The 288,358-nt window shown below is 33.8% G+C and overlaps 1 protein-coding gene and 1 long non-coding RNA gene across 3 annotated transcripts; one reads left to right on the forward strand and one right to left on the reverse strand.

Moving 5' to 3' along the window:
• The first annotated feature begins 10,759 nt into the window (after positions 1–10,759).
• Positions 10,760–205,072, forward strand: MID1 (midline 1). 2 transcript variants are annotated; one of them, XM_051984539.1, is made up of 10 exons: positions 10,760–11,647; positions 65,138–65,853; positions 119,148–119,243; positions 154,229–154,336; positions 158,634–158,782; positions 167,131–167,258; positions 174,131–174,274; positions 190,609–190,770; positions 195,081–195,288; positions 201,488–205,072. In XM_051984539.1, exons 2-10 carry the CDS (start codon positions 65,194–65,196, stop codon positions 201,834–201,836), a joined length of 2,004 nt encoding a protein of 667 aa, XP_051840499.1. In that variant the 5' UTR covers positions 10,760–11,647; positions 65,138–65,193; the 3' UTR covers positions 201,837–205,072. The 2 variants fall into 2 exon arrangements, with proteins under 2 accessions (XP_051840499.1, XP_051840500.1); XM_051984540.1 differs by lacking the exon at positions 10,760–11,647 and adding an exon at positions 51,500–51,607.
• Positions 158,800–190,601, reverse strand: LOC127553649 (uncharacterized). The gene is made up of 3 exons (XR_007951791.1): positions 190,480–190,601; positions 159,998–160,125; positions 158,800–158,910 (listed from the first exon to the last, which is right to left on the reverse strand). It is a non-coding gene; the product is annotated as an uncharacterized LOC127553649 (long non-coding RNA).
• Positions 205,073–288,358: the final 83,286 nt, after the last annotated feature.

Below are 288,358 nucleotides of genomic sequence, written 5' to 3' on the forward strand. Positions count from 1 at the left end.
AACCAGCTGCCCCTTAAATCTTTCACCTTTCCTCTAATGTCAAGTATTATTGAATTAAATAGGCAATTAAAAAACAACAATATCAAATCAAACATCATGCTGATAGTAATGTATTATGGAGACAAAGACGAAATAAGATGAAATAAAATATTATTCATAACCTCAACTAACTTACAACCTAGTGTGAAAAGTTACTGTTTAACACAATGAAAAATGTAGGAAATGCAAAATATGGGCTCAAATAGTATTCTTTAAGGAATCTGAGGAAGAAGACATTACTTTCAGCTAGACTGAGAAGAAGATTAAATAGTAATTTCATATGGAAATATTCGATCCTAAGTAGGTCATGTTTTGGGTTTTTTTTTAATTTTTGGTGATCATCAAAGATACCATTTTATCTTGAATAGAAAACTTAGTGACAAGAAAGTATAGTAATGGGGAAGCTCTAGAGAGAATTGTTACTAGCTCAGCACAGACCAGTCCTATAGTTAGAAGAACTAAATGTGAAAAAAATATAAATATCTATTATATCATAGGCACTATGCCAAGGGGGATATAAAGACCAAAAAATTTATTAGCGACCACAAGAAGTATATACATTCTTCTGCACAAATAAAGATATCTTCATTCTTGAAGCATAGCACATTACAAATCATATGTAAATAGCTGGCCATTTGCAATTTTCTGCTAATTAATGACTTACTCAAATGAAGCCCAAATTTGGAGAAACATTTAGTACCATGTAAAACCAATTGAGGCTGTTGAAAAGGACTTTAAAGGTCAACTATCATTCTACATGAGAAAATTACTAAGATACATAGAGATAACTTATCTAGGTTACAGAACTAATCAGGAATAGGATAAGAGTCAACACTTTGGGTTCATTGTTGGATAGATTTGATAATTTAATTAAGATAGTTGTAGGAACTGATCTGTGGTTTCAGTGATACTGGAAACTCAAAGATAAAGAACCTCCAACTGTTAATGAAGGATGGCACCTTCTAGAAAAATACCAAAGTTTAAGTGGCTTGCCCATGGTATTATGACTTGATTATGCCTTATGTATAAAAGGTAAAGTTTAGAAGTAGGTATTCTCAGTTCTGAGCTCTCTATCACATCTCTAATAACCTTAAACTAAACATATGAAAGTCATTGAAATAGTACTATTTGTCAATAAATATAGTCAAACTGATAAAATCCCTTTTTCAAATTAAGGAGTCAAAACAAGAATTGAATATAATCACATTTGTATGGACCTTCTCAGATATTTAGACACATATCTAGAAATTATGATGAAGAACTCTTAATGTACTGACTCTAAATTTTGTGATTTTTTTTTCCTTATAATATTTGATATATTTTATTTCACTAAGGAAATTTTGTTGGAAAGCCCACTTGCAGCTAACTCAATATATGTACATTTCCATAAATTTTTGGTCAAATTATATAGCTTAGAACAGGAAAGACTCACAACTACTTATTAACTAGTTAGCAGGAATGAAGACAGACTCTTTCCCCAGATAAGTAGGAAAAGAAGTTATCCTGATCCATAATATTTCTGCTACTTTGAAGGAAGGAATTGTATTAATGTTTTAAGATACTTTTAATTATTATTCCCATCTTAAATCTGAGTGTCAAAAAGAAATCATTTTTTTCAAGTCTTTTATATGAATATTTCTTACATGCCAATCTGAAGGTTAAATCATTTACTATTTTGCACTGAAAACACTTAGTTCATATCCTGTTCAAAGCATTTTTTATTAAAATTTCTATTCACTTCATTTCATCTATGAATGTAATCACACTTATCACTACAACCTCCCCCCCTTTCCCCTTAAGATATAAAAACAGAACCCAATTCAAAGCATTTCATGTATGGGGCATTTGTGTTTGCATGAGAGTATGTGTATGTTTGTGTATGTATGTGTGTGTGTATATTTTCTTCCAAGATCAATTTAAAGATCTAGTATGTGCATTTAAAAACAGATGTTAAAAGATATTAAGTGGCCAGTTTCTTATGCACAAGAATCCAGAAAAGAAAATCTAGAGGATAACAATGAAAGCTAGTAAACAATAATTTGGAAAAGTAGGATTTTTGAAGAAAGACAAAAGACACTTTTACTGAGATGAGAAGATAAGGGATATTGACAACAGAAGTTGATTGCTAAAAGAAGAGTAGTGTGTAGTCATTTTCTAATCATGCTTAATGAGTTGTTATTAGACCAATATTTACTTTTCCCTCCCCCAAACATGAGTTAGGCTAGATTTTCCCTAAAAGGAAAGAAAATCATGATCTCGCTATGGCAAGACCCAAGCTGTACCTCCTTTGATACAACTTCCTGGAAGTCTTTGGCTATTTTGGTGTGGCTTTCTGTCACTTAGGGGCATAAAAGTTTGCACCTATAAGGATTGGGTATCCTTCAAAATTGCTGATTGCCAGAAGACCCAACAAGTCCCCACATTCTGCCTAGCTGAACAGATGTGCTTACATATCAAAAGAGAAAATAGAGCTATATCAATAGAAACTAAGTGCTTCTCAACAAGTATCCTTATTACATATCTTTGCTATGTCAGGACTAAGTTAACTGTTAACTATTTTCTATGAAGTCCTCCTTACATTCCAATATTGAGCCTGAGCTGAAAAGATGCTTTTGTCAAGTCCATTCTATACTGAAGCTAGTGGAGAATTGGAAGAACTTTATGATTAATGAAGGTTATTGGTTAAATGCTATAAATCACCATGAAGATTCTACAGAACATTATATCAAGAATAGTATAGGTTAGGGTTATCTTTTATATTGGTCACAAACCTCCTCTTCTTGTGTATTATTAGTTATGTATAGGAAGAGTGATGATTTGGGTGAGTTTGTTTTGACAGTTTTGTGAAGTAATTTATTGATTCAGTTAATTGTCAGGTGACTCTCTAAGGTCTTCTATGTATCATCTGCAAAAAGAAGATTTTGTATTCTCTTTGCTTATGCTTATTCTATTTCTTTTTTTTCAGCATTTTTAGCACTGTTATGCTGTGTTAATAACTATAATAGTTATGTTATTAAACATTCTTGCTTTATCCTGATCATACTGGAAAGGCTTCTAATTTATTGCCATGTCTTATAATGCTGGTTCTTGTTTTTTTGTAATTATTCACTAAATTAAGAATAGATCCCTCTATTTCTAATAGTATTTTTATCAAATGCATATTGTGTTTTTCAAAAGCTTTTTCTGAATCCTTTGATATAGTTACGTGATTTTACTTCTTTTAATTGTAACTATGGTCCATCCATCATGATTATAGCTTTCCAGATATTGAATCAACATTCATTGTAAATACATGGTGATTATATATAGCTTCTTTGATATTTTTCAACAGTATTTTATTTTTCCAAATATATGTAAAGATAGTTTTCAACATTTATGTCTGTAAGATTTTATATCCCAATTTTTTCTCCCTCCCTTCTCCATAATCCTCTCTCCCCAAGATAGCAAGCAATAATATATAGGTTAAATATGGATAATCTTTCTAAACGTATTTCCTTATTTGTCATTTTGTGCAAGAAAAAATCAGACCAAAAGGGAAATAAAGAATAAACAAATGGAAAAAAATATGAAAATCCACATTTAGTCTCCATAGTTCTCTCAATGCAGATGGCATTTTCCACCTTAGATCTATTGGAATTGTTCTGGATCACCTTATTGCTGAGAAGAGTTAAGTCTATCATAGTTAATCATTACATAATCTTGCTGTTACTGTATACAATGTTCTCCTGGTTCTTCTCATTTCATGAGTTCATGAAGTTCTTTCCAGGCTACCTGGTACTTTGACACATTGCTATATTCTTTAAATATATTACAGTTTCTATTTCTATTGATTTAGAAGTGATTTTTTTCTAAATTACTTCTCTCAGTTTTAGATTTCAAGAAAACATTTTGGTAGCAGAAAGAATTTGGTAGCATCATTCTTGTCTACAGTTTAATTTTTCACATTCTTCTATCATTTTGAGTATTGAAATTTTTCTATCCAGTATGTTATCATGAGTGACAGCCTAAAGGGATGTATAGTATTATTTGAGATTGAGACCATGAATTGATCATGTGCTTAGCACATGCATCACAGATTTGCAACTTCCTGAGTAGGGGAATTACCTTTACCAGTGCACATAGCACCATGGCTATAAATTAGGAAATAATCTTTGAAATTTACATGAGGTTTATTAATTTGCCTATAGATACACAGGAGATAAATTTCAGGAGCAGTATTTAAAGTTAGTTTTTCTTCTCTTACTCTTAGTGACTCTTTTCACCATACTGCACTATTTTGTACAGAGTTAGCTAATAAATCAGCATTTCATTCATGAAAAAATGAAATAAGACATAGTTTGAGATGACAACTGGAGACAATTGCTGGCAAAGGACCAGGCAGTTGGGTGATCATTCATCTTTTTTTTTTTTAGTTCTTAAAAAGAATGTTCCTAAAGTCTTAATGCAGTTTTATAGCTTAAAACTGCATCCAGACTTTTGGGTCACCCTGTGTTATCTAAAAAAGAATATGGCTACTAGAAACAATTAGTTATTAAAGGAATAAAGAGGGAGTATAGATAGTTATTTTAGGAAAAAGTTTAAAGTTCACCTTCTGGTTGGCTTACTTTACAGAAGAAACAAAGACTCAAAGATAAAATGATTTGTCTAAGAAATTAGTGGAAGAAGTGGAACAAGAATGTAAATCTCCTGATTCCTATTTAAGTACTAGTTCTATTTATTAATCAATCAATCAACAAACATTTAGTAAATGTCTATAATGTGCTAGAAATTATATTAATCATTAGCAAAACAAATGCAGAGATGAAATGATTCTTACTTTCAAGAAGATGACATGGTAATAGGAAAGACAAAGATAGATAGATAATATAAATAAATACAAAGTTGTTAAGTATAGTTAGGAAAATAGATGAGTATGACTGATCATCATTAAATTGGTCATTGAAAAGACCTAGAGACCATTAAAAAATTTTATCTGTAACAATACATTATGTTATTATCAGTAATCTATGGTGAAATAATTTATAGTAATCTATAGTAAAAATAATTTATAGTAAAGAATCTATAGTAATACATAGTAAAAAGAAATTCATTCTAAATGACAAGCATGAAGTTCCAAATAACATGAGAAAAATGGAAATTCTTTCTTCCAAATATAGTTTGTTATAGTAATTAATAGAAGCCTTTTTGTTTAATTTTTTTCCTTAAATGAGAGTTGTAGATAGGGAATTTTGATATAATGTTATTTTATTTTTCCTAGGCAGAAAAACCATCATTTCTTAATTGTCTTGGTACAATTTTAAAAAAAAAGTATTGGACTTTTAGTTAAAATTCAGCACTTAATTCTAACTCCAAAGGTTAGTATCTGTGTCATCTTGGGCAAATAATTTCACTTCGATCAACTTTACTTTCTTCATCTGTAAAACAGAAATAATATGATTTGTCTTTTCTCTATTCTGAGCTTCATGGTGAAAATGTTTTGTAAACTGTAAATTATCACAGTAAATTTGAGATCCTATTGTGGGGATTAAAATTATCCCATCTGCATTTTAAAAAGCTGATGCAGAGCTTGGAGCCAATGACCCTTTGTTAAAGGCCCATGGTCCCCTCTAACAAAATGGACATGATCTGAGATGCGTTCTTCTTCTAGGACTTTATTTTTATAGGGCTAGATATGTCTAGTCAATACAGAACAATTCCATTGAATAAGCAAATTAATGTCAGCAGAGTCACAAGTTGGGTAAAGTAAGGAACATTTCCACACAAGATGGGCAGGTTTCCCCTTATTTGAACAGGAAGAAATGGTCCAAGACATCACAGTCAGTGACCTAAATGGTTATAAGATGATCATCTGCTTCTTTTGGACAATTGATTAATCCCAGAGGTACAAAAGTATTCTGAGGTACTTTCCATGGAATTATGATCTTTGCCAAACTGGGGTTGTTTAGTGTCACAAGGCAAAACAAGAGTGGAGAGCCTTCAATTAACTTCCTCAAATTAAGCAAGTAAACTTTCTGCATTCACAGTTCTGGAGCCTTGTATACAAAATTTTGATATAATGCTATCACATTGATTAATACTAATGGAAATAGAATAGGAATCCAAATGTATGTCTATTTATCTTTATTATCATTGTTTTTATTATTCATTACTTCCACTAAAATCCTACTGTGATGCCTAATTAGGACATAGAGGTGACATCAGGTTCTTGTATTTTTTTTTTCAGTGTAACACAGGCTCCAGAGGGTCTTATCAAGATGGGAAAGTTTAGAGTATAGGCCTATGTATCAGCTTATGATCAAGCAAGTTAGGTATGAAGAAGCATATTGCCATAAATTAGCCATCTGATGATGATTTTCTTTTTTTTTTTAATTTGTTTTGATCACAAAAACTTATGGACATCACAAATTATGATTAGAAAACTTATGACCTTAATCAATGGAATTAGTATTCACTAATGTGAACTTCACATTAGTGAAGTTTTTTATCTTTTGAAATACTGATAATTTATAATATTTTGCCCAGTTCTTTCCTCTGCCTTAGATAGTAGAAAAATATGTCTATTACAGAATCTCAGAGTTTAAAGAGATCTCTGGTCCAATCTGTATTGGAACAAAAATCCTTTTTATAATATCAAGTTATCATTGCTTAAAGACTTTTAATGAAGAAGAATTCACTATTCCCTAAAGACATCCCATACCTTTTGTGGACAGCTATAATTATTAAGAATTTTTTCTTCCTTTACCTCAAGCCTAAATTTATGTCTCTCTAACTTCTATTATTCCTACTTCTGCCTTATAGGGCAGGGGACGAGAACCTTTTTTTTTTTTCTGCCATGGGCCATTTGGATATTTATAATATAATTCTTATAGGCCAACAAAATTATCAATTTTTAGAATTCAAGTGTGGAGATTGTTGTATTTAGTTTTCAGTTCATCACTGCTTGCAACTGCCTTAGCAAATGATTTTGTGAGCCTTTTATGGTCTACAGGCCCAGAGATTCCCCACTCCCTTCTCCAAGGCCAAGAAAAGCAAATCTCTTCTGTATGTCAGTAATTTTTGAAAGATTATGTAAGTAGAACATGTATTTCAGGGCCAGCTAGAGAAAAAAAATCACATTTCTTTTAAGACAAGAAAATATAGTCTGCAAACTCTAGGCCAGTGAATTTGACTCAATTCCTCTTAAAACTAGATGGTTAATCTACTATTACAAAGGGGGAACACTTCTACTTAATATGACCCACCATTGATTATCCACTTGATGCTTAATCTGAATCTTAATGAAAGCAAGTTCAGTATCTTAACAAAAGCTGGAGATTCTAAGAGTATAAGATTAGGAGGCAAACATTCTAGGTATGGTGAAACATTCCATTGTAATGGGACTGAGAAAAGCCAGTAGTGGATTTAGAAGGGAATGATATATTAAAAGATTAGAAAGGTAGGAAGATTCCAGATTGTAAAAAACTTTAAATGCCAGAAGGGGTGTTTATATTTGATCCTAAAGATAATAAAAATTCGTACTCTACTGAGTAGGAGGGTGACATGATCATATCACTGCTTTAGGAAAATCACTTTGACAGCTGTGTGAAGGATAGATTTGAAAAGGGAGACACTTGAAACAAATAGTTCAGTTAAAAGATTGTTGTAATAGACCATATGAGAGGGTAATGAGAACATGATCTAGGATGATGGCTGTGTAAGTTGAAAAAAGAAAATGTATGCAAGAAGTAACCTAAACCATTAGGGTCAGATTCAAATAGAAATAGGGATCACCAAATCATATGTAAGAATCCCCATAGAAACAAATTGATCTAGAAAACCACATGTTCACAACATACTGTTTAAGTAGTGGTGTGGAGTCCACTGGCCACAGGCCATAATATCCTAATGGTGTGTTTGTACTTCTGTGCTAGAATACTGGTCCTCCAAGTATGGTTTGGGGCCTCCTGAGGTTTCCCAAGTCCCTCTCAGGGTGTCTTCAAAATAAAAATGATTTTCATATTACTACTAAGACATTTTCATTTCTAATGTGGTTAATATCAGTAAATATAACTCATATAAACATAAATTCTTTGGTTATCTTCCATAATTTTTAAGAGTATAAAGGAATCCTGAAATCAAAAACTCTGAGAATCACTGTCTTAGAGAAAGAAATTAGAATATATGGCCATTGATGGGATATGTATGATGAAAAAGAGAGGAGTCAAGTGTGACAACAGTTTTGAGTTAATTAAATTGAAACTAGTGAGATAATTCATAAAAACTCTATGCATTATAATGTCTAAAAAAGCACTTTTCTTATGATATCACTATGAGTAAGCCAGTGCCAATATTATGATCTTCATTTTACAAATAGACACTACGGATCAGAGATGTGAGATAACCAAATGAAGTATTACAGATACAAAAGTACGAGAAATAATATCGAACCATCACAAAGCAAGATGTTTTAATTTAATATATTCATGTCCCTGATAAATATGAGCTACATGTGATCCAGATGGGTTGGTAATGCAAGATGTTGGAATTTAAAATGAATATCTAAGCTAATGGGTTTTAGAGAGGAGAACAAACCCAGGATGGATTGTTTGAAGGACTGACATATTCAACTTGTTTAATAAAACAAAAACAAACATTAAAAGCAAGGACAGTACAGAGGAACCTAAATTGATCAAACTGAAACCTTAGCCCCAGATAATCAAGTAATTTTCTGAGAAAAGACTAATGAAGGAATTTCCACCCGGAATTTCTATCCTCTTCCAGGCAAGTTACCAGTTGGGTTAAGGATTCCTTGATTGTTGCCAATTAAGCAATTTTAACTAGAAACTAAAGAAATGGAACTCTCTATTAGGCATTTTGTATATTTGTTTTTGTTTCTAAATGCAGTTTTTATGCTTTGATTTTTTTTTTCTTTTGTTTCCTTACTTGATTCCCTGGGGCTAAGCTTGCAGTTTGATCAGTTTAGGTTGTCTATACCAAAGCTTCTTAAACTGCGGGTTGTGACCCCATATGGTGACATGAAACTAAATGTGGAGGCTCATGAAAGATTTGACAAGAGTAAAAGGTTTCTGAATGCAATGATCAAAAATTTATTCAACATCTAAATGAATTCGAGATGTTTCTGGCAGTGCTTGCCTGTGTTGCATAGTATCACTTCACTTCAGCCTTGGTAACGAACACAAAATATACACAATTTGCACTATACATGCAAGAATATCCCTTGGGTCAGGGATATTCTCAGATGAAATGGGCTTGAGAATAGGAAAAGTTTAAAAAGCCCTCATCTATAGTGTCCCTATGGCAAGCTTAAGTGGGCACGGTAAATAGAATGCTAAGTCTTAGAGTCAGGAAGACCCGAGTTCAAATTCAGCCTCAGACACTAGCTGTCAAATTCTGAGTAAGTCACTTAACCCTTTTTACCTCAGTTTCCTCATTTGTCAAATGAGCTACAGAAGGAAATGGTAAACCACTCCAGTGTCTTTGCCAAGAAAATGACACAACACTGCCCTCACCTTTAATATTTATTTTTCTTCTATTAAACAAGTTAATTATGTCACTCTTCATAATGCTCATTATTACCACCATATTATCTGATCAAATGAAGAGTGATTCTAACACAGGTGGGAGGAAGGGTACTAATCAAGAAGGAAGTTAGGGAAGGCTGAGGATTCCTGTGTTTTGGGAGAGCAGTAAATAGTTGTGGAAGGAGATTACATCAAAGAAATGAAAATCCAATAAAGAGAGCTCTGTGCTTAGGAGCTATCTTAGGGGACAGCCTCTTTCATCAGTTACATTCATCCACATACTCAGGAACATTCAGGGATAACAGTCATCTTTAGAATAGGTCCCTTTGCCCAGTAGATCAAGTCCTGCCTGAAGTTGCTGAGCTTCAGAGCCAGGGTTAGGAGATACAGTTTGGGATGTACTAAAGTTAATTGGTGTTCTTTGCTTTAAAAAAAAAAAAAAAAAAAAAAAAAGCTTATATTACAGTATGTCAAATTACTAAATTTTCAATGTGCTGGGAAGGCATAACTTATGCAATGAAACATACTTATCAAGGATGGTGTATGAAATGCTGATTTTTCTTGAGTGAATGATGTCAGCAGCAATTTAAAAATTTATATTTTTAAAATTATTCTTTTGAACAGAGATTATTTTACTATTAGTTGCTACTGCTGCTGTTGTTACAGAAACCAATACAAATTGTGGGCTCTTTAAAAGAATTCTGCCTTCATCATATCCAGGTTTTTTATTTTCTGAAATCGAAAGATCAGTTTCACTTAGTTTGGTATTGACTACAGGGGTGTGGGGGGAAGCAAAAACTCTAAAGTAATGGTTGAATAATATGTAGTTGGGAAATATCTCTTCCTTACTCTAGGACTGGGAGTTCTTAACTCTGGGGTTCTAGGAACTTGATAAAATATTTTGACAATAGTACTTCAATATATTTGTTTCTCTTTGCAATCCCATGTATTTTACCTTATGTATTTAAAAAATATTGTCCTGAAAAATGATCCAAGACAAAAAGGTGTTTTCCTTACTAGAAGCTCAAGTTTAGAACAAGCTCAAAGACTCGTAGGTGTATTATAACTGAAGATCACAACATATGTCTATGGGGCAGATGTAGCAAAGGCAAAAGTATTTTTCTTTATTTTTTGCATGAAATATATATGTATATATGTATACATATGTGTGTCTTAAAAGGTCAAATATATATAGATGTGATACCTAGATTAAGTAGATATATTCTTCTGCAGAAAAACATTTCTTAATCCTAGTTTTGCTGCATTTCAATAGATTTGTTTGCATTTTCCTTTGGATTTCATTCAGGTAGATTTACAGTTAACCTATATGGAAATGAAGTAGATTATTTTCTATCCTTTTCTATGTCTTGTTTTGTTCAAAGTTCCATGGTAACAATCTGATTTCCTCCCTAGAGAAGTTAGTTCAAAATAAGATCTACTATTTAAAAATAATGTCCTGAGTAATGAAATCTTTCTCTTATAAATAATTTCACACCTTCCAATATACTTGATTTTTTTTAGTCACTAAGATTCAAGATTTCACCCTCTGCATCCAGTTTAACTGAGCAGATCCTGAGCATTTAGATAAGAGTGGAAATCATCTCTTATACCACAAATTGACTTCCCTCTTTGTAGCCTTAGACACAGTTTCCAGCTGCTTTCAGTCTTTTAAATCCTTGAAAGCTTTCCTAATCCTCATGTAGGCAGCCTTTATGTGTTATACTTCCCTCCCCTTCCTTCTGATTGGTGAAGCTATTTCATGGCCTAATTCAGCCAACTACTACATATCCGAGCCATGATTTGAAATAAGAGCCAGGCGGTCGGTTGCCTCCCTATGCCTGACTTTTAATAGGCTAGGAGAAAAGGGTTGAGAAACTTGACATTGTCTTACAGAGAGTTCCGGTGGCAAAAAAAAAAAAAAAAAAGGAGAGAGAGAGAAGGAGAGGGAGGGAGAAAACTTGCTTGTTGTTCACCTCAGAAACCTTTCATGGATTTTGCTGCTTTTTTACGACTCTGAGCTTTCCCTGTGAGTTTAAATGCTGACTGTTCCGTGCTGGATGGATGATGGGATTCTAAACATGAGGCAGGTAAGGTACATGTTGGGGAATGAATGCTCAGGACACAGAAAGGGGGAAAGAGCTCCTGTGGAGCACCAGGGCAGTTTGCTTTGGGAAGCTGAGTAGAACTGTCACTTTTATTTCTGATATATTTCTCCCGAGAAAAGGGAATTGACTTTTTTTTTTTAAATGTAGAATGAGGAGTTGAGAAGATTTTTCCAATGTCCCTTTTCCCAGGCTGCGGTTTTTTCCTTGATGTTGGGTGGCTTACTAGATTGTAAGGACGTAGAATCTAGCTGTATAACATGTAAATCAATTCCAATTTGCTGCAATTGTGTATTGTATGGAAGGTGTCTCGAGTTTCCTGACCGCATCTGATGTTTCAGGTTTAAAATAAAGAAAATTGAAAATGGGGAAAAAAATAATTGCATGAAATAGTTTGGAGCACTTTAAAATTTAAAAGGTGAATACACAATATCAAACTGGTTTGTGGAAAATATAAGTGAATGTCTAATGTTAAAAAAAAAAAAACTTGTCTTTTAATGCAGTTTATAAATTATTTTTTAGCTTCCTGACTTTTGAAAGCATTACTAAAAAATAAACAAATGGAGATCATTTTAAGGATAATTTTTAAAAAAGACTTTGAATTCTATCTTCCTGAAGGACCAGCTTCTTCCCATAGCTGTGGGGCATTCACAAAATACTTTTATCAGCTCAGTAGTTTACAATTTTGCTGTTTAAAAGCAGGCTGTGCAGTAAAATGCCCCCAGGGCTTATAATTTAAAATTTCAGTCAAAGTTGTGAAAAAGTTTTGAAAATCATTGTTGAGATCTTGAGATAAATACTTTAAGGAAGAGCAAAATAGTGGTACCTCTTTTGCATTAGACATAGTTTTGAAAATAGCATTTTGGCAATTCAAAATAAAGAATAAAGTGGGAAAAGTTTGCACCTGCAGTGAAACCATAAGAATTTATCACTTTTTCTTTTATTCTCATTAAAAAAAAATGTTTTGTTCTACTGAAACAATTCGCATTAAGTTCATAGCTTTTTTTGTTGTTGTTTGATTTTTGGTTTGTTTGTTTGGTTTTTGACTGGATGATAGATGCTTAAACTTATTTCATTTTTCAAAAACCATAAGGAAATAAATCAAGAAAGGCAGGTCTTGGTTGATTGATAGTATTAGTACTTATTGTTTGTCCTTTTGCTTGTTTCACTTCAAAAAGTGGATTGTAGAAGAAATGAATTCTTGACAAGTTTGGGTTGAGTGAAGGGAAATACATGTGAGTCTAAAAAGTGGCATGTGTTCTCAGTTAGTAGTATTTCTCAGTTGGTGATATCTCAGTTGAGATATTTCTGAGTGGAGATTCATTCTCTTGAAATTAGAACTTTGTTTTTATGTAGGAGAGTCAGAAGATAATAGGGAAAGAAAGTTCAATGTAATAAGATATTGGGGGAAATTTTTAAGTTCTTAGCAAGAAACAAAAAGTTATTTGACGCTGTCTGACAGCCACCTGTCCCTCTCTTATATGATCTTATCAGTTTTCACAATACTATCTCCATTCTAATTCTCCTGGGTAGCTGGTGACTTCTGTGTTTGCATCCAAAAACCAATCCATCCATCCAAAAGTTGGGCAGTTTTCTGAGTAGGGTATGCTCAGGAGACCTTTTTATTCTCCCTGGCTACCCAGCTGAAAGAGCCTATGAAATCAGACCTTCTGACTTCTCAGAGTTATGCCATAAGGTTGATAGTTACATTTTGTAACCACTGAGTTTTGGTAGGTGGGAAAAAAGGAATGAAATGGACAGGGTGGGGATGAGAATTGGCAAACACTATGACTTCTGAGCTTTGGAAATTTCCTGTACGTAATGTTCAGGAGACAGGCTGGAGCAGAATCTAAATGCTTGGAAACCTGAGATGATGCAGAATTGTTGGCATGGTTCAATTTTAACTTTTTTTTTTAATTTCTCTAAAGGAAAATGATCATGAAGAGCAGACACGTCCTACTGGGTCCACCAGTCAATTTGTCATCAGTACTAGCAGGATTTGCGGGGCTAACTATCAAACAGGCCCGTGTGTCATCAACTTAGCAATGAAATTCAATATCATGCCGATGAATGATCTGTCCCAGAGACAGCTGAACAATAGTGTGTGGGCTTAGAATAGACTCCTGCAATAGACTCTCCTCAATAGCAGACAAGAAATTGCCAGCAGAAATAGAAAGCTGCTTGTCAAAATGATAAGATTCAAATGGTGTTGCGCTCTCTCTCTGTCAGTACAGCAGACATGGAATGGGTAGGAAGTACCATTAAAGTTAGATCAAAAGTTAGATCAACCCAAAGAAAAGTGTTAAACCTGATGCTTCTTTATCAAGAGGTAATTTCCAACTATGAGCAGGCTTATTTCTATTCTGATTAGAAATAGAAAACCTGATTGAAACTTCGTGAGAATAAAATGCTCAGTTCCCAGGCAAATGCTTTAGCTACAACCACCTGTTCAGAAACCTTGGCCAAAAACAACAGGCTTGGCATTTGGCAGTCTTGTAACTACAGGGATGTTCCCCAAACAGTGAAATATCCTTGTCCCCTAAAAAGGGAACAGTTGTGTCCTCAAGCTAAAAATATTTTCAGACAGAACTGGTCAGAATTGATGGACCTAAGTTTCGAGGAAAATTCTGTTTTTAAGATGAGACTTCAAACTTTGTCTCAGCAAATAGGCTCTATTAAGTTTCCTTCAAAAATCTCAAGAGACAAAAAGGAACTGATTCAAAATTTAAGCACCTCCTAAATTCTCTCAGGGAAGGCGATCCTACCATTATTAAGGAAGCTGTGGCTCCGTGTGATTAGTCTGTTTTGCATTCTTTGGGTTGGTATTAACATGCCCAAGGGCATCTGGTTTAATAATGAAAGTCTTTGTATTAATCTTTCCTCTGAGGATTAGAAAGTGCTTTACAAACATGATCTATTTATTCACTAGCACATCCCAAAGAGAAGTAGGTGGCAAATATGATCCTATAGGACAAATGGTGAGACAGGAACAGTGAGGTTAAGTACAAAGATATACAGGGAGTTAGTGGAAAGATCAGGAATGTCCAGGGTAGCTGTAGTCATCAGAGCTAAACTATCTTCCTAGATTTAGGCTCCCAAAGGCTGTTCTAGGGATTAAAGCAGATCCAGTCTTATCTGAATTAAGTGCCTATAAGCAAATCTCATGGTTTAAAGAGGGGCAGTTGGAAATGGAATTATTTGATAGGACTTGAGTTGAAGGTAAAGCCTTAGAACTCAAAAGGCTTTTTCTGTGCTCATTTGTTAGAGATACAAGATCATACAACTTTTATGCCATTTTATACAAAGAAAACTAAGTAACTGGAATTTTAGATATGCATTTGAAAAACAGACAGATGCAGATGTTAAAGTTTCTGCACATGGTTTATATATTCCAACTTCTTTAGCATACTTTTAACTTCTTAATTTCTTCCTTGCCTTCACTGTTTCTGGATACATTACAGCCACAAGCCTCCCTTCCCCCCATAAGCTTAGAGATCCTTATTTGTCATATTTTTCTTCTTTAAAATATTTTTGAGAAGGCCTTTTGGGGCATATCTTTCTGTGATTATTGTTATTATTTAGTGTATGGAAACCATAAACTGAAAAATAAAGTTAATTAGTAGCTGGATATTTGTAGTAAACAGCCTGACAAGTTTGGAGAATATGTGTATATGTTTGGAGAATATATTGTCTGCTTGCTTTGATCACTTGTGTGGTAAATAGACATGCAGGGTAACTATGGCAACTTGTGCTGTAGGTTTGTGAGAACAGAGCAGACTTAGTTAATGGACAAAGGATAGTTTGTTAGAATAGTTGGTTATGATTAGATAAAGGTGGCACCAATCGGGACACTTTAGATGCATGTGTTTTAAAGAACACAATTAATCCAAATAATTTTACATTGTCTATAGCTATAAAAGAACAGGTAACTTCAATTTTATTTTATTTTTAAAACTCAAAGGTTTTTTAATGTATTGAAAAATTTGAAATTCAGAAAACACTTGAGTGACTTTTTTTTTTTTTAGAAAAGTAAATAGGAATATTTTATTTCTTTGGTGTTTCTTTTTATCATAATTTTTTTCTTTCTGCAATTTTAAAAAGCTAAAAAATAAACCCAAGACTTTCATTGGCATACATGTATTTCATTTACTTACCTATAGAGGTCAGGCTTGAAGTTTGGATGATGAAATGCCAAGCATTGGATTACACTTGAATATTAAGAAGATAGACTTAAGTTGGTTTGCTTTCTGGTTAGACAATTAATTATCACATCTTTAACCTTGAAGTAAAGTCATTATCAGATGTAGTTGATTCTGGAAATGTGATATTGAGTTTGATCTAAATTAGGAAGGGGAAGGTGAAACAGAATCAACTAAAATTCTAATCTATGACTTGGGAAGCTTATTCCTTCTTGTGATTAAAGGGTTTTCTTGCCAAGAGTCATTATTTTACGTAGAGCTTTTCTCAGGGGATTAGGTCTAAAACTCTTTTTCTTAGCATTTATTTTATGAACTGGTCAATTCTAAGATCTCTTAGAAGTCAAGAGAGCAGTACAGTGTTGGAAGCACATTCAAACCAGTAAATCCTCTTGCCTTCCCTTCTGACTAACCATCTTCCTCCAAAGAAACTATGTATAGCTCCAATACAATTTCATGAATGGTAATGGCCTGATGATGAGCATCAAGGGTTAAGAGACCTACCACACATTGAGGTTAGGATTAGGATGAAGTCAAGGGGACTTTGGAATGTCAAGAATATTAAATTGTAGGGATAGCTTAGAAGATTCTGTTCTGATTTAATCTAGTTAAGAAAAGGATAAGAAGAATAAAAATAGAGGAAAGGTAATATGTAAGCCTTCTCAGTAAAAAAAAAAAAAAAATAAGCTTCATGATGACAGGCATTATTATATCATTTTTGTCTTTCTAACCCTGGTCTTGTACAGCACCCATTAGAGAGAAGAACTTTAATATGTGCTTGTTGATTGGAATTGAATTGATAGTTATATAAGGAAATGAACTTTTGGAAGTTAATTGGACTTCAACTTTTAAAAGTTCATTAATCATACAAATTATGGAGCAATATTTTAAATTTGGTCAAAAGTTGAGTTTGTTGGACTTCAAAACTTTTATATAGTCATTTTCATCAAAGATAAAACTACATAATTATATTTTTGAGAGTTTTGCTTTTGCCAAACTCAAAATAAACTTGAGATGCTCTTGTAAACTATAGATTTTTTCCCCTTTTACGACAATCCATTTATTGAAAAGTGTTGTCTCAAAATTTAAAGTCTTGTCATCATTATTAAATAATTAAATTCCCAAATGTGGGTGACTGTTCAATCTGAAGGATACATAGTTTGTGTCTTTAGTGCTCTTAAATCTGGATAATTATCCAGATGCTATTGGTGTCATCGTATAGCCTTAGCTTGATAAGACCTCACCAGCCATCTAGTCTCATCTACAATTGAAAAATATTTCCCTTCTTAATATGACCAATGAGTAGTTACCTTGATTTACTGAAAAATCATCAGAGAAAAACTACTTTTCATGGCAATTCATTCCCCCATTTTTAGAGGAATGCTCTCTTGACATCAAACTTAATTTTTACCCTTAGCAGCCTTCATCTACTGTTCCTAGTTGCTGCCATTGTGGATCAAGTAGGACAAGTCTTTTCTCTTTCATGTGACAACCCTTCAGATCCTTAATGACAGCCTTCATCTCACTCTCATTCTTCTTTTCCCCAGGCTAAACATAGTAAATTCCTCATATGGCACGATCCCAAACCCTTCACCATCCTCGTTACTCTTCTCTGAGAGCTCTCAGTTTACATGTCTTTCCTAACATCTGGTGGCTAGAACTGAATATAGAACTACTGATGAGTTCTGAACTAAGTAGAATGCAATTATCTGATCACTTCCCTAGTTCTGGGTCCTCTACTTTTTTTTATTGCAGTCTAAGTGGAATAATTTAGATTTCTTGACTGCTATTCTTGACTACTTTCTGAGTTTGTAGTCTACTGAAACCTTAAGATCCTTTTTTTAAAATTAAATGAACTTCATAAATATTAACATTAAAATAAAGCAGCTTTATATCATTCCTTAAGATTTGCAAAGTGCTATACATATGTAATATGTTATCTCATTTGATGACAAATATAAACAAAGACAAAGAAGACCTTAGAATGAGGATTGTATATCTACAGTTATGTTTTAGATATATATTAAATTTAACATGGCATTCCAAAAGTCCTGCTTGTTTCAGTCTCCTCAATTTCCTCCTTCTCACTTCTTTGGGTCTTTAAAAAAAAAAAAAGCTTCATTAAAACTCTATTTTGCTACTTTCTTGGCATTATTATCATTCTTCTTCCTCTCCAATACCAATGAAGTAAAATAAAGTTCTAAGCAAACAACAAATGCATACATTGGCTGCATCTTACTCTGTCTTATTCTGTCAATTCAGTCAAAAGTAGAGGAATAATAATTCATCATCAGTCTTCTGGAATGATGACATTGATCAGAATTCTTAAGTTGTTAAAAGTCATTTTCCTTGTGATCTTATTGTGCTCCCTTTTTTTTCCTCATTTCACTTTATATATCAATTTATAGTCTTCTGTATTTATGCCTTTCATTATGGCGTATGACATAATGATATTCTCTTACCTTCATATACCATAATTTTTTCTTTCACTATCTAATTTATGGGTACTCACCTGATTACCAGTTTTTTTTTTTTAATATAAATGCTGCTATAAGTATTTTTTGTAGATTTCTTCTGGGTCAATAGGTACTCAGAATTTACCAAACTTTTAGTTACAAATCAGTTTCCAAAAGGTTAGACCAATTCACAGTAATATGATGATGATAGTAGTGATGGTGATGCAAATAATAAATTTCATTTATAGAGCACATTAAAATTATTTCACAGCAGTCTTGGGAAGTAGATGCTATTATTATCTCTATTTTACAGATGAAAAAAATGAGGCAGATAGAAGTAAACTGAAGTAACACCAAGCAAAGATCTTGTCCTGCTTTTGAAATCTTTCCTATTTTTTTAAGCCATCTCTTTTTGTTATTTTTAGCTTGTTCTTCAAGTTCCAAGTTATTCTGAACTTTAGATACTATGGAGAATAAATACAATGAAGGGAAAAGAATGCTTTATAGCCATTAATTGATAGAACACCAAAAAATCAAGAAAAAAATCATTAAAATAGGTTCATGTTTCTTTAAATAATTGTACAAAATATAGAGTAATAAATAAGAGATCCTAAGGCAAGGAGATGAATTTTGCTTCATGGTTATTATTGTGTCTTGGGAATGAGATCCTAGGGGACAGCCAATAAATCTGAAGTTGAATGAAAATTCAAGTTTTCCAGATTCCAAATCTTTATCCACTAAATGCCATCACTCTTGCCCACAATATATTATCACCTTTCTACTTTTCAGAATCTGTTATCTTTCTTCAAAATTCCTGAGACTTGATGAAGTTTTGGGATGGGAATGAAACTTATAAGTAGACCTTATCAGAATAAGGATGGGCATACTTATTCATAGCTCCACCATCCTTCCTTGATTCCTCCAATAATTGTCCTTTTCTTTTTCTTTTTCTTTTTTTTTACTATTGTCATTTTTGCCAATCTGATTGGTGTGAAATAGAACCTTAAAGTTGTGTTAACTTGGATTTATCTTATTATTAGTGATTTGAAGTAGTTTTTAATATGGTCTTTAATAGCTTGCACTTTTTTCTGAGAAGTTGCTTTTGCATTTTCTTTGATTAGATACGTATTGGAGAATGACTCATTAAAATAATGATCGATTTTAGGATCGATAAAAATAAAATTATTAAAATAATGGATCGCATTCCACCAACCACAATAACAATCATGAGGCAAAATTTGGCTTCTTCCCTTAGGATTTCTTACTTGTTTCTCAATATTTTGTACAGTTGTTAAAAGAAATATGAACCTATTTTTAACATTTTTTACTTGATTTTTGTGTCCTATTAATTTTTGACTGTAAGCCCTCTTCTCCCTTCATTGCTCTTACTCTCCAGGGTATCTAAAGTTCACAATAACTTGAGACTTGATGAGGAAGCAAAGAATAATAAAAAAGATGGTTTAAAAAAATGAGGAAAAATTTCAAAAGCAGGCTTGGTGTTGCTTAGATGATTTATATTATCAGCAGAGAGAATTAATTTCTTTTCATTTTTTCTATAAAACAACACATCTTTTATATAGAAAATAACAGAACAAAAATAAATAACATGAAGTTGATTTTCAAGGTAAGTAAAGAGGTAGTAAGAGGCTATCTTGATGAATTCAAGACGCCTAACTGTTCACTACTGATATGAAAAGAGTTGGCAGATGTGATTGTTAAGAAATTGCTAGGGATAGTCAAAAGATCATGAAAAATGGAAGACACATGATAGTATTGTAGTAAGGCAAATGTTTTGCCAATTTTCAAAAAGTGGGGTGGGGATGGGAAAGAACAAAGTCCTTAAACTATAGGCTAGTGAGCTTATCTTTGATTTCCAGGAAAATTCTAAAATGGATCATGAAAGCAATGAATCCGTGATTACAAAGAACCAGCATGACTTCATCAAGAATAGGTCAGACCAGGCTGACCTCATTTCCTTCTTTGACAGAATGACTAAATTAGTAAATGAGAGGAATGTTGTGGCAATAGTTTATATAGATCTTAGCAAAGCTTTTGATAAAGTGTTTCTTATTATTCTAATAGAGAAGATGGAGAAAGATAGATTAGGTGATAAGACAAACATTTACAATTGATTGTATCCTAAACTCTAAAAGCAGTTGTATCTAATGGATACTTCAGGGATATGTATTTAGACCTATGCTATTTAACATGTATATCATCGACTTGGATATAAGTGAATAGAAAGTTCATCGAATTTGCAGCTGACACCAAGCTAGGAAGGATAGCTAACACACGGAAGGGGTCCTCAAACTACGGCCCACAGGCCAGATGTGGCAGCTGAGGATGTTTGTCCCCCTCACCCAGGGCTATGAATTTTCTTTATTTAAAGGCCCACAAAACAAAGTTTTTGTTTTTACTATAGTCCGGCCCTCCAACAGTCTGAGGGACAGTGAACTGGCCCTCTGTTTAAAAAGTTTGAGGACCCCTGTGAGGCTGATTAGGATCCCAAGAGGTCTTGATAAGCTAAGATAGTAGAGTAAATGTAATAAGATGGAATTCAATAGGAATAAATGTAAAGTCTTCAACTTCTCAAATTAAGAGGGAGGAGACATAAAATATTCTAAAAAAAATTATGGAATTTTTTCAAGTTCAGTGTGTACCAGCAATGAGAAAAAACACTTTAAAAAGGTCATGTGATCTTGAATTGCATTAAAAGGGAGGGGAGCATAGCTTGCAATGTTAGGCTGATGATAGAACCACTATCATTTGCCCACATTAGATTTTATCTGGCAATGTCTGTTCAGTTCTAGACAATACAGGGACAATTAGGTGGTGCAGTGCATAGAGCGCTGAGCCTGGAGTCAAGAAGATTCATCTTCTGGAATTGAAATCGAGCCTCAGACACTTACTAACTGTGGGACTGTGGGCAAGTAACTTAACCCTGTTTGCCTCAGTTTCCTCATCTGTAAAAGGAACTAGAGAAGGAAATGGTAAACCACTCCAGTATCTTTGCCAAGACAACCCCAGATGGGGTCAGAAAATCAAACAGAACTGGAAAATGAGTGAACTGGGCAACATAGTTTAAGAACATTTCTATTCCTAGGTATTTTCTAAAGGATTGCCTTTCTCCACTTTTCCTCCTCAATCTCCTTGCACCTCCAAAAGGAAAGTAAAAGAGAGTGAAGAAAGATTCTGTTAGTAATTCTCATTTGGCACAGTGCCTGATCCTCAGGAGACCTACCAAATTCTTCCGAGTTCTTGACATGTAGGCTAATGGCTTATTTTAACCTATTAGTTGATTAAATTGATTCATTGTAGCAGCCTATTAGGAGTAGTGTAAGATAGAGATACAGAGTATAAATACTTTGCCTAAAGCCACTTAGAAAGTTATAGGTTGTTATGGAAATAGAACTGACATTTAAAATTAAAAACTGACATTAAATTTTAAAAAACCCCAACAACTTTTCTTTTTTAAAAATGTTAATAGCTTTTTATTTACAAGTTATATGTATGGGTAATTTTACATCATTGACAATTGCCAAACCTTTTGTTCCAATTTTTCCCCTCCTTCCCCCCACTCCCTCCCCTAGATGGCAAGATGACTAGTAGATCCAACAACTTTTCAACCTAATAATATATGAGTTTGATAGTGTTTAGATAATGCATCAAGATTTTGTGGCAACAACATTCCATTTTATGCATTTCAAAATGAATTGCATGATAGAACTCCATTAGTTTGGGGGGTCATTGGATTTACTAACTGGATCCTGGTGGCACAGATGGAGCAACAGAGAAATGACAGCTGTCACCAGATTCTGCCTTTCTGGATCTTCCAAGAAATCATAAAAGTTCAGTAAGGGAAAAACTGAAAAAAAAATTTTGAAACCATGAATTTTTATTGCTCCATTCTATTCACCCCCAAAGAAGTGCCCATTCTATCCTCTTTTCCATTCCAACAATTCAACTGGCGGGACTGAACAGGTTAAGTATAAACAATATTGTCGTGGTGCAATTAATACAAGACAATAAGATACCAGTGTCATATGACAGTACTCTTTGTGCACAACAGAATATTAACACATATTATAAAAATTGTTTTTAAAATTTAGGGACTGTAAAAATTGAGATTGAAATTTGATCAGCAAAAAGTATAGTTTTGTGATATAACTGGATGGATGTGTGGTCTTGAACTTACAGTCATACCTACGTTTTCGGCCCAAATTGTGTGACTCTGGGTAAGTTATCCCTCCCTATAGCTTCAGCTTTTTTTATATAAAAGAGGGTTATGCTAAGTAATTGCTAAAATACTATGACTAATGTCCAAATATGTAATTGGACAAAACACTGTATCCAGGAACAGATAATATATGAAAATGCTTTATAAACTTTAAAATGGGCAACTAGGTTGTATCCTTGATAAAGCACTAAGCTTGGAGTCAGGAATACCTGAATCCAAATCAGGTCTGAAACACTTATTATCTATGTGATCCTGGTAGCCAAGTCTCTTAACCTTGTTTACCTCAGTTTTCTCATCTGTCAAATGAGCTGGAGAAGGAAATGGTAAGACACTCTAACATCTTTGCCAAGAAAACCCAAAAATGGGGTAAGAAAGTTGGACATGACTGAAATACTGAATAATAGTAATAAATGACAAACTTTAAAATATCATTCAAATAAAGAGTTCACTTGTTTTATACTATAATTGAGCATAGTGAAATATTCCAGACAGCAGTTTATGCCAATTAGCATTTATTAAACAGCTGTCATGTTCTTGGTATACTTAGTAGCATGAGGTCTTCAAGATGACTAGTAACTCTGGTGTGAGGGCTTGCTGAAGTCCTTTTTAGGCCACTCATCCATCTTTGGTGTTTGCTTGATTTGCCCAACTTTCACTTGTGTTTCCAAAAACCTGTAGCATGCTCAGTAGACATATCCTGGAAGAAAATCTTGGCAGTTAGGTTAAAATGGTTTGAGAGAGACCTGTTGGTGAGTTGGGGAGATATCTACCCCAAGCATGTAAAGACTTTCCTAAATGGAATGGGTAGATGAAAACAATATTCTTTCAAAGACTAAGAAAGTGGCTAAAGTAGATGCTATGGAGTAGTATTTAGAGCTTAGAAAGACATTAAAGATGCTGAGCTCGTTTACTTCAATCTGGGTCATCTGTAGTTGTCTTGCTTTTTGTCTTATCACTAGACCTCCATGACTCAGGAAGACAGAATGAGACTAACAGCTTTAAATCCAATTCTATCAGGAGAAACAACATATATAAATACATAAAAGTAAATATAAACTTATGCAAAGTAGATATATACTAAAACACTCAGAACTGAGATCAAAATAAAACTAACACGGATCAGTCAATATACCCACAATTTATTAATAAGCTTCCAAACTTGGACTTCTTTTTTTTAACCATTATTTCAGTGATTCAGTTCATATTCCATTATTTAACTTGAATGAGAGTTGACCTCTAGAACATGAGGTTCCAGAAAATGAGAGATGACCTAATTATTCCAATAATCAATGAAATAAAGTCTTTAAAACCAGACAATGAAGTAGAATGAGCTGAGGAGTGATATATTTGCATTCCCGATTTATCACAGTGCTTGGTACCTCATAAGTGTTTAGGTATAGTGAATGTACAAAATTCTAAGAAGAATGTTTTCATTCAGTCATTTAATATGCCCAATTAACAGTGATCAGTACAAACTTCTTAGAACTGTACTAAGTCAGAATGAGAAAGACCCTAAGGTGCCATTTAGTTCATATTTTTCCTTTTTACTGATGAGGAAACTGAGGCCCAATGAATGTAAATAATTAAGGTAAGGTACAAGTTGTTAGATTAAGCAGTTGGTCTAGATCTCTTGTCTAGAACTTTAAGTGTCCCACATAAAGTGGAATAACTGTCACAATAATTGAGACAATATGACCTTTCAAGTAGGTAAAAATTGAACAGAGACCCTTTAAAATAAGTTATAAATATGATTTGTTTAATCCTCTCAGTTTCACTATGAAAACCCTCTCTTTTTCCTTCCTGCTTTCCTGCACTCCCCAATTCAGATATCAGAGCTAAACAATTCAAATATAAGCTATGTTTTGTTGGTTGAATTAATACAAAATGATGACACCAAAGCTATATGACAGCAGTGTACATGGATAACAGGACATTAATGCCTTCAGATGAAGTTTACATTGTAAAACTGGGTGGGGGAGGGTAAGAATTCTCATTCTGTTGGGTCATTGTGATTTGACCTACTTTTGTTTTTCTGCTTGGAAATGGTGTCATTGTTAGTTATATCATCTTAGAGATTGAACTACTTAGCATCCTTTTTCCTTTCAGTGTCTTCTTAAAAGTTTTGTAAATTTATTTTTGACCTTCAAGAAGCTAGATTAATCCCATTGACCTAATTTTCTCTATGGAAGAAGGGGCCCTATTTACTAACAAAATAATCTAAAATATACTTTTCAAAGACAGCTGGCTATCTTTGACTTGATCAAGGGCCATTGCTGTCATTGAAACTGGCCATTCCCGGTTCTATTTATCAAGTTTTCCTTTCTTTCCATTAGAGGGTTTTTAAGTTACATGCTATAGTTGAATCATCCAAAAAGAAATCTGAAGTAATATTTTAAAAATTGTTTAATTCCAACCATAGACTGGAGGTTTTTCTAAATGTGGTCATTTATATTGCTCCTTCCTTGCCTTACTAAATTAAGGCAAAAAGTGGTATGAAAGAGTGATGATTTTAGGTAATCAGAATATCTGGATTCACATTTATTATTCCTTTATTATTTACATATATTTTTGTACAGATGTTTTTATAGGATCATGTATTTAGACCAGAAAAGGCTCTCTGAAGTCATCTAGTTCAACCTCTTCATTTTACTGATGAGAAAACCAAGATCCAATGGAATGTAATGAAAAGGTTGTACTATATTATTCACAGAGTATTCTCCCTTTTCAAGCTTACTTGACTCCCTGTAACTTTTTCTTTATTTTCTCTTTCTCTTTCTCTCTTTTTTTAAAACCAATTTTGGAAGCAGTGTGGTATAATGAATAATAAAGCAGAGTGCAAGAATTGGAATCAGGTCTGAATTTAAATCCTATCTTTAGGATTAGGATAACTGTGTGACGTAGACCAGTTTCTTACCCTTTCTGAATATCACTTTTCCCTTTCCATAAAATTGAGATAATGAAATCTGTGGCATCTATTTCATAAACTTGAAATGAGAAAATATATTACTATGAAGTACTTTTTAAACTGTAAAGCTCTGAATGAATAATAGTTATTATTAATATTATTATTTGTTCTGATTTTGCCCTCTTGGGCAAAACTGAACATAGCAGCTATTTCCAATTCCATTTGACAACTTTTAAGTATCATGCTTTCCCAAGTCTTTTCCAAGCTCAATTTACTTAACTCTCATATGGCATGAAATTAAGCCCAGTACTATCCTGGCTTTTGGATATATTAATGTCACTCAAAAAACATAGGCTAAACTGGACATGTCATTCTAGATGTAATCTGAACAGAGAAAAATTGTGGTTTTGAATAGCATACTTCAGTTAATGCACTCTGTTTATACTAGCTTTTTCAGTGGGCACCCAAAAAATCTTAGTTAAGTTTTAAGCAAAGATTTTTTTTGAGGGGGACTCTATTTCTATGATGAACTGTTCTCTAGATGAATTATTGTCTAACTACATATTTCACTTTCTTAGATTTGGACTGTATCGTTTCAGGAAATTTGTTAAGGATCTTATTTGTCTTCATCTGAATATTGATAAGGACAGAACCCTAAAGCATTCCATGGAGACCTATATCCAGATTGTTAGAATGACCTTTAAAAAAAAGATACACCCTTTAAGAAAGAGGAAATAGTTCAGAAAGGACTGTGAGGATATTACTTCCCTTGATGCTAAGTCAGTATAATCACAGCTAAATTCTTTTTGTGCTTAAGGTCTCTCTGACAAAAATATCAGACAGCATGGGAACATGTCTTGGCATGTGAATCCCTCAGGGGAACACTTGTACCAAAAGAAAGACATCCACAAACACAAGTGGAAAAACAGCCTAGAGCATCAGTGCCCCTCTCACTTCCCTCCCAGGTGTTCTCTATTGCTGACACAAAGTTTTACCTGTTTCCTTTCTTTCTCTCTTTATCTTCAAGTGCACTATGATGAAGACTGGTTTCCAGATATCAAAAATGTGAATTTGAATTTTTTTTCCCCTTTGAAATACCTGTGGTGGCTACCAGTAACCACAACATGGAAGAGAGATTGGCACAGCCTTTGGGATTGTTGACTGTAGCTTCTCCCTTCCCACACCCTCCATTGTGCTATCCTACCTTCCTTTCTGTGCTAACAAATAACTGACTGAGTACAGTCATTCAGACAGTTCAAATTCACCTAACCATGTCACCATTCCAGTCCACAAAGATATCACAAAGCAGTCAAATGCCTTGCTGAAATTCATTCATACTATGGCCATTGTCCTTCCCCACTTAAGTAACCCTGCCAACAAGGAAATGAGATTGCTTTGCATGAGTTACCTTAGGTCTGCTGAGAAAAATTCATGAAGCCAAGTGTTTACAGACTGTTTAATAATTTGTTCTCACGTTGTTCCAAGAATTTCTATCAAGCTCAATAATCTATAATTGGCAGAATTCTCCTTTTTCTTCCAGGATAAGAATAATGTCTCCTTCCTGTAGTGTCTTAACATAATGCTTCACACTACTCAATTCATATCTCGAAGAATGAAAAAAAATAAAAGAAATTTATGTTTTAATTTGGAATATAATCATATCTTCTTTGATTATCTCTAATTTTTACAGAGAGATTAGTGATTTATTTGGGTCCCATAAAATTAATAATCTGCAACAATTACATGACTCAAATTACACTTGTAATTACTTTTCTTAATATTCACTTTTTTGTGTTATTTTCATCCTCTCATACATTTTAGAAATGAAATCTAAGTTGGCAAAGTGTGCCTAAGTCTTTGATGGAATTTGTCATAAATTCAATATCATTCGTGTTCTGTTGCTGCCTGTAAACTGTATCATAAAGTTGTATTGCTAAACTCTAGGGAATGTTAAGCCAACCAAACAAGAGAACATTCCTTACTTTGCAATATAGATTTACAAGATGCCCTGGGGGTAGTGCTATTTCTAATAAAAGGTATGTCATGAAGAATTCTAGTTTTGTTCTGTACCCTAAGGGTATTATAGACCTGGTATTGAGAGCTTCTTCATATGATTTGCCAAAATACTCATACAACTAAATTACAAACATTACAGTCATTGTGGGCCAGAGAAAAACCACAATGTATATAGCAAGCAATAAGAAGTATTATTATTATTTTTAAAGAATGTATAAAGTGAACACAAATACTCTACTTGGACTGTGTTACCTAATTGCTAGGTGGTATAGTGGATTGAGTGCTAGAGTTAGAAAGATCTTAATTTAGATTTCTTAAGGACCTTACCTTAAAACCAAATCACTCTGGTTCTCAAATAGGTCCCTAGGCAAGCCCCAACTGGTCATTGTTTGGAGATTGATTGACACAGAGTGAAGGTAAATAGCAATTGTTTCTGTTTTGGCCAGAAACCCTGAGGATCTTCTCCCAGATAGATTTTTTTTTTTTAAACTAGGCCTTTGCCTCAATTCTTGCCTAGCCTTCATCACTGATTGGGCATTGCCTCAGTCAAATGGTAAATTGTTAAAAATCTTAGTTTAAAAAGCCACTGCTTCAACTGGGCTATCTCCAGTCATCCTGATCTTTATTTGGTATCAAAGATAGCTCTGGTAGAGAAAGTGAGGCGGGTGACATTATACAGTCCTCACTTAAATCCAATTTACTTGAGTATCAAGACATCACCTCTCTGTAGGACAAGCAACAACAATTATCTTAGGCAAACTTCACTTTAATTCTGTTTTGTTTTCTATAAAATTGGGGTAATAATAACAGCTACTTCATAGGATAGTGAAGATCAAATGAGATAAAGTGTGTGTAAAGCATTTTTGCCAATTCTAAAACATTTGGAGAGGAACAAGCCTCCAATTTCATTAGTCCTGGGACCCCCCAAGATAAAGGAAACTCCCATCTACCAATACAAGTCACTTTCTCTGCAATTTATATCTTTGTTATTAGAAAACTGAGATATTAAGTAATTTTCCCCAGGGTCATACAACTATTATACTTCAGAAGTAAGGCTTAAATCCAGGTCTGGCTGGTTTCAAGGGCTACTCTCCATCTGCTGCCTGTATTATATGACCAATAGCTACTCTTACCAATCTAGCTACTATTGCTGTTATTATTCTTGCTGTTGATAATAATTATTCATCTCTTCTTTTAGGAATCAATATGAGTTAATAGTTATATGAATTATCACATGCTATTGTTTCATACATACTCCCATTTCTAACAGTCTTGTGAACATTTGGTGGCATTATTACCCATCTTTTTCAGATGGAGTGTATCTGAGGGAAAAGATGCTAATTATTTGCTGGAGTCACATAACAACTTACTGCAGAAGCCAACCTTAAAACACAGCTCTTCTGATTTTTAATATTGCCCGATAAAATATTTGACATTGGATTGAATAATTAGAAAATTGTGGAAAAAGAGTAATGATCATGGCAATGACCTAGAAAGTTCTTTATTATTTGTATGAGGGATATGAAAGGTACTTGAAATGATGGCAAACAAATCAACTTTTTTATTGTAATAAGTTTGTTTATTTTTAATACACATTGCTTTATGAATCATGTTGGGAAAGAAAAATCATAGCAAAAGGGAAAAACCATGGGAGAGGAAAAAAAACAACAAAAAAGTGAAGATAGCATGCATTGATTTACATTCAGTCTCCTTGAATCTTTTTCTGGATGCAGATTGCATTTTCTGTCCAAATCACTGAACTGTTGAGAAAGAACCAAGCCTTTCATAGTTGATCATCGCATATTCTTGCTGTTATTATGTATGATATTTTCCTAATTCTGCTTGGTTTGCTCAGCATCAGTTCGTGTAAATTTTCCCAGGCCTTTCTACAATCAGCTTGGTCGTCATTTTTTAATAGAATAGTAATATTCCATTACCTTCATGTATCACAGCTTGTTCAGCCATTCCCCAATTGATGGGCATCCACTCCTTTTCCAATTCTTTGCTACCACAAAAAGAATTGCTACAAACATTTTTGCACATGTGGGTCCTTTTCCCTTCTTTATGATTTCTTTGGGATCCAGACCCAGTAATGGCTTTGGGGCATAGTTCCAAATTGCTCTCCAGAATGGTTGGATCTTTTGCCAACTCCACCAACAATCCATTAGTGTACCAGTTTTCCTACATCTCCACTCCTAAGGTTCTTGTTTTTCTGGAGATCTTGGGGCAGCCTTCATTTCAGTAGAGTAATCACCACTAGAGTAGCCAGGGGTTAAAGTCCAAAGTCCAAATTTTTCTTTGTCTCCTTCACCTGGTGCTCAGTTAGCTTTCTCCTGGCCTTCAGAGGGGACTTGGTTTCAGTGGAGAAAATGCAGGAGGATAGGCCACCATGGTGGTGTGAGATGAAGTGAGTCTGAGTCCAAGGGCTTGTGCTTCAGCCTCCAGCTATTACAAAGATGGACAATGGAATGAAAATGTCTCTGTCTCCCTTGGCTGAGTTTGTCTCAGCTTATATGCTCTACACTGAGTAAAACCAATCATTATCACTAGGAAACCATTATTTATTGTAAGATTAAATCAATCATACTGAATTTAGAGAACTATTAATCACCATGCTAAACTAGATAACCATTATCACAACAATTCCATGGAATTAGCACCTTGTAAGAATCTTTATTTCAAGTTCAGAGAAGTGTGAGGTTGTACTTCAGAGTTGTTTTTGCATTTTCTCTCATCAATAGTGATTTAGAGCATTTTTTCATATAACTATAAATGGCTTTAATTTCATCATCTAAAAATTATCTGTTCATATCCTTTGACCATTTATCAATTCTTATAAATTTGACACATTTCTTTATATATTTTAGAAATGAGACCTTTATCAGAAATACTGGCTGTCAAGATTTTTCCCCAGATTTGTACTTTCTTTTTAATCTTTTTGTTTTGTTTTGTTTTGTTTGTGCAAAAACTTTTTAAGGTAATCAATTGTCCATTTTGCCTTTCATAATGTTCTCTAATTCTTCTTTAATCATAAATTCATCCCTTCTCCAAAGATCTGATAGGTTTATTATCCTTTGTTTTCCTAATTTGTTTATGGTATCCTTCATTATACTCATATCATAAGTCCATTTTGACCTTATTTTAGTATGGGAAGTGAGGTGTAAGCCTATGCTGATTTTTCTGACATTATTTTCCAGTTTTCTCAGCAACTTTTGTCAAATAGTGAATTCTTATTCCAGAAGCTGGAGTTTGGGGATTTATCAAATACTAGATTGCTATCAGCCTTGATTATTGTGTCATGTGTATCTAATCTATTCCACTCTATTTCTTAGCTAGTACCAAATGGTTTTGATCACTGCCATTTTATAATATACTTTTAGGTTTGGTACTGGTAAGCCACCATCCTTTGTATTTTTTTTTCATTAATTTCCTTAATATTCTTGACATTTTATTTTTCCAGATGCATTTTATTATTATTTTTTCTAGTCCTGTAAATTAATGTTTTGTGTTTGATTGGAATGGCACTAAACAAGTACATCAATTTAGGCAGAATTGTCATTTTTATTATATTAGCTCAACATAGCCCCAAACAATTGATATTTTCCCAATTGTTTAGATCTGATTTTATTTGTGTGAGAATTGTTTTGTAATAGTGTTCATATAGTTCTTGGATTTGTCTTGGCAGGTAGACCCAAAATATTTTATTTTGTCTACAGTAATTTTAAATGGAATTTCTCTTTCTATTTCTTCCTGATGGACTTTGTCAGCACTATGTAGAAATGCTAGTGATTTATATGGGTTTATTTTATATCCAGCAACTTTCCTAAAGTTGTAAATTGTTTCCAATAGATTTCTGGACAAATCTATTTTTTGTTGTATGTATGTATGCATGCCTTTATGTCTATTCTCAGTCAACAGGTTATTGAGCATTTACTTTGTACCAGTTAAAGTCTTAGATACTGAAAATATAGACAATAATTTGTGACTAATGCCTTCCTACTCTCTTCCCCCAAAGATGAGCTGTTTTATAATGATAATTGAAAGAAGACTTATTACATGTATTATTTAATCTGTTACAATATTTTTGAGACTTTTAACTAAAGAAGAAAATTTAATTTCAAGAAAAAAATTCAAGAAATTTCAAGAACAGATTTTTTTTTACATTTAAATTAGTTACAGTTTGAGATAATGTATTACTGCAATTAAAATACTTAGATTTTATAAATCAACTTATAGGTCAAAATGTATTCTGTCTTAAAATTTGAAAAACAGACTTTCTCATAAAGCATAACTCTAATGACAAAATTAATTTATGTAATTAATGGTAAGGATTCAGATAAAACAATAACCATTTCTCACTATGATCTTATTTTTCTTCTAAAAATCCTAATAACTAAAAATGTTATCTTTGATCCAAATATAATTAAGAATAAAGATAATAAAGTAATAAAAATAAAAACATTTGACTGCTAAAATGGCAAATATCAGTTTCCATGTTAATCATTGAATTCAAGAAAGGAATATACATATATATACATATATATAATTATAAACTATATGTTCAGTTTGTTTAGTCATTAAGACATGCCTGACTCTTCATGACACCATATGTGGTTTTCTTGGCAAAGACACTAGAGTGGTTTGCCATTTTCTTCTGCAGCTCATTTGACATATGAGGAAACTGAGGCAAACAGGATCACAGTATCGCACAATTCAGTGTCTGAGACTATATTTGAACTTAAGAAAATGTGTCTTCCTGACTCTATGCATTATGCTCAATCCACTCACCAAGCTGTGAAGTCATAGTAGGGAAGCATCTGAACCTCAGCCACAGTAGGGACAAATTTATCCATGAGATAGAAAGCTGGTCTTGTGGATTTGGTTTTGTTATTGTTGTTTGCTTTGTATTTTTAATGGAGCTGATGAATAGCAACTGTACTTTTCTTTAGTCTTTAAAATCAATTCAGTTCTAACAGTTTAGTTACTGGAGATGCTCATAATTGATATATACTCAAACATAGATGTGTTTATATACCTATTGTCTTCAGTCATGAAAATGTTCTACTTAGATACTTATATTGATTTCTTCACTTATAGTCAATATAGAAACCTCTTCACTGTTGCTTCTTCCTAGTAAACATTTACTAGCATGGGACTTTTAGGTCCCATGAGGTAGGAGACTACAAAGACAATAATATACATACACATGACATGAATACACACAAATTTATGCATACAATATACAACGAACCAACCACAAAATTCCTCTCTTCAAGGAATTTGGTGAAGCCATAGAATAACTGCTAATATTTATGTATTGCTCTAAGATTTACAAAGTGCTTTTCTTGCAGTAAACTTACAAGATAAGTGATGGTTATATTTTCCCCGTTTAAAGATGAAGACACTGAAATTCAAAGTGGACAATTGATTTGCCCAGAATCACATAACCAGTAAACATTAGAGTCAAAATTTAAACCTGATCAAATAAGGTTATTTACAGTGCTTTGTAACTAAGACAATATTGTTGTAATCTTCTTGGAGAGAGAAAACACATACAGCCATCAATTGAACATAAAGTGCTAAGTTATAGAATGAATATGGGGTTTGATCTAAATGACTTCTAAGTTCTCTTATAACTCTAAACCTCTGATCAACAACTACATATTAATGTAGTCCAAAGTGAATAACAACAAGACAAAAAAGTACCAAGTGGAGAATCATTCAAAGAGAAAGCAGATGGGTTCAATCACAAAAAGCTTCCTACAGGATATGCAGGTCACACTGTGAAGTCAAAGAGGAATTTGAAGTTAATCTTGGTTTAAGCCCTGGCTGCCCAATAATAATACCACTTTACAGAATGAGGTCTTCACTGGGCTAATGGGTAAATTCTTGCAAGAGTTTGCAGACATGTCTTTCCACCACTCTTTTATTGTGTTTCTGTTGTCTTAAATCGCTAACATGAAGATTCTCAACCCCATCATCACATAGGATGTTGTAAAGATAGCCAGTGAAGTAAATTCTATTCCTAAGACAAACACAGCATTGTAGACAGAGTGGAAATTTTTTTTCATGGATATTTATGGATTATCTTGTCTGAAATTCAACTTTACAGTCAATTACATAAACTGAGTATCCTTTATGAAAAGTATTTAGAGCACAAGAATTCTACTTTGTTTTGGAAGTTTGGTGGTTTTTTTCATCTAGATTTAGAGACACTATTGGAATTCCTGAACTTTGTCCTTCAAAAGACTCCTAAGTCTATGAATTTTAAAGTCATGGGAATTCTGATTTGCCCTCATCTATTGAAATTTAATAATTAAATGCTTCATTAAGGCAAATAGATGTAATGTGTGTATATGCAAATATGTGTGTTCTATAATATTTGTACATTTTTTACATATATATTCATAAACATTTTATGTGATTTCAGAAAGATGATATTTAATTTGACTATAAAGCGGCCACAGGGGTATTTATTTTAATGGAAAATGTCTTGAAATAGAAAATCTCTTCAGCAATTTGAATTTTTAAATTTGTAAGTCAAAGAAATTGATGTTATGATCCATAAAAGAATAATTTTCATGAGCAGAATGACTTGTACATGTTCAGCCACAAGAAAAGTGGAAATGTTTCTTGTTTAATGAACAATGAGGGAGGGGAAGAAAAATCTCTGAAATAATTTAGCATTTAACATTGTTAAATTTTTTGCTTTATTTTTAAGTGAACAAAATGTCAATGTGAGAAAATAAAAGTCAGATAGCCCTCTTTGCCCCTGCTCTGCTGTGGAATCATTTGTAATGTATACTTTTCCTCAGCAATTTTAAAGTCTGTACATCAGGTTAACCTGGGATGACAGATTAAGATGAACTGTGGTAAATAATATATTGAGATGAGTAAATTTTCATTTAAAAATTAGAACCCATAACAAGACAAATGACCTCAGCCAAGATGCTTAAAATCTTTAGATGCCAATTCCCTCCTTTATGTGATATGGACTTGAATTAGATAACATAGTTCCTTTCAATTCTAACATTCATTCAATAAGTATTTAAGTGCTTACTATATGCCAGGACTCATTTTGTATAGTGTCATATTTTACTGTTTCATTTTTTTTAGTTCTGTTCATCTCTTTATGACCCTTTTTGAGGTTTTCTTGGCAAAGATATTGGAGTAGTGTGCCATTTCCTTCTACAGTTCATTTGACAGATAAGGAAATTGAGGCAAACAGCATTAAGTGATTTGCCCAGGATCACACAGCTAGTAAGAATCTAAGGTGGAATTTGACCTCAAGAAAAAGACCCTGGTACTTTTTTCACTATTCCACCTAGTTGTCCATAGAGTGTCATTCCATCCTATAAACAAAGGGGTTAGACTAGATAGATAATCTCTAAACTATGATCTTATGGTCAATATGTGCAAAAAAAAAATACAGTACAAACTGAGTAACATCAAGCTTTGCTGTGTGAAGAATCACCCAAAGAAAAATAGATGGGATAAAAATGCTAGGCACTTTGGATTCAAAGACAAAGTACCTTCTGTTCTACTGTATTTTTGTATGATTTTATGTCTGCTTTATAAATCTATATCCACAAATATGTTATATTTAAGCTACTTTAGACATATTATATAACTATTGATATTCCTCCTAGATTCTAAAAGTGACATTATTATTATTATTATTCATAAAGTAAATTCTACAACATTATCTTGCCCACTGTCAGCTCAGTTTTGTCATTAATAGTTTTCAGTAAAGATCCAGACTTATTGATATTGTATGGTTTGTGTATATGGTTTGTGTAAGTAATCGGCAGTCAATAAAAAAGCATTAAGTGCTTACTGTATATCAAACATGTCCCAGGGATATAACAATAAAAGTGGAAATAATTCCTGCCTCAAAGTATTTATGTTCTAATGGCGGAGATAACACATACTGGATAATGAATAGTGGCCTGAAAAGAGTTCTCAGTCTGAAAATCAGAGGAATGATGGATGGAACAATAAACAGTCCATTGATTGACTTTTTTCAGGCTGATTAAAATGCTCTGAGCAAGAAACAGAAAGAGGGAGATGTTACATTTTCACTCTGGGCAAAGACCAGGATAAAGAGGTACTGGAATATAAATACACACACACATACTCACTCTCTCTCATATTTTCTCTCTCTCTCTTCTCTTCTCTCTTCTCTCTCTCTCTCTTCTTTCTTCTCTCTTCTCTCTCTTCTCTCTTCTCTCTCTCTCTCTCTTCTCTCTCTCTCTCTCTCTCTCTCTCTCTCTCTCTCTCTCTCTCTCTCTCTCACACTCTCATATTCTCATTCTCTCTCTCTCTCTCTTCTCTCTCTTATGTATTCTCATTCTCTCTCTCTCTCTTCTCTCTCCATACACACACACATATATAGATGATCTTTCTTAGCCAAGAGACTTAGTTCCTCTGGTCTTGGAAATTCCAATTGGGTAAGTAAAATAACAATGGCAGTAGTAGCAAAGTGGGAAAAGGCCAAATGAAGATAAGGAAGTTTAAAACTTAATAGCCTAGTTCTTCTCATCAATAGTCCCAGAGGTCAAACATTTATTAAAAACTTACAGTACAGGAAGAGCTTATGCAGTAACAGCAATATTGTTTTAAGTTTGAGTCACTACGTCTAAATGACAGTGACTTAGACTAGGTCTTGAGTGACTGTTTTAAATATACAAATTAAAAATATATATACCCATTTGTGTCTAATGTAGCCATCTCTAGGGTGAGGAAGGAAGAAAAGAAAAAGAAAATTTTTTATTCTATATTTAACTTTATTATATATTTAAAAGGAATAGCAAGTTGTAAGTAATAGATTTGCAGTTTCATGTACAATCATCTTTTTTAAATTATACAATGTTATGGAAATGTTTGGTTTATTCCATAAATTAAAAAAAATATATATTACTTAAAAAAAAAAAAGACTATGTAACAAGACATGGAAAGACTGTTAGATCCACAGTCAGATTTGGATTTGAATCTTATCCCTATCTCTTCTTAACTATGTGATTATGAGCAAGTCTCTTTACTTCAATTCCTCATTTGTAAAATGGAGATAATATTTCTATGCTTTGTTGTTACAGAGCTGTTGTGCGTAAATGGTTTTGTAAACCTTAAAGAGTTATATAAATGTAAGAGGGTCTGGTTTGAAATTTGACCTGTGATTTTACTACTATATGAAACTTCAAGATGAGGGAACTTTCTATCAAAGAAGCCTGTTACCTTCTATATAATTTATATGCTTGTTGTGAGCCATCATTATATAATCTATTTTAAGCAACTTCTTTGACATTTAGTTATTACTTACATTCTCATAAATCTTTTAGTATTCTTATGTTACCTTTGGTGAATCTAAAGTATTGAGGAAAGAAAAAAGGTTCTACAAGTTAAAGTCTTATTCATAATAGTAAAGCATTTAAAAAATTTTTAAAGCATTTATTTAAAGCCTTATTTAAGAAGTATTTTTCTTTTAATTACCTTGAGAAGTATCTAGTCCAAGTATTGTTATCATTTCAATTGTACAAATGAGGCTGCCAAGACGGAGAGATTAAATGAGTTGACTAAATGTTGGAATAGAGATTTGAACACAAGTCTTTCATGACACCAATTCCAATATTTTTTCCATTATAACACAATATTTAACTAACATTGAGAAAAAAAAATTAGCCAAGGAATACATGATAAGCTTTGAAAAGCAAAGATATAAGAAAAACATTGTCTGGATAGGGACATTTCACCCTAGTTAAAAGGAAGATGTAGGTGAATATTTATAAAGATTTAAGGATGGAGTCTATTTAGATAGAGATGGTAATCTCTATGGAAAGGAAAGTTGTCAAAGCCATGATCAAGGAAGATAAACATGATCAAGTCTAGTGAAGAGTTTAAGGCGGTCTCTCAGATTAGAGAGGAGCAAAGGCTAGAATGTCAGATTATCTAGTACAGACAAGTCAAAATTTTGTCAACCTTAGGCTGATGGAAACCACAAATTTTATTTTAGGAAGTTACCTACAGCGGTTTCCCACTCCACCAGAGGGCAGCAGGGTGCAGGAACTGGAGTTCAAGGAATAAACCTACCTCTATAGGAACTTTTTAAAATCTGCTTTAGTCTCTTCTGAGTTGACTTTGAGAGTCCTCCCTGTACCCCTGTCCCCAATAATGCCAAAAATCATGGCATTTATCTCTAGAGACTAGGGCAAATAAAAACAATGATAGAAAGATATTATTTAAAAGTTTAGCAAAAAGATAAAGACAAAAGATTAATCCATTTTCTGTTCTCCTTGAACTCTGCTAGTTGGTTTTTTTTTTTTTTTTTAGTTTAGTTTGGGGTTTTTTGTTGTTGTTTGTTTGTTTGCTTGTTTGTTTACTTATTTTGAATAATATTTATATAGAACAAAGCACTATACATATTCATTTGATCACAGTTTCTTTGGTTGTGAAATAGAAAAGATTTTCTCAATAGCAATTAACGCTTAAATATCTTTGTAGATCCATGATTGTAAAGATCTCTATTACAAAGTACAGTGCTTCTACAGTTAAAAACAAGGGAAATTGTATATATATATACAAGTCAAAGAAAGGCTTCTAAGAAACATTCAGAGCTTTCCCTTCAATCCCTAGTGGTCCTCCAGTTAATAGTCTTCAGTACAATGTTTGATACCTAATAACTACCCAAAAAATGAAATTTACTATCTTCCAAAAAAGGGTGGGGTGTTATAATAAATGGCTTCCCTTTTCTTTTGTAACAAATTCTTTATTCTTAGGCATATTTAATCCTGGTTTGTTTTTTCCTTCAGTTCAGTAATTCTCATCCTTCAGAAAGAAATATCAAATGGATCAATCACAATTGGAATCTTACCTGTTCACATTATTTCATTTTTTCTCCATCTCCCATGTCTTTTTCCTTATACAAGTTATTGCCTGAGCCTGGAATTCCCCCCATCCATAGCTTCACCCCTTGACATCTCTATCTCCTTTTAAAACTCAGCTCATATTCTGCTATCTTTTCCTCCTAACTCCTAATTTTATATTTACTTACTCTTTATATATTGTCTCACCTAAGTATAATGTAGGTTTCTTGACAATAGGTACAGGTTTTTGTTGATTAGAAAAGGGATGGGGAGAGGTTTTCTATCCTTCCATACATCACGATGGGTTCTTTTAGATTCCTTTCTGATGAAGTATATACAAAGCTAAATTATCAATATATGCCTTCTATTTGTCATTCTGTGTCTCAACTATTGAATCATTAGCTATCTTAAGTACTTTTTATAAAGTCTCAGAGATTTCCAATACTATTAACTTGTGGTTATTTTTTCAAGGTATGGAAAGTCATCTCTTCAAATTATACAGTTTAATATTTCTTCAATGTATGCCATCTAAAGATATAACAATAACTCCTAACTAATAAATGAATTAATGACCAAATTAATGAATCAGTGTTCCTTTTATACTTATATCATTGTTTTACCTAATTATAAGTACATGAAAGTGTTAATTGACTGGTTAAATGATTTAAAAAGTCAAGTATTGCTGTGAAAAATTTGTGTGTTTTTTTTTAACTTACTACTAGCCACTAGTAGTCTTAATTAATGCATAACATACTACTTAAGATGATGAAGCATTTTACTTTGGCAATAAAAATATTAAAAGGGCACAAGATTCTAATTTTCTAATTAGTCTTCCCTAGGTTCTCCCTACCTTCTACCCTACATTCTAGTCTATCCTCCAACTCAGTTGTCAAAATGATCTCCTTAAATTGAAGGTACTAAAGTGCAAATCTAATTAGCTTTACTCATTAAACTCTAGTAACTCTCTATTATGTCTGGTATCAAATATAAAAACATCTGTTGAAAATTTAAAACCTTTTTCAATCTGGCTTCTCCTACCTTTCCAGTCTTATTGCACTTTCCTCCTTCGCCACACTCTGTTTCAGTGACAGCAGTCTTCTTACTGTTTTTCACACAAGGTAATTCCAATGAAATGCCCTCTTTACCGGGTTTCTCCCATTCCTATAATACTCTCCATTCTCACCTCTACCTTTGCCTTAAATCTTCTGCAGTCCTTTCCCAGTGTGTCCCTCTTCCCACCATCCCAACTGCTAGTACTTTCCCTCTGACTTTTCATTCTCACTATATATGCACATATTATTTGCATTATATGTGCACAATTATTTGAATATTATTTTTCCCCTCAGAATGTTAGCTGCCTGAGTGCAAAGGATGTATTTTTTTAATCTTCTATCTTCAATATTGGTACATTTTTCAATATACATAGACAATCAATGACAATACCAAAGTTGGCATCTTCAATTCTGTTATCAAGAGCTCTCTATAGAATATATACATATATATTCTATATATTGTATTGGATCTGCACTGAAAGTTAAAAGAGTTGGTTCTACCATTGACTCACTCTATGACTTACCCTCATTTTTCTTATCTTTAAAACAAACAGTTTATATACCCATTCCATGATCTATGGTCAAAACAAAGTTTATCCATTTTGTTCCATAGAACCTTGGTGTTGTAAATGATTTGTATAGGGGATTCTCTAAGTAAATCTTTCTGCTTCAGATTTTTTTTCAATAAAATATTAACTCTGAACTTCTATTTCAAAATATTTATTACATGTGGCATTTTTTCAATATGAAAAGACTTAATTTTGTCCTCCAACTCTCAGAATATCTTCCTTTTTTTTCCCCATAACAACATATATAGGTTATGTCAGTATATTTCAAGGTCAGAATTGTTTTATGGACAGATTAATTTGAGAAATGCTAAACTTCAAATAATTTCAGCTTCATTCTACTGAATTCAGCAAGTATTTAATCAGGCTTAATATATGGCCAGCACTGTTAGATATTATAAAGAATTCAGAAAGAATATGCAATAGATCTCTAGTCTTCAAATCAGGGAAGTTCTGGGAGAGACTCTTGCATTCGGGAAGAAGAGACTACTAATGCATCAAATTTTCCTTCTTATTCTATGACTCTAATTAAACTATAATATAGTTTGGAAGACACTATTTTCATATATGAAACAGGTCTGTATAAGAATATAGTGTGTGGTGGTACAGATAATACAGTAATGCTCTTAGAAATTAAGGAGATATCAACAAGGGCAAAAGTTGTCACAAAAAAAAAGCATCATGGAAAAGATGAGACTGCAGTTTCTTGTTAAATTTTCTGTATCCTTCACAAAGCCAAATAATAATGTGACAACTTTCTAGGTGATATTTCCATGTTTTGAATTCATTTTATTATGATTTATTGATACAATATCAAAATATTTTGAGAAATAGAACAGATTTTACCAATGGTAAATAAGCTAGACTCATAGTGAATGGGGAAAAAAATGAAAAGTCTAGACTGCCTTTGTGAAATCATATTCTGCTTTTAATGGTCACAGGTTTCTCCAAAAACAAAACAAAATAAAAACAAAAGACTGTTTTTACACCTACATCCTTCTGTTGATATTTTTTAGTTATGAATCATGGAATGCTACAATCTTCAAAGGACTGAAGTTGAAAATCATTCAAAGGGAAATGGAAAAACCTGTGGTAAACTGAACAGGTTCTAGTAGAGTATAAATATGGAACCGTTTAAGAGAAATAGTGTAAATGATGTCACCAAAAATGCATCATGGTGGGAAAGGGGTGGACAAGAGCAAAGGATGATTAACTAGATGCCCGATTACTCCATGCAATGTCAGAAGACTGTAGGAAGACACTTAATATCTTGGATGACAGTTCTAATATTGAATTTATAGGAACATATGAACAAGCATCACAGAGGAGGGAAAGGCAGAAATTGTATGATGTATGTATGTATACACTATGATAAAAAATGTATGATGTACATTGTTGGAAACAATACCTACACTGATGAGATCATCATTCCAATGTAGTATTAAACTGTTTTTAAACTAAAATTTGAATTTGGAATCTCTTTAAATTATTAGATATTACCATAGATAAAGTAATTAAGATAATCTTAGAATCTTTTTTGTCTTCTATTAAGACCCTCAATCAGAAATTTGCATACTCTATTTTTGTAACTTATTAAAAATATTTTAAGATCTTTTATGGAGAGTAGCATACTTATCCCCAAAAGCAAAAGAAATGTTTAAAATAACTCTGAGAAACTACACGTTTCTGAACTCTTACATTATGGATAGTATCTATTACTTAACGCAAGAAAGTGAACTTGGACATTTTGGAGATTGTGTTAACAAAGGGTAACTCACAAAGGATGTCTTGGAATGCTCCATTAACCAGAAAATTAAATTAACCAACACTCCTTATTCTCTGGGCATTCTAGTTTGTTAAAGCTCTACTATTTTTTACACCCTGATTGGTTAAAATAGAAATGAATTTCAATATCGACTTTATCTCCTAGATAATATATATATTTTTAGATTCTATACTATCAGCCTATTACAGCAATACTACAAAACTAAATAAAGTGTTTTTAATCACAATAGAGAGAAAATGCATTGGCAGAGATGTATAAAGAAGCCCAGTTGTCCCGTTTACTCTAAGCTTAATTCTGTCCAATGCCATCAGTCCCTTTCAACAAAACCAAGAGACACTTAGTATTACACAGGGGAGTAAAACATATGTTAAATGTTTTGGCTTTCCATGATGTTTAAAAGAAAGGTAGGAATGGTGTTTTCCTCGTTAAACATTGAACAAAGCTTTCTACATGGTTTGTCAGAGAATCACAGAGAAGGAAATAAGCAGTGTGATAAAAATAATTTGCTAGTGAAATTATAGTGTTTTTACTCAAGATATCAGCAAAGCAAGAAAATCCCAAAGCAGCAGAATGGGGCCAGATGGCATATTATATTTATGCAATCCCTAGGCAGGAAATTGTGCTTGATTAAGAAGATGCTGCCCTTGATTTCCATTCAGCAGTTTTGAAGTGAGTTACAGAAAACTCATTTTGTTTTCATTCAGCCAAATTATCACTCATGCCATTGCCAAGCTCATAGGATGAGAATGTGAAGCTTTCATGATAGGGAAATCTCAAATACGAGAGAAAAAAAGCTTGGAGCCTGACCATTTGTCTGAATGCTGTCTGAAATGCATTGCAATACTTAATTCCATTGTTGTAGAGGTTGGGGTTTTAGGATCTTTTTTTTTTTTCTTCTGGCAACCAAGCATGGAAGAAAAGCCCTGTACCACAGTGACTAGCTAGGGCTTTGCAAGATATGGGCTAGAACTAGTGAAAGAAAGAGGTTTTAGAGTTCAGCACCCCAGGGGGCTAATGTGTATAAAGCTACTGCTCAAAAGGACCATAGTTTAATCCTTGGGGCTGCCAGTCAGGATAATGATTAAAAATCACCCATCCAGAGAATTACTTCTGGATGTTGATATGCCAGGGTGGGGGACAGAGAAAAAGGGAAGGTTTGTATTTGGATGGGTAATGTTTTAGCACTTGATTTTCAAAGAGGGAGGGGGGACTTTGGCTGACTATGTCAAAGAACAAAGCCTCTTTCTGTAAATGCCCCCACTATTCCAGCACTAATTCAACACCCATCTCCTCATTCCTCAGGAGTGTGCTGTACCACCATCCATATTCTAAGGAAAGACTAAGTTTGTGAAACTAAATATTAGGACTAGTTCATGGGAGGTTTTTTTTGTTGTTGTTTTAAGAAGGAATATTTTCAAAGAATTTTTTTAAAATTGGAATGAAAATTTTAAACAGGCATTCCATGAAATATGATTTGAACCTTTAAAAATTATTATTATCCATCACCCTGTGTATCCAAAATCTAAAATATTATCAACTTATTCTAAATCAGTTTGTGTTGATAAAACCATTTTTGATAGGATACCAGTGATCTAGACAAACTAAAAAGCAAAAAATAATAACAAAAACTATTGGTTAGTTTAGGTGTAGATTGTATGTCTCTCACAGTTTGTTTGCTTTCATATTTCTTTTAGAGTCTTAATTATTCATTAGAAAAGTAAATTTAACCCCATTTTAAGTAATCTTTGATAAAGGATGTACTCACTGCCTCTAGCATTAAACCACTTATAGTATTAAACATTTTAAGTATTAGAAGTAAATATACTCTATTTCTCTCCCTCCCTCATAACTTTCAGTTATCAAATCTACTTTTTCTGGAACACTTCATACAGATATTTTATCTTTTTGTTATTGTGATAACTAGGATTTTAATTACTGAAAAGCATCCATCTCTAAAACTATCAACATCAACAACCAGATACTGTAAATCTGCTTCTCTGAATTCTCTGGAAGAGAGAGCCTTGTAAACCTAGAATATTTTGACCTTGGAGAGGAAGCAGACTGCATGATACTGGAGATGTGATATGCTGGGTCCAAACATACACATGTACACAATTCTTTGAATCAAAGTTGTATGTTTACCAACTACAAAAGAATAAGATTTTGTACTTGCTTTACTTTGGTGAAATTTTGGCTCATAAATAAATATGACAATTGGCAAGAAACTTTATCTTTGATGTAGAAATTCTAACAAATATCCATTTACATATATGAATATTCATTAGACTCATGTATGCATACACATATTATATACTCCAAATTCAGTGATCTTCTTATTATACTTGACTCCAACCAGTTATATTTAATATTTTATGTTTTCATTCTTTTGCAAATAAAAAGGTTTCAAGATACCAAAGGCAAGATCTGTAAGGCATTGGAAACTTCCATTTTTTAATAGATCTTCTCTCTCTCCCACAAAATGAGAAGTAGATTAACGTTATTGTAACTTGAACCTCAGCCTTCCTCTCCCCAAATCTTCTCTGTACTCTGTACCTCCACTTCCTCCAATTTCCTTCCTTAGATTTCTACTTCCAGTGAAGGTTAGAGCCAGGTGGATGGAAGCCAGGTGGGTCTGATTTTCTAAACTAGATATGTGACTGTTCTAATGTCTATATTCATTTCCTTCATGCTTCTCCCTTTAATGCTAACATGTAAAAGTGATTATTTTAAATTCTTGGTTAACATCTTAGCATCAAATAGTAAGTCAGGAAACTTTAAGTACACTATCTGTCCCTCCCTCCCTTCTTTCTCCCTGACTCTGTTTCTTTTTCTGATTCTCTCTTACTCATTCTCTTTTGCTCTCGGTTTTAATCTTTCTCCCTTTCTTTTCTTCCTCCTTTTCTCTCTCTTTCTCTCTCTAGGTGTGTTTATTGTACCTTTCTTTCAAGTTTCATTGCTAAAATAATTCAAATCTTAAGTAAACTGTGCTCTATTCTCCAATAAGCCACCATTTTTTTTCTTGACAGTGGAAGAAATATGAGTGGTATCTTAATGTCATTTTAAAAAACTTTACATTTATCTTTATTTATTTTTTATTTATTACATTTTTTGGTGAGGCAGTTGCAGTATAACTCTGGGCAAGTCACTTAACCCTGTCTGAGGCCACATTTGAACTTAGGTCCTCCTGATTCCAGGGGCTGTGCTCTATTTAGCTGCTTTCTTACTGTTATTTAAAATGAAATCTCACCACAATGAGATTTTATGGAAGGTACTTTCTTTGTTTAAGCATTAAATTTGAAACAAAGTTTTAAGTTGAATTTTAAAAGTGCTTTCTAAGCTTCTACTTGTTTAAAAGTGAAGCCAACAAGGAAGAGGGCTTTCAGTTTCATCAAGTTCAATTCCAAGAAAATCATTGTAGAATAAAACATTTCATTAAGAAAAGAATGGCAATATGTAGAGAATTTCCAAAAGAAGTTAGTCCTTAAGACTAATAAATGGTAAAACCAATAAATGGTAAGACTCAATTGAATCTATATTCCATATTTAGGCTAAATGTGGTATACTTAAGTGACTGACACCAGTTCCAAAATACTGTTTATATGATTGACTTTAGCAAAGGGCATTCTGTTGTTCTTTGATTATTCCGACCTCTTAGCTAATGGGAAAAATTTTGTCATTACTGTTTTATGGACTCCAACCTGGCTACCTCCAACCTAGTCAATAAGGATTATGCATCTACCATGTACCAGGCATTGTGCTAAGTGCTAAGGATACCAAAAAAAAAATCCTTGCTCCCAAGGATCTTACAGTCTGATGAAGGAGACAACATGTAAACAACTAATGTCTTAACAAGCTATACACAGTATAAATTGGAGATTATCTGTAGCAGGAAGGCACCAGACTCAATTCCTTGTGTGGGAAAACCTTTCTTTCTATAGAGGGAGCAACTTTAGTAGAACTTGAAGGAAACTTCAAAGACTCAAGTGGTTATTCTCTAACATTTGATAAATTTTGTGTCTGTGATAATGAAGGAAATAAGTGGCAGTAATACATTTTGTGACCTCTATTGGAAAAGCAACTAGCAAAAATCTTTTTTATACAGGCAGTAGTGATCCCAGAATTCTGTAGAATAAGAGTAGAAATGTAGAAAAGAATAGAAATAAGTAGAAGAAATAGAAAATGATAGATGGGGAGATGGAAGGAATGTTAAATTAACAGGGGCCTTCTGAAGAGAGCTGAACAATAAAAATAACAATGGTAAATTGAGAAAAAAGGAAGCAGAAAATCTGTATTTCCCGAGGTTGTGATTGCCTCCATGTGGGGAAAGGAAGGATTTTTTAAAAATGCTAATGTGCCAGGAATTGTGCACTTTATAAATATCTCAGTTCATTTCCACAACAGTCTTAGGAAGTAGATGTTATTATTATTCCTATTTTACAGTGGAGGAAACTGAGGCAAGTGGGGAGTGACTTGAGGCTAGATTTATACTGAAGTCTTCCTGACTCCAGGTACAATTCTTTATCTGCTGTACCACTCAGCTTCTTGTAAAGCAGGTAATGACCTTTCTACACCTCAACAGAGAGTTTATTATTTACTGGGAATAAAAACAATTCAACACCTCATAGGAAACCTTCCTGTTATAAGCTTTTCCAACTTTAAATAGACCAGTCCTCCAAAAACAGGTATAGAATACATTGTTGGGAGCATACTCACACTCACAGCCTTTCCAGTTTGGTAGGACCTGACCTATTGGAAATTGTTCTTGGTTGGAATATATTTTGAGAGTTCAGGGTTACTTCTCCCATGATGAAGCACTGGAAAAATATGGAAATCTAGTCTCAATAGAAAACTGAAATTGATATGACAGATTATCAAAGGAAAGGAGAGATGAAGTGTGGCTAGGAAACGATGTGGCAAAAATATGAGGAGGTATTTGAATGAATAATTTAAGATGAAAGAAAAAATGTTATAAGAAGAGAACTCAGAATTTCAATTTTCACCTTTAATAAATGTTATATTTCCTATAAGCAAAATAAAACATCTCAAATAATGTCTTATAAAACACAATGTTGTACTAATTGCATATGTATTAGCATATCCATAAATATACATATGTACATAAATAATTACACATATACTATGTAAGTGTGTATATATGTGTATGTGTGCTTAAATATGAATAAATATATACATGTATATATATATATATATATGTTTACACATACACAGTGTACTAATAACTGTCTAGAATTTGACAAAACCTGTCTCAGTATAGTTAGGTCCCCATTGACTGTATAAATTAGATTATAAAAGGATCACATATTGCAACAGTTCTTGAGGCAGTTCTCATTAAAAACAAACAAAAACCTCTAAGAATTAAATTGTTTTAGGTTTGCTAAGTGCTTAATAAAAAAAAATCCTCTCACTTTCTCTAGTAATGAAAACAAAGAAGGTAAGGTAGTTTCCTAAACAGTATCTCAGATTGAAATTAGAGTAATTTAGTATGATTTTAGTTTAATTTGTATAATTATTTTGTTACACAATTGCTTTTTTTTCCAATGAACATAATGTAATAATACTATCCCAAGTGAAAGATTGTTTACTGGCAAGAAAACTGTGAGACATATATTAAGGCTATCATGATTTAGATTCAAATACTTCTTCCTGAATGCCTCCAGAGAAGCATCATGCCCTCTTTTCTGTACAGATGCACATTACCATGCAAGTCTCCATATCCTGTTTTCCTATATAAATGCTGGCATCCTTTCTGCTGCCAATGTTCCCATCATTCTTTTCTTTCATGTTGCCAAACTAGAATTTGATGCTTTACAATAACAATTTAGAACAAAAGAATGACTTTTCTTTCTGAGGCCTTAAAAGGGGTGGGGGGACTTCAGTCATTGAGTGCACAGCTCCAATGATCACAGAAGAATTTTAAAAGCATGTCCTTTATAATAGTTAACGAAGAGTTGGGGCAGGGGTTAGTTTTTCCATTTTTTCATGATCAGAAATAGTCTGAGTGTGTTGTAAGCTAGGGGAGTTGGTGTTTGACTTTGAAGTCAAGAATGAAACTGTTTTCCTTTGAGAAGAAGAAATATAATATTGGATGGTGTGTTTCACAATCTATTTGTGCTACGGAATCATGCACCATGCAGTGTAATTGTTACTGTGGTGAGTCAAAAGAATCCTATGCATTTTGGTGCTGAGTTGAGTCTTGTTAGTCTCCAGAGAACATCAGCAAAATATATCCTTCTTACCATCAATAGCTTTTATTGAGATAAGGTCTCCCAGTATGCAAGGAAGGTAGAGGAAAAGAAAAAAAGTCCATCAGTTTTGAAAGCCATGTACCTTTATTTCATCTCTGGAGTATTATTTAGTAAACTAGGCAAGAAAGAAATTCTAGGTAGACCAAATCTACTTCTGGAATGTTGTGATTCTAGCTCATCAAACACATAACTATACATTTTTAGTTCAGTGAATGTGAATTGCTTATCACAGTTAATTTTCAGATAAAATTTATCAAGTATTTAAAGGATGCTTGCTACCTTCAAAAACACTCTTTATATTTATGATCTTACAAAGGAAGAGAAATTAGAAGAATTTTTGTATTGTCTGAGCAGTAATGCAAGATGAGAATGAATAGCATCACATAACATCAGGATGTATAGATATTGGTAAAGAAAAACTGTGTTTTAATCCTGTGGTTCTGTCACCTAGTAGAAAACATATTCAATAATGTAAATTAGATATGAAGCTCAGAGGTGCTAACACCTTCAAGCCCACAAATGATTTAACAGAAATCTATATAGGATCATAGATGTAGAGCTGGAACAGAACATTTAATATAGTCTCCCCAACCCCATTTTAGTTCTCTTGTCAGCCACATCTGGTGTGATTGTCATTGACTACTAATGTTTTCAAGTCAGGCAATGCAGGAAGGAAAGGGAAGAAATGGGAATAAACATTTATTAAGCACCAACTAACCAGCAACTATCCTAAGTGCTTTACAAATATTATTGTATTCTATCTTCACAATTCTATGAAATATATGTTATATTATTATCCTCACTTGAACAAACCAAGGGACCCAGAGGTTAAGAGGGAATGCTGCCTAAATCTCAACTACTTTACCTTCAATAAGTGGCAATATTTTTTTTTTTATATAATAAATTTTATTTTATTTAATAATAACTTTGCATTGACAGAATCCATGCCAGGATAATTTCTACACGACATTATCCCTTGCAATCACTTATGTTTCGTTTTTTCCCCTCCCTCCTTCCTCCCCCCCCCCCAGGATGGCAAGCAGTCCTATATATGCTAAACATGTTGCAGTATATCCTAGATACAATACATATTTGCAGAACCAAACAGTTCTCTTGTTGCACAGGGAGAATTGGATTCAGAAGGTAAAAATAACTCGGGAAGAAAATCAAAAATGCAAATAGTTCACATTCATTTCCCAGTATTCCTTCTTTGGGTGTAGCTGTTTCTGTCCATCATTTCTCCAATGAAACTCAGTTAAGTCTCTTTGTCAGAGAAATCCACTTCCATCAGAATACATCCTCATACAATATCGTTGTCGAAGTGTATAATGATCTCCTGGTTCTGCTCATCTCACTTAGCATCAGTCCATGTAGGTCTCTCCAAGCCTCTCTGTATTCATCCTGCTGGTCATTCCTTACAGAGCAATAATATTCCATAACATTAATATACCACAATTTACCCAGCCATTCTCCAATTGATGGGCATCCATTCATTTTCCAGTTTCTAAGGTGGCAATATTTTCAACAGAAAATCTATTTCTATCTATATCATTGGAGTCTACATTAATACTTGACTGAAATTTTATTCCTCAAATAAGTTATACAATTTTGAGTGAAACATATTTGTGGGGATTATTTAGTATATATGAACTACCAGATTATGATAGCCAGAAATAAATTTGATAAAATATCAATACCATCATATGGACTGTTAAGATAGAGTATTGGACCTGGAGTCAGGAAGACTTATCTTGCTAAGTTCAAATCCAATCTCAGATACTTACTGTGTGACCTTGGGCAAGTAATTTAATTGTTTGCCTCAGTTTATTTATCTACAAAATGAATTAGACAAGGAAATGGCAAATCACTCTGATATCTTTGCCAAGAAAACCCTAAATGGGATCACAAAGACTCAGAAGTTTCTGAAACAGAAGCAACAACAACAATTCTATACTCATAAATTGAGAATAATGTTTTTATTTTATGGTGGTTTGTTTCTAGTCTCATTTTTCTGTTGCATTGTCAAAATGTATGTCCACTTAGTCTGGAATGCCCAGTAGACATATTGGCAATTTAAAAGGCTCATAACAAAAGTAATGTTTTGAGATCCCTTGATAAAAGATACTTCATAATTACTACATGTTGATGTATACTTCTTTTGAGTCCCACTTTTTTTTTTTTCAGGGAAGTTTTACATATGAGAAATTAATCACTCCATTTGTTTGTTGCTAAAAAAAAAATGAGATGCAAGCTTACTTGTAGGCTAAGGAAATATATGTTTTCATCTTGATGTCCAAACATCTGAAATGTGTTTCACTGGGCAGTGTTGCAATGGCATAAAAGAAGGCATTGCAACATGAAATCCAGAGAACACAAGGAGGCAATTCTTTCCTGCTGTTTCCACTTTAACAAGAATTTTTTTTTTAACACCTTTGTTGGAGTCCAAATGTCTGGTGCTTACATTGAATCACTTAGGTTTATGTGAAGCTTTCTTTTAAAACACTTTCTTGGTGATTAGATTGGTTGCAATTTCTTGTCTTATTTGCAGTTTGTACCAGTTGTGCTTCAACATCGTTCCCTCTTAAAAACAAACAAATTTTTTCCTTAAGTTTACTTATTTTCTCTTTTTCTTCTCTCAGACACTCTAAAGTCTCATCTTTGGAGTTTCTATTACTTTTTTCCCTATTTGATGTTTGGTATTGATGAATTTTAAAAATATGATCCAGGAATATGATTCAGAACTTGATTTTTAATTTTTGAAAAAAGAGCAGCAGATCAATTCATTTAGTTTTATTGTCATTATTAGGTAGCCAATTCTTTCCTGTAAAGTTGAGTGTCAGTACAATTCTTGAGACTTTTAAGGGACTCTATAACAGGATTTTATTCAGAGGTGAACAGAGAGCTAGACAGAGAGACAGACACAGACAGACCGAATGAGGAAAAAATGAAAGCCTAAAGCAGCAACCAAAGCATTTCTAAGGTAGTATTCATTTTCATTTGCCCTGAATGACCCCTAATCAGCAAGCAGGGAAAGTGTTCTTCTGTTCACCTTAGAGAGCAGCTTTTGTCAGCTCAGGTTGCTTTCCTGTTACAGGCTTAGGGACACTCTTGTTCATTACTCAGCTCCAGCTTAATTACATAGCAAACTGAGCTCCTGTTCTGTCAAGCGCCCGTTAGCAGAGTTCAAAGTCCCTCTCACCAGTCATCATTGCCGGATAAGTCATAGAGATACTCTGCCAAAGTTCCTGACCCATGTCTCTCTTCCCCCCTCCCCACTCAGTTTTGGTTGAAGGTTGAGAGAGAAAAGAGATAATCCACAGCAGGGGTCAGTGGAAAAGGCAATGGGAATGCTGAGGGATTTTTAATTCTTAAACTGGCGGAGGTGATTAGGTGGAGCTGGCTTTCCTGGAATTGTAGGGCAGATTTTCCTGTTGTGTTTCAGTGTTGACTGTCTCACAGTTACAGACACAGGGCTGCCCCAGGATTACTGGGATCACAGGCGCTACTACCATCTGGTGCCTTTGGCCTGGCAGTATCTTTTGAGTGGGTCTCCGTGGTCTCTCTACAGCAATGTTTCACCAAAAAGAACCAGGTCGAAATCCATCGGTGCGTATTTGAGTTGGTATTTCTGTAAGTCTTTACATGTTGAAAGTAAAATACCTAAAGAAGACAGCATTTAAAAATGTTCTGTGTTGTTTTGCTCAATCTTGTAATGGAACAGACTGTCTTTCTAGGGGCTATTATAACAAGTTTCCTTCGCTATTTGGCAGTACAATGGAATTGTTTCTCAAGGAAATGATATTGCATTTTTTTTTTTATATTTCCAGATGTATAATTATTGTTTGTCCTAAAAGAACATAAAATGAACTCAAAAGGGTTAGAGTCAGGAGGCATTTCATCTTTTTAGACCCTTAAGCTTCAGTGAAAGGGGAAAAAACCCTACAATATATGACCTTATTTATATTTTTTCCTAACTGATAAAATTATATTTGTGCCCAACAAATGCATCACCTTTACTTTCCAAAACTGTTTAATATTAAATCTTCATTCATTAGTAATCTGAATTACGTTAGCAGATATTTGATGCTTTTGAATGACATGATAGAATCATTAATAAAAAGAAAATATTTTATTCACAGTATGTTTGAGGTGGTAGAAAAAGAGCTTTACAATCTGTTAACTTTTAATTTGTACAAGCTCATCAAATGTGTATTTTATGAAGTTAGATGTCTGAATATCTTTAAATTGATTAAATTGATACATTTTTGAATTGTATAGTCTAAAATTTCAACCTTAGCAGCCCTTAGCCTGCAAATAAAGTGACAGATCATAGGATATAATTATTATCTAATTGTTTTATGTACATCCCTGGACTATGATTTTATTAGTGTAGGAAAAGCTTGTTGAGGAAGTTCTTATCTACTACTCATTCTGGTTCCACCTTCTCTTAATGTTACCTTACAGCCTTACATTACTTATTGCCTGGAGTATTAAAAGATTCATTGAGTTGGCTGGAGTCACACAGTCATTATGTGTTAAATTGGGGCTTGAATTAATGTAATTCTGACTCCAGGTCTGGCTCTCTACCCCTATCACCACCCTCAGTGCTTCTCTAATACATTCTTTAAATCTTGGAGCATTAGGACTATTTAGCTACTCATGATTTTATTTGTTTTTCAGTTACCAACAATGAAAATGAATGCTTAAATTTTAGGTACATTGTCTGAAAAACAGTTTTTTCAACTTTCTGCTGAAACTTAAACTATGAAAATATTATCTGCTTATGTTATTTTATAATGATTTGTTAAGGGTTGAAGTTAGATAGAATGGCATAGATGGCTCATGGTTTTTTCCTCCTTTGTTTAATTTCTATAGAGTAAATAATTTCTCCTACTTTTTAAATAATAAACTTTATTTACTTGCTTTTTTGACTATTGTCTAATTTGAGTTAATAAGTAAACTTGGCTGTGGCATCAGTCACTACCTAAATTAGTGTCATTAAACTCAAACAAATCCTCCTTTCCACATTTCTGTTCAACATTTACAGGCTTTTCTGTCCCCCTATTAAGCAGGAGTAATACTCTTTTAAGTGATATTTTAGGTACTGTTCATTCCATGGTTTAACCCAAGGCTAAACATTGTACCACAGTAGAGTGCAGATTCTCAATGTTTTTGTTATGGCTTATGTTTTCAAAAAAACAAATCTGTAGAAAATTTATAATAGATGCAATTTCAAGTGTGTGTGTGTGTGTGTGTGTGTGTGTGTGTGTGTGTGTGTGTGTGTGTGTTTGTGTGCGTAATGAGATTTCTGATATACCTCCTCTCCCATATTGGATACAAGGAGAAGCACAGATGCCTTTTTCAAGGTAAGGAAGTGAGTAGATGCCATCTCACATCTTAGACCTTGTTGGTAAATAGATAGCCCAGGAAAGCTAAGAGAAGGGAAGATAAGTCCCTTCCCTGCCAACTATATCCCTATTGAGAGAAAGAAGGACCAGAGCTTTCCCCAATCTCTGAGAGATGAGTTTGTATTAAATTAGGATGGAAGGTGGATTCCCAAGACCATAAGCTGGGGGTGGCAGGGAAGAGGGTAGAGAATGTGCCAATCACAATTTCTCTAATGTTCATAGTCACACCACAGGAAATTGAAACAGAAATACTTATTTTATTAGTAAATTAGCTTTGAGTTTTATAACAAAGAATAACATAGAATGAGTATTACAAAGCTAATCTAGTGAATCTAATTGTACAACATTTAAATTAGTTTTAAAATTTATCATTCTCATGTTAGCAAATATGTTCCCTTCTATTAAGACACTTTTGATGCTAAATAGTTGCTCATCTGCAATGGTTGAAGTATAGGAGTTACCACAACAATAATACTTCTGATAAAATTTACAAAAGTTTTTAAAGCATTTTCCTTTAAAGAAAAAAAGTTAATCTTTGGCTTGATAATCTAGCAATTTTTGCTGTCTTGAGTTATTTTGATGAAGCTAACTAATACTCAATTTCCACCAGTAACATCACCCCACCTTTTTTTTTTTTTTTGAAGCATATAGTAGCTAAAAAGTAGAAGTGATCAGCTTAACAGTAAGTGGACGAGTTGAGGAAGTCTTTCCAGGATTAGCTATAGATAATTTTAGTTCAGCAGATAATTTTAGTTCAGCTGATAATTATCCTTATTAATTACTATCAGTTATATTTACTCAGAGCTTTGGCCCTGACAAGTCCATGATTTGTTCAGGTTTTCTGTCTCAAAATCCAATTTCTTTTGTACAATACCTGCTATATTGATCGTTTTCTTTATGATATATAAAGTATGGGCAATATAACTAATGGTAAGTTAGTTGAGAGGAAACTAAAGTTAGATCAAATTGATAGTTCTGGTTTTAACATGGCTTGTATATAGACTTTCTCTGACTTTCTCCAATTCTAAATTAATTCTTGCACTATCTATTTTTCATGATTGTTGTGAAGAAAACATTGTAAAATGTCAGTATGCTATTATTATTAGTAGTAGTAGCCATTAAGAAAATTAAAAGTGTGGATGGATAGAAATGACTGAACATATAATTGGGGGCTTAGGGAGCTAGAGTTCTGTTACTTGAAAGATAATTGTATTGATAGGTTACATTTGAACCCAAGAAGTCAAGGGTCATTGATTATTTCATGTATTAACTGAAGTGGTAAGATGTTTCATGTCCTTGAGCTCTTAACCAAGACAACTTCCTGTGAACTTGGCCCAATGAATTATTGGGATAAATTCTTCTAATCATGGCTTTTTAGGGTAAGACCATCTGGTTCAGCCTACTCATTTTACAAGAAAGGAAACTGACTTAAGTGAAACAACTTGAACTAAGTACATAATTCAATAAATATTTAAATGTTAGGTTTGTGTTTGGTACTAAGCACAGCTACTTTGTGGCTAAAACTAGAATTGCTTTCAAGTTCACTATGAAAGACTCTTAATTAGTTCCTTTAGCTTATATCTCATTCCAGGGCTATAAAGTTTTAGACGTGTACTAGCAAAAATATGAAGTGAAGCAATTGCAAAAATTTTAGAATGAACTGTTGAAGCACACTGTGGAATTTCCTTCTGAGGAGATCACAGACTACTTAATATTAATCTGAAAGATAACAAGTATAGGGATTCTTTAATTTTTTTCTACTCACGACCCCTTTTTGTGAGAGAAATTTTTACATTACCCCAGGTATGCAATATGTAAAAGAGGTATACAAATCAAACATTAACAAATCACATTTAGTTACAAGACCCCATATGAAGTCATGATGTAGAGTTTATGAAGGTTTGATCTAGAACAATCCTCTGGATTTCCATTTGAGAAAACAGAAGCCCACATAAATAGAATGGCTTTCCTGAAATTGTACATTGAACTGAGAACAGAGCCCACCCAGATTTGTTGAGGCTCTGACTTTGAAGGTTGCCAGTTTGGCTGTCTTAAATGAACTGAGTAGTCAAAGCAAACTGTCTTCCTAAATTCTTTTTGTTACTGAAATATTAGAATTGTAGCTTGTATTGTCATCAAAGTGAAAGGAATCACTGGAAAGTGGCTAAAGAGTCAGATCTGGAATCAGGATGTCTTTGATTGAAGTCTCAACACATTAACACATTCTATTTGTGGGAGTCTGGACAAGTTTCAAATGCTCAGTAATCTAAGCATCTCTCTTAATCTCTGAATTGCATAGAAGGTGCTGACCTGGTTTGATTAAGGGAGTTTCCTCACCTGAGCTTTCCCTCTCCTAATGGAAACCACTGGCCAAGCCCCTAACCCTACGGTGTTCTGGTAGACTTTTACTATGAATAAGATAGATACCATTTATCTGGAACAGTTTAGGCACACTTCTCCCTGGAGACAAACAAGTGGATTAAATAGTACTTGGGGGTGGGAGCAAAGATTCTTTGAATGCTATTGTTCTACTAAAAAAAAAAAAAATCCAATATTAAGCCAAACATTACCTCATGTTGGATCCTAGTTGACAGTACCAATTACAAATAATCTTACAGCATACTCCTTTTCATCTTCATGTCTCTTTAACACTTTTTACTCCCTTATGAATAGAACTATCTTGGGATAAAAGTTAGATGTATTATAGAAGAGTTGTGTCTTAGTTTGTCAGAGTTTCAAGTCATTTTTCAAATGCTCTGTCAGGAGGATTTCTTTCTTAATGCATCATACTTTATATGTCAAAGGTTGGCTAGGTTCAGTTTCCAAGCAATTTAACTTAAGTGAGTAGTTCAATATATAGTGCTTTGTACCAAGCAGACCCTCAGTATATAGTATCTGAAGTCCCTTCATATCCATTTTTTTCTTAGAAATGAATAGTTTGTTTTGCCAATTGACAAAACAATCAGATGATTGTTTTGAGCATAGTGGAAAGAATTCTGATTCTGAAGTCAGGGAACTTAGGATCTCATCCTATCCAGAAGAGGGCTTCTTAAACATTTTATATCCCTTCTTTCACAATCCCTTTTTGCTGGAGAAATTTTTGCATGACCCCAGGTATATATAGGTATGTGATTTGTTGATAATAAGTCACATTCAGTAGCATTGCACTAGAGTTGCACTTGGAGTTGCAAGGCACAACTTAAGAAGCTTTGATCTAGTTAACTGTCACCTATTTGATGCTGGACATTTCATTAAAACTCTGTGGGCCTCAATATCCTTATTTGTTCAATGGGATTATTAGATTAGATGGACTCTGCTCCTATTCCAGTATTCAAACCACCACAGTCCCAGTTTGCCAAGATCTCATATCAGCAGCATCACTTCTAAGTATTTTTTGCTGATTTATTTTGATAAAATTTATCAGTAAAACAGGAATCATTCTGCCTTATTAGGATGTTAAGTGAGAGTGTGGAAAAATGGGATGGAAAGTCTGAAAAGGCATAGAAACCTCAACTAAGTTTGTGTTACCATTTTAATTCTTTGAGAAAATGGCCTTAAAATGACTTTGTGGCCTTTGTGTCTCTGCTCTGTGTAAGTCAACAGCAACAAAACAAAAGCAAAACAAGCAAAAAGAAAAAACCCTCTTCTTAAAGCAGGGGTTCTTAACCTTTTTGATGTCAAGGACCCCCTTTGGCAGTATAGGGAAGCCTCAAAAATGATATTTTTTCCTTTTCTTTTTTCTTAGTAGAATTTTATTTTTCCAAATACATGTAAAGATAGTTTTCCGGTTTGGATATGTATACTTATTTTGTATTTAATCTATACTTTAACATATTTAATATGTATTGGTCATCCTGCCATCTAGGGGAGGAGGTGGAGGGAAGGAGGGGGAAAATTGCAACAAAAGATTTGGCAATTGTCAATGCTGTAAAATTACCTATGCATATAACTTGTAAATAAAAAGCTATTAAGAAAAAAAGATAGTTTTCAACATTCATTTTTGTAAGATTTTGTATTCCAAATTTTTCCACCTTCCCTCCTCCTTCCCTAAGACAGCAAGCAATCTGATAGGATGTATAAATATGTGCAATTCTTTTAAATGCATTTCCATTTTTTGTTATGTTGTGCAAAAAAAACAGATCAAAAGGGTAAAACCACAAGAAAGAAAAAACAAACCAACAAAAAAGGTGACAATACTATACTTTGATCCTCATTCAGTCTCCATAGTTCTCTCTCTGGATGCAGATTGCATTTTCCATCCCAAGTCTATTGGAATTATCTTGAATCAGTATTGAGAAGAACCCAGTCCATCACAGTTGATCATCAAATAATCTTGCTGTTCCTGTGTGTACTCTTCTCCTGGTCCTGCTCACAAGAATTATTTTTTAAATTAATAAAGTAAATAACAGAAGGATTACAAAGGAAACAAAATTTTATAGAAGATAAAACTGACTTTTTTTTTCATCCAAATTCATAGATCCCTAGAAGTATGTCCATGGACCCTTTGGGGGGGATCTGTGGTCCCTAGATTAAGAATTAATATATCTTAAAGTATAACAAAACATAGTACAGTGTAGAGTACAGTAAAGCTAGAGTATATCTTAAGCAGTCTCATTAAAACTATTGTGCTATAATAAATGATAAATGGGATGCTTTCAGGAAAATCTAGTAAGTATATGAACTGGGACAGCTAGGTGGCACAGTGTTTTAGAGCATCAGACCTGAGTTCAAATCTCAGACTTTTAACACTTCCTAGTTCTGTGACCCTGGGTAAGTCACTTAACCCCAATTGCCTCAGCCAAAAAGGAAAAAAGAAAAAAAAGAAAGTATATGAACTGGTGCAAAGTGAAATGATTAGAAGTAGAAGTACATTGTACACAGCAACAATGATATTATATGATGATCAACTGCAAATGACTTAGATATTCCCAGCAATGCAAAGATCCAAGACAATTCTGAAAGACTTATCATGAAAAATGCTATCTACCTCCAGAGAAAGAACTGGTGGAATCTGAATGTAGATCAACTCATATTATTTTTTAAAACTTTTTTTGGTTATTTTTTGGTCTGTTTTCTTTTACAACATGATTAATGTGGATCTGTGTTTTACATATCAAATTGATTGTTATTTCAGAGTGGGTGGAATGGAAATGAAAAAAAATGATGGAAGAAAATGATTCAGAATTTAAAATTAAAAACATAATAAATTTTAAAAATTATTTTTACATGAAAAGAAGACTCATTAAAATGAAGTTAATGAAATTTGCATAACCTGTGAGATTATTGAATATAATAAAATTGGAAAGAACCATTAATATTTAACTAATTTCCTCTTATCAAAACTCAAACTCCATATATTTGCTAGATGAGAGCATTAAGTCCTATTACTCTAATTACTCATGTAATTATATTAACACATAAAACTGTTTCTATGGAAAGTGAATTACTTTCATTACCTGACTGAGCTAGCTAGACAATAGGTGTCTAAAGGAATATGAAATGATAGTGGAAGTAAACTGACCTATCAATGTCAGAATAATCTTTCTAAAACATGGCTTCATCGTGTCACTCTGCACAAGAACCTACAGTGACCTCTCTTTCTTAATTACCACAATTCCAAACTCCTCAAATTGGACTTTAAAATCTTTCACCAGCATATCTGTAAGTTTTTTTCTTTTACCATTGCCAGGCTTAAGTTTTCCAATGTGATTGGAACAATCTCTTGACCATTCTTCACATATGGCAGCTCATATGGTCTCTTAATGCATGTTATCTTCTTTTCTCTTAATCTGGATCCTATACTTCATTTAATGCCCAACAAATAATTCATTTGTTCTCTGAAGTTTTCCTTAAAAACCTTATTCAAAAATCAAACAAAAGTCATGTTCTACACATACTGTCATAGCCATTAGAGCTAAGAGAAATATTAAAGATGATTTTTTGTCTAAATCCTTCATTTTATAAATGAGAAAATTCAGTTCTAAAGAACTGAAATAATTTGTTTAGCTATTACACAGGTATTAAAGTAGCCAAAGAAAAATGCAAACCCTGATCTTCTGACTTAAAATCTTGTGTACATTCAGACAGAAATGTCCTTTATCAAACCAAATGAATTAGATTTATTGAGTATATGATATATTTAAGACATTATGCTAGGTACCTAAATATGGTCTTTCTCAATGATGTTTATTTTTTCTTTTCAGTCTGTAAATTACTATACATTACATTTGTCTATATGTTACCTTATCATTCTCAAATTATTTCATGTAATTATGTATATCATGTTGTAATTACTATTTTCCTGATCAGATACTATTCTCTACTTGCTTTATATTCCCTGCTAATATCAAGTGGCATATTCCTATCTTTACGTTTTTTAGTAAATTCATGAATGAACTTTATACTTGATGCAAGAGGAAATCCTGAACTAATATTATTCTCTTAGTTTAAGCCCATGGAAGCATTTCTTTTTACATAATCATAGAATGTTACTGCTGCTGATAGCTTTAGTGAACACTTTGTTTACTTCCATACACCTTTTATTTTATGGATGAAGGAAATGAATCCTGACAATCACTTGCCCAGAGCCACAAGGCAAAAGTGTATGGGTGAATGAATTAGTAAGCAAAAAAGCATATCTTAAGCATTTGGTATGTACCTAAAATTGTGCTAAGTGCTGGGATAGAAAAAATTAAGGCAGAATTCTTCAGACTTCCCAGAACTTCATTCCAACTAGACATCCCTGTGTATATTACAACTGTACCAGAACATGATTAAGTGTGCTAAAGCAGCAAACTCTGTGAGTTCTTCCATGTTACAATTTCATAGATAGTATTAAGATTTCTTGAATCCTCTTTAAAAATGAAAAACAGGGCACATAAATTAACCTTAAGATCATGGTGTCCATTCATAAAAATTTGAAGTGGAAAACTTCCTGACAATGACATGCAGGTGTAATTTCCTCCCATTGTGGTAAGGACTGAGAATCTTATTTTCCTCTTGGAAGCATAGAAAATAACTTCCCAGAGTTTAAAATAAAGAGGGGGGAAAACCCTTTTACATGTGTTTTGTTTCTCAAGGGAAAACATTTTTATGTGGGAAAATTTTAGGAACTGGTGCCTTAAAATTTTGCTGCCTAACAGTTGTATGGACAGAGAAAATGGTAAAATTGCGTTTTATAGAGCCCTAAGTTTTAAAATTATTTTAAAATTAACAACCAGAAAATTAAAATACCTTAAGGATATTGAGTACAAATAGTGAAAATTTTTAATATTTTCTGTGCTTCCATGTAGGACAGTTTGGGTTGTATTAATGAGTAATGAGCATAATTGTTACTGAAACTAGGATTCAAGGAGAAAATGTAGATAATAGGTTAAAAAATCAACCAACATTAGTTCCAGATATTTGAGTTTGGCAATGTGCAAATTTTTTAAAAATTCAACCAAGACCTACTATGTGCAAAGTACAATTGAAAAATGTGGGTAATTGAATTTTTTTTCACTTTTCATTCAGAAGATTTGACATTCCAAAGAGATATTCCTAACTCAATCTTTTTTGAATTAGCTGGCAATGAAAATATGTCCACTATCTATTCCTTTCTGATTAGAAATTCTATCTAATCTTAGACATTAGTATTTTAAATTTTTATTTGATTCCTTGAAAACAGGTGCTTTCTACTTGTTTCAACTCAAAATATAGGGAGGAATAAGCATTGTAATTTAGGGGGATAAAAGCACTGGCTTCAAAATCAGATCCATTCCCAGTTTATTCTGACATTTATTAGAATGATCATGGAAGGAAAATAAATTAGTCTCTTTCAGTCTCAATTTTTTCACCTATAAAAGGGGAAAATAATCACCCTGTCTACTTATTCTTAGCATAATGGCTTGAAAATCTATAGCTCTACACAAATGTGAGTTATTGTTTATGAGTGTACAAATACCTCCAGTAATTTTCTGGTCATATCTAAATCTTCATGATACCATTTGAGTTTGTTTTCTTGGCAGAGATACTGTAATGGTTTGTCATTTCTTCTCCAGCTCATTTTATTGATGAGGAAACTGAGGCAAACCAGGGTTAAGTGACTTGCTCAGGGAGATACAGTTATTAAGTATCTGAAGCCAGAAGAAAAGTCTTCCTGATTCCGGGCCTGGAATTCTGTCCCCATCATTTAGCTGCCCCACAAATATCTCTAAAATAGAATAATTTACAAAATTCTATGTAAAGATATATCCATTCTTTCTATGCACAGCGAAATGATAATCTTGTATTCTGCTCTGATAAGATCATATTTGCAGAATTGTATTCAGTTTTTGATGCTACATTTCAGAAGCAACATCAATAAACTGGAGTATATCCACATCAGGGTATTTTTTTGCATGTTAGTCCTTTGTTCAAAAAGGATCATGGTCATCAGGAGGAGGATGTCTTGACTTGCAGATAAATTGGATTTAAGTGAGACAGAGATGAGCAAAGTCCTCAGCCTCACTGTTTCATCCAGAAACATCAGAGTGCAAACGGCAACACATAGGTCAGGACCACTGGAGATGATCTCAAGTGCAGTGGGAGACCATGGCTTTTTTTTTTAGCTAAAATCTTTCCAGGTCTCAGTTTGTCTGAGACACCCATTGAAGAAATTCCACACAGAGTAACTTGTATATTGAAACATTGAGATCACTCCATGTGTAGGTACGTTGAAGGAACTATGAATGTTTAGGTTAGAGGAGAAAAAACTTTGGGGAATATGAAAGCCATCTTCAAGTATTAAAGTCCTGTCCTGTGGAAGAAGGATTAAACTTAATCTATTTTGCCTCCAAGAACTGAGAGTAATGGGTAGAAATTGCAGAGAAATAGATTTTAGCTGGAAGGGTTCTTAACCTGAAGCCCATGAACTTTTAAAATTTCTTTTTTCAATACAATTGCTTTTCTTTGTAATCTTATATATTTCATTTCATATATTTTTAAATATTGCTAAGAAGAAGTCCATAGGCTTTATCAATATATGCCAAAGAGATCTCTCTGCTCTCTCTGTCTTTCTCTGTGTATCTCCCTATTTCTCTATGTGTATCTCTGTATCTGTCTTTCTCTGTTTCTATCTCTCTCTGATTCTCCTTATCTCTGTCCGTCTCTGTTTCTAACTCCCTCTCTCATTGTTTCTAACTCCCTCTCTCATTGTTTCTCTATACCTTTCTTCCTGCCTCTTTCTATCTCTCTATGGGTCTGTCTCTCTCTTTCTCTCCTCTCTCTTTCCTCACCCTCTCTGTCTCTGTCTCTCTCTCTGTCTCTGTCTCTTGTCTCTCTCTGTGTGTCTGTCTCTGTCTCTGTCTCTGTCTCTCTCTCACACACACACACACACACACACACACACACACACACACACCAAAGAACCCCTGATTAAAACTTCTTAATCATGAAACCTTTCCAAAATTGAATTGTTTTTCAGCAGGTCTTCAAGCAAAGGCTGAATAACAACTTCTCAGAAATGTCTACAAAACTCTCTTCAGAAAGCATGAGAAAAGATGCCCACTGTGGTCTTGTGACCTGTTTCCAAACTTAATTTACAGCTTCATTCTCCTTCCCTGTTTTAAAGTCTTTATTTCATATCATTAGCAGTGGGAAGGTTATGTTTAGTTTCTAGCAACAAATTTGACTGAAAAAATATTTTCCAATAGAACAGAGTGAAAAGGAAACATTGGGAGGAAAGCATTCTCTATACTTTTTACTTCTCGGCAGTTCTGCTCTTTTTAAAAAACTGTATTATTATATCAGATATAAAATAAAAGACTGGGTTTATGTCCCACCAATTTGTTTTAATTTTTGACAGTCATAACACATAGTTGATATATTTGATGACCAGTTATAGTTTAGTTTGGTCCATGGCAGGATGAGCCCTAATTTTTTTAAACAAGAGCACCATATGGTTAATTCCAAGTGTTGCTATTTGAGAATGGGTCACTGCCTTAGAGAAATTGCTAATTTTTCAAATAAATGGAAGGGTGAATACAAAGAGGCATATTGTCTGAATTGCTAAACATAGCTTTGGATCAGAAGTTTTGCTGGCCTTCCCACAAAGCCAGCTTGAATTAACCATAGCGGGTGATTTGAACCTGGTGTCCATTTGGTGAACTGTACTATTCTCTTACAGACTGCTTTGGGCTGTACATAACATTCCTGTCACTGTTACCGCAGCCCCCGTTAATTGTAGTGCAACAGAGAGGGTTTAAAGAGATCTGGTTCCCAAGCTTGCTAATGAGCATAAGGCTCTCTTCACCCTTAATGAACCAAGATTGGTGTGTGGATTTTCCCTGTCTTTTTTTTACACAAGGGTGAGTGGTGGGGAAAAGGAGGGAGGGTGGCAAGGGTTCACACAACCAAACAACGACTTTACAGTGAATGGATTGTGCAGCTGTGCCATTTGAAGCTGTCCAGAGTTGGAGATGATTGTACTGGGGAAGAAGTACAGCCCTGTGAGTGTGGGGCGAGTCCTTTGCTTCTGCTCCACTGGCCTGTCGGCTCATGACAATGACGGGGTCTTGATGAGAGAGCTTTAGGAAGGGAAAACTTTAGGCAGGGCTTCTTGCCTTCAGCAATCACTTCTTGTAATTCGCACAGACAGGAAAGAATCAAGTGTCATTTTGGTTATGGGGGATGGTGGGTTCTTTCACATAAGCACAACGAAATGCTTCCTATCTTAAAATCACACATCCTTTGAATGCCAAGTTTCCTGGCCAGCTAAGGCCAATTTAATTTAAAAAAAAAAAAAAAAGAGGTTTTGACTGATGAACCTTTCAACTTCTACCTATGAGAGTTGGGAGAATAAACTGGAAAGCTGTTTCTGTTTTCCTAGTGATCATTGTGAAACATGATGTAGTTTATTCAGATCAAGTATTTCAAAAGCTGGCATTATCAGTTTTTAATTTCAATCAATTACACTATATGTATGTGTGTGTTACTTTTTATGGCTATGTACATTAATAGAAATATCTGCTACTCCATTTAATTCAGCTACCTGTGCTGCACTGTTGAATAAAATATCACTAAAACATATATGTGCTAACATGAATGCTTAGGGGTTATAAACTATTAACAATAAAGGGTTCTGAAATTATCCATAATCGTTTGACTCATTTTTCCACTTCTTCTGAATTTGAGCCAAAGTATTAAAGCTGTTAAAGTATCTGCTATTTGGGTCAGGGTTCTTAACCTAGTTTGTGTCATGGATAGATCTTTTTGGTAACGTGGTGAAGTGGTGAAAACTATGAACCCCTTCTTCAGGGAAATGTTTTAAAATGCATAAAATAATATATGTAGAATTGTGAAGGAAAACACTTACATTGAATTATAGTTAACAATGTATTTTTCTAGAAAAATTTATGGACCCCAGGTTAAGAAACACTTTTTAAAGAAATCCTTTTATAAGCTTTAATTATTCACCTCTTTGGCTTTGCCATTTGAATATTCAAGAAAATCAAGAAATCAATTCAAGAAAAATTAAGAAATCACTGTTTTCTGGAAAGAAGAAGTATCTTAGAGAGATACCATTATTATTAGTTTCACCAAATAGGAATAGAAGTAAAATCTGATAGATATATCTCTGCTAAATCAAAACTTCATGTAGATTCTATAACAGGGTTATGTAAAAGGCAGCAAAAGTTGACAACCCCCAAGCCTTGTGACTAACCCCTCGTGTTTTCTCTTGCCTAATCGAATTTTACTTTGTATTTTCCAGATAGCTGATCAGCTTCCCTGGATTTCGCTGACGACACAGGAAAGCTTTGCTTGAAGATGGAAACATTGGAGTCGGAACTGACCTGCCCTATCTGTCTGGAGCTATTTGAAGACCCATTACTGCTGCCCTGTGCCCATAGCCTCTGTTTCAACTGTGCACATCGAATCCTAGTCTCCCACTGCGCCACCAACGAATCTGTGGAATCCATCACTGCCTTCCAGTGCCCTACTTGCCGTTATGTCATCACCCTCAGTCAGAGAGGTCTAGAGGGACTCAAGCGTAACGTCACCCTGCAAAACATTATCGACAGGTTTCAGAAGGCTTCTGTGAGTGGGCCAAATTCTCCCAGTGAGACCCGCCGAGAGCGGGCCTTCGATAGCAACACCATGACCTCCAGCGAGAAAGTTCTCTGTCAGTTCTGTGACCAGGACCCTGCCCAGGATGCTGTGAAAACCTGTGTCACTTGTGAAGTGTCCTACTGTGAGGAGTGCCTGAAAGCAACTCACCCGAATAAGAAGCCCTTCACAGGCCACCGTCTCATTGAACCGATACCAGATTCCCACATCAGAGGGCTGATGTGTCTGGAGCATGAGGATGAGAAGGTGAATATGTACTGTGTGACAGATGACCAACTAATCTGTGCCTTATGTAAACTGGTTGGGCGACACCGAGATCATCAAGTGGCGGCTTTGAGTGAGCGCTATGACAAGTTAAAGGTTAGTGACATGCATTTTGAGCCAGAAAATGTCATGGGAACAAAACCCTTTACTCCTTATTTCATTGGCAAGCAGGTGAAGACTTTTTCCTTGCCTGTGTTATCTGATGGGGATTAGCATGTTTTTGGCACTTGGTAAATGTTACACAAGAATGGATCTTGTAGGAAGTAGACTATTGCTTGTTATTTCCATGTTTGTGAACACGTAGGTGATTGCTAGAATTTTGGATGTGTCAACCTTTTTTTTTGTTTGTTTTGTTTTCAACGTAAGAGCATGGTAGATTATAGATAAAGAGATAAAAATCTAGCTATGGGACATTTATTTTGCTTAGGGAAAATTCTTTGTATCTTTATCATATACCAAGGAATAAAATCTTATGTCATTTTAGAAGAAAAAATAGAGGATTATAAGGATTATGGAACTCCTTATTCTATGTTTAAATGATATTTGGCTATATTCCTTAAAAGTAGATTTTGTGAGTTTCATTGCCCAAGTATCTTGAGGTTTGATCTTAATTTAATAATTAACAAGTCAGAAAATATTTGAGCTCTAGGTTCAACATAAATTTAATTTACCCCAAACTCCAACTCCATACCTAGATTCTAAGAACTCAAATTGGAGTAGATTACTTTTGAGTAGAAATAACAAGCAAGGCCTAACCCTTGAGGTCTATTCATCTTCCAAAGGAAATAGGTATAATTACTTAAAAGTACTATTACAACTGAGATATTGAGAGTATGAAGATTAAAATAAAAAAAATCCAATACTTTATCTTCACTGGCTAATTTTAGATGGGAAGGCATCAATTAAAAGGAAAAGAACCACACATTAAAAGCTTTAAGTAAACATATATTGAAACTCTTCCTCTCAGGAAAAACACATATTGTGATGTTGATCAAACATGATAAATCATCTGATTGTGTTATATATTAAATCTGAAAAGAAACTTTCCTTCTAACTAGGTTGCTACAAATCTCTTCTTGAGCAGCAAAAGATAGCTATATTTACAGGTTCTAGGTACTTTATTTCTTGATAATAGAATTAAATTAAACACATCTATTGTTTAATCTCTTTAATTCTTGATTTACTAAAGGGAATTTTATGTATAATGAAATCAATCCCTTCATCCAAGATCAAGAGTTTCACCTGTGTAACCTGTTCTACCTGAATAATCCAAAGAGAGAAAGTCATCAGTGTCTTTTCAGATTGCTTAGCAGAAAATAAATATCAAGAACTTTACTAATAGGTATAAGGAAATAAATAGATACTGTTATTTAGAGTAGTGAATGAAGGAACCAAGGAGATATGTTGACCTTAATAACAGGTAATACAACTATAAATCCTGTAGAATTCTTTTAATTAACATTGTTTTATTAAAAATAACTTTAAAAAACTGATACTATCGAGGGGCAGGGGGGTTGTTTAATTTTCCTAACAAACTCTCTTGAAATTCCCCCTAGAGTGGTAGTATGCAGGGTTAGAATTAGGAATGTTCCAAAGTATAAATGTGTTCAGTCATGATAGATAATAAACTGTATCTTCATGGTTTCAAAAAAGATCTACTAATTAAATGATGCAACATTGTCTTTTAATGATCTTAAATTTTAAAATTGTGAAATACTTTTGTTTGGCCACCTTTGTACTTGATATTTAGCCCTTGTTGTTATTTAGCCTGGTTGTTACTCTTGCTAACTATATAAATCTTATCTCTTCTTTAGTAGCCACAAGATAGAAGTTTCCATTATGATTTACTTCTTTAAGTGATAGAAATGAAACTATTCCGATGAAAAATTCTGGTACACTGGTTTTATCAAGACAATTAATTTAGCAGTAGCTATAGTCATGAAACTTGAAACATGAAATTAACAATAGAGATCAATTTTTTCAACCATAATTTTGTTTCAGTAATGTAAGAGTATACTTTAAAAACCATGTGAAATACTATCCCTGTCTGAAACATAAAGAAATGCCAATCCTTTCAAAGCTATAATGTGAGAATGTTTGTAATCAAATAAATAATATTCCAGTAAAATTTACATTTGTCCTAATATATCAGGTTTTTATTTAAGATTTGTTAAATATATGCCAAAGGATAGTTAATAAATGTCACATTTTATAAACATAAATAAAATATCTATAGAAGGTCAGGAGTCAGAAAGCAATATGAATGTCAATATTTCCTTTTGGTTTATCAAAATACCTTTAACATAAATAATATACGAAAAATTTCTACAAAACACAACAATTACTACATAGATGCAGTCATATAATATGTAAAAGGAAGATGTTATGTGCTTTGGAAGGACTGAACCATATAGGTAAAAAAAAATTTTGGAGGATTCTTACTTTGATTCAATAAAATAAGAAAGTGTCACACATCTGGCTTTCATGCTTTAGCACCTAGCAATACATAGACAATTTTGGAGAGTGAAGATGGGCACAGTGGTAGGGCAGGAAGAAAGATGATAGCATTTGTAAAAATAAGAAGAGGAATGTCTTTTTAATTCACTTTGATCTTTGGGGATGTACACAATTTCTTTGGGTATTTGTTCCTTCCTCTGGTATTAATAACAGTTATGCAACTATGCAGAGAAAAAGGAACATCAGTAAAATTTTGTTATGTTAGGAGGAAATTGTTCTTTTTTCTTCTTGTTTTTGAGAAAGCAAGAGGTATATTTTTCTGGACATTAGTATGCCATCAGAACAAAAACAAACATGATTTTTACATTGTTAAAATTTATCTATATATCAAAGAGAAATCATACACACATACACTCAAATCAGTCATGTACAATCTATACAACGAAAACCTCTTTTCATTCTGCTTGACAAAAATTTACTTCAACAAATATAATGTTTTCAGAGAAAGTCCTTTTGCTAAATACTATGTTGACTAAATAGATTATATTCATAGATGTGCATTTCCTCTTTCCATTCATTTGGAGGTTAAAAAAACTTTCTATGTTCTATACTAGGAGGAAAAGTACAGTGTGTGCTCAATAATTTGTGTCCCAGATAACTTGGGAAATTTCAATATTGTGAATTCCAGCGTGAGATATTTCTCTAACCTTCAACAACAAACTAGACTTTGCTGCATATAATTATTTGGTTACCCTGGTTAAGAACATTGATTATAAGGAATTCATGTGCCTGTAGCATACTTCAATGACATTGTAATTATCAGTGGTTCAATATAATTTCTAAAACATAGTTTCCATTTGATATCCTGTATCTTACCTGCTTAGGAGAATTACTCAAGTATGAAATCACTTGTTCTAATGCTTTCGTAATACTAAGTCTTGTACACATAGGTTTGAGTAATAACTGCTAAGCTGTAAGGTTTATAGTTTTAAAAGAGGAAAAAATTGTTTCTCTAAAGATAATTATGCCGTTAAAAAATGGAGAAGGTTTAGACAGGATAGCATTCACTGTCTCATTTAGTAAAGAGACATCCAGAGAGTATACTGCAACATATCTAACATATATAGGACTGCTTGCCATCTTGGGGAGGAGGTAAAGGGAGGGAGGGGAAAAATCGAAACATAAGCGAGTACAAGGGATAATGTTGTAAAAAAATTACTCTGGCATGGATTCTGTCAATATAAAGTTATTATTAAATAAAATAAAATTTAAATTAAAAAAAGAGACATCCAGAGAGAGAAAATACATATTTTCATTTAATTTAACAGATATTTATTTAGAGCCTACTGTATATAAGGCATTGTATTGTATCCATGGGGATTCAATAAGGGAAAAACTAAAGAGCCTTTGCTCCTAAAGAGCTTGCCATCTGATGGGGATGAATAGTAAGAAGTTGTATAATCAAATAGCAATCACAAATTAAAAATATTAATGCATTTTAGAATGTTGGATTTTAGCATAGACAGCATAGACATAAATGACAAAATGATCAAGGTTTCTGTGTTTCAGGTGACAGATTCTTTGAAAGAATAGGATTTCAAAAAGCTTACATTCTATTGATTCATTCATTGGAATAGTTACTTCCTCTATTGGTGCTGATTACAATCTGTCCATCCTATACCATCTTGTATAAAAATGTAAGTTCATAATTTGGATGGAGAAGATGAACTAGTAGCTTCCTCTCAACCTTTTTTCTATTATAATATATTCTAGTGAGAAATGATACTTATGAGTGAATATTAGTGAGGCAAATGTAGAGATCAAAATTAATTTAATGTAGAGATCAAATTTAAATTGACATTATTGAATATTATTGAAAACTGAAAAAGATGTTAAGATGAAAAGAAATTAAACTAGGCAAAAAATTTGTTATCTATAAGGATTTCACATATCTGTTGATAGTAAAGAAACATATCTAAGATGCCAAGAGGCAAAAAGGTATTCAGCTCCTGTTACTCTATCTGCAGCTGAAAGCTGGTTGTCTATCTTGTTCAGCCTACATGGATAAAAGAAGCATGGAGATTATAGAACAGCTTATTTCAGCCTGTTCATTTTATTGATCTAGTAAATAAGGCCCAGAAAGGGTTAAGTGATTTGACAATGATCAGGCAGCTAGGCCTAACATCCAGGTCCCCTAACTCCCAATCCAATCTGATTTCCATGATATTCTTTGATAACTGGAAGAAATTTCCAGAGAGTATATGGCAAATGGGTTCCTTAAAGTCCTGTTTACTAATGTGCCTAGAACCACAATCTGAATTTCATGATCATTCAATTGCTGTTGAAGTTCTTATTCAATCTACTTTTGCTCTGCTCTCCACTTTTAAAGGAAATTTAAAATTCTGTCCTATGTGAGGTTTCCAGAATTCCTCTATAGAGTTTCTCTTAATGGAATTTATTGTTCACATTAACATCTTTCCCTAACTAGTAAGGATTTCAAAAGCCATTTAGTGTAATCCTTGTATTAAAAGGACCTTATCTCCAAAAATGTGTAGTCATTCCAAATAAGTATCTGCTAACTTCTTTATAGTGTCCATGACTGTTGGAAATGTGGTAGTATTACATCAAGAGCAAATAACTGGTCTTTCAAAAATTTTCTCAGATTTTAGAGTATATCTAGGGAAGATCAACCAGAATAGCAAGAAGACTTGAAAAGATGTCACTTGAGACCCAGGTCCAATGGAATAGATATGTTTAATTTAAGGAAAAGCGGGCTTAACAAGTAAGAGTGTGTATGTGTGTGTGTGTGTGACAGAGACAGAGACAAGGAGACACAGAGACAGAGAGACCCAGATAGACAAAGAGACACAGAGACAGAGACAGAAAGACACAGAGACAGAGACACAGAGACACACAGAGACACAGAGACAGAGAGACGCACAGAGACAGAGAGACACAGAGACAGAGACAGACAGAGAGAGAGAGAGAGAAAGAGAGAAAGAGAGAGAGAGAGAAATAACTCTTCTATTATTTAAAGGTTTGTCATGTAAAAATAGAGTTGGGCTTATTGTGTGTGCACCATAGAGCAGACATAAAATATGTAGCTGGAAATTCTGGGAAGGAGGATTTCAGTGTAGTGTAAAGAAGAACTTTGTAACCATTAGATATATTCAAAAATGGATTAAACTCCCTCACATGACTATTTGTCAAAGGTCTTATTTTAAAGGTATTTTTTAGAAGGGGGATGGAGTAATACACATTGGGGGAAAAGTAAGAGTTGGCTTGAACTGGAAGTCCTTTTTTTAACTCTTAAGAACAGCTTGAAACTAAGCAATATTTGCTACATGACCTCTGTGCTGAGGGAGAAATAATATTAAATCCATTGTAGCATATTAAGTAAAAGATATTATAATAAATTTATTATGAAAGAATTATAAAATATATTCATAAATATATAATTATTATAAGAGATTAAAAATATAAGAAAAATAAAATTTAGACTAAAGAAATGCAATAAAAATTAAAACATATCAACTAATTTTTGTCAGGATAACTTTTCCTAAAATGGCCTAAATGATGATCTAACTATTTCTATTTAAGTAACTATTCAAAATAAGTAAATTCCAAAGGAATGCCTCATTCTCTTCATTTGAGTGATATTTTGGTACTGTAGATAATGCCAAGAAAATAAATTCATTGTCTATCCACAAAATGACACTGTTAAAAACTCACTAGAATTGGATTAGCAAATTATATTCTTAGTTTTTAGTGTGTGCAGTGGAAAAAATTGAATTTGGAGTCAAAAAACCTTCTATTCACTAGCTAACTGATCTTGACAAACCACTGAACCTTTCTGGATTTCAATTTCTTCCTCAAAAAAAAGTAGAAATGATAAAACTTACACTGCCTACCTCAAGAGTTGTTGATTAAAATGCTTTGTAAATACCAACCAATGGCAACTTAATCATTATTAAGAGCCTGAACTCTTCATTCCAATATCAGAAATTTATTAAACATCTACTGTGAGCTAGACACTGAACAAAATTATAGGAATAGAAAAACAGATTTAAATTGTCCCTTTCTTCTAGCTTAAGTTCTCTTGAGGAGAAATCCATATACCAGTAAAGTACAAAATACAGACAAAGAACATATAAAATAATTTCAAATGGGAGAGAGCACTTTTAGTTTGGGGTAAGGAAGAAATGTCTTTTTTTTTTTTTTTTTTTTTACTTTTTTACCCACAGCATCTTGCAACAGATAACAGATCACGATTCTCCTAAAGATATGTTATAAAAGAATTAATGTGGTTAAGCAATCAACTTATTTCTGAGTGATATAACTCTTATTTGCAAGTGACATCTTCTTAAAGTTGCTCTATTTTATTAAAAAGCATCTTGTTTACTTTATGATAACATTTTGCAGCCATGATTATGATACTATGAATTGATTTACGAAACATTGCATATGGTCACATGTTATAATGGAATGGTTAGTGCTTAGTTCAGATTTTTGTAAAGTTGTCCAAATGTCCAAAATGACTTGGAGGTTGAACAGTATTCTTAATCTGGGGTCTGTGAGTGTTTTAAAATTTAAATAACAATTTCCACAAAATTGGTTTTCTTTGTAATTTTTGTATTTTATTTGTGGATTTAAAAACTTTTTTTCCTGAAGAGTTCTTAAACTTCCCCAGAATGTAGAAGGTGTCTATGACCAAAAATGGTTAATAATCCTTTTCTTGGTTTTCAGTGATGTGAATGTTCTTACTTTGGTTGGGTATTTTCTTCCATTCTTTCTGACTCAGGGTGGGGTAAAGAGGATGACTCAAGAAAAAAATTAATGAGAGTTGCAGGAAGATAATGAAGATAATCAGTAAAGCTCCAATCTCAATGTCAGTATGAGGGCTTTTTAGAGGAAAATTCTAAAAGAAACATGCTCTGAGATTGTGTAATAAGAGCAACACAGGCTTTATTAAAGTCCCACTGTGCTCAGGGAAGAATCCTTGTGATTGAAGTTGACATTTTACTTATAAAATAGATTTCTCCATTCAGATGAATCTAGATAGAAAAGATAAATGTAGGTGAACAAATGATAGGGGATATACACCATTTATGCATTTGCAGTTTAGGATTTATTCCTATGAATCTTACCTTTATTACTAAGCCAAAATGCCTGGAGTAGGAAATTTTAAAAATTACTATGGTGGTACAGTAGTGCACTAAACTTGGAATCAGGAATATTTTTCTTTGAGTTCAAATCCAACCTTAGAAATTTACTAGCTGTGTAAACTTCCATAGGCAAATAGCGTACTTAATCTTGTTTGCCTTTGGTTCTTCATCCGTCAAATGAGCTGAAGAAGAAAATGGCAAATAATTCTACTATCTTTGTCAAGAAAACCCCAAAGGGGGTTATAAAGAATCAGAAGTGACTTAACTAGAATAACAGAGTGATTCTTTTGGAAGGCAGGTTAGGTTATCTTTTCTCTTCGTTTTTATGTAGCCTTTAATTACTGAATGAGTGTTGCTTCAGACAAACTGAGACCGGGGAAAGACCTTAGTTTAGGTATTCTCATTGCATTGAGGACCAGTACTCCTTGTCCTAATCTTTGTTTTGTCACTGGATTTCCATGAAGTTGAACAATAGAGTGAGGCTGATTACTTTGCTCATCGCTGCTTCACTCAAATCCAATATCATCCAATAAATCCAATATCCAATAAAGCAAGACATCACCCTCCTAATGTCCTCTTCTAAAATGAAGGATCAAAACAATTTCATTGATGTGGAGAAAACTAAAGCAGTTTAAGTGACCTGCCTAGGGTCGCATAAATCAGCTCTCTTTATACTTAATTTTGGTAGTCCTTTATAATAGTTGAGTTTTGTTGGTTTGTTTGCTTGACTCTAATACAAGTCATATTCAATCTTAGTGAAAAAAATCCACAACTAAAGAATCAGTGATTATTTTTAGTTTGATTAGTCAGAACTTATTATATAGATATGTGTGTGTGTATTTTTTTTAAATAAATGAATTAATACTATGGAATTTCTTACATTTAAACTGAAAACAAACCAAAATGCTCCTCTTAGAAAGGAAAAACAGTAGGCTTACTTTGCATTCCTTTAGGGTTATCTCATGAAAAGACTACCGTTCACATACTAGGCTATTAATCTGTTGTCATGTGTTTTCCTTAGAGGAATCCATTTCCTTCCTGAGGAGGTCCAGGAGGTCAGGTAAATATCCAAGCTCGGAAATAGCCTATATCATACCCACTCTGCCAAACTACTAATCTCTATATAAAGAGATTGTTAGATGTACACTTTAGGAAAATCCTATTGTGTCGTAAGACCATTCACTAAAGTCTTATAGTTAAGAGGCTGTAGTCATTGTAAATCGTGATTAATGTCTGATGTAGTGTTTTGAATCTCATAAGCAGTTTGTGACTGTTAAATGAGTTAAAAGTCATTTGAAATACTTGACCATGCCACTTATTTATGTGAGTGTGATTCTTCTACATTTTTCAGATCATGGAAACTTAACTACATTGTGTCATGGTGGTATCAATATAAAAATCAAAACATCACAGTACCTGATTCCACTTTAAGTAAACAAGTCAATATTAAGTATATGATTCCAAGTTAATTTCCTTCAAAATAGGAAAATACAAAACACCAAATTGTTTCAGTATCAATCTTGATCCTGATTTTGCTGTTTCTCAAAGTAAATCGGCTGTCAAACTCACAGAAAGAAAATAATATACATAAAGTTCACAATAATGTGAATGAAAAGTACAAAAAAATTAGAAATAGTGCTATATCATTAAAATAACCAAGAATCTTGACTCAGGACAACAATTTAAATTTTTTTTTCTTTTCTCTTCTCTGTAGAAATAGGAAAGTTTTGATATAAAATATTGCATATCTCATTAGTTATGATGTGTTAGTTGGTTCTGTTGGATAGCTTTTTTTTCTTTTTTAAGAATTTGTATTGATAACTTTTGTTTCATATCAGATTCACTTAAAAGTATTATTGTTTGCTTTTCAGCCTCATCCCATTAGCAGTAATGGTAACACCGATAATATTAGTAGTAATAGTAGCACTTTTAAGTTTACAAAATTCTTAGGGATTATCATCTCATTTGAAAATTTGTCATCAGGATTAATGTACATTTTGACAAAAGGAAAAATAAAATGGAGATTTACTTGCAAATTATACACATTTCAATCCAATATGGATATTATTATAAACTATTAAAAATACAAACAAAACAACACATCTATAGAGTTGTAATGAAGAAATAATCCAAACTCTGGAAGATACTTTTGCTCTCTCACCCACTAAGATAATATAATCTTCTTTCATTGTGAAGCCCACTAAAAACAAAGAAGAGGAAGGAAATCAAATGAGAAGAAATAATTCAGTAAGGAAAGAAAGATAACCAGGAACTGCTGTTTGGCTTTTCAGATTTGTGAGAGCAAAGATAATTTGAGACAGAATCAAGAGAAATTTATTTTTAAAATAAATTGACCAAAATAAAAAGATTTTTTAAAGGATCTGGTTGATTGAATATATTACAAAATGTTGGTGTTTTTTAACACTATAACTATGTGATTAAAATTTTCACTTTCAATGATACAATTATGAAGTTCTTTATAACTGGAGGTCTTAAAGGGATTTTTTGGTTGTTGATGAATCAAGTCTTACTCTTCATGACTTCATTTGGGATTTCTTGGCAAGATTACTGGAATAATATGCCATTTCTTTCTCCAACTCATTTTTACAGATGAGGAAACCAAGGAAAATAAGGTTAAGTACGTGATTTACCTATGACCACACAGCTAGCTTCTGAGGCCAAATTTGAGTTCAGGAAGTCTTTGTAATTGTAAGCCTCATGCTTTGTTTGCTATAACACCTATTATTTGCTAAGGATGCTATAAGGTTTTCTCCTCAGATATTGTTTGAAGCAGATGAATTTTGAGATTCCTTTCCATTCTAAAATTTTGTGATTCTGTGATTCTATGATTTAAATTCAGAGCCTAAATATTAGCAAACATGTGAAATATAATACTAAGCTATCTCACAATTTAACAACACATTTCTTGCCATCTTGAAGCAGTTCCAGTCTTTTATTCTTTCTGATGTTGCCCACTGTGCCATACTAACAAATTAGCCTAACTTTTTTTTTTTTTCAGGAAAAAGGAGAAACTGTTTCTTCCTATCTGCTACATATGTAGATATATGCATATAGGTAGATAAGTGCTTATTAAACATTCATAATGAATAAGGATTTAAAGCAAACAATGGTTAACATTTTACCTTTAATAACAATTTGGGTGTAAAAAGAACTCTGACTAAAAAATATAGCTTAAAATACTACTACTTTGTTTCTCAGTAGAAGAAGGCCCCAGGCCAAACAAAATGATTTCTAGTGAAAATTGTGGCTTGATTTAAGGTTATCTACTTCCCAGCCTCTCCCATCGAAATATAGCCAAAGAGTAAATTTAAAGTCAAGTATGGTTTGCTTCAACAAAATCCCCATTTATGTCAAGGCAATATCAGATCATTTGATGGTTGCCTAAATTGCTTTCTGGTGTGAGGTTTGGATTCATCATTGTTAATATCCTTTTCCATTTCAGCATCTTAAGTCATCATTTTCTTTAGTTAAAATAATATTTGAGATTTTTGGAACTGACCTCTAGAAGTTTTAAATTTCGCATCTGTTAGATTCCTAACAAATGATTTATTCTTTCTTGTTCCCTATTTTAAAAATATCTTACTAGCTATGCCACCACAAAAATTTGCCCTGGGTAAGGGCATGGATGTGACCCTGGATTCTCTCAGGCTAAAGGAAAACTCTGCCACGTCTTAGCAAATTGAAAAGACCCAGTACATTTCAGATTCCAAGCTATGTCTTAAGGTCTAAGATTCAGTCTAGGGACATGTGGATTAATCCTTTGGCCATGGCTCCTTAATGAAAAAATGAAAAATAAAAGATGACTCTCAATCCATATTGTCTACAATAGTAGCAGCAGCAAAGTCAGGGGAGGATACTATGACTTATAAAGTTGTTAGACCACATATAAATGCCAGTTTAGTTTTTAGATAAACAAAATATGGAAGTGTAGCAAAGTAGAAAGAGTATATGGATTTGGATGACTTGTGTTGAAATATATTTCTCATTCTCTTTTCTCTAAGTAAATAGTCAAATGGAGAGAGACAAAGACTTTGATTCTGGTTATCAATATTTCCCATAGAAGTTTAATCAATGTAAAGCTCTCTATCTATTAAATAGGCCAGAAGACCCTAGAAGTTATCTTAGTCAGTAAACTCTTTATCTCTTTGGGAAATGGAGAGAAAGTACAGATAAATGTAATATTCACTTCAAATATAAAGTAATTTTACTTTACTACAAAGGATGATGGTAGAAGACCATGAAGCATTTTGCCTAAGTAAAAAGGAATTAGGTCGCAAAGTCTAATGAATACTGTGAAAAGAAAATATGCTTGATAATGAATGGATAAAAAAATATTAAGTACTTATTATGTGCCAAGCACTGAAATATGTGCTACAGAAACAAATACAAAAAAAAAAGAGCGTTTCTGTCCCTTAAGAACTTATATTCTAATAGCAGAAGTGGGATGATGGCCAAGGAGGAGTACTATGGTCTAGAAAAGTTACCAGATAGATGGTGGCTTGGGGAAGAGGAAACATTAATTAAGCTCCTACTATGTGCCAGGCATGTATTGAGTTTAGGCGATTCAAATAGAGGCCAAAAAGTTGAGGAACCCTCAAAGAGTTCATAGTCAAACAGAGGGGACAACAAGCTATATAGTGGATAAATAGGAAATAAGTAAGAGAGGGAAAAGCACTATAGAATTAAGAGAGTAAGAAAAGGTTTCTTATAGAAAGTGGTATTTTGATTGGGACTTGAAGCCAGCAGGCTTTTCTGGCATTCTAGACATGGGGTACAGCTAAGGTTAAGAGATAATGTGTCTTATTCATGGGACATCCAGGAGGTCAGTGTCACGTGGAGTATATAATAGGGAGTAAGGTATAAGGCTGGAAAGATAGAGGGACTTTAAATGGGAAATAGAGAATTTTGGATTTGCTCCTGGGGGATGAGGGAATCAATGGGAGATTTGGTGGGAAGTGGAGGGTGAGTTTGTGTGGGACGTTGTTGGTTCTGTGCTTTAGGAAAATCACTTTGATGGCTAAATGGAGGACAGGTTTGAGTAGGGAGAAATTTGAGACAGGTAACCCCAACAGCCATTTATTGCAGTAATACAGGTGTGAGGTGATGAGAGACTAAACCAGAATGGTTTAACATTTCCATAAATAAGAGAAAGTATCTTATTTGAAAGACCTTTACAATAGTAAAGGTGAAATTGCCAGGCATTAGCAACAGATTGCATGGGGACAAGATATGAGAGATAGTGAGGAATTGAGAATGACATCTATATTGTGAGGTGAAGGGATGGGAAGAAATGGTGTTGTCCTCTAAAGTAATGAGGCAAGTAAGAAAGAGAGAGTTTAGGGGAAAAGATGAGTTCAAATATGTTTAAGATGTCTTTTAGATATACAGTTCAAGATATCTGAAAGGTAATTGGAGATTGGTCAGGACAAGTACATTTGCGAATTGTCATAATAGAGTAATTAAATCAATGGAATCACCAAGTGATGTAAAATAGAGATGAAAAGAGGGTCCAGAACAGAATCCTGTTGGATACCGATAGTTAGAAGCTATGGTTATCTGGAAGATATCTAGGAAAGGAGACTGAGAAGGAGCAGTCAAAGAGATATAAGAAAAACAGAAGAGGATGAGGTCCTGAAAATCTAAAAGGTGATCAGCCATCATCTTGAGACTAATTATGGAGTTGATTTGATCATGGGTCATGGTTGTAGAATTTGGTGAAGAGAGGAAATAGAAAGATTACACAAGAAGAAGAATAGGAATTGATGAAGCAATGACTGGAGAAAAGAGAGTATATAAAACTCAATGACTTGATAATTTCTGATTCTCTTAGTAGCATTTATATGTGAAAGAGAAATGACAACAAACAGATGTTCCTGGGGTGTTATATGGGGAAGCAGAATAAGCACTTAAGAAGTTAAATATGGGAAGGACTGTGAAACTATGAAATAGATGCTAAAAGTGACACAATTTTGACATCCTTAAAGGATGAATTTTCAAGACATCTAAAAGATGGAAAAATAGCTAGTGAACAGGTTAAAAATATCAGATCTATGTATATAAAATAACTCATCAAATAAGGGATAGAGAGAATGACAGAAAACAAAATGAATAATTTTTATTACATAAAACTTTTTTTGCATGTGAAAACACTCAGTAAAGCTTAAGATTAAAAAAGGAACAGTTAACAGGGGTGGGGAGTTGAATCTGCAACAAATTTCTCTAATAAAGATCTCATTTCCAAAGTATATGAAGACCAAATTTATAAGAATAAGACTCAGTACTTAGTTGATAAATGGTTTAAAGATATAAACGGCATTTCTCAAGAGAAAAAAAAAAAACTAGGCTATCTCTAGCTATATGAAAAAATGCATTTGATTCCTTAGAAAAATACAGTCTTTAAGATTTATCCCCAGTAAAGTATCACCCATCTCTATTCCATAATTATACAAACTTATTTGATAGAAGCTATTGCAGAAATGATTATGCTAGTGATCTACTTATTAATAGCCAGTGATAAATAAAACAGAGAAATGTAGTGTCACCAAGAGTATTAGCTATTGTTATAGACAAGGTACTGAGTCAAGTCCAAATGGAAGAGAGATTTCCTAATGAAGGTGAAATACTTCCATTTTGTGGGTGACATTGTGCTAACTGATCTGACCTCAATCACTTCAAAAGAGGACCAATCTAAAAATCCACATGGGGAAAATTGAATAGATAAATAATGCAAATTGTGCAGCTGTTTGGGTAGCCCAGTTTTTTTGGTCAATCAGTATGCATATCTTGGTCAGATGACATGATTAGACAATGAGATGGAGTCTAAATTGACATAAGGATGAAAACAGATTAGTTGCATTAGTTGCATTAAGCATAGCCTTAAACAATTCAATAACTACTCCCTGACACAAAATCCCATCTTTCCCTCACCCTGAGGCAATTGGGGTTAAGTGACTTGTCCAGGGTCACACAGCTAGGAAATATTAAGTGTCTGAGGACAGTGTTAAGTGTCTGAAGCCAGCTATCTTTTTTAATTATAGTACTTTCCTAATGATGCCATATAAATTCCTGTAATGGTCTTATCTCTAAAATATGATGTTCTCTGGGAACAGGTTTCTTGGGGAACTTCTGGAAGCCACCTTTGTTTCAATTCCGAGTAATAATCACCTCAACTGCATGCAGCCAGCTGTTAAAGTCTAGTCCTTTATTGTCTCTTCCAAAATAGCCCCGTTAGCTTTCTTAGAGGCCTATCTCTCTCCCTGATTCCAAGAGCTCCTATTGCTAGTCCTTTGCCTCTTCCAGCTTCAGCCTCTCTTCTTCCAAATGTCTCCAGCCAGCAGAAAGGTGGAATATGGAATGAATTGACTCTGCCTCCCAGAGAGTGGGCTTATGGGTTTCTGACTTGTGAATCTCTCAAAAGTCTCTAGTGGGCTTGTGGGAAGTCCTTCTTATATATCCTCTCTTAAAGGTGTGAACTCTAATGTGTGAACTCTCCCGAAGGTGTGAACTCCAAAGGTGTGAACCAAGTCCATAAGCATTGTCTCTATCATTTCCAGTGACTTAGTACCTTGTAAGAATCCTAACAAATTCCAATTATGGAATTCCACAATCTTAAAAAAATCTAAAATGTGGATCTTCAAAAGAGCAATGGAACTATTCACATTGGATATAAATTAATAAAATTACTAGAGGTGACTTGTTTTTAATAAGGGAAATAAAAGGCATTCAAGGAAAGAATGTATTAAAATTGGGGTGGGTTTCGCCTTGTGCAAGGGCAAGCAATAAATAATAGATGGGTGGCCAAAGGACTATACTGGTATCTAGAGAATGTTTTTACAGTTTTTGCCTCATCTCCCCTGCCCAATTCCAGTCTTTCATTGACATAGCTGCTAAATAATTTTCCTAAAGTGCAGGTCTGACATTGCCATTCTGCTACTCAATAAATTTTAGTGACATTCTTGATTCAATATTATATCTTCTTTTAAAAACACTTTATTTTATTTTTAATTTGTGAAATACAAGAAGAATTTCCATAACAGATTTTTTTAAAAAAAATTATACATAAAACTGCAAATCTATTATGTAAAATTTTCTATTCCTTTTAAATATATAATGAAGTTGTCATGTAACTTGCTTTTTTTTTTCTTCCACCCTCCTTTCCCTGACACTGGAAATTGCTGTCATTAGACACAAATAATTTACCATTCTATACATACTCCTATTTTTTAGTTCTTTCTCTGGATGAGATAACACTTTCCTTTATAGGTCCTTTATAGATAATCTGGTATTTATAATAGTCAAAATGACTTATTTGCTCAGTTGTTTTTAAAACAATATGTTCTCCTATTTCTGCTCATTTTAATCTTTATTATTTCATGCAAGTTTATCTATGTTTTTCTAAGATCATTCAACTCATAATATCTTATTATGTGGTATTTCATCACAATCATATACCACAACTTGATCAGTCATTCCCTAATTGGCAGACATCGCCATAATTTCTAGTTCTTTGCCACCACAAAGAGAATTACTTGTAGATATTTTAGAAAATAAGTTCTTTTCACTTTTCCTTGATCATCTTTGGAAGCAGAACTTGTAGTAGTATTGCTATGTCAAAGGGCAGAGCCATTTTAATAACTCTTTGGGAATAATTCCAGATTACTTTCCAAAATAATTGGTTCAGTTCTCAGTTCTACCAACAGTTAATTAATGAACTGATGACATAATAGTATATCATCTTTATCTCCTTCATTTTTACTTTTTTTGTGTTTTATAAATTATATTTATGAATTATGAGTACATATACATAACTTATGAAAAAGTAAATATGTGCATGTTGTAAGTTCATGACCAATTTTAATATACAGTACAGTTAAAAAAAAAAAATTGAGAACCACTAATCCGTGATTATAGATTTATAAGATTAGAGTCAGAAGACATTTTATAAATTCCTTAGTCTTTTACAGAGGGAAAAAGGGAAACTGAGATGTAGAAAAGGAAAGTGACTTTTCTGATTTCACACATACAGGAAGTCTCAGAGCTATTTGAATTCAGGTTCTCTGATTACTAGTGTGATACTTTCCTTATCACATCACATTGTTGAAATTCAAATTCAAATGGTCTTCCTAATAGCATTTTCCCAAGAGATGCATTGCCTAATTATCTGATAGTTTTCCTCAGTAATATATAAAAAACTTTAAATAAAAGTGACGATAAACATTCAGTTATTTGATAAGGAATTTGCCTCCAAAATAGTCATTTTATTTATATTTTGCTAGTTATTGCTTACTTGAATCCCACTTTGAGTTAAGATTGCAATAAACCTTGTTGAACTTATGATAGACTTTCCAGTCAGCCAACAGCCAAGCTAATTTGACCTAAAAGTGTTTTTGCTAAAAGTAAAGTACAGAGAGAAATGAGGATTTCTTTTTATAGGTCAGTTATTGATTATATGTCACTTTTTTTGTGTAGTTTTCCAAACAAATCTGTTCTGAAATTTGCAAAGCTAAGGGATTTTTTTTGTTGAATTGTTTTTGCCTGCTTTTTTTAATTATTATTTTAAACTGAGCAGTACCCTGCTAGCAGTCCTGGAAATAATCCAGAAGTTTCCAAAACCCCACATTATATCTATGTAAAATCACTTCCCATCATTCAAAGTGGTGGCATAGGTCTACACACGAAGAACTTTTGGCTGCTTCAGCAATATTTCTGTCTCTAAAAGTTCATTTAACATTCTTAAATTCAAACATTCTCAAATTCAAAATATTATTTAGGTGTACTGAGTAGTACTTGTTATCCCACAGTTTTCTTGGTGTGTTTAAGATCAGTTTCAGTACTACATACCAGGTGTTCTATCCTATTTCACAAAATGAGAAGCCCAGGCTTTTTTCTCTAAATAGGGATTTGTAAAAAATCATAGAACTATAAAATGTTAGCTCGGAAAGAGACCTTAGGGATCAATCATCTTCTAGTTTAATCCTCTAATTTTATAGAAAAAGAAATTGAGGACCAAAGTGCAGAAATGTTTTGCTTAAGATCAAATGGCTAGTAACATTTGAGCTGTAACTAAAATCCAAACCTAATATTTCTACTATGAAATAAAATAAAATAAAATAAAAGCAAAGAAAGCATTAATTAAGCCCTTACTATGTGCTAAGTTCTGGGAATACAAACATAAAAGCAAAATAATTCTTATTCTTAGAGAATAATGTTTTTGAATTCATATAATAAAATTCATACAATCACCAAAAACAATTATATTTAAATACAGTTATAAAAATTTTTAAAAAATCATGAACAGCATATAAAGGAAGTTTTAGCTATAAGTCAAATTGAAAAGACCCATGAGTTTTAGGGTAAATTAGATGATAATTTTATTATACTATGTAGTGTATATATGTATATATAGATACATATCTACATACAGATAGATGTTGTTGGTCTTATTTTAGTCATGTCTAAGTCATGATCCTATTTTGAGTGGTTTGCTATTTCTTTCTCCAGCTCATTTTACAGATGAGGAAATTGAGACAAACAGAATTAAGTGATTTACTCAGGATCACATAGTTAGTGTGATGTGTCTGAGGACAGATTCAAAATCAGAAAGATAAGTCTTTCTGATTCCAGGCTCAGCATTCTATCCCACTGTGTCATCTAGCAACATGTTCACATACAGCACATATACATATATATACTATTTCTCCCTCTCTTTCCCCCAACCTCCTCTCTCTGTCTCTCTTTCTCTCTCTCTTTATCTCTGTGTGTCTCTCTCTGTGTTTCTCTATTTGTGTCTCTCTGTCTCTGTCTCTGTCTCTTTCTCTGTCTCTGTTTCTCTCTCTTTCACTTCTCTCTTTCACACAAACAGTATTACATAATGTATTATTATGATATACCATATTATATTATACAACCCAGTTCTTTAATGTTCAATAAATTGCAAGCCTTCATAGTTTTAAACAATAAGAATTATATCCTCTATTCCAATTAATAGAAATCACTATCCTAATACAGTATTTTGCAGGGATTTATCTACTAAAAAAGTGACAGAAATAGGAATTAAATTTGAAAACTCTGTTTAATTCATCTCACTGAAAGTAGACCTTTTTGTTTAAAAGGAAGTAGAGACTTCAGTGTTCACCCCAGGAAGATATAAATCATGAATCTCAAATGATATAGTTTGTTCCTTTTGGTTCACATTATATATATAGTAACTTTAAAAAGAAAATTCCCAGAGGCAGCTAGGTGGTACAGTGGATAGAGCATCAGCCCTGAAGTCAAGAGGACCTGAGTTCAAATCAGGCCTCAGACTAACTGTTTGACCCTGGGCAAGTCACTTAACTCCAATTGTTTCAGGAAAAAAAGAGAGAAAGAAAATTCCCAATAGTTGCAAGATTTCAGAAAGGTCTAATCAATATTAATAAAATGTGATGTTTTGTTTTGTTTTTTTTTTGGACAGTTTAGCATTGATTTTAAAGTGTTTGGACTCTTTTTTTCTTTTTTTAAACTCATTTTTATTCATTTTGTAAATCATCCATGACATATTGAGTCTTAATATCCTTATCTACAAAATGGGAATAAAACTAATATCAATAGTTCCTACCCTACAACAACCTACAAGGTTGTTGTGAGGATCAAATTAGATATGTGTGAAGCCATTTGTAGATCAAAGATGTCAAATACAACCTTCAGTCGCTGTGGATGACTTCCAAGGGCAGCCTGAATCAAATTAAAAGTAATTGAGAAAATGCAATTGGGAATTATAGGTCTTCCATGACATCTGAGGCCAGCTCCAGTCATCCTGATCTTACCACTGGAGCCTGGTGGCTCAGGAGGAGAGAGTGCTTTCTTCCTTCTTCTCCTCCCTTCCCTCCCCCTTTCCCTCTGTTCACATGGGGAACCATACTTTTACCTGAAGGTACTCTGACCAAAAGAATATAAATTTTTTATCAAATATATGTGATCAAAGAAAATAATTTTAAAGGGTTTAGCACAGTGCCTGTCATGCATTTGATACTTTATAACTGCTTATCTCCCCCACCAAAAAACCAAAACAAAACAAAACAAAGCAAAACAAAACAAAACAACTCTTCAGGTTCTCCAGGACACCATTCAAAAAAGAATTTTTATTGTTACTATGTCAGAGAGAAAAGATGGGGAGAGGAGGAGAAAGAAGTGGGGGAAAAGGAGGAGAGGAGGCAAAAAGAGTGGGAAGGGGGGAGGGAGAGAGGGAGAAGGAGAAAGCTTAAAGCAGCCAGAAAGACAAAGCTAAATTCCATGGTATAAAATGTCCCCAAACAAGTCACAGATGAAATCTGAATAATTTATGTGCTAACAGTAGTTTTCTGATATTTCCTCTGATTCAGGAATCTGGCAGCAAAGACAAGAAGGAAGTGCTTCAATCCAATATATGGAGATGGGAAGATAATATGTGAAAAGAATACATACAATTCCATTAATTTTAGTTATAAAGTTACACAATGAAAGAAAATTTAATATTAACATTATTCTATTAACATTACTAGAATGAGAACTTTTAATGTTGCCTGACTTACCATATTCTTATATTCACAGACTCCCAGTTTATACCTCACAGTCTAGATCAATTTGATTTTATCATCTTGGTTGTACTTAGGTCATTGTAGAAATAGAAGCTGATATGTGGGCTGTTTGACATATGGCTAAAATGCTGTTAAAAAAAAAAAAAAGCATTAGGTGAGTAATTTCTTTTCTCCAAAATTTAATATCCTCATCTGTAAAATGAAAAATACTTTCCTTGCCTAGTTTACCAGATTGTTGCATGGCAAATGCTTTGCATTTTTGTGTGGCAATGTTTCACCCTGAGGGCCAAGTTCTGCCAGCCCAGCATTCTCAAATGAAAAGTGAATGGGGGCAGCCCCTTCACAAGGGGAAAGAACCAGGGACAAGAGAAGGAAGTAGCAAAGATGCAAATTTAGGTATAATAAAAGAAGAACCTTTGTAACAATTTCACCTATCCAAATTGGAATAAACTGCCTCCAAAAGTGATGGGATCATCCTACTGGGAAGTCTTTAAGCAGAAGTTGGACAGTTGCTTGTCTCAAAAATTCTAATGCAGACTTCTTTATGTGGAGATTATACTATATGCCCTCAGAGATTCCTTCCTATCTCGGATTCTGTGAGAGCTTACAATCAGTACAGAATACAAAAAAAAAAATTTATCTTGAAAAAAATTCATGAAGAAACTACTCATTTTAAATATCATCACCCTACAATTGTGCTCTCGCTATGCTGGTATAGAAGGCCATCTTGATTTTGTTCTATTTGACTTGTATAAGGAAGGAGAGACCCCCCTTTTTTCCCTGAATTTGCTTTTGAACATGCTTTGCATCTTCAAGAACTGAACTGAGCAAGAGGATTCTAAAGAGTTGGGGAGGAGGGGAATAAAGGCATTCCAAAAGGCATAGAAAAGCAGGTAGAGAGTAGAATTCAGAAATGACTAGCTTTATAAAGAAAAAATTGCTAATTTCTTTTATCCCTGCCTCTTAAAAGTACCCTGTGCCATTCATGATCTTATTTTTTTTCTTGTTTCTACTGCCTACTGCCCTCAATAAGGCCAAAACTTAAAAATAAATTAGAAAATAGAAGAGGTTATTGGGATGTGTGTTTCAGGACTATGAATTCTCTAGTCTTAAATTCCAAATATCGAAGCCTGCCTCACATGTTATTTGGTGCTTCACTCTAACAACAATAAAAATATACGGAAAACCCAGTCCTCTGTAGGTATTTGTCATTTTTATTCATTTTTTTGATTTATCCCAACCCTGCAATGGATACTCATCAGGTCTGTTTTCTATACTCACTTTCCATGCCCACACAGTGTGGTGATAACACTGGCTAAATGACAAGTCATTCAAAATAGCATGATCTTGATTTCTACTGTTTGGAGCCATTTGGTATCCATGGAGACTTTACTCAGTAGGGATTAGTAAACAAGTAGATATCCCATGCAAGGACCTTTTTTAGTGGGAGGGCATAGAATAGGAGGAAGTGTGAGGAATGAGAAGGAAATACAGGCATGAGGGAAGTGGGCTACTGTTAGTGAACAAAAGTCCCAAACTTCTGTATTTTTTTAAATGAATGTATACATGCACATGCTCATTCATAATAATAGAACTATATATGGTATTAGAAAGTTCTCCAATAAAAATAAAACCTCTTCAAATGACTTTTTTAAATGATCTACTGTCAGTTATAACAAATTCTATGTAACTTGTATGTTTTTGATTTGGTAAACTATGTTGTTGCTTTCACACACAAATACATACATATATATATACACATATATATGTGTGTGTATATATATACACACACATATATATAATATATATAAAATTCAGTTCAACCTAAAGAATTTTACTAAATTAGAACTGTCTAAAATGAAATAATTATGGAACAATGAGTTTTCTCCTTCATTGGAAATGTAGCAGTGACTACATGATCTCCTATTGGAATTCATCCTATTGGAATTGGAATTCCTATTGGAAATTAAACAGGAGGTTCATTAGATGAATTCTTAAGTCTATTCCAAATATAAGACTGGAAGATCATAGCGATTATATATATCATAATTATTCTAGTTTGTTGTTTTAATTGTACCAAGATACATTTATATACTCTAGAGTCTTCTCTTACTTATGGAGAAGTAATGTAGCTACAGGACTAAGCTTGAATCAAGAAGATGTAACTTCCAATCCTGGCTCTGATATTTATCTGTGTGACTATAATTCAGTCACTTACTTTCTTTGAACCTCCATTTTCTCCATCAAAAATAAATAATTCCTTTAGTATCTGCCTCACAGAATTGTTTGGAGATCAAGTGAGGTAAGATATGCTTTGCAGACTTTGCAAAATGCTTTGCGAACTTTAGTGTTCAAAACAAATATTAGCGGGCTGATGATGATCTAGCTTGATTATCAGTTCAAATCTAATAAAAAATAGAATAAGCACTTTTTTGCACCAACTATTTTACTGCCTAAGAGTAAACTCTGTTTCCAAAATACCCCCATTCTAGCATAATCTAGTCTGGCCCCTTAATTTATCATCAGACTGAGTAATGTTGAAAGCTGTGGATGATATGACACAAGTATTATGGAAGTATACCCTCCAACTATGTAGCTATGGCAGGTATCCCAATGGTTACACCCTTGTCTTTGACTTAGTTAAACCCTATAGTTGCTTTGCATTAATCTCTGATAGCCTTGTTTTAGGGGATAATCAATTCTTTCCTGAACTGATGAAAGTTATACAGCCTTGAGCATTTCATGAAATGACTTCCAAGATATATACTTGAGGATGAATGTTATATTGAAATCAAGTTGAGTTAACACTAGGATTCCAACAACCAGGCATCTCTTTTGAGGAAGAGGAGATAGAAAGATAAGCAACTGAAGATTTAGCTGATAATTATCTAGATTGTTAAGACTAGTAACTGAAAAAACCTAGTGAGGCAACTTTATGCTTTTGCAATAAAGAATATATGTATTGGGAATACTCTAGAGAAAATAGTGGCATTTCCCCATTTTTCTTGTAATCCTTCTCTAAGCAGAAAGAGCTTAAAAGAAAGTAGTTTTGATAATGGCATTTAAAAAAAATTGGGATGAAGGCTGCTGTTTCATTTCTTTTTTAATGAACCACAGACATAAAAAATGGAGAACATCATTTTTCAATTTTAAAAGACAATCACCCTCTGTTTTATTGTTTCTGAGACTTTACTTTGGCATACAAATAGCAGAGGCTGCTTGCCTTAAAATACCTCAAAAGGTTTTCCAAGAACTTCTGCTATGTATAAAAGCCTGAGCCTTCTGTCTCCTGATGTCTTAAGCATGAGTAAGAAGGAGTTCATTTTAGAAAATATTTCTTTTATTACCAAGTGCATATCATTCCCATTTATTGCATAGATTTCCGACTGAATACAAATATTGCCAATTTTTGAATAGATGCAGACAGTTGAAAGATCATGAATTATCCAAAGGATTGTATAAGATACCTAATCTAGGAACAAAACCCTTATATATTACTATGTATAGAATGTTAGTGTCATAGTACAATTGTACCATTATACCCAATTTAGAAAAAAAAATTAGAAAATCAGATAGAGAATAAGTACTATTGTAAACAAAAATATACTTATAAACACTAAACCTTGTCACTAGTGCAAGGTCATGTCACCTTATAGAACAGCATTTTCTTAAGTGTTGCTTTCCTCCCCACCCACCCCCATCATTCATCCTGAGAGTGATCATACCACCCTGAGGCAAATATCCCATTTTGAACAAAGTTTCCATTAGTCTTTTTCCTCCCTTTTAACTGTGTGACTTGAAAACTGTTGCAATCTTCTTGTTTGACAGAGAGGAATGTCTGGAGATTTGGCAAAGGATGAAGAATAGGAGTTTGTCTCTTGTTTTCAAGTATGCAGCTGATACAAAAGGAGCTATTTTCATAGAAGTGAAGTGAAGCCATAGAAGTGGCTTCATCATTGAACATTGGGATCATGGATTAGCTTGCTATCTTTAGGAAGCTCTCTGAATCAGACTAAGTTCATTTACTGAAAAACAAGGGAAATGCCCCACCCACCAAAAAGAAAAAAAAACCTTTTTTCTTCTTCTTTTTTAGTCATCACAGGAAAATTTAGATTTTTTTATTTTCATTTTTTTTCTCACTAAAGTCTTCATAGGTATAATTTTAAATGATCTAAAACCAGTACGCATACATATAACCAAACACACAAATATATATACATGCATATATAAATATATACATAAACACATGGGTACAGTCAATGACATAGTAACCAAATCAAAGCTACAGATAATATAGAATTGGCTATAATTGGCAGTAGATCATTGTTAAAGTCATTTAAAGAGGTTTTCTTTTTATTGGAGAGTAGGAACATTCATCATCTCATCTCATTTATCTGTCCCCCTTTCCCTCAGAAAGTCCATACTTCAAAGATTTGTCAGTATAGTTAGAACATAAAAGTAAAGACTTCTTCCAACTAAACTGACCTGAAAGTATAAAATAAAAATCAGTAATAATATTTAGCTGGTAGGACCATCACCTACTCACACATACCACACCATGATATTGATAGAACTTGGTAAAGTTGATTTTCTTTTATGTTCCAATATAAAAATCGATCCCAATTTTTATACTGGGCTATAGGTAGAAACATGCTATCTATGATGAAATGCATAAATGGCCTGCTCATCAAATCTGTAGAAGACACAGTACTAGAGTAGATAGCACACAAGCTGATAGAACCCGAAGAAGATCTTGATAGGCTAACTTAAATTAAATGAAGTAAATATCTTCACTAGTGATATATTTACCCTTTTCATTTTTAATACTAATGATTTGGTTTTCTTTTTAAAAAAATAAAATTAACTAAGTTATTTTATTTATTTTCTACAAAACCAACTCCCTGTTTTGTTTAATTTAATTTTTTTAATTCTCAATTTTGTTAATCTCACCTTTAATTTTTAAGATTTCCAATTTAGTTTTTAATTGGAGATTTTTAATTTGTTCTTTTTCTAGTTTTTTAAACTGCATACCTAATTCATCTGCTTTCTCTCTTTTATTAATGTAAGCATTATGTCTGATGGTAGTCATCTCTATGGTGAGGAAGGAAGAGGGAAAAAAATAGGAAAAAAGAAATTCACATGATAATTTTTTATATATGTTTGAAAGGAATAGCAAGTTGTACATAGTAGATTTGCAGTTTCATGAAAAAATCTTTTTTTGGTATTGTGTTATGGAAATTCTTATTTAATTTCATAAATTAAAAATAAAAAAATATCAAAATAAGAAATGAGATATATATTTAAAGTATTTTACACTTAGTTATAAAAATTCAACTTTACGAGTACAAGATCGTAAGGACATGGTTAGCAGTTCTGGAAAAAAAAAACTTGGGAGGTTTTAAGAAAATAAAAGTTCAGTATAATATAATGGTCAAAAGCTAATTCAGTATTTGGCAATATAAAGTATAGCTTTCAGAAAAATAGGGAAGTTGTGGTTCATCTATATCCTAACCTTTATCGCACTTCTTCTGAAGCATTTTTTTCAGATATTGCTATCTAGGCATGATAGTTTAAGGAGAACATTAACAAACTGGAGAGCGTTCTGAGGAGGTCAAACCAGTGTGGTAAAGATCTTAAAAGAACAGTATGTTTATACTGGAAGAAAGAAGACTGAGGGTAGAGCAGAGGCAAGGGAGAAGTGGAGGTCTTGAAAAAAGAGATAACCATCTTCAAATATTTGAAGGTCTGTCATGTGGCAGAGGGTATTAAATTTATTGTATTTAGATTCAGATAGAATCAGGAAAAATGGGGAATCTTCAAAGAAGTAGAGTGCTGGCCCTCTAGTTCAAATCTAGTCTCTGACACTAGTTGTGTGACTCTGGGCAAGTCCCTTAACCCTATTTACCTCAGTTTCTTCGTCTGTAAAATGAGTTGGAAAAGGAAATGGCAAACCATTAAAGTGTCTCTCCCAAGAAAACCTCAAATTGGCTAATGAAGAGCCAGACGTAATTGAAACAACCCGATATTAACGATGTATATCAGGCACTATTTTAAGGACTAAGGATATAAAGAAAGGCAAAATAAGGGGGGGGGGGGAGAGAAGGGAAAGGGAGGGAGCCTGCTTTCAAGGAGCTCACAGTCTAATGGTAGATAACATGTAAATAACTATGTGCAAATAGGAGAGGTATGGGACTTGAGCTGGAACTTGAAGGAAATCAAAGAATTTAGCTAGTAGATACAGAGTAGACAGCATTCCAGGCATGGGGAACAAATCAAGGGATTTCCTCAAAGATGGGATATGGGTGTCACTGGCTTGCAAAGTATATTTATGGAGTGGTAGGTGGTATAAGTCCCATCTTCTTAAACTTGGGTTTGCAACTCCATATGAAGTCTAGTAACTGAATGTGTGGGGGGGTCACGATATTATGATTTTTTTTTATCAATAAATGATTTGTATGTCTAATTTGTACACCTCTGTACTTGAGATTGCATAAAAATTTCTCATGTGAAAAGGGGTTGCATGTGGGTAAAGTTTAAGAAGCTCTAATGTAAGTTATAATTAAGATTGAAAGTACAGGAAGAGGCCAGGTTCTGAAGAGCATGAAAAATTAAACAGAAGATTTTATATTTGATCCTGGCAATAATAAGGGACCACTGGAGTTGGTCAAATAGTAGCCTCATAAAATCAGTTCTGCTCTTTAAGAAGGTCAATTTGACATCTGAATGGAATATGGACTTCATTACTCGAGGAAAGGAGACCAACCAAACAGAATTACTGCAGTAATTTAGATATGAGATGATAAGCTTCTATATTAGGATTTTGCCAATGTCAGAAGAAAGAAAAGAGAACATATGAAGTGCCATGAAAGAACCAAACTTGGCAATTAATTGCATACGGGGCACTAGAGATAAAGACAAAAAGATGGAGAGTAAGGAATCAAAGTCTCAAGCCTGAGTAACAAAGAGGATGATAGTAACCTTGACAATAACAGAGAAATTAGGCAGAGGGTAGGGTTTGGGGAAAAGATGATGAGTTCACTTTTGGAAAGACGGAGTTTGAGTTAAGCTAAGCAGTTGGAGATGCAAGACTAGATGTCAGTGGATGATTTAGTACAAATAAATCGGAGAATCATGTGTAGAGATTATAGTTGAATCTTTGGGAGTTGATAAGATGATCCAGTGAAACAGTATAGTGTCTCAGAATAGAACCCTGGGGTATAACAGTGGTTACAAGGTTTGATCTGGCCAAAGGAGACTGAGAAGAAATGGTCAAAGAGGTAGGTGGAGAACCAGGAGAGTGCACTGTCACAAAGCTTCGAGAGAGAGGCAGCTAAATGGCACAGTGGATAGAGCACTGGCTCTGGAGTTAGGAAAACCTAAGTTCAAATTCAGCCTATGACACTTAACACTTAATAGCTATGTGACTCTGGATAAGTCACTTAACCCCAATTGCTTCACCAAAACAAGAGAGAAGGGGGGAGAGGGAGGAGGAGGGGGAAGGAGAGAGAGGAAGAGGGGGCGGGGAGGGGAGGAAAGGAAGAGGGAGAGGGAGGGAGAGAGGAAAGGAGAGGGAAAGGAAGAGGGAGAGGGAGAACCCAGTGAGGGAGAGTGATGTGAAACAGGTCTGGAAAGTTAAGCTATATTAAGGGGCCAAGGGAAAAGAATATATTCTATATTGAAGAGAATGTAATAGATGCAGTACCGCAATACAAACAGTTGGTAGTGCAGTGAATAGAGAACTGGATCGAGAGTTCAAAAACTAACTTCAAAAACTCACTTGCTTTGTGACTGTTTACCTCAGTTTTGTTTTGTTTTCAGCTATAAAATGGGCATGATAATAGCACCTAGCTTTCAAGGTTGTGAGGATCAAGCACTTAATTAGTGCAATTCTTTGCACCTAGAAAGCACTCTCTAAATGCATATTCCCTTTTCTTTCCTCTTTCACTGAAGTTTCATGAGTAGAGGAACAGCATGGCCAGATCTCCATTTTAGAAAAATTATTTTGACAATGATGTATGAGATATAGTTGGATCAGGCAAGAAGTGAGAAGGACTGCAATAAGAGAAAACAGTGAGAGAGGGACAGATGGAAAATATTGTGGGGGGCTACAATTAACAATATTTGGCAACTGATTGGATATAGGGATGGGGAGGGGGGAGGGAGAGAGAAGATTTGGGTGAGTGGAATTAGTTGTGTCTACAATAGAAAGATGTTTGAGTTGTCGGGGGAGCATGTGTGTTGTGTTAAGGGGAGAAAAGATGGTTAAGTTATATTTTGAACATGATAACTTTGAGCTTCCATTCTAATAGAAGAATATATTGCAAAAAGGGGAGCTACTCAGTGAAGAAGAGAAGTATGCCCACTGTTGCATCATGTGGAAATGACCGTAAAGTAGTATAGATGAGAAGAGATGAAATCTCAACTATTAGAACTAAGAGATCCAAGGAAGGTTATCTTATAAAGAGTACTTAAGGACAAACAAAAAAAAAAAAAATCTTCCCATCTTTTCCTTTTTGCCCTGATCACCTTGGGAAACAGACTTAATAGTGGTATTGCTGGGACAAAGAGTATGCACAGTTCTATATAACTCTCTCTCTCTCTCTCTCTCTCTCTCTCTCTCTCTCTCTCTCTCTCTCTCTCTCTCTCTCTCCTTTTTTTTTTTTTTTTTTGGTTGAGGAAATCAGGATTAAATGATTTGCCCAGGGTCACACAGCTAAGAAGTGTTAAGTGTCTGAAGTCAGGTTTGAACTCAGGTTGTCTTGACTTCAGGGCTGGTGCTCTATCCACTGTGCCACCTAGCTGCCCCTTCTATATAACTCTTTAGGCATAATTCCAGATTGCATTTCAAAATGGTCAAATAAGTTCACAATTCTACCAACAGTGTATTAGTATCCAATTTTTCCACATCCCTCCAGAATTTATCATTTAAAATTCTATCAGCTTCTTCCTTCATAGGTCCTTCATAGTTGATTTAAATGATCATATTACTCAGAACAGTTTAATTGGTTCTTCTTTGAACAATATTGGCTTCTGCCCAGTTCACTGTGCATTACCTCATGTAAGTCTTTCCATATATTTTCTAAAATCAAGCTTCTTTTCATTTTTATAGCACAATAGTTGTTAATCACAATCATACAATAGAATTTATTTAACCATTCCCCAATTGATGGGCATCCCCTCAATTTTCAGTCATTTGTTGACACAAGGAGAGCTGCTGTAAATATTTTAGAATATTATAGACTCTTCCTTTTTTCCTGATCACCTTGGGAAACAGACTTTATAGTGGTATTGCTGGGTCCAAGGGTATTTAACTTTTTTTTTTTTTTTTTTTTGGCTGAGGGAGTTGAAGTTAAGTGACTTGCCCAAGGTCACACAGCTAATAAGTGTCAAGTGTCTGAGACCAGATTTGAATTCAGGTCCTCCTAACTTCAGGGCTGGTAATCTATCCACTGTACCACCTAGCTGCCCGAGGTATTTGACACTTTAGGCATAATTCCAGATTGCTCTTCAAAATGATTGAATAAGCTCACAATTCCACTAATGATATATTAGTGTCCAATTTCTCCATATCTTCTCCAGAAAATTTATCATTTAACATTCTATCAGTTTAAACAATCTGATTGGTGGGAGATATTACCTCAGAGTTGTTTTAATTTGCATTTCTCTAATCAATGATGATTTGGAGCTTTTTTTCATCTATGTGTAATTTTGATTTCTTCTTCCAAAAACTACTGGTTCATATCCTTTGACCAGTTTTCAATTTGGGAATAACTCATTCTTATCAATTAGAATCTTTTCTACATATTTAAGGTATGAGACCTTTATCCAAGAAAATGGCAATAAAAATTTTCCCCAATTTCTTCTTTCCTTCTAATCTTGGCTACATTTGTTTTATTCATGCAAAAACTTTTTAATTAACTAAAAGTACCCAATTTTTATTCACAATATTCTATGTCTTATTTATTCATAAATTCTTCTCTTATTCACAAATCTGATAGGTACACATTCCTTGTTCTTCCATTTTACTTATGGTATCAGTTATATAATCTGTTTGATTTTGTCTTGGTAAATATTGTAAGAAATTGGCCTAAACCTAGTTTCTGTCAGATTGTTTTCTAGTTTTTCCAGCTTTTTTTAATCAAATAGTCAATTCAAATGCCAAAAGTTTAGATATTTGTATTTCTCAAATACAAGGTTACTATAGTCATTTACTACTTTATTTTGTATACCATCTCTATTCCATTAATTCACCATTCTTTTTCTTAGCCAGTACCAGATAATCTTAATTATTATCTCTTTATAGTGTAGTCTAATGTCTGGTAGTGCTAGACCTCCTTCCTTTAAATTTTTTCATTAATTCTTTGATTTTTTTTATTCTTCTTTCAAATTAATTTTATTATGTTTTCTAGCTCAATAAAATAATTTTTGGTAGATTAAGATGACACTATGTCTCCAGTTATTTAAATCTGATTTTATTTTTGTATAAAATATGTTTCATAAGTTTGTCTTGGCAGGTTTAGTCCCAGTAATAGTTATTATGAATGAAATATGTCTTACTATCTCTTCTTGTAGGGAATTTTGTAGTCTTTCCAAAAAGAATGATCATGTGTTTGCAAGTTTGTCGTTTTTATATTTTCCCAGTTATTGTTTGGAGTTATATGGTCACTTGGTGTAGAAGAGAGGGTTTTTTTGTTGTTGTTATTGGATTTTTTGTTTTGTTTTGCTTTTAGAAAATAGTTTTGGATTCAATAGTCCTCGAGTTCTACCATATTACATAATTTGGTGATTTGGGTGGATTGACCCTCCACAATTCTTTAAACACTTGGAGACCAGAAGGATCTTCTCATTAGATATCTGATTGCTTCTTTAGCTTGATAGCTTAATTACACCTTCATCTCTAACTCTCAAAAGGAGACGTAAAAAACAGATTTCAAAGCTAAATATTCCATGTTGTATTTTGGATTATCTAACAATAAATTTTTGGGGGTTATTCATAAGGTTATGTCTTTGTCTATGATTTTGATTTTGTCTTGGTAAATATTGTAAGAAATTGGCCTAAACCTAGTTTCTGTCAGATTGTTTTCTAGTTTTTCAGCATTTTTTAAATCAAATAGTCAATTCAAATGCCAAAAGTTTAGATATTTGTATTTCTCAAATACAAAGTTACTATAGTCATTTACTACTTTATTTTGTATACCATCTCTATTCCATTAATTCACCATTCTTTTTCTTAGCCAGTACCAGATAATCTTAATTATTAGATCCTGAATCATTTCTGCTACAGTTGAAGCCTAAAATGGTACAACTTAAGCATTTGTATTATCTATTTTTCTGCACAACTTTCTTCAGTCTGTGGGGAAATAACTTCATAGTGATTTGCTCAGGGTACAGAGCAACAGTTAGGGCTTCCCATCCTAAGCTTCTGGTTCTTCCCTCTCATTATTCTTATTGTCATATGAATTTTGCAGTGTTGCATTGTTCCATAATTTAATTTCTTCCAAAACCATATCTACTCACAGATGGTGGCTGATCATTAACTACAAAAAGCTCTTAAAATCCCAGATAGTTATTTGAACAGAGTGCCTGTAGGACCTTAGTATATTAGAATCTATTTCTTATCTTTTTATGAACATGCAAGAAAATTATCAGCTTGCCAAAGATGGTATATATGTGCTTGGTGTGGAATTATCATTGTATTTAGAAAAATCATGAAGCTTCTTCATCATTGTGCTGTACATACCTTAGGCTATTTTTTAGACACTCTACAGCTGTTCATGGTGTTTTATTTAGATAAAAAAAAATTCTCTGAAGAACTTAATTGATGTGATCCAGAAGTTTGGCCATTCTAACTGCCTGACCTCTGCTTTTGCCAAATTCCATTCTATTCCCCCCCTGTACTGCGCCTCCCCCAAAAGAAGTATGACTGCATCAGATTCCACTGACAGGGATAAAATGCTGCTGAAGATTTGACCTTTTTGTATTCTGAAATGGTTGCATGAAAATGGACACAGAGTCCTATGGATTCTGATTAGGCCCAGAAATTCCACTGCAAGTACCTAGCAACAGATTGTCTCCAAACCCTTTGGAATAGAGCACTTTTTCCCAAAGGCCCCCTGGGTGCTCTGCTGTCCCCTTCTTTATAGATTATAAATGTTAAATTACAAAAGCAAATGCTTAGCATTTTGGTAAGTTGAAGATTCAATTTGCATTTGCAATTTTCCTATCACTTTGTTAGAGAATGGCTTGAAATGGCCAGGCTTTAAACTACAGCTTCATATTTATGAATTTAGGTGATTATACTGAGCAGATACTCTGCTAAAATAGGACATTGGTTCCTCTAAGGATAAGTTCAGGAGACTCTTGATTCCAGACTGCTAAAACTTTTTACTTTTTTACACCATGTTTTCTTGAAGTTTTGTGAGAGTTAAATATCAGTGAGTTTTCTAACAAATGTGACATCTATTATGGTAGCAAATATACAAAAGTGTGCTGATAAATGTTAATCAACCAATTTTCTGGAAAACAAACATGTACACCTAGTGTACTTTTAAATTTAATCTGCTTTGTTAACATTTTCTTAAGTCTTAGACAATTGACAAAACAATAAATTATATCCTGATTTGTGGCATTTTCTGATTTCTGAGGGATAAATACTCACACTAAAAATTTAACAATTGAGTCTTTTTTTTTCTAATATAAATTTTTTTTTTGTGATCTTTTTTTTTTTAAATAATTTTTTATTGATAGAACGCATGCCAGGGTAATTTTTTACAGCATTATCCCTTGCATTCATTTCTGTTCCAATTTTTCCTCTCCCTCCCTCCACCCCTTCCCCCAAATGGCAAGAGTCCTTTACATGTTGAATGGGTTGCAGTATATCCTAGATACAATATATGTGTGCAGAACCAAACAGTTTTCTTGTTGCACAGGGAGAATTGGATTCAGAAGGTATAAATAACCCGGGAGGAAAAACATAAATGCAAGCAGTTTATATTCATTTCCAGTGTTCTTTCTCTGGGTGTAGCTGCTTCTGTCCATCTTTGATCAATTAAGGCTCTCTTTATCGAAGAGATCCACTTCCATCAGAATACATCCTCAAACAGTATCATTGTTGAGGTATATAATGATCTCCTGGTTCTGCTCATTTCACTCAGCATCAGTTCATGTAAGTCTCGCCAGTCCTCTCTGTATTCATCCTGCTGGTCGTTCCTTACAGAACAATAATATTCCATAATGTTCATATACCACAATTTACTCAACCATTCTCCAGTTGATGGACATCCTTTCATTTTCCAGCTTCTAGCCACTACAAACAGGGCTGCCACAAACATTTTGGCACATACAGGTCCCTTTCCCTTCTTTAGTATCTCTTTGGGGTATAAGCCCAGTAGAAACACTGCTGGATCAAAGGGTATGCACAGCTTGATAACTTTTTGAGCATAGTTCCAAATTGCTCTCCAGAATGGCTGGATGTGTTCACAATTCCACCAACAATGTATCAGTGTCCCTGTTTTCCCACATCCCCTCCAACATTCCCCATTATCTTTCCCTGTCATTCTAGCCAATCTGACAGGTGTGTAGTGGTATCTCAGAGTTGTCTTAATTTGCATTTCAACAATTGAGAATAAAATATGTATGTCATCAGTGGAAAATGAAATTATATATATACATATATATATACACACACACACAGTAGTTTCTAAGCATGACATCTTATAACAAATTAACCATTTCTACATTAACTTACAGAATGAATAATCATGGTGTCCAAAATAAGTTATTAGTGGGGTTTTTGGTGTATACTTCTGTATGGTCTTGGTTTTTCAGGAACATTGGATTTAAAGGTGAATATAGAGAAGAAGTAGAAGTTATATACATTAAGTCAACTCTTTCTCATGTACATGTAGGATAGAAACTTGATAGGAAAAGATTTGTACAGATCTATCAACTTTTGGTTGGATGTGAAGATATCTTGGCCAGCAGGGTAATTGTTATATACTCTGCAGTAGGGGAGAGGAGAAAGAGAGAATCCTCTGAGAACAAGACTTGATCCTTAGGAGTTCCTGAAAGATTACTAGACCCCTTGTATCCCAAAGAAATCATAAAAGAGAGGGAAAGACTCACATGTGCAAAAATGTTTGTAGCAGCTCTTTTTGTGGTGACAAAAAATTAGAAAATGAGTGGATACTTATCAATTGGGAAGTGGCTGAATAAAATGCTTTGTTTAATCAGAAAATATGTTCCTCTTAAGGAAGAACTAATCCTTGAGATTCTCAGGACAGGATGACTGACAAGTTAGCTTCTGATCACTACTTATACTCTGTCAATCTGTCCAGGAAGTCTTCCAAACCAAGACTTTCCAGGGTCCCTGCAAGCAAATCAGGATTCCCAGAGAAGCCAGAAATTCACATACCCACTGCTCTCAAATATGATTGGGGCCACAAGTGGCCTAGGCTTGAATCTTATTGTTACTTCCTGTTAATTCTCCAAATCAGAGTGAATTTCCCAGGATACTATCATTCCACATCCAAATACCCTCCGTGCAGAGGCAAGCCTCTGGAACTATAACTATCAAGAATAGATTTATTAAAATACTCAAAAAAATGCCATTCCATTTTTTGAAGAAAAAACTACTTTTTAAAGCATACCATGGGGACTCAAAATTGTCATTTGTGAGTCAAGCATCACTCAGGTGCCTCATTCAATCACAGCACAATTTGTTTCTTTATAGAAGGCTTTTATCCTCAATCAGATTACTCTGTGTGAAAGCAATTCAGAATTTCTCTTTAGAACTATAGCCTATTACAACCAAAAAGGGACTTGGGAAGTTATTTATAAAGTCTTTCTTGTTACAGATGAGGAAACTAAGTCCCAAAAAGATTGAATAACTTCTTAACAGTTAGACACTATGGAGGTGAGATTGGAATTCAGATTTTAAAATTCAGGGCCTTTGTATCCTAGATTTTAAAGAAGCTTCTTTTTTCCATAATAAAATCAGTAGAGTCATTTTTGAGCACAGTTTTGTCTTTAATATTTTGGCCTTTGTTTGCTTAAAAATTGGAAGAGTAAACAAAGCAGCAGATATTATCGTTGATAGTGAATTAAAGTATGGACTGCAAAATGCCTTTTCACAATATATTCCACTGGATCTTTGAAACAAAGATGATTACCATGTGGCTCTGATCTCCTTTGGTTATTATTAAATATAAATATAGGCACATAACCCATTTAGTAATGGACTGTCTCCCTATCCCCACCTGAAACCAGATAAAATTGTAAAACCACAGAGTCAGGACATAATTGAAGCAATTTTAGAAGTCACAGTTGGAATAAATTCTCTAATACTCAAAGGCTAAGGCAAGTGTTTTACAAAAAGTCGATCATTTAACCATTTGTCTGATATAGGGCCAGGAGCCCCTGATGACCTAATGATTTCATTCCTGTGTTATTTTTAATATGCAGAATGAAAGCTGTATTCAAAATGCTTACTATTATTTTAATAGCTCAGCTCTTTAATAAATTGCTTTTGTTAAAGTAGAATAATATGTTCTAAAATTCAATAAATCATCTTCTTTCTGTCAACACCTGCAGTCTAAGATTTATTGCTTAGACCATTCTGTAGTAGATGTCTGGGCAGATGGCCACTTCTAAAACTATAATTTAATCAAGTCATTTTTGTAATGTAATAAACCATGATTTTGTAGCTCAAATACTTTTCCACCTCTTTAGAAATTCATGCATCACTTAATACCTAGCTATCAAATAGAACCAACTTTCTATTTAGTGTATTACTATATCTATCTATCTATTTATATTCATACACATATACATATGTGTGTATAGATACATATGTATGTGTGTTTTATATATACACATATGTATATGTAAGACTCTTGTTTTAGTACAGTTTAAGTCTTAAAAGCTTAAAATGAAACTAAAGCTTTTGGGACATGTTATGTTATCTGTCTGTTCTTTCATTCTACATATGCAGGGAGTACAGAGAAATGCTAGTTGCAGGATAAAAAACAAAGAAGGGTAATTCCTATAGGAATTTGTGCTACAATTGGTTTGGGTTTGGGAGGATAAAACCAGTCCAAAGTAAACTTTGTAGTCATGAACTATGCTTTTTTTTTCCCTTTTGTGGTACAATCCCCTTAGTAAAATGTCTTTTGCACATAGTAGGCATTTAATAACTGTTTCTTGGATTGGACCTGACCAGTCATAGAATTTTAAAGTTGGAAGCAATTGAGAAACAATGCATAGCCTAAAGGAAGTTCAAAGTTAAATGAATAGAATGGATAATAAGTACCTAGATAAGGAACTGAATATAGAGATCTGATTAATGTTATGGAAGACACTGGTGTTCAATTGAGTGATGAACCAAGGATTTTAATTAGGACTTGGACAAAAATATAGATGGCAGGGACTAAGGAAGAGGAGAAGAAAAGTGTGGAAGTTGAAATGGACAGACATGAGATAACTCAGATCAGATCATTTAATGTAAAGCATCCTTTAATAGCTGGCCAGCCAGGACTGACCTCCACTAGACAGGCTAGATGAGATCAGCCCTGAACCTTTAGCGAGGTACACTTTTAAGCACATTTGCCATATCCTGGTACAGCCATGCAGTTACAGATTTCGGAAAGCACTGACATAGTTTCTCATTTACAATGGTCATATGTCTGGATGGGAGTGAGCACACAACGGAACCTGTCTACAGGTTTTACAATGTTGTCTAGGGTCTCATGAACCGGGGGATGGGGCCCAGTCTGAACATAACACTTCCCTTAATTTAGTTTGAGCAATATCTGCCTATAAGCCTGAGGCCCCTTGACCCAGGGATGAGGGCGCCAGTCTTTTGTCCATTTCAGAAGTTAGAAGGAAAACAATCTCTGGAAAATAGTAAAAGAGAATAGATGAGTTAAACTGGGGTTTACTTTAGGGAGATAAGAAGTAATCATAGGACCAAATTGTGGAGGACTTTGAATTTTACCCCAAAATTCTGGACTTTATGCTGCAGATATGGGGTGTAATTGGAGATTTGTTGTTGTTTAGCCAACCCCCTCCTCGCCCCCCCCAAAAAAAACAAACAGAAAATCACCATCTTAGATTATTCTAGTAACTACGCATAGAGTGAATTCAAACGGGAAAATTACTTAAGGTCCTTTGTAGTGAGCTTGGGACTGGGGTATAGTGTAATAGGAGATGGATGCTGAAGATGTTTCATAGGTAGAATTAATAAGATTTGCTGATTAGATATAAGAAATGGACACAGAATAATTCGAGATGGCTCTGAGTTTTTGAGCCCAGCTGACAGAAATTGATTGGTGTCGTTGACAGAGATAGAAAAGTTTTGAGCAGTTCAGAGGAAGATGTTAGAATCCACAATGGCCTTTCAGCCAGAGAGGTCAGAGAACAGCAGCTGCCTCTCAGTCTCCTTGTATCATCCTCTCACAAGAGGAAATCCATTTTGAGTTGGATCTCCAGTAGCCACTGTCAGGTGGCTCCCATGTATTCCAACTGGAAGAAGATAGAGTTTGTGACATAATAGCATTTGAGATAGGAGATATTCAAGGGGAAAGCTCCTGTAGAATAGTGGAGATACAAGCCTGTGTGAGAGTTCTAGATGGAAAATGTAGCTTTGAGTCATAAGTTTAGAAGTAATAGTTAAAATACTAATTTTTAAATGCTGCTTCTGTGATAGTGATGATGAGTGAATGAATGAGCTCCTTTCTGCTTAGAGACACAGGTTCAGAAGCAAAAGAATTTGCTAACCCCAAAGTCTGTGGCAAAAAGAGGAAGTTTTATTTTTCACTAAGAGGTTTTCCCTTAGTGGACATATTTTCTTAATGAAGAAAATTTTTGCCAAGAAGGAATGGCAAAAACCCACTTTATGAGCATATTTGGGGGGTGGAGGGTTTGAACTGATAATCAGACCAGGATTTCTCAATTGAATGAAAATTAGAATTTCCTGAATGAGGATGTGTTGATTTTGCCCTTGAATAATGCTGCCTATGACTCCTTAGAGCCTAGGAGACCCTGACCTCTCTTCTTTTGCAGATCAAAAGGGACATGGTTTCAGTGATTATTTTACATAACTTTTACAGAGTTCACTCGCATCAGTAGGAAGAGTATATAAAGAAGAGATGTTGGGCTTCATACGTGGAAACTAATGACTTATATGTACCAGAAAATTCACTTTGATTGTAACAAACTAAGGCTCATCAGTAGACACTCTGTTAATAATTCCATGTAAAAAGAAAGTTTAGTATAGCTAAATTGTTCAGAGGATAGAGCATGAGGAAGACATTGTCTTCCTGAGTTAAAATCTTGTCTCATATGCTCACTAGCTATGTGAACCTGGACATGGAGAAGGAAATGATGGCCAAGCTCTACAATGTCTTTGCCAAGAAAACCCAAAATCAAGTCACAGAGAACTGGATACAGCTGAATAAAAAAGAGAAAATTTGATGCAGAAGCCATTTATTTATGAATATTTGTGAAAAATCTGTTCTTGGTGGTATTGGCTGAAAAGTTTTTTCTAAAGGGAGTTATAAGGAAATTTGTAACAAAATTATTTTTCTTTTTTTCCATGTTTGATCAACTTTCTCTTTGACATTTAGAATGGACTTCTCATAGATAATTATCAGTCACTGCTATTTTTTTTAATTGTAGTTGCAGTTTCTTAAAATTGAAGAAAAATATCCTTTTGGCTTAAAAAGAAAAACCAAACTTGCAAACAGTTATTCAATGCAAAAAAATCTGCCTTTAATTATAATACAAAGCATACAACTGCACAATTATTCACCAACTCTATTATGTGACAGAGTTTATTTAAAGAAAAGTAACATATATAAGAAAGTCAAAGGTTAGCAGAAGGCAAATACTCTCTGTGTTTGTTTTGTCATCTCCAATTAATTATTGAGGTATTTTTCTGATGTCATAATATAACCACTGAGTCCCAGCAGCTTATGACTAAGTTTTCTGACCCATCAAAGAAATAGAGAGCTACAATGCCTTTTCATCTTACCAAATAGCATAAATGGTGATGATAACAATGATTATGTTGATGATAAAACACCTAGAGCAAAATTTAATTTGTTTCCCTATGCCTTTACATATTTTTTTGTCAAGAGGCATTTAAAAGTAGTACAGTCACTTTAACCAGTGGGAAAGAATGCTTTCATACTTGCTCATCATAAACACATGAGTCTTTGTGGTTTTCTGGCTAACTGCCCTCCCTTTCTTTCAACACCATTTTTAAAAATTGGAAATAATATTTATGGGAGAATTGGAATACACTGAGGTAATTTCACCAAGGTTAAACTCCCTTTCCTCTGGTGCAATCTAAACATTTGAGTTTCTTTGAATTTTTTTTTTAAATCAACTCTTAATTAGCCAAGGTATCTATCTATGTCTAATGAAGATCCATACTTCAGCCTCATTTTCTCAAATTGTTAAAAAAGATGAAAAAAAAAACTTACAGAGTAAGTTGCAGAGAAAGTAAAGGAAGTTCCTCACCAAAAATCCTCATATGGGTGAAACTGCAAGTCTATTTATATGTGTATTTGTATGGGCATACATATGTAGCAACAAACTTTATTTCTAAAGGGTGAGATGATTTTGTTTTAATAATTGTATCCAGTGCCTAGCATGTACCTAGTAGATATTGAATAAATTCTTTTTGAATTCAATCATCGAGGGGAAAAAAGGAGAAAGAAATTTGTAGTAGAAGTAACTATCTCCCTCTTTTAATTTTTTCCTGTACTTCTCAACAACTGTTTTGTTACATTAAAATTAATTTTGTAACACTTGTATTTGTCAGAAATTTGACAGCTAGGTGGTACTATAGAGAGATCCCTATTCCTGGAGTCAATAAGACCTCAATTTAAATAGGGTGTCTCTGGACAAATCACTTAATCCTGTTGGCCTCAGTTTCTCATGTGTAAAGTGGAAAAGGAAATGGCAAATAAATCACTTTGTCAAGAAAACCCCCAAATAGAATCACAAAGAGTCAGAAATAACTGAAAAGCTCAGCAACAAGAAATAGAATTATTATCATTTTTACAATTATCCATCAGATTCCAATGTTACTCCTTATATTATTGTCCCTCAAAGAAATGATTAAATAATGGCTTCTGTAACTATCTATTAGTAAAAGCCTAGATTTGTCCCCTTATATTAAACAATTTTTAACTACTGAGTTGGGAGTGATCCACTCAAATATTAGAGGCAAGAGTATTCTTTCATTCATTAGCAAAACATGTTACTGGTATAATAAATTACATGAAAGTGTTCATTCATTTCCAGAATACATTTACCTTTTAAATAGACCATACCATGTTCACTTAAGTGTATGTAAACAAATTATAGGCAATTTTATTGTGACAGTGGATTAGGAAGTAATAATGAAGTACTGAAAACTAAATCACCCTTAAGAATTCCTTGTTATTCATAGGCAAGAGGCCAACAAATCCAAGAAAATGAGAACTACAAAATAAATACTGAACAAGGACAGAAGGAATTTCATCTTAGCATACTAACTTCCCACTTAAAAAAATATCGGGGGTTTGTATTTAGGTTACCCCAATTTTTTGACAAGTGAAAAATGTTTAATAATGAGATTTAATGAAAATGTTGATTAGACAATGAAACCTTTTTAAAAAAACTCCACTATGGAATTATTTTCTGAAGTTTTGATTAGGCATTTTAAAAAATTATCTGCCCTGAGAAAATAATGTATTTGTGTCAGTGAATTGAAAATCTTTATTTGCATAAAATTCCTTTAAATTCTTTGTGAGAATACAATTTTTATTGCAAAATTACAAATTGAAGTACCTTGAATTTCAAGAAAATGCCTTGGAAAGAGTTTATCTTTTAACAAGATATCTGTCCTAAATATGAATTTGAAAAGCCCCTCTAAATCTCTTAATCAACTATCAATATTTTCCTACAGAAATATTGTTTTTGTAAGATTACTGGATTTCCTATGACAAATTCACTTGAATTGATACTTAAGCATAATTTCAGATTTAATTCTGGATTTGGAACATAATATAGTTCTATTACAAGAAAAAGTATCATTCTTGTAAATGAGGTTAAAAAAAATCCTAAAATCTAAAAATGAAAAACATCAGGAAAAGAAGTAAATTAGATGTTTCCATATTATATGTAACAGTTGGTAGCCAGACATGAAAACAGGTTTAACTAGTTAAAAGAATTCCTCTAATGTAACTGTTCTGTATCACTGTGCATACTCAAATATATTCCTTTTGGGGAAGCAATTCCAAGTTACGAAAAAGGCTAAAATGATTGCCAAAACTTTAATTTAACACAGAATATGAGATTCAGCCTAATGAATCAAAAAATACAAAGAAGATTTTCATCTTATAATAATAACAAAGCATAGCTTTCACTGTAGGCATTTGTCATTCCACCATTAGTGAAAAGTGGCCACATTCTTCTGTTGATTCCTTGTAAACTATCTGGATGTCCCAAATGTAGGATCTCTTTACATAGCATTGCTTTTGCACATTCTTAAAATATTTAGGATGCCTTCTCTTTTTTTTTTTTTTTACTCCTTTCTTTTCTTTTTTCTTTCTCACTCTTCCTTATATTCTTACTTTTCTCCTTTCTTTTTTCTTCATTTTCCTTCTTTTCTCCTTTGTTTGTCCTTCTTTCTGTCCAAGGATCCAATTTTATTTCCTTCTCAAGTGGTTCATGATTTTTTTTCAACATACCCTTTATTTTCCATTATTGTAAACTTGACCAACATCACCAATTCTTTATACAAAGAATACAAAGGCACTTATAGATTACATAAAATTGGTTTTTAAATATTTATTAAATTCAGCATAGTAGTTCTACTTGTGTTTGTATCTTTTGGATTTCTTTTTTGTTCTGTTCTTTGATTTTTTTTTTCCTTTTACCATCAAATTTTTCTTTATTTAAACATTTTTTTCAAGTGAAAACACTTTCTTTCCTTTCCTCTCTCCTTGCTCCATTGCAAAAGCAAGAAAAACAAATGCCCTCTTATAAAAATATATAGTCAAGCAAAATAAACTTCCGCATTGGCTGTGTCATATGTGTATAGATGTATGTGTCAATCTGTACTATGAGTCCATCATTTCTCTATTATAAGGTGCCTCCTTATTGACCCATCTGGAATTGTGATTAGTCATTATATTGATCAGGGTTTGTAAACTGCTCAAAGTTGTTCATTTTTCCAGTATTATATAAATTGTTCTGGTTCTACTTGTTTCACTCTGCATCATGAGACTTCCTAGATTTTTCTGAAATTGTTTTTTTCATTATTTCTTACAGCACAATAATATTGCATCACAGTCATGCTCCATAAATTGTTTGGCCATTCTTCAGTTAATGAGCACCTCCTCAATTTCCAATTTTTGCCATTATGAAAAGAGCTAATATAAATTTTTTATACATATGAGTCCTTTTCCTTTTCTTTGATTTCTTTGGGATTTAACTATGTCTAAGGGGATGCACTAGTTTAACAATTTATGGGGGATAATTCCCAATTACTTTCCAGAACATCCAGAACTGGTATAGTATTTCCAAGCCTATTTTTTTTACCAAAATGGTTCAATTTTTCATAGCTGTAAAATTCCATGTGCACTTTTTATATATAGTGATGTACATTTTCAGAAAGGTGGGGAAAGGCTGATTGTAAGAATTGTAAGAAAAAATAATATTTATTTTCAGCAAATTCAGAAATTTTTTTTCCCTAAAATTCAGCTGCTTTTGAGGGTTTGATGAGAAACACATAATTCTTATAGGAAAGATAAAGAACCAAGTGCTTTACAAATATTATTTATATTGGATCCTCAAAACAACCCAGGTTGTTTACAAATAGTGAAAGTGAAGTAGACAGATATTAAGTGATATATCACATAATTCATAAGTATCTGAGATAGAATTTGAACTTGGGTCTTCATGATTCAAGATAAGAATCCATTGTCTAAGCCTTCATGACCCTCTATCCATTGTCCTACCCAGCTATCTGTGAAAGATATTTCATTTGATTTAGAAAAGCACATTTATGTAAATGTAAGATAATAAAAGCAGATCAAAGTTATATAGAAGGTTAGAGTGTTGGAAAAGAAAACTGAAAATATTGAAATGAATTAACAAAAGACACATAATCAGTGGATATATTGAGATTAAAACATTTCAAGGCTTCAGGTCCCAGGCTTATATCCATCCTTTACTTCATTCTGACTCTTCATGCTACATTTTAATTTATATCATCTAGAAGTAAAATATAGCTACTTAATTAAATATCCATTTAAATCCAAAGTGCATCTGTTAAAGCAAAATCATTTCTCCATGTTCATGGATAAAATTTAATATAAAAAATAATCTGATATTCATCATGGAACCCTATGCAAGGGTATATGTAAACAAATATGTGCAGTCTTAATTACTTGTACTTTAATAAGCCCACCATTGTGAATTATTATCTGCTAAGGAACCAGAAAGGAGTAAAGTAAGAATGATTCAATTTGTGACTTGTGGAAGTAGTCTATATGTGCAATGTTTATGACAGACATAAAGCTCACAGGACTTTATTGGTATTAATTATTTGCTAATTTAAACACTTTTCATGTTTGTTTTAGAATTAAAGACAATTAGACCCAGGGAATAAGATTCCTTGCTAGTGACATTCAGGAAATGCCAAAAGCAATGTGAGTGCAGGAAGGATATAATAGTGAATAGTTGCTAATTTCTGAATGTATTTAGACCCCTGGGCCATACTTGTTTAGTGACATGGAAAATTGAATAATTTGGGACATATGCACTTGGCTAAATTTTTACTCAGTTTATTATCAAGAATCATGGTTGATCTAGTGAAGAGACCTATTTTGTCTTCTATATATGCATATAGAAGATAATATATTCTAGCTAATCTATATAATTAAATATAGATAAATTATTATACATAATATCTAAGCCTTTCTTAAGCCTGAAAGACTTGACCCAAGTTCTTTTTCTCAGCAAGCCATTTAAATACTCAATACTTTCTGCAAATCTCTAAGATGGTAATTTGCCTAAGAAAGCACTGACCTGCACTAGTAGGAGTCTTCTAATATGGCAGTTCCCCATAAAATGGCTTTCTTGCTGCAAGCATGATACTTTATTTGATGTCTTTTTTAAACAAAAATATCCAATTTTTTTACCTTTTAATTTAGTAATAGTCTTAATGTTACTGTTGTTTATCATAAATATAAAAATTATTTTCCAGAAAGGAGATTACTTGATGCACATAGACCAAAAAAAAATGGTTGGATAAATTAACTTATTGATGATATTTACAAATCCACAAAATGAGTTAACCTTTTCTTATCCTGTTTTTATCATGCTGTAATGTACACTAAGAAATTACAATTAAGAGAAGTCATTTTACCAATTAAGGAGTGTCAAATGATAGGGGATACAAGGCTATTTTAGTGGTACAGGAAATTTCCAGAAAGTAGAAACACTCCTTCTGCTAAGGCTGATTAGCACTTCTACTGTAACTTCCTCTAGAAGGTTGTCTTGAATTTCAATCCTAAATATGTCAATAATGTCAGAAGGGCTTGAACCCAAGTTTTTCCAACTCTGAGGTTGGCTCTCTAAGTACTATTCTAACCTGCCTCTCAAGTGTGTATTAAAAAAAAAACTTCAAATATCATAATTTTTTAATTAGTAGAAAAGAAGTAACATCCCCAATGTCAAGAAGGAATGCCTTTTAAAATTATCTATAACTCAATCTCAAATATATAGTAATAATTGTTAGTGGAACTTTATAAACTATAATTCCTTGACTATGGATTCCAAAAACACAAGTTGCAATCTATTTGTTCAAAATGTATCTCCAATAAGTAATTTTCAAGCTAGGTTCTAAAATCCTCATTATCATCATCAAAGCAAAGTAGAAAGAGCTCCAGGTTATGAGTCAGAGCATGTGGATTCAAATCTCTCCTCTCAAACATTTACTTGGGTAAACTTGAACAAGTCACTCTTCCTAAACTTGAGTTGTCTCACCTGTATAATGAGTAAGAAAAATGTCATCAGAGCTACCATCCATGTCTTGATCTATATGGTTCTATAATCATAATAGTCATTAATTTTTTAGCATTTTAAAGATGTAGCGATAAAAAAGTGACCATTGGTCACATTGGTCCACCCTCCCCCCTTTTTTTAATCTTTAAAAATGAGGAAATTGAAACTCAATGTAAAAGCAGTTTACCTAATATTACCTTATAGCTAATAAATTGAAGATGTGAGATTTAAATTCAGTTATTCCAGTTAAAATTATCACATTCTTTTCTTTGTGAGATGTTCAAAGGTCTCTAGTGAGCCAGACACTTCTCATTGAATATTGACATGATACATTTTTAGAATGAAATAGTTTTATGTATGTGTGTGTGTGTATATATATATATATATATATATACACATATATACATATATATAAAATATATAATACATACCATATTGTATATATAGAACATACATATATATTAATAAAAATATAGGTACTGTCCATAATATGAATATCAGATTCTGCATTAATTAATTATAGCTATAACAGAGTAAAAATCTACTTATTTTTAGAAAGTATTAAGCATGATTATTAAATACTAAAATAGAATACTTCTATATATTATTTATTTTAAAATGAAATTCTGAGCCTCAGTTGATGATGGGATTTATAAATAAGAAAGGCAGATTCTGTAATGTTAACAGAATGTCAAATAAAATTTGACAAAGTAAATATAGTATCATATCTCAGACTTTCATAAATTGTATTTCCTGGAACACTAGACATAAATTTATATGCAGATTGTATTTTTATTGGGGGGAGTGTGTGTGTGTGTGTGTGTGTGTGTGTGTGTGTGTGTGTGTGTGTAATTCCCTCAAAGGTATGTCATAATGTCACATTTGGATATAGTAACTATCATAAGCAATGAAAGAGACATTAAGAAAAATAAGACTGATCTAAATCATACATCATTGTGGTCTATTGCGAGTTGAAACTGAAGGTAGCCTCGTACATCACAACATAATTTAAAAATCTGAAGAGTTTAGTTACATATAAAGAATTTCACCTTTTATGCAGGTGGTATGTGTTAATAAGGGTCTGTTTTCTTATTAAGAAGGGTGATTAAATTTTCTCAGAAGAAAATATATGAGTCGTAGCATTAAATGTGTTCATATCCTGGTCTCACTTTAGCACTGTGGTGTTGGGTGTCGGGAGTATGAACGCAGTTCCTGAATGTCTCCCTGAATATTAGAGAATGAAACAAACCAGATCTGTGTTTAGTTTGAATGGCATCCAGACCCTAATGTTCTACATTAAAGACACTCTAGCTCAGACTTAGGAATAAGAGCAAACATTCTTTAAGGACCTGGGCAAGTCCAAAAGGAATTACTGAAATCTCCTGTTTCAGGCATACATTTTAATAGTAGTGCTCAGTGACAAGTCATTAATTCCCTGCAACCTGATTCTAGGGCACAAGTCTCAGAAAGCTAAAATTAGGAGCATTTGTCTGCTTAAACTTACTATTTGATCGTGTATCAGCGTGATAGAGAAACACAACACACATCTGTTAGATTGGATTTACCTTCCTCAGATGATGCTCATAGTATGCTGCAGAGAATGCACAGCCATGCATTGACAATGAAGTCATTCAGAGACATTTCTATAATCATCAGCTTAATTCATTCTCCCATAAAGTGACTTAAGATGATGAACAATGAAATTGGCTCCATGTGGACTAGTGGCGAAACATAAAAGGAAGCAGTGTGGTTCACTGGAAAGAGACTTGATTTAGAGTTGAGAACCAGTCCCAGTCCTTCCCCTTGCCACCTGGGAGAACTTGAGTAAGTTACTCTCTGGGACTCAGTTTCTTAATCTATAAAATGACACATTTTAGGTTAGATGACCTCTAAGTTATCTTCTAAAGCTAAAGTTTTATTTAGCTAAAGCCAAAAATTAGAGGAAAAAACAAATCATAAAGCATTAACATGTGAAACATGGAAAGATAATACTTGCATTTTTACCTTTTGTTGAATATTCAAATATTAAATGTTTTTGGTTGTATTTTTGCTGTCTACAAGTATTAAATGGCACAGTAGATGGAGTGTCAAGCCTGGAGTCAGGAAGATTTATCTTCCTGAATTCAAATCTGGCTTCATACACTGACTAATAGCTGTGTGATCCTTGATTCAATCCCAATGAGAGACAACCCCCCCCTTCACTCCGTAATGTTTGATATATGTTCTCCTAGTATACCTTCTGTGATTTCCATTTTGTTATAATTTGGAAAAATGGGTATTCACTTTGTGTGTTCATTTGTGGAAATGGTATTTAGTGTTTCCACCAAGATGTCAAGTCTTGGATATAGAACTTGGGGTTTCCCTTCTAATAATAACAAAGCTATAAGAAGTTAGCTCAAAATCAATCATATCTCTTAGGAACAATATTTAAGGGAGCAAATAGATAATCTTCGAACCTGAATAGAGCAGAATAGCATCCAACTTTCTGTCTGTCCTGGAATTAGTTAAAACTTCCCTGGGAGAAGGGTGTGAAGAGAAATGGTTAAAAAAGTCTATTCTACCTCCCTTCAAGCTATATAACAATGGGATTCACTTCCATTACCCTACATAAAATCTTCTGTTGGAAGGATTCAAATCCTTTTATAACCTTGCTCCCCACTCCTCCTTTCAATCTTATACCAAACAACCTCCCACGTACTCTATGATCTAGTAATTTTATTTACTTCTTGCCATTATCCAAACAAGAAATTTCTCCTCTTGACTTCAGGCCCTTTTTCTTTCTTTCTGACTATCCTCCATGCCTGGAATGCTTTCTTTTCTCATCTCTGACTTCCAACCTTCCTGGCTTCTTTCATGTCTCATGAAAGCTTAGCTTTTAGAGGAAGTCTTTCCCAATTTCTCTTAATCCTGGTTACTTCCTTCTAATGATTATTTCCTATTTATTCTGTGTAAAGCTGTTTGTCCATAGTTATTTGCACATTATCTCCACCATTACATTGTGAGCTACTTGGGAACAGAAAGTTTTTTTGGCCAACTTTGTCACCAAATGCCATTTTTGTCATGTAGATGACGCCTTTGGCACCTATGTCACCAAGATGCCACTTTGGTCATTCATGTCATTTAATTCTTAGCACTTCACACAATGTAGAACTTAGAACATAGTAAGAGCTCCTTCTATTTGATTTAATAAACATTTTTTTGAGCTTAATAAATGTTTATTCAAGACTTGAGATAGAAAATGCTATCTGCCTCCAGAAAGAGAACTATGGAGACTAAAGCATAATATTTTCTCCTTTTTTGGTTTGTTTCCTTTTTTTTCTCTTGGTTTTTTTTTCCTTTTGTTTTGATTTCTTTTGTATAAAATGACAAATATGGAAATATACTTAAAAGGATTGTACATATTTAACCCATATCAGATTGCTTGCTGTCTTGGACGGAGGTAAGGAAGGAATGGAGAAAAATTTCTAACACAAAATCTTACAAAAATGAATTTGGAAAAATAAAATAATATTAAGGAAAAACAACAAAAATGAGTAAATAAAAAGGGAAGGATAAACAGGTGTTTATTGGCTGACTGACTAGAACAGTGCCTGAAATATAAAAAAAAAAGTGATAAATGTTTGTTGATCAATTGTTGTCCAGTGAGAATAACTTACACATTTATTATTGAAATATTGACCTATAGAATTGATGGGGCAGAATACAGCAGTCAGAGGGAATGAAAGGAACTAAGCAAAAGTTTTGGAAAATGAAATAATTAGCTATTGGGGAGCATGAGTTTTCACCAGCAAGTGAAGAAATTGGTGACAAAATTAGCTTTTCAAAAATGTTGGATGTCCTAATCTTAACAAAAAAGATTTATGAGATTTTAAATGCAAAATATGGATACATATCTGAATCTGATGCCTGACCATGTAGCTCAAATTGAACCTTGAGTAATGTATCTTGGAGCAATGAAAATAAGTTCTTACAAAGGCAAATTGAGTAATTCTGTGAGTCATATACTCCATTAGGTTAAGTTGTAGATGGATATGAAACCAGTATAGTTTTGTCCTACAGATTCAAATGTTCTAGGTTGGCCAAGTTTTTGAGCCGAATGAAAAAAAGGTTAAAACATGAGCAGTCTAGGCATTCTGGATATAATTTGAGGTTTGCTGTTCTGTTGCTGCTTCCAGGAAAGACGAACAGCCCATGTGGCCTCTCTTTTATGGAATGCAACTCAAGCATGCTGTGTTGGTCTGCTGAAAGGTTTTAGAACTGTCTGTGACTAATCATGGACAGGTAGCAACAGAACACTGTTTTTATACATCATTTTCAACATGGGCTTCCCATAGGTTAAAGCTCCTGGAAGTGTTCTAGAAGCTTACTATTCCACCAAATAATAAAGAGATTAAACCTTTTGGTTTATTTTTATTTTTCCCCAAGTAATTTTTTTAATGGCAAACTATTTTATTGATACTTAATTTTTTAAATTAAGGATTTATTTTAAAAACAAGAAGAATAAATTCGGAAGTCAATGAAAACAATTTGTGGATTCGGTTGGTTTTTTCTTCTGATAATGATTGATTATGGCAGTATAAGAATATTAAAGTTTCTGACTTGGGAACAGGAAACTCAGTAATTATTCTTTCCACTGTATAGAAGTTTTTGGATCACCAGAGCCAAGTAGAAATATATATATTCTTGTGACTCTCTGGTGAGGCCAAAAAAATTGTTCTTCCTTCTGACTTTTTAGTCAAAGCATCTGAGAAACAAAAATTATATGAGCTGTTGAATGCTTTGTGGCACCACTACAGCCAAAAAAGCTACCACAAATTTACAAATAACCAAAGTTCATTAATGTATAGTCTAAAACTAAAGAACTAGGATCTCTCTTACACTATCCCAGTCCTGGGATATTCTATTCATGCATTGTCATCCTCTTTGGTATTACTTGGACTTGAGTCTCTCTGCCAGCCTTATTTCCCTTTATTGTACCTTAAAACCACTCTGACTTTCTCTTCCAACTTGGATAACATATGTACCATTTGACTTTATGTAACCCCAAAGGATCAAGATAGGTTTGTGTTTTTTAACCACAGGCTTTAGTTATATGTATTAGTTGATTGAAAGCAGATTTTTCTCATAATGTGTATTTGAAAAGGGGGAAAAAAAAAGAAAAAAAGAAACCAACAGATGTTTGTAAAGCCATAGTGTTAGATAATGTTTAGTGAGGCATCTTTTGCCTACTAGTTTTAGATAATGCACATTTTAGATAAGACACTGACTGTCCCAAAGTTTAGGTAGCTCAGTAAACATCTCAATTTTGTCCAATGTTTTCTAGAAAAGTCAGTTTCCAATATTTCCTGCTTATAGAGAGTTAGTTGTTGAACTATGCTCCAGGAAATGACTTAAAGATGCACTAATAATAATGTGAGAAAGTTAATGGAGAAGCAAAACGTTTTGATTCTCTTTAAAAGTTTCATATCTGAAATAAGGAATGACTAAAATAACAAATAAGCTTCTTTAGATTGAGGTTTTTTTCTCTTCACATACACATACATACACACACACATATATAAGTATGCATATACGTGTGTATATACACATATATATGTATATATGCATATTTCATTAAATATTTATCAATTACATATAAAAATAATTTTAACATTCTTTTTTTAAATTTTTGAGTTTCAAATTCTTTCTTTCCCCTTCCTGCCTGTCCCTCACCCCTTAAGAAGATAGGTTATGCGATGTGCATTAAATATGTGAGGTCATGTAAAACATTTCTATATTAGCCATCTTGCCAAAAAAACACAAAAATAAAAAAAAATAAAGAAAGTGAAAAAAGTACGCTTCAGTCTGTATTCAGAATTCATTAGTTTACTCTCTGGAGTTTGATTGCATATATATTTTAACACATATTTGTTGCCATTTTAAAAACTGACATTCTGCAGTCATTTTAATGGGAATTGTAGGTAAATATGGGCTAACTAAGAGTAAATACAACACAATTAAAAAATGTCATGACATCTAAGGTCATTGTTTGAGGGAGATTTTTTCTTTCTATAAGTAAACTATAAATTGCTTTTTTCTTCTTTCTATATTTAAATAAACTGTACAATTTCTTTAAAAAAAGTGTCTTAGTAAAAGTTTTGATTGTGTGTATATGTTTTGTGTAACTGACCTGTGAATTTTTTGATTGTGTGTACATGTTTTGTGGAACTGACCTGTGATTTTGTAGAATTGTACCTTTAGAATTGGAAGGAGCCTTGGAGATCATGAGGTTCAGCCCACTCTTTTTATAGATGAGGAAACTTAAACTCAGAAAAATTAAGACTTTTCCACAATGTCCACAAAAATTAAGACTTGCAGGAGAACCTGAGTTCAAATATGGTCTCAGATACTTAACACTTCCTAGCTGTGTGACCCTGGGCAAGTTATTTAACCCCAATTGCCTCAGAAGAAAGAAGGAAAGGGAAGGAAAGGGAAGGGAAGGGAAGGAAAGGAAAGGAAAGGAAAGGAAAGGAAAGGAAAGGAAAGGAAAGGAAAGGAAAGGAAAGGAAAGGAAAGGAAAGGAAAGGGAAAGGAAAGAAAGGAAAGGAAAGGAAAGGAGAAGAGAAAGGAGAAAGGAAAGGAAAGGAAAAAGGAGAAAGGAAAGGAAAAAGGAGAAAGGAAAGGAAAATTAAGACACTAGAATGGATGAATATTGGGATAGGAAGCTATGAGAGAAGGCTTTCAATGTTGATTGGCAGCCAATTTCCAAATTAGAGTTTTTGTATCCTCTGAGTATAAGTTGAGTGTAAATATACTAATTAATGACTGAGTACTCTCCTCTCTATCTCCTTTAAATCAAGAAAAAAAAAAAAACTCTAGTGTAAAACATATTTAAACAAAGGACAAGTGTTAGTGTTCTTGATTTTTTTCCCCTTAGAACTCATTTGAATTCAAGGCTAGAAGCTTACCTAAGTTTCAGAGACTGAAGCTTCTAGTTTTATAGTTTAGCATAACAAATATTTAAAATAATTTTGTACCTTCTTTAATGGCTTTTTATGAATTACATGATAGCAATGTATTTGATTTATAGGAATCTTTAAGTATTTACTGAACATCAACTTTGTGTTCAGCAAAGCAATAGGGACATTGCAGATTTAAGAAAAGTAGCATTAAGAAGAGAATATATACTTTGTTGCTTCATATGAGGAAAAATAAATGAGAAGCGATGAACAAAGAATTCTGTTAAGAACATATCAAAAGGGATTAAAGAATTAAACATATTATACACAGGGAACTCAGCAAGAAAAGGTATAAAATTTTGTGGGTAGACAAGGCTAAAATATACTTTTAACTGGGGGAATCAGAAAATAGTTCACAGATAAAGGGATATTTGAATTGGGCTTTACCAGATTGGTAGGATTTTAATAGGCAAAGCATATGGGACCCAAGTGCAGGCAGAGTTTGATGCTATATAAGCAAAAAGAGCCATTGTGGCTTATTAAGCAAGGCACCGACATGATAAAAGCTGTGTTGAGGGAAAATTAATCTGGCAGCAGTATAAAAAAAAAAGTAGAAACTTCATTAGCATATTCAATTAGACATGTCATGACTCCAAGTAAAGAATGTCCAATGGGGAAATTTCTAAGCCTTGTAATTTTGGGAAGATTCAACCTTAACTGCTTTTAGCTAACCTCAGCAGATATACCAAAATCCCCAAATCAATAGTTGTATGTAGTATGCTATTTGGATATTTTATTAACAATTTCAGTTTAAGAGAGGTTAAATATAAATCAGCTAACCTTCTTTCTTTCTAGTTCGTGACCTAGAAAGTAACTTTTAAATAGATGCTAAATTATAGCTTCCTCAGAGAGTAAAACAATCAAAGATAAAAAAGGAAAAATCTAAGTATCACATTCTTTCATTTCCAAAAAAATTCATTAAAATACAATCTTCAGAAAGCATTCAAGCATGTGCAATATGACCTTTTTAACACTGTGCCACTGGAATTGCATATATTTCATGCTGATTTTTTAAGAAGAAAATTCAGATACCAATTTACTGTATGGCATTTGCTGTGTTAATGAAGCTATTATGATACAGACCAGTAACAATTTCTTTTTTTCTTCCCTTTCCCTGTTTTGTTTTGTAACAGCAAAACTTAGAAAGTAACCTCACCAACCTTATTAAGAGGAATACTGAACTCGAAACACTTTTGGCAAAACTCATTCAAACTTGTCAGCATGTTGAGGTAAGTACATTTGCCCCCCCCAAAAAATTATTTTTTTTCCTAATTTAATCAGAGAGGGTCTATATTGAATATACAAAGACCTAGGTTTTAAAGTTCATATTTAAGAAAAAAAACCTAAGCAGTTTTCAAAACATTTATGTTCTATGGCTTTCAGAGACCCTCAGAGACCCTCCAAAGATTTCCATAAAAGCAGTTTGTAAATTAAGAAGACTTCAAAAACTCAACCAAACTAATAAATGTTTGAAAAGCTAGCTGCTCTAAGTATGCATCTTAAATAAAAATGAACTAGGATCACACTTTGACATTTGGAGAGAACCTTATAAGAAAACTTAGTGTAACTCCCTTGTTATGAAAAAAGAGCTAAGTGAGGTCCAAAAAGGTTAACCATCTGGTCTGGGTCACATAAGGAATAAAATGGAAGAAGCAAGATTGGTACCTAGGTTTTCTACCTCCTAATTCAAGACTCTTTCCATTACACCATGCTAGTAAGAATGTTGTAAAAAAAAAAAAAAAAAAAAAAAAAAGTCCTTGAATGTCTGTCATTCCCCCAGTGACAGCCAGAATTCCCCTAAGCCATTTTAATCAGCCACAGAATCACAGAATTTTACAGTTAAAATGATTTTTTCTGTCCTTTATAGTTTGAACTATTAACCCCAGAGTAGAAGGGGGGCTTACAAACAAGTGTCAGATACAGTCCACAAGTACAGCTAAAACCAGATCAAAACATGATGGGGAAATATTTTTTAAAATAAATAAATATAAAATAAAAACATAGATGGGGCTGCTAGAGGGCATGATAAAATGCCGAGGTCTGAATCTCCCTAATGAATATTGATGCTAAAATCTTAAATAAGATATTAGCAAAAAGACTACAGAAAATCATGCCCAGGATAATACACCATGATCAAGTAGGATTTATACCAGGAATGCAGGGCTGGTTCAATATTAGGAAAACTGTCAGTATAATTGGCCATATTAATAATCAAATTAACAAAAACCATATGATCATCTCAATAGATGCAGAAAAAGCATTTGATAAAATCCAACATCCATTCCTATTAAAAACTCTTGAGAGTATAGGAATAAATGGACTTTTTCTTAAAATAATCAGTAGCATCTATTTAAAACCAGCAGTAAACATCATATGTAACAGGGACAAACTGCAACCATTCCCGATAAGATCAGGAGTGAAACAAGGTTGCCCACTATCACCGTTACTATTTAATATTGTATTAGAAATGCTACCTTTGGCAATAAGAGTTGAGAAAGAGATTAAAGGAATAAGAATAGGCAATGAGGAAACCAAATTATCACTCTTTGCTGATGATATGATGATATACTTAGAGAACTCCAGAGACTCTACTAAAAGGTTATTAGAAACAATCCACATCTTTAGTAAAGTTGCAGGATACAAAATAAACCCACATAAGTCATCAACATTCTTATATATCACTAATAAAACCCAACAGTTAGAGTTACAAAGAGAAATTCCATTTAAAGTAACTACTGATTGTATAAAATATTTAGGAATCTATCTGCCAAGGGAAAATCAGGAACTTTATGAGCAAAACTACAAAATACTTTCCACACAAATTAAGTCTGATCTAACCAATTGGAAAAATATTAAATGCTCTTGGATTGGGAGAGCAAATATAATAAAGATGACAATACTACCTAAACTAATCTATTTATTTAGTGCTATACCAATCAGACTCCCAAAAAACTATTTTGATCACCTAGAAAAAATAACAACAAAGTTCATATGGAAAAACTAAAGGTCAAGAATTTCAAGGGAATTAATGAAAAAAAAAATCAAATGAAGGTGGCCTAGCTGTACCAGATCTAAAATTATATTATAAAGCAGCAGTTACTAAAACCATCTGGTATTGGCTAAGAAATAGGCTAATTGATCAATGGAATAGGTTAGGTTCAAAGGATAAAACAGTCAATAACTTTAATAATCTAGTGCTTGACAAACCCAAAGACCCCAGTTTTTGGGATAAGAACGTATTAACTGACAAAAATTGCTGGGAAAATTGGAAATTAGTATAGCAGAAACTAGGCATTGACCCACACTTAACACTGTACACCAAGATAAGGTCAAAATGGGTTCATGACCTAGGCATAAAGAATGAGATTATAAATAAATTGGAAGAGCATAGGATAGTTTACCTCTCAGACCTGTGGAAGAGGGAGGAATTTATGACCAAAGAAGAACTAGAGATCACTATTTGACCACAAAATAGAAAATTTTGATTATATCAAATTGAAAGGTTTTTGTACAAACAAAACAAATGCAGACAAGGTTAGAAGGGAAACAATAAACTGGGAAAACATTTTTACAGTCAAAGGTTCTGATAAAGGCCTCATTTCCAAAATATATAGGGAATTGACTCTAATTTATAAGAAATCAAGCCATTCTCCAATTGACAAATGGTCAAAGAATATGAACAGACAATTTTTAGATGAAGAAATTAAAACTATTTATAGCCATATGAAAATATGCTCCAAATCATTATTAATCAGAGAAATGCACATTAAGACAACTCTGAGATTGACTAGAATGAAAGGGAAAGATAATGCGGAATGTTGGAGAGGATGTGGGAAAACAGGGACACTGTACATTGTTGGTGGAATTGTGAACACATCCAGTCATTCTGGAGAGCAATTTGGAACTATGCTCAAAAAATTATCAAACTGTGCATACTCTTTGATCCAGCAATGTTTCTACTGGGCTTATACCCCAAAGAGATACTAAAGAAGGGCAAGGGACCTGTATGTGCCAAAATGTTTGTGGCAGCCCTGTTTGTAGTGGCTAGAAGATGGAAAATGAATGGATGCCTATCAATTGGAGAATAGTTGAGTAAATTGTGGTATATGAATGTTATGGAATATTATTGTTCTGAAGAAATGACCAGCAGGATGAATACAGAAAGGATTGGAGAGACTTACATGAACTGATGCTTAGTGAAATGAGCAGAACCAGGAGATCATTATATACCTCAACAAAGATACCATTTGAGGATGTATTCTGATGGAAGTGGATCTCTTTGATAAAGAGAGCTAATTCAGTTTCAATTGATCAAGGATGAACAGAAGCAGCTACACCCAAAGAAAGAACACTGGGAAATGAATGTAAACTATTTGCATTTTTGTTTTTCTTCCCGGGTTATTTATACCTTCTGAATCCAATTCTCCCTGTGCAACAAGAGAACTGTTTGGTTCTGCACACATATATTGTATCTAGGATATACTATAACCTATTTAACATGTAAAGGACTGCTTGCCATCTGGGGGAAGGGGTGGAGGGAGGGAGGAGAAAAATCGGAACAGAAGTGAGTGCAAGGGATAATGCTGTAAAAAATTACCCTGGCATGGTTTCTGTCAATAAAAAGTTATTTAAAAAAATAAATAAATAAAATAAATAAACTTTCTCACATATCAAAAATTAAAAAAAATAATAAAATAAAATTTGCTTTAAAAAAAAATGCCAGGTCTGGAGTCAGGAAGATTCACTCATCTCCTTAAGTTAAAAGCTAACCTTTATGATTTATTAACTAAACGACCCTAAGCAAGTCACTTAACCCTGTTAGTCTCAGTTTCCTCATCTGTCAAGTGAGCCAGAGAAGGAAATGGCAAACCACTCTTTGCTAACCAAATAGAATCATGAAGACTTAGCCATGGCTAAAATAATTCAGCAACAACAAAAACATAGTGTTACTATGTGGCGACACAGGGCATTGGATACACTTAGTGCAATGGACTCTCTGAGTCTAGAGTTAGAATGACCTGACCTCAACCCTCAGCTACTTGCTAGCTGTGTGAACCTGCCTCAGTTTTCTCAACTGTAAAATGGGAATAATAATCACATCTAACCTCTATAGGGTTGTGAGGATCAGATATGAAATAATATTTGTAAAATAATTGACACAGAGCCTGAAACATTTTTGTTATTATTCAGTTATGTCCAATAGGCACTATATAAATGTTAGCTTTATTATTATAATTATTATACTACATGCTCACAGGGACTCTCCTATTGGTTTAGTAGCCCTAAATTTTATTTTAATTTAACACCACTGCTTTACAACATACTTGAACGAGATTCTTAAACTGTGAAATGTTGTAGAGGATCACAGTAATATCTGTGAGGGGACATTAGTTCCCTCTACCTTCCTATATTAGAGGGTGATTGGTGGTGGGGAATAGAGAAACTTCTTCTATGGATTCAAATAAGTACATTTTCTTCAACTTTTAGAGTTGGCTAAGTCACTGAGGAATAAAGAGATTTGTCTATGAGCATGTCCCCATTATGTGAAAAGATTCCATTTAAGACTTTCTTGACTCTTACAGATATTCATCTATAGATGATTTAATTGTTAATTTTGCCATTTATATATCATAAGAGATAGCATATTGTGATCTGGAATCTGTTGTAGGGGTCTTCATAGAAGATACAGAGATTGTGCCTCATCTGATGATTTTTAAGGACTCTGCTTTCCATATTGATCTGAGGACAAAATGTTAGTTTTGTCTGTGACTTTCCCTATGCTACCAAATGCTGCATCTTGAATTTGCCAAAGAGCTCCTATAAAAAGGTCCTTAAAGGCAGTTAAGTAGTGTAGTAGAAATAGAACTGATTCTAGAATCAGGAAAATCTGAATTCAAATCTAGTCTCAGATACTTAGTAGCTAGGTAAATTATTTAATCTGTTTCCCTTAGTTTTCTCATCTGTAAAGGGAGAATATAATTCTTACTTGCCAGGGTTATTGTGAAGATAAATGAGGTAATATTTGAAAAATTTTGCAAATCTTTAAGGGCCAAATGAAAAGTAACTATCATCATTATCATTATTATAATAATTATTAGACCTACTGGAGTTAAAATCAATAATGATATTTTAACGGCCTTTTCAAAAGAAAAATATATTCAGTTTACCTCCCAGTTAACATGACTAGCTAATATCAATATAGCTCTTTAAAGCTTACAGATAATTTTATTTATGTTGTCTCATTTGCCCTCCCTAGTTATCCTATGAAAAAGGTGCTATTATTATTAATAGTAGTAATAACAATAAAAATATTTCCAAGGCAGCTGGATAGCTCAGTGAATAGAGAACTGGCCCTGAAGTCAGGAGGACCTGAGTTCAAATACAGCCTCAGACACTTAGTAGTTACTAGCTGTGTGACCCTAGGCAAGTCACTTAATCCCAATTACCTCAGCAAAAAAAAAAAAAAAAAAAAAAAAAACCTTATTCCTTTTAAGATGAGTAGTAATAATAGCTAACAATTACATAGTGCTTGCTTTGTGCCAACCACTATTCTATATGTCTTACAATGAATATCACATTTGATTCTCACAACAACCTTAGGAGGTATGAGCTATTATTATCCTCATTTGACAAGTGAGGAAACTAAGGCTGAGAGACATGAGTTATACAACTAGTGTTTGACACAGGATTCAAACTTAAATGTCCCTACCACTAAATAGTGTGCTATATACTAGCTGCCTTTTTTTTTTTTAGTTTCCAATTTTTTTTCCAATTCTTTACTGTTTCCAATTCTTTAATGGTCATTTTCCATTTAGAGTTCATTAAGCAATGTACTTACTTTATGTACCTTGCTAAGTGCCAGGAATGCAAAGGCAAAAGTGAGATAGAAATTGCCTTCAAGGAACTTATGTTATTTTTTTTAAAGCTTTTTTTATTTTCAAAACATATGTATGGATAATTTTTCAACATTAACCTTGCAAAATCTTGCATTCCAATTTTCCCCTTTCCCCTCTACTCTCTTCCCAGGTGGCAAATAATCCAATATTTGTTAAATATGGTAAAATATATGTTAAATTCAATATATGCATACATATCTATACAATTATCCTGCTGCACAAGAAAAATTAAATTAAAAAGGAAAAAATGAGAAAGAAAATACAATTCAATCAAACAACAACAAAAAGAGTAAAAATGCTATGTTGTGATTCACACTCAGTTCCCACACTCCTCTCTCTGGGTGTAGATGGCTCTCTTTATTACCAGACCATTGGAACTGGCCTGTATCATTTCATTGTTGAAAAGTGCCATGTCCATCAGAATTGATCGTTGTATAATCTTGCTGTTGCCACGTATAATGATCTCCTGGTTCTGCTTATTTCACTTAGCATCAGTTCATATAAGTCTTTCCAAGCTTCTCTGAAATCATCCTGCTGAGCATTTCTTATAGAACATATCATTCCATAATATCATATACCATAACTTATTTAGCCATTCCCTAACTGATGGACATTTATTCAGTTTCCAGTTTCTTGCCACTACAAAAAGGGCTGTCACAAACATTTTTACATATGTGGGTCTCTTTTGCTCCTTTAAGATCTCTCTGGGATATAAGCCCAGTAGAAACACTGCTGGATCAAAGGATATGTAAAGAACTTATATTCTAATGGAGGGTTCTAATATTGTGTGTGTGTATACATATATACCACATATATATGTATGTATATATAACATCTTATATAAAATTAATATATTATTCATAGAATTAATTATGTGTACATACATGCATGTATATGTGTTCTTATGTGTATATATTTCAAAGTAGTTTGAGGAGAGTGAAATAGCAATTTTTTGAGGAGCATTCCCACTAAAATTCTATTCTGGTACTTCTTCATAATGTAGAAATGATCCAGAGCTTTTAAAGTCCTTACTAGTAAAAAGTCATCTCCAGCATATCAAAGTTAAAATGATTCTAGAATGGATCTAAAAATAAATAGTATGGTTCTTATCTGTGAACCAAACTAGTTAAATTTCAAGAGGCTCTTTACCAGAATGTTGCCAAGCATGCAATAGATTCTTTTGTACCAAATTTATCCTTCTGAATTGATGGAAAGCATATCCATATGGTGAAATCTCAATTCTAAAAATAGTCAAAGTAAAGAGAAAAAAACCAGATTTGAAGTCAAAGGATATGTTTTCAAATTCTAGCTTTGCCACTGTGTAACTTTTAACAAGTCACTTAACTATTCTGGGTCCCTATAAAATGAAGGAATTGTCCTGAATGATCTCTGAGGTCCTTTCCAGCTTCAGATCTGTCTAACTGACTAAACCACATGAAAAACTGAGAGTAAAATGCTTCTCATGAAATCTCATTTATTGCTCTTCCTGTTTTTATATCTTGGATGTGTAGTGGAAAGTAAAAGAATCTGAAAGTTTCCTCCCACCCACTTGACTCATATTCTTCTTCTCATTTATTAACTGGGCCTTTTGGAAGCAGAGAACACAGCAAAAATGTAGAGAATACAAAAAAAGAAGGATAAAGAGGGAAAGAAAAGGGGATTTAAAAAAAGGAGAGGAAAGAAGTAGGTGCAAAGATTTGAAAGATGAGCCAAAGAACCAATCCAGTTGCTTCCCCTACTCCAAGTATTGCCTAAATAGTCAAATGGAAACCAATTCTTTGACTGTGCAAAGAAGGAACCAAATTATAGCTGAAGCTAGAGCAATAACAGATTGTGATCACATTTTTCCTCAATCCAACTTTCTATAGCAGAGTTTGCCAATTGCAATAGTCTGAAGAAAAGGTTGAGTACTGCTGATTAGGCTGCAATGTAAATAATAGTGAAACTATCCATAATGTTTTCATTTATGTTGAAAAGGGTGAATGTGTCTTAAAGGAATGAAAGAATGGGGGAAATTGAATGATACAACTGTCCTATATTTCTGTTTTTATGATGTGATGGCATTTTATATTTGAGACAATAACAAAGAGTTATGTCTCCTCAGTTAAAATTACCTGAGTTATATTGAGGAGTCTTATAAATGTTTTATGGCTTTTTGTGCTTTTTTACATTCAAGTAAAGCCAGCCTAGTTACTAAAGCATCAACCTCTGGTTTTCATTAACATTTTCAGTGATTTCAGATCAACTGACTTGCTGTTGATTTGTTATTAGTACTGTCTGAATTTACATAGTGCCAATCCTCTTAATGTTGATATAAAATTGCATTCCTATTAAGATGAGTAGTTTCCAACTATAGATGAAGGTTTCATTCAGGAAATTCACAAGGGGCTTTCATTCAAGAGATTACATTTTACTTTGCTTTAAGTATTTGTAGCTTTGTAAATGAAGCTGTTATTGGATAGATTAGGGCATCCTCACAAATAAACTATCATGAAGCATGATCAACAATTTGTGCCAGACAAGTCATAAAGAATATTCTCATTTTTACCGTGTTTTTTTTTTTTTTTATTGCTATCTCCACATATCCCTTGGGAAGGAGGGTGTTCATATGGATACTTGTGAGTGAATATATTTTGAAATTACTTAGGATACTTCATGGAGCTGGATAGTATAGTGGATAGGATGTTGGATTTGCAATCAGTAATACCCAATTTCAAAATGCTACCTCTAATATTTTTAGCTGTAAGATTTAACTTCTCTTAGACGCAGTTTCCTCCTCCATAAAATGGGGATAAAGTATATACTTCACAGAATTGTTGTGAAGCTCAAATGAGATAAAATACATAAAATACTTTGTAAAACTTAAATTCTACATATTTATATTTAAATGATAATGATTTGCCCTTAATAGCACATATTTATAAACATTGAGAATGTAGACAATACTGAGAAGAACATTAGTACTATCTTTCTTTTATTTTGTTACTTGTGGAACTTCATTAAAAGGCAGTGCTGTGATGGGCTCTGAAACAAGAATTGAATGGTTCAAATCCCAAACCTGACACTAATTAGCTGTGTTACTCTGGGCAAGTCATTTAACTTCTCTCTTTCTTGGGCTATTTCTCCTAAGCTAGAATTCAGAATTCTTTGGCAGACACAGTTCTCATAGGATTCGTATTTAGAATGGATTTCAGAGGCCACCTAATCCAACTTCTTCATTTTTCTCATGAAAAAATTGGAAAAAATCAGAAAAGTTCATTGATTTGCCCAGGTTCACACAAATAATAAGCAGAAAAGTCTGGATTTGAATCCAGATTCTTATTCCAAATCCAGTTCTCTTCCTACTGTCCCACCATTGCCTTATTACTGATGATATATATCTTAGGATTTGACTTAGTTATATATCTTTATTACTCTAAAGAATCCTCTTTTTTTTCTGGACAAAGTACATTTGAAAGTAATAGTTACTCAATAGATGTTGTTGAATTGCTATGAATGTTTCTCGATAAATGTGGCTCCAACCTAATTTTATAAAATTATTTCACTTAATTTCCACTCATGCACTCTATATTTCACTGTATTACTGTACTACTAAGCATTGTCCAGTCTAATTTATTTTTCATAGGCACTAGGAAGATCTAGTTCTGCCCTCTTCTGCCTTTATAAATTAAACTTATCATTCCCCATACCTGGACATACTTGACCACACTTGATCCACATTGCTACTTATTAAAGACTGTTCTTTTAAGATCCATGTCAAATGTCACTTTTTCCATGTCATTTCTTTAATTCTACTAGCTAAAAATAACCTTTCTTTCCTTGTTTTGTATATTCTACACATGTTGTATATTTATTTGAATAAATATTTTATTTTCCCTATTAAATTGTATATGCTTTTAAGGGAAGAGATTGTTTTTCATCTTTTCTATTTGTTGTTTTTCATTTTTTTTTTAATCTGAACTTGTAATTTCATTAGTGTTGGAAATCTTTAGTGTAGAAACTCCCTGTATTGATGCACATTAGGGACTTGTCTGAAATTCACGATCAGAGAAAGCTGCTTGGGGAGCCCTTACAGATGAAATCACCTGCCATAATGACCCAGATCTATGTTTCAGAAACAAACTATGAACCCATGTCCTTATGATTTTGAATTCATGCCTTTATTGATTTCAGGAAAAGTTCTTAACTTAGAGACTGTGAATTAGATAGATAGATAAATAGATAGATACATGCATGCATACATACATACATATATGCATACATACATAGCTGGGTAGAGGTAGATAAAGATAGATGGATAGATATAGATAATAGATAGAACCATTTCAATTTGTTTGGTTCCTTTGTAATTTGATGTATTTTATTATATTTATTTAAAAGCATCATTCTGAGAAAGGATCTATAGGTTTCACCAGACTGTCCCAGGGGGTCATAATGCAGAAAAAGTCAAGAACCCCTACACTACATCATTCTTTTCTTAGTATAGCTTTTTATTTTTCCAAATACATACAAATACAATTTTCAACATTCACCTTTGCAAAACCTTGTGTTGCAAATTTTTCTCCCTCCCCTAGATAGCAAGCAATCTGATATAGGTTAAACATGTGATTCTTCCAACCATCTTTCCATATTTGTCATGTTGCACAAGAAAAATCAGATCAGAAGATGGGGAATGAGAGTGGAAATAAAACAAGCATACAAAAACCACCACCACCAAAAATAAGTGAAAATACAGTTTTGATCCACATTCAGTCTCCATAGTTCTCTCTCTGGATGTGGATGTCTCTTTCCACCACTAATCTATTAGAATTGCTTTGAATCATTTCACTATTGAAAAGAGCCAAGTCCATTACATACACTACATTATTCTGTTTCTTATATAGATCATACTCATACATGTGTAGATGCTTAATTTTTCTGAAATTTAATTGAATTAAGATTGAGAATAGGCATCTTAGTTAATTAAAGAATGATACTGAGGGCTAAATTTTTATATTATTTAAATTCATTCTATATCATTATCATTAGATGCAACCTATCTGCTTCATAGTTTTGCTCTTAAGAAGAATAAATAATCAGTAAACATTTATTAAGTACCTACTCTGTAGTGGGCATTGTGTTAAGTGAATCTTTATAGAACTTAATGTACAAGGAAGAGCATTAATTCAGTGAAGAAACCATAACTAATTTTAGACAACTAAGCCAAGTCAAATGTTCCACTGATGGAGGGTCAGCATCATTATCTCTGGGTGTTAAGAAGTATTTATTCCATTGCATGGAGCATTTGTTTTCTAAGGTTTACACAAATTACTCACAGTGCTAAGATACCAGAATGAGCTTGGACTTCTCCCTTTCTTCTTCATAATTAGCCTTTTGGTAGATATTGCCAGTCTTCAGGAAAATAAAACCTGTGCCAGCTGGAACATGGAAAGAGTGGGGAAAACTCCTAATGACAATAAATCAAATCACTGAAAACAAATCCTTCAATATGAGGAAATGTTACTTCCTTCCAATATCCATACCCCTGCCATACACATTTCTAAGGTTTTATTTATAATGCAAGTTGCTTTGTACTTTTCTTTCTTCCCTCCTTCCTTCCTCCTTCCCTTCCCTCCCTCCCTTTTTCTCTTCCTCCTCTCCCTTCCTCCCCTCCTTTCTTCCTCTCTATCCCTCCTTCCCTCCTTCTATCCCTCTCTTCCTCCCTTCCTCTTTCCATTCCTCCCTTCCTTTCTTGCTTCCTCCCTTCCTTTCTGCTTTCCTGCCTCCTTGCCTCCCTTCCTTCCTTCCTTCTTTCCTTCCTCCTTCCCTACCTTCCTCTCTGCCTTCCTCCCTTCTTTATGTTTTTTATCTTGCTTGTTTTTTTTATCTTCCTTCGTACCTTTTTTTTTTTTTAATGAACAAATAAAAAACCCAACACTCCTGATTTTGAATGATTAATTTTGGAAAGGATAAAAATGAAATGACTTTTTAACCATAAAATCTAAATCTCCTTGGAGACTAACAGAGATTCACTTTGAGAACAGGGAACCATATAGTTTTACAGGGAAAGGGTAGAAATTATTTGAGAGGATTCACAATGAATTGGTAGTGAAGTTTGGTAAATAGGTTTCTAAAATCTAATAAATGTTATATGCTCTCATAGGATTTTCTTCAATAAAAAAAAAGATTTACAATAGAAATCTCTCATTTTAAAAAAATGAGGATTGAATGAATTATGTTAGGAATTGAGGAAAATTTTGAGAAGTGAGCAAAATGTGGAACAGGATTTAATTTTATTCATTCAGTCCAAATAAACAACATAGGATCTCTTTAAAATGTTTCCTAATAATTATAGACAGCATGGTATTTTTCTCCTAGAATTAACAGCTCGGCAAATATTTAGTCTCACAGCTAAAAGTGGAATTTATTGATTTTGGAAAGTCTCTTTCTGAGAGTCTGAAAATCAAGTCTTTACATATAAGACCCCTACATGGCATTGTACATTCACATCTGTACCACTGATTGGAAATGTCTTAATTAACATTTATTGTGGGATGTTGAGGAACAGAGAAAGTATAGCTGTTTCCCATACTAATTTCAAATAAAGGCCAAAACAGCTCTACTGTCCTTGTCTAGTTTCATTTTCACATGACAATCTCTACTTTGGACATTTTTTTCCAAGCTTCTTCAAGAAAATATACCTGACAAAGACTTCGTTGACTAAACTCCTTTGAGATCACAATTTATTTTCTTTGCAAATAAATTATTGTTCTTTACTGATTTTTTTTCTCTTGTGTTTTAATAGAACATTTGCTTTCTTGCTGTGTTTCTCTGAATTTTTCAGCACTAGCTGGTACATAGTCTGAAAAGCCTCTTGTGACTGAATTAAGTGGCATTTAATGAGATCTGTGCTTAGACTAATGTGTCATATGATGGGCTCTGTAAATGTAGACAGATAAATCGGGTGTTACAGTAGTTTGTTAAGAACTTAAGTAAACCATCTTGGCAGCAATGAAGACCTATAAAAATTTTTTAAAGTAATTCAGCAAGTTCTTGAAGCACTCAGCTGTAAATTTTAAAATAAGAAAAAATAATTAGGTTAGAAGAAAGCAGCATTTTCTTTTCATTTTTTCCCTGCATTTTTCATAACACCAGAGAGTTATGTCTAATGGAGCCTCTGGCAATAAGACTATTCTTGCTAAAGGACCAATACACAAAGTTCTCTATCCATGTCTGGAGAACAGGTGTCTGATTTTAAATTTACTCTACCACACTGGGGGGCAGACATCAATGTCAACAGTCATAATCTGTTGGCACTTGCATCTAAGCATCTGATTCTCAACCAATTTGACTCCATGGGAGAATGCTCTCAAGATATAATTAGAATCAGATCCTGCTCTCATTAAACAAGGCCGGCAATCTAAAACCACGCGGACCACTCACTGCACTTCTAGTACAAGATTTTAGTTGAGGGTATGATGGGGAAGGAGCAGAGGGAATAATGTAAGCACATAAAGCTGTGTTCAAGGGCCAGCTCATGAGCCCATTCTAGTCATATAAAAGCTATATTCATGAAAAAATTAGCAGTGAATGAATTGAATTATACTCTATTTCTTATGTCTAAGGAAAACTACCTGCAATCAGTTTCAGTTTCTAGATTTTTTTTTTCAAAATCTAATCCATATTATCTCAGGGTATATCCATCTTTTATATCTTTGCACTGATTGTCCCTCTTATCTGGAATGCTTCTTATCTCTTATTCTTTTTATGAGGTCCCAAGCTCTTTTTATGATTGAAATTAAGTCATCTTTTTGGAAGGGCTTTTCCTTAACTCTCTCAATTATTAGGATTCATGCATAACCCATCCCCATGCTTTCAATGACTGATTTTTTAAAATATTCAGTCTGTATTTTTGGTTTCTGAATATGAATCCTCCCTTGGTATAATGTTAGCTTCTAGAGTGTAGGTAATATTAATTATAATATCTGGCATGCAGTGCTTAACTAGTGCTTACTGATTTATTTTTTTAAGGAAGGAAAGAAGCATTTATTTAATGTACTTGGTGTCAGGGACTATGTCAAATACTTTGATCTTCATAACAACTTTGTGAGATGAGTGTTATACTTATTCCCATTTTTGTATCTGGAGAAACTGTAGCAAAAACAGAGGTTGGGATTTGCCCAGGCTGACAATAGCTAATGAGTTTCTGAGAAAAGATTTCAACTCAGACCTGTCTGACTTCAGACCTACTGAGTCACCTAGCTTCCTCTATCTAGCTTCTGATTGACTTTCTAGCTCATTAAATTTTGTAATAATAATTATCCCAAAAATAATTTCATCTATTTATGCAGGATTTTTGTGATGCATTCTCCACTGTAATCCATGAAATTTTTTGCCCTTTTCTAAAGAAAATTTTAAAAACTAAAGAGACTCTGGTAATTCTTTAGCAAGATTATCTTCACAAAAGTATGAGGAATAAGGAAGTACACGTAAGCAAAGTATAATTAACTGACATTGCATCAGCCCAAGTTTCAAAAAGTTTCCAGCTTCCAAGCTGCCATTTAGCTTGATCCAAATCCTTCATCGTTTACTTATCTTTCTAGTTTAGGTGATATGAATGATTAAGTACAAGGTTGTATTAGGAATCACGATGCCCTACAGCTTAGATTAGAACATGATTGTCTCAGAGGTAGTTCCTCAGGCATGTCATGGCTCACACTTCATTTTAATCTGGTTAATGAAAAATTCCAAAGTTAATAGTCAAACATGGTGAAATGGGAAACTTGAACCAAGACATGGGTTAAAAAGAAATGAGAGAAATTATGGCATGTAAATGAAATAGAAAATAATTCTTTGTAAGAAAATGTGAAAGGGATGAATTCAAAGAAACTTGAGAAGACTTAAATGAACAGAAGCAGAGATAAATAAGCAAAACCAAGAAAGTAATGTATACAAGAATAGTAAAAGGAAAAAAGCCAGTTTTTGTGTTCTTTCTGTCATACTTGCATTCTAAAAAAAAAAAAGGAAGATTCTTTTTCACTTCAGTCAATACTGTTTAGGTAGAAATTTTTCTCTTTTTTTGGAGGCAATAGGGATTGTGTAACTTGCCCAGGGTCGCAAAGCTAATTTGTCAGACAATTGTCTGAGGCTGAATTTGAACTCTAAGCCATTCTTCTATCCACTGCCCTACTCAGTTGCTCTTTAGGCAGAGAGTAAAAGCCCAAGTCTTTTGAGCCAACTATGTCATAGCTGAACTTCCTGTCTGTGTTCATTTTCCCTTTCATGAAGGGTGTACTTGGAAAAAAATACCTCTCACTAGTCAACTAACACCCAATTCAAGGACTCTAGCCTTCTCAATTCACCAGGTTAACTACTGAGGTTGGAAGCATCAATTTCTTAAGGTTGTTTGTTTGGTGACTTCTGAGAAAGAAACATAACACATAAGAGGCAGTCAGGGACTTAGGGTAACTTTCTTGTATATATTGCCTCCAAAGCTGCTGATGGGAAAAAAGAAAAGAAAGGGAAATCTCTTTCCTTCCTCAAAGGAGTCCAGGGGAAGATGGAGTTGTTTGTGGCTGTTTTAATAAACATCAAGCACTATTTCTCCTTACTCAGAGTGGGTGACTTTTCCTGGCTCAATTAACAATCTCTTTCAACAAATTCTTCTCACTTTCTACCATCACAGGGATGGAAGGGCAGGGAACTAGTAGCTGCTCATCATGCATGTCTTTTAGTAAAGATTCGGGATATATGTGAGCCTTTCACCTTCCCCAGACATCCTCCCTTACTAAGATAGCCCTTAGTAAATTTATAATTCTTTTGATGAGTATTAATGAAATAATTGTCTTCTTTAAAAACTGAAGTTAACATTGTTTCTATATCTCTGTAATTTGAAATATGGAAAATGGGAACTGAACTCTAGTATTAAAGTTTATTTGGTTGAGTTCAAATTTTTAAGAGTTAAATAACTGAAGAAATTCATAGCTTTTGTTAACAATCTTGGTCTTCTCTATCAGAATAATTATGTCATACACATGTAATTTTTCTTAACAATAGCTCAATTGTAGTAACAGTTATTTGTTTATAACAGAAAAGTGAAGTTTTAAATTCCTCTATTAAAAAAAAAGCCTGAGGCTACATTTGAATGTTAAAAGTTCTCACAGAGATGCAATGTATTTACAAATTTTTTACTGCCCAGCTTTGTAATTTTCTGGACTGAAAATTTATGATAAGCCTTTATTAGTCTATTAAAAGTATTTTCATTATGTTATAACTGAAGTACATCTATAAAAAGATATGACTTAAAGGGCAGGCTTGGGTTGCCATAAACTCATGGAGGAAAGTCTTCCTTCACTTTACATGAGTTATTTGCCTATCCAAGGTCACATAAGCATAAGCAGACCCTAGAGAGAAAACCAGGTCTTCTAACTACTTAATTCAGTCTTCATTCTACTCTAATATACTTCTTTAAATATTGCTACTTGGACATCCTCAGCACAAAGCTTAAATAGAAGCAAAATTATAGGGATTGATGGAATCAATAATTTGTCTTTTATGTGGGCAGCTTGTTGCTGAGCTAATTCTGCTCAGAGTTCTAAGAGTAATAGTTCCTGAAGTAATTACTCTGATTCAGAGTCCTAAGATAAGTTGTTCATTTTTGAATGTGTCAAGCTGAATTGTGCTGGTGACATGTGGATATCAGAACTGCTTTAAAATTAAGAGATGAATGTAATTTACCTTAATATAAACAGAAGATAAGAATCTAGTGTTTGAACCCCAAAACATTATATAAGTATACAAAAGATTTTTAATAAGTATTTTGGCATTATGAAGGATGTCAGTAAACAAGCATTTATTAGGCACTTACTATGTGCCAGACATTGTGCTAAGCACTAGGGATCTGGAGGGAAAGAAAAATAATCCTTTATCTTCTAAGAACTCACTTTATGGGGGATAGAGAGAAAAGGGTTGGACTAGTGCCAAGGGTGTGGGGGAGGGAGGAAAGAAACAATATGAAAATAATTATGTACATAAATGATATAGTGTAAATGGAAAGTAATCTCAGATGTAATCTCAATCATTATTTGGAAGGGAAAAGGAAACTAAAAGAGGTCTTTTATAGAAAGAAAAGATGAAAGACAATTTCAGGCACAGGAGAGAGTAAATGAAAAGTAATGGAGTTGGGAGATGGTGTGGTATTCCAGAATAGAAGGAAGCAAGTGGAAGGCAGTGAAGTATAAAAAGACTGGAAAAGTAGAAAGAGGACAGCTAATGAAGGATTTTAAAAGCCAAGCAGAAAAATTTATATTTGATCCTGAGGTAGTAAGAGAGACCCTGATAATTCTTTTTTTTTTTTTTAATTCACAAAACATATTCATGGGTAGTTTTTCAACAATGACCCTTGCAAAACCTTTTGTTCCAACTTTTCCCTTCCTTTCCCCCACCCCTTCCCTAGATGGTAGGTAGTCCCATACATGTTAAATATGTTAAAGCATATGTTAAATACAGTATTAAATACAAATAAATACAAATACAAGTTATCTTGCTGCTCAAGAAAGATCGGATCTAGGAAAAAGGTAAAAAAAAACCTGAGAAGGAAAACAAAAATGCAAGCAAACAATAATAGAAAGAATGGAAATTCTATGTTGTGGTCTACACTCATTTCCCATAGTTCTCTCTCTGGGTGTAGCAGATTCTCTTCATTATTGAACAATTGGAACTGTTTTGGATCGTCTCATTGTTGAAGAGAGCCACTTCCATCAGAATATATCCTCATATAGTATTGTTGTTGAAGTATATAATGATCTCCTGGTTCTGCTCATTTTACTTAACATCAGTTTATGTAAGTCTCTCCAAGCCTCTTCTGTATTCATCCAGCTGGTCATTTCTTACAGAACAATAATAGTCCATAACATTCATATACCACAATTTATTTAGCCATTCTCCAATTGATAGGTATCCTTTCAATTTCCAGTTTCTAGACACTACAAAAAGGGCTACCACAAACATTTTTGCACATATGGGTTCCTTTCCCTTCTTTAAGATCTCTCTGGGATATAAGCCCAGTAGTAACATTGCCAGATCAAAGGGTATGCACAGTTTGATAACTTTTTGAGCATGGTTCCAAATTGCTTTCCAGAATGGTTGTATCCATTCACAATTCCACCAACAAGGTATCAGTGTCCCAGTTTTTCACATCCCCTCCAATATTCATCATTATCTTTTCCTGTCATTTTAGCCAATCTGAGAGGTGTGTAGTGGTATCTCAGAGTTGTCTTAATTTGCTTTTTTCTGATCAATAATGATTTGGAGTATCTTGTCATATGACTAAAATAGTTTCAATTTCTTCATCCAAAAATTGTCTATTCATAGTCTTTGACCATTTATCAGTTACAGAATGGCTTGATTTCTTATAAATTTGACTCAATTCTCTATATATTTGGGAAATGAAGCCTTTATCAGAACCTTTTACTGTAAAAATGTTTTCCCAGTTTATTGCTTCCCTTCTAATCTTGTCTGCATTAGTTTTATTTGTACAAAAACTTTTTAATTTAATATAATCAAAATTTTCTATTTTGTGATCAATAATGATCTCTAGTTCTTTGATTAAAATTCCTTCCTCTTCCACAGGTCTGAGAGGTAAACTATCTTATGTTGTTCTAATTTATTTATAATCTCATTCTTCATACTTCGATCATGAAACCATTTTGACCTTATCTTGGTGTATGGTGTTAAGTATAGATCATTGCCTTGTTTCTACCACACTAGTTTCCAATTTTCCCAGCAGTTTTTGTCAAATAGTGAATTCTTACCCCAAAAGCTGGGGTCTTTGAATCTGTCAAACACTAGATTGCTAGTTATTGACTATTTTGTCCTGTGAACCTAACCTATTCCACTGATCAACTGCTCTCTTAGACAGTACCCACTGGTTTTGGTGACTGCTGTTTTATTATATAGTTTTAGACCTGGTACAGCTGACAATGACAATTCTTGAGTAAGGAGTTGACATGGTTAGAATGTATTTGAATGGGAGGGAAGGGAGAGCAAGAGAAAGGAAGATCGGATAGGGCTGATAATGAAGGTCTTTATTTGAGTGATGGTGATTATGATACAAAGCAAGGGGATAGTTCTAAGATATAGCTAGGTTGGAGATGACAGCATCTAGTGACTGACTGAGAATGAATAGTCAAAAGTCAGTAGCAATCAAAGTTAGCCTATAAGAACTTGAACATGGGAGGAAAGAAAAAAATGACAGGAGAAACAGGTTTCTATGAGAAAATATTCTCCATATTAGAAATGATTATGTAAAGATGTCTTATAGGTTCTTGAAATAGTGGATTGCTACTGCATAAAAAGGGTCAATTTATGGATTAAATAAGATTGCTAAGGAAGAGAAAGTAGAGAGAAAAGACAAGCGGATGGAGAACAGATTCTTGAGGAATAAATTATGGAAAATATGATATGATATGACATTATATTATTGAATATAATATTATTGAATGTAATACAATATTATTGCACTGTAAGAAATGACAGAAAAGGTAACTACTAAGAAACTTAGAAGGACTTATAAAATCAAAACACAATGAAATGAGGAAAAACAGAAGAGCAATTTATATACTAACATATTAAGGGAATCAAGGAGAATATGACAAACTATGACTAGAAACAGGGAAATAAGTAATAAGAAGAGAACCAGGAGAATGTGGGATTATCCCTAAGTTAAGAGAAAAGAATTTCCAATAGGTGGGAATGGTCAAAAACTGAAGTATCAAAAACTGAAAAGAAGTCAAGAAAAATGAATTCTTAAAAAAAATAGACCATTATATTTTTCAAGAAGAATGATCTTTTAATTTCAGTGGAGGGGTTCAGGTGAAAGCCATATGACAAAGAATTAAGCAAAAAGTGGATTGAGAAAATGGAATCATTGTTTATGGATAACTTCTTAAACAAGTCTGAAAATGAAGGAGCTGGAATCAAACAGAGAAGGATGGGACAATAGATAAACAGGCTAGAGTTAAGACTTTTGTTGTGTTTTTAGAATTGGAAAGACCTAAAAATATTTTTATGTACGTAGGGAAGCGTCAGCAGAGAAGATAGAACTGAAGATTTGGAGAGACAGCATGACATGGCATAAAATACACTGGATTTGGAGTAAAAAAAAAAATCTGAGTTCAAATCTTGATTTCAATGTTCAATGGCTTGCAGCCCTAGATAAGCCCTTAACCTTTGTGCCTCCATTTCTTTGACTATAAAAATCAATAGAAAAATTTGTCAATTCCAGCTCTAAATCTGTCTTCTGTGATCCAGTGTATAAGAGCAAAGGAAATGGACTCCTTTAATCCTGTGAACGGTATTAATGGTTTAAGTAGGCACTAATAAGATGAAGTCACTTCTGACCAAAGTAAAAGAATTGTAATGTGGAAAGGAGGCTTAGTAAGAAGGTCAAAGTAAGAGACAGAGCAGGGAAACCCTCAATGCAATCTTTACTTTTTTGGCCTCAAAGAGCAAAGGAATATCTATGAATTGTGGAATAACAGAACAAATTATGGTATATGAATATAGTAGAATATTAGTTGTTGAGCAGTTTGTCATATCTGACTCTATGATTGTTTGGGGTTTTCTTGGCACAAATATACTACAGTGGTTTTCTATTTCCTTCTCCATCTCATTTTATAGAGGAGGAAACTGAACCAAATAGTGTTAAGTGACTTGCTCAGAGTCATAGAGCTAGCAAGTGTGTGAGGTCAGATTTGAATTCATGAGGATGAGTCTTTCTGATTCTAAACCCAGTGTTCTAGCTACTGTGCCAACTAGCTGCCCTATAATAGAATATTTTTGTACTGTAAGAAATGATGAAAAGAATGGTTTCTAATAAACACAGGAAGACTTTTTAGAACTAGTATTAAATGCAGAAGAACTACTTATAAAATAGCAACATTGTAAAGAAAATCGAATTTGAAGGATTAAAAAACCTTGGTGAATACAGTAATCATTCCAGTCAGAATTCCAGAAAACAAATGATGAATATATTTCCCATCTCCTGGCAGAAAGATAATGGGCTGAGGGTACAGAATGCAACATAACATTTTTGGACATGGCTAATGTGGGACTTTTTTTTTTGATTATGCATATTTATTTCAAGAACTTTTACCATGGAGAGGGAAATGAAAAATTTGGGTATCTGCAAATAAGAAAACAACAGAAGGAATTATAAACAAGCAGGATGGGTTTAAAAATTATATGTTGAATTTATAATATACTTAAGAAGAAAAAGGTCCACTTTTACATATATAATCTGTTCTTCAGTGTAGATAGAAATATAATAATAGCATGCTGTAGATGCTTTATTTGAAATTATGTTCAGAATTATTTAAAATATAAAAAATAAAAACAGAACAGTACTGTATCTAATCTGCATAAAGGAGGATAAATGAAAGAAGGTCTTGGAGGAATCATTCCAGTATATTGCAAGAGGTAAAACCAAGAATATAACTCAATTGAGATTAAGATTTTTCTTTTGAGATAAAATAATCTGTCTCATTGCCTGTTCTTGTAAAATAATATGAAAGTTTCTGTGTTATGAAAAAGGTAACATCTATGGAACTTCTAAAATTTCTTTGACCTCAACTATCTCTAGTCCAAGTAAAAAGGTAGCTTGATGAAACCTCTGCATAAAAGGATTTTCTATATAAAATGAAAACTTTAAATGCTAATATTTAATCAAGTTTTGGCTCCTAAAACAAAAGACTGCTTTTGATTTTTGTAGAATAAAGTATTTTTCCCTTCTGTTTTCTATGAAATATAGGCTTAGAGAATTCTTCTTGTTTGTGGTCTAGGAAAAATTAGAACTATGCTGATGGGGGTACTCCCTTAAGGGTTCTATTAAACAATAAAAAGGCTTTGTTCTTGGCAATAACACTAATGCTGGCAGTGTTTTTATTACCTGGCCTGGTGCCTTCTTTTTCTGATTCTGACAAACTGGAACTTATCTCATTTCTTTTCTGTAACTGGCAGGTAAGGATAAAAAAAGGAAGGTAGCCCAGCAGGTTAGTGTGAAAATCATAAGTTTTTCAGGGCTTGTTAGAGCTGGTTTTTCAAGCAATCTTGAATAAAGTTTATCTGAATTCTTTAGGGTAGTATCAATTACAGAGTTTTTTAAAAAGAAAATATTTTTTACATTGCAACATTGCTTAGCTTATGACTTAAGCCTTAGCCTAAGACTTAAGGCAACATTGAAAATGAGCTGAGGTGATGGAAAATCAAGAGTATTTCAAAAAAGAAAAAAACAACACAAATTTTGTTGTCAAAGTAACTGGATTTCATTTATCACTCTTCCAAACAAAATTTTGCTCACCATTACTCAAATATAGCTCCTGTTGACTTCATGGTAAGTTACAGATGAACACCTGTATGTAGCTTTTGGCCCTGAAGTCATGCATGACCAAGGTCAGAATATAAATGCTTGCCAAATACAAATCCCATTTGGCCTTATAATTAGTCTTCAGGCTATAGAACTATAGGGAAAGTAGGATGAGGGTAAAACTAGCTCCTGTTCTGCCCTCCAATGGAGCCCATCAACCAAACCAGAAATGTTGTGGTAACCTTGAATATCAGCACTCCACCATGAGAAAGGACTTCCTGTACTCATTTATTCCACATCTGATTTCACCCTTACCAAAGTTAATTCACTAGCAGCATACTTCCTTCCCTTCCCCCATCCCTTTGTATTTTTGTAAGTGAATATTAGAATGCAAAACAAAACAAAACCTAAAAATCCTCTTCAATTCAATCTGCTCTTGTATGTAAGTGCTCTACAAAGGTAACATTTCAAGATTTCCTGTAAGTATTATCTATGGATGTTTCATGATTACAGAACAGAACCTAGTATTTTAATGGTTTATTAAAATTTCTAGCATTTTCATTGATACAATCAACCCCCCTTAAATTACAAGGGCAGGGATCAGATTCATCCCCTGAAGCTTTGCAGGAGAGTAAATTTCATCTGTACCCAAGTAACCCAAGCCCAGAGAGGGGCCCAGTTTCATTTTTTCCCCAGTATCTTATATCCTTAAGAATTACAGCAAAATAATAATGATAATAAAGAATGTGATTTGACAAGAAGTGACAAAATTGAAAGTGACTAATATAATAGCATTTGATAGATACTTTCCCTATCCACTAGAAGCCTGCTTTCCTCCTTCTACCAAATCACTATTCTCCCTCTTTCTTTCTCCAAATAATACTCATCATTTATGCTATTTCTCTGAAAACAAAGTTAGGAGACTGTTAGCCCAATTGGTAGAGGAAGAAAGAGGTTGAACACTTAATGAGAAGTCTGAATTTTTTGGAAACTTATTGGAAAAGACCCAATGGAGAATGAGCCCCAATGACAGATTAATTGATGAGTGTTTTTTTCCTCATTTTTTGAGTCCTGACCCAAAAAGGAAGAATTTACAGCAGTTGTTACTAAAATATGAAGTTTATAAGAGAAAGGAAAAACCTTATTGTTTTTCTTAATGAATTATCTTTTTATTGACACTTTGGAATTGAGTTTGTTGGGTTTTTTTGTTTGATGTTTTTTGTTTTGTTTTTTTGGGGGGAGGGTTATGGGAGTAGAGAAAAATAACTTCTGTGGTGTTAAGCTGAAAAACCATGAGACTGAACTCAGACACTTTTTCTCCTAAGGGAAAAAAGTCAAACTTCCAAAGAGTCAAGAGTTAAAGTAATTCATACAGAAGCACGGATGATGTCATGCATTTCTATGTGGGAAAATTGAAAGCAATATGGAAAATGTACCATCAATTTCAAACTGAAATTCAAGTTGTTGATTGCTGGCGATTATTTATTGCTTTTCCAACCTTTCAAAAAGAATCTATTATAAGATATTTCTCCAAAGACTGCCAAAATTAAATTGGGTGTGAAAGTTCTGTAATTGGTCAGTCTTCCCTGTTGTCTGTGTTGTTATGGTGCGGTTTATAAATATTCTGATCAAAGTTTCTCTAAGGCTACCTTCCATCTACTCTCTAAGCATCATGTATTTATATACATATTGTCTCCTTCATTAGAATGTAGTTGTCTTGAGAGCAGACACTACTATTGCCTATCTTGGTATACCTAGCAAGTTACAAAGTACCTAGCATATAGTAGATATTGAATAAATGCTTCTTGATTGATTGATGCCAAAATGTCTTTATTTCTGGAACTTTCAATTAACAATTTTATGCCTGAGTATCTGTGATCTAGAACCTGATTATTAAGAGAAAGCATAGCAGGCAGAAGGTTAAAATAAGAAAAAACACTGAGACAGGAAAGGTATGTTAAGGAGATATCAAGTACTCCAGTATTCAAATTTGGATAGAGCTTTAGGCTACAATTTATATTAGAAAAAAAAGTCAGACCTTTGAATACAAAATATTTGAGATAAATCTAGTTGGTAGAAGGGAGCCACAAAAAAATTTTAAACAGAGGAATGATTTGATCAAAGCATGACATGAAGATTTTGACTCAAAGGTTTCACTATTGGGATTACGTAGTAAGAAAGGATGCTAAAGAGAGTATTACATCTTACTGTGGGTACCAAGAATGTCAGAATGACTATGGAAACAATTAAAAGTGGAAAGCAGCAGAAGACCAATTTCATAAAGTCAATAAGCACAGGGAAAAAAAAGAACAGGCAAGCTACTGAGTTTATAAAATCAAGAGATCAAAGCATTTAAAATTAGAAAACACTTTAGAGATTAGATCAGAGTCTCTTGACCTAGGGTCAGTGAACTTAAAAAGAAAATGATTAGTAGCTAGTTCAACATAATCATGTCTCTGTACAAGCCTATTTTATGCATTTAAAAACATTATTTTGAGAAGGGATCCATATATTTCACCAGACTGCTAATGGGATTCATTACAAAAAGATAATTTAATAATCCCTGAACTAGATCAGTTCTTTCATTTCATAGATGAGGAAACTGAGGCTCATAGAAGCTAAATGTCTTATCTAAGATCAATTAGACAGGAAGTAGTAGATATAGGATTTGAACTAAGAGTTGTCTTACTTTAGAATGATCCCTTTAAGCCTCTGTACTCTTTGAGAGTAGTTTTAGGGGAAAACCTGGATCATAGGATCAAAGAGAAGGTCAAAAGTAGAGATCAAACCAACACAAAAAACAATCAGAAGTATGGATTGGCCTTCAACATCTGCCTCAAATCTCTCCATCCTCTCCTCAGCCATTAAAGTGATCTTCCTAAACTATGGTTTAACCATATCAACCTCCTATTTAATGAATGAATTCTTGTAACTCTCAATTATTTTCAGGATCAATGATAAAATCTTTTAAAGCCTTCCATAACTTGGCCCTTCCTTTCCAGTTTTATAATTTATTCCTCTTTATGCACTCTGTGATCCAGTATTAAGGTCTTTCTTGAGATTGCTTTCACAAGATGCTTCACCCTTGACTCTAAATTTTCATTGACTATTCTCATAATTGCAATGCTCTCCTTCCTTGCCTCCACTGCCTGGCTTCCTTCCAATAACAGCTTAAGTTTAATTCTTCATTCCCTCTCAATGCTTGTACTTCCCCTCTGAGATTCCTTTCAATTTATCCCAAATACAGCTTAGCATGTAATGTTTTTTTGCATTTGTATCTCTCATTAGAAGATAAGCTCCTTGAGGGTAACTACTGTTTTTGCCTTTCCTTGTATTCCCATCTCTTAATCCAGTGTCTGGCATGATATTATTATTCATTGCTGAGATTGTTCAGTCATTTCAGCTGTGTCTGAATATCCATGACTCCATTTAGGGTTTTCTTGGCAGAGATACTGGAGTATTTATAGTAAATCAATTTTGTTATTGTTGCTTGTTTAATTGATTGGTCCTGTTTGATTCTTCTTGATATCATTTTGGAATTTTCTTGGCAAAGATACTGGAGTGGCTTGCCATTTCTTTCTCCAGCTAATTTTACAGATGGGGAAACTGAGGCAAATGGGGTTAAGTGACTTGCTTGGAGTCACAGAGTTAGTGTCTGAGACCAGATTTTTAACCCTCGTAGTTGAGTCTTCCTGACTCCAGACTCAGATTCCTATCTACTGTGTCACCTAGCATGTAGTAAGCCCTTAATAAATGTTTGTCAATCATTTTTCTTTTTTAAAAGTATATTATGATTTATTTTTATAATAGTTTTTGGTTTTCAAAACATTAACATTAACATTCATCCTTGCAAAACATTGTGTTCCAAATTTTTCCCATTCCTCCTTATCTCCCTTCCCTTTTCCTTGGACAGCAAATAATCCAATGTAAATCAAACGTATAATTCTCCTAGACATATTTCCACATTTATCACACTGCACAAGAAAATCAGATCAAAAGGGGGAAAATGAGAAAGAAAAAACAAGCAAGCAAAATATTTGCTAAGTTTAACTGAGATGATCAGAGCTGTGCATTAGGAAGATGATTGGATGATAATAAGTGTAGAAAGAGAAATAATGAGTATATTTAGGAGGCAATTATGATAGAGTCTATAAGAGATCATGAGAGCTCAAAGCTGAGTGGGGTGGCAACAATAATAAAAGTGGATAAATTTAGGAGATGTCATTGATCGAACAAGTTATTGTGTGTCAGGGGGTCATGGAGGGTGTGGAAAAAAGTCACATTTTTGCCAAGAATTAAATTATTCATGAAAATCTTCATGATGGACTAACAAAATATAATGCTTTGGAAATAAATCTATTTAAAGGGGTTTGTTTTGCTTCATTTTTATTCCACAGAGACATTTAAAAGTGGCTATTTACTTTGAATTGCTTAATGTATGGCCTGAGGGTGTTTATTATTTCTAAGTAATTCCCTCACCTCTGGTTGCATCTAACACAAATGTCGCAAGCCATTTTTATAGCCTTTTGCAAGGTAATCACTTCAGTCTGAAATTTGGAAGACTTTTTCATGAGATTTTTGGTGGTTGTTTTGAGATACTACAGAGCAGAAATAAAGTAACATTCCATTATAATAATGCATAGCTATTACATATGGTGAAACTCTTAAAAATACAGCCACAGAGTATCTTTCCACCCTGTTCCAACAGTAACTTAAAGCCATATAATGTAGTATTATTAATTTTTAATACTTGTTTTTGCTTCTACCAAATGATGAGACTGCATGATCCCATCAATGGAAAAGAATACAAAATGTGGAATCAAAGAGCCTAGGATCAAGTTCTGACTCTTAAACATATATAAGCATTGTGGAGTAGAGGGCAAACAAAATTAAAAAAAAAAAAAAAACCATCACTTGGAATCAGAGGACTTCAATTAACTTCCTGCTTCTGTTGCTAACTGTGTCCATGGGTTACCCTAAACTAATTTCATTATAAAGTGAAGGGGACCTAGGACATCCCTCTGACCATGGCAATGTTCTAATCCCGTCCCCTCATAAATCTAATCTAGGATTCTGATGTCCAAATATATGAAATAGTTTATCCAAGGATTATCCAAGATTATCCAAGTTTATCCAGGATCATACAAGCAGTTAGTGACAAAGCCTGGAGCTCCTACTTCCATTCTAGTGTTTTGTTATAAGTCTAAAGAACAAAAGGTGTAATAGCATCATTTCAATGAGAGTGCTACCCTTTCTTGGACTCCTTTTGAATTGTGGAGGACTTTATTCAGACATATATCAACCACTATAGGAGCCTTAATCTTATGTGTATATGTCATGGACCCCTAGACAGTCTGGTAAATCTTGTGGGGTGTAGGATTATAAAAAAGTCAATTATATTGAAATATGCTTATATGCACACATATATGCATATGTTTATATGGTGTATATGCATGGTATATATATATATGTATATATGTATACATATATATATGTTTAGATATCTCTATTTCTATAGATGCTTAGAAATAAGAGATAAGAACCCTGGGTTCTGTTTCCAGACATGCATGTCTTGAGCAAATGTATTGATGATGAAGTTGAAATCTATTTTCCATGCCTCCAGCTTCATTGATAATAGCTTAAAGCATTGCCCTTTTCAGAGAGATTTAAAGTTTGTTATAGATCAAAACTATATACTTAAGAGGTAAAGATCTACAGGGAAATTTCAAACATTAGCTGAGGGCAGGGGAGTAAGGAAGCACTGAGGCTTTATTTGTAAGAAGGAAGGAATGAAGGAAAGAAGAGAGGAAAGGAGGAAAGGGAGAAGGGAGACAGAAAGAAGGAAACAAACAAATATTAGGCACCTATTCTAATTCAAGCTTTGTACAAAGTGCCTTGGCAAATAGTATGGCATTGGATCCTCACAACAACTCTTTGAGGTTGGTAGATACTATTAGCATCTCTATTTTATAGCTGAGAAAATAGAGACTAGATTACTTGCCTCTGAGGCCAAATTTGAACACAAGTTTTCTCAACTTCAGGTCTAGCATCTACAATGCCATCTATCAAGCTTCCCATTAAAATCATGATCTCCTCATCTGATAGCCCTGCTTACATTGTATTTCTAAAAATACAATATAGTGCCCACTAATGGCAACTAGATGGCATGGTAGATAGAACATTGGGCTTGGAATCAGGAAGACTTATCTTCAAAAGTTCAAATCCAGCCTCAGATACTTTATTAGCTGTGAGACCCTGGAAAAATCACTTAATCCTATTCACCTCAATTTCCTTACCCATAAAAAATGAACAGGGGAAAGAAATGACAAACTACTCCAATATCTTTGCCAATATAACCCCAAAATTGGGTCATGGAGAGTTGGACACAACTGAAATGACAAATGATAACAAGTATCCAGTACAAAAAGAGATATAAAGAGTTTGATCCTGCTGATTTAGTGAAATTTTACACTAACACAGAGGGCCTTCAGATGGGAAGATGGCTGTACTCTAAAATGTATATTTAGTTAAGTTGCAGATGTGAGAGGTAGCTTTACATATTTTCCCACTAGTGTTTGTACATTTTCAGAAAATATTTCTCAGTAATTGTCACCCTCATATGCCTGAAATATGATCTTGTTTACACTACAGACTAAATATCCTGTTGCAGAGTTGAAGACAAGTCAAATTAAGAAAGCAGGTTTTTAGAAATAATACCATATGAGCAGTTTACAGACTGAGAGAGAACATTTCACAGACATATAGTCCTCTTTTATGTGCATGTGCAATTAAATCCCTTTAATGTTTATACTCATGTGACAAGGAGAAAATAAACTGCTCTTGCAACCCCACTTCTTGTTCAAAACACTATAACACCATTGAGCTGCCTTACTTAGCATGGCAGTCATAATCTCTGGGCACAGGTGGGCTTTTCATTAGGGATTGTGAACCAAATATTCTGAAGAAATTAACTATCCCCTTGACATTTTCATTGATTAATATGAGAGACACTAAATCTCTCACAGTTTTATAAAGGATTGGAAACTCGTCAGTTGTACAAAGTTTAAGGAAGTATGAGGAATTCAGTAAAGACTATTTGGATTGGTTTTTCATGTTAAATAATGTTGCAAGGAAGATAAGCAAGGACAATTGAGATAGATCTGCCAGGTCAACTCCAATTTTAATTTGAAAATCCATTGCTAAGGTAGAAGACCTTCAGAATAAAATAGGTACAGTGAGTAATGAGCTAAAATAGGAAATGGCAAATCATTATAGTGTATTTGCCAAGAAAATCCTAAATAGGTTTATGAAGAATCAAATGTGACTGAAACAATTAAACAACAACAAGAAGTCATTGATTAGTTAGTTGTTTCAGAGCTGGATCAAAAGTGCTGTTTTTCTGAAACAGAGGTGGCAGATAGCCAGACAAGACAAACTTCTGAATCAGCATGGGATCACCTTTTGAATGTCCTTGAAACCCAGAATCAAAAAAGGACGACCTAATATAAAATGAAACAAAAATGATGACTGGTAGGGATTTAATATTGATATATATTTGAGTTATTTCTGTCATACCTGATTCTTTATGATCCTATTTGTAGTTTTCTTGGCAAAGACACTGGAGTGACTTACCAGTTCCTTCTCTAGGTCATTTTATAGATAAGGGAACTGAGGCAAGCAGTTGTCTTTCATGCTTGAAGTGGAAAGGACCAAAATGACATCACTATATCAGGGACAAGGTAAATGATTATGCCTATGGGTGATCAAACCAAAAGTTACTCACAAGAATCTACTACAGTCAGGCACAAAAAGTCCAAAGGAACATTGGGAATAGAGATGTCTCTAAATATGCACATCTCACATTCTTTTGAACTATTGCAGTTCTGCTTTGCTCATAGAGTATAGTGCCATTTTTGATGAAAACATCCAGATTGGGCATTTCTGTGTCAGTGTCTCCCATGTCTCACAATTGATTCCACAGTCTTTAGAGAGACCTTGAGAATGTCCTTGTATCACATCTTCTGACCTCTATATGAGCACTGTATGAGCACTTGCCTTGTGTGAGTTCTCTATAAAATGTTAAATGGGCTATAATAACATAGTAACAGTAGGTAAATTCTCTGTAGGGCAATAATCTTAGTAACATTATTAGAATAACTTTGAAATAAAGACATACTTGCTTTTAATGTAAAATATATTGGAGTTATAAAAATTTATTCAGAAGAATCTGAAGGAAGTAAACTTTTCTGATTTCAAAGGAAAGCAAAGAACTGTATTCATTGAAGTCCAAGACATGATTTTGCTATATGGGCTATGAGATCCAATTCATTTAATGCTTCTGAGCCTCCGTAAAATAAAGAAATTGAGCTAGATGACCAGATGCTATAGTCTTTCCTAATTTTAGATCTTTAATCCCATCAATATTTTTGACTACAATTAGTTTAATATATGTTACCAAGAACCCAGGGTTCTGCAGCCAGACCTGACTTAGGACTGAGATTTCAACAAAACAAAAAAAATGTTCAATCCATCTACAGTTAACAAAAGCTTTTCTTAGGACATTCAAAAGAGGAAAGGGATGCTCATTGAAGATATCCAAGTGCAGCTTCCCTCTACCATAATGGGTCATGCTTCTAGCCTGTGGTTAGAATCCTGAGGGAAGAGCTCTAGAGCAAGAATTACCAAAAAAAAAAAAAAAGACTGAAATGATCTCTGCCCTCAGAGAACCTAAATCCTGTTTAGGGGATTTCATATTTCAAAGTTTGGGGGAATTTCTATATTATGAGAAAAGCTATGATATTGTATTTCTGAAAATGTATTTTATATTACATAATAATTGATGAGCAAGTTTCTGGAAATGTATTCCCAACCAGACTTGGCATGGTATAGTGGTTAAAAAGGCTGCCTAGCAGTCAAGAATATAAATATTGGCTTTGGGCAGTATTGGCTCTTGAGCAAGTCCTTGAAAATCTCAGTGCCCTATCCAGCCATTCTGGCGAGAAATTTGGAACTAAGCTCAAAAAGTTATCAAACTGTGCATACCCTTTGATCCAGCAATGTTTCTACTGGGCTTATACCCCAAAGAAATACTAAAGAAGGAAAAGGGACCTGTATGTGCAAGAATGTTTGTGGCAGCCCTGTTTGTAGTGGCTAGAAGCTGGAAAATGAATGGATGCCCATCAATTGGAGAATGGCTGGGTAAATTGTGGTATATGAACGTTATAGAATATTATTGTTCTGTAAGAAATGACCAGCAGGATGAATACAGAAAGGATTGGAGAGACTTACATGAACTGATGCTAAATGAAATGAGCAGAACCAGGAGATCATTATATACCTCAACAATGATAGTGTTTGAAGATGTATTCTGATGGAAGTGGATCTCTTCAATAAAGAGAGCTAATTCAGTTTCAATTGATCAAGGATGAACAGAAGCAGCTACACCCAAAGAAAGAACACTGGGAAATGAATGTAAACTATTTGCATTTCCTCCTCATTATTTCTCTCCCTTCCATTTTGTGGGTAGGAGGAAGAAAGAAAACAAGTCCTTATTAACAAACATGAGCAAAACAAATCCCTAAGTTGGCCATGTCCAAATATCCTTTCATTTTACAAAGAAGAAATTGAAAATCATAAATGTGAGAATAAGAATGCACTCAACATTACAAACCCAAGTCTTCAAGCTCTTTTGCTGTAGTATGCTTTTTGCTTTCACATGCTCTAGAAAAAAAAAAAAAGGCAAATGGTGCAATGGATAGAATGCTAGCCAATTCAAATCTTACCCTAGACACTTACCAGCTCTCACAAGAGCTGAGCAAGTCACTTCACTTTTCTCAGTCTCAGTTTCCTCATCTGTAAAATGGAAATCAGAATAGCACCTACCTCTGAGGGTTATTGTGAAGATTAAATGAGGCAATGCAAGTAAAGTACTTTGTAAACCTAAAAGCTGTAACTATTATTATATGCTATTGTTATTATGTAACTATTATTATAATTGATTCAGCTATTATTGTTATTATTATTGTTATTGGGAGTATGATTCAGATATGATTATATCTTTCACCTTATTAACTCAATGGTGATACACTATTACAATCAATTCAAGGGCAATAAGTTGGGAAATATGAAAAATACTGGTGGAATTTTAAAATAATGAAAATAGGTTAAAATTTTACTTTGCATCATGCTTATTTTTGTACTGGTCAGATTATTTCTCCCTCTTTTCCCATTAAAAGACTATGTCCTTTGCCATCTCTGATCCCCAATGCCTAACAGTTTGCACTTTCTTTGCAATTTATCTTCTTTACCTAGAGAACTAGGAAGTTGGGAATTGCCCATCATATAACTAGTTGTGTCATAAATAGAACTTAGAGCTACAGGTAGAACTTACTATCTGCCTACAAGAGTGGCTTTGTTTTTTTTTAAACTACTTTTTTAAAAACCTATTTTAAGCTACTTAGGCCAAACTGCATCTCATCTTGCACATGGAAGGCATTTAATAAATAGTTGTTGGAATAAATTATTGAAACTTTGGCTGGAAAATGTCATCCACATCCAGAGAGAGAACTGTGGAGACTGAATGTAAATCAACATAATACTTTTTTTTTTCCTGCTTTCTTTTTCTTTTATGATTTTTCCCTTTTGTTCTGATTTTTCTCTCCCAACATGATTCAGAAGGAAATATGGTTTTTTTTAAATTTTCAAAGAATGTACATGTAAAACAAAACTAATGCAGACAAGATCAGAAGAGAAGCAATATATTGGGAAATCATTTTTACATTTAAAAGTTCTGATAAAGGCCTCGTTTCTAAAATAGAAAGAGAATTGACTCAAATTTATAAGAATTCAAGCCAATCTCCAATTCATAAATGGTCAAAGGAAACGAACAGACTAAAAATAAATAATTAAGTAAGAAAAAAAGGAAATAATTTTTGGAAGGTGGAAGTAATACTAAGAGAAGCAGGCTTTAAAATTCTGCTCTTATAGTTCCATTGAAAGTTCCCTTTCATTCATGTTTTATGATAAACCAACATGCTATGTGAGTTCCTGAGTGTAGCTTCTTCTCAGTGACTATAATATATATCCCAATTCTTTACTCGGGGTAACCTTCCTACCTACTCTCTATCAGTCCTGTTCCCTGATGACAGGAGTGAAATTGAAAGTATTTTAAAGATTCCAGCGTTTAATTTAACAGCAGTGGAAACAGTCTCAAATTTCATTCTCTTCCCCATGTCTAGTTTTACTTAGTTTTTAGAAAACAAATTCATTCTAGCTTAAATGCAATATCCTAAATCAAAACTTGATGGCTGAGCTATGACCTCTACTAGAGATGCACCAGAATTGCCAAGGTTACAATAATTCTTCGTTGTTTTGAGGTCAGTGCCAATAAAAGAAAGCTCATACAGGGCTTGAGCCAAAATAGTATGATTTAGAACTGTTATCTCCATCTCTTACAGCTGTGTTTTCTGTCTTGCTATCTGTGAGCAAAAATATCAAAACTATCTTTGCATAAAATAAAACAGTATGTTCTAAATGTTTCTCATGACTGATAGTCACCTGATTGTAAAGTTCACATATGTTCTCTCACATTAAAAAGCTAATGAAAGGTGAAAGCATCCAAAGTAAAGTATGAAAATACTACTTGAGAAATCACACCTCCTTGTGTCCCCATCTTCCTCCTGTAGTGAACTATAGTTGTGAAATAAGACAAATAATTGTATGGTTATGTTATGATATAATAAATATGATATAATAGGACATAATATGATAGTCAATCATTATCATTGATATTAGCTAGGTTTCCTGAATTGTTTTCTTGTCATCTTTCTTTTAAAATCTTCATTCTAAGAGAGAATTCATTGTGTAGAAGAAGGAAAGTTATATTCAAAAATCAGTATGGCATCAAAACAAAAGACATCAATAAAAATGAGATTCATTTAAAAAACAAATTTTTAAGTATTTAAAGTTTTAATAGACAACCCAACCTTTTTTTCTTTTTTTTGCTAAAATGATATGACTTCTTTCTAGAACTTTGTGCAATTGAAAATATACCAATTCCAATTTTTAAAAATCACATACTTGGCAGATTTAAAATTCAGACATCACAAGATCTATTTGCAGTAAGGAGGAGGATTAGGGAATAAGTCATTTTGCTGTCATAGTGATCTTTCGGTGTGGAAATTCTTTTGGCCAAAATCAGTAGGTAAATAGGAATTGTCTCAGCAACTTAAGAGTCTTAGAGAATTGTCTAGATCAACCCCTGTTTGCCTAAGGAATTTTTACGTAACCCTGGCTATATAGGTATATAAAATTGATCTACAAAAGAAACATTTACTGATAACAAATTATAAATTCAGTTACAAGACCTCATGTGGGGTTGTGACCAACAGTTTAAGAAGCTAGGGCCTAAAATGTTAAGAATAAAAGAACTTACTCAGAGTAATACAACCAACATGTGTTGAAGGTAGGACTTGAACTTTTAGGTCTTCCTGGCTTTAAGACTAGCTCTTTACCCATATTAGGTTGCCTCTGGGAGGCAGAAAGTCAGGTTTGTATATTAATTAAGGTTTGTATATAAAGGAGGTGTTAATGACATTTATGGTAATACAAACTTGCCTCTAAACCCCTAACTTAAATTCTTATTTATGGGGCTAAACTTCAGAATTAAAAAACATTTCTTTGGAATGATGTGAGGAAGTTTGCCCAAAGGATATTCACACCAGTCTAACCACAATGAAATCTTCAGATTAGCTCCTTACTTCTATTAGTTTCAAATTTCAGACACTTTTAAAAATAAGAAAGCCAAGAGAAAACCAAAATTCCCCAAAGCTAGAAACTATAAGAAGGAGAGCTAAAGTTTAAAAAAGTTTTTCAGATGCATGTTCTGCCACCAGAAACATATTGCACAGAGCCAAAGTAAACATGGACTGAAAATAAAGTCCAGATGTGTACTGACCATTTGTGACTCATTCTCTAGGTCAATGCATCACGACAAGAAACCAAACTGATGGAAGAATGTGACCTACTCATTGAAATCATCCAACAGAGACGCCAAATTATTGGAACCAAAATCAAAGAAGGGAAGGTAAGATATATCTTCTTGAATATTTCCTCTGGATAAATATCCTCCCACACCATCCTCTGCACACATATTCAAAATTTCATTAGAGAAACTATTCACAAAAATCAGTTATTCTAAATGAACATATTAACTATAATCTTTGCTCATTGTCTCAAATTCAAAATCTTCTGATGAAATCAGAAGTTTTTACTCTTCTTTTTATCATTACTCCAAAATTTTTAGAGTTTTTAATGTTTCTTTTCTATTGGACACTTTAAAAAGAAAAAGTAAATTGCATTTCTATGATATTTTACCAAAGTGTTTGATGTTGAAAATGAATGTAATTTCATTAAAATTTACAATTTATAATTACAAGCAGTTAACTAAGAAATCTATAAAAGTTTTTATCATAGTATAAAAAAAATTTATGATACACAATTTTTTTGAAGTAGCATGAAAAAGATTTTCATGAAACTAGTAAACAAACTAGCTAATAGCTTAGAAACTAGTAAAATAATTAGATAATAAATGCTTTTCAACAAAATTACAAGGTACATGGGGTGGTGGTCTAAGTTAGAATGAGGAATATCTGCATTGATGAGATGACAGCTCCTCTGAAGTATCAAAGAATTCTGAATTAGATAAATTTATTTAAACTAACAGATTTTTTTTTAGTATCTGCTATATATTTTGAGGGATACAAAGAAACCACCACTCAGAACATAATTATTTCTAAGTTTGGTTTTATCTATAAAAAAAAATTCTTCAGTTTTGTCCTTTGTTTCTTATTACATGACCTAAAAACTATACCTGCAGGTTAAATGGGGCAGAGAGAATAGTCTACAAAGTTACAAGTAGATAAAATAATTTATGAAACTCTCAAGATCCCATCATCAACTGGACATTATCCTATGGTCAAACATCTTTAAAAGTTACTTTTTCCAAATCCAAATTGTCATCTCTAGGACATTACTTTAAGGCAAAACAAGGTGCCTCCAAAATGAAATCTCTTTAATAACTTGAATTTCAATGTTGAATTGTTGCTAAAATTTGTTTTCTTCTATCATCTGTGTACATTATCCATGTATATTAATTCCTTAGTGCCTTAAGTTTTTCTGACTGTTAAAAACACTATAACACTTTACATGTGGCAAAAAACATTTTGAGTCATAGGCTGGCTGAATTAAAGGGAGCTCCAGACTAGCTCCTCTATTGGTTGGTAATCTGCATACTATACAAGATACAGTTTTTATAATATAAATTCCTTGAAATCAGGGACTTTCAAATGTTCTTGAATCCTCAATGGCCAAAATAGTTTGTTGAATGGAATTAAAAACATGAAATAAAATTTTATCTTCAACTTTGCCTAGTTTTTGTTTTGCATAGACCAAACTCTAATAACTACTAGCAAGGTTGCTATATTACAAACCATAATCTTTAAGATTCTAATTCAAAAGATATCAGATAAGTCAGAGGTAATATGGTTAAATTTTCTTTGCAAATACTGAGGTCTAATCTAATATGCATGCCTAAAGTAAATGTCATTGATGACATGGAAAAACTGAGAGGACCCATCATAATCTTGAAGGAAATCAGTTTAATCCATTTGTGTCAGCATGCACAAAGCCAAATCAGAAGTTGATGGTGAAATCCAGATTCTGACTAACCTACTTATAATTTCCAGGCTACTATAAAATATGTGCTAAATGAGTAAGATCTCAACTAATAGAAATAGTTCCTTGTTGTAACTTGTTTGGGTGTGTACTAAGGCTTGAAAATTCAGTATAGCTAGTATAGGTTTGAAAGTTTGAGCAAAAATGTCTCTTTAGTTGTTTGGACTTATCCAAAGCCTTGGAGAAATACCATTTCCATAAAACACTTACCCACTAAAATATTTGCTTTTCTTAGGAGGATTAGCTGGCATTTGAAGATGACTGGTGAGAATAAAGTTTCCTATAAAGCATATGTGAGAGTTGAGATGGGCTTTTAAAATAAAAAGTATAATAGGCTATCTAGAGATTGCCTGAAATGCACTTAATTTCACATTAGAAATCAACTATAATGGATAAAATGTTTCCATGATAGTTATAGATGGATTTAAGAGGTCATGAATGAAGCATTTATTTCCTAAAGGGAAAAAAATGTGAGTAATAATCCATGGCATATAGACTCTTATTAAAGATTTTACTTTGTGTCCTTAGGTTATAAAATAAAATTTTTCCAGTAGCAAAGTAGTCACACATGGATATATGTATATGTAAATATGCATGTATGTGCATGCATAAGTGTATATATAGTATGTGTGGATGAAATGTTTTTATGTGTGCTATATAAATATAAACTTTTTGGTTATCTATTGAAAGAGAACTATTTGCAAAATGTCCAAGGTCTGACTGGGAAGGGAAAGATCACACCCTTGAGGGCAGCATACAGTACATTATTCAGACATACTGCCTCTTCATTTTAAGAATATGTCCCCCAAATTGCTCTCTGAAGAGCAATCCTATAATATTTCAAGAATGGTTTCTAAATTTTGCTTGATTCAACTTGCCCAAGATATGGATCTCTCTTCTCCCTGAGGCATCATAACTCTCACTAATATGATGGGATATATATATTCATATATTTTTAAGGAAGGACAACATAGTGTATGTACACATCTTATTTACAATCTGTCTAATGTCATTACTAAAAGATGTTATTGTTTTAAAAAGAAAGAGGTATTGACACAAAATTATCTTGATAATGTTCCATCCTGGCCTTACATGATTTTGCCAATTTTTTCCTGGAAGAGTTATGGTGAATCATATCTTTCATCAGCTGATGCTTAATAGATTTCTAAAAATCCTTCATATTGTAAGGAAATATTGCTCTTTATTGCTATCAGAAAGTTCTCTTAATCAGTTTACTCTGTTGATTGAAGAAAATGTCAGTCTCTCTTATAAGGATGAAAAAAAAAAGTGTTCAAAATAATCAGTACTAGGATCCCTAAAATGGGTCTCCCCTCAAGCCCTACTTGGTGATAGAAGCCAAACTCTAATCAATTCAATAAGCGTTTTTCATCTTATGTCTGCCTTTATATTCAGGATTTAGTCTATCTCTAGACAGAAAAAAATTATTAATATGTTAGCAGGAAGAACCATTTTAAGGTTTGTTTTTATTTTTTATCTTTAGACCAAAATGTTGTTTCTTCTTATCAACTTATCATTCATTTCCTTATTTGCAATAATGGTAACTAGGTCTTGATGTTCCTCCAAGACTTAAAGTTATAGTTTTCCTTCTCTAATTTTCTTCAATTAGAAATTAGGTGAGGATGAGAATGATGACATGGAGCAATGAAGAATTTGTAGAAGTTAAAGGAATTTTGGAGGAGACCCGAGCCAGAATTTTTGGAAGACAGATTAAATAACCTCTTCTATATTCTTTCACCTTGTCCTATTTTCCATTTCATTATTATCTTTAGACTTGCCAGGACCTCAGTATGTAGATCTGGGTCCTAAACATATGTCTATGTCAATTAGTTGTCTATTTTTAACTCAGGTTTTAGTCAGTTTAAAAAAGTAATCTCCCTGGATAGTTTAAGCACCAAAGGCTAAAGTCAAGAGTATTGCCTTGGTTTTTATCTTTGATTGTAGCAATGGTTTTGCCAAGAATATTCTGGGGTCATTTCCAAGAAATAAAAGGTAGGAATATGGCACTAGAGTTGTAAAACAAATGTGCATTTTCATCATTGCAGGGAAATGCTTATCAAAATAGTCCTTAGTTATCATGAAAGCACAAAGTGCCAGGAAATGACGTCCTGAGTAAGGGGAAATGGCCAGCTGTGCTTGTTTTGGCTCTCTCTAATGTTCTCAGTTTGGAAAAAATTAATCAGTGGAAAGAAACACTCTCATTTTGTTCATTAACACATGGATTTTACATATTTGAGAGGAAATAATAATACTTAATGCTTTTCTAGCAACATTTCCCTCAAGATCACAAAGAGCTTTTTAAATTTTTTTCCCCTTTAACCTTAAAATCCTATCTACGAAAGATGTGTTATCTTCATAGTTCACTTGAAAAAACATAGGTAGAGACAACCTACGAGTGTCCAGAGGTTACCAAGTGACTTGATGGAACACTTAAATAGTCTGGCATCCTTTCTTATTTGCAATTGTAACACTTTTTTTTTTTTTTTTTTATATCAAGGAATCAATTCAAAAGTAAGAGTTTCCTTATTCCACAGATTAGCAGAATTCTATCCAGGAAAATAAAAGAAACGTGTAGGCCAGTATAGCATGCAGTTATGATAGTTATTCTCTCTCCCTCCTCTTTATTCAAGGTGGTAAGACTTCGAAAACTGGCCCAGCAGATTGCAAACTGCAAGCAATGTATTGAACGCTCTACATCACTCATCTCCCAAGCTGAACAGTCCCTGAAGGAGAATGACCATGCCAGATTCTTACAGACAGCAAAAAATATCACTGAAAGGTAAATAGATGGCCAGATACGTGGGAAACTTCCTGGCTGTATGTACATGGTGACCGTTCTTGATTGGGATAGTCAGGAGGTTCTTGATGTCCTTTGCTTGCCATTTGTTTAGAATCAAGTGCTGAGTCCTGGGGAGAAAAAAGGTTTGGAATGGCCTTGTTCGATACTGTAGATGTTTTACATTGAAATGTCAAAAATCTTTCAGTAATAGTCATGAGGTACTGAGAAATTACAGGACTAGAATTATGCAGGTAGAAATATAAGATCCTGTTTAAAAAAAAAAAAATCTTGTGATTGGGGTAGGGGGGGAAACACAGCATTTATTTTGAAATTCAGAGCCAAACTGATTTTTTTTTTTAAAGATTTAGACCAAGAAATAAGAGGGAGAAGAATTCTGTTTCTCATTTGGTTATTGGTGTGGGTCTTTCACACACACACACACACACACACACACACACACACACACACACACACACTCTCACTCCAGCTGTTGATAACTCGTTTGAATGTAATTCATTTTATTATTGATCGCAGAGGCTTAATTAGAACTGGTTCTAAATGATGCACAGAGTTCCATTAGAAAAATATATATGTATATGTATGTGTATATATATCCTCCTCTATAAAGTAGCTGAAACTTACAGTATGTCAGTGAACTCACTATCAATACTGGTATTTTGATTTAGCTTCACAAGATCCCTGGAACACATCTTTTTTTACCCAAAGACATCATCAAATCAGATAATTAGGAAGCCTGACTGAATTCACCTAATTCCATAAAGCTATTTGTCTAACTTGCCAATTTATAATTTTTAAAAGCAAGATCATAAGAACACTGAATTTTTCACTGCTCTCTCAAGAGACTGATTATAAGAGATTCTTCATTGACCAAAAGAAAAAAAAGTTCTTCCTTATATCTAACCCAAATCCCTCCTGCTCTTAATTAAGCACGTTTGTTCTTGGTCCATTTCCAGAGAATATGGACAATAGCTGGTTATCTTCAACTTCATATTTTTGAGGCTTGCTCTTCTCCAGTTTAAATAAGCCCAATTCTTTTCCTCAGGGGTACTATTTTCCCAAACATTTAATCATTTTCATTGCTCTCTTCTGGACCTTCTCCAATTTTACTATATCCATCTTAAAGTTTAAAACTGGAAACAGTACTCCAACAAGGATCCTACACAGTAAATTCAAATAGGACTAGTTTACACTTACGTCATGCATTTCAAACTGAGATCTCTGAGTACTTTTCCAGCTATAAATTGCAAAACACCCTTATGAAGTGAATATTATGGCCTTCATTTTTTTCAGCAATCTTTCTTGCCACTGCCATCACTCCCTTCCTACAAAAAAGAAAAAGAAAGATATAGTATTCTATGTACAAACTTATTTTGACTAAAATAAAGAAAGACAACCGTCCTACAAGAACAGGTCTCAATGTATTTCGGGATTGGGGGAGGGAATACAAATAGAAAAATGTACATATGCAGGACAGTAAAAGCACCTCCTGCATGTACAGAGCAAGGCCTTTCAGAAAATGTTAAAACTACAGAAAGGCTTATGGAAGGGCAAAAATGGGTTGGTTAAATTCATATTTGGATAATGGGCTTTAATTCCTACTAATAACTTTTGGTTTAAATCCAACTCTATGATTGTCAAGATGATAAATGAATGGAAGGAAAGATTTATATTCCAATTTTTTTCTTTTGGAATTCAGAGTAAGTGAAAGAAGAAAATATGAAGAGTTGTTGTTGTTGTTGTTGTTGTTGTTGTTGTTGTGCTATCCTTGACACTGAGCCAGAATTACTTAACATCCTGAATCTGGTGCCTCATTTTTTTTCTTTCTTTCTTTTTTTTTTTCTTTTTCTTTTTTTTACCATCTATGGACACAAAAATTTCATTCTACTACTTCATAAATGTGTGTGTACTGAAAGTTTCCCCCCCTCAAAATATCAAGCTTAGAAATAATTGATAAGAAGCTTTGTCTCTTTTTCTGTCTCCACTGTTGTCTATCTTAATTTTTTTCCTTATATTTTTTCCCAGAGCTCCTTATCCAGTTCTGTATTTCAGCATTTCTTTTGGCTCCTAGACTCCTTTCTATTTACCTGTCTCCATGTGTCTCTTGGGCTTTTCTCTCTGCCTTATCTTTCTGTCTCTCTCCTCTTATTTAATCTTTGTCTTAGGTTTCTCTATATGGGCACTTAGGTGTTTTCTCTTCATCACTTGGCACATACTTGACAGCCCAAGAAAAAGCTTTCAGACTTGCAGATATTACATACCTGTGAACAGTTCCAAAAAGTTCTTTAAGCATAATAATGCTCTTATTCTCCCTCCCTCACTCTTGTTCTTGCTCTCTTTCTTCTCCCTTTCCCTTCTCCCTTTCTTCCCCCCCTTTTCCTCCCCCATTGTATATGTATAACTTCATATGTATGTGTGTATGTATACATATGTATACCTATGCTTATAGGTACATGTGTGTACATAGTTATTCAGCAAATTAATCAAATATTATTAAAGTTCTTACTCTATATAAAGCCCCATGCTAATGGATAGAGATATAGAGCTGAAAAATGTCATATCAGTTTTGATGAAGTCATAATTTCCTTTAAAGGGATTTCAGTCTAATGGTAGAGGGTTATACATATACTCAGACATGTATGATCCCAAGAAGAATATGATAAAAGCAAAAAGGAGATCAATTCACAGATGGAGGAAAATTTGAGGCGAGAGAAGTCCCTATCAGTTTGGAGAGTCATAATCTATTTGACTCCCCACTTTCACTTCTCATAACCACCAAATCTTGTCATTTATACCTTTATAACATCTACCTTCTATGTCTTCTTCTCTCTTAATTCAGTTACTACCCTAGGTCAGACCATCATTGCAGCTTACTTGAATGGTTATAAAGGCCTTTTAATTTTCTGTAGCCCAATATAAGGAGGAGATACTGTGGCTACCTAGATATTTTCAATAAGTTCAGTTGGTTAAACCCAGAAAAGTCATGGGCAATGAAATCAGGCAATGAAAGAGTTTACAATGTGATTTAATTTTTAGCAATAGAGAATAGGAGATTCTGAATCACTGGAGATGGTCAAATGTCTTGATTTTCAAAAAAGTGGGAGGTGGTAATTTCCTCAAACTATATACTAATGATCTTCTGAAAAGTGTCCTAACAAAATCTCCAGTAGAATGAATTATTAAATGGATGATCTACTGTAATAAGTAGTATTACACTATTCCCCTAAAAAAAAGTAGAAATATCAATCATCAGGAATCAGCATGGATTCCTTAAAAATAAAACACATCAGATTAACCTTATTTTCTCTTTGGCAATATTACAGAATTTGTTCTTTTCAATATCTTCTGTTTTATTGGACATTTTTAAAAACAAAACAAAAAAGTGTCTATTTAAATTTATGTTTTAAACTTGGGGAAGAGTACGACAAATTCTAGGAGGAAACAAACAAAAAAACCCTGAACTATACTGAACCGGTCAAATAAGTTACCAATGTCAAATCTGTGACACTACTAGAAGAAAAATGAAAATTTAAATTTATTGATCACATAGCTATCAACCTGTTGCAAAGATCTTCATAGGTTAATTTTAAACATAATTTCATAGCTGTCTACTATTTGACAAAAACAGATCAAATGGGTAAATGTTACAGATGAACAGAATTTGAATCAAAATTTCCAGCATGTAGAACTTCTCCAGCATGGGGTGGGTATCCTATTCAGCAATAACTTTACCAGCACTATAAGCACTAGAATACAGACTGAACAACATTAAGTTATTTTTTTTAAATCTTAAACTTTCAGATAAATGATATCTCTGAAAATCACCTTATTATAAATAATTTAGTGAGGAGAATGGATTGTTTGTTTTCAATAAGTATTTTATAATAAGTAATTCATAATCTTATAAGATGCCTCACAACAATTTTCATCCCTCTCCCCTGCTCCACCCCCACAAACCCTTAACCTGGTTTTTGGCATTATTATGACACTTTTTTCTTTTTCTTTATTTTTTAGCTCTTCACATTTTCACTTGAAATTGTTGATGACAGCATAGCTGTAATCAAATTTTCAGTTCTCTTGTATTTGGGATTTAGTATCAAGTTTGGTTCATGGATTTTTTTTTCATTTTTTAGACTTTATTAATACTTTTGCATCTTATCTTTTCATATTTTTATTTTGTTGAACTAGCCAAATTGTTATTAATAGAAAAACATTTATATTAAAACATAAATTAAGAATATACATAAAAGTTATTTCATCTCTTTCAAAACAAATTTTTCTGCAAATTATATGCTAGACATTATTTTTAGATGATTGATTCTAGACTAATAAGATGTCAACTTGTGTCATATGATTGTCAACCATTCTCCAGTGCTCTTCATCACTTAAGCTTAAAACATACATAAGCTTAAAACAAACAAAAAAAAAGCAGATGATGCTAAGAGCAAAGTAGATGAGTTTGTTTTTTGCATTTGTTCACTGTGTCCAAATTTCTAACCAAATTAAAATGTAAATCAGGCAATATTTAACCAAAACAAACATACAATACACACACACACACACACACACACACACACACACACACACTATACAACATAGATAATGATTATTTGTGGGTTTTTTCCAACATTGTAAGCTCTTTAGGATCTATTTCTACTTGAGTCTGATATGACTACTATAGAACATAATTTGAGAGATGCGGGTATTGAACTAGGCCAGGGATTCTTAATATTTTTGTATCATAGATTTCTTTGGCAATTTGGAGAAGCCTATGGATTTTTCTCAGAATATTTATTTTAAAAAATACATAAGATTACAAAGGAAATCAAGCATATTGAAATAGTTACCAAAATATCTTTTTAAAAATAAGTTGCTAGATCCCACATTTAGAACCCCTGTAATTGGCTAAATAAACTCTCAGATCCTTCTCAACTCTAAGATACTATTATTTTAGTAGAATACCATTACTGTTCCATGGATCAATCAATCTGCTTCAATGCCATTTCTAGTATATACTATTTAAATACAGAGGAAAAAATATGTCTTTAGATGCCTCAAAATATATTAGGAAATATTTGACCTAAAGGAAAAAATAATAAAGAATAAAAATTTGAAACTTGGATACCAGTAAAAAAAAAAGTTTGATGGATTTTGACAAGTTATCTGAAAGGGAAAGGAATTGGCAACAAGGATTTAGGAAATAAAAGTATGCCCTGAAATGTTGACTTTGGCATCATTTCTTTAGCTTAACACTCCAAGAGAGAATTTGAAATTCTAGTGATAGTCACCTTTCCTACATTTAAACAATGAGTGGGTGTTAAAAACAGATATCCATAAAAGTAGGTGTTAAAACTCAGATACCTTTGTGATGAGTTTTCTATCCTTAACTTTAGGAAATCTTCTCTTTTTATGGTCCACCTGATAATAAGATTCATAGAATTGAGTTCATTCATTTTATGTATATTCATTTATGGCTACTCCAGAAACAGAGACAAAGAAACATAGAGAAAATGAGTTAAGAACAACTGGGCAGAACAAGTCTTCAGTAAACTGATCTGCTTTCAGAAGTAGTTTCAGAGGGGCAATCAAGAGTTCTGGCATATGTGCTTTGATAGACAAAAATGGTGGCTGGAAATTAATGTTGTGAATTTCTCATTATCACCAGCAAAATTTTCCCTGTTATATATGATTAATTTAATAGAATCAGTCTTTTACCTTTTTAAATAATTCAAAAGGTCCAATAACATTTCTGTACAGATCTGCATGAAGTCTTTGAATTTTTCACTTAGTTTTTGCAACTAGAGGTCGGGCCACCGGCATTTGGAATTTCAGTGTCTTGATATGTATATGATAAAATGTGACCTCTTATTGGGAATAAAAACATAGAATGTCAGCCATCTTAATACTAGAATACCAGTAAGGGATAGAGTAAGGAGTGCTATTCTAGATTCAAATTGTGGCTGTACTATTTACTGCAGACATTCAGATGGTGCAAAAGTACTGAGTACTGAGCTTGGAGGTAGGAAGACTCATCTTCCTGACTTCAGATCTGATTTTAGACACATCACCTGGGCAAGTCATTTAACCCCATTTGCCTCAGTTTCCTCATCTCTAAAATGATTCAGAGAAGGCAATAGCAGCTACTCCAGGATCATTGCCAAATTGGTTGAACAACAAAAATCTTTTACTAGCTTGTGATATTAAAGAAACCACTTCACTTTCCTAAGAGATTGCTTTTCTATAAATTCCTTTATGAAATGGATGATCTCTAAGGTCCCTTTTAGTTTTCAATCTTATGAACTTCTTAATTTTACAGATGAAAAAAAAAGCCCCATAGAGGGAAAGGAACTCACTCTCTGGTAACTTAAATAAATCCAGTTTGAGGGCTAATCTGAAGGAGCACAAACACAAATTCATGCATATATATCTTAACACTCTCAAGTGGGTTTATTGATGAAAAAATTGGCAAATGCAAATAGAAGTATAAGCAATGCATGTACCAATCTAACCATATCACTTAATTCTCAGTTGTCTGTTCCATCTCCTGAGAAGTAGAATAACACATGAAGTCACTTAGTCCCTAACCAGAATTCCAGGGGAAATAAAAGCCCCAATAAAAGCAAATGATATCTAGTATTTTATATTTCACCTTCAGATTTATGAAGCCCTTTATATACATTATTTCATTTTATCCATACAACAATTCTTTGAATTATTATCATTCCTGTTTTAGAGTTGATGAAATGAAGCTAAAACAGGTCATTTGGTTTGTTCCAAAATGGGAAGTATCAGAGACAGGATCAGAATTCAGCTTTTGTGGATCCAAGCTCCATGATATATACACTTCTGCACAGAGCAGCAATGATCAGGCATAGGATTGTTTTAGATTTTAGATTCACAGAAACAAAGGGAACTGCAATCATTTTTAAGTTTAGCAACATACCTTATAGGAGTATGTAGGGAAGAATAACAAAGCTAGAATTGGAGTCTCCTAGGGTAGCTAGGTAATGACATAGTACACAGAGTGCCCGACCTGGAGTCAGGAAGACTCATTTTCCTGAGTTTAAATATGACCTTGGATACTTACTAGCTGTGTGGCCCTGAACAAATCACTTATCCCATTTATTTCACTCAATCACTTTATCTATAATATTACTGGTTTGAACTAAGTGATCTAAGATCTCTTTAGTGCTAAAATTACCAACACATGCAAAATCAATTAACATTTAATTATTGTTATCAAGATATCAATCATATCAATTGTTCAAGAGTAAAAGATGAGGACAATGAGTTTGAGAAGCACAGAATCTCCAATGTGTCATGGTCGTTTTTTTCAAGGGAAACCACTGTTTGATGCAGTCAGTATGCGTATTAATGAAACATTCCAGCATAGTCATTCAGATGGGTTAGAATGTCTCCTCGAAAGCAGGGACTGTCTTATTTTTGACTCTGTTTCCTGATGCTTAGCACTGTAGTTGGTACAATACTAGTAATGATTGATTGATCACTTCTCATTTCTGGAGCTCACCCAAATAGGCCGATTTATAGAAATAGTTTTGTATTGCAGTCTGTTCACAAGAAATCTAATCAGTGGAGCCTCAATGCATAGGAAAAAATTGTGCATCTACAAGGAGAATTTATGAGAAAGCTCATGCATTTATTCCATGGTTTATGCAGTGAGTGAATGAAAAAGAATCCCATGTTGAAAGGAGTGAAGTGAATAATAATTACTTTTTTAAAAATACTCAGAAAATATTCACTTTTTACAGCCGAGCCAGTGAGTGGTTAAATTAAAACAATATCATATAGGAGCTTTTAAAAATCTTTATTTTGTCCTTTATGGATTTCACATTTTGATAAATTTCTTTTGAAATAGGGAACTTCTGGAGACTGATTCCAACAGTTTTTTCAGACAGATGTGTGAAAGAATGCCTGAAGCAATAAGCTTCTTACTGGGCCTGCATTTGACAGTGCCAAGCTGTTAAATAGAGAACAGCATAAAATATGAATATTCTTTAGCTTCCAAAGGAAACTTTGCTATTTAGCAGTAAAGGGGATGGGGTATTCAATTCCTTACTCTTAAAGAGAGAAATGGACTGGTGGAGGAATTTAATGCTTGAACTCTTGTTTCAAGAAAAGGTTTTGCATTGTGTACTATTCTAAGGAACTAAATATGTTAATACAGATTTTTAAAATATATTCTTGGCTATATTGTGTGTGTGTGTGTGTGTGTGTGTGTAAGAGAAAAAAGGTAAGGGAGGGAGAGAGTTCTAAGGAATGAATGTGAAGGCTATCTGTAAATTTCTAAAAACTTTTCCTTTTAATCATAGGGTCTCTATGGCAACTGCATCCTCTCAGGTCCTAATTCCTGAAATTAACCTCAATGACACTTTTGATACCTTCGCATTAGATTTTTCCAGAGAGAAGAAATTACTAGAATGTCTGGATTACCTTACAGGTATTGTATTTTTTTTATCTCATTCTTTACACAGGTTACATCTTTATTCTTTGATTTTTTTTCTTCACAAATAATCTAGAAGACCTTTGGTTTAGAAAGAAAGTTCAAACTTCTTCCAACCATGATACCACATGAATATTTTATCCTCAAAAAAGCAGGTCTAATTTATAGCTGGAGGGAAAAGAAGACATTTCAATATTAAGTAGAGAGAATTCTTATCTCCTACGCATACTGCCTCTATCCCCAGCCAAAGACATAAATAAAATAAAATAAAATAATTTTTAAAAAATCTTTATATTCTAGTCATATTACCTTTATGAAATACTGAGGCAAACTACATTTAATCAAATGGAAAATACGATTCTGATGATCAGAAATCTAACATTGTTTCAAAGCTTCATATGAAGATATTTAGTAGAAGTCATTTTTGGATTAATTGAGATTACATAAGGCAAGTAAGTTGACTCAGTGGATAGAGAGTATTGGACATGGAGTGACAAGCCTGAGCTCCAATTTCCTCAACTGTAAAATGGGGATATTAATATACCAACTAGTACATAGAAGGCCTTTAACAAATGTTTACTTCCTTTTCCAGCAAACTTTTTTTTTTATCACACATATTCCTTCTCCACTTCAGAATGCCTAAACACTGGAAGTTCAGGGCACTTCCCAATGGATTTTGCAATCTTTTGTTTTGGTAGTAAATTTCTTTTTTAAAAAGATCCACTTTTCTTCTATGAGGAAGTTCACAGGGGTATGGGCAATCATTTGCTTCACTTCTCAATATCCCAGATTTAAAGTTGGAAGGCACTTCAGGTGAAAGTAGGATTTCAAATCAGTTTCCCTGATTTCAAAACTATTACTATTTCTGTAGTACCATGCTTCTTGCATTTCAAGTGAACAAACATTTATTAGGTAGAAACTGATAGGCCTTAGTTATATAAAAGCAAAAAGTTATGGCCTTATCCTCAAGGAGCTTATAGTCAAGTAGGAGAATAATGTTAGGATTCTTACAAGGTGCTAAGTCGGTTGTCTAATTTTAGCATCATGCTTAGCAGTTCTCTAGCTCACTAATGTATTTAGTACTCATTGGAGTTTTATAAGATTCACAAGTCCAGGAGATTCACAAGTTCAGTGGAGGAGATTCACATGTCACAGCTCCCACAATCCCACTCTCTCGGAGAAGGAGTCAACCTTTGAGTTCACACCTTTAAGCGATCATATATAAGGAGCTCCCACAAGCCAACTAGAGACTTTTGGGAGATTCAGAGCCAGAATTCAGAAGGAGAAAGGCTGAAGCTGGAAGAGACAAAGGACTAGCAACAGGAGCTCATGGAACCAAGGAGAGAGATAGGTCTCTAAGAAAACTAACCAGGCTATTTTGGAAGAGACAATAAAAGGACTGGACTTTAACTCCTGACTGCATTTGAGGTGATTATTACACTGAACTGAAATTAAGGCAGCCTCCAGAAGCTCCCCAAGAAACCTGGGAGCAATCCCAGAGAACTATTATATTTTAGAGAAGAGAACATTACAGAATATGATGTTCATTATTAAACTATTATGGAAAGTAGAATGTGATAGATGCAGCTGTTAAACAATTACAAAACAGTGCAAAAGAGGAGAGATTTTCAGAGAGAAAACAATGACTGTTGTAGACCTCAAAGGAAAGAAAGAATGTTAGGTATAGAAAAAAAAAAAAAACAAATTGGTTTATTCCCTAATAGTTGCACAAACTGTCTCATGTATGCAGCAACAGTATGTGCTGGCATAGTGTACTATTACTTAGCATAAAGAATTTTTTTGGTTAGATAATGTTTCAATTTGGGGTGTGGAAAAATAAGTTTACTGTAGTCATAGATTATTCTCTTGATTTGGCTTGATGAGATCAATGTTTCCAAAGCCATGTTTCCATTCAACATGATTGGTGTTTATCCCTTACTGATGTCCACATTTGAATACCTATTAAAGAGCTTTTTCTCCATCAATTTCATCTTGTTAATTGTCAATTCCAGATGGACATTTGGTTTATTTCTAGACATAACATAGACCTTCCTCTCAACACACAATGTTGAACTAAAGCCTCCAAGTCCAAATAGTTTATCAGACACATGTGAGCTGGAAATGAAGTGTTTATGCAATGTTTGCTACTGTTTCATGTATCTTTTTAACAAGAGAGGCAAGGATGGTTTCTCTAGTATTACATGATTATACATTAATATTGGCTTCATGATATTATCTTATTAAATGTGAAATATCTAACAACTTTTCAAAGCAACTAAGTCTTTACCCATTGAATAGATTCCAATCAAATAAGAAAAAGAACTTATATTTGCACATAATGCTTGACAGTTTATAAAGTGTTTTCCTCACAAAATCCTGTGATAAGAGAAAAATTGTAATATCTAATGCCAGCAAGTATACCTTTCTGTGAAAGGGAAAGCTATTATTTTAATTTGTGACTTCCCTCCAAAGTAACATAGCAAGTTATTAACTAGAAAGGTGACATTCTTTCCCCTGGGTTGTTGTTATTGTGTGTCATACAGTACTTTTTCCATTTTGCAGGTTTTGTTTCTTTGCATTCAATTATACATATAGATACATCTATAAATACATATATGAACCTGCATATATCTTTTGTAAAGTAGAGAAAATGTCTTTAATTGTCAATATAAAAATAAGTTAATGGATGATTTAAAGTGAGGGTAGAATTGATGTTAGAAAAATCCATACTTACTAAGACAAAAAAATTTAACAATTTTCATGTTGCATCTGGCTACCATGGAATGTAATTCTTCAGTAGATTCCTTGATTTATAGTCAAATATAAAGTATTTCAATGTGATGAATTTTGGATTTTTATCTTTTACCTAATAGCTAATTTAAAATCCTATTTGAGTGAATACTTTATAGATTTTGCACTTAAATTATGGGTATCTTTGATTTTAATATCATTCCTTGTCACCTATTCATTACAAAGTTTTCATAACCATTTTGACCTCCAGCACAATTCTGCAAAGATCCCTGAGGTGATTGGGTATCATTAGCCTTTTCCTCATACTATAAGCCATTTTTAAAAAAGTATTTATCAATCCAATCTTAAATTAGCCAATATTTATCTTAATTTTTTATATTATGGATACTTTGGGCAATCTGGTGAAGTCTATAGATCCTTTATCAGAATATTTTTAAATGTATAAAATTAAATATATGGAATTATAAAAGAAAGCAATTAAAATACAGTTATCAAAGTTAAAAAAAAAAAAAAAACAAGTTCATGAACCTCCCAGTTAGCAGTCTCCATTCTAGATCAAAGAAATGCTTTAGGTCAAATAAATGTTATAGACAAAAATTCTAACCTTTGGAATTTGTGTTTACACAAAATTTTTATATATTTACTTAAACTCATAACTGATTACTTTTGAACAAGTTTCAAAAACACTCCCATTAATGTCCTTCATCTGTTCTATTTTCTTGCCTATGAAAATAACCAAGAGTATCAGCCAAGAAGAAAGGTCTTTCTTTTTGTTTTTAATAGTATTTTATTTTTCCAAATACATGTAAAGATAGTTTTCAACATTCACCATTGCAAAATCTTGTATTCCATATTTTTCTCCATTTATCCCCCCCCTCTCCTCACCAAGGCAACAAGCAATCCAATATAAGTCAAATATATGCAATTCTTCTAAAAATATTTCCGTTATTTTTTATGTTGACAAGAAAAATCAAATTAAAAGGGAGAAAAATATGGGAATGGGAAAAAATAAAACAAGCAAAAACCCAACAAAGTCAACAACAAAAAAGGTGAAAAAAAACTATGCTTTGATCCACATTCAGTTTCCATTTTTCTTTCTCTGGATGCTGATGGTCACTTTCCATCACAATTCTAATGGAATTGTTTTGAATCATCACATTGTTGAAAAGAGCCAAGTTCCTCATAGCTGATCATCACAATATTCTCTTGGTTCTGCTCACTTTAGTTGGCATTAGTTCATATAAGCCTTTCCAGACTAAGAAAAGTCTTTCTTTAAGAATTACCAGTAGGAATGATGAAATGAATTTCAATGCTTCTTTTATCTTAGAGAATTATATTGCATATCAGTTAGAAGATATAGTCAGTTCTATATTTGAAGAAGTCAGTCAGTCAACTATTATTAAGCATTTATTTTGTGCTGAGTGTTTAGTACAACCTTGTACTTAAAAAAATAAGCCATTCAATAAACATTAATTAAGCACCTGATATTTGCTAAGGTACTGTGCTAAAGAGTCAAAGGAAAGGGGAAAAAAGCAGTTGCTGCCCCCCAAAGAGCCCATATTATAACAGTCCTTATATGAGATAATATGTACGTATAAAAATATACAGAGTAGATGGAAGCTGAATTGAAAGGACAAACATCAGTATGGAAAGGACTAGGAAAGGCCTCTTGCAGAAAGTGACTTTTGAGCAGTTTTCAAAGAATACAAGGAATCCATGAAGCTGAGATAAGATATAGTATTGCAGATCTGGAACACAAATCGTTAAAGGCTCTTATTAAATAGTCTATTCAATAAAAGCCAAAAATAGACCCTAAGTCAAGTCTCTGGCTCATTTTTTAGTTATTAATAGCTTAGCATGAGTGTAAATATTGTTTTCTGTTCAGGTCAGAAGCTCTGAGGTTCTTCCACTTTAGCATGATATTTTTTGTTTCAGTTCTTTCTTAGCCCTTACTCATTAAATGGGCATGACTTTAGACAAACAAAGACCTAGAAAAGACCTTAATTTTACGAAGGTCACCTGCTACATCCTGAGCCATCACTTATCTTGACCTTGTCTTACCATTAGACCCTGATGAGTTTGGAGGAGAGAGTAAGACTGACAACTTTGTACAGCTCTGCTTACTTAATTCCAATTCACACATAAGTCAAGACATTACTTTCATGATGTCATTGGTTCTCTTTGAGAATGAAGATCAAAAAAATAACAATAATGAATAAGAAATGGAGTGGTGGGTTTTAGGAACTCCAAGTAGTACAGTACGACTGAACCCTGGAATGAGTACAGAATAAAAGGTAAAAAGACTATAATAAGGCAGCTAAGTTATGAAAAGTTTTAAATACAAAACAAAAAATAACATCTTATGCTGGCCTAATCACTAAACCATGTAGAGCACTGGGATATCATTGTCAGATTTTTGCTTTAGGAATATCACCTTGGCATTGGAGTGGACTGTGAATGAAAGTGGGAAAAAACTTTGAAGACATAGTCTAACAAGAAGACAATTGTATTAGTCTAAGTGAAAGGTAATAAGGGTCTAGATTAAGGTGACTGCATGAATAAAGTGAAAAAAGTATGCAAAAGTATGCAAAAATGCGTTGCTCTGGCAATAGATTGATATGTAGGGAGAGTGAAGAGCAGGGAGCTAAGAATGTCATTGAGGTTGCAAATCTGTATGAATAAATAGTACCCTTCACAATAAGAGGGAAGCTGTAAAGAGGAATGTACTTGTGAGGAAAGATAATTTATAGGGATTCTTTGTATGGCATTTTAAGGCTTGCAAAGTCTTCCACATTCATTCTCTCATTTTATCCTTACATTGATTTTGTGAGATTGGTAATATTATTTATTCTCAATTTGAAGACAAAAGCTGAGAGATTGACTTACACAAAGGTCACACAATTATCAGAAGGAAAATTTGATCTTACTTAGATCTTAATGACTTCAAGCCTGGCATTCTTTCTAGTAGTTTCTCAGGTAATGAATTCTATTCCAGACATGTTGCGATAACTCCACTTTGCCATTTCACTGTGTGACATTAGACAACAGCCATTATTGTACACTGGATCTCCAATGACACATTTAATGTGGCTTCATATGAGCTTCAATCTAAAGTTATTAGTAAGTATTGCCCATCTGGCTCATTTCTAAATTTAATCAGATGACCCACTATCCTTGGTTCTAATTATAAATGAAACTCAAAAATGGGAAAAGATAAATGTAGCCTTTCTCAGTTTCTTTCTCTGTAAAATGATGAAGGTGGAACACACTGATTATCCCCTAAGGTCTCCTCCAAATCTAAATTTTTGCCTCTATCATATATATCCAATAAGTCGTTATCCATTCAGTGAGGAATAACTATCTCTCAAGGTTGCCCATCAGTCTTTATGTGCCACTTCATTTTGTTTTCCCGTTGGAAGAGATAAAGATCAGGAGGAGCAAGGCAGAAATCAATGGATATGCTGCCATTTTGTCTTTGGAAACATCATCTAGTGAGTGAGGTATACTTCTGGAGGAACATCTAAAACAGGGTCAATGAATTGTTTTTTTTTAATATAGTTTGATAAAAAAAAATATTCAATATAATTGTTTTACTTTGTAATCCTATATACTTTATTTTTACATTTTAAAAAATTCATTCTGAGGTAAAACTACAGGTTTTACCATATTTCTAAAAGTGTCCATAGCACACACAAAAAGGTTAGGATGCCTTATACTTAGTAAAGGGAAAAATACAATTTTCTACATTGTTCAAACATTTTCTAAAAAGTGTCACATAAATATGGTCATGATATTTCTGTATTTTATTCTGGATTTTTTCCTTTATATGTCAAGAAAGTTCTAGTAGTTTGCCTTCCTCTTCCTAACAGAATGGTTATCTCTTAATTCATTAAGAGTATGTCTGGCCTTTCTCAAGCAGCCTGTAATGAGGAAAGAAAAAAAAAAAGACCTTAATGCTCAACTTTGATGAAAATTTCCTGTACTCAATTGCAGTGATATTGATAAAGGTAGATGTCTATGGAGGATTGATCTTTATTGTGAAACCTCCATTCTGCTCTGGCTTTCTGGTCTCAGATAAACCAATTAACTAATCATCTCTTATTCTTACTTCCAACCAGCTCCCAACTCTCCAACAATTAGAGAAGAGCTCTGTACAGCCTCGTACGACACCATCACTGTGCACTGGACCTCTGATGATGAATTTAGTGTGGTTTCATATGAGCTTCAGTATACTATCTTTACTGGACAAGCTAATGTTGTTAGTAAGTACTGCCAACCTGGCTCATTTCTTAACTTAATCTTAACTTAAAGGATAGGCAGCCCACTATCCTTGGTTCTAATTATAAATAAAACTCAAGAAGGGGAAAAGGTAAATGCAGTATTAATAGCACCTACGTTTCCCTTCACTGTCTAAAAAAGATTCTAGACCACCTTCTCAATGATTTTATAAATTGGCTCACCAAGGACACTTCCAGGGTTCCAGTCACTGCATTCACAAAAAATCCTGCTTGTTGCCACATACACCAGAAATGTGTAGGTTGACCACCTCTAGAAAAGTTCTTAGCAATCGTTGAGAAAGTCTCAAAGAAATACCAAAGATAATAATACAATCATTGAGAAAGCCTCAAAGAAACATCCAAAGGGAATATCCTGGATAGAGAATTCATGAGGCTACAAAATATTTTAAGTTTAATATCTAGGACTATGATTTGATAGAATCTAATGTCATTAATTTAGGTCACTGGGCAGATAGAACACTAGACTTGTAATTAAGAAGGCTCATTTCATCGATTCAAATCTAACTTCAGAAACTATCTGTATGACCCTGGTTAAGTCACTTAATCCTGTTGACATTTCCTCATCTAGAAATGTCATAAACTACATTTCATAAACTACATATTCATAAACTTCTTCATAAACTACAATTCACAACCCCATATGGGGGTTTATAACTGAATGTGGGAGTCATGAAATTATGACTTATTACCAATGTTTGATTTGTATACCTATTTTATATTCCTATACACCTCAGGTCACGTAAAAATTTCTTGGGCAAAAAGGGGTCTCCAGTAGGAAAAGTAAACTTCTTAAAAGAAGCATTGATCTAGAAAATATTCTGGAGAAGGAAATGGCAACAAGCCTCTTCAATATCTTTGCCAAGAAAACTCCAATTGGTGTCATGGAGAGTTAGATATGACTGAAACAACTCAACAACAATGCCATTAAATAGAAGCAGTTTAGTACAGTGTAGAGCAGCCCTTTGATTCAAGCAAAGTAAGTAGTTCAAAGTCCTAACTTGAACACATACTAGCTGTATCATGCTAGCCAAATCATTTAAACACCCAATGCCTTCAGAAATTCTTCAAGACTACAAGTTGAAGACTAGGTTCTGATATACGATAGTAGAGGGAATTTCCTCATGAAGGGTTCCCTTTATTAATACTACAAAGTCCTTACTTTGGTGCTAGAAGGGACCTTAGGTGCCATGGAATTCAACTCTTTGACTTTATTGATAAGAAAATCAAGTCTAAAGGTCATACATGGTCTCTTTCTGGTTGCCAAGTTTCCTCTAATCAATATTTGATGATAAGTATCATAACTTGGTGAGTTTTCTGACCAGATTAGAAATCTGGTCCCTTGAGTGTTTCTTTGTTATTTCTATATATTCACCTTAAGGCAAAACTTCAAGTAACACCAATGCACCAGTAAATTTGCAAGGCCCAAAGAGAAAGTTGATATATTGAGTATAACACTCAATTTATACAGGGCATACCACTGCACCAAAACTTCAAATTAATCAGTTGCATTTTGTTTTCTTTCTCATGTTTTTCCTTTTTGATATGATTTTTCTTGTGCAGCATGATATTTGTGTAAATATATATATAGAAGATATGCATGTTTAACATGTATTGGATTACTTGCTGTCTAGGGAAAGGGAAATGGAGAGGGAGGGAGAAAAATTTGGAACAGAAGGTTTTGTAAGAGGGAATGTTAAAAATTATCCATGTATATATTTTGAAAATAAAGTTTTAATTAAAGTTAATCAGATTTAAGCCGTATATGAGATGTATTTAGAAAGGAAAAAAGAGAAAGATAGGTAGATAAATGATGAATGGAGAGATTGATGTAAACATATTTATGAAATATAGTATGAATTATATATTATATATCTTTTTGTCTATATATTTATGAAGATATATGTGTGTATATGTATGCACATATATAGAGATGATATGTTTTCTAAATAAATTCAGATCAAGTTAAAGATTTTTTAAAATATTCTATTTGGTGTTGGTAAAATAGAAAATGTAGGTGTGATAGAAAATGCACAATCTTTGCATTTATGAAGTTTAGAATCTAAAGAGGGATTCTTGACATTTTTAATGTCATAGAACCTCTTAAGATGTTGAGGTCTATGGACCCTTTCTCAGAATATTTATAGACAAATGAAAAAAGACACAAGGAAAACAAATCATTTTGAAATATAGTTAAGAAAATATTTTAATTCACTGACCCCAGATTAAGAATTCCAGATCTTGAATGGGATGTGAACTATAAAGAGATATGCAAAGATAATTCCAAATAATCTACCTGCACTAGAGACATGCAAAGAAGCTTTTGAGTCATGTCCCTCGAGAGTGATGTCACCAATGATGGAAGTTATTAGTAAATCTGTCATGGAAGTCTTAGCATTTTAGATGGGCTTTTTCAAAGATAGGTAGGAATTCAAAAGACAGAGATGGCAATGGGTATTTTGGGCATAGGGGGAGACCAGACGAGTCAGCAGCAAAGCTCAGGAATTATCTAAAACACAATAAATGGTTCATTCCAACTAGAAGGAAGAGAAGAATTATAGATGATATGACTATAAAAGGAGGGTGGCAGAATTTTATTAAATAATAGAGTATCCTGTCAGGCCAACAAATGGCAGTAGTTTTAAATAATTTTTGCTTTGAATAATCCTGAATATACACTTTCCTTGAATACCAGATTGAAGCTAAAGACATAAATGGGGAAAAATAGAAAGTAGTTCAACCATCCAAGAAATATGTTTCATGATGAACTCAAAAAAGAAATCTAGAGAACCTCAACTCCCATAGATGTAGTAGGCATAAAAATAAATATCCTTATGTTTATTTCTCAAGATCATATACATATTTACATAGGAGACCTGGCTGCTCCTGCCATAGGAACCATTAAGAGGCAGGTAAGGATTCGTAAGCAGGACTTGAACTTTGAAAAACCAGTGAGTTTTAGGGACAGCTAGGTGGTGCAGTAGATCGAGCACCAGCCTTGAAGTCAGAAGGACATAAGGACATGAGTTCAAATTTGACCTCAAACATTAATACTTCCTAGCTATGTGACCCTGGGCAAGTCACTTAACCTCAATTGCCCCAGCAAAACCAAAAACCAAACAAAACCAGTGAGTTCTAAGGTGGCACAGTAGGTAGAGCACTGAGCCTGCAGTCAGAAAGACTCCTTTTTGAGTTCAGATCTGGCCTCAGACACTTATTAGCTATGTGACTTTGGGCAAATTACTTAACTCTATTTGCCTCCGTTTCCTCATCTGTAAAATGAGCTGGAGAAGGAAATGGCAAGGTTACTTCATCATCTTTATGAAGTAAATCTCAAATGGGATCATGCAGAGTTGAACATTACTAAAACAACTCAATAAGAAGAGTTCTAAATAGAGTGAAATAATGAAGTAGGAATAATGGAAAAGAACTCACCCTAAGATGCTCAAATTTATTGTTTCTTTCCTAGGTAAAATTCTAGGCTTAGATTTAAGAAAAACTGGGTCCAAATCTTACATTATACATTTACATGCTAGAGATCTTGAACAAATCACTTAATTTCATTAAAATTTCAGTTTTCCCATCTTTTCAGTAAGTATATAAATGCTTACATATAAATTAAGCTCCTGTTGTGAACCAGGTACAGTACAGAGCAATGAAACATAGGAATAGTTATGTCACCTACCTCAAAGGTTTGTTGTAAAGATCAATCCCTTGCAGTACTATATAAATGTGTCACTATTATTACTTCCACTGATCCATGAACTGACACTAGTTGATTCTATAACTAATTTTGATTGAGCTATAAAACATACTATTCATAAAACCATAAAAATTCTAAAACATAAAAAAGTACAAAGTTCTTTTTTCATCCATTCTTTAAAATCATACCTCTTCCAACCTCTATTCCTTCCAATTCTTGGTTTATTTTCATCATCCTTTGAATTTGAGTTTGAAACTGCTGAGAATTTAGATATATACTGGATTAAAGAATAGCTAGAGTTTACTTATTATGAGTATGTCTCCCACCTAAAAAAGTATTTCACTAATTAGAATCTTTAACAAGTCTCCTCTTTAACGAACTGCAAATTCCTCTAGGCATGTATTTTTTTGTGTAATTTAGTTGTCTGATTGCTTTCATCTTAACAATTTAGAGAAGTTAGCTGCAGTGAAAGAATGAAAATTTTGATTAGTGTAGGAAAGAGAAAGGGAGTTAATAATCTCAGTACTGTATACTTTAAGGAAACAGGGAAAGTAGGGTGCTGCAGTAAGTGTTTAGGACATGAAGTCACTGAGAGCCCAAAGTGGAAGAAACTGCCAATTTAAACATTACCCAGGACAATCCCTTCGATAGAAAAAAAGATACATTCTCTTTTCCTTTTCTACAGCTTAACACCAACCTTTTTTCTTCTTCTGTCTTTTTTTCACTCATTTAACAAGCATTTGTTAAATGCCTATCATGTGTCAAATACCAAGCATTGAGGATATAAAACCAAAACTAGAATAATTCTTGCCTTCAAGGACCTTTCATTCTCTATTACCTATTCTTCCCCTCTACTATATACCAGGTAACCTTGATCTCAGAGGTTGGACTAATTATTTGGAACTACAGTTTCACCAAATTTTACATGTTATATGGGCTTCGCTTCTTTAATGAAATGTCCCCTGAGTACCAAAACTGACATACAAATGGATTTTTGGAATATAATTTGTCCATAAATTTAAGCCTGCCTATTTTCATTAAAGTAAGTTGAAAAATAACTGTGGAAAATTGAGGCTAAGTTGATTACAAAGTAAATTTTCAGTGTGGTAAAGAAGTTATCAAATATTCTCAAAAGAGAATCTATATACCCAGAAAGAAAAGTCACTTTAATTCTTTCTTACCTTATCGTTCTATCCAAATAGGAAGATTGCATACTTGCAATACAAGAAAAGAATAAATGGAGATTATGTTCTGCTTCTCTCGACCTTTTGGCAAAGCTAACTCAGACAAATTTTGAATTTATTTGTTATTTACTAGGCAGTAGCTTTTTGTACATTCTTTTAATAGATATTATTGAATGTCTTTTTTGTGCAAAGTACTACGTCAACTACCTATGGAATAAGATATTCAATAAAATAATATTTATCCTCAAAAAGTTTATAGTCTAGTGATGAAAAGTAAAAATTTAATAATCTAGTTAAAAAAATTAGTTATAGCATTGACCAGTGTCAGTTCATGAACCATTAGAAATAATTAATAATGATAATAATAATTCACATTTGTGTAGCTCCTCATGGTATATACATTAATGTGTGTGTATACAATACAATACAAATTATGATTTGCATAATATGAATGGGATAGCATATCAAGACAGCTGGGTGGCACAGTGACTAGAGCAGTTGAACTGGAATAAAGGAGACCCTGAGCAATCTATTTATCCTCATCAGTTTTCTCATCTATAAAATAGAGATAATAACACCTACCATCCATGGGAGGTAATTTGGTAGGTAAGTAACATGATAGATAGGACAAATTTATATCATATTTATTATGCTTTCTACAAATTTTAAAATGCTATATAAATTCCAGAGAGTGTTAAATTTTTTAAAGACTAAAGGAGTTCAAAAGATGGAGAGATTATAGCAAAGTATTAAGGAAGGTTTGATGAATGATGTGACACTTGTTATTGGCTTTGAAGAATGGGAAAGATTCTATAGGCACAAAATTGAGAGAAGACATTCCATTAAAAGTCATGTTAACAGAGGTGTGGGAATAGGGAAGGATAGAACACCAAAGAACAGTGAGTAATCTAGTTTGATTGTATCATGGGGTATGTGTAGGGGAATAATATGAATTAAGACTGGAATGGAGATAATAATAATCAGTTCGTAAGCTGATAAAGACATAAAAGCTGACACTGAGGAGTCTGAGCTGTATTTGGTAAGCAGTGGAAAACCACTCAAGTGTTTTGAACAGAGAAAATAATACAATCAGAGATTCATCTGGTTATTTTGTGTAGGATATCTTGGAAAGGGAAGAACTTGAAACTGGGTAGGATATTTGAAAAGCTATTTTAATAGTCCAAGCCAGAAATTATGAATGTTTGATCTAAGATAGAATTAAGGGATTCAATTCAAGAGACATTCTGGTCATAACAGGGATAAATGATTTGTTCAGGATCATACAGTACTTAGAGACTAAATGACCCTTGGACTAAGGAAAAGGAAGGAATTGAGGATAAAATTCAACTTGAGAACTTTGAGAAAATATTGGTGCCAATATGGGAAATAGAAAAAAATCAAGAAATGGAGCAGCACTGAATGATTGAGTATGTGTTTAATTTTGGGCATTTTGAGTTTGAAGTGCTACCCTGGGGGTCCTCAAACTTTTTAAATAGGGGGCCAGTTCACTGTCTCTCAGACTGTTGGAGGGCCAGACTATAGTAAAAACAAAAACTTTGTTTTGTGGGCCTTTAAATAAAGAAACTTCATAGCCCTGGGTGAGGGAGATAATCGTCCTCAGCTGCTGCATCTGGCCCACGGGCCATAGTTTGAGGACCCCTGTAACTGGAACATTCAGATGGTGATATCCAATAATCAGAACTGCAGGATTAGATATTTTTAAGTTTGGAGGTAAAGACATGAAAGGGATAGTTTATGGTAAGAGATTAGACAAGGCTGCTGAGTAAGAGGAAAAAAAGAACTGTGCCTGTGGAAATATTTATATTTAAGAGACAAAAAAAGGAAGGGGAACCAAAAAATTAGAAAAGGAAGAGTCTGAAAGGTAGGAGAGTTAAGAAAGCACACTATCATGGAATTTAAAAATAGGAAGTCATTTCAAGAAGAAGAGTGTAGCCAATAGGCTTTTGAGAGAGTGAGGGCTATGAAAAGATCATGAAAATTCATCATTAAGAGCAGGCAGGTAACATTTCAGGAAATGATTCCCTAGGGACAGAAGACAGATATTTTCTGAGTATCTTTTCCTTGATAGATGTGTATCAACATATGGTAAAGAAAAAATTTCTTCCTTTTTTTTTAACATCTTCATGAGTTTACACATTAGTTGTTATTTCTGACTCATTTTTTACTTTTGGCAAATCAATCAGCCAATACAGAAGCATATATTAAGGGCTTACTGTGTTACGTGCTAGGGATACAAAGAAAAAGCAAAAATAGTGTCTGCCTCAAAGAATTTGTAGTCTTAATGGGGGTAACAACATACATACGAGAAAAATCTCTGAGGAAGTGGAAGATAGCATTGTGGGAAGAGGTACTAGAAATGGGGGACAAGGAAAGGCCTCATAAAAAAATATCATTTGAGCTAAATCTTAAAGGATTTTTAAAAGATTTTATTACTTCAAGTTTAGAAGGGAGATCATTCTAAGCATGATGGACAATAAGGGCAAAGGTGTAAAGATGTGAAAAAAATTGTTTATTAGTGTAATTGGACTATAGAGTTCATGACAGAAAATAATCTGATAAAAAAAACTGGAAAGATAAGAAGGTGCCAGGTTATAAAAAGCTTTAAATGCCAAACAAGAGTTTATATTTGATCAGAGAGATAACAAAGAGCCATTGGAGTTTATTGAATAGGAGGCTGACATGGTTACAACTGAGTTTTACAAAAATCCCTTTGGAAGGATGTGCTTGAGAAAATCTTGAGAAAGGAAGTTCAATTAGAAAACCATTCCAATAATCCAGAGGAGGTGATGGGGACCTGAATTATAATAGTAGCTATGTCAGTGGAGGAAAGGGATATATGTGAGAGATACAGAGATAGAAAAAACAAGAGTTGGTAACTGATTGGATTGAGGAAGAATGAGAAGTTAAACATGACACCATTGTTCCAAACACAAAAGATAAAGGTGCCCTTAATAGTAATTCGCAAGTTAGGAAGAAAGTAGGGGTTTTGGAGAAAAGTAATAAATTCTGTTTAAGACATGTAGAATTTGAGAAGCAGAGTTCAGATGGTGTGAATCCATCTGTGTGAAGGAATAAGAGACAGACAAGAATTACATATTAAGATTGTGAACTTCCTGAGAACAGATACTGTCTTTTGCCTTTTTTTGTATCCCTAGCATCTTAAATATAGTAGTGCTAAGTAAGTGCTTCTTGATTTCATTTGACTAAATATAAGAGTGTAAATTGGTTTTAATCCGAGATCATAAATCAGTGGCAGTTTTAGACCTGGTATGATCACTGATCTCTCTGTCTCTCTTTCTCTCTCTCTCTCTCTCTCTCTCTCTCTCTCTCTCTCTCTCTCTCTCATACACATACACAATTAAGCATCTGTGTATATATAGTATAGCTAACCTTATGCAATTAAAAAAAAAAAACCCAAGGTTAACCAACAACATTTCAGGCTAGAAGTATGCATTCTAAAGGGTACAATGATGGTACAGATGTTCATCCAGAGAGCACATAGGCACACAAGTCTGAGTTAACACAAGCTAATAAGGAATTCCATTTTAGGAAACTCTAAAAATAATAGGCTTAGTATTGTAAGATTTATACTATGCATAGATAAAAAGTTGTGCAAGAAAAAAGTTACTCAAAAAAAGATGTATTTCAGAAAATGTTATGAGGAATAGCATGAAGAAAGGAATTTTGTACATTCAGAAACCTAAGTAAAAGGAGTAGAATGATTCTACACCCTCAAAGAGTATAGTAATAAAAATTCTTTATATATACAAAAGATTAAAAGGGCCAAAATACTTTAGTGATTGCGTCATGTAGCTGGAATACATCATTTGGAACGAATTCAACTTAGTGAATAGCTACTAATATAGTTTCTCAACCCCAGTTTCTTCATTTGTAAAGATTATACTTCCTGGCCTTGTCCATCTACCTCAGAAAGTATGTGGGTATAATAATAATATTTTACATATAACACTTTAGTTTGTAAAAGTGCTTCCCCATGCATTAGCTCACTCATATTATTCTAGATTGAGTCATTAGTAAAATAGGGAATAATAACACTTAGTCTTTTAAATAGGTAGGGCAGGTGTTATTAAGTCCATTTTGCAAATAACCCAGTATAGTCCCAGAAAGAGGAAATAGCCAGCAAATGTGAAAGCTGGAACTCCAAGCTTTTCTTTCTTGAAATCACTTTATAAACCATACGGTGTTCTTTATTTTTATTGTTCATTCATGTCCAACTCTTTGTGACCCAATTTGGTGGGGGGGGGGGCAGTAGAGGAGAGGGGAGAGGGTTCCTGGCAAAGATACTAGAATGATATGCAGTTTTCTTCTCCAGCATATTTCATAGATGAGGAAAGTGAAGTAAACAGGGTTAAAGTGACTTATCCAGGGTCACATAGCTATTAACTGTCTGAGGCTGGATTTGAATTTAGGAAGATAAGAGTTACTGATTTTAAGGTCAATGCTCTATCCACTATGCCACCTAACAGTCCTGCACCTCATATATAATTTATATTATTATTATGTGAAGAAGGGAGGGGAATGATAGGATTGTTATTTGAAAACACTGTAATCTTTTACACATTTTTCCAAACTCATTTTCTTTAGTCCTAATATGGAAAAAAAATAAAGTTTCTCAAATCTTCAAATTCTGATGGAACTTTGGTTAAGCAATGTTATCCCACCATGAATCACTTGACTTAAAACCAATGATAAATCCGAACCTCATGCTAAAATAAGCTGTATTTCAGAATCTACTATAAGAAATTAGTCTTTCCAGATAAAATGGTTTTCCACCTGGCTAGATCATAAATGCATAAGCACATAAATATGCATAAATATTGTATAACAAAGCAGTTAAATGTCTAGGAACTCCCAGATTTACATTAAATGATTTCAGGAAAGTTATCTGCCTAATGTTTGATGCACAGGACCTATTGCCAGAGGGGACTTTATGCAAGAAATTGGCATTACATTCCAGGTCTGTCTCATTTACTGCTCAGGTGCTAAACAGACTGACTGGTCCTCTTAAGGCTGATGTAAAACAGTAATGCAGGTGCTGACCTGACTTGGGAACACATGCAGAGTTTTTAGCACTCTTTTTCTAGTCTCTTAATTCAGCCAAATCAATGTATTAAAGTTCTGACATTTCCAAGTATAACATTCAAAGAACGAACTAAAATTAAAAGCCAACTGAATTAGAGAAGCTTGTTAGAGATTTTCTCTTAAAATGATAAACACTAAGGTTTATCAGTCCTTTTGATTAAAAGAATTAGAGTTTGAGTTCCATTTTGTTGAAAGTTTTTCTAATTCAGTTATTTCAGTTGTGTTTGACTCTGTGAGTTTCCTTTTGGGTTTCCTTGGCAAAGATACTGAAGTGCTTTGCCATTTCCTTCTCCAAATCATTTTACAGATAAGGAAATTGAGACAAACAGGATTAAGTGACTTTTCCAGGGTCACACAGCCTCAAGTGTTTGAGGCCAGATTTGAATTAAGGGAAAGATGTCTTCCTAATTCCAGATCCAGCACTCAGTACACTGTGTTACTAAGCTGCCCTGATTTAAGATTTCTTAGGTCAAATGTCATGGGATAGCTCAAAGTCTGACCTTCACTATATACTTCATTTTAAACCATGATCTTATCAATGTGGGAGCACCCTGTGATAGTATATGTCTTCACCCTCTCATGTCCCTCTCATCCTGAGCTATAAAGCTACCATATTGCCCTGTAAATCCTTTACTAGTTGTCTCTTCAGCATGTTAGAGGCCTTCCACAAAATCTGTTTAGTTTGTGGATACCAGTGCAACATAGTAACTGTACACATCCTTTTTGCCAAGTTTCTATTATATGATAAACATCTCCTTTTCCTTTAATATAGTTCTTGAATAATTAGTCAAGAAAACCAAATTATGCTTAGTTGGTTTTGGAAAACATGTTATGGCCTACCTGTGCCTATGATGCACTTCTCCATTGCTCTTTGTATGAACAATTCAGTGACCATGATATTGTGTGATTTGTAGATATTGCATAGCGCTAGAAGAAAATTCACATTAAAAAAGATAAATTGGGGAAAAAAACCCCAAAGTCACTGAAAAACATTGCAGAATTTCCCAAGTATAAGCCAAGCTGTCTGTCTCCTTCTATTCAATTCTTGGTTGTTTGTTGTGCACGTGCAACATCTTTCCAAAATATATGGACTAATGGACCAGTTGTATCCCACTGCATAATATATTATAGTCATTGTTTGTATTTAATTCAACAACAAAGACAGATGAGGAAAATAGTTCTCTCCACCAAAAAACCAGACTCGGGTTTTTTTTTTTTTTTTTTTTTTTGCTTTTTTGTTTGTTTGTTTGTTATTTTTTTAAGGAAGAAACTACATAGCATTATGAAATAGGCATTAAAGCTTGATTTGTCTTCAGAAGGTCTGAATTTTGTTCTAGCTGTGCCCCTTTACTATTGCAGAGGCAGCAAGGTGATGCAATGAATTGAGTGTTATTACTCGGACATCAGAAAGTCTAAAAGTCTCTGATACTTACTAGCTGTGTGAACCTGGGGAAATCACTTAACCTCAACTTAAAATGGGGATAATAACACTTATGTAATTCTTAGCATACTTGTGAGGATCAAATAAAATAATATATCTAAAGGATTTGCAAACCTCAAAGTGCCATTTAATTGGTAGCTATTATTAGTATGGGCATAAATGAGTGGAAGTCCCTTCACCTTTTTCAACTGAACTATCTCCTTCTATATTTAACTATTAACTTTCACAGAGCTGTTATGAAAATAAAATAATGTCTGTGAAAAAATGCTTTATGCTTTGAGATAACAATTTCTAGCTGTGTAACCCTAATCAAGTCACTTAATCCTATTTGCCTCCGTCCCTCATCTGTAAATAGAGAAGGAAATGGCAAACCACTCTGGTAACTTTACCAAGAAAACCCCAAATGAAATATTAAATGAGACTTATTTCTAATGGCTTCATCCTTGACTAGGAACATAAAAAGCAAAAAGTAGAATTCTTAGTCCTTCATATCAGGGTAATCTGTATTTAATCCATGTAATTAAAAGAAGTTCATGAAAGGTCATTAAACATAATGTTATTTTTAGAGAAGAAGAAGAAATCTATCACATCTTTCCAAAGAGGGAAAGGAGGTTAGCAGTTGGTTTACAGCTTCTCCAAGGGGCTTCCACATTGGCTATGTATTATGTTTTATAGCAAGATGGCTGGCTTGAATACAGGGGTCTGAAATCCCAAATGTAATTAAAATCTTGTAATGAGCTATAGAATTGAGAAAAATGTTCCTTGCTTCCTGATCTTATATGCTTGGAGACAAAAAAATGTATGATTGAAAAAAGGCAATTAAGTTTCATTATGAACTAATTATCTTGCAAGTTCCATCAATGTTCTTTAACACTTTGGGTTATATTAGAGATTTTGAATGTTGGAAGATCACTTGGTTCTACAAATTGGTTTGGAGAAAAGAAAAGTTATCATCTTTGTAAAAGATTTAGAGGTATTTTCTTGGAAATAAAATGTAAAACTTAATATCTGAGTTTGAGCATTTAGGAAGAAGCTAGAGAAATGAGGCACTAAATACAAGATGTTAAGTAATTCTGGTCTAGTGTCAAGGACAGCAAAATAATAATAATAAAAATAATGCTTTCCATATATTTCTTCTTCTACTTACTGAGTTCCAAAAGGAAAAAAAAGAAAATATATCTTTCCTTCCATTCACCTATCATCTTGAAAATCGAATCATAGAGTTGAATTTAAACTGATAGTTACTAGTGGGGATTAAAGCACTTTATCCAAATATAAATTTAACCAACCCATTTTTGCCCTTCCATAAACCTTTCTGTTATTTTAACATTTTCTGAAAATTTAGTGAACTTTTCTAAGTAATGAAGACAACTTACCTCCCTTTTTTATTTTGAAAAGATTAAAAAAATTAAATCATTGTTGGGCTAAGACCTTGTATTGTATGCCAAGTTTCAGTCTGAAGCAATTTCAGACATCTGTGTTATAATGTCTCTGAAAGCATTCCCACCACTAAATTAAACCTGAGCTTTGGGGTTGCTCAGTGATATAAAGTTTATTGAAACATTTTTACATTCACTTGCCTAGACCATATTAGCTGTTTTATTTCCACACATGAAACTAAACAGTGAAATTGTAAAAACAGAACAGCAGGTAAGAATCTCATTTTATTCTTTTGTTATCTTTATTCCATTTTGTTATTGTTGTCATTGTGATCACGATTACCTAGCTCTTGTTGAATAATAAGAGTGCATTTTGGTGATCTGATCCTGGAAAATGAAAATCGTTTGTTCGAATTCCTGCATTAATGTTGTATTGCTTATTAAATTCCAAAGGGAAGTTAAATGCCATTCAGGGCCCATGGTTCAAAGGTCAAAATTTTCCCTCTTTGGTGAGATTTAAATTTAATAGTTAGATTTTTGCCTCCACTAATGGTCTCTTTTGATGCCTCAGGGTGGTATGGAAATGAAACTAGCCTTTCCAAGGCTATGCTAAAGGAGTGGTCCTACTGAACTAGAATGGTTTCCAGTATAAACCTGGCAGTTAACTATGTAGTTATCATTCAAGTACCAACTAATGATAGTTGGATGCTGAGAGAGACTGATCACAGTGGGATAGAAGAGTTGTCATCCATGGGACTCTCAATGAAATAACAAATCTTTGAAATAAAAAAGTAAAATTAGCCATAGAATTTAAAAATCTCAAGGATTCTAAAGAACTGAATTGATTCCATCCCATTCAAGGAAGAGATAGGTTGAAAGAGATTGAGTATAAGTGAAGGAGCCATGGAGTTGCACTAGTTTGCTAACCATTTTATGGCATTCCAGACAGGTTTTTCAAGTAGGGGCTTGCTCAGTAAGCTTTCCTAGACCAGAGACATGGAAAGGAGGAAGAAAAAGAAGAAAAACAACTAGGAGTCTGGCTGCTTCTTTCTTTGTCTTTTTTTACCTTTATATCTCTAAGTGATACAGACCAACCAGTAGGATATTAGGCATCTACCATGACTTCTAAGAAATTAACTATTTTGTTAAAAATTTAATATTAAATATCAATATAAGCTATACTTGCTTTTATTTTATTGTTACTATTTTCATGTACATTAGTTCATTTAAATGCATAAAATTTGCTAATACTTTTCAAGCTCCTCTCTTTAAGTTCTTTTCAGGATCCTTTGTCATTCTCATTCATTTTTTCTTTATATGATTGTAGTTAGTGTGTAACTCATTCTATTGGTTCTTTTTTTGACATGATTTCATAAAGATCTTTACAGCTTTGTCTTCTCATAACTGTCCAGCTTAATTGCAATTAAATGAAGTGTTACATTATAATAATGTGTATACTGTCACCCTATATGAAATCTTGTAGAGTTGGGATTTGGAAACAGGGTAGATGGAAAAGTTGCTCATACTGAATGAATGAAAATACATTTTAGTAAATGTTATTACATGCCAAGCCTTGTGCTTATATACTAGTGGGGAGAAAAAAGAATCACTATCATGAGAAAATGACTAGAATGTCTAATCATTAGAGATACAACTCATCTATACCTTATTTTTCTCATTTGACTGATTATTCCAGGCTCATTCTGAATAAATATCAGAGTTCTTTTTAACTCAAAAGTATTTGTAGAAATAGTTTTCACCTTTGAGTGCATATCCTTTACCAACAAAAGAAATGTGTGGAATCCCAACTCAGCTGAAGGGCACTTGCAGACTATTTTGAGAGGAGGTGGAAATACTTTCTATGAAAAAAAGTTCCCAGGAGGTGTGTATTTCTATATAGCTCAAAAAAGGGAGAGGCTTAGACCTCAAATTCCAATTGATGGAGGAAATTGAGCAGCCTCCGGAAACCTACTGACAGAGCAGTCACCAGGGATAAAAGGAAGATTTTGTTGGAGTGGTGACAGATGGGGGAAGGGAGAAGGTAGGCCCTGCCACTGAAGAGCTGTTTCCAGCATCTGCCAGCTTTTAAAAGTACAAAGAAACAGACTTGTCCATACTCCCATGATCATAAATCTGCCTGCTTCCTAGCCCACATCCTGCAGAACCCTACTATACCCGAGGCCCTGTTTTATTTTTAAGGCCAAAAGATGGAAAGATAGCAGTAGTCAAAAGCTCACTGTTTATTGACACTTTTCCAAGATCAAGCCTGAGTCTTGGATTTCCTCTTGCTAGTATCATTGCTAAACTAACTTAAGGTGTCTTAACAGGTATTTGCCCTCAATTAATGAACACGATCTCTGTCTGCTTTTCTTTCTTTTCTTTTCTCTGTCCCTGAAGTCCCAGTCTCAAAGGCTATTTTGTGACAACAGAATTTCAACATAACTGGGTTTGTTTTTTTGTAGTTGTTAGTTTATATATGTTTTTTGCATTTAAAAACATTATTCCAGGAGGGCTACAGAGATTTCACCAAACTACTACAGAGGTCCATGATATAAAAGGAGTTAAGAACATTTAGCTTACAAGGATGACAGGATGGGCAGCAGAAAAGTAGTGGCAGGAGGATTTCATCTTATTTTTATATTCTCCATTCTATTCACACAAGAGTCTGCTCAATAAATATTTGTGGAGTTGGATTGCAGGAGTTCTCCCTGCTGTCCTGGAAATACTAACTGAAGTTTATAATCACATCATAAAATCTTTTAAGATGAAAAAAATTCCTCTAGAACATGAAACTGTTAGAAATCAAATCAAATATTTATTCAGTACTTACTATATGTGAGACATGAAGTTACATTTGTTGTTCAGTAGTATTTGACTCTTTGGGACCCCATTTTGGGTTTTCCTTGCAAAGATTGTAGAGTAGTTTGCCATTGCCTTATCCAACTCATTTTGTAGATGGGGAAACTGACGCAAACAGGGTTAAGTGACTTTCACAGGGTCACAAAGCTAATAAGTGTCTGAGGCTAGATTTAAACTCAGAAAAACGAGTGTTCCTAACTCCAGGATTCATGTTCTATGTACTGCACCATCCAGCTGCTCCAAGATTAATGTTTAATAATAAGAAAAGTTCAAGTAGATTTTGCATGTATGTTTTCACTCAGGTGGAATAAGAGAAAAGATGAGAATAAGGCTTTAAGATCTAAATAGTTATTTTGGTCAGTGGGAAAAAGTAAAATTACTTTAAAAAAAAAAAAAGGCATGGAAGAGCCAGTTTTTTTTTAATGACTATGTTTCTTGAGGAGTTAACACAAAAACAAAAGCAATACTTTACAAATACTTACCTTTCAATTTACTTCAAATTATGCAGCTCTTGAATGCTATTTTTGTAGAGGTTGAAAGTACAGCCTTGGGGTGAGGGGAGAGAGAGAAAGAAAAAAGTCCTGACAAAGTGTATTTGGTTGAAATTGCAGGTTTGTGTAACTCCGCCGACAGCTGGATGATTGTGCCCAACATCAAGCAAAATCACTACACAGTTCACGGGCTCCAGAGCGGCACCAAGTACATCTTCATTGTCAAAGCTATAAATCAGGCTGGCAGTCGTAACAGTGAGCCCGGCAAGCTGAAGACAAACAGTGAGTGACATGAAAGTCAGCCCTGTCTTTCTGTCTCAGCTTCTCTCCTTTCTGCTGTTGGTGCTTGTCCCTTCTTCCCTTCCTTCCCAGAATCTCTGTGAAACTTGACATCTGAAAGGCAAATGATTCAAAGCAGAATATCAAGTTAATGATTCCTTGTACAGGAGTCTCGGTTATCTGTCCAAATCCTTTCACCTATTCAAGTCCTAGACTTTTTTTTTCCCTCCTCGGGATGATTTTTTTTTCCTGGGATAGTTCTTTTTTACCCCCTCTCTGTTTCTTAGCTTTTCATGTAAGAGAGGTACTGTGATTATTTTGGATAGAGCGTTAAATTTAGAATCATAAGAGCCTGGATTCAAATTCTTGCTCATACTACTAGCAGTATGACCCTGATCAAGTAGTTTAATCTCCCCAAGCCTCAGTTTCTTCATCCTTAAAATGGGGGAAATACTTTCCCTACTCCATAAGGTTTTTTTTTTTTTAATTTTTGGTCTAGACTTATGGATTTATCAGAGTGGAGAAGTTTCATTGTGTAGACTCTCACCTCTGTGAATGCTAGTCCATGGCTCATCAGTAACATAGCTGGGGGGAATTTAAATTTTAGTGGCTTACTCCTGGTGAAATAGTATAACACACACACACACACACACACACACACACACACACACACACACACACACTTGATCTGACTCTTTTTTGAGTCTAAAGCTAGCATTCTATGGCGTTTCCAGTTGTCCTGATCTACATCTTGCCATTGGATCCAGATGACTCCAGAGGACAGAGTGAGGCTGGTAACTTTGCACAATCCTCCTCACTTAAACCCAACTCTCTTGTAAACCATGACATCACCTTCCTGATGTTGTGGTGCTCTTCAAGAAGGAAGGACAAACAACAGCAGGATTTTATGTACTAATCTGCCTTGCCACTCTTACAGGGTTGTTGGAAAGATTAAATGAGATTAAGGTACAATGTTGTTCAGTTGTTTTTTCAGCAACATAAAACTCTTCCTGATCCCATTTAAGGTTTTCTTGACAAAGACACTCATTTTTTTCTGCAGGTCATTTTTTTTTAAACAACTGAGGCAGTTAATACAAACAGGGTTAAGTGATTTGTCCAGAGATATCCAGCTAGTAAGGTAGATTAAAAATTTTGTTGAATAAAAATATTATTATTCATATAACTCTCAAATTGTTTTTAAGCATTATTTACATGGCCTCCCTGTCAATCAGTTCCAGTTAGGAGCAAGAAAGACAGACTAGCAAACATGGAAACAAAATCTAGGCTACATATTGGGTTGCTCAGGGTCACATACTCAGAATGTGTCAGATGTACCTTCATTTCTAGAGCACAAGCAGCTATTTTATGTTCTACTCTATTTTTAAGAGGATATTTAAAATTGTAACAGTTCTAAATGAGATTAATAGGATATCAAAACAACTAGGAATTATGCCATGTGAAAGAGAGTTTAGATGTATGCAGTGGTATACAACTGTAATCCCTGATACTCGAGAGACTAAGATTCCTTGAATTCAAGAGTCCTGTGTTATAATAACATTTAAAGCTTGTTGGGTTTTCTCCCTAAGTCTGGTACTAATATGGTGAGCCCCTTGGAAGCCAGAGGCCACCAACCTGTCTATAAAGAAAGAGAATGAAAAAAGAGAATAAGATCTTAAAGGACAGGAACATACATCAATATGGAGCTTGAAATGACCTGAGAGGTTAGTTAGCCCAATAGGAACAATTAGAAATTAGAGAGACAGGATTGAATTCAATAAGGAAAAAAAAATCTCAAAATATGTTCCAAATGGAATGAGCTACCTCACAAAGAAGTGATAGACTTATTTTCAAATACTTGCTTCTCTGTGTATTCTGATAAATGAACATAATGGAAAATATCCTAATATTTTCATTCACATGATCTTTATCCATCTATGGTATAATAGAAAGAATGCTTGATTTGGGTTCTAAGGACTTATATTCAAATCCTGACTCCATAATTTCCTATTTGCATGACCTGGACATCACTTTGCTCAATCATAAAATAAGAGCTGGATTAAACTACTGTGAAAGTTCCTTCCAACTTTAAGCTACTTGGGTGTCCCTTTTCAAACAATTTTTTTACAGCTATTTTTACAAAATTCTCTGATTTGCTTTTTCCAGTATAGCATATAGCTTGGCACACAATTTAAGCACTATGCTTAAGTGAACCTGAGAGATTTTCTATATGGCAAGCTTAGATTTTTTAGCAATGTTCCTAAATCTTAGGAAGTTTTCCTTTGACATGAAAAGAACGATGTTTGGTTTTTTAAAGGACTTTTGCAGGTGATAGTATCATCTGTATAGCCAACAATGGTGTCATTTTCTTCAGCATGTATGAATGTTACTGGACTCCATGATGCTCATCAGGTTTAGAAAGGCACTCATATTTTTACAATAGCTTCGTTGACCATGATTATTATTTGTAAGTGCTACCCAAGGAAAAGCTACCTGCCAATAGCAACAATCTCTGCAATGTTTTTATACTGTATTATTTTGGATGAAGTTGTAACTCATTTCCTGTACTTAACTGCCTTATACCTCATGTTGTTCTATGGTATAGGCAATCTTCCAAGGTAATATTGAATTGTCATAATAATAATAATAATAGCTATCATAAGAGATGGAATCAACAAGAGAAAGACTTATTGAAAATTTTCAATTGAGCTTCTACCCAGGGAGATTTTTAATAATGCCCAACTCATTTAAATGTAAATATGGATAATAAAATGGACAGATGTAATTATAGCCTGGGGGAGAAAAACTGAGACTAGAAGAGAATTTCTAACCTGTTTTGGGATAAAATAATGCAGCTTTATAACTATCTTAAGGTCATTGTGTTAATACTTCATCCATGGCAAACTAAATTAATGTTAACATACAAAAAGTACATATAATTAAAATCCATAATATTACTGTATTCGTTTGCTTTTTGGTTTGGGTCCTATTATTATATGATCTGAATATATGCAGTCAATACTCTAAAATTAACAAAGAGAAGATTATCAATGAAGAATATGATCTTTCCTTCTCTCAAGTGCTGATCTATTGAAAGAATCGTTCTTTTATTGGTCAAAAAGAACTTCAATGCAAGTGTCCCTTGTGGAATGCTATAATGACATTTCAGAAATGTTGTCGTAAGAGAATTTCTGTAAAATGAATTCTATTTTCATGTTACCTTACACCCCCACTCCCTCTCAATAAGACAAGTTGAAAACTGTAACAAATGAGTTTTATCTTTTCCCCTCTCTGATACATGCTCTAAACAGCTGTCCAAGATTTATTTTCCTTTTTAAAACTTTAATTTTTTTCCAATTAAAAAAATTATCTTTTTTTCACATTCTCCATTGGGGAAAAGAAAAACGAAGCCCTTGAAATAAGTATGAATAATAAGAAAAAACATTTCTTGGTTGTCCATGTGTATAACATACATCTCAGTCTTCACTGATTCGATTCCCTATCAGAAAGTAGATAGCATGCTTCATCATGGGTTCTTTGGAATCACGTTTGGTTATTGCATTGATCAAAATTCTTAATACAGTTATGTTGGAGTCTGCTTGAACCTTCTCCCCAGAAACAGTTATTATATTTTTGGTTTGAGCATTCATACTACATGAATTCGTGAATGACAAAACCATTTCACTGATTGCTTAGATTTTAAAAATTATTTGGAAAATATGAATAAGAGTTTATATTTTAAAGTATGATATGCACTTCCCTTCACCCCAGAAAGTTCATTGTTAAACATTTTCCAGCACACCTCTGATTCTTAATTATTCAGTCATTTGTGAAAGTTATAGTTGTAAAGCTAGCCTTGCTATTTCGCTGCTCACTGAACTCCAGTGAGCTCTGTGACATACTGGACACTGCTGTAGAACAACAGTGCTGTTGAGAATGCTTTGCAATACTGTGAACATCTCCCTGTTTCTCCTCCTTAGGATATTTTCTCTATCATCATCATCTCTTCCTTTTCTCACCATTCTTCTGCCTAGCTCTCTTACCAAAGAAATTTCTTTCCATCCTCGGAATACTGATTCTACATACATAGCTTCTGGAAATATGCTCCATAACTTGATTTCCTATATTTTTACAATGATTAATAGAACTTCATTAGTGAATGACAGAAAATTCCTTGATTTCAGTGCTTTCTGTATGCCACATAAACTGAAGGAAAGAATACATAAGATATGATTATGGATTAATTCTCAGACTATATCATTATCCTTTCAAAATAAATAGAATTTTTTTTCTTTGTTCTATAAATGCCTTTTCAGGTCAGCCATTTAAATTGGACCCCAAATCTGCCCATCGAAAACTAAAGGTTTCCCATGACAACTTGACAGTGGAACGTGATGAAACGTCATCTAAAAAAAGTCACACACCTGAGCGCTTCACTAGCCAAGGAAGCTATGGCGTAGCAGGCAATGTGTTCATTGATAGTGGGCGCCATTATTGGGAAGTAGTCATAAGTGGAAGTACATGGTAAGTCTCATATTTAAATTACATTGCTCTTACCAAACAAGACTCTTGCATCTGTATTTTGATAGAGAACATAACCAAAGCTAAAAAAAAAATCATCTTCTTATGGTATTTCCATAATGACTGCATATGCCTTTCACAATAAGAATAAGAATTTTAGAACCATGGGAACAGAGTATGGAATACAACATATTATTCTCACTCTGTTGTTATTTGTTTGCATTTTGTTTTTTTTCTCAGTTTTTCTTTCTCTTCCTTCTTGATCAGATTTTCTTGTATACAGTTTTTTTTTTTTAATTTAATAATTACTTTATATTCACAGAATCCATGCCAGGGTAATTTTTTTTTTACAATATTATCCCTTGCACTCATTTCTGTTCCAATTTTTTCCCCCTCCCTCCCTCCACCCCCTCCCTTAGATGGCAAGCAGTCCTTTATATGTTGGATATGTTGCAGTATATCCTAGATACAATATATGTTTGCAGAACCGAACAGTTCTCTTGTTGCACAGGGAGAATTGGATTCAGAAGGTATAAATAACCCGGGAAGAAAAACAAAAATGCAGATAGTTCACATTCGTTTCCCAGTGTTCTTTCTTTGGGTGTAGCTGCTTTTGTCCGTCATTTATCAATTGAAACTCAGTTAGGTCTCTTTGTCAAAGAAATACACTTCCATCAAAATATGTCCTCATACAATATCGTTGTCGAAGTGTATAATGATCTCCTGGTTCTGCTCATTTCACTTAGCATCAGTTCATGTAAGTCTCGCCAGTCCTCTCTGTATTCATCCTGCTGATCATTTCTTACAGAACAATAATATTCCATAACGTTCATATACCACAATTTACCCAGCCATTCTCCAATTGATGGGCATCCATTCATTTTCCAGTTTCTAGCCACTACAGACAGGGCTGCTACAAACATTTTGGCACATACAGGTCCCTTTCCCTTCTTTAGTATTTCTTTGGGATATAGCCCAATAGAAACACTGCTGGATCAAAGGGTATGCACAATTTGATAATTTTTTGGGCATAATTCCAGATTGCTCTCCAGAATGGTTGGATTCGTTCACAACTCCACCAACAATGCATTAGTGTCCCAGTTTTCCCGCATCCCCTCCAACATTCATCATTATTTTTTCCTGTCATCTTAGCCAATCTGACAGGTGTGTAGTGGTATCTCAGAGTTGTCTTAATTTGCATTTCTCTGATCAATAATGATTTGGAACACTCTTTCATATGAGTGGTAATAGTTTCAATTTCATCCTCTGAAAATTGTCTGTTCATATCCTTTGACCATTTATCAATTGGAGAATGGCTTGATTTCTTATAAATTTGAGTCAATTCTCTATATATTTTGGAAATGAGGCCTTTATCAGAACCTTTAACTGTGAAGATGTTTTCCCAGTTTGTTGCTTCCCTTCTAATCTTGTTTGCATTAGTTTTGTTTGTACAAAGGCTTTTTAATTTGATGTAATCAAAATTTTCTATTTTGTGATCAGTAATGGTCTCTAGTTCATCTTTGGTCACAAATTTCTTTCTCCTCCACAAGTCTGAGAGATAAACTATTCTATGTTCCTCTAATTTATTTATAATCTCGTTCTTTATGCCTAGGTCATGGACCCATTTTGATCTTATCTTGGTATATGGTGTTAAGTGTGGGTCCATGCCTAATTTCTGCCATTCTTGTATACAGTTTTTTGATAACTGTATAAATATATATACATATATTAGATTTAACACATTATTTTAACATATTTAACATGTATTGGACCTGCCAGGTAGGGGAGAGATGGGGGAAAGGAGGGGAAAATTTGAAACAAAAGGTTTTGCAAGGATCAATGTTGGAACAATTACATGCATATGTTTTGTAAATGAAAAGCTTTAATTAAAAAAAAAGAATATGAACATTAAAAACTATAAATTATAACCATTATTCTGTTATTTCTGCTTATGAGATATTCTTATGGCAGTGGTTGTCAAACTTTTGTTTTCAATATCTTTATCCTATTAAAAATTATTGAGGATCTCTCCAAAGCGTTTTTGTTTATCTGGATTATATTTATAAACATTTACCATATTGGAAATAAAAACTGTTTTTGAATTTGTAGACCCTCTAAAAGGGTTTCAGAGATTCCCCAGGATACTCTAGACCATACTTTGAGAACCATTGTCTTATGGTATGCATTTCCCTGTCCATGGGCATCTTGCTTGTGGTATTGGTATCTATGTAATATCGAGAGAATATGAGGCTATCTATAGTCATGAAAAAAATGCTCTAAATCATTATTGTTTAGAAGAATTCAATTCAAGGAAAAGAACTTATATGTTCTAAAATATTTACTGGAGCTTTCTTTTTGGTTTCAAAGAACTGGAAATTACAAAGATGCATATCACTTGGGGAATGGCTAAATAAGGAATAGTATGTGATTTTTATGTACTACTGTACTATAAAAAATGATGAGTAGATGATTTTAGAAAAACATGGAAAAACTTGCACAAAATAATGAAGAATGAAATGAGCAAGAAAACGATGTGTACGATAATAATAAGATTATTGTTCAAAGAATTACTGTGCGTGACTAGAGTATTCTGAGTATTATAAATTCTCAGATTAACCACCAAGGACATATAAAAGAAGATGCTATCTTCTTTCAAATAAAAAACTTGATAAATAGAAATATTCATAACTTGGTTTTACATATATATGTATACACACAAAAAAATACACAAAAGTGTGTGTGTGTGTGTGTGTGTGTGTGTGTGTGTGTGTGTGTGTGTGTGTGAAATGGTGGTGCAGAATGGGAAGGGAGGGTGAGTTTAGAATTTAAAATCTAACAATAAATAAAAAAATAATAAGTTTAAAAAAAGAATATGGGGAAACCACACACACACACCCAAACTTAATGGAAGGATTTAAGGGTAGAGAAGCAAAAAATCCATGGGAATTTCAGAGTCCCTATTCTTCTTCTCAGACACAACTTGCAAAATCCTCTTTCGTGCTAGAAAGAGACTTTTCTGCATTAATCTTGAATAATGTCTATGTCTTTAATGTTTACTGATATTATTACTGGCCGCTTACCTTAGTTAATTATAGGTGCTACTGAGAAAGCTTTAAGGGGCATTGAAAGATGATCTGAGGCAGATACTTGCCTTGGGCACAAAACTTTCTAAAACATTGTGGACATGGTTGCCTATTCTTCTGCCAACGTTATAGATTCAATCCCTATGAGTCAGCTTTGTACAGAGGAAAATCTGTCACGTAGCCATAGGCTGTCCTAACGCTATCCATCTGTTGTGTGACATGGTCACAAAAAGGGCTGAGGAAAAAGATGATTTTTTTTTTGCTTGTTTTTGCTAAGGCAGTTGGGGTTAAGTGACTTGCCCAGGGTCACACAGCTAGGAAGTATTAAGTGTCTGAGGTTAGATTTGAACTCTAGTCCTCCTGACTTCAGGGCTAGTGCTCTATCCACTGAGCCATCTAGCCACCCTGAAAGGGATGTTATAATTATCTTCAAAACAAAACAAATATAATGAGTGACTATACTTAGCCCAAATGCATCACCTTGATAGGAGGAAAAAAAACCCTCAAAAGGAAATGTTCTATTAATAATGTGTAATATCATCTTTATAAAAACATATATAATAAATATAGGTCTGTGTATATATACATGTAAACATACATATCACATCAGCTGCAAAGCATGTCTTTTACTGTAAAACATTGGATTGAATGCCGAAAAGTAATATAACATATCCAGGGTAGCTATAATGTATGTAAGACACAGAAGCACCTGGCTTTAAAATAAGAACGTGAGCTCAAGTATTTCTTTTCTTTGAATCTGATTCCCACACTCCCAAATAATGGTTCTGATACATAGCAGAGAGTTCCTTCTTACCTTTCATTGTTTGGAACATTCACATTCCCAACATTTCACCTGAGCTTGGGGGAAAAAAAGGCTATCACTGTGATATGTGGTAGACTGCCACTCATTTTTTAAACATAATAAAAGCATAAAGTAAATATAACAATAAAAGCACAAAAATAAGATTAATGACAGATACAAAAAAGGGAGAAAATTAACATGCCTCATTCATGAACATGATTCACTATTCTGACAGAATTTGTTATCTAAGCTACCCAAGCTTCATTAATAATAATTTATGATCATATTTCAATTGATTAGTAGCTAGGAGAATTCTTCCAGAGTTACTTCAGTACCACTAACATCATTCAGTTGTCCTTGAAATATTCATCAGAATATTATATGTGCAGGAAAAATTGTTAAAAATTTAAAATAATCCCCTATGTTTGCCATTTTAAAAGATCAGATTATTTTAATTTCTAGAGATCTACTCTTTAAAATTAGTTAGAGGTAGCTAAAGTGGGAAGGAAGCGGAAGATTACCACTAAAATCAAATTTGTATGAATACATTGCCGGGAATGTGGATTGGGGAATGGCACTTATATCTTCTCGAATACTGCTACTTAAGCTTGTAAATACACATGTAATTTTATGATATGTGTAATGGGGCATGTTAGCATTGTTCTGAGAAATATAACTTGGGGACTTTTTGACTTTTTGGTGTTTCAGAGCATACCTTAATGGATCGTTAGCATTCTTCCTCCATCTTAGAAGTATTGTGGAAATATACACATAGTTTTCAAGATTCATGATAATTTAATAATACTCAATTCCTTTGGTTAATGGACTATAAACTTAGTTATTCTGTTACAAAAGCTAACTGGAGTTAATGGTTGTTGGGTGTTTTATGGAGTGGTGCTAATGAACTTGGAGGGTGGTTTCATGGAAAGATCAGCAGGTTAGAACATCAGGAAGTCTAGTTTCAGCTCTGACTGAAACTTTCCCCATTTATATAATAGCATCAGTAAAAACCTAGGACTAGTACCTCAATCATAGGATTGAATTAAAGATTCATTGAGATCCTAAGGGTCAATGATTTTTAATAAAAAATTAAACTGTAGTAAATGCTCATTTATATATCCAGGATCACTTAGTAAATGTTTACTGATTGAACAAATATATGCATATGTTCTAAATAGCTATGTCTGTGAATAGTTCTACCACCAATTCAAGTCATAACTTCTATGTCTTTTCATAATTCTGCCATACTGCATTTATCTATACACATATCTGTATGCATATAGATATATGTATGTGCAATTACATCTGTTAAAAACCAAATGTAGTTAACTCAGTAATTTGCAAATGATGAACTATTTTCAAACTGGAAATATATCAGGAATTTTTTCATACCGCTTTCCTCAGTCAATATTGTTTTTATTAGAATTCTAGTGCTTTGTTAATTTCATTGCAATTAACTATTAGTATGTAATTGTAAATAGCTATTAATTAGAAGTAGCAAGTTTTCTGTGTTTTTATTATTATTATTATTATTATTATTCCTTAAACCTCAGGAGTCAAAGGTATTTTGGAAACTCTTTTTTGTTATCTTTTAAATCAAGCTTACTTTTCTGCTTGAAAAGGTCCCAGCAACCAGTTTTCAAATGACCTTGCTTCTACCATAACAGTCATCTAAATTTTAAATAGAAGTTCTGAATCAAAGCAATGGATTTTGCTAAGTCCTGCTCTATAGAAATTTATAAGAATTATAGACATATATCCCAGAGGAAAAACTAGGGGGAATGGGGGAGAAGGGGTTCCCCACATCAGGAAAATGTCGAGAATGTTTTTAAAGTAATTGAGAGAGAAGGGGAAAGAGGGAGGGAGAGGGGGGGGGGGAAAGAGAGGAGGAGAGAGGGAGAGAAAAAGAGAGAGGGGGTGAGGAAGGGAAGGAGGGAAGGAGAGAAAGAAGAGAGGGGGGGAGGGGAAGGAAAAAGGGAAAAGGCGGGAAAGGGGAGAAGAGGAGGGAAAGAGAGACACTTATTTCTTCTTGGTGGGAAGGGAAAGAATAAAGGGTAATTATATCACATCAGGTTAACAAAATTTGGACCAGGATGTAGCTTAAAAACAATATTCTAAATGTTCCAATGATCTCTTTCTTATCAAATGGTTGGAAATAGGAGAAAATGTAAAATTAGCTAAATACTTTCCTAGATTTTAACTTAATTTAATCTCATAAATAGCTCATATCTATTAACCTCTCAATTGGTCTAATATAAGTTGGCTTTCATTTCCAAGACCCAGAGTATATCCTTGACTTTCATTTTTGTTTCCGCAGGTATGCAATTGGTCTTGCTTACAAGTCAGCCCCAAAACACGAGTGGATTGGAAAGAATTCTGCTTCTTGGGTGCTCTGCCGCTGCAATAATAATTGGGTGGTGAGACATAATAGCAAGGAAATCCCCATCGAACCAGCACCCCACCTCCGGCGTGTGGGCATTTTGCTAGACTATGATAATGGCTCCATCGCCTTTTATGATGCTTTGAACTCCCTTCATCTTTATACATTTGACATTACATTTGCACAGCCGGTATGTCCTACCTTCACTGTGTGGAATAAATGTTTGACAATTATAACAGGCCTTCCCATTCCAGACCACTTGGACTGCCTTGAGCAGCTGGCCTGATTTTCAAAACTTGGATGGATCAGAAATGATGCAGAACATTCAGAGGATTGATGGCAAATGTGCAGTCCACAAGAGCTTGACTAAGACTCTTCAACTGTGTGCCGTAAAAACTATCCATAAATTGGCTGAGACGGGGCTGGAAATGAGACTCTCTCTCCCTTAACTGTGTGTTTTGTATTAAAGTGCAGGAAATGGCTTTAATAATTTCTTGGAACATTTTTTGTATTTACGGGAAGATTTATAGATTATTTATAAAAGAAACATGATCTGGATTACAACTCTTAGGAATTATTTGGTTTTGCACATTAAGAGGCCCATTTACTAACATTTACCAGCTTTTTATACACTTATTTCATCACAGTGTATGGGCTCAAAAAAAATTTTGTAAGTTTTTATCCACCTTCTTGCTCTATAAAAATACATACTCACCCTATGCAAGGTCCTGTCATCTCAACATTGCATATAAGAATGTTTAAGTAAAAATAAAAATACTCTAGAGCCAAGTTAAGAAGTTAAAAAAAAAAAAGATAGAAGTACTTCTTGCTATGGTTTTTAAATGAGTAGCACATTTTCATTTCTATGGGGGGGGGCGGAATTTCAATATTACTGTGAAATTTAAAAAAAAAAAAAACATAGTTACTAAAATGGAAAGCCAGGGCAGTGATGATGATTGAATTATATGGCTAATTCTTAGTATCTCAATTTGTCATGTTTAACTGTCAAATGATTTGCATTCAGGTGGAGACAATAGTTTTTGAAACTCACCAAACATGCCATCACCTTCCTACCTGTAATTCCTCCCAAAAGGAATTCCACTATTGACTCTTTTTTCTTTCTGGGTAAACAGATTATATTAAGCATAAAAAAGCAGTCTCTAAATCATACCAGTTACTTAAAATCAAGAGTAATTTGAGTTAAATCAAAAATTGGATTTTCACTTTTTCTATAAATATAACAATGAAATCTATCTCATCTTGAGTTTTAATGGCTTACCATGGGCTCATAAAACATTTTCCCTCACATTTTATTGTCTCCCACCTATAATGCTTTCTTAGTCTCTTGAGAAAAGAAAATGAACACATTCTATAGCAAATGGAAATAGCAATTTGGACAGCTTTCTATTTTGCAATATATGAGCACATAATGTGAACTGGAAGCATCAAGTACAGTGAAGTGCACCCAAAGGATATGTTAGGAAATGATAATGATAGTGGTGGTTATATAAGGTACTATCCATTCTAACACATACCCCAAGATAAATTGGAAGTGGACTTTATGACACCATTCCTTCCTTAAAAATAAAATAAAAACTAAAAGCTCTCATTATTCCAGAGAGCTGCTGTATAGTTTGGAAATAAAAAACTCAAGCTTATTACTCATCTACATGGTATGAATTGGCCAACCTATCATTATTGTTTGCTTTTCACACTGTGGAATGAGTTGCTGAATCTTCTCTCAAGTTCTTTTAAAATAGAGGAGAGATTCAAAACTTGGTACCATTTAGATTCAGTCCTGCTCTGGGAAAAAAAAAAAAAAAGGAGGGGGAAGGGGGTAGAATTGACTGCTTTAAATTGTTTCTGTCTCTAAAATGCATGTTGTATCAGACCCAAATACCAGGGTTATCATTTTTCCAGAACTGACCAAGAAGTTCATATATGAACATTTTTTTTTCCCACTGAAGTCATCAGCGATTTTCTTGAACCAAAATCAGCTAGCTGCATTTGCTTCATGTGGACAAGAAGCCCATTTGACTGTTTATTTTTGAAATCAGGCACACAGGACTGTCAAATCATCATGTTCTGTTTCAATTACTGGCACACTTTCCCCTCCTTTTCTTAAAAAATAAGGTTCTATATATTTACTATGAAATTTGTACCTAAAGGATTATTTTACTAGATAATGGGAAAAAATGCTTTTGAAAAACTGTTTTCTGAAGAAATTTAAAATAAGGGCTTTTTTCCATAATAAACAATGTGAATTTTCTTTCACTGAATAAAATGAAAGGTTGCTTCAGTAATTTTTTAATATTGTTTTGGGAATTTAATATTAAAATATGTTGTATTGCACTTTGTTCACCAAAAGACTCAAAAAACTCCAATTCGGCATCTGAGTTTTTAAATACTCAGTATACTGGTACTGTTAAGTTTTCCGGTTTGCCTTATGCCAATTCTAAAACATAATGCTGCTTCCATACATAGAGTTGTTTTTCCAGCATTAAAAAATCCTGTGCAAATCTCCAGTTAAGCAGTTTTAAGTATGTTCTGCCTATTTTTGTATGGTTAAGAAAGGTTGAGTATAAGTTGATTGTTGAAACACCAGAGTTTCCCTCATGGAAACTTTGTGGCTAATAAATACTAGTCAGCAGTGATTTCAGAGTTGACATATTTAAAGAAAAATATGTATATAATCTATTACTACAGTGTTTCTTTTAATGACTATAATAATATAAAAAAATTTCACAAGAATTTTTTAAAGTCAAAAAAAAAAGCATATAAAAAGATGCTGCAGTATAGAATAGTGTGCTTTGTTGAGATGACTAGGTCAGAGACATTTTGTTGTTGAACCACTGCTGGCATAGTTCTTAAATCACAGGGAAATAACACAAGTGAAGAGATATGGGATAAAGGAAAGCAGTCTAGGACCAAGTACCATGAATGAAGCAGAGATGACATACACCTGATGACAGAGAGGGAAGATTCTGCAACATGTTTATCTCCATGGTAATCTTCCTCCTGGTGGATAAATAGGGAAATGAAGTTAGAAGGACAGATGAAAGGGATTGGCAGTACATTTCAAAAGTTCAAATGAGAACCCAAGGGATCTGTCCCCTTTAGAAAAAAAAATTAGTCACCTTAAATAAAAACATCGACTATAAATATTGACAATGATTTCTGCTGGGAAAGAGAAAAACACATGCTGTCTACAAAAATCTCATTATGGTATTGCTATTTGAACTTCATAGTCAATAAGCCACATTACTTAAATGAGCTTTTCATTCAGTAATTTCTTGGTGTATATATATATGTGCCTATAAGTGTGCTTGTATGGACACACAGGCATATGTGCACACCTAAGTATGGTTTTGTTGTTGGAAATTTCAGTATTTGGCCTTTTCCTTACAACTTGTTGATATACGATTTAGATATGAGGGCAATACATGAACTTTATTTTTTTTAAACCAAGGTTGGTTTATTTTACAGGACTTCATTCAATACAATAAAAGCATCATTTAAAAACTTCTGTTCCTATGACTCCTTTATATTTTATAACTTCTTTTTAAGAATAAAACTCAACTACAGAAAATAAAACTTGTGTGAATATAACATGTGAAGTCAGGAGAGAATTACTTTCTTCAAAGTTAAAATCACTCTTCCTTGACTTTAAGACTTTATCCAATATTGTTGTTGCTCAATTATTTTTGCTTAGGTCCAATTCTCCATGATCCTTTTTTGTTTCTTGGCAAAGATACTGGAATGATTTGCTATTTCCTTCACCAACTCATTTTACAGATAAGGAAATTGAGGCAAATAGGGTGAGGTGACTTTCCTAGAGACACACAAGCATGTGTCTGAGACCAGATTTGAACTTGGAAAGATTATTCTTTCTCACTTCAGTCCTAATATTCTATCCACTGAGACACCTACCTGCCTTCAACCAATATTACCTCTCTTATTCACACACACACACACACACACACACACACACACACACACACACAATAATATCCCTGGTCCTCAAGAAGCTTAATTCCACTAGGAATCCATAACATATATATAAATAATAGGCATAGAAAAGAGCTAACTAGATAGAGAAGAAGCTTCAGAGCTCTTGTGCTTAGCATTTAAGAAAAATAAAGATTTGAAGCTGACGATGGAATGATTTCTAGTTATGGAGGCAATTTGTAAGAATGAATGAAGGTGGAACAAGGATTTTGAAGAGTTCTGATAGCTAATAGTCTAATTTAGGAAGAAGATAGAATGTACAAAAGGAACTAATGTGAAATAAGTTTGGAAACGGTCAAGACAGATGATGGAAGGTCTTAAATGCCAGTTTGAAAAGTTTTTTTTTTCTATAGACAATAGGAAGTATCTGATGTAAAAACATCAAAAAATTCTGAATGGAAAATTCCCTATTCCCTAGAAATTCCCTGGAAAGATGATTTTGACACCTATATGGAAGACAAATAGTAAGGGAGGGAGATTGGAAGCAAGGAGACAAATGAGGAAGCTGCAAATAATGAATGAAAATAGATGGCTGCATTAACTAGAACAGCAGTAGTGTATTTAGAAAGATGAGTTTTCTGAATCATGTGAGCAACCATAGCATCCAAAAATAAAAACTGCATCCCAAATATCATTTCAGCTTTCCATATACTCTAGGACATCAAAAACTAAAATATGATGAAAATTTAACAGGAAGAGGTGAATAATCAATAGCTTATAATGCTCACTTAGCACCCCTCCTCCTCTGCTATCATGCAACAGGACTGCATAAGCTAATCCACGTCCTCATAGTAGAAATCAACTCTATAACTAAACTGCTCTTCCCTCTCCTAATGCTGCAAAAATTCAAACTTCAAATTCCAGAAATTTGACTGAGTTCAGATAGCAGCATGGCAACACTCTTTCCCTGCTAAGACAGAGGATTGAAGAATAGAGGGAAATGAGAGTTTTGATAATGTTAATAAAAGAGGAGGGTGGAGAAGAGAAGAAAGGAGTCTGAGTGACATTCCACTAACTTTGAGTACCCATTATCCAACTAGAAACAATTCTGTCCCCTAGAAGGTACTTGGATAAGAACCTGGGCTATCGAACCATCAATTTCCCAAAGTAGCAGGAGGCTGAGATTCTTTGAGACTTGGCTCCTAGGAAAACTTCCACCAAACAGGAGAGAATCAGAAAGTGAATAACAGTGGAGGGGAAGGAATAAAGATTAAAATTACCAAAAGATCTCAATGAAAATAGAACTCAAAGATCTTGAGTACAAGCAGATAAATGAGGGAAGATAGTAATAGCAGAAGAAAATATGGCTCTCAAATCACATTTTAAAATATAAATATAAAAATATATAAATTAGTAATGCAAGATAAAGGAAAATGAATCAATATCTGATGAGACAGAGGATCCTGCAATCATATAAGGGTAATGATCATATCAGACTGTGATGTTCCTGAATGGTTTAAAAGAGAAATAATGATCTTGAAGACAGGAAGACAATTTAGGGATTAGAGATCTCTCAGAAGAACAAAGCAAGAAATAACACAAGAAAACTGCTCAAAACTTTAGGACATAGAAACAAAGTACCAAATGAAAAAATTCATTGATCATCTCAAGATAGTGCTTTTACAATTCCACTGAAACAACAGATTCTGAAAACAAGCAAAAGAAAGACCTTCAAATATAAAGGAAATGAAATTGAATTTTAATATTCAATTGTGTACTCACTAGAAAATATAAATGAGAATTGATGCCAAAGAGTACTCAAATGAAACTCAAGAAACTGCTAAAAGTATCCTATCCTGCAAATCAGAACCAAATCATAAACGGGAGAAGGACATAGTTAAAAATATGTTCAAAATACTCTTTAAAAGAAGAGATTCTTTATGAAACAATCCAGACAAACAGAAATACAAACAAACAAACAAACAAACAAATAGATTAGCCATGGATAACAACAAAAAAGAAGAAAGAGAAGATTAAAAGACTCCTTTCTAAATGTAGTGAGAAGAGTGAAAGTAGATATCAAATTGAAGTGATGGGGGAGAAACAGAATTGAATTGTACCATGCTCATACCACGATGAATTTGTGTTTTGTTTTGTAGTGGGTTGTTTTCTTTTTTTCTTTTTTCTTTTTTAACTAAATTACAGAATGAGAGGACACAATAAAAAGAAGGAGAAGAAAATGATATAAGTTAATATACAATGTGCTCTAATGAAATCAAAGGCTAACAATAAAAAGAAAAAAACTCCGAAAAACCTACAAGAAAATGTATTTTAGAGAGGTGAAGGAAAAGGTTGAGAAAAAAAGGAAAGGAAGGGGGAAAAGAAGTGAACATAGAAATGTTTATTTTCAGTTCCTTAATTCTTTTTTTGGATGCATATCATATAGAAGCCCATTCTTGCTGTTATTGTGTACAAGGTATTCTGGTTCTGTTTGTTTCACTTCAGCAACAGTTCATGTGACTCTTTCCAGGCCTTTCTACAATCAGCTTGTTCATCATTTTTTATGGAATAATAATAATATTCCATCATCTTCATGTATCACAATTTGGTCAGCTATTTCCCAATTGATGGGCATTCATTTCTTTTCCAATTCTTTGTTACTACAAAAAGAGCTGCTACAAACACTTTTGCACATGTGGGTCCTTTTCCCTCTTTTATGATTTCCTTAGGATACAGATCCAGTAATGGAAACTGCTAGGTCAAAGTTTTATAGCCCTTTGGGCATAGTTCCAGATTGCTCTCCAGAATGGTTGGATTCATTCACAACTCCACCAACAATACATTAGTGTCCCAGTTTACCTACATCCCCTCCAACATTTATCATTATCTTTTCCTGTCATTTTAATCAATCCGAGAGGTGTGAGGTGGTACCTCAGAGGTGTTTTAATTTGCATTTCTCTCATCAATAGTGATTTAGAGCATTTTTTTTCACATAACTATAAATGGCTTTAATTTCATCATCTGAAAATTGTTTGTTTATATCCTTTGACCATTTATCAATTGGAGAATGACTTATATTCTTATAAATTGACACAGTTCTTTATGTATTTTAGAAATGAGACCTTTATCAGAAATACTGGCTAAAAAAAGATTTTTTCCCAGCTTTGTATTTATTTTCCTTTTAATCTTGTTTCTTCTGTTGGTTTTGTTTGTGCAAAGCCTTTTTAATTTAATGTAATCAAAATTGTCCGTTTTGCCTTTCATAATATTCTTTACTTTCTTTTTAATAATAAATTCCTCCCTTCTCCAAAGATCTTATAGGTAAATTACGGCTTGTTCTCTTAATTTGATTATAGTGCCATCCTTTATGCCCAAATCATGTATCCATTTTGACCTTATTTTGATTTGGGGTGTGAGATATAGGTCTACATCAATTTTCTGACATTATTTTCCAGTTTTCCCTGCAATTTTTGTCAAATAGTGAGTTCTTATTCCAGAAACTAGAGCTTGGAGGTGTTATCAAATACTTAATTACTATAGACCTTGATCATGTGCATCTAATCTATTCTACTGATCCACCACTCTATTTCTTAGTCAGTATCAACCATGACTGCTGCTTTATAATATAGTTTTAGGTTTAGTACTGCTAAGCCACAATCCTTTGTATTTTTTCTTCATTAAATTCCTTGAGAGTCTTGATCTTTTGTTCTTCCAAATGAATTTTATTACTTTTTCTAGTTCTATAAAATAATCTTTTGGTAGTTTGATTGGTATGACATTGAACAAATAGACCAATTTGGGCAAAATTGTCATTATTATTAGCTCAACCTAATCCTGAACAATTAATATTTTTCTACTTGTTTAGATCTGATTTTATTTGTGTGAGAAGTGTTTTGTAATTGTGTTCATATATTTATTTGGTTTGTCTTGGCAGGTAGTCCCCCAAGTATTTTATTTTGTTTACAGTAATTTTAAATGGAATTTCTCTTTCTATCTCTTGCTGATGGACTTGTCAGTAACATATAGAAATGCTGATGCTTTGTCAAACCAACATTTTATGCCAGTATCCACAATACATTCTAAATGGAAACATGAGCTTAATATTAAAGACCATGCTATTAAAAATATAGAAGAGAAACAATAACATATCTCTCCTAGCTATGAACAAAAAAAATTATTATTAACCAAAAAGACTGAATCAATTACAAAAGATAAAAATTTTACTGAAAATTGAAAAGTTTCTGCACAGACAACATTAATGCATTTACAATTGAAAAAAGGGGTGTAATTGAATAGGAGAAAATTTCTTTGTATCATATTTCTCTAATAAGGATAGATGGATATTTAAGGAATAGATATGGTTAGATGGATATGGATATATCCATATGGATAGATATAGTTATAGTTGTACATGTGTAAATATATACTTTCTACATCTACATATATGTAGATATGTATATATACATGAACATAGCTATTTGTCATATATACATATATGTATATATGTATATATACATGAACATAGCTATTTGTCATATATTCATTCCTCTATAATTAAATGGTCAAACAATTGAATAAAAGAATTGTAAAGCATTCATAACTACATGAAAAATGTTCCAAATCACTAAGAATAAGATAAATGCAAAAACATAATCTTAGGTTTTGTCTTACACCTTACAAAGTGGCAAAAATGAAAGAAAATGCCAATAGTGAGTATTGGAGGGGTTGACAGGAAGATATTGGTGGAGGTATGAAGTTGTATGACTTTTGTGGAAAGCAATTTGGAATTATGCAAATAAAGTGACTAAAATGCCCCTATCCTTTGAACTAGAGACCCCATTACTTGGGTTTATACCCCAAGGAATTCATCAAAAAGAAAATAAGACTCCCCACACTTTTTAGCATAGCTAAAAATTTGAAAACCTACTAGATGACCATCAATTGAGAAATGGCTAAATAAATTATAATACACATACATAATGGAATATTACTGTACTAGAAGAAATTATGTGTGTTATAAATACAAAAAAGAATGGAAAAATCTGTATGATCTGATGCAGGGTGAAATAAGCGTGGCCAGGAAAACGATTTATACAGTAACTACAGCAATGTAAATGGAAAGAACGATTATACTTTAAAATACCAAAAGTAAATGTAACATAATTTTAAAGATTAAGTGAGTTCTCAGATGAAGAGATACTACAAAGTGACTACCACTTTGTAGAGGTAGAAGAGTCCATAGGTCTATTTTTCAAACATAGTCAATGGTCAATGTATTAATCTGTTTTCCTCTTTAAAAAATTCTGTTTGTCATTTGAGATAACTTTAGGAGAAGGAGGAGAGATCTACATGGGATACCATGGTGATGTAAGAAACAGAGAACATAAATAAAAATTTTTAATAAATTTTACAAGAGTATGTTTAATAATTATTGAGAACACGCATGGCTTCAAGGAATACATATGAGAAGATACACCAAACTCACTCCTTCACAAAGGCAAAATGTCATCAAGTATTACACATTGCACACATTTTTAGAATTTCATTTTCCTCTTTTTCTTTCTTCTTTTTGTATTTAAAACACTTTTTGTTATGTAGTTGTCTCTCTGGGAGAGGGAAGGATTCTGGGGACAACTATGGTAATGTAAAAAAACAAATCTTCTTTTAAAAAAGATGGAGATAATGGAGACAAATTTGAAATGAGTGTAGTAAAATTGAAAGTAACTAGCAATTAACTAGCTGGAGTATGTAGAAGGGAGAAATCAAAGATTCTTCCAAGAATCATAAGCTAAGTGATTGGAAGGGAAGTTAATAGGAGACATGAATTTAGGGAAGAAATATATCTATTTTAGACATTGATTTTGAAATTCGTAGTGCATGACATTAAACTGGAGTACAAGAGATTAGAGTTGAATGAGTAAATAAGACAGTCATCTTTATGGAGATCATAATTAAATCCATGGGAACAAATGAGACTAATAAAAGACAAAGAGCAGAGAATTAAGGACAGACCTTTTAAGTATGCCCGAGTTTAGAGTTCAGAAGGTAGATTATGATTCAGCAAAAGAAACAAGAGAAGAGTCATACTGGAAGACAATTAGGTAAGAACAATGTCTTCCTATCAATCAATCAACAAACTTATTTATTAATTATGTACTATGTATTAGGTGCTATGTTAGATATTGGAGATAAAATGACAAAACTGAAGCCATTCCTTCCCTCAAGTATTCTTGGGATAATAGGGAGGAGAGGAAATCCAGGAGAATTAAAGGCTCAATAGTGTTCAAAACTGCAGAGATGCCAAAAGCAATTAGTTGAGAAAAGGCCACTGCTATATCCCTTGATATCCCAGTCAAATTGTAAGAAGGCAAGGAGATAAGGACTTCTCTAGACGTCTAACCATAAAACTGAGAAGAGATACAGAAAAGATAGATACGGAAGGGATACAGACGGGATGACAAGGTCAGAGAAGTTAACATGTTAACATATGTGTAGGCAGCAGGAATGTGCCAGGAGAGAGAAAGGAGATTGGGGGGAAAAGGAAACGGGAAAGAAAGAAAGGAAAGGGAGAGAGGAGTGAGAAGGAAGGGAAAGAGAGGAAGAGGAAGAGGAAGAGGAAAGGAGAAAGGAAGGAAGAAAAAGGGGGAGGAGAGGGAGAAGAAGGGGGAGAGAGAGAAAGAGGAAAGGAGAGAGGAAGGAAGAAAAAGGGGGAAGGGAGGGAGAAGAAGGGGGAGAGAGGAAGCGGGAGAAAGAAAGGAAAAGGGTGGAGAGGAAGAAGGTCAGAAAGGTAGGAAAAGATGCAGGAAAAGGGAGAGAGACGGAGAGAAGGGAAAACAGGGAGAAAAGGAGAAAGGGAGGAAGAAAAGAAGCACAAAGCTACACAAACAATCAATAAATTTTTGATAAAATTCGAGTTTGTATACTATGTCAGTATTAAATGTTTTGCATTTTTTTGGTTTTTTTCAAAACTTATAAAATAGATGAACCAAGGTTTTGGTTTGAAAGATGGTATATCCAGACTGACAGAGAGACAGAGAGACAGAAGGGGAGAAGATCAAAGCAGGAGGATTGGAAGTTGATATAAAGTGGTTTTGAAATGAGAAAATGAATTCAAGGGAGCTCACAGCAAAGTGTTTTGAAGAGGGCAAGAGAAACAGATATAAAAGATAATCCATTTACATACTTGATTTATTCCTTACTGTGTATAAGGAACTGGGCTGAGTGCTGAGCTAAGAGCTATATTTCACTCTAGGTATTCAGATTTGTGAAAATTTTTCATCTGCATAAACCACCTGCAAAGGTATGGACCATGTATAAGATGCTAAGGAAACATGTTTCTAGAAGTGGAAAATGGGTGATGAATTGGATATTCTACAGTTCCAACATATGTATGGTTGAGAGCAGTCTTTTTTTCATTCTCAGAATTGTAGCTAGAATTGTCCCATTTTTAAAACCACTTTATGGAACACCTTCAGAGTTTTTCCCTTCACACAAGTCAGAAATAAAAGGTTTCTTCACTCATAAACTTATGAGGCACGGTGATAAGAGAGAAGAGTGGAGAGGACTGCCTCCTTCTCTTCCTGCCTTTCCTTCTGCCTTGTGTTCCCAAGAAATAGACTTGGGACTTTGACCTTTTACTTTGTGTTTGTCTATTATAGATTCAAGGATTAGATCGTCTGCTCTAGCCTAAGAAATGAGCCATTGGAATGAAGGAGTCCAGAGAATTTAAGGCTTAAATTGCAGCCAGTCCAGAATACACATCCTGGAATAAAAATCAGCTCTTCTATCTTTGGATGTGAACTTGGTGAGACTAATGTTATGTAGAAATTAAACCTAATTCCCATAGCCACCTTCATAAAAGCAGTGGAAATCCCCTAGGTGCTACAGAAAATATTTGTGCTTTCCTAGCTGTGTGACCCTGGGCAAGTCACTTACCTCAATTGCCTCAGCAAACAAAAAAAAGGGAGGGAAGGGAGGGAGGGAGGGAGGAAAGGATGGGAGGGAGAGAGGGAGGGAGGGAGGGAGGGAGGAAGGAAGGAAGGAAGGAAGGAAGGAAGGAAGGAAGGAAGGAAGGAAGGAAGGAAGGAAGGAAGGAAGGAAGGAAGGAAGGAAGAAAAAGAAAATATTTTTTCTCCTCATCATATCTTTGACATAAACATGCCTTTGAAAAAATCAATTTGATTAATATCAATGGTCTTTGCTCCTGAGCAAGATTGAAAGCTCCCCTCCTGAACACACGATGGAAAAGCAAAGATGAAAATCTAAGACATGCTTATTGACTTATTAAATGGTTAAATGGAATTGAGATGACAGTCACAAATCCCTTAAAATTTTGGTAATGAAAAGGAGACTGGGGGGGGGACAAAAATCAGTGGGAACTTCAGCTATAGACAGAAAAGAGACTTCAACCCCATCAAATTCTCAGAACTCTGGGGGTTTAAAATGTAACAGGCTTGGTCCTGAGGCAGTAGGGCCAGAATAATCATGTTACACATGTACTAACACCCCTTTTAAAGCAAGGAAGAAAGCAAAAAGAGAAAAGAATTAGTTAGAGATTAGAAATACACACAAAAGCACAGCTGATAAATCTGCTACTTATTCTTCCCTGCTGTGGAATGTACCTAGAACTCACATATGCGTGCTCAAACTCCCAGGTTCATGACCTTAGTGATTTATTTTTTCCATTTGTTAGATTTTCATTTTTGTAATACCTATACCTTTCAACAGTGCAAGCTACTTTTTGTTATATTTTGTACTTTCTGATCTCATTTTGCTTTTGCTTCTCCCCAAAAAAAGAAACTATATTTCTTTCAGTCAAGCATTCTTAGTGCTTCCTGAATAACTGCAAAATCTTTAAGAACGAACACTATGGTGCCTCCAATAATTGTTATACTTAGACTAGCCAGTATAATATATACTGGGGTTCATGTCATTAAAGCCTAGCAGGTATGTTGGCAGACCAACTGAATCAGATAGCAGGAGGAGGTTGCTATATTTTTTTCTATTTTCTATATCTATTTCTAGTTGGAAATTCTTGTCTCTGTATATGTGTGTGTGTGTGTGTGTGTATGTATGTATATATGTAATATTCCTGCAATAGCTAGCAGGAAGAGATGAACCAAGAGAAATATTTTTGAGGTTAAGTGATGTGTGGATATATTTGTAGGCAAGAAGAAAGCAGCCAATAAAGAGGCAGGAACTGGAGATTAGTGAAAGAGTAGGGAACAATGGGACAATCTGTAGAAGACTAAAAAGAATGGGATCATTTGTGCATGTTGGTTTGCCTTAGCAAAGAAAAGGGTCACCTCTTAATATGACATAAAATGGAATAGAAGATAGTGGCAGAAGACATCTGAACAATTAGAGATGAGGAGGGAAGGAAAGGTAACCCTCTGGGAATGGCTTCTATTGTTTCAGTGAAATATGAGGGAAGATTCTTAGTGAGAGGGTAGAGAACTTGAGGAAAGATGGTGAGCAATGACAAGATCAATGGCATAACCATTTCTGTGTGAAAGTGAATTTGGGTAAATAATAGAGATTTTGATAGAGTGGTAAGACATGAACTGAGTATACCCCAATGTAGAATAATTATGGAATTAAATGTTTCTCTCTTTCCTGTGCAGACAGAAACAGGATAAAAAGTACAGAGATCATCAGAGGGAATTAGCTCAAAGCAAATTAAGTAGGATGGAAAGCAAAATAGCAAGAGAACATTCCATCCCATTCATAAACTTGGAGAACACTCTCCCCAAAAAATATAAACTGTCATTGAAAATGGTACACACACATAGGGATCATGCACATAGGAAACTTGTGCTCAGCATATACACATGAAGAACACATGCACAGGGAATGTAGCCTGGGAATATATGTAGACAGAACTCAGATTTTCCAAGCTGTGAGAGCCACCAAGTTCTGATGATGAGATTACATTGTTCTCCACTGGGTGCACTCCCCACAGGACACTATGCATCAAGTTGGCGTCCCACTGAATACCATATATCTTCTACTCCCTACTGCACATAATATACACACTTTAAGTCTCTCTTACTTTGTTCTTCTCTTTCTCTTCTCTCCTCTCTCTCCCCCTCCATCCCTTCCTCTCCTTCTTCCCCTACAGTGGATTTGACTTCAAATCCCACTTCTGCTACTTAATTACTTGTATGGCCAACAAATGAATGAAAAGGAATTTATCAAAACATCTACTGAATGCTAGACACTGCTAAACATAGAAATTTTGTTGCTATTCAGTCATTTCAGTAGTGTCTGACTTTTAGTGATCCTATTTGGGGTTTCTTTCTCTTGCTCATTTTAAAGATGAGGAAACTGAGATTTGAATTCAAGAAGATAATTCTCTTTGACTCTAGACCCAATATTCTATCCACTGAGCCACCTAGCTCACAATGAAAATTTTTAAATGTTCCTATAAACTGCCTAGACCAGTTTAGATGATGTTAATCATGTTGAATTTTTTAATAGAATTCATTAATTTCTGGTGACTTCTATTGTACCACTAATTATGTCTTTATACTCTGCTGGCTTTTAGGAAAGCAAACATGAAAAACAACTCAGTCTCTGTCCCCAGAGAGTTTCCAGTAGAATAGAGAAATGCGATAGAAAAGATGAGACAAAGTACAATACAACCAGGCCCAAAGGAATCATCCAGATTAATATATATAAATGATATGATATGTTTACATATAAATTATACATTATACATATATAATATGAAATGTTATATATGTATGCTATATAATACATATAAATATATTGATTATATATACATGTACATAGAATTTATATGGAATACATAAATGTATGGTATTATATATATTATTATATAGAGAGTTTATATAAAATAAGATATATTTATATATTCTCTGTAAATTCTATGTGCATGTTATATAAAATTTATATAGAATAGTGTATAATATATAATTAATAACAAATATATATTTATATATTTTATATATTCATGTACGCTGTATAAATTATATATACTTGTATATATAATTGATATGTTTGCATTACTATATATTTTGCATATATATTATTTGTATGTATGTATATTAAATGATTTATATGTAAACATATAATATCATTCATATATATTTAATCTGGATGATTTATTTGGCCCTGTCACATTCTACTTAGGTAAATTTTCATGAAGAGGTGATGTCTGAACTTAACAATGAAGGAGGAAAAGAATATAAATAGGTTAATATCTAGATAGAATGGGTTCCAGGCATAAGGTTATGTCCTAAACAAATATACAGAGGTGGTAGGGAGACTGAAGAACTATGGCTAGAATATAAAATGAGTTAAGAGCAGGATTATGAAATGAGATTAGAGAGAAAGATTGAAGCCCTATCTTTTAGGAAATAAGGAGCTGCTGAAGATTTTAGAGGGGCTGACAGGTCACATCTTGGATAAAGTTTCAGAAAGCATTCAGTATATGAGTTACTAATGATGATAGTGATGAAGATTCTTGGGCAAATTGTGACACAGATTTTAGAATCCCCCTAGGTTTGGGCCGGAGGACAGAGACCATAGGAGAGACAAAGAACAAACACTGAGCCAACAGCTTGCAATGATGAGGCCAGTAAGAGACTTCTGACCTTTCAGGATCCCCTGGGGAAAGATAAGAGCAGAGAGAGGAGAGGTTGTCCAAATAACTGCATTTGTTGCTGGTTCCCACTTGATACCTTGCCACATTCCAGCAGCCACATTCAAGTCATCCTGAACCAGAGAAGTTCAATATTTTGGATATGGGTGAAATCTTAAACTGATTGACTGAAACTAGGAGTGCTAGGACATGAACTCCCAATCTCAGGGTTCAGTGGGGTCAACTAGTCCACAGAGCCTGAGCCCTTGATACTTCTACAGGCAAATCATATTAAGTCATGTGTCTGGATTCACTGCCAAAAAAAAATTAAAAAAAAAAAATAGATCTCCATATTTACCCAGGAGCTAGATTTCAACCCAATCACAGGTGTTTAAAATTTTATTTTAAAAGAACTTTCCTTGGCTGACTTGTTTGGGCCATGCTAGCATTTCCTGAGCGCATTCAAGGAGGACAATTGTCTTAGCAGATGGTGTACTGCCTTTCATGCAGACACGAAAGCCCCAGTGGAAAAGAGGGAGAGTGGTTCCATTGGTTTGATGTTCTTCTCAGGGAGGAATCTAGGCTAAGTGAAACCTTTATGGGTAAACGTCAGAGTCACTCCGATTGTTCATCTGAAAAGCTTCACAGAGCTGCTGCAGATGCCCTGAGAGGCTGCCTTTCAAAGAGATTTTATTATTCCTGAGGTTTTTGCCATTGAAATCAGGAAATCCTCAGGGACACCATAGGCTAAAATCAAATCATCACAACTTACTACAAACACAAATGTGAACAATTTTCATCCGTTTTGTTCCTGGGTACTCATTGAAAGACACCCTTGAATAAACTGTAACAGCTACATTCTTGTTTGCAGAAAGCTCTACCAAAGACATTTCTCTTTAATGAGGTGGTTAGTCAGACAGTTGGAAAACATGACACCTTAAAGCCAGGGAAGGAAATTGAGTAAGTATATTATTGTGCCCTAGTGATTTGGGTCAAATCAAGGAAGTTATTCACTTTGTTGATTAATTTTTATGAGAGGGGAAAGTTTCATCTTCAAATTGATTGCCATATGTTTCGACAAAGAAGCATAAAGAAGCAGTTTAATCTAATAAATTAGAGAACTGGGCTTGAATTCAGGTAGCCCTGGGTTCAAAACCCACTTCAATCACTAATTGGATTTATGATTCACTCAAGTGACTTAATCCTGATGTTTGTTCAGTCTTTTTCAGTCATGTCTGATTTTTAGTAATCTCGTTTGGGATTTTTTTGGCAAAGATACTGAAGTGATTTGTCATTTCCTCCAGCTCATTTTATAAATAAGGAAACAGAGGAAAAAGGATTAAATGACTTGCTCAGGATCATACAGCTACTTCAGTGTCTGAGGCCAGATTTGAACTCAGGAAGATAAATCTCCCTAATTCCAGGTCCAACACTCTACTTGCTGTACCAGATAGACTGCCATAATTTACCCCAAATAGTCAATGACATACCCAAAATTACCCAATGTACTTTAGGCAACTTTTCAGGATTTATTTATTAGTTGGGTGTACTTTCCCTAACTAAATGAAATGACAAGATTCTTAGAGGAATTTCAGTAGCTAACATAGTTTGACATTTTGTTTTGAGGCCAATTTAGGCTCTATTTTTTTGTAATTTTTTTTGGGGGGGCGGTAGTTTTATTGATGTCTTTTATCTTTACTCCTTTCTGCTCCCTTTTAGCCAAGAATTTAAAAAGAGGAAGTGAGAATTCAGCAAATTCATCTAAAAATCAACCAAGTCAAACATACTCAGTGTCCACATCCATAGTTCCCACTTCTGTGCCCTTTACCAATGGAGGAAGGAAGATTCCTATTTTTTCTTTGGAACCAAGCCTAGTTATTATGACTTCATAGCATTATTCATAGTTTCCATTTCTTTTTTCTTATGTTCATTTACCTTATGATAATGTTTGCATATATTGTTTTCCTATGTTAACCTCACTTTGCATCATTTCATATATTTTCCCTGCTTCTATCTTCTTCATATTCACCATTTTTTAGCTCAGTAATAATTGTCACTACAATTTATTTAGCCATTGATGAGTAGCAACTGTTTCTAGTTTCTTGCTACTAGAAAAAGTGCTAGCATAAAATATTGTGAAGTTTAGGTGACTATTTTTTAAACTATTATTCTCTTTGAGGTATTACTCCTGAAGTGAAATCTCAAAGGAACTCAATTCTTTAGAGAACAAAAAAGTGTCTCACACATGGTAGAGGCTTAATGAGAGCTTATTAAATTGAGGCTCCTCAGTGGACCAGTCTAAATGTTATCTCCTCCTTTCCTTCATATTTTTCGTTGGAAAACAACTCCTTTTTTTTTTTTATCACATCTCCTGAAATGCCTCAAGCTCAGAATTAATATTAAATATTGCCTCTGTGAATAGAACACCTATCTACTTGCCTTCAATACCTCTGAGCATTTTATTCAATATTGTTCTGCCTGCTCTATAAGTTTATGCTGGGATTTCAGAAACTCATTCCCTTGTCTGAATTCTGTTCCCAGATATGGAGCCACCAGTGGGGTTCTCCAAGTATACAATACAGAGACTGTCGAATTTACAGAGGTCAGTGTTCTGGGAGTCTCTGTTTCTACATGGGAGGCTGTTATCGAGAAGATCAGGAAAGCCTGAGGGATGAATGCATGAAGAATAAACACCTCCATATTCTCACTATTCCTGGAAACTGCAAATAAGCAAATATTGAAGAACTATGTATGTGTCCTGAATATATTACATGCAGATAAAGAGGCTCTTTTTGGTACAGTTTTTGGACCATTTAAATTTTACTTCAAAAATAGATTGGGCATACAATGCTGTTCTTTGAGGGAAAGTTAACAAACAGAGCTCTCTTGGATTCTCAAAATATTTCGAGAATATAGATGATCTGTGGGAAGTCTTTCAGCACAGTAAATATTGGCACCCACACTTGTAAATGAGATCTTAAAACTGGGACATTGTATTCAATCATTGCACTTTTCAGTTCCTTTTCTGGAATCAGAGCATTAACTACCATTTCCAAGCCTAACATGGAGGATGTTACCATAATTGCAGTGATGCAGTAGTAAAAGTACTAGCTCTCAATTCAGAAGACCTGGTTCATGTCTCAACTTAGGCACTTACCACTTACAAGAACTTAGAAAAATCATACTAAGTGGACAGTATGGAAAAGTAGAAAGAGTAAAGCACATGAGAGTTAAAAACAAATTGACCTTGAACTCTAGCCCCATCACTCATGAATTGTCCAGGATAATCCTGGACAAATCATTTAGCCTGTCAATTCTTCATTTCTAGAATGGTGGGATTGGTCTAGATCAGGGATTCTTAACTTTTAGTGCTATGGACCCTTTTTGGCAGACTAGTGAATTCTGTGAACATTAAAATAATATTTTTAAAAGCATAAAATAAAATACATTGAATTAAAACTATAATAAAAGTTATTAATTAAAAAAAACAGGTTCATAGACCCCATGTTAGGGGTCCTTTAGACCTTTGGTCTAAATAGTCTCTTGAGATCCCTTCCAACTCGAGGATTCTCTGACTTTAATTGTAGCATCTAAGAGTATGTAGCTCTTAACATTTAGAATAAAAATAACATTGTTCCATAGCACAGCACTTTAGAGTTTACAAATCCCTTAGCTCACAATATTCCTTTGGAAAAGTAGAAGCATTATTATTTTCTTTTACAAAAATGGAAATCAATCTGTACTCAATTAGATATATCTAATGGAGAAACTAAATGACTTTTTACTTCTCTATACAAAGTGCTTTCATGTATAGGTAGATATAGATTATAGATGATAATTCAGATGCCACATATCACGTATAACATAGGTGACACATAAAGGTCATGTCTTTATAAATATGTGTATATATAAAACACATAACATACATGCATGTGTACATATATGCACACATTGTATGTATGTGTGTGTGTATAGGATTCTCACCAAAAATCTGTGAGAATAGTTTGTGATTTCCCATTTTACAAATGAGGAAATTGATACTCAGAGGGACTAGGTAACTTGTTCAGAGTCACACAGTTCATTTATGACAAAGCTGAGACAAACAAATTTATTTTTAATTCTTTCCCACTATTCCATGCTGTCAAAGATGATGATTTCTCAAACAGGCCCAGACTCTCAGGAAAAAAGCCCTTTTAACCACTTCACTACTGTTTGGATTATAATTAACAAAGGGAAAAGGTAATCATTCTGTATATTTTGTTGGGTAATAAGAACCAGTGGTAAGAACTGCTCATTACATTTTGCTCATCTTCCCAATAAAGCACAAAGCGATTTTTCATATCTAGCACCACTGTTGGCCCAACCCTACCTATAGTCCCTCATATTTTTAAGAGCTCACTGAATTTGTCCATCAATGAGTGCTCCCAGTTGGTTCTCATTCTACCACCCTACAATCTACAACTTTGGCATATATTTGGACTTTGTAATAACTCTAATTGGCACTAGGATGGAATCACAGGGATAAATATCTTTTTAAATGGTCTGGAGGATAGGGTCCCAAAATGAGAGCCATACAACTAAGGAAATACCACATAGTTGTAGAATGTCTTATTTATTTCAGACAACTCATCTTCCTATCTGTTGAGCATTCAAAGATACTACACAGAAAAACCAAAGGATAGAATTTTCAACCAGGATAATATCAGAGGACCATAAAAAATAGACTTGAAGGGATCATGAGATAATCTTGTCAAATTTCATTTTACAAATGTGTAAAATGAGTTTCAAGAGATGAGGTGAATTATACAAATACTAAATGAAAGAGTTGAGAGTCAAATCTAAGTCTTTTCACTCTAATTCCAATGTTCCAGTCAAGATACTAATAAGTTCTTTGAATTGGAAACATGAAAACAACTTAATGGTAAAAGAATCTATTTTTTCTTCAGACCAACATGCATTTAGTCAAAGGACAACTTTACCTACATTACTGACTTTGGGGGAAAACTTGTTTCTAATTTTAGTCAGCTCTTTCTCATTTAAATCTTCTATCCCTCTTCACAAGTCCATTTCCTTTTTTTTTGGTCTTCAAGATAGCCATATGTCTGGTGAATATTTTCACCACAGACTCTATGAATCATTCAGCTATTAAAATATTTCATTTCCGTTATATATTTCTGCATGATTCCTTCTGACTTTACATCCTGATTTAAGATCTAAAGATTTAGCTTCTGTTAATGAGGAGTGCTGCACATTTTTTTGAAGTATATTTAACATTCTTATTTTAGGAAATATGCCAACAAGGCAAGGTTATCCCACACATTAACCGGCTACATAAACTTTATATCAATATTTCCTCTGGGAAAGAAAACTGACCTGAAACTAGAATTACCAGTTTTAATTCTTTCCTACCAATTCTTTTAAGTCCAATTTATCTTCATTTAAATAGAAAAAAAAATTTCTAGAGAAAGTTTTACTCCCTGGGTATAAAAAGGGAGGTGAGGCTCAAAAAAAAAAAAATAATTCTGACTATGAACTACAATTGCTTGAATTCATCAAGGAAACTAGATCTAAATAGAAATTAAGCACAAAGTTAAATTTTTAATGATGGTTTATAAAGCCCTAAGGAGCTTCCAGCCAATCAGAGTGACAATTTGGGGGAATATTCCTAATCCTGTCACTCTGCATAATATGGGCCCCATGGCATTGGTCTGCTACAAAATAAAACTATAGCCCTAACTCCAAAAGATTCATCAAAAAGCCACACACTTTTCTATTTCCTTTCATGTGCAGAAAGGGAATTGTTCATTTCAGTTCCTATAAAATGGATTTCTTTTTCCATTCCAGGTGCTTTATGAATGTTCTGTGCTTGGCAATTAGGGGAAAACAGCATTCAGAGCTCTTGCCCTGGAGCTGAACTGCTCAGCCTCACACTTGTGAGATGTTCCAGTAACCAGTGCAAGAGCCAACATCCTCCCACTTCCCTATCACACAAAGAAAGGTATAAGGATTTTTTACTTTGGTGGATAAAGGGACAGATGAAGCCAAATGCCCTTGTTGATCAGAAAAACCATGTGATCCCTATGTGTGATGCCTGAGCTTTTGAACTCAGAAAATATTTTCTACTGCATTGTTTCCGGGCTATTTCCACCTTGGCCTTGGGACCATATGGTCTATGTCATGATCATTGCTGGTTTTGCTCTACAATGCAGTCTGACTTTGTGCAAAACAAGTAAAAAGCACGGTTTCTATCTCCAAGATTTTGTCAGGAGAACCTGGTAAGCACATGGAGATAGAAATGTCCAAAACAAGTTATAGAAAAACATCTGAAATACGGTAAAACCTTGTTAATCCAATATTGCTTTATTCAAAATAGCATGTAATTCAAAGCAACTGCTATTTCCCTAGTACTATTGTTCTTTAATAAAAAATATCAAATAATCTGATCCTGCTTGATTCCAAGACTTTTATTTTTCCTGGTCCCCTGCATTTCAAATTGAAAAGATTTTACTGTAATTCCCCTTTTGTGATTTAGATATTGTGTATCATTTACTTTGACCCTCTAATGAAGTTTTTTTTCAAGAAGATTAATTTGGCATATTTTACATTACCAAAGGAAAACTATTCTAACTAGAAATTCAAATTAATAAATGAATTTTTTGTTAGATTGGATTGTTACATTTGGATTCCTGTCATCATCATCATCATCATAGAACACTGAAGAACTATAAATGATCTTCACTGTATAGCATAGATCAGGATAACAGGCATTCATCCTGGAGCACTTCTGAGAGTATTTTTGTTCATTTTATATCATGAAAGGGCTTTTTCTCAACTAGAAGGAAGTTGCAAGTACAGTATGATAGTATCAGAGGCTAACACATACATAGGAATAAGAAGAGCTGGAAGAAGGATTCCTCAACCTAGGATCTGTCAATTGACTTTTAAAAATCTATATTTTGATAATTATGCTTGAGTATAATTAGTTTTGTGATCTTCTACATTTTATTTTATGCATTTAAAAGCTATATTCTGAGAAGAAGCTCAAAAGTTTCATCTAACCACCAAAAGAGAGTGAAAAAAAGTGAGAGACAAAGAAAAGGAAGGGACAGAGGGGGAAAGGGAGAGGAGAGAAAGAGAGAAAGAGAAAAGGAGAGAAAAGGGGGGGGAAGGGAGAGGAGAAAAACAGAGACAGAGAGAAGGGAGAGAGAGGGAAAGAAGGAAAGGAGAGGGAGAAGGAGAGAGGGGGAAAGAGAGAAGGGAAAGATAGAGAGGGAGAGAAGGAGAAAAAGAGGGAGAGAGAGAGAGAGACAGAGACAGAGACAGAGACACACAGAGACAAAGGGGGAAGAAGGGGGAGAAGAAAGGAAAGGATGAGGGGGAGAAAGAGAGAGAGAGAGAGAGATTTTGGTCCTTTTGAAAGAAACTCACTGGTCATAGGATCAAGTATTAGGACATCAAAGGGATCTTAGGATATTTTATATATATATATATATATATATATATATATATATATATATATATTATATATATATATATATATATATATATATATATATATATATATATATAATATATATATATATGTAATACTCATTTTACAGATGAAGAAGCAATCTTGCTCAAAGATCACAAGGCAGGCGACTTGAGCCCAGGTGATATTTCTGCTGTGTCTAGCCATGACCAGTACTACACAGGTTGCTAAATAGTCATTATAAACTGACCTGATCCCTTCTCTAGGACATTTAGGTGGCACAATGAATAAAGGGCCTGGCCTGAAGTTGGAAAGACTCATCTTCTTGAATTCGAATCTGGCCTCATTTACTTACTGATTAAGTGATCTTGGACAAGTTCCTTTGTTTACCTCAATTTTCTTTTCTGTAAAATGAACTAGAGAAGGAGATGAGAAACCATTCCAGTATCTTTGTCAAGAAAACACCATGTAGGATCATCAAGAGGCAGACATGACTGATATGACAACGATCCCTGCTCCTCTAAGACTACAGATTGAAAGGAGGGACCATTGATGTAAGCAACAGAGGAGAGAGACAATTCAGAAAGCTTTCTAAAGAGAGTTTTCCAACATAAAGCATTTTGATAGCTAAATCTAGTCATCTCAAATGCCTGGAAGGTTTTAGGTTATAGAGATGTTTTTGATTCACGATAGGCTATTTTGAAAAATCCTCTGAAGAATTGGATTTTTTTTAACAATCATCTTTCAGTCAAAGAGAAATGCATTTCATAAACAAAAGCCTCAAATGCCATAACCAGTGATGCTATAATTGCTTTATAATCAGCTGGTCTATGAGAGTATTCAAGCTATAGAGGTCACAACCTTGAATTCCTAGAACATTCTGATAACAAATGTTTAGTGAATTTGCAGTAAATGTTAAAATATTTTCTGGAACGATTTTCTAGCCCTAGCTTTCTTTTGCTTTAGAATCCCAGGCAGCTATCATCTGGTCATCTTTTCCAGCATTAACTAATCACCATTGAAAAATACAAGTGTCACCTGTCAGATTGGCTAAGATGACAGGAAAAAATAATGATGAATGTTGGAGGGGATGTGGGAAAACTGAGACACTGATGCATTGTTGGTGGAGTTGTGAACAAATCCAACCATTCTGGAGAGCAATTTGGAACTATGCCCAAAAAGTTATCAAACTGTGCATATCCTTTGATCCAGCAGTGCTACTTCTGGGCTTATATCCCAAAGAAATATTAAAGAAGGGAAAGGGACCTGTATGTGCCAAAATGTTTGTGGCAGCCCTGTTTGTAGTGGCTAGAAACTGGAAATTGAATGGATGCCCATCAATTGGAGAATGGCTGGGTAAATTGTGATATATGAATGTTATAGAATATTATTGTTCTCTAAGAAATGACCAGAAAGATGAATACAGAGAAGCTTGGAGAGACTTACATGAACTGATGCTAAGCAGAACCAGGAGATTATTATACAGTTAAACAACGATATTGTATGAGGATGTATTCTGATGGAAGTGGATTTCTTTGACAAAGAGACCTAACTCAGTTTCAATTGATCAATGATGGACAGAAGCAGCTACACCCAAAGAAAGAACACTGGGAAATGAATGTAAACTATTTGCATTTTTGTTTTTCTTCCCGGGTTATTCTTACCTCCTGAATCCAATTCTCCCTGTGCAACAAGAGAACTGTTCGGTTCTGCAAACATATATTGTATCTAGGACATACTGCAACATATTTAACATATAAAGGACTGCTTGCCATCTAGGGGAGGGGGTAGAGGAAGGGAAGGGAAAAATCGGAACAGAAGCGAGTGCAAGGGATAATGTTGTAAAAAAAAATTACCCTGGCACGGGCTCTGTCAATAAAAAGTTATTATAAAAAAAAATACAAGTGTCATTCACAAATCATATCAAAGGCTGGAACAGCTGGAATCAAATTCATGTGACTACATCATTTTATCATCTTGACGTTAATCATTATACATAGATACCAGAGGCAATCTGGAGCAAGGAATAATTTATGGTACAATATGAAAATTAACTGTTTAGTGCCAATAACCTAGCTTTCCCTTCTAGGTCTCATAACATCTTAGGTCTAAGAATTACATGGAAATATTTTATAAAATGGTTTTGATGGAGAAAGGGGAAAAATAAAAGAGATTTCAATTAATTCTTATCACCAAATTATCAACTTAGTTCTAGAACTATGAAAGTATTTTTCTTTAGGGTAATTTAATTAGAAATCTTTCTGGAAGGCACTAGGTCATCGCCATAATTTTATATGTAATTAAATTATATCATACTAGACTGACCCACTTGATTGTTATTGTTGTTCCATGGCACTCGCTATCTGGAATAGTGGATGTTTAGTGAAGAGATCTGCTCATGGATATGGAATGATGAAAACCCCTCAAAATTTCTTTCTTGTACCTCAAATTACAAGTGCCTATCCTTCTGGTAAGGATCTCTGTGTGTGAGTATATATGTGTGTCTGTGTGTCTGTGTGTCTGTGTGTCTGTGTCTCATACATATACATTCCCCACACATATGCACATCTACACAAACAGCTGTGCCTCTGATTTTATCCTTTCTTGCCTCCTTCTAATCATATCTTTGCTCTCTTTTCCAGGCCTTTTTGATCTTTCTTTCTCTATACAGTTAGGCTTTCTCCATACCATTCAAAATAGGAATGGAAGCAGTAGCATCTAATAGATTAAGTGTTGAACTTGAAGTCCAGGAGACCCGGGTTTGAAACTATAGGAGGCTTAGTAAGCATCTGACTGTGGGTAAGTTGGCTGATCTCTCTGAAATGATCTGCAGAAGTCAAGAAAGAGGAGGACTAATTAAACAAAAACAAACAAACAAAAATATAAATATCAAATATGTCCATTAGGAAATTGTTAGCATTCCTATCTGTGAGTTACAATTGGGTCATCTATTAAGAAAAAAAAAAAGAAAAAGAAAAAGAAAAAGAAAAAGAAAAAGAAAAAGAAAAAGAAAAAAGAAAAGAAAAGAGAGATGAAAATCATTATTATCATTCGATCCTAGTTGTGAGGGTTAAATGACATTGTGTAAATATAGCACTTTTTGGCAAATTTACTTTGTATGTTAACTTATTCCAACTAGTTTGAAAGGTATAGAATCAGCCCCCAGAATTCAAATATATTGAAGGGAAAAAACCCAGTAACTAGACAATTCAATTTCTTTTTAATTTCTTGCTGGAATAGCTCCATTACTGTTAAATTTCCTACATTCCAGTTCCTCATTCCTACTTCCTTGCTCCTCATTCCTCACTTCTTATTAGATAATTTAGAAAATACCTTCATTTTATGGTTCTATAGATGAGAGGTAAGTCTCTTATTGTAGCGCATACTGGTTCTTTGCCAAAGGAGTAGAAACAATAAAGCTCAACAATTACCCTCACACTCCACCTTCCCGGCTTTCCCATGTTCCTTCTAAGATTTACATCAAACCTCATTTTCTATAGGAAACTTGGTCCTTAAACACCCCACTCTCACCCTTAATATTTAGCACAGTATCTAAAACTTATTTATTGTTATTGTCCATTCTTCATGTTCAAAGGAGACTGGTGATAACAGGTAATGTCTTGACTTGCTCATGAATTGGATTTAAGTGAGTCAAGTCCAGTGGTAAGACAAAAAATCAAAACAATGAGAAATGTCCCAGGATGTGGTAGATGATGACCTTGGTGTTTTCAGACCTTGGTCTGACCAAACTCTAAGCTTTCCACAACACTTAGTTCAGCAGGCTTTGTGGTTTTGGGGGGAAAATGTTCTCATCCACCCATTCTCCAAGAGGATGTCTTCATGTGTTTGGGATAGACATATTTCTAACTCATTAAAAGCTGTGAATTGCCCTCAATCTAGTTTAGCCCATTTGATTTTACCCAGATTCTGGCTGCCACACATGCTATAACTTCTCAAAACCATGAGTAAGAGATGGATGAAAGGTGGACAACAAAAGTGGATGAGTAGCCCTCAACAGGGCCCAGCAAGGCCCCACACCTGAGGTACTAGTCTTCCCTGAATACCCAATGCACCCCTTGGTACTCAGAATGAACTTTATAAATACTTAGTGACACCTTCCCTATCCAGCTGTAGCAAAACTCTCCACAAATCAATCACTGTTATGGATCTGTCTCAGAGAGAGATAAGGAACAAGGAACTGCCATCAAATCAACATATCTTTCCCAGGACATTATTCCCTTATATGTGCTTATGGTTTGCCTCTTTTTTCTTAAGAGTATAACTTCCAAGTTGATTTCAGAAAAGCCTTGGCTCTTTTCAACAATGAAATGATTCAAGGCAATTTCAACAAAGTTGGGATAGAAAATGCCATCACATCCAGAGAGAGAGAGAAGTATGGAGACTGGATGTGGATCAAAGCATAGAATTTCCACCTTGATATTGTTTGTTTGTTTGCCCGTGGGCTTTTTTTCTTTCTCATATGTTTTCCCTCACTTTTAATCTGATTTTTCTTGTACAATATGACAAATATGGAAATGTTTAGAAGAATTCCACATGATTAATCTATATTGGATTGCTTGCTGAAGTGGGGAGGGAGAAAAAGGGAGACAGAAGGAAAGAGAGGAAGAAAGAGGGAGGGAGAGAGAGGGGAGGAGGAAGAATGAGGGAGAGAGGGGAAGGGACAGAGGGAAGAAAGGAGAGAGAGGGAGGGAGAGAAAAAGAAGGGAGGGAGGGAGAAAGAGAGAAAGGAGAAGGAAAGAGGAGAGAGGGAGAGAGGGGAGGAAGAAGAAAGGAGAGAGAAGGAAAAAGAAAGAAGGGAGGGAGAGAGTGAAAAAGAAGAGGGGGAGAGGAAGAGGGAAGGGAGGAAGGGGGAGAAGGAGGAAGGAAGGAGGAGAGGAAGGAAGAGGGAAGATGGAGAAAGAGAGAGGAAAAGAGAGAAAGGAGAGGGAAAGAGAGGGAGAGAGAACTCATCAATATGTATAGGGGAATTATGTCTCAGGAAATTTTGTTTTGGGTAGCAATTCCTTGTCTCTTATCTCTGTAAATTATTTTATAATTTAGTTATAATGTACTTGAAACTGAATTTTTTTGTATTTCTCCTCAAATCTTTTTTCTCTTCTGATTTCCTAAACTCTCACCTTTATGCATTTTTCCCCCTTTTCTTTGTGTTTAAAATGCCTCCCTCATCCAATTTCTGCCTATTTAAATTCTATTAATTCTTGCATTTCTACCAGGTGTTCTGTTAATATTTCACAATAACTGTGGTTTGGGTTTATATTTAGATAATGATTCAACTTTGATCTTCTTAAAGATATGAATTTAATTAAGTTTAGCAAGCACTGTTGAGCATCTATTCTATTTATGACTTTGAAATATTGATTTCAAATTACTTAATTTTATTTTAAATGTGAAATAAGAAGGGAAAGAAATAAGCCTCACTATTCACAAAAGAAATGTAGCTTTAACTTCCACCCATGAGAAAGAGAGAGATCTGGACAAAATACACAAATTATAAATTCAAAATCTGCATATTTTGTGGTTTGTGAATTGCTCAGAGGAAAGTAAAAGAATCCTTCCTCCCCCCTCCCTCCTCCTCTAATATTAGTATTCTTTTTTTAAAAAACCTGTTTTGGTCCCTCTTCTTTTCTCTCTATGCTAACTGATCTCAGTGTTGAAGGAGATATGACCTCAAGCAATTGGTGGAAAAAAAGAAAGCATGGCTTGTCCTAAATATTTCAAGAACACTAAGGGACATGAGAACAAAGGATCATGGGCTAAGATTCAGAATATACAAATTTCAAATTTCTGCCATTACTAGCTATGTGACTGTGGTCACATTTTATCTCTCTGAGCTCCCTAATATGAGAGATTTAAACCAAATAATCCCTAAGGTTCATCCTAGCTTTAGAATTTTATGATTCCTTGGGATATAAACTGTATTTAAATAATATTATACAGAACCACAGAGTTGGAAGGAAGCTCAAAAGTAGTCTAACCAGTTCCCAAACAGGATACCCTCTACATTAAAATATCACTAACAAGCAGTCATCCAGCCTCCACTAAAAGACTTTGGATAAAATTGAATTTGCTACTTTCCAAAGTAGCTTATCCACTTCTGGAAATCTTTTGTTTTTCCATTATTGAGGTTAATTTTTCTTCTCAGAATAGTTCAGACTTTTATCTTGTGGAGCCAATAACAAAATAGTTTTCTTCCACAAAACTACTATGGGGAGCGGGAGAAAAGAATATTTCTTAATTAGTAAATCACATCAGTTCTAATATTATTCTGAAATTAGATTGTTACCTTGTCTGTGACAAATACCTACATTAGCCACATCATTTGAATTATTTAACCTGAATTTTACTTTTTATACAATTATTACAATAATTTTCATTATCTCTGTATTTAGGATTTCATTGATGTGATGAACTCCCAGGAAAGAAATTTCCTCTACCAATGAAGACACACACCTGTTCTTCAACTTGGCAATCTTGTAGAATTATTTGGGGCACTGAAAGAATATGATTTATACTGATTCAGAGCATGTGTGAGAGGAAGGCAGTGAATCAATAATTTCCTTAAACCTGGGAAACTAGAATCCTTATCCTTGACCCTGCACTCCAAGAGGCCTTATGCTTTGAAGCACTCTATGCATCAAATGGACATCTACATAGCATGGTGGATAGAATAGCAGAACTTGTAAGACCTGAGTTCAAATCTAGTCTCAGATGCTTACTATCACTCTAGGCAAATCACTTAACCCTGTCTACTTTCAATTTTCTCATCAGCAAAATAAATTGGAGAAGAAAATGGCAAACCACTGGAGTATATTTGCCAAGAAAACATCAAATGGGTTCACAAAGAATCATATTGAATAAAAACAAAAATGCATCATAGGCACAAAAAATTAAGATAAAAATAAGATATACAGAATAAATCAAAATAATTATGAATGATTTTCACAACCAAATAAAACTTTCCTTATTTATATGGGACATAGGAACATTTGAATATACTTAAACTAAGTCTGCCATTTATCCTGGATTATATAGTACACAAGATTTCAAAGGGTGGTGACACAGAAAAGCTTGTAATTTGGAGGGGAGGCTACTAGTTGCCATGTCTGTGCATGAAACTAAGTTGGCCCTGCAATGGTGGATCTTCACACTAAGCTCCAGCATGATGAGTGATTAGGTGATGAGTAACTAGATGGGGTTGGCAGAAAAAGCCCAAAGTACTTATAAAATTGCTCCCTGAGGCAAGCAGGGAAGGGCACTGATGGGGATCTTATAGTCTCACCTCATGGTGGTGGTGGTGGGTAGCCCCACCTTGCTGTGTCCAGTTAGAAATTCAAGCTATGTCAAACCCCAGAGGCTAAATTTTCCATATAAACCTGTCCATGGCCCATTCCATGTTTCTGAACTTCTTTTGGATTAAGGTCACCACGGAGACATTCTGCCTAATGGTATTTTCCTCTTCACCCCTCCCCACTGCTTCATGATATCTCTTCTCTTATACTTTGACCATGCCTTGCTATCTTTCTCCTTTTTATAGATAACTAACTCTTCTAGGGTGATCAATCTCTTTTAGGATTTAGCCTGCCAAATTAAGACAACTCTGAGATATCACTACACACTTGTCAGATTGGCTAAGATGACAGGAAAAAATAATGATGAATGTTGGAGGGGATGCGGGAAAACGGGGACACTGATGCATTGTTGGTGGAGTTGTGAACGATCCAACCATTCTGGAGAGCAATCTGGAATTATGCCCAAAAAGTTATCAAACTGTGCATACCCTTTGATCCAGCAGTGTTTCTACTGGGCTTATACCCCAAAGAGATACTAAAAAAGGGAAAGGGACCTGTATGTGCCAAAATGTTTGTAGCAGCCCTGTTTGTAGTGGCTAGAAACTGGAAAATGAAAGGATGTCCATCAATTGGAGAATGGCTGGGTAAATTGTGGTATATGAATGTTATGGAATATTATTGCTCTGTAAGGAATGACCAGCAGGATGAATACAGAGAGGCTTGGAGAGACCTACATGGACTGATGCTAAGTGAGATGAGCAGAACCAGGAGATCATTATACACTTCGACAACGATATTGTATGAGGATGTATTCTGATGGAAGTGGATTTCTATGACAAAGAGACTTAACTAAGTTTCAATGGATAAATGATGGACAGAAACAGCTACACCCAAAGAAGGAATACTGGGAAATGAATGTGAACTATTTGCATTTTTGATTTTCTTCCCGAGTTATTTTTACCTTCTGAATCCAATTCTCCCTGTGCAGCGGGAGAACTGTTCAGTTCTGCAAATATGTATTGTATCTAGGATATACTGAAACATATTTAACATATATAGGACTGCTTGCCATCTTGGGGGGGGGGGAGGTGGAGGGAGGGAGGGGAAAAAAACGAAACATAAGCGATTGCAAGGGATAATGTTGTATAAAAATTATCCTGGCATGGATTCTGTCAATACAAAGTTATTATTAAATAAAATAAAATAAAAAAAAAAAAAAAGGATTTAGCCTGCCAGTCAATGCTTATACGTCTATCTCCTCAAGGAGTACTTCCTTTCCTCTGATTAATTGTGAATTCCATTTAGGGAACTCATCTTTTCCATTGTTAATTGTTCAAAACCCCTTTCCTTACTATGTGCCTCCCAACTGTATTTCATATTTACCATTTCTGGTGTCTATTGTACTCTTCATTTTGTCTGTAACTTCTTCTCCTAAATAAACCTGCCTTTTGCCAAAGAGAATGGCCATTGTGAATTCTTCACATGACTGAATCCCAAAATTTTGGTGCTTATATCAATCTCAACATATGGTGCTGAACCCAAACACATCACTTGACTAGGAATTGCTACCCTGAACATATAATTGAACATATGGGGCTTATCTAAGTTTAACTGCTACCTTTTGCAGAAACTGAACTTGAAGTAGGAATGGAAAGTAGAGGGATGAATCATTTGTGCTGTCCTATAACCCTGGGCTAGACCAGATCTCAGTAGCCAGCTAGACAAGACAAGCTAGCCCAACAGTATGGGACATTCACTGGGGAGAAAATCAATCAATTGCCTGAGTATCTTGTCCAGCTGCTTTCAGAGAACCTCAGAAACAGTTAACCGCTCAGAATATAAAAAGCATGCTACTAATATCAATAAAAAGATAAAAAGGGTTTTTATACCAATAAAAAATAAAATATTTGTCTTTGGAATTTCTAATATATCCCACATTAGCTACTTAAAAACCAAGGTGTTTTGGGGGTAGACAGGAATAAGCATTTATTAAATGCTTCCTGTGTAAAAGGCACTGAACTAATCACTTTACAATATTTTCTCATTTGATCTCCCCAATAACCCTGAGAAAAAGGTGCTATCATGATCCTCATTTTAGAACTAAGGAAACTGGAGCAAATAAATGTCACACAGCTATTATCTAAATTTGAATTTGAACTTACAGAATCACGATTTCAGGCCTAACTGTTCCATTGTACCACCTGTCTTTTACCTAAATTCTTAATAGTTTGAAATAGTTTTAAATTCTGCTATATAAGAAAAGGAAGACTACAGTTACCCTCAAAGTGAAAATACTGGCTATGGTAATATGGTATCTTCTGCTGTTTGGCATAGACCAAATATTTTAATTGTACACTAATTATGTTTGTTTTAAACATTTGGGTAAAAAAAAAATCTCTGCTATTTTAATATAAAAATATTATTAAAAATAAGTTCTAGTTTAGCTCATTGTGTTAAATTATAATTTTCATTGAAAATTCCATTTCATTTCATTTTCATCGTCTATAAAAGCATTAAAAGTCAAGAGAGTCATTGTATTTCTTTTTTTTTTTAAGTTTATTTTAAAAAAATAAATGTATTTATTTATAACCCTTATTAATTTTTGAGTTCCAATCCTTCCATCATACATTAAAAATGATATAATATGATACCAATTATATCTACGTTTCAAAAATAGAGCACTTAGATGCCACAAAAATTATCTTTTAAAAAAAGAATATCATTATCAGGGCCAATCTTGGAAGGACTTTGTTTCTATACAAAAAGTCCTAAAAGAAGGTTCTAATTTACAATAAGGTTTTTATTATCTGTGTTTATTCTTTGAAACATGCCATTGCAAAAAGGGAATATTTTCAATTTTTCTTGGAATGTGAATTATTAGGAAGTGATAGTAGGCCATTCATTTCCCCAGAATTTAACACTATTCAATAGTGTTTAAAAAAATTTTTTTTTATTAAGCAATGGATAAGCCATAACAATGTAAACAATTTTCCTAGAATTGCTGAGAAACATGTGAATACAGGAGAATAGGTGGGAGGATTCATTTAGTGTTCAGAATTGGTATTCAAATGGCCACATGTTTACAACAGTCATTCAAATTTTTATAGCCATTTTGGCTCTTTCAGGATTTTAAATCACAATATTTTTCATTAAAAAATGAGTATTTTAAGTTAATTATTCCAAATGTTCATTGATACATACATGTAACATAAGAGCTCATAAATACATTTTAATCAAAGATGTCATAAAAAAAATTTATCCCATACACTAGGTGAACTGAATTCAATCCATGTCTTCTTGACTTAAAAGATATCTCTCTCTCCACTCTATCATGTAAGCATTTGGTGTTTTTATATAAATAGCTCTCCTATCAGTAGCAAAAAAAATTTAGCAAAATACTTAAAATAAACAAGTTGGTTTCATATAAAACTTTTTCTAATACAGTGGAATAGTTCAAAATCAGTTATTAAGTCTATCTCTGAAAAAAATTCTGTTATAATTTGGCTTTTTTGTGTGTCATTTTGTCTCAGATGGGAAATTTTTCTTCTATGTAATCCAATATATTCTAAGATAATGTTCATCAAAAATTCCAATCAATTATAAAAGTAACTCATTAATTCAAACTTAACAGGGAAATATCACTTCAATAGGGGGTGGAGGAGGGAAAGGAAGTCCCAAGTTATATATTTTAAACGAGTACATCTCTGTTACTCCTCAACTACAAAAAAAAAAAAAAAAAAAAAAAAAAAAGCCATGTTGATTACTAGTCATCTTATAAAAGCAAACACAAAGTCTAGTTATAAAATTAATTTTTCCTTCATCTACCTATTTTCTAAGATTAGAACTAAAAAACAGAGCAGGATAGAGAAAGAAAGAATAGACTTGATTATAGAACTGGCAGCATCTTGGGGATTTAGGACAAAATGACTAATTATATAGATAAATGATGGGCAATAAATATGATTGGGTGGATTTTGAGATGAGGAACTAGCAACAACTTCCTCCTTTCCTCCTGTAATTAAGAAATGTTCATTGTTTGACCTGCAAGGTGAGAAATAGTAGACTAGACTCCTTTGGACAGCAAATCAGACATCCTTAAGAGATATCTTGGTAATTTAAAAATACTAGACCAGATTCCCTATAGTTCCTCTTATTTCCTAAAGATAGCAAATTTCCGTGAGGCACGAATAGAATAGTAACTTGCAGAGCTGGATTTTCTAAATTTAACTTACAATAGGTCAGCTGAATTTCTCAACTAAACTCAAAAACAAAGCACCATGGTTTAGGCAGTTCCAGGACAAAATCAAACAATTGTACATATGACCAATTTAAAAATGATATTGAATCAATTTAATCTTTACAAGTTTAAGGTGTGCAAAACATTTTACATAAATTATTTCATTTGATCTTCAAAACAAAACAAAACAAAACAAAGAAAACCCTGTGAGGTACTATTAGCATCTCTATTTTACAGATGAAGAAATTGAGTCTGAGGGTGATTTATCCCAGGTAATACAGCTAGTAAGTTACTGATGCAGCCTGTGATCTTAGGTGAGCTTGATTCCAAGTCCAGAACTCTTTTCAAAGTACTATTCAGAAGGTCAAGAATAGAAAAATTGGTCTAAAGGGAAAGCATGTGGATAATAATTAATTTCGACTTACACTTTTTGATTTATGGAGTCCAAGAAAATACCATCTCAGGCTCTGCCAAATAATACAATTGAAAGTGATACATACTCCTTTCCTCTTGTCCCTTACTGTCTTAGGCGCCAAACACTTAACAAACATCATTTTAAAGCAATAGAGGATAACTAGATGAATATTATGAGTCTACTTTGGACTTGCTAACTGGTTCACAAGAACATTATATAAAGCATTTGTCAAGACATTGTCGACAAAAGTGGCAGAAATCTGTCAGGATGCCAAGTGGAACATTAAACACTCTCTTAGTCATATCCTAGGAATCCCCAAAAAATGAGCGATCCCCATATACCCTATCATAACTCTTGCCCATTTATCTCTCTTTCATCCCTCAGTTCTTTGGGATTTCCCCATGGACTACTGAACACAAAACAATATTCCCTGAGAAGACTGGTTAAAAGAAATAGATCTTCAGCTCAGTTGTATTAGTAATATGCAAGACTTTCTTTTTATGTCTTTAGGCAGAATAATAATAACAGTTCATCTCTTATTGAGAATTTTAAAGTTTGGGAAATGCTCCCCTAACTGCAATCTTCTGAAGTATTTAGTGTAGATATTATTAACTCTATTTTATAGGGTTTTAAAAAATATCCTATTTCCCTTTGAGCATTTTAATTTGGCAACCCATAAGAAATTTGTTTTGGCTTTAGCTCCTAGATTTAGACCTTCTTAGATAGGCAGCTATGTGGCATAGGAAATAGAGCTCTGTATCCTGAGTCAGGAATACCTAAATTAAAATCCAACCCCAGGCATTAGTTGTATGACCCTGGGCAAATCATTTAACCCTGTTTGCCTCATTTTCCTCATCTGTAAAATGAGCTGGTGAGGGAAATCACAAACCATTCCAGTATCTCTGCCAAGAAAAATTTAAATGGGGTCATGAGGAGTTAGACATGACTGAAACAACTTAATAAGAAGCTAAGATCATCTAGTCAAGAGTCTCTTATTTTATAAATAAGCATATTGATACTAAGAGAGATTAAAAGATTTACTCAATCTCAAACAGACAGTAAACAGCAGCCAGAATTGAGCCCAGAAATAGTCCTTTACTGCCAAACCTACTGCATACACAGCACCATGCTAGGCAATGAGTATGCAAAAGCAAAAATGGAACATTCCCTACCCTTGAAAAGTTTACATTCTGCTGGGGAATGCTACTGTGCTATAAAAAAATTTAAGGAAATGTATTTTATTTTAAACAGACATGAAAACATTTATATGAACTGATGCAGAATGAAGCAAAGAGAGTCAGAAAGAACACTCCATACCATAACATTATTATAAAAAGAAACAGTTTTGAAGGCTGATGAAGAAGGAAATAAGCAAAAATAGGATAATAATTTTTATGATAAAAACAACATGGTAAAGACAAACAACTTTGAAAACCTTAAAAACTGTGATCAATAAAAGGCCTAACCGTTATTCCAAAGGACCTCTAGAGGATATGGGTACTATCCATCCTGACAGAGAAATGATAGATTTATGGGGCCAAATAAGATATACACATGCAAACATACGTACACACACATATTCATATATGTGTATATACACTTGTACCCACACAAATATTTTTGCATAATCAATAAGAGACTGTTTTGTTTGACCATACATATCTGTTACAAGAGGACAGTTAGGTGGTACAGTGGATAAGAGCACTGGGTCTGCAATCAGAAAAAAACAGAAAGAACAGAGTTCAAACTTTATTTCAGGCACTTATTGGCTGTGTGAATTTAGTAAGTCACTTACCCCTGCTTGCATCAATTTCCTCATCTGTCCAGTGAATTGGGAAAGGAAATGGCAAACCACTTCACTATTTTGGTCAAGAAAATCCCAAATAGGTTCACAGAGAGTAAGACACTACTGACTGACTCAACAGCAACAATAAAAACTTTAAAAAGGAATCTGGCTTTTCATTTCTCTTTTTTATGTTCAATGTACTGGGAGCTGGGAGGGAGAAAAAAGAAACTTACATTAGTTAAAAATTTTTAATAGACAGGTGAGGAGGTGGACCTATAGGTAATGTCTTATGCCCCTAAAGTTATTGTATTGTTAATTTTACTTGTTTTATTCTGTTATAAAAGACCTCTCACAAAGTAACATAATCTGGAAATCTTTGTAATAGAAAAATAAAAGATATCAAAATAACTTTTTTAAAAACTCATTTGGATTTGAATTGTGTAAGATTCCTGCTCCACTAGTAAAATACAAATGTTCCTTCATTAGTGAGTCCATGCTATGGAATTTTGTTAGTAGAGAAAACATTGAGCAAAGACATAGCTTTTCATGATGCTTGATTATTTTTAGGACCTCATTTCTAAATATCAATGAAAATAAACTTTAGAAAAAGTGGGGGTGTGTCCTTTTATTTTTAGAAATTAAGAATTTTTAGTCAGATCGTGTTTATTACAGTTCAACCATAGTGCCTTTTTATTGGTTGAACAAAATGTTCACTTCTCCTTTTCATTGAAAACAAGGAGCCTTTTGTATTCAATTCAACTTTTGAAAATGGGAGGAGGAAATTTGCAAAAATAGGTATTTGCAAAAACAGTCTTTTGGACATGTCTAAATCTGACTAGGGTTCTCAATCATGTTGCATTATTGGACTCAAAACTTTTTTATTCTTATTTTTTGCTTTGTATTGAATACATGTATTTTTTTGTTTGTTTACATGCATGCTTGGTATTCATTGAAATCTGAGAAGTGCTGTGTGGTTTTAGGCAACTAACAATATCTCTAAGACTTAATTTTCCCATCTGTAAAACAGGATAGGATTATAAAAATCTCTAAGGTCCATTTATGAACATTTCAGGATTCAATCATCACTGATTCCATGAAAGGGTCTGTGACTAAACTCCTATTGAATGAAAACCTTAGGGCTAGATAGCTAGATTTAAAACAAGTTGCAAAAAAAAAAAAAAAAAAAAAAAAAAAAAAAGATTTTTGCAGGTCTTTCTAACCCTTAATCTCATTCTCATAATTCTCTCCTTGAAACTCACCCCTTACATAGTATTGGAGATGAAATATTAATATTATACTCTGTATTTTACAAACAGATCTTAATTATTTCATGTTTTATTTTATTGGGGGAAAGATGGGAGGCAATCAGAGGTAAGCCCAGAATCACATAGCTACTAAGCATCCAGTAGTTGAAGCCTCTTTTGAACTCAGGTGCTCCTGACTCCAGAGCCTAACAGGAACTGAGGCAGAGTTGGTAAGGTCCTGGGTAACTCTTTGGGATTGGGAGAGAAAGTCTGAAGTACTGATAAAATTATAATATCCCCTGAGGCAAGCAGAGATGAGCACTTCTCTATCCACTGCACCACCTTGCTGCCCTTTTGTGCTCTAAAAATATTTTTACAGAAACTATTTTAATTATGATCAATCCATATTCAAGCAGCTATCTACTTAAAAAACATCAAAACCAATAGAGTATTCTCAGTATTTTGACTTTTTTTTTAACACAAGATACAAGATATTCTAACATTAACAAAAGATGCGTGACCAAGGAAAATGTCAAAATATGATAAAACACAGTTTTGAGCTAATATTCTACTTTAATAGCACAAGTCACTTCATCTTTCCCAAAAGTCCTGAAGAATAAATCTCTTAAAACAACTTCATCCCTCTTTAACCACTCCCCTCATCTGGTAATCAAAATCAAGAGAAGGAGTTTAAGAGTACTGCCTTTAGCAAGGTCATTACACTAATCCCTTTCACTGGTAAGAAAAGATATGATCTTCACTAGAAAGGGAAGAATTTCTAATTTTAAAATAGGCTGCTCCTTAATTTATTTTTCCCCCTCCAATTCCTTCTTTCTTGACTCTTTATGTACTTCCTAAACAAAAGGAATTTAGACTCAAAAAAAAAAATGGGGAAAGTGTGGAAAGAACTTTAGACTGGAGCAATTTTTTTCCTTAATATTTTCAATTAAAACAAAGATTCCCGCTCCCCCCCCCCCCCTTACCCTCCAACCTCCCATATATCATACTCTTGTTGTTCAGTCATTTCAGCTCTGTTCAATTCTTCATGACTCCATTTTGAGATTTTCTTAACAAAGATACTGGAATGGTTCGCCATTTTCTTCTCTAGCTCATTTTTACAGATAAGGAGCTGAGGCAAACAGGGTTGGTAAGGTCCTGGGTAACTCTTTTTTGGGGGATGGCAGAGAAAGCTTGAAGAACTGATAAAATTATAATATTCTTGGCAAAATAATTTTGCCTAAAAATAGGCAAACAGGTAAGGGCACTGATGGCAATCTACTTAACCTTACAACCCTACCCCAGGGGAGGTCTTGAGAAACTCCACCTTACTCTATCCAATCAGAAATCCGAGTTATGATGTCAACTCTCCCGAGGTTAAATTTCTCCTATAAATCTGCATCTGTGCCATCTTTGCTAAGCCCCTTTAAATTAGCCCAGTCACAGTTGTGCCTCAGGATTATCCTTCTTTTTACTCCCTTCCCCAAGCCTCACAAAGTCTTTTTCTGCCTTATAGCTAACTATAACTAGAATACTTTTTTCTTTTTTTTTCCTTTAGGGTGTTAAACTCCTCCAAGAATTTAGCCTCCCACCTTAGGTTTATTCCCTTTCTCCTGGTTAATTGTGAGTTCTGGGTAGCTTTGATGGGGGAAACTCTGAAACTGTCCTCTGACTTTGGAGGGGAGAAACTCTCCTCTGGGAGAGACCTGCCTCAGGGAATCAAGATAAGTAGTTTCATTCTATTATCTTGGTAGAACTAGCTACACCCTCTATTGAGTTGAAAATTAGTCCAGGATCACTCCTACTTAACTTGGATTTAAGTGGTCTCATTCTACTGGGAATCTAGGCCTGGAAGCAGTAATGTCATTCAACTGATCTCATTAAAAAAAGGCAATTTTAAACTCATAATTTGCAGAGGTCTGAAGTGGCATAGATGCCTACCAGAACCCCTGTCTGCTATGAAGAGACACCCTCTTCTCAGTGCTAACACCTCTGTTTATCTCTCAGCAAAGATTTCTCTGCTAAGACCTTTATCTCTTTGCCAAGACCTTACCACTGAAGAAGTCAGTTTCCTAGCAAAGCTGACTTCTGCAGTGCTAATAAACTTCCTTTTTTAGCCAGTCTTTCCACTTTGTGAATTCTTTCACATTGAACCTGCCCCAACCAGAAGGGGATTCTCACACCTCAACTCTGCACTGCCACTAATTGCATCAGCTTGTCTTTTTCCATTGTTAATTGTTAAAACAATTTCCTTGCTAACTATAAGCTCTCTCAAATTCATTTTATATTTATTTCTCTGAGTGTCTATTTTGCCTTTTCATTTTTTCATAACCTTCTCATAAAAGTAATAGGGAGCCTTTGTATTGCTGATTAATTCTGGGATTATCAGGGAGAGACTTGTCCTTGCCATAAGTCCTTGCATTGTTCTAGCTTTATTTTGCTTATTTTTATATTCATAAAAGTAATAGGGAGTCTTTGTATTGCTGATTAATTCTGGAGTTATCAGGGAGAGACTTGTCCTTGCCATAAGTCCTTGCATTGTTCTAGCTTTATTTTGCTTATTTTTATATTCATAAAAGTAATAGGGAGTCTTTGTATTGCTGATTAATTCTGGGGTTATCAGGGAGAGACTTGTCCTTGCCATAATTCCTTGCATTGTTCTAGCTTTATTTGGCTTATTTTTATATTTATTAACTTCACATAGCCTTGGTCAAAATTGTGCTAATTAGAGGAAGGTAATTCAATGATTTGAATATTTAGAAGAGAGAGTGTGGAATGTTGTGCCACAGTTCCCTTTTAATGTCCTGACCCAGTTTCCCTAATTGGCCGACCTAAGTTACTCTGCCCCAAGACCTCAGGCTATAATTATTCCCTCTTAATGTTTCATAGAATAAAGGTCTTATATTTTATATCTTAGATATCATTAGAATATCAGGAGCCTCTCCATACCTCCCTTCATTATGTCATCCTAGGTGCCTCCCCCCATTAGGTTATCCCCATCCCAGGTACCTGCCCCATATGTCATCGTTCTTGTATCTGACATTCGCTGCTGGATTCTTGGAAACTATGGTCTCATTCAGCCATGGGACCAAACCATGAATCCATTTGGTCCTAGCAAATCTCTCCCTTTCAAATAAAATATTAAAAATTCTCTAATCTCTATCTTGCCTCAGTTCCTCTAGCATTACACTATTACTCAAAAAATACACCATTCTTCCTAACTTTCTGTTTCTGTCAAATGCATCATTTATCCTGCCAGACATCCAGGTTTGCAACCTTGCATTCATCCTTCATTTTTTAACTTTCCCTCATCCCCAAATTAGTTTCAGGTTGTCAATTCTTTTTTTTTTTTTTAATTATAGCTTTTTATTTACAAAACGTATGTATGGATAATTTTTCAACATTGACCCCTGCAAAAACTTCTGATCCAACTTTTCCCCTCCTTTCCCCCATCCCCTCCCCTAGATGGCAGGCAGTCCCATACATGTTAAACATGTTAAAGTATATGTTAAATACAATATATGTATACATATTTATGTAGTTATCTTCTTGCACAAGAAAAATCAGCTTTAGAAAGAAGATAAAAATAACCTGGGAAGAAAAACAAAAATGCAAGCAAACAACAAAAGAAAGAATGCAAATGCTATGTTGTGGTCCACCCGCATTTCCCAGTGTTCTTTCGCTGGGTGTAGCTGGTTCTGTTCATCACTAATCAATTGGAATTGATTTGAACCCTCTCATTGCTGAAGATAGCCACTTCCATCAGCATTGATCCTCATATAGTATTGTTATTGAAGTGTTCTTCTCATTTCCTTGTTCTGCTCATTTCACTTAGCATCAGTTCATGTAAGTCTCTCCAAGCCTCTCTGTATTCATCCTGCTGGTCATTTCTTACAGAACAATAATATTCCATAATATTCATATACCACAACTTACCCAACCATTCTCCAATTGATGGGCATCCCTTCATTTTCCAGTTTTAGCCACTACAAAAAGGGTTGCCACAAACACAGGTTGTCAATTCTAATTCCACGTATCTGAGGCCAAATTTGAACACTCCATTCTTCCTAGTCATATAATCATCCCTTCAGTTCAGGCTCTCTTCTTCTATTACCCAAGTCAGTAGTTCTCAAACTTTAACTTCATGACCCCTTTATAGTCTTGAAATTAATAATGAGGAAGAGGAGAGCTGACATTTACTATGAGCAACATCTAACATTTACTAAATGCCTGACACCTTGTTAAGCATTTTACAAATATTCTCTCTTTTGATCCTCACAACAAACCTAGAGAATGTACATGTCATTATTATTCCTGTTTTATAGTTGAAGCAGTTACATAGCTCTTAAGTGTCTCTGGCCAAATCTGGTCTCAGGTCTTATATCCAGGTCCAGCTTTCTATCTACTGTGCCATCCAACAATTATTGAGAATCCTACAAAGAGTTTTTGGAAGGAATCAGTATGAAAACAGACATCAGGGACCCAGTGCTTCATTCATTAGTAGGAGGGTCCGTAATTACATCATTGACTGGAGCACTAACTCTAAAAGGAGTTAGTCATGTCATGAGGCAGGATAATACCAAGACAAACCCTAACTAGGAGTTATGCATTAGAGAGAAAGCCAGATACAAGTAGGTATTTTATAGGGGAAATATAACCTGACCTGGGTTTGATATCATAACTTGGCTTTCTGGCTGGATAACTGGGGAGTTAAGATGATTTTGTTGCTGCAAGGTATTTGACAAGGAACAAAAGACCTACTTTAAAAAAAAAAAAAAAAAAGGTTCTCTTAAAACTCAGATAATCCTATCAGTGCACCTGTCTGCTTGCCTCAGGGAGTAGCTAGATTTCTAGATTATGTACATTAATTCAGATTCTTTTTTTTTTATCAATGCCCATTTAGCTACCCATAACTTCATCTTTTATAAATATATACATATATATTCCTCCTCTTCCCCCTCCCCCCACCCCCCCGGCCCAATGGCTGAAAATATCATGCTAAAAATCATGGGAGCAAGCATACATCCTTGTTTCACTCCATTGGTGATTAGGAAAGCATTGTCCAGAATACTGATGAACATCTCTGGGCAACCAAACGTTGTTGTAATTTTCCATAAGCCCTCATGACTGACAGTATAAAGGGTCTTGGTCTGATCTACAGATGTTGTATACAGCCTTCTGTTCTACTCCTGGCATTTTTCTTGGAGTTGTTGGACAGTAAGCACTATATTAACTATTCATCAGCCCCTTCTGAAGTAACTAAAGAGGACTCTGGCAAGAATCTTGCCAGCAATGACAAAGAGAGAGCCTCTCCTGTGATTGTCAAAGGACAATCTACTCCCTTTATCTTTATAAAGATGGACAATGGAGGAATTCTTGAATTCTTAGGGCAGAACTTCCTCTTGCCATATAATCTGGACATTTTCAGTCAGCTTTTGTATGAGTAATAGTACACCCACCTTGTAAATCTCAGCTGGAATAGAATCAGCATCCAGTGCTTTTACCACATGAAAGTAGCCTAATGGCATTTAGAACCTTTTCTTCAGTTGGAATTTTAGTTAGGGAGTGATTTCAACTTGAGGTCAATAGCTTCAGCATTAAAGATGGTCTATTAAGAACACAATGGAAGTGTTCAGCTCATCTCTTTAGGATCATGGCTTTATGACTAATCAGTATGGAACCATCTGCACTGAGAAGTTGTACTCATGGTACTAAGTGTACCATAGGTCTTTTGGTCTATAAATAGCCTTCTGTGCATCATGAAAATGCTTTGGGTTGTTACTATTAGTGTAAAGCTGAATTTCATCTGCTTTTTTACTGAGCCAAGAATCTTACATCTCTCTAAGCTTCAAATCTGAGATGCAACAAAGCATGGATCAGTTTTCTGCTGCTTGTACTAATTTTGTCCTAATAATTAACATCAGCCCACATAACACCATCTATATGTGGAACCATCAGTTACAGCAAATGATAAAGTTTTTAATGCTGTGGATAAGGTCATTTACCTTGGCAATATACTTTCCAGGGATATCCACATTGATAATGAGATTGACACTCGCATTGCCAGAACTGGTTCAGTGTTTGGGAAGCTCCAAAGGAAAGTATGAAAGAGGAACAGTATTAGACTGACTAAGATTATATTATGACTATTTTTAAAAAAACCCTCCAAGGCCAAGATGTGTCTTTCAGAATTCAGGAAGCTATTCTGCAAATATCAGAAGTACACCCAAGTCCCCAAGCCTTTCTCACTTATTCAAACTTCTCTGCTCAAGCCTTCAAGAATTCCATTTCCAGGTTAGGACCCTAAATGTGCTTTTGTAGATTCTCATTTCTTTCATTTTATAGAATTCCTTTGCCCCATATCCAGAAGCCATTCAACACATTTTTATTGTCGCTGATGGTAGGATAATGATGGTGGAAAACATAAAGTTGAGGCCCACTCTTAAGACTTGGGGAGCACAGACTGGGTGTGGAAAAATTAAGACCTTGAATCAATCATTCAAGGACTCTGTCCTCAGACTGACCCATGATCTTTCATACATTAACAATCAACAGGAGAAAAAAATTAGGAAAGGGTTGTCCCTGGGTTTCACATATTATAGAGAGGTCAAGGATGAGGATTAAGAAAAAATCTATTAGACTGAATAATTTAAAAATCATTACACACATAGAAGGGAGAGAAGATTCATTTGTGGCAAGTCAGAGGGCAGACTTCTGAAAGTTTAGAAGAGAATGAGAGCAGTGGAAGTAAAAGGAACAAATGGAAATGGATTTTTCGAAGAGATTAGGTAAGAAAAGGAGGAAAGATGTAAAAAGTAAGTGAATGGAGATGGTAGGCTCTAATGAGTTTTGATTGTTTTTAGATTCAGGGGGGTTTGGGCATAAGAATTGCTGCTATTATTAATAACCACATAAAAGATTGCCCCCCAATCCACTGAGAATTAGAGAGAAGAAAATCAAAACCACTATCTAAAATTTGAAATTATATTCATTAAGTTGACCAAAAAATGTCAAAGGGAGAAATGAATAAATTTTAAAAGAGCTTTAGGTGGTGCAGTGGATGGAGTCAGGAAGTTTGAAGTTCATCTGAGACTGAACCTTGGCAAGTCACTTTACCCTGTTTGTCTCTATTTTCTCATCTATAAAATGAGCCGGAGAAGGAAATGGCAAGTCACTTCAGTAACTTTGCCAAGAAAGCCCAAAAGAAGAGTTTCTTTCACTAGGAGACAGATATGAATAAAATGACCAAACAACAAGAGTGATCTCATGGAGACATATTTACAATATTTTACTTCAGTTTTCCTGCTCTATTGCCTAGAACAGGGTTTTAAGCCTGAACTGTTTGTGAGCACCTAGGGAAAAGAAAGAAAGGCTTATCAAAAGGAAAGAAGGATAAGAAATCATTATCTAGACAGGTTTGTAAGCCCAAGGAAAGAATGAAATTCTCGGTCAACTAATCATGATAGTTTAGAATCTTAGATTTTTATTCCTCCTAACTGATAAGTTTCTAGCTTTCAATTAATTCTCTATAATGGTGAATAAAATTCCTGTCAACTGTCAGAATGTGAAAGATGAATAATGTGACACCTTGAGGATCACTATGATACTGATCATTTCAGATCCAGTCTACAGTTTCCCAAGCCCTAAGAGAAGGCCTCACCACTATTTTCCATCATCATTATTCTCACTAACAATAATAAATATTAATTAATAATTAATTAAAATTATTCAAAACACATTAGATTCTGCCATTTTCATTCACTTTCTTCTTGGAACTTTCTTCCTTTTACTTACACTTTTCAAAAAATTCATTTCCATTTATTTTGTTTATTTCCTCTGCTCTCATTCTTTTCTAATTAATTAATTAAATAATAAGAAAGATGGTTACTAGACACAGAACAAAAGATTTTTATAATTGTTAGTGTTGTGATTTGGTCCATCCATTCTGGGAAGCAACTGAATATGTCTAAAGAAGAAACTAAAATGTTCACAGCTTTATGCCGATAAATGCCACCACTAATCTTAAAGCCCTAAGGACATCACAGAAAAAAAGATACCATATGTTTGATACCACACTTTTTGTGGTAACCAAGAACTAGAAACAGAGCAGATGCCATCAAATGGGCAATGGCTAAACACATTTTGGTGTATGAATAGAATAAAATATTGTTTTGTTGTTCAAACTTTTTGTGAGCCCATTTGGAAATTTCTTGGCAAAGATACTGAAGTGGTTTGCTATTTCCTTCTGCATCTCATTTTACAAATGAGGAATCTGAGGTACAAAGTGTTAAATGACTTCCCCAGGGTCACACAACTAGTTAAGTTCTAAGACTTTGAACTCACAAAGATGAGTACCCCTGACTCCAGTCCCAGTTCTCCACCCACTGAACCACTTAGATGCCCAATAAATAAAAAATAAAATATTACTGTGCCTTAAGAAACAACCTATGTGAGGAGGAAGCATATAAGAACATGAATTGATATAGAGGAAAGTATGTAGAATCAGGAAAACAATATACATAAGTATTACAGTATAAATAGTCAAGAACAACAAAAGGATATGTTTGAAAATGAATATATCAAAATAAAAGATTATAATAAAAACAGATTTTTTTAAAGTGACTATTCATGACTATTCATCCCCTGCCTTATACATTAGTTAGTTCTTTCCCCAAATGTTTCTTTTCATTGTCACATACATAGGTCTAGACTCAAAGATTCCACTTATAGAAGTACAAACCTGTGTGTATTTATATATGCATGCATATTTTTGCATGCTTGTAGTGACATGGATGTGTGCAAATGCACATATGAAAATATTCATACTCATTTAAGAAGTTTTTTATTATTCTGTGAACAATTCTCCCATTTTTGTTTGATGTATTTTGACCCACTGTGTCTGTATAGTGTAGCAAATAGTGCTGGACTTGACCTCAAAAAGGTCTTGGATTTGTATGTTACCTCTAACATAGCTAGATGATCTTGGCTGTCACAATCTTTGTATTCTTCAAGTGATCCTGGGATTTATCTACTAAGTCATCAAAAAATTATGGCATACATTAGTAAAAATAGTTTCTACACTAATGGTTCCTCTTACTGAGAAAATCATAGATTTTTTTGCTTTGACCTATTATTGAATAGGTTCCATTTTTGCTTTTCCCTAATTATTACAAATTCTATTGCCTTCCCTTATTGCTACTGATCTTTCTAATGATAATATATGAGTAAATATGCCTACCGATGTGCTTAATTATTATTAATTTCTCCAGGTGACTTGCTAAAAGAGCACCCATATATTTTCAATGCAATTTAAACCTTTACCAAACTCATGAAAAATCTGTCTAGTTTTCAGCAAGATTGAATGTCCTCAGATCCTACTTCTTAAGTAAGCATGCAGATATCACTATTGAACCTGGAGAGTCACTGTCATGTCTGGAATAGTGTCTTTCAAAGGTTCCCTGTTTATTCTTAGTTTAAAATGATTTTTTTCTCTTCTATTTAAATGACATTTTTTTCTAAAAAAATTTTCTAAATTTTTTCTAAATTTATTTTTTCTAAATATCTGTTCTCATGGCACCACACTTCCAGTCCAGATCCTATGAGTCTCTTTTATCGATACAAAGAAGTTAAGTGACTTGAATAAATTTGAGCATAACAACAAGAGAGGTCATTTCTAACTTCTATTTGACTCTGCTACCTGTAATAGAGGAAAATTAAAATACAAAACAATAGAGCATTCAGTGAGAATCATATTTTCTGAAATTGACAAAGTAGAAATTTGTTTTCTGTACTGTAGTATTTATGGCAAAGGTTTTGCTTTTGTGGGGAGGTGCAGGGAGAAGGTTGTTATTCAGGTGGGAAGGACATTATACATGCAGTTAAAATAAATTAATTTTTTAAAAATTTCAGTTAAAAGGGAAATAATTCAGTCAATTCATTTAGTTTTCACAATTATGTTAAGAGTCATATTTATCCCCATGTGGGCTAGTCTTGTATTTCTTTAAAAGTTTTCAAAACCATATTTGATTTAATTCTTCCAAGTGAAGGAAGACTTGAACCATTAGTGTAACTTTATGGTATCCTAAATACAAAAGCCAGTATACAAGGAAACAGGAAGTGCTCGCTCACACTTGGTATATGTTTCTCTCTAGGTAGGCCATCAAGATGTAGAGAAATCGAAGCCACACCCAAATACTCAATGCTTTACTGAGTAATTTGTCCATGATATTATTGCTAGTGTGCTTGGTTGATTATTGTGAGATTTCTTCCTTCTCAAAGAGGACCAAGATGACCAAGACAAATTACAGTGTGTTCAACTGAGATTGATCAGACCAATACAAGCTTGGAATGCTCTGCCACAGACTGGACACAGATAGTCCTTCATGAACATCTGAGGTAGCTTCTCTAACTTTGTGCATCTCACATTTCTTCTGAGCTAATTCAATTCTGCTTTGCTCATAGAGCAAACCTATTACTATTACCTATTGCTACCGTGTTTCCCCGATAATAAGACACTGTCTTATTAATTTTTTTTGGACAGAAAAACACCAGAGGGCTTATTTTCAGGGGAGGGCTTATTTTAATGAATTTTGACAGCAATTTTAATAAACAGGTAAATGTGAACAAAAAAAAGTACCTTTATTCAATAATGATCATGTCATCTTCTTCAACAACATCGTCATAAGTGTCTATACCCTGAATTCCATCCTGGTTGTCTTGCGCCTCTATTTCCTTCAGAAGAAGTGGACCCAATCTGTCATGTCCAGCAATATAGCTCTCTTTAAATGAACATGTCTTGTCCAAGTAACCTGCTCGTAGTAACCTGTGGTGACACAGCTATCAGTAATTTTATCCCATGACTTCTTCACCCAAGTCACGACTTCTTGCAGACAGGGTTTCACAAAGTTTCCACGCTGATTTCTTTCCATTCTATTTTCAATGTAGTCATTGACTTCCATGCGCAAATGGTCCTTGAATGGCTTGTTTATTGCAATATCAAGGGTCTGGAGATAGGCAGTCATTCCTGCAGGAATCATTACTTGATCTATTCTTCTCTCTGCAAGGAAGTTCTTCATTTCTTTAGCACGGTGAGTGCTGGCTGAGTTCTTCTTTTATCCTCCATCATGCCCCCTGAGTTCTTCTTTTATCCTCCATCATGCCCCCTGAGTTCTTCTTTTATCCTCCATCATGCCCCCTGAGTTCTTCTTTTATCCTTCATCATGCCCCTTTTATCCTCCATCATGCCCCCTCACTCCTGCTTACATACCGGGTTTTTATGTTGTCCTGCCTCAGCTCTCCTCCGCGGCACTGCTCTCAATGGCGCCAGCAAGCAAATCACTGGGGAAGAACAGGATGACGCGCTCACGGCTGCAACTCTGATTGGATACAGCTCGGAGCACGGCATGCATTTCACCCGGGGGAGGGGAAGTGGAAGTAGGGGGGATGGTGCATACAGAGGGTACTGTAATGTAGCGTGTAGCGCAGGGGATCACCTTCACTACAGTAGCAATCTCAATAGGGCTTATTTTCAGGGGAAGACTTATTTTAGAGGAATCTTACACAGTAATGGGGAGGGCTTATTTTCGGGATAGGTCTTATTATCAGGGAAACACAGTAGGTGAACTTGCTTTTGTTCATTGTTAGATGTTCTACAAGTGTTTTATCTTGTTTCAGTTTCAAACCTAATCAGCCTAAATCAGGCTTCGTCCAAAATTATTTAACCAAATAATTGTGATAGTTTAGGGGATAGGCATCTGGGCATCTAGATAGCTCAATAGATAGAGCGCTGGGCCTGGAATTAGATGGAGAGTAGGTCTTGGAGAGGAAGGCCTGAGTGAAAATTTAATAAGCTGGCAAGCTATTGTAAATCAGTCACATCTTTTCAATGCTTTAAGCAACTCTTCAAGGTCCTGAGATTCAGAGATGGTGTTGACTTGAAATAATAAGGGAAGTTTCCTTACCTGAGAGTTCTCTATGTAAATGAAATTATTAATCCATTCTCTATCTCACTTTTCCCCTAAGGGGAGTGGGGTCAAGTGACTTGCCCAGGGTCACACAGCTAGGAAACTAAGTGTCTGAGATCAGCTTTGAACTTGGGTCGTCCTGACTTCAGGGCTGGTGGCTCTATCAACTGCACCATCTCGCTGCCTCTCTATCCCAATCTTTAGATAGAGTAGTAATTATGTAGGAGCAAAGATGAATAGCAAACTGAGGTTAAATATCAAAAAGGGGCCTGATTAAGAGGAACCTAGAGTGAAGTAAAGTTGATAATAAATTATAAAAATTGCAAAAGGATTTTTTTCTCCCATAAATGATTATTATTATGAACACGAAAAAGATTTTTTAACAGGAAATTAGAAACGCAGCTTGGGGAACATAGAACAAATAGGATAGACTACTGAAATGGGGTCATAGAGAGGTAGACATAACTGAACAACAACACAGAGCAATAGGTGGCAGACCCTTAAGTCAGAAAAGCTCCTCTTCATGAGTTCATATCTGGCCTCAAACACTAGTTGAATGATCCTGGGCAAGTCATTTACCATGTTTGCCTTAGTTTCCTCATCTGTAAAATGAGCTGGAGAAGGAAATCACAAACCACTCCAGTAATCTTTGCCAAGAAAATACTAACTGACAACAACATGAAGGAGAACTTCTGAAATTTTAGTATGCTTCTACTGTGGGGTTTTGTTGGTGTTGTTGTTGTTGTTCTTACTAAGGAGATACACTTTAAACTTAAAAGAATAAAATGATTAATAGGCGATTTAAATCATGAATGTTGTAGAGTCATCTGTACAGGATCACTAGAGTCTAATTGTTAAAATTTTCTGTGTGAACATTTGCACCTCAGAAATCATCTATAGCAGGTTATGATTTCTTCTTTTCTTGAATGCTTAGAAAGTGATGGAGAAAATTTAACTTAAAAGTATGTAATACATACATGTTCTACTCAGAAAGTTGGTAGCTAAAACATTTACAGCACACCCTTGATTGAAAATCAAGATAAGTGAAGAAATGATAAGAGATTATTTTGCCATTTTTAATTAACTCAAGTTACTGAGCCTGAAAAATTATATCTTAGGGAATGAAGACTTGCTAACGCGATTGCTGAGCCATTGTTACTTATATGTAAGGGGCATTTCCAGCTCTAAATTATACAATTCCATGATCTTTGAAAAATCATCAAAAATGAGAAAGAAAAGTGAGAATAAGGACCTTCTGAGATATTTTAAAGGCATGATTTGTGAACATTAAAAATGATTTTGTTGAATGTCAACATATTTAAAATTTAATGCTCAAATGGATATGTGATCTCATCATTCTGCCTGTTTTCTTTTCTTTTTTTGAGGCAATTAGGGTTAAGTGAGGCTGCACATCAGCCTTGTGATTGTGATTAAGCAAATCACAATCTATCCATGCTCACCCTCCTAATGAGATCTTTGTTCATTCCAAACAAATAATAATCAATCAAAAAAATTTATAACAGGGAAACCAGGTGGCACAATAAGGAAAATACCAGACTTCAGATACTTATCAGTTGCCTGATCCTGAGCTTAATTCTCTTTGCCTCAGTTTCCTCATCTTGAAAATGAGGTGGAGAAGAAAATGGAACCACTCTAATGTCATTGCCAAGAAAATCCAAATGAGGTGCTGAACAATCAGATTGAAAATAACTCAACAAATTTTATTAAATGGCTATGATGTACCAGACACTGATAGCCACTGAAGATACAAGAATAAATAATGAAACAATACCCATTCGTGATGGACTTGCCTTTTCTATATAAAAATATATACAGCACAAACACAAAGTTAATAAATTCAAATGTATACAAAGTAATAAAAGCAGTTGGGATGATGAAGAAAGGCTTCCTGCAAACAACTGTGCCTAAGCTTCATCTTAAAGCAAGAGAAAAAGAATAAGGCTGGGAAGTGAGTAAGGTGACCAGTTCAAAGACTGGGAAATAAGGAATGGAATGGAAAACCATGTGTGAGGAACAGCGTGAATCCAGTGGGGAATTGATAAAATTTATACTTTGGTATGAAAGAATCCAGAGTCATTTCCATACCAATATAAAAAAATGTTTTAAAGTGGAATATTAAATAGCCACTCCTCTAACAGTACTTTAAACGTATTTTCTCAAAAACAACATTTTCTTTTATTATACCAAACAATCTAAAATAATTTTTAAGAATTAACTGTGATCCTACATGGAAAAATTTTGTGTTACCTCAAGTCACACACTTCTAAATTTTACTCTAACACTCACCTAAGCTGGAAATATATGGACAATAATATGTAGTACCATCAATAACATTCTTGCCCAATCTTACTTTTTCTATAAATGACTTAGAAGGTCCAACTCCTATTTGTAGAGGACGTGCTCACTTACATTGGTATAGTTTCCTTATCTAGCAGTTCCAAATATCAACCACAAGTTCACTCCTTACCCCAGCTTTTTTGTTTTTGTTTTTTTGAATAAAATCTTCACTGAGGTATTTTAGAGTTTTCTATAGCATTAAGACATTAAGTCAAGCCAACTAAAAATTATTAAGCATCTAAAGTATTGTGCTAAATGCTAGGTGGGTGATTTTTTCAGGGTCACTAAAGTAGTACATATGGAAAGAAGTCTCTTGAATACAGATTTACTTGTCTTTGAAAGAAACCCTAACTCCTGTTCCTCATCATACTGCATCTTCAGTAACCAAAAGTAAGTGTAGAAACTAAGTAATTCATATCCATATTGAATTCTCAGCTCACCTTCCTTCTCCTTTCTCTATGTTATTCCTCTGTCACCCCAAAATGTTTTGTTTGGTTTAGTTTTTTCAGTTTACCATCCTCCCATTAAGACACCCAGATACATACCTGATTACTAATGTGTCTGTCAATTCATAACCTGAAGCAGTCAGAATGACTTATTACTAACACACAAATGTAAGCCACACCTAGTCAATAAGCAGAAAAGTTGGGAAGGAAAAGAAAGGAAGGCAAAAAAGAAAGGGACACGGTGAGTAGGGGAAGACTTGAGTAGAACACCAATATGGAGGACTTACAGTTGGCCAAGGATAATATGAAAGCCCTGGATTTTCAGAAAACAATAAGTCCAGTGATCCATGACTCTTGTATACTAACTGGAGCTGCTGTGAATACTTAACTTCCACAGTTTTATGCTTTAAATTTTACTGTCTGCACAATAAAAACCAAAAGTAAAATATTGCCTTCTCACATTTAGGAGCTGTTATAAACTCAAATTTTTAAAATATGAATGTACATGAAACCCTGGGTCCCTATACAGTACTATTAGCCTTTATGTCATGCCAAAATATTACACTTAGATATTCTGTCAAGATCTCACTCAGTTTGCTTTTTAAAGCTTTATGTCTTTATGAGAATGATCTTAAAATTTCTTGTATTTCCTAAGTACCAAGCCATTTCTTCCAGCAGCAGAGCTTTCAAATGTCAGTGCCCTGTCAGCATGCACAAGCGAACAGAGGTCATATCCACCCATCATATGCTATCAATCCTTCCCCATCACAGAGCCAACATAACCTCATTTTATATTCCCTCTGCTCCCATGAATTCCCATTGGAATTTGATTGTGAACATCTATTCCCTAGGAAAATTTATGCATGTGGGGATTACTAGACCAAAACTGTTGAGTAAGACCTAAAATGTGTCTGTTCTTTCTACAGACTATAAGTGAGGTGGGCCTAATTCTCAGAAGAACTGTTAAGCAAAATATGAAACATATGAGGATTCAGGGGCTGTTTGGTAAATAATTTTTTTTCTTTTGCAAATCATCCTGTGTTGGGAGAAAAATCTTTTGGTCAATGATTCATTTCTCACAAAATTGGCCAGAAGGTCCTCCTCAATTCTTACTTAATCAGTTATCAAATAGGGGCAAGCTCCTATATCCCATTTCTCTATATTTATTTAGGGGCTGACAGATTCTCTCAGAAATAAGTATTCTGATGTTCTGGGTTCCCAAATGAACTATGTCAGCCAGTATGACTGAGGATACTGACCTACCTACCTCTTGGAAGGCCTCAAGAAAATAACTCAAACTGAAGAAGAAATAAGGAACTTTTAGAACCTAATGATTTATAGCTTACAGTTGACTGCACATATTTCTAAAGTTATATCAGTGAATAAACCGCACTATAAATGCATCCAGACTCACAGAACTTTTCTTTCTTTCTTTTTTTTTGGTAAATGCAAACCTTCAAATCTAAATATGTTTTGGTCATTATCATAAAACTCAATTGATTTTAATAACAAAATTATCCAAAATAGGTGCCTTAATGAATACCACAGCTCCTCTCAATTGGCACAGTTTTATACTTCGGGGCCTTATGAATATCCACATATATTATTTAATCATTTTAATGTAAATAATGTTCCTTGAGTTTCAGAAATCTATCATTTCCATAACAAATGTATTTACTTTTTAGTGAAAACACATTTTTCCATTAGGAATTTTGTTTTAAATGAAGCTTCACCCCTCAAAGAAAAGATAAGAATCTAATTAAAGATTTTTGAAAAATCCCACATGGTATTTGATCAGGCAGCTTAATACCTACTCTTTAGCTCAAAATGCCTGGGATAAAATAGGACTTCTCTTTGCTTGTCACGTTTTCAACTTTAATCTCTGCTATTAAAAAAAAGTGTATTGCTAGCCCTTGAAAACATCCATTGTGAAGAAGAAATATAATAACCTTTACTGCTTCTACACCAGGTGTTCTCCCCTAATAAGCCATGTTGATAGAGTGGTGTGTCATCTTTGACAGTAATGCCCTTGCAATATTATTGAGTTGCAGCAAAGACACTTACAGACTCAGGTTATAAAATGTACGGGCAAACTGTATGAGTTCACACAATAGAATCACACTATGAATGATTGTGCTATGGAGTCTTTGGAAATATAATAAGCTTGATCCCCCATGTGGGAAAATCCATGGTGTTTAATAGCTTCATAAAATGGCATGCTTTGTCCCTATGTATAAAGTCAACAGTAAATTTTTGCATTACAGCCATTATAAAACATAGTAACAGAAACCAACTTTTGCTATGTGATCTGCCATAGCAAAGATCAGTGTTGGTTCTCTTTTGGTGCCATTTAAGAAGGGTAGAGAGTATCCAAATTCGTAATTACTTTTCCCCAATACAATTAGAATGAAATTTAAATAGGCTTTCTTATTATGATTTTCAGGGTTATGCAAAACATGCCTTCATGCACTACACACTCAGACCAAAACTGTAACACTTCAAATAGAAAAATTATAGGAAGGAAAGGATGAAAGGTTAGTGACAAAATGAGCAGTGTAATCACTTATGTTTATTGGCTTCATGGCACTATTTCAAGAAAGCAAACCATATGTTGTTGCATATGATTATATGATAATGAGAAATGTTCAATTCACCATTTTGAAAGACCATCATTCTTCTTATAACTATAATTTAAGCATGTCCCTTGTAGCCTATGATTTGAAGTGGATATGGTCATTTCCATTTAATTACCATGACAATTAATCACAGTAGCTACTTTCATAGATCTGGAGCCGTGCTAGTCAGCCAGTCGTGGTCAGTCTCATATTCCAAGCACTCCCATGGTACAGAATGATTATATGACTGGATGTCATTGTACCAAAGTGATAACCTGGGACATTTCTGGTGCAGTTCCCAGCTCCATCACCGACTTTCACTGTTACCTTGGTTAGAGCACCTAATTTATCTATCTCAGTTTGTATTTAATGAATAATATTAATTACTATGACAATAATCTACCTCATAAAGGGAATGGAGAGGACTTTATTTGCTCAGTAAACTATTATTCTAGAGTCAGACAATGGGTTGCTGTGGTTAGGCAAATATCAGATTGATCTGAGAGTAACCCATATGTATCATCATTAAGAATTAGGATATTATAAAGTATATTTAATACTAAAACTATGTGGAAAATAATTTCATCTTTCCTTGATGATTCAGAAAGCATGGATTATTTAGTGCCTCAGGGTCATCATTACAAACATCAAATATTATTGTTTGGGTGAAACTCAAAATCTCTGGGTTTTTTTAGTTGAAAGAAAAATTTACTATAAACAAAGCTTTGGAGAAAAAAAAAGACTAGACGTGAAAAACATTTTGCTTTTAAAATAATTACTATACATTTTGATGAAACTTTATTATCATAAAGTGAAATGCTAGACTTGTTCTCTCAAAATAAGATTGGCAATATTTCCCTTCAGGAATCTAGGGGATTCTCTTTAGAGTTGGGGTGTCTTTCTCTAAAAGTCTCAACTTGAGCTCCCCTTCTGATATATTCCCTGTCCACCCCCCCTTATCCCCCCTATCAGGGTTAGCTGACAGAATTTAGTGTCCCAGCTCCATTCCATTTGATCACTTAATATACATTAACTTTTGTAAAGGATATGTAATATATAATTTGAAAATTATATATAATAGTAAGAACAGAAAATACAAACATTTCTTCCTCACATCTGAGGGTATAATCTTTTTTATACCACCTCAGTCCTAGAGGGATTGAACTCAAATTGAATAAAGTTTCTAATAGCATTTGCCCCATAAAGTTAAGTCACAAATGTGGCCTGACCCATAAGTTGGTGAATCTAAATCTCTAATACTTCTGAACTGGGCCAAACAAGATACTCAGTAATTTGCCCTTTGTTGTCTGACTCCTGCAAAATCTCACACAAATTATACTCCCAAATGGCTTGCCATCCTGACTTACAGAAGCTCATAAGGTCATAATTCTCCCCAGTTTCCTTAACTTAAAATAGGAAAAAAATTGGAGGCAAGGAAGTCAAGATCAGAGGCCTGTTTCCATGTATGTTTTCCATACATACATTTCCCTTGGATAGGAAGTGCCCATGGCTTCTCTTCTTATATGCTTGTCCTTGTCATGGAACATAGTCATCTAGAAAAAAGACTAAGCAAAGGCAAACTCCTGGCTAACTAATACTTTTTGAATGTTCTCCAGATTTCATTCCATAATCAATCAAAAAGACTTCTCTTCACCCCATGGTTAGGGGATAGGATTCAGATAAAGAACAGAAGTTTATGCTCCTAAGTCCATATGGGTTTTGCATTAGCTGAGCATTTTGTGCATGCTGATAATGACTAGCCTCATTAATCAGGCACTATTATAGTTACAAAGACAACTCTTTTGAAAATATTTTACTTTCTCAATTAGCAAAAATGTGTTTTTACCTTCCCTTGCCTTCCAACATCAAGTGGGAAAATTCAAGAATATAAAGGAAGTGAGTACTCCAAACTGATATGGGGTCAATAAGATATGAAAGGAAGATTGGTCATGCTGTGGAGGACTATAAATACAAGAAGTAAAAGTCTGAAGTCTATAAGTTTCAGTTCTGTTATTGTTATTGGGAGGATGTGTTTTCTGTGTGTTTGAAGAGAGAAACATAATGAAAATGGTGTTTTAATTACATACTCAATGGAGGAAAAGTTGGAAACCAAGAGAAAAGTTAGGGAGACATAATCATAATTAAATTGAAATTATTGAGCCAAGGGAGCAACAGTGGCAATAAAAAAAGGAAGAAAGAGATATGGAAGATTCATTTTTAATGCATAAAATTGTGCCAAGAAGAAAAAGAACCTTAAGATAACTCTGAATATTTAAGGTAATCAGGAGAATAATGGAGTTATTAGCAGAAATAGTGAAGTCAGAAGAAGGAAGAGTCAGATAGGAGGGAAAGAAAATAAATAGAATTTGGAGACATCCAAATAAAGATTAAAGCTCAGAAGAAAGAATTGAGTACATAAATTGGATGATAATCAGGAAGAGATTAGAGTTGAATTTATGATTGGATAAATTTGATAAAGGAAAAAGAAGAAAAGAAACATGGGGACACAGAATTAGGAAGAAGGATCAATTAAGGAAATAGTATAGCCAGCAAATTAAAAAAAGAAAAAACAGGAAATAGAAAAAAAAATGTTAAGGAGGGGACAATAAATAGCTTCATATGCTATAGAGAGTTAAGAGAGAATTGAAAAATGAAAAAAACCAAGTAATTTTTAGGAAGTTTAGAGTTCTGTGTTCTAAGCTGTATGATAGAGAATTTGGTACAGGGAGGAAAGATAGTGGCAGCAATTGTGCTTTCAAAGGCCACCAATGACTTTCTTAGGCTCCAGAATGTCTCCTATGATGCAAGAGAAGACAAAAAATACTTTTCTTTCCACCAAACTTGCTTTCTGATAATTCCTTTTAATTACTGACACTGGTGGAAAGAAAAAAATTCCCATTCTAGAGACACAGGATGACTAGAAGATTGTGTGATCCTGAAGCCAAAAAAAGTCATTGATGGTCACTGGAAGAACAATTTCCAAAGCACAAAGGGTAAGAATTCGACTGATAATTATATACAGGGTTGTGTTAAGTTCTGAGGAACAGAGTTGGTAGATACATGCTTCACTTCAATCTACAAGTGTCACAGTAATAGGAAGAAGAGAAATAAAGTGGTAAATAGGAAGGGGACAACAAAAGGTTTTTGTCTATGCATTTGTAAAGAAAAAAGTTAAGAATCTTATATAGATAGGGACAAATTGGGGTGGGGTGGGGTAGAGTGGAGAGGGAACTTTTATATTTTTGTCATTATAATCCTAAGTGCCTAGTGCAAAGACTGGCATATAATAGGAACAAATAATTGAACTGAATAACTGAGACAACAAAATCCCTCAATTATTGACATAATAAAAACTAATTAATCAGGAGAATACTATATAGTTTATCTATAACTTAGCAAAACATTTGATAAAGCATCTCATAATTCTTGCCAAAAAGATAGAAATGTGGGCTAGATAATAATACAATTTATACAAAGTCAAGATCCAAAAAGATATTAAACATTGAGCTGAATGTAAAAAAAATGCAGCTCAATAGGGATAAATATAAAATCTTACACTTGGGTTTATAAGATAAAAAGTATGACAAATTTTTAAGCAATTACTGTGTCAGACACTATGCTATCTGTGTCACAAACATTAACTCAATTGAGTTAATTGATTCAATTTGATCAATTTGATCAATTGAATCAATTGATTCTCACAAAAATCCTGTAAGATAGGTGCTATTGTGATTACCATTTCACAGCTGAAGAAATTGAGGCAGAGAGATTAAGAGAATTTCCCAGCTATTAAGTATCTAAGACCCAATCCGAACTGAGATTTTTCTAACTCTAGTCTAAAATCTTCATCCATTGCATCACCTGCTTCTACACCGTTGCCTGTTAGATAGTAACTTGTCTGAAAAACATCTGGGGATTAAATAGATTGTTAGTTAATTACAATAGCTATATAATCTGTAAGCCAAAACAACAACAAGCAAACTAATATACTCCTGAGCTATATATATATATAATTATATTATATATATATGGAAGACATAGCTTTAAGGAATAAGGAGAGGATGTTCTGTTTTAAGCTCTAATCTGTTTTGTTCAGACAACAGTGGGAGTATGTAGTCAGTTCTAGACACCACAGTTTAGAAGAGTCATTGATAAGCTGGAGAGTATCCAAAAGACAGAAACTAGAATGTTGAAGTGCTTTGATTCCATGATATTTAAGGATCAGTGAAACAAATTGGAGATATTAAGCCTGAAGAAGAAAAAACTGAGAGAAAGAAGACTAAAAGGGAACATGATCATTGTCTTCAACTATATGAAGGATTTCCAGAAGTCAAAATGAGGAGCAGTGGGGAGACATCCCCAAAAAAGGGAAATTTAAGATTGATGTTAGAAAGAACTTCCTAAGAAAAGTTTCCAAAAGAAGAATGGACTTTCTTGGGATGTAGTGTCTCTTCCCTCCACACTCCACATTAGATATCTTTAAAAAAAAAAAAAATGAAAAAAGCCAAATGACCATTTTTTAAATGGTGCAATTGAATTCTTTTTTTTATGGGTTTGACTAGATGAATCCTGAAGTCCATGGATTTCGACTTCAAAATTCTGAGATTTTATGAGGGGCCAGAAAACCATTTAGCATTTTAATATATAACAAGACCTTTGCTACATGAAGCACTCTACTTCTAGTATGGGGATTCTTAAACTTTTTTCACTTGCAACCTCTTTTCACCCAAGAAATTTTTGTGTAACTCTGAGTATGTAGGTATATAAATTAAATATTTACTAATAAATAATAATTTTATAACCCCACATTCAGTTATGAGTCCCCATTTAGGATCACACAACACAGTATAAGAATCTGGGTTCTACAAAATAATACTCTGCAATTCCCCTGTCAGGTGAGTAGGAACATCCTCTTCCTATTGACTACTGAGCCAAAACAAGCTTGACAACAACCAGCTAGGGACAGTCTTCCTCTCTTTTTGACTGTATCTAGAGGCGGGTTATGGTCCTCTTTATCCCACTGCAAAGGAGCTTTGAACTGTAAATGAACTACTTTCCTTTTTCCTCTTAACCCAGAATTGGATTTGGGATTTTGATTTGTTTCAGTTTTCTTCTTCAGATCTAGATACAGACCCAGCAGTTCATGGAGAAACATTCCAGGCCATATGTTGCTGCCAAGACTCTAAGGCCAGGATTACAGTCGAGAAAGGACTTTGGTCTTGGAATTTAGTGAGACTGATGCTATAGTAGTAACTGAAGTATCTATGACCTAATCCCTCTCTTCTTTCCTCAGGGAGTAAGGTGGTTGATATAAAGGAAGATTATGATCCCACTTACTGGGAATGAGTGATGTTTGTAAATTTTCTCTAATACTTTTGAAATGCTTATTCCTTTGTAAAAATAATAATATTAATAATCTGATTACTAAGTGAAAAAATGGGAACTGAAGTGCAAAAAACCACTACAATTTTAGGGAAGACAATCAAAATGGGTTGGAGCTAATGGCAGAGATATTAGATACCGTCCCCCCAAAAAACTTAAAAATACCAGAGAATGACTAAGGAGGGTGAAATGTAACATACTTTACCTTCAGATAGTTGGGGCCAATCTTTCATTATCACACACTAAATTATATAGTATACACAAATAAATACATACAATATTAACTGTTTGTTTAGGCCAGTAATTGTGCCAATGCAGGTAGCTACTGATATGTAAAATATCTCTAAAGATATAGATTAGATTTATATGAACTGATGCTGTGTGAAGTGAGCAGAACCAACAACAAGATTATGTAGCAACAAACTGTGGTGGATTTGGCTCTTCTCAACAATGAGGTGATTCAAGGCAATTCCAATAGATGGAAGATGCCATCCACATCCAGAGAGAAAAGTATGGAGACTGAATGAGAATCAAAGCATAGTTTTTTCACCCTTTTTTGTTTTTGTTGGTAGTGGTTTGTTTGGTTTCTTTTTCCCCTTTTGATCTGATTTTTTCTTAGCATGCCAAAAATGGAAATATGTTTAGAAGAATTGCACATATTTAACCTATATGGGATTGCTTGATGAAGGGGAAAGAGGGAGAAAAATTTGAAACACAAGGTTTGCTAAGGTGAATGTTGAAAATTATCTTTGCATGTATTTAGGAAAATAAAATGCCATTAAGCTATAGGTCAGAATAATTTTTTATTGAAGCTTTTTATTTTCAAAACATAAGCAAGGATAATTTTTCATCATTGACCTTTGCAAAAGCTTGTGTTTCAACTTTCTCCCCACCCCCTCCCCTTAGATGACAAGTAATCCAATATATGTTAAACATGGGAAAATATATATATAAATCCAATAAAGACATACATATTTATACAATTATTTTGTTGCACAAGAAAAATCAGATCAAAAAAGGAAAAATGAGAAAGAAAATAAAATCCAAGCAAACAACAACAAAAGAAGTGAAAATGTTATATTGTGATCTACACTCAGTTCCCATAGACCTCTCTCTGGTGTAGATGGCTATCATCATAATATCATTGGAACTGGCCTGCATCATATAGATCAGAATTTTAGCGAGTTGTGCTGTGTCATGGAGTAGGAAAGTAACTTGCCCTGGATACCAATGCTAGTATGTGTGGACAAATTTGACAAATCTTTCTCATTCCAAAATCATTCTTCTCTCATATCACATATGTAAATTTGAAACTTTAGTGTGATTTTTCTCTTGTTCTGAATTTCTTAATTCCTTCAACATAAGTATATTCAGCCTCAAACATCCTATCACAATTTCTTTCAATTTTTTCTTTGTAACATCTCTCTTGTATGCCTCCTTCTCTCTTCTAACATTGTCACCACCCTTATATTAACTAATAATAGCTAATATACATAAAGTGCTTAATATATGATAGGCACTGTGCTGAGTGCTTTGCAATTATTATGTCATTTGATCCTCACTTCCCCAGGAAATAAATCTTATAATTATCCTCATTTTACAGATAAGAAAACTGAGGCAAATGGAGATTACATGATTTGCCCAGAATCACATAATTAATAAGTTCCACAGCCTGAATTTGAACTCAGGTCTTCCTAACTCTAAATCTGTCCCTTTATACTCTATGTCACCTAGTAACCCCAATTACTCTCAACACCTTATATCTGGACCACTTCAATAGCTTTCTCATTGGTCTCCCTTCCCTCAAATCTCTCTTCCCAGGCATTTTCTTCTCAACTGTGAAATACATTTCCTCAAAGCACATTTCTGACCAAGCCAACCCTTCCTCTACTCAGTATCTCCAGAATCAAACATAAAATTCTCTTTCTTGATGTTTAAAGCCTTGATCACCTACTCTCTTCCTATTTTCCAATCTACAGCTCTTTTCTCCCCATGATCCCAGGACAATGATCTCCTGTATATTCCTTGTCAAAGGAATTTGGTGTTTGCTAGATCTAATCATTTTCATGGGTTGTTCCCCCTGCCTGGAATTTTCTCCCTTCTCAACCCTGGCTTCAAGTTTCCTTCCAGCTCAGCTAAATTTCCATCTTCTGCAAAAAGCCTTTCCCAATCCTTTTTAACTTTAGTGCCTTCCTTCTGAGATCATCTCCAATTTATCAGACACATATTTGTACATGGCTGGGGCTATTTTTTAACTTTGTTTATTGCCCAGTACTTAGTACAATACCTGGCACATAGTAGGATTTAATAATTGCTTATTGACTAGCCTTACCTACACATTTTCTTTAAAAAGATGCTTCATAGATAGATTAGTGTTACATCTCTACATCAAAATTACACCCTTCTCAGGGAAGGTATTATCTTCTTTTATATCCATCATAGTGGTTAATGCATAATACACAACTGATAAAAACTTTTAAAAAAATTTTTATTATGATAACTTTTTATTGATAGAACCCATGCCAGGGTAATTTTTTTTACATTATCCCTTGCACTCACTTCTGTTCCGATTTTTCCCTTCCCTTCCTCCACCCCCTCCCCTAGATGGTAAGCAGTCCTATATATGTTAAATATGTCGCAGTATATCCTAGATACATTATACGTGTGCAGAACCAAACAGTTCTCTTCTTGCACAGGGAGAATTGAATTCAGAAGATAGAAATTACCCAGGAAGAAAAACAAAAATGCAAATAGTTTACATTCATTTCCCTGGTTTCTTTCTTTGGGTGTAGCTGCTTCTGTCCATCATTGATCAATTGAAACTGAGTTAGGTTTCTTTATCAAAGAAATCCACTTCCATCATACAGTATCGTTGTTGAATTGTATAATGATCTCCTGGTTCTGCTCATTTCACTTAGCATCAGTTCATGTAAGTCTCTCCAAGCCTCTCTGTATTCATCCTGCTGGTCATTTCTTATAGAACAATAATATTCCATAACGTTCATATACCACAATGTACCCAACCATTCTCCAATTGATGGGCATCCATTCAATTTCCAGTTTCTAGCCACTACCGGTACAAACAGGGCTGCCACAAACATTTTGGCACATACAGGTCCCTTTCCATTCTTTAGTATCTCTTTGGGATATAAGCCCAAAAGAAACACTGCTGAATCAAAGGATATGCACAGTTTGATAACTTTTGGGGCATAATTCCAAATTGCTCTCCAGAATGGTTGGATTCGTTCACAACTCCACCAACAATGCATCAGTGTCCCAGTTTTCCGCAGCCCCTCTAACATTCATCATTATTTTTTCCTGTCATCTTAGCCAATCTGACAGGTGTATAGTGTTATCTCAGAGTTGTCTTAATTTGCATTTCTCTGATCAATAGTGATTTGGAATACTCTTTCATATGAATGGTAATAGTTTCAATTTCATTATCTGAAAATTGTCTGTTCATATCCTTTGACCATTTATCAATTAGAGAATGGCTTGATTTCTTATACATTTGAGTCAGTTCTCTATATATTTTGGAAATGAGGCCTTCATCAGAACTTTTAACTGTGAAGATGTTTTCCCAGTTTGTTGCTTCCCTTCTAATCTTGTTTGCATTAGTTTTGTTTGTACAAAGGCTTTTTAATTTGATATATTCAAAATTTTCTATTTTGTGATCAGTAATGGTCTCTAGTTCATCTTTGGTCACAAATTTCTTCTTCCTCCACAAGTCTGAGAGAGAAACTATCCTATGTTCCTCTAATTTATTTATAATCTTGTTCTTTATGCCTAAATTATGGACCCATTTTGATCTTATCTTGGTATACAGCGTTAAGTGTGGGTCTATGCCTAATTTCTGCTATACTAATTTCCAATTGATAAAAACTTTTATTGAATTGAATCAAATAATTGAAATTTAATACATTCAAATAAGCAAAAGACTTCTAAACAAGATACTCCAAATGTAATTGCAGCTTTTTTAATCAAAGAATTAAGAATTTAAAACATGATATGAAGTAGACAAAATCTTCCAAACCATAATTTAATTACTTAATCAACAAATGTCTATTAAATGTCTACTGTGCTTTAGGCACTAAGGACTTCAAATATAAAAGTAAGATAGTCTTTGTTTTCAAGGTGCTTATATTCTGTTATGGAGATACAATATGTACATATATGAAATTGCATGCCAAGCATGGAGGACAGCCAAAGCAAAGGTAGACATTCAAATGGTGGAGTACCACAGGCAAAGAACAGCAAGCAGGTTAAAATGAATGGACTATAGAGAATATGGAAATGATAAATATGGAAATGATACTATAGTAGAAGGCTAAAAAGGTAGAAAGGGTCCAGGTTATAAAAAGCTTTATATATCAAAGACAGGCTTTCATCTTTTGTCACAGAAGTAATAAGGACCCACTGGAATTTACTGGGGAGGATAGGTGATATGGTCAAGTCTGCTTTAGAAAAATTACTTTGACAACCATATGTAGGGTGGAAGAGACAGGAACATGGCTCAGGGTAACCATTTAGAAAGCTATTGCATTAGCCCAGAAAAAAAAAGGAAGTGGTTGTGTGGGTAGAGAAATAGGTACAGATGCAAAAAAATAATAATAAAGAAGAAAAAAAGAAAGAAAAAGAAATATATAAATGGAAAAGACAATTATAAAGTAAGAGAAAACAAGCAAAGAGAAAACAAGCCTAGAGAAAATTTAACATGAGATTGAGATTAGCAATATCATTCCATTCATTCAGAGATGAAAAGTTCCAAAGAAAAATAAGGAACCAAAATATTTAACAAATTTGCCAACATTTTTATGATGATCAGTTTTCATTTTCCATGACAGAGAAATTGTCATATTTCAATTCCCAAAAGTGTTGTACAAAGAAGAAATAGGGTATTATAAAGTATTTATCATCAACGTATTCTGGTACTGGCTAAGAAATACAATAGTAAATCAGTGGAATAGATTAGGTACACAATACACAATAGCAAATGACATAGAAATAAATCTAATGTTTGATAAACTCAAAGATCTAAGATTTGGAGATAAGAACTCATTCTGACAAAAATTACTGGGAAAACTGAAATATAGTTTGGCAGAAACTAAGTATTGATTAACATCTCACACTTATACCAATATATAGTCATAACAGGTAAATTATTTAGACATAAAGGATAATATCATAAGCAAATTAGGAAATTATGGAAAATTTACCTGCCAGATCTATGGATGAGTGGAGAATTTTTAACCATCAAAATATATATAAAATCATAAGAATTAAAATAGATAATATTGATTACATTGAGAATTTTTAACCATCAAAATATATATAAAATCATAAGAATTAAAATAGATAATATTGATTACATTGAAACATTTTTATACAAAGAAAAGCAATGCATTCAAAATCAGAAGAAAGTACTAAATGAGGGAGAAGAATTTTACAAGTTTCTCTGATAATGGACTCATTTCTCAAATATATGGCAAGTTAAGTCAAATTTATAAAAGTAAGAACAATTTTCTCTAATTGATAAATGCTCAAAGGATATAGTCACTTTTCAGGAAAAAAATCAAACTAATGATAGTTAAATAAAAATGTTCCAAATCATTAGAGAAAGACAAATTAAACTCTGAGGTACCACTTTACACCTGTTAGATTGGCTAAAAAGCGAGGAAAAATGATCATTGTTTAGAGGGATTTGGAAAAATTAGGACACTAATGTTCTGGAGTTGGTGAAATTGTGAACCATTCTAGAGAAAAATTTGTAACTATGCCTAAAGGGCTATATATACCCTTTGTATATACCCTTGTATATACCCTTTGACCCAGCAATATCACAACTAGGTCTGCCTCCCAAAAAAATCAAAGAAAAAAGAGATTATGCACAAAAATTTTACAAAAGTTCTTTTTCTGGTATAAAAGAATTGGGAAATGAGGGGATGCCCATCAATTGGAGAAAGGCTGAACAAGTTATGATATGGATAAGATTCCATCTCATGATAATGAGATGGAATAGTATTGTGCTATAAAAATAACAAGCAGGGAAGACTTATATGAACTGATACAAAGTGTACTATGAGCAGAACCAGAAGAACAGAGTATAGAGTATCAGCAATAATGTAATGATGATTAATTGTGAAAGCTGTTTTGATCAATATACAATGATCCAAAACAATTTCAAAGGATCAGAGGATGATGGAATATGCTATCCATTTCCAGAACTAATTGTCTAAGTACAGATTGAATCATAATTGTTTCTTTATCATTCTTGCTTTTTTGCAATATAGCTAATATGGAAATATGTTTTGCATGATCTTACATATATAATTAATATTATGTTGTTTACTTTCTCAATGAGTAAGGTAGAAACAGGTAGAAAATTAATAATTCAAAAAATATTTCATGGATGTTAAAAATAAATAATCAATGTACTTATGGTTAGGGAGGAAAAAAGAAGAAATGGCACTTAGAAAAACAACGTCAGGAAAAGTGATTGGATCAGCCAAGAACACATTGGTTTGTGCTTTAGATGATACAATCTTTTACAGCACAGAGGTCTCTTTACAAGATAGAGGTGGGACGGGAAGACATTAGAAAATAGGAAGAATGATATCAATATAAGAAAATATAGAAACAACAGATACATGTATACATACACATACATACAGATGTATGTGACCAAAAGTCATTCCTCAATAGATGAGTGTTCAATGAATATGAACAGTTCATATGGAGTATCTTATACAAGGAATATCAAAGAAGCCAGTATTACTCAATCTCCAAGAACTTGAATGAGGAGTAATATATAAAATAACAGAAGAAGTAGGAATAGGCCATGTTATTGAAAACTTTGAAAGCTAAACAGTATTTTATATTTAATTCTGGAGGTGATAAGGAGTCACTGGAGTTTACTGAATAGGGGGTGGGAAGCTCAGATTTGTACTTTAGAAAGATCACTGACAGTTAAGCAGAGATTTGACTAGAGAGGAAAGACTTGAGGCAAGGCTATTACAATATTTGAGGCATGGGGTGACAAAGGCTTATTTCAGGTTAGTGGCAGTATCTGAGGAGAGAAGGGAATATTCTCTTACTGTTTGCCTAAGGAACTTAGTTGTTTTCCACCCTACTGAATATTCTCTTGCTGTTTAAAATCCTGTCTCTTCAATTATGGCTTCTGTTTCTCTTCAGGCCTTTCATCGGAGCTCTTCTTTTGCTCCATCACTGGGTCATCTTTAAATCTCATATTCCCAAACCCAAATGCCAAACATTAATCACTTCAGTTTATACCCACCCTGAGGGACAGAAATAAGACTGTGAGGGGTAGACAACAATTCCCAAAATGCCTTTACATCATTCAAAATATTTGCTCCAGTGAGGTCTCCGGTTCTGACCATGGCTGTGGGACAATATCAACAAATTTTAATGGAAACAGGAGCCGCTGAACCATATAGAAAGATTCCTGAAGTCTACATATTAACTTAGAAAACTACATAAAATAGTATCTATATTTTAATGTATTTTTCTTTTTTGTTGTTAAATGTTTCTCATTTACATTTCTACCTGATGAAGGGCCACTCATGAGTGCTGTTGGTAACTGCTATAAAAGACATTATAATATTTACCTTTGGTATCTACTCTGTGTTATCTATTTTTGTTCTGTTCTCTCTAATCTAAAAAATCATTTATCTGAAAACTGAAACACTGGAGAATTGATTAACTCTTGTCTTCTTTTTGTCATCCATTATCATCATTCCATCTACGCTACCAAGTCATACGATATTTGGGTCACAGAGTCAGAGTTGGAAGGGATGTTGGAAGTCGAAAGAACAGAACCTATTCCAAGCTTTCCTATTTCTCCCAGCATATTTTACCTAACAATACCCCTTTCTTTTTTTTAATCATCTCTAGCCTTGATTTAAACTTCAAACAAGTCTGGAATTGAAACAAAGATTGTGAATCATTGGTACACTCTTACAAGCTGGAATCAGAAATAGAGAATAGCAAGAAACAACAATAGAGCTGGAGAAGAAACCAAGAGTGGGATCAAAATTTCCACTTTCGCCATTCATTCCTGTCTCCAAACACAAATACATGTCGGTTTCATCCAAAGCATCCATATGCATATGATTACACTACATCCACTGAAAAAATACCACTGTTGTTTCAAGTTTTCCTTTTTCTTGTCTGATTATAATTTGTTTTGAACTTATTCTGTAGTGGTTACTGGATAGATATATATTTTTTTGCTTTGCTGCTGGAAATAAAGAGGCATAGAACTCAAAAGATTTTTCTAAAATGGCCTGGTCTTTCTCTCTTTTTACGAAGCACCATTAATAGTCATACTGGAATATTTGTTTCAGTTCAAAAGTTATAATTATAAGAGGAATGTTTTCTAAAAACTCAAAATGACTCATTCAGATTGAGAAGGAAAAATAAAATTCTCCCTTCATGGTCCCAGGAGTTAGCCTAACTCAGGTCCAGAGTGATAAATTTGATTGACATTTGAAGGGATTCAAAGAACCATTCATTCGTTCAACAAATAAATGCTAAATGGCTATTATTCTTAGAGCTGAGAAAGAGGAAAAAGATAAATGACATAGGGTCTTGCCCTTCGAGTGTTTAATTTTGTGAACTAAATTTGTGGTTTTCATATCAATACTCAAAGATGGGTTTTGTGATTCAATTCAACTTTTTATTTGTTTTGTTTATTTTCAAACTTGTTTATCTTGTCAGCTAGAGGATTCAATGGATAGAGAGCTAGACCTAGATTCGGGAAGAATCATTAACCTGAGTTCAAATCTGGTCTCAGACACTTTCTAACACAAAGTAAGTCATTTAACCTGTTTGCCTTAGTTTCCTTACTGTAAAATGCACCAGGAGAAGGAAATGTAAACCACTCCATTATCTTTTCCAGGAATCCAAATGGGGTCAAGAAAAATCAGATATAATTGAAACTACTGAATAATAACAACTCCTGTTTGTCTTTCAATCACCAAGATAAAAGTATCATTGACCACTTTCAGATCTAATCTCTCCAGTAATCAATCTGGAAGCTTTGACCTGCTCTGTTTCTGACTTGGATTTCTAGTTAGGCAGCTGCCACACACCCTAAATTCCTTGGGAACCCATCATATTGATGCTGAACATTTACTGAGTTTAGTCTACTGAAACTCAAAACTCAGTTCAAGTGATTCTTCCAACCACAGCCTTGCTATATAGATTTAAAAGGCATATATATATACCTGCATTCACACTTTAAAAATCTAACTTCCCTTGGTCAAAGTTGAAGGGAATTCATGCCATATCCCCCATTGAATGTATAAGTAGAAGATTTCAATCGACAGATCTCTCAATCTGCCAATCTTCATGAGTACAAAATCCACTTTTTAAAAACATTTATTTTATTATCTTTTGTATCACCTATATTTCCCAATGTACCCCTATTCTTACTTTTTCTTCCAGAAATCCAGAAGGGATTTCTACCATCCCTTCGAAACTAACAATAAAAAATAGAAAGGAACAAAGATAAATTTCAGCAAAACTAAACATGTTGAATGACATTTGGCATGTTCTACAATTTCACACACATATATATCAATCTAGATAGATGTATATGTATCATTCCCTCTTTAACCTATTCCCGATGTGAATAGGATTTCAAAATTACCAACCCATATCTCATTCGTGTAGCATAATTCCTGTTTTTATCTTTTCCTACATAGTTTTGCTTTTTTTATGATTATATCATATTCACCTCTACTCCATTCTTTCTTTGGACAACCCAATTACTAATGATAATGTTAGAGATATAATTAGACAAGTATTTATTAAACACTTACAATATGCCAAGGATAATGCTAAATGCTAGAAGTACAAAGAAAAGAAAAACACATAACATGCCCAAGAGTTCACATTCTCATATTCAAACAATTGAGGAGAGTGGTAGTATAAGTGGGAGATAATCTCAGAAGAAAATTTTAGCAGTGGTGAGGACAAGAAAAAGTCTCTTCCATTAGAAGTGAACTAGGTCTTGAAGAAAGCCAGGAAGTAAAGGAGAGTATTCCAGACTTGAGAGAAATCTTGATAATAAATCAAGACAAAATCTTTGTTTATTGTTTTCCTGATTCTGTTTATTTTACTTTGCAACAATTTAAAGAGGTCTTTTCATGTTTCACTATCATTTCATATTTGTTGTTTTTTAAAAGAATAGTAATATTTGTATTTAATTTATACTTTAACATATTTAACATGTATTGGTCAACCTGCCCTCTGGGGGAGAGGATGGGGGGGAAGGAGGGGAAAAATTGGAACAAAAGGTTTGGCAATTGTCAATGCTGTAAAATTACCCATGCATATAACTTGTAAATAAAAAGCTATAATAAATAAATCAAATAAAAAGATAGTAATATTTCATTCTATTTGTATACCATAACTCATTTAGTTATTGACCAATTGATAGGCATCTGCTTTATTTCCAATTCTTTGGTACTACAAAAAATGCAACTAAAAATATTTTCTATAGCTCCTTGAACTATATGTCTAGCAAAAGAGTCTCTGAATCAAAGAATATCAACATTTAATTTCTTTCTTGAAAAATTACAAATTCCTTCCAGCATAGTTGGACTACTTCACAACTACACCAATAATACATTCATGTGCCTCTTTATTCACAACCACTCCAACATTAATCATCCTGATTTTTTGTCTCCTTTGTCAATTTGCTGAGTTTGAGATAAAAATTCAAAGTTATTTTACTTTGCATTTCTCTTAATATTGGGAAGTAGGAGTACTCTTTCCTATGGTTCTTACTTATTTGCAATGTATTTTTTGAGAACTGTTTGTTCATGTTTTTGGATCACTTATCTTTTGAGGAATGGCTTCTGATCTTACTTCTTAAACTGATTGTATATCTGGAATATCAGACCCTTAGTTCAAAAATATTTTCACCAGTCAACTGCTTTCTTTCATGTCCTAGTTACATTACTTCTGTTTATAAAAGCTTTTAAATATTTTAATAGGAATTATTTTATTCCCCTTCTTTGATTATGAATTTGCCTCTCTTAACCTAGATGCCAAAGGTACTTAAAGGATTTTTCTGCCTTTATTAAAAATAAAAATAATAGTAAAACCATAATGTGATTTGAAATGTTTCTACTTTAATGTAATTATACACATATGATTATATTAAATATAAATCATATGTAAAGATTTACTTATACAAGTATATGGTTTTTCTAATGTTGTACCACCTTTGATCTGTGGTATAAGTTAACTTGATGACACTGAATGAAATGAGAAAAAATCATTAATATTTATTTAATAGTTATTATGTACTGGTACCGTGTTAATTACTTTTACAATTATTATTTTATTTGGTCCTCACATTAACCCTGGGAGGTAAGTACCTTTAAGTTGTTATAGTAATTTTACATTCTACTCTTTATAAAGGATTTTATTTTAAATATTTGAATATTCATTTATGATATTGAGTTCAAAGGTTTTTACTTAGGTAATTCGTTTTTAGTTAGTTCAATTTTCTTTTCTGAAATTTGAAAGTTTAAGGTCTTTTTTCAGTATGCTTAGTAATTTCAGCATTTTATATTTTTGTAGATAATCTTTTTTTGAATTTTCATTTTTGCTGTCATGTAACTGTGCATAGAGAGTTTTCTATTTTTCTTTTTGTTGTGATTTTAACTTGTGCATTTTTAATTTAATTAATCTGATTTTATTTTCTCATTTATCATCAGGTTGGCTTTAAGTTTGTTGATTTTATTATTATTTGGGTTATTATCACAAGTATTATTATAGATGTATTATTTTCTATCTGGTAGAATGATTGGATCTTCTACTTCTTCTGGGCTTGCTTGAACTTTTGTAACAAGTTTTCATTTTGATTTTGTCTTTGTGCTCTAGAGGTGTTTTTTTCTATTTAATTACTTTTCTAACTTTTCATTTATTTGTTTTCTTTATTAATTCTTTTTTCTTCCCATTTATTCTGGAATTTTTTCCCTGGTTATTTTCTTTTACCTTTATTTACTCTCTCAGTGTTCTTCATAGTTTTAAAACTTTTGAAATATCAGGCTTATGCTAACTCTTCTAAATAACATCTATGTTATTAAATTTTATATATAACATATCCCATCATTCCTTTTTTCATCTTTCTAAGCTTCTAGAAGTATCAATTACTGAAAGAAGCAATGAAGTAGTTCTATTAGTTGAAACTACTCCAGGTCCCAAAGCATTCAACTCAGTCCCATTCCTTACCCTTAAAATAATAAGTTTCCTTTACCCTAACACTGACATGTCACCTGTGAGTTCATCTCTGCTAGCTCACCCCATCCTTCTGGGTGCCATTTGCTCCTAGAAACTCACATATCTTTTTCTGTCAGGATATTGTATATTGCTGTATCCAGGTTATTTAGAAGGAAGCAAAAACACACAGAAATGTGAATTATCAAACTTAGAAAGGGCTTCAAAGATTTTATTCTTTTTTATGATTTTCCCCCTTTTGAGATATTTCTCTTTTCACAACTGTGACTAATATGGAAATGTTTTACATGATAGCATATGTATAACATATCAGATTACCTACAATTTTAGGAAGTGGGAGGAAGAAAAATCTGGAACTCAAAATCTTGTCAAAATAAATGCTAAAAATTGTCTTTACATGTAATTTGGGGAGGAAATACTATTTAAAAAGATTGATATTTTTAAAAAGAAATGATCTATTCCAATTCTTGCATTTCCTCTATAGCATCTCTGACAACTATCATCCTTTCATTTAATACCTTTTCTGAAGAAAATTTTTAAAATTTTCCTTTTTTTTCTTCTATTTCTTCTTCTAGTTTTAACTATATGCTCACTAAAATGAAAACACAAAGCCTATGATTCTTTCAGTCAATAGTACTAAAAAGACAGCTGATTCTATAACTAAAAAAGAAAAATCAAAGAATCTTTTTAAAAAATTTATTGATGCTTTTTATTTACAAAACATTTTTTACAAATAAGTAAATTTACAAAATTTACAATTACAAAATGTAATTTTTTCAGCATTGATCCTTGCTACTAACAAAAGGTTATTTTTGTTGAAAATTTTCCCCTTCTTCCCCTCTACCCCCTTCCCTAGCCGGCAGAAAAATCAAAGAATCTTACAAAGCATATTGGACTGATATCAAACCACTTATCACCAGCTCCAATCTAGCTCTTAGCATTGGTGACCAATCCTAACCATAAGTCAATTTATAAAAATCAGTCCTTTGATGAAATATGGCAGTTTGTGGCTGAGTATTTCCAAGAGAATTAAAAACTATAATAATTAGGAGACTAGATTAGTGACATAACAACGGACTGGGAATCAGAAGACATGAGTTTGAATCACGGTGGTCATACTAATTAGCTCCATGAATGTGTGCAAGTCTTTTCTCTTGTATGTGATTCAATTTCCTCTTCCACAAAATAAAAAGAGATTGGGCCAAAATGTGACATCTGAGCTGCAGTTTAAAATTCTCTGATTTAGGAGTGACTAAGAAACAAACAGAAATTGCATTCTATCAAATGTTTTACATCTTTTCCTGTATAGTATAGGTGGATTTGGAGAGAGCCACCACCATAGTGATTGACAGACAAAATGGATCTGAGGAAAAAATTGCCATTTTGCTCTCCAAGAAAATAATGAAGGAATGTGAAGAGAATCTGATCTTTTCTAAAGTAGTTCAGATCCTACTTTCTCTAATTTAGGAGCATAGACAATGTTAAAAGAGATTCCAATTGTTGATTCCATGAAGATTTTCCACTCCAGGACGTTTTCTTAAAATGCCTGTGCTGGTGAACCTTTGGCCATTTCTCAATATTGCAGAAACCTAGCAAAAACAACTGAGAGAGAAGCTCACTGAACAATAAAGAGCCCTATAAATGAATTGAATAAAAATTGTACGAGTTATTTTATTTAAATAAAAGAAAGAATAAACAATAATCTCTTTTTTACACAAAGGGCATTTTGGATAGCTATCATCTTCATATTTTTATGCTAGTCTAAATCTAGTTTCAGAATTTACAAAAACACAGAGAAGTCAAGCTCTTCACAGGATGACTTCATTATTTCTTATTTTAATATAATTTTTAATGAATCTTTTTTAATGGTTCATTTTTTTTTTCAGCTTCTATGTATAATCTGATCCTTTGGGAAAGCACATTCTCGCCTTGTGATGAAGAATAAGACAAACATCTAATTTTTTTAAAAAAATTAATTCTTAACCTAACAAACATTAAATAAAATGATTACTTCCATCTACAAAGTAGAATAAGAAAAAAGGACTGTACATGGTGCTATGTCTATTATATGCAGCTTACTTTTCCTTTTAAGTATATAATAAATTCAATATGTAATCTTCAAAGTTGTCTTGTTTGTCTCTTGCTGGCTTGCTTTCCTTCTGGCTTTCTTTCTGTTTTCTTCTATGCTTTTAAAAAAGCTTTGATGACCTTCTTTTCTATTTTTTCTTATACCAATATGCCCCCTACTTCCCTTTCTCTCCACTATATCCCTTGCCACCACTGAAAAAATAGAAAAACAAAACCCTCATAATATATGTATAACCAAGTGAAACAGATGCCTCCATTGCCTATTTTTGAAAATGTACATCTTATTTTGCATCTTGAATTTATCACCTCTATGTCAGAAGATAGGTCTCATGCTTCATTATTTGGTTCTAGAATCATAGTTGGTCATTACATTACTAAGCATTAATTGAATCTGTCAGAATTATTTCTCTTTACAATGTTGTTATTGTATCTTCCTGGTTCTCACTTCATTCCACATCAGTTCATACAAGTCTTCCAAGGTTTTTATGAAATTATCCCTCTTGTCATTTCTTATGGAATATTAATATTCCATAATATTCATGCAGCATGCTTTTTCAGCCATTCCTCAACTGATAAATATTTTTAGGTCTTTGCCATTACCCAAAAAAAAAGTTGTATGAATATATATGTGTGTATATGTATATATAGGTCCTTTTCCATATTTTTTTATCTCTCTGGGGTATAGACTTAGTAGTAATATCTTTAGGTCAATCCACTTTGTGCTAAGTTAATTCAGACTGTCCAAGGCATCTCCATATCTTTGCTTGAAACCATTTCAGTTAGTATTATAGGAGACCTGTATGCGTGAAAGCTAATTCAAGACCTCCTATTCCACTAGTATCCTGGCCTATAACAGAGAACATAGATAAGAATTGCACAGAAAAAAAGATATATGAGTTAAGAGGAGTATTGTTAAAGAATATATTCTATCTGCTATATATGTATTTCTGTTTTCCTACAAGATGCATTTAATTTCAAGGGTGTACTTTTCATAGCCCAACTCAAAATAGAATTAGGATTACTTAAAAAAAGACTTTGTGATTTCATATGACCTGGATCATAAGTACTGGCCTCAGAGTCAGCAAGACCTAAGTTCAAATTTGTCATCAAATACTTACTACTTGGGTGATAATTTCATCTACTGCCATCTAAGAGCATTCACTTGGTGTGTTTTCTAGTATATTTTAATCTTTATGATTTTTCTGGTTTCTGTTTGCTCTCTGCTTATTTACTTGCATAAAGAAAGTAAACTCAAAACCAATTCTCCAGGTGTACCAACATACACATTGCAGAAATCAGCTTTAGTCCCCAAACCTGAACATTAATTCTAAGTTCTGGTTTATTCTTCCCAATGTTTAGTTCTCCAGGACTCAGAAAAGAATTTTTTTTTAAAAAAAGCAACAAAACAAAACAGAAACACTGTAACTTCACAGATTCTGGCAATAAATTCTTTCTCAGGATCTTAGTAAGACCTGACCTGTTCTCATCCTTTTTGACTGCCTCCTTAATTGTGAGTAAAGTTTGCTTTACTTTCTCTTTGCCAAGTCCAGGCTTATGTTGCATTCTATTTATGAACAGTTCAATAATAAAGGCCATTCTAAGAATAATGATAGAGGAAGCACAAATCCATTCCTTGAACTGCCATTCTTGATTTCCAGAGTAATGATATATAGTTAATAAAGCATTTTAGGCATGGTTGCTTGGTAAATATTTTACCATTTAGATCTATTTCAATGGGTGCTAAAAATAAAAAGAATGTTAATGGAATCAGTGATGCTTGTAAGGAAGTTTGAATTTAAAATCAACCCAGGATTAATTTCTACTTTTAATGCTATACCAATCAAATTACCAGGAAATACTTTACAGAGCTTGATAAAATAACGATGAAATTCATTTTGGGGGGAAAAAAATCTAGACTATCAAGGGAAATAATGAAAAGAAAGACTAAAAAGGAACAGCACTTTCAGACCTCAAACTATATTATAAAACAGCAGTCCTCAAAACCACCTGGTATTGGTTAAATATAGAGAGATAGATCAATGGAACAGATGAGACAAGGGACATTCAGAAACAATAGAATTCAATAATTGAGAGTTTGATAAAGTAGAAAACATAAATTACCTAGCGGAAAAAAATTCTATTTGATTAAAAACTGCTGGAAAAACTGAAAAAGTCTGATAGAAATTAGGCTTAGACCAACATCTTACATCACATTCCACAATACATTCTAAATGGATACAGGATTCAATATCACACTTCAACAAAAAATTAGAGAGACAGATTATATATCTGTCATAGTAATGGATAAGTGATGTATTCTTTAAAAAATAAGAGAAGAAGTAATAGACATCTTTGATTATTGGAAATTAAAAAGCCTCTATATAAACAATATTAACACACCCAGGACAAGAAAGGAATGGCTAAATGAGAAAAAAAAGTCTTTTTATCAAATTTCTCTGATAGGATTTGGCATCCAATATACACAAACAATTCATGTAATATTCATACATATTTATATGAATTGCTTGTCTATTCATTATGTAATACTGTATTATATACATCCATATGGGTTGCTAACCATTCTACTATAAAGACTCAAGGGATATGAACAAACAGTTCTCAAAAGAATTGCAAAGTACAACCACATGAAAAAATGTTCCAAATCACTAATAATAGAAATGCACATCAAAACAACTCTGAGGTTTTGTCCCACATCATGAAAATTAGCAAATATGACAAGAAATACCAACAGTTGAAGGAGTTATGGGAAAATAGGCAAACTGACATATTGTAGTGAAGCTATGAAGTGTTACAACCACGTGAAAAGCAATTTGGAATTATACAAATAGAATATTTAAAATAATTACTCTTTGAATCAGAGACATTACTGGGCTTGTGCCCATCAAGAAAATCGTCAGTAAGAAAAATGTCCTTTGAGACTCCAAAATATCTATAGCTGCAATTATTTTAAAAGCAAAGTATTGGGGAGGGGGGGAGAGGAGTAATGCCCATCAATGATGGAATGGCTAAGCAATTAGTTGTACATTAATGTAATGGACTACTACTGTGCTATAAAAAATGATGTTTGCATCATTTGCAAAATGATTCATTGTAAAATATGGAAAGATCAATATGAACTGGTGGAGAATAAAGTGAGCAAAGCTTAAAAAATAATATACTATATATACATTGATTACCATGATGTAAATGGAAAGAACACTACTCCAAAAAAATCAAAACTAAATGAAACAAAATTAGACAATCAAGCGAAGATAGATAAGAAGATACCCTCAACCTAATCCTTTGTGTAAATGAGACTCCACAAGTATTATACATGGCACTTCTTTTGTACTTTTTTATGCATAGATCAGTTGTGCTGATTTTTTTTTTTTTTGACTTCTATAAAAAAATACTCTTTGTCATATGGAATAGCTCTTGGGAAAGGGGAAAAAGAGAAAGATAGAATTTAAGAAACAGAAAATATCAATTAAAAACTATAGAAATAAATAAGAAATAAAATAAATCTATTTAAAAAATTACATTCAGTCCTAAAGGTATCAGTATTATGAGCATATGTCCACCTTTGAGAAGCCTGGCTCAGGAAGCATTTTCCTGATATATTTGTACCCTTGAAGTCCCATCCAAGAATTTTAATAATGCACATGATACTTTGTAAAACTCCTGCCTACATTAGATATGTTTTGTTTTGTTTTTGTTTTGCTGAGGTAATTGGGATTAAGTGATTTACCCAGAGTCTCACAGCTAGGAAGTGTTAAGTGTCTGAGACCAGATTTGAACTCGGTCCTCCTGGTTTCAGGGCTGGTACTCTATCCACTGCACCACCTACCTGCCCCTAGATGGTTTTTTTTTTTTTCCCTGAACAAAAAACTTCACAATCCAATCAAAATGTTAAAATAAATTACTTTTGTACCTTATAATCTGATAAATGGAAAGTCCACAGGGTTCATTCATCCTTCCTTTATTTTCCTTTTAACTATGGATTAGAGTCAAAACAACTTGGAACGACAGATACTAGCTGTGTAACATTGGGAAAGGCATTTGATCTCTCATGTTCTGTTTCTTCATCTGTAAAATGGGGATGATAATAATAGCATCTACTTGGGAAAGACTTTTTTATATCCCCAGGTCTAAACAAAAAAATAGTTCTTAATAAATTTTTGGTTAAGATATGTAAAGAACTGCAAATTTTAAGGTTTTAAATGCTTGCTATTGTCATTGTTCTATTATTATTGTTATACTTCTAAGTATCTCAGATAACTCTATAAAACTCATAGATGGATTATAATCTTTCCTGGTCAAGGAGTTTTCTATGTTGAGTAGTTGAGGAGTTAGTCATTATGGCATTTTCCTATTATCTTCATGATTTCCCTCTTGCTTTTTTTCTCTGTCTCCTTTTTCCTTTCTTCCTTCCCCCTCCCCACTTCTCTTTTGTCCCTTCATTCTTTTGCTCAGTTCCCCTTCTCTCTCCTTCTTTCTCTATTTCTGCTCATCTTTTCCCCTTCTCTCATTTTCTCCCTTTCATCTTTTCTCTAAAATCTACTTCTTATTTTTATCATTTCTTCTTTTCACGAAATGGTTTTGGTATCTGTTATCTAATTCTGTTCCCAATTTCCTGATGCTTTGACTTTCTGTCCCTGTGTTTTTCTCTATACTAGAAAGCATGAAAGATGTGTCTCAGTAATGTATATGTTGCCATCTTCAAACTTTAACAAATGATTTTACATTTTATCTTTTCAACTAACTTGAATTTCAAAAGCATAATGCATGACAGTCTCTCATTAGTTTGACATCGGGTCTTATTCCAGAGATCAATATTTTTCCCCTTCTTCAAATGAATAATTTAAAGGCCAAAGTTGTAGGACTCGAAGCGTTTCTTTTATTCTTTAGATCTACAATCTTTTCTTAGCGATACCTGATTCACTTATTAGTCAAATCCACCCTCACTAATAGATTTGAAATGCAGTTTCAGACAGAGCTATTTTTGAATCAACCTTTACAAAATTAATCTCATGGCCAATCCCTAAATAGCCATTTGATGAGCTATATAATAAAAATTTATTTGATTTCTTAAACTGACTGTGAACAGTGGGCTAACCATTTCCTGATTTGCATTATTTGATACAGAAACATTTTTTCATACAATCAGTCCTTAACTTTTGTGTCAGTAACATTCCTAGAAAACATTGCAAAAGTCAAAAAACATAATGCTGATGTATTCAATCTATGGAAAATGGGGAGTTACGTTCCCATGACCACCTGAAACTATAATCTTCCACTAGAGATTACTGAAAATACACTTTTCTGCATTCAATTCTTTATTATTATTTTATCTATTGATTTATTAATTACATTAATATTCACTTTTCCTAACACATTAACCATAAAATAACCTGCAAAATACAGGGGAGAGGACTGACAACCCAGGGAAGACAGGAAGGAGAAGAAGTAGTGATGTCAGAAGAATCCTGAAATAAAAAAGGGAAAGGGGCAACATGCCATCTCTAATCTCTTTATGTCAGTGACTGAATGGATCCAGGTTGAAAAGCACATGCCTCAGGGGGAGTCCTCACTCCCAGTAGAGTGCTGAGCCCCAGGCCAGCCAGCTGTACTGGCAGCAGGAGACATTGGATGATCATTTCACCACCCAAAAGCAGGAGAGAGGGCAAGGCTGATAAGCATCTCATTTACCTATAAACTTAGCTGCTTTTCCATTTTTTCAGTTTCTTCATTCTGCACTTAAGAGGTTACTTTAGGCTGTTCAATAGCAGATTCATAGCACTTTTAGCAGATGCATGAAGACTTCCTTCTTTTTATAAATAGTTGGATTCATAAGGTTCAAAACAACTGTAGACATTCCAGCACAAAATTTATCTAACAACTTTACTTTCTCACAAAGCATCATCACTGACAACAGGCTTGGCCTTAAAAGTCAGAATTTGGGGACCATAATTGCAAACAAAACTTGAATTTTAAAGGCAAACAATGAAAATATCCAAAGTATGTACAGGAATCCTTTATAATAATAGGATGAACAAGACCAGTGAAGCATCTAATAGGATATCAATCTCTCCACAAACTTGCCTACATTTTGTCTTTCTTTTTTTTTCTCTACTATGGTAGAGTATGCACAGCTACGATTGTGTATAGTTGCCAATATGAAAGTGAAAATGAAATTATCAATGGTGAAAGTGGTGCAAGTTAAATGCCAAATGTTGAGGATTGATTATTTTCTGAAATATAATAAATTATCAAGATTTATAGTACAATATTTATCACTTCTAATAAATTAGGCAGAACAATGTTACTTAGTCAGGATACCAATTTTTGAATATTAGTTCTACCTGATAGCTCTTCAAATTAAATCAATACTTTCCAATTCTATTTAAATTTAGTTAATACGTTCAGGTTCTACCTATATAAAATAATGAATAATTTCTTAGAATCATAGATTTAGAACTAGAAAGGACCCTAGAGCTCATCTAGTCCAATCACATCAGTGTTACAAATGAGAAACTGAAGTTGATGGTTAAATGACTGCCCAAGATATTCCAAGTTTAAAAAGAAGAGATGGGATTTGAGTATAGGTACTTTAACTTCAAATCGAATCCTTTGCCTAGCCTTTAGGATTACTGAGAATAAAGAGCTTTCCAAAATTTAAGATACAGAAATATGAATTATTATAATAATCATCTAAAACTACATTGTTTTAATGTAGGTTTGTAAGTATGTATGTCCTTGTATATAGTGCTTAATAAAAGTTAATTGAATCAAATATATACATGTGTCTTCATTGTAGCAGTATCTTCCTCTCCATCACTCAACCATTTTGTCTTGGTTCCAAACTCAGCCCTCACAGACATCACCTGAGGAAGCAACTTCTTGGAAGAAGGGGCCAGTTATCCCCAAATCCGATACTTACCTGCAGAAGAAGCAAGCCAGCCTGTCTTAACAAGCAAGGTACCCTGGAAGAGAGACAAGAGTTAGCATCTGTCACACCACCACCACCTTAACCCCCATTCTCCCCTCAGACTGTGATGATCCTACTCAGGACTCTGAACCAAGATCATTAAGAATAACAATGCTTCTAGTCCAATACCTGCAATAATCATGCTGGGAAGCAATCCTTGTCATAATACAGCCTGGCCACAGCCCAGAAATGAAATTTCTTGCCATCAAAATCTTTGGCACTGGCAAATGGTTCAACATCAAAGATATGATTTTAACAATGGAAATGATCCTAAAAAAGAAATATCTGTTTTGTCATTGAATCCTCAAGACCATGAAATCTTTCCATCCTATCTATAGTAAAATTTTCTTTATGTATTACTTACCCCATTAGAATGTGTTTCTTGAGAGCAAAAACTGTTTTATTTGTAATTTGTATCTAGCATTTAGCATAGTGTTTGGAAGATGGTAAGTGTTTAAGAAATGCTTTATTTCACTCATTTACATACATCTTTATATTTATCCATACATATATGTATGTGTATACACTTATACACGTATAATTCACCTGAACAGATTGGATAACATGTGAAACTTATTAGCACTTCCTAATTAATTTTAGCAGATTTTTTTTATAATCACAAATTTATTTGATAAATCATAAAATCATAAATCATAGATTTTGAGCTGATTTTTATAATCATGAGACCTTGATTTCAATATTTCTTTGCCTAATCAAATTATTGTATCTTGTTAGAGATACTATCATTCTATGTCATTAAAATAAAAATAATGCACCCAGGAATTATTACCAAAGTCTTTCCAGGTTCTCCATCCTAATAACCAACATGTATGAGTAAATGTTTTCATAAATAGAACTACACCAAGGGTGACAAGTGCTTTGCCCAAGAAAAATCAAATGTAAAGAGTGATAAATAACACTCTCTTCAGTTGCATAGAAACAATGGAGCTTAGTACCTAGTTATCAGCAATAATTCCTCAATATAGAAAACTCCAGGAGAGTGGACTGCAAGATGCAATACATGTGTGTTCTTCTCATCTGATCCTTCCTCCCTTCTATAGATGAATTTATCTCTAAAATTGATTTCAGAATTTATTCGTCACCATTTTTCCTAAGTCTATAAATTGCTACTTATATCTCCTAGATTAGATCATGGAATCAGTATGGGTTACAATTGAAAACTTGTTCAACTCAAGATTCCAACTTATTGAGAGAAATGGATTTTGAATAACAGAATGTAAAGAGGAAAGGAGAAGCTGAGTGGTATAGTAGATAGAGTATCAGACCTTTCAGGAGGGCTAGAGTTCAAATCTAGTCTCAGATGCTTAATAGTTGTGTGACCCTGGGCATCCCTTAACCCTATTTGCATCAGTTTCCTCATCTACCAAATAATCTGGAAAAGGAAATGACAAATTATTATAGTATCTCTGCCAAGAAAATCGCAAATGAGGTCACAAAGAGTCAGACATGAGTGAAATGACACAACCACCATAATGAGGAAAAAAGCAAAAAGGGGAAAACAATATGCTAAGCTCAATATACTAGCATAGACAGGAGTGGAAGAGGAGGTGGAATATTAAATAATTAAGTTTTATAGGAAGAGCTCTGGATGAATAGACAGAGGCCCTGGGTTCAGAACCTGGCTCTGATTCTTGCTTCCTGTTTGGACATCAGCAATCCATTTCCTCTTATTCTTTCCTCAGTTTCCTCATATCTGTAAAATGAAGTATGACTCAAAGGCTCCTAAGAATTCTGCATTTAATGGATTACATAGATAGCCAGGCCATCCCCAAAGTATAATTAAAAATGTCCAATCCATATTCAAAAAGGAATTCCAGGCATAACCTATATCAGATTGCTTATTCTCTTAGAAAAGGGGGAGAAGAGGGATAGAATTGATAGAATTTAGAACTAAAAACTTTTTTAATGTTTAAAAATTGTTTTAACATATAATTGGGGGGAAATAAAAAATTATTTTTAAAAAAGAAAAAGAAGGAATTCCCTTTATGTTCATCATAGATGATAAGTGGTCATCTAAAGTCTAGCGGAAGACTTCCAATAGCGAGGGAGAATTCACTCTCTGCTATGTTGACCTATGTAATGGGCTGAGGCCTGAGTTAATGCACTGAGGTCCCAAGCCCGTGAGGCTAAAGAGTAATTGGACCATACTCTATTTATATATATGCTTGGAGAAAGAATGGCCCCCGCCCATTCTTTGTGCAAGATATGTTGTATAGGAAATGATGTTTTTGGTGGATGGAGGCAAGGGAGTGGAAAGGGAAGTGGAAGGAGAGACTGCTGGCTGGAATCTTGACACAACTGCTGGCATTGCTATTGCGACGGCCCTTCAGCTCAGATCTCCCTCTGCTAGCTGGCTTCCTGTCGCAGCTGCCCATATTGCTATCACAATCTTTCTTGCCCATATTAATTCCCCCTCACCTCTACTGAGAATAATAAAGATTGAAGATTTTTCCCTTAACCTGAATTCCTGACTCCGGCTGATTTTAAATACATGGTCATCACAGGCCTATTCCACTCTGGAGCAATAATAATTACTATGTGTTTCTCCTTAAAAAGATAATCTATCTTTTAAGCAACTCCAGTTATTGTTTCTAGTTCTAGCTCATGGGCCAAGTAGAATAAGTCTCATCCTTCCTCTATTTTACCTCCCTTGAGAACAACTCTATTCCTTTTTACTTCTTTTTACCCCTCTTCTACTCTGGAAATTTTGCTGCCCTATATAAATCATCCTCATATAGAACAGGTTCTCTATTCCATCTGAAATGTCTGCCATATGATCCAATAGACTAATTTTGCTTTCACTTCTCCCAATTAACACATTTATTAAGTTCTCAGTTTGAGCTGAGGAGGAGGGGAGAACTAGGAGAGGGAGAATGTGGAAGAGATAGGACAGGGAACACAAGGAAGTTTGGGAAGATGGAGAGAATAATGAAGAGGATTATTGCATTTTAATAGAGGCAACAGATGCAAAGTTAGTCTGGAAATCTGGATAATCCCAAATTCAAGTCCTACTTATGACACATATTGTCTATGGGACAAGTCACTTAGTCCTGTAATGCTCTAGGCCACTTTATAAGACTTAAGTTTCAGAGAAAGTGCTAACCTGCATCAGTAGTGGACATTTTCTCTCCAGGATGTTTTCTTTAACAATCAAGTTATTTTAGAAGACTTTAAGGGACGTTCTGCAAATATATTACATAAGTATGTGGCCCTCAGTTATGCAGTAGTGGTATATACTTCCACATAAGTATATTATTCTCCACTCATCCCTCCCCCATCCCTTTGTCATCCGGAATGTGAAATATGATCTTGGTTCTTTCCTCACAAATAAGAGGGTTGCGTAGAGCAGATGATTTTGTTTGTCTCATCCTTCTGACCAAGAAAAATGTTTATGTAGCTTAGAAGATATTTCCTCCTCAGCTTGGTGTTGAAAATGCTCATGAAAATGTCTGAGCCATAATGCAGAGCTAGCATTTTTAAATGTTAGTCTCCAGAAATTCATAATGAAACCAAGAAGCACAGGATCCCATAACATTCAAAGCCAGAGACTATGACAGTGATGATTCTACCATCATGTTATCTAGGAACTTTCAGGCAATCTCAAGAGTTAGTGTTTTGTTTTGTTTTTCCCAGTCTTTGCATAAAGACAAATATTTCAGTGACAGTAATTATAAACTTAATTGTTAGAAAATGCTTCTTTTCATGATTTAAAGATGATAAACTAAAAAAAGGATCCCCTGAGAATAGACAACAAAACTTCCAAAAAATAAAAAACTCTCTAAAATCTAAAATCTCAACCAAAAAAAAGCCCTTTTAAGAGTTATACTTATACTGCAAGAAGCAAACATTTTAAAATTCTTTGTCAGTGCTCCTATTTTGTATCACTGGCCTTCTCAAAAGGAAGAAAGAAAGAAAGGAAAAAAGAAAGAAAGAAAAAGAAAGAAAGAAGAATTAAGGTAATTCATTTTTAGTCAACATTTATAATTTACCAGTTCTGAAGAGAAGGTGGGGAGAGGGAGGGAGGGAAGGAGGAAGGAAGAAAGAGAAGCTATTTGGCATTATTTTATGATGAATTGTATTTATTGTTTTCCCCTTATGGAGGAAATTTACTTCCCTTCTAGTTTTTGCCACTACAGAAAGAGTTGCTATAAATATTTTAGGGATATAAGAAACCTTTCCCTGTCTTTAACTTCCTTTGATGCACTGAGGCACCTAGGTGGCACAGGGGGATAGATCATTGGATCTAGAGTCAGAAAGATCTGGATTCAAATGCAGCTTCAGATATTTATTAGTATGTGATTCTGGGAAAACCACTCAAGTACCTTAACTATAAAATGGTGATAACGATAGCACTTACCTCAAGTGCTTCATGTGAGGATCAGGGTATGGAACATAGTAGGTGCTTAATACTTGTTTTTGCTGGATCAAAGAGCTTGATGATTTTATTGACTTTTTTTTTAAAGAATAATTTCAAATTATTTGATTTTGTGGCTCCATCTCTGGTATATCAATGTATCTATCTTCCCTCCAACATTTACAGTCATCTTGGGTATGAAGTAATTTGTACTTCTCTAATTATTAGTGATTTGGAAGATTATTCTGTTTTTAATGACAAATTTCTTTTGAAAATTATTTTTCATGTTGTCTCATATGCATATAAA

The sequence above is a fragment of the Antechinus flavipes genome, chromosome 3, assembly GCF_016432865.1.
Source record: "Antechinus flavipes isolate AdamAnt ecotype Samford, QLD, Australia chromosome 3, AdamAnt_v2, whole genome shotgun sequence".
Taxonomy (NCBI): Eukaryota; Metazoa; Chordata; class Mammalia; order Dasyuromorphia; family Dasyuridae; genus Antechinus; species Antechinus flavipes.

What these genes read in the sequence shown, in the direction of transcription:
- MID1 (XM_051984539.1), top strand. Translation starts at nt 65,194, where the DNA reads ATGGAAACATTGGAGTCGGAACTGACCTGCCCTATCTGTCTGGAGCTA. An exon ending in CCAAAATCAAAGAAGGGAAG is followed by an intron (nt 154,337 to 158,633) that starts GTAAGATATATC and finishes TCTTTATTCAAG; the next exon opens with GTGGTAAGACTTCGAAAACT. An exon ending in CGGCAAGCTGAAGACAAACA is followed by an intron (nt 190,771 to 195,080) that starts GTGAGTGACATG and finishes ATGCCTTTTCAG; the next exon opens with GTCAGCCATTTAAATTGGAC.